The 243,793-nt window shown below is 45.1% G+C and overlaps 1 protein-coding gene across 5 annotated transcripts; it reads left to right on the forward strand.

Moving 5' to 3' along the window:
• The first annotated feature begins 21,301 nt into the window (after positions 1-21,301).
• On the forward strand, positions 21,302-243,091 carry TSPAN11 (tetraspanin 11). Of its 5 annotated transcripts, none has more exons than XM_090043911.1 (9): positions 21,302-21,322; positions 52,616-52,712; positions 111,188-111,379; positions 178,672-178,746; positions 181,277-181,381; positions 181,863-182,021; positions 190,370-190,456; positions 228,681-228,764; positions 239,177-243,091. In XM_090043911.1, exons 2-8 carry the CDS (start codon positions 52,626-52,628, stop codon positions 228,759-228,761), a joined length of 786 nt encoding a protein of 261 aa, XP_089900037.1. In that variant the 5' UTR covers positions 21,302-21,322; positions 52,616-52,625; the 3' UTR covers positions 228,762-228,764; positions 239,177-243,091. The 5 variants fall into 5 exon arrangements, with proteins under 5 accessions (XP_089900037.1, XP_089900039.1, XP_089900038.1 ...); XM_090043914.1 differs by lacking the exon at positions 21,302-21,322 and adding an exon at positions 21,385-21,594; XM_090043910.1 differs by lacking the exon at positions 21,302-21,322 and adding an exon at positions 21,645-22,046.
• The last annotated feature ends 702 nt before the right edge of the window (positions 243,092-243,793 follow it).

Raw genomic sequence — 243,793 nt, forward strand, 5'->3', positions numbered from 1 at the left:
AGCAATGCATCACTGTAAAATACAGTTCAAGTGAGAGACTCGTGAAACTAGGAAACTCAGGTTGTAAAGTAGCAAACCTTTTTCTACTATTTTATTCCCATTACTTAAGTTACTTGCCCTGTTATATTAAATCTTTCAACATTCATCAATACCCAGAAAAATGAAACTGGATATAAAACAACCGTTTCAGATCTCTCTTTGTGTATGTAGAGGCAATATCTTTTTCAAGGACACTTCATACTAAACCTGAACCCTCCATGCCCTAAAATCTTTGCTCTACTTTTGCTTTTCATAACCTTGCCTAATTAACAATACTTTTGGCTTTACTGCATACACGTTCAGTCCTAGCCTGACTTCTAGTTAACCCAACTACTCAGCTTCAATAAAATCTGTAATCTACAATAGGGGTGGGCAGTTATTTGGGCTGGAGGGTCTCTTTTGGAGTTTCGATGAGCTGTTGCAGGCTGAGAGGGTGGAGGGTGGTGCTGACCCACAGGCATGTAGGGGGGTAATTGGTCCAATCTGACCTCATGCTGTTCAACCCCACACCCACCACCAGGGGCGCCAGATAGAGCAGGCAGGCAGGGTGTCCATGGAGACTTTACCCAGGCCCCTTGCGGGCAGGGCATGCTCAGCCAGGCAGATGGGATGGGGGTGGGTATCTTCAAAATGACCCCATCTGAACCCACCTTTGCTCATCATAACCAGCAGTAAAATTTTACTAAGATACCTATGTATAGATGTGCCTTTCTACAGCATACAAGTGAATAAACATTAGCCTAAGCAAAAGTCATATATGACATTAATGGAAGAGCCAGAGTCCTTTTTTTTAATCATGTGATTACACTGCCTCTCATTCCTATTCACTTCTTTAATTCTTTCTGCTCTTCTGTTCTATTAACCAGTGCCCTGTGCCTGTCTTTAATCATCCTAATTCATTTCAGCTCTGGGTTTTTTAATGGATGATGCTTTTCAAGCTGAATTGTGCAAGGTATCGCTGGAAAACAGATTCCCTGTTTGTTGGTCATTCAGACTGTTGGCTTTGAATCAACAATCAACACTTCCTCCTATTTTAGCAGTAAACAAAACTGACTTCTGGGTCAGGCATTTTTTGGTAATAAATAACCAGATAGATGTTAGGGGCTGTACAACTCAGCTACCCAGTCACTAACAGCCGAGGAAGGCTGACATTGTTATAAACTACTAGTGATTTCAACATTATTTCAGGCTGGGAGAGACATGGAGGTTGGTAGTAGAAGACCTGAATATGCAAAGGAAATATTTTGTTACCTGCCATATGCAGAGCCAATAACTAGAGAGTGCTAGTAAGGTACACGGTGGCCTTTGGATATTTGCCCTGCCAAGGAATCTCACCAACTCTCGACTTTTTGTGACCAACTCTCCTGTACAAAAATTCTTGAGTATCATCAGCCAGGCACTGGAAAAAAAATTGTGTGAATGTAAACAGGAGCCTGAACATGTAGAAGCTTGCTAACACCAGATCTGCATCTCCTTATTCCTGGCCCAGACATCGGGTTTGAGCTACAAGCTAAGAGTAAGACTGCAGCAGAGACAAACCCTGTGTAAATTCCACACATCTGGGGCTCTGTAGTTTCAGAAAGTGCAGTGCATGAAGAAGGGCCAGACAGAAGAAAAAGGACACTCTCCACAAAAGTCATTCTGCAATGCTCTTTCTGCTTGCAGCAGTAATGCTACCATAGTGATGAGGAAACAGTGAGGATGTTCTGGGCCTCTGAGTTTCCCAGACCTCCAAGGAAATACCCTTGTCCTCCATAGAGGTTCATAGTTCAGTTGGATTACTATAGGAATCAAGAACATCCCAAAATTGAGTCTGCGCTCAGACCTCACTACTTTACTTCATGATGAATCTATGGTTGAGATGTTACAGCCTGGGAGCCCTGGAGCTCCCAACTAACCTGGATCCTCCCATACATTTTCATACAGGAGTGGTACAAGCAGGTCCTATAACATCTTGCAGCACACAGATCCCTCTTCTGTTTTGGAAGATACATCAAGCAGAGTCTCTTTTGAGTGAACTCTCTTCTTGCCTTTAATTGTCTGTTCCTTTCCTACATGCACCTATTTCTCTACAGCTTTTTTCTCACTTGATGGCATCTCCCTGTCTTCTGGTATTTTCCTAATTTCCAGCTGTCTCCTTGACCTAGCCCTTTCTCCTTGGTGTTAATTATAACAGCTGTCAAGTATTGCTGTTCCTTATGATGAAGTGCTTCTGGAAAGCATGGCCCAGAAGGATGATTTGTTTCATTTTTCACTCTGAACTCTAGGATTTGGCAAAGCTGTTCACTCTGTCATTCCTACTAACATCCTATCTAATGGATTCTCAAATCTCTGAAGTCCTACAGCTTTAGCTACCTCCCTTGGTGTCTGCTCTGTGGTGCAGCACCATTACCTTCATCTTTTCCTGTTCCAGTGACAGACCAGCACTCTACATTCCACCTGCCTCTGAGCCTGTGAATTCAAGAATCACATTAGCTTTGTGATTCTTGATACCATTGCATGACAAGCTCACATTTAACCAGCTTTTTTTCAAAGTGGCTGAGCTCATTTAGCTCCTTCCCAGCTTGTATTCATGCTGTTTAATTGTACAATTGTTCTTTGCTACGTAAGAAGGATGATCTAGAGGGTAGAATATCGCATTGGGGTTTGGTAGCCTGGGTTGCCCTCCTGGCTCAATGATCATTTTCTTATGAGACTGCAGGCAACTCACTGACATTACTGTGTCTCAGGTGTCCCATCTGTGAAATGGGAACTATACCAGAGGCAGATAGGTACATGATTTTATGATTCAGCACCACTGGTACAGACCCTGGAAGATGACCCCTGGTAGCAGAAAGTCCAGGGCAGGGTGTAGTTTCAGAGGATCAAAGTGCCTGGGCATCTGCTGCTGGCCAATGCAGCCCCAAAGTGAATGGCTGTAAATGAGGGAGCTTGCCTGGCCCAGGGATAGAACCTAGAAAGCTACTATAACTTCCCTATAAATACAGATAAAAACTTCCCTCCCTTTGGATCATTTCATGTTGTCTATGCATCAAATTAATTGGCCAACCGCTAAACTTCAGAGCACTGAATCTTTCTACTCTGCAACACAGACCTCCAAGAACTTGATGGCCCATTATGCCACTAGATATCTTGACACCACCTGGAAGACACAGTCCAACCCAAGGTTTTGGTTTGTTATTTAGAACTCTCCTCTGCATTGCCCTAGGTTACCCAGGGAACTATGAGTACCCTTGGGAGGCTGTTCCTACTGATAGTCAATGAAGGTGGGAGTTTTCCTGCAGGTAGCTTTTGCAGCACACCATGGGCAGAAGAGACCATTGCAATCATCTAGTCCAGTGGAGCTTAATCTCTGGTCTGTAGGTTGCACCCAGCCCACAGAACCATGTCATCCAGGCTGTTGGTCTCCCTGTGGGTCTGGAAATTGGGTAGTGGAGGAGTGATGGCAGGATCCCACCTGCAGCAGTGGAGGAGTGGTGGCTGCCTTAACTGCTGTGGCTTCTAGACCTTTGTGAGTCATGGCACTTAACACTGTCACTGCTCCCCTGATGCCAATTTTCTAGACTTGGGGGGGGGCCTCTTGTGCCAGATAACATGACCCTAAGTGCTAGATGATGCCAACATGCAAGGTCTGTCTGCACTCAGATCCAGTGCACAGGGCTGGGCTGGTGCACTGAGCCAACTCGGAGAACAGATCTGGCATGCGGGGTCAGGCTGGTGCATGGGCTTTCTCTGTTGCTGGATTCCACACACCAAGTTGCACCCACAAACCAACCCCATATTGGATCAGACCTGCAGACAGGCCCCAAGCCACATATGCAGCCCATTGGTCTGGATAAGTTGAACACCACTGGTCTAGCCTGACCTCTTCTATAACAGAGGCCATTGGACTCCACATAATTCATTCACATTCAAAGACGACCGTGTCTTCTAGAACAACACCCAATTTTGACTTAAGAATGGTCAGTGTGGAAGAATCCCTTGTGATCTTTGTCAGATTATTCCAGGGATTAATTACCTTCCTTTTAAAATGTTATGCCTTATCTTAAGTCTGAATTTGCCTAGCTCCAACACCCTGAAGCTGGGTCTTGTTATACCTTTGTCTGATAGACTGAAGAACATTTTATTGTCATATTACTTTTCCTGATTAGGCTGTTACAGACTTCAATTGTCACCTTTTAAGTTTTCCTTTGATATATTAGATTGAGCTCCCTAAGTCTTGTACTATAAAGGCATATTTTCCAGTTCTTTAATTGTTTGCATACCTCTTCCCTGCACCCTCCTCAGTTTCTTCAATATACTTGAAGTGAGGGCACCAGGACTGGACACAGTACTTCCATGGCAGTCACAGCAATGCAAAATACAGAGGACATGTAACCTCTTTATATCTAGTTGATATTCCTCTGTTCATGCTTCCAAGGGCTCTCTTGGTCACAGCATAGTATTGGGAGCTTATGTGCATCCAATGGTTCACTGTGAATCTCAAGTCTTTTTTAGAATCACTGGAAAGAATCTCCCATGCTGTAAGGGTGGCCTGTAATCCTTATTCCTGGATGCGATTGATTCTTATGAAATATTATTGTTGTTGTTTCACGTGCCCTCTAACCCACTTTCCCAAGGGTGGATTATTTTATATTCTATACTGATTTAAAGACTCCAGGTATTACAGCTTCTTATTACAAAAATGTTCACTTTGCCCCCTCCTGCCTCCCCATCAGTGACTGACTTATGATGATCAGCAGCATGATTCAGTCTTGGTCCTGGTCCAGGAAAAGGTTTAATCTTTAACTTTTCTTTTCTTGAGCATTATAGCTAGTAATAAGTGCTTGTTCTTCCCTGTGGTGTAAAACATTTCTTTCTAGCCGTGTTGGACTCCAAGGCTATGTCCAGATGAGTGCAACCATGCAGCCATGCAGTATGTGGCACCACCGACACATCTGCGGCGCTACATACCACAAATTCAGTGTTCTCCACGCTGTGACATAGCAGTGCAGGGAGTGGGGGAAGTTCACCTCAGGAGATCCCAGGGTTAAAAAATAAAATGGGGCAGCACACATGGGGACTATGCATGCTGCCCAAAACTGGAGCTGGCCTGCTGGCCAGGCTCCAAGAGGCAGGATCACTGCTGCTGTAGCCCCAGAAGGCCCCCAGAACCCCAGGTAAGGCTCCTGGGGCCAATATAATGCTGACCCCAGCCTCCTCTACCCCACCTGAGGTAACCTGCCACACATCAGCGTGCATGTGGCACAAGGTATGCTGCTGCTAGTTGTCCCTGGGAAATCAAATGTCCATGCGCATGTGGACGCAGCCCAAGGAAGCAGGAATTCCTTTAGAAACAAATGGGAACCTCATGTATTTTACTGGACTAACCTCTGCCAGAGAAAGAAACTCGAAGAACAAGATACAGTAAAAGCTGTGTTAACCAGCATTTTACTAACCGGAATACTCTATTAATTGGAATCTCCAATATCCCCCAATACAAATCCTCACTTTAGCAATCAGAATCTTTGCCAAGTCAATCCGGCATACACATCAAGTATTTTTAATGCACAGCTGGGACAGGGTGGGGCACAGGACAGAGCTGCAGTTTATCTGAGGAGCACAGGGAGGGGTGGCAAATCCCACCACTGCATGCATCCTGGGCATAGGGGGTGTGTGCCTCTGGATCTGCACTGGGTAGAGCGGGCTGCTGTTGCGGGCTGGGGCTAGGGCAGCACTGGGCTCCTATAATCCTTGATAGATATAACTCTCAGATAACCAGAAATGTTACGTAACTGGCACCCTCCTTACCCCACTCATGCCAGAAAATAAAGCTTTTACTGTACTTGCAAAAAGTGTTATAAACTTTTGAGGTGCCCCAATAGCTGGAGTCCTATCACCTATGCCTAATTCTTGGAAGCTGTGGTTTTACTGGCCCAAAGAGCAGTAAGATTCATTCTCTCATACAAGTGGAGGTGAATTGTCCTTATCATTACTGTATTGATTATAATAAGTCTACCTTTTTTTCCCCCTCCAGAAGAACCATAAAAATCACACTGAATTTATACAAAAGGCTAAATTATGATCTGACAGTCTTTACTTTTTTACTTGGACCATTATTGTGTATGGAATTATTTTTTTTAGTGTAGTTTTAATTTCAGTATTTTTAGTGCATTTAACCTTTTAGGTCCATTCCATAGTTGTTTGATTCTCCTGGGGGATTTTGTAAGGACAGCACAATTCAGGATCTTAGTCTGTAGGTATCTGCTTGTATTCAGAGGAAAAGCTGCTTTTTTCCCTCAAATTGAACCTGAAAATGTTGGGGTGACTTATATACAGGGTCAACTTATAATCAGAACATGTGATATTAACACTAATGCTTATCTCATGCCAGGCAGCCTGCTGCTATGTTCTAAGGGCCTGATTCAAATCCTATTGAAGGCAAGGGAAAACATCTTATTAATCAGACCCATAATCCCTCTGAAGAGTATTATCCAATGAAATCCCAAACTTTGCTCTAGTCCCAAAGCAGTATTTATTTTACTGGTATTTTACTTTGTTTTGTACCAATGCTGGTAAGAGCAAGAACATGTTGAATGATATGTACATTATGAAACTTCTACTGTATGATGCTGTCTTATGTCTGGAGGGAAAAATATTCCTATTATAAGAATTTTCACTGATGCTTTTTTATTTTTTTGACATAGACTGAAACCTGTTTAATAGCTCTCTCCTTTCTTTCTGGGCTGTGAAATATGCCCTGTTTACAGCACTGCATACATAAGGTTTTCATTTATTCACTGAGCAACTTCCTTGCACGGAGTAGTGTAATCTTTTTTCAAATTAAGGTGTCCCTACCTTAACCTTGAGAGGTCATGTCTGGGAATAAGGCAGCTATTTGCTTTCCATGACCATGCCACACTTGACTTTTCCAAAGAAACTGAAAAGAAGGATGCCAGTGTGCTGCTGATACCACCAGGTCAACACTGTTCCCAAAATGAACTAGAGTATGAGCAGTAATAGACTGTATATGGTCCAGTGAACAACCACTAAAATTGGGCTGCAAGCAGCCTAAAATGAATTCCAACCAGCAACCCAAAGGGCATCGATTCCCCCCCCACACACACTTTTTTTTTCTTCTCAGCATTTCTCTTTAATCTTGTATGGCTGCATCAAGACATGAAGGGTAAGAGAAATAATGGAAAGCATTTTACAGTTAAGGAGTATGGAGCTAGTAAAAGGAGCGGGGTTTTCAGAATGAATTCCAATAGATCAGGGAAAGATTCAGTGCAGGGGTAGTGGGAGTCAATACTCAGCAGAAACTAATCTGGGATCCAACTCTAGCTGCCACAATCTTTGTTGCTACCTACTATTTATACTTGACTGTCAGTTCAGCTAATCCCTGTCAAGTTATTCCAGAGTGACTGGGATTTGGAGGAAACCTATCCATCCTCTGAGAAAGTTCTAGGCATGATTTATCCAATAAGTTGATGTTTTGGGAGGGTATTTAATAACTTTCAGCTGCTAGTGGCTTGTGTGTATATCCTGGTCATCTTTAAGTTGTCTCTAAATATGAATATTCATTATTGGGGTGATCAAAGCTGATCCTACCCACAGTAAAGGACTAAATGACATACATGAATACCTAAACACCAGGGAAGGAAAAGGGATCAGGGGCTGGATAAGCACCCAGACTTCTGGATCATAGGTGATGCGCCCCCCGCCCCCCCATATTTCTGTGCCAGCAGTGGGGTGCTAGAGCACAGGGCTGTAGCCTGGTCAGAGCTAGGGCCTGGCAGCAGTGGGAATGGTGGCAGCTGCACAATTTCTGTGCCAACAGCAGGGTGTGAGGCTCCAGCCTGGCAGCAGTGGCAGCTGCAGTGTGGAATTCTGCCCTACCATTGCAGTGGCAGCATGGAGTCGTTCACCCCCCACCCCTCAGTCAGCATTTATTCTTTGCCTATGTTCTGGATCCTTACTTGTTTTGTGGGATGTTCTCACAGGCCCCAGCTACTGCTCCTTAGTACCTGTAGCTATCTCTTAATTCCTTGCTCCTTCTTCTAATACAGGGGTAGGCATTAGGCAAACTTTCCTCAAGCTCCTAGCTGCAAAGCAAAGTCTTGATATGGTTGAGAGCTGTGGGACACATGACTTTTGAGAAGCACAAACCCCAGAGTCAGGGATCTGTGCCCAGTACTCCAGCTCAAATGATAATCTGCCATCACCGAATTTGTTAGAATAAATAATAAATGAGAACTGGGGAAAATAAAAATGGAAAATAATAAACAGATAAATCAAACCATTCCTTTTCTCTCTGGCTACTAGCTTCCTTCTTTTTGGGAGCCACATTTAACCTACCTGGAGTTTGGCATCCCTGCTCTAATCCCTGCTGATTTTCTGCCTCTTTCAAAAATAGTCTGTTCCCCACTTGATTCCTCTAGGTTCTGAGAGAAGAAAACGTTTCCTAGGGAGCGCAGATTAGGAGGTTGGAAGGGGGCTGTGTTTAAGGCAACTGATCCACCCACTCTGTGCAGCAAGCTTAGCAACTGAGCTGGGCATAGGGAGCACTCAGCACAGCATCCTCTCATGGCAGGAGGGTTGTCTTACAACATTCACAGAAAAATCTCTACTGCTGCAGAAGGGAAGTGAGAGAGATACAGCCTGGGAATAGACATCTGGCATGGGCTGCCATAAGGAGGGACAGCCTTAACCAGAAATGAGCAACTGGAATCTTTTTTGCTGATATAATCAGTGAAAATTGCAGAGCCAGTGCTGATTATACAGCTGTGTGGAAAATCATTTGTGCAGTCTGTTTCAGTTGTCCCCATGCTAGCCTGCAAAGCTCTATCCTCCAGTGTCTACAAGATGACCAGCGGCAGTGCAATAGGAGCCTACCATGGTGGCCTGACCTTACAAGGTGCTAAGTTGTCTCAGCTCCTGTTTAATACAGTGGAAGCTGAGGATGCACAATGCTTAATCAGAAGTATAATTGCTGGATCTAACCCTACAGGAAGGAAGGAAGGTTAAGGGTGTCACTTACAGGAACCCTTTTTTTTTTAAGTCCTGGACCTCTATTCTACACCTATTGGGTACATCTACACAAGATGTCTGTTGCAGAGTGGACTAATTTGATCCGCAGTAAACATCTCACCATCTGCACATGTGCCTCTACTAGGGCACAGGAAACTAATAAACTCTGCAGTAGGGTAGAACTTATCATTATAAGTCCTAACCTGCTGCAGACCTTTTTTCATGCACAGCAGCACACGTGTAGATGCTGACCCAAATGGCTGGGGCACGAGGGTGCTTCAGTGTGGGGGCTGTAGGCCAGCTAGCCCCACACTGAAGCATCCTCATGCCATAGCCAGGCCCCTCCCCAAGGCCCCTGCCAGCCTGGGCTGCTCCATTCCAACTCAATGTGCTGCAGTTTGGGCGCACATGTAAACAGTGTGCCCAGGAGCTTCCTGGGACCAATACGTTCCAGAGCAATAAGCATTGGAGTATATTGCTGTGCATTAATGGTATGTGTATATGCACCCACTGTGGATTAGAATCCTCCTTCTGAAACTTTGACCCAAAGAGGAAACTATTAAACTTCTGTTATAGCCCAGAAACTTTGTTATACCATCATGAGGTTAGGAGGGTTATCTAGTCCAGCTCCCTGGACAGTTGCAAGAATAGCAGTGTATATTATAATCTATATTGTCCTCATACTTATAACACCCATCTGTTCTCTGGGAGATGGAGGCAGTGTCTTTTCTACACGTGCTCAATGTCATTCAGTGGAGCTCCGCTTGTACAGCAGATGGAATTTTGAGTTACCAAACCTGAATCAGCATTAGCACACGCACTGGTGGTTATGAACCACCACTTTAAGCTTAGGCAACGCATCTAAATAGGTAAGTTATCAATGGGTCCCTGACAAGTCAATCTGAAATGGTATAGAAGGAATGTATGCTTAGAGCCAAACTTTTCAAGTGAGGCAGAACAGCATCATTTGCACTGCTGGGAGGGTTAACCATGTTTAACAGTGGTAGAAAGCCAAGAGCCCTTTGCTGTATTTAACATTCTGTAGTGTTCTAGTGTTATATTTAGCATCCCTGCTCATCTGCTTGGACATAACACTCTTTTTTCTTTTTGTATACAATGACCCAGTGAAATCCTGTATTGATTGCAAGGTTTTAATCACAGGATTTTAAGGCATTTGGCAGCTGTAGAACAACATATCTGACAGATCTTTTGTCATTACATGTACCTGGGTATTCACTGAGATTGTCAGAAGCAGGTAATATGTAATCATTTTGAGATGGAGTCTGAAGTCCTTGGCATCTGGGATTCTTCCCACCATAGCAGAATTCTTCCTTCCTATTTGGACTGTACTCACAATTTCAGCTATCATTTGTTGTGGCTTCAGATGTCTTAAAAGCCAACATGGATGCACTTAAAATATTTTATTGTGAAGTATTCACCAACTCTGGGGTAGGCAGTGCAGATTTTTTTTTGTAATGGACACTGACAGTTAAGATATTCTCCCAGCCCACATTATGTTCTTCCTTTCTAGATGCTATAGCAGCAGTTCATTTGTTTGGGGTGGGGGGGGAAATAAGTGTACTTTGACTGGCAGCTCTGAATATTCCCTGTCTACTGGAGGCATTGTGGTTTAGTGAAGAGGAAACCAGAGGCTTCTCAGTTCTAATCCTGGCTGTTCTGCAGAGTTGTTGTGACTTAAAGCAAATCACTTTACTTCTCTGCACCTGCAAAATGGGCTGACATATTCTACCTTGCAAAATGTGCTGGGGTTTTGTGGATGAAAAGCACCATAAAAGTCCTAGATTAACTAATTCTTATTATAAAACATATTTTTACCTCTGCTTTCACAGCACACTCTCAAGTCAGTAGGAACACAGGACTGGATTGCATCTCCTAAAGCATTATATTCAGGCCCCTATGTTCACAGGAACCAATTGCTCAAAAATTCCCCAACATTGCCACTTCAAATCCTCACAACACACTTACAAGGTATAAAATCAGAAACACAAGGAAGTGGGAAGATGAAGACAGTGTTACTGCAGTGACAGAGAATAAATGGTTCATGTATGCTGCTAGGAGTTAAATGTGTCACTGGGTATATATCTACATATGCAATTAATGTATAAATGAATAAATTCTGGCACAGTTTGCACCAGGTTCTGCAGCATATTGAGCTGCAGCACAGGACCCCCAGCTGGCACGAGGCCCAAAGAGTCAGCTTGCCAGCCCAGGGCTTCTCTGACTCGGGTCAACATGCTACACAGGGGCTGGCTAGGGCATGAAGGGGCTCCAGTGTGGGAGTAGCTGGAAAGCAGCCTCAGCACTGAAGCACCCTCTTGACCCAGCCAGACCCATCAGCATCTACACGTGTTGCTGTGTACTAAATAACTCCACCATAGGATAGTACTTGTGTTTACAGGTACTAACCTATGGCAGCATGTATTAGTTTACTCTGTGGCCTAATAGGGCCACACATGTAGATGCTGAGACTTTACTGCAAAGCTAACTAGGCAACTCCACAGTAAACATCTTGTGCAGACATCCCCACAGAGACTGAAAATTGGTCCACTCGATACAGTACTGTATTGAGTGACTGCTAAGTATTACTATTGCCCTTTACTTGATGGTTGATTTGTGCAGAATTGTTTTCAATACCTCAACCACAACTTAAATGAGACAAAATGTTACTTAGGAAGATTTGTTAAAAATGGGACTTTTTTCCCTCTGTTCCATCTAGCTGTCTTTTCTCTCTCATGATTGGCTATACTTGCCTTTTGCACTTCTTCTCCTGTCCTTTCTCAACACAGCAACAAATCTCTCTCCCTGTCACTTTTGCTAGTTGCTAAATCAGTGGTTCTCAACCTTTTTAGACTCAAGGCACCTCTCATTGGATTCAAGGCACCCTGTATTTTTTGTGATTTGAGCAGCATCCCATTTTAAAAACTCATTTATTACAGTGCTTACCTACTTGCAGAGGGGCCAGGTAGTGAGAGGGGGAGAATGGTCAAGCAGGGACTGAGGCTGAGCATCTGTTTATCTGCTTATCCCCTCACACCTCGAGGTAGCGTTCAGAGGATCTCATGGCACTGTGGTTGAGAATCACTGTGCTGAACCCATAACTTCACAAATATCTATGCTCTGATTTTAGACCTGAAGGGTAGAGGTTACTTGGCCAGTGGGCTCACAGAAGCCTTTGCCTCAAAGGCAGCATTGACATGAACTGAATAATTAAGATACTGACCTTTTCAAGAGGTCTTTGTCTCAACATCATTCTAGCAAATGGAAGCAGTAATTCAGAGATACCACAAAGTCCTCTGCATGAACATCACGTCTTAGCCAAGTAATATGTTAGGGAGGTCCCTCTCTGAGGAACATAACTTAGAGGACTGGAAGCATCCTCCTGGATCATCAGATCCAATCCCCTGCTAATGCAAGCCACTGTTATAATTTTACTCTAGTGCCATATTTCCCCTTCTGGGAATGTCTTCTTTGCAATTGGTGTTTACCAATTACAGGGTCCTGCACAAGATGGCCCTGTTTTTTGAGTAGGGTTGCTAAGCAGTCTTAGCATATGAATAACCATCACCATTGCTGATCTTGCAATATCAACCATTAGCCCCATTTACAACCATTGTGAGGATGTGCCATTCTGCTGCTCACATAATTAACATCCCCTTCTCATAAAAAAGTCCTAAGCAGGCAGTTTAAAGTACCTGTAAACCCCCTTTGCCCTGCTGTAGTGATAAGAAAGGGACTTTACTGAAGCTATAGATCGGACCCCATGCATTGGTGCTATTTCACTCAAGCCAGTAGTCACATTGGGACTGATTCACATCTCCCTGATACTGCTGTAAGCTGAGAAATGTTTGGTGGAAGCCAATGCAGTTATGCTGATATTTGTAACATGAGGATTCTCAGCCAGGGGTCCATGAGATACTTCGAAGGGCGTAATGCAATATCAACACTCTTAGGTGTGCAAACACCCTACACATGAGTCACAAGATAAACTGAGAGATTTCAAATGAGAATTTGAATTTGAAGAAGTGTCAAAAACAGTCTAACCTGTTGTAGCTTTTCTGATTTGTTTGCAGCAGAAGAAATACTCTATCTTTCTGTAGTCAAGAAACAAGTGAAAGGTGAGAGATGTTGTTTACTGAGGGGTGCCTTGAGTCTAACATGGGGTGTCTTGTGTCTAAAATGGTTAAAAACCATTGATGTGAGAGGAGAATTTTGACAATTGACTTCCATGGGGTTAGGGTGGGGGGCGGAGTAGTTGGCTTAATAGCCACGAAAATCAAAGTACACTGGTTTTGGTTCAATTCTTCAGCAATGAGGCAATCATTGAAATCCCTTGTTTCTTTTTTGCATCCACAAAGTAGAATTTCAATCAGATTCTCTACCTCTGGGAATCCCTCTCTTACAAAATTAGCTTATACTAAAGTTAAAACCCTCAGTATCTAGTACAAGAGAAATATCAATAAAGTACCCAATTCCACACACACATGTGCGTACACACACACAAATATGTATATTTGTCTCACTTTAATTTGGAAACCTGGAGCAGACTGGAACAACTTGTGATGTCTCTCAAACAGATGGCTCTGGCAGGAGGATCTGGCAGTGAGGCGGATAGCATCCTTGAATTCCTTTCCCTGGCTGAATACATTGTTCCTTCCCCTCATATAGTTCAGGTGGGCAGTCGAGTCAAGTTGTCATGATGACGTGAATGCCAGGGCAGAGCATGGCTTTGAGAGGGAAAGCAGTATTTATTCCCACACTGGGTTATTTTTAAAATGCACAGTGATCTCGGTGACAGCATCCATATTTGCAAGAAAGGGATTTGTGTATTTAGATCCAGATTCTGACTATACAACTTGACTGCCCATGTTAGAAATAATAAGGAGCTGTAAACCCCAGGGAGAACTCTGGGAGGCACCATGCCTCAGGGAGCAGCACACAGCATGCCTAGTATACCTAGAACACCATTCCTTTGGAAGATCAGGCACTGTATTTCCATCTGTGGCCAGTCCCAGTACAACCCAATGAGGAGATAGGACTGAGACAATGTCTACTTATTCCCCTCTCCCCTTCCTATTTAATTTAATGGCATTTTTACCATCCTTTCCTCTAAGCAAGTACTAAAAATTGTTACCATGGTTCTTCCCCTTCTTCCATTGTGCTTACCTGCAGAATTTTCTTTCATGTCTTCCAATGGTGTTGCCCTTCTCAATTTTGCATCCTCCCCTCTTTTTTCTCTCTTTCCCCTTTATGCTGTTTGCTTCTGGCACTGGATTGTGTGGCTGGGAGAAAGGTGCATTAGCACAAGGGTGTCAAACATACAGCCTGTGAGCCAAATCTGGGCTGCAGAGCCAGGTCTTTGAGCCCAAAGCCTTGATGTGGGGGGAACCTTCCTGCAGCTGTAGCCAAGTGCCTGGGCAACAGCCACTTTAGTGGAGCCCCAGCAGCACTGCAGGAAGGAGTATGGAACCACAGCTTGTTCCCATGGTGGTAGCCAAGCAACTGGGATACCAGGCTTCTTTGCTTTGGGTCCTGGACCCGAAGGCAAGGGGGTGGGTCTGTGGACCTAGTCTGGCCTGCAAGGTGGGCCTTGAACCATTCATCTGGCCTGTAGACTGATCCTGCACCATGCCGCTGGCCCACAGGGTCAGACAAATTTGACATCCCTGTATTGGCACCATCCTGAGCAATGCATGTAGACTGCACTTAGGATGGTGTGAATCTGTGTCCCTTCTGACCTTCTTGTTTATTGGAGTAACTTGGCCCTTTATGATTTTAAGCCATTAGGACTGACTGTGTACTGTGTTAAAAGAAGAGCCTTTCAAATATACCTTAACTTCCCAGACTCCACGAGGACTCTAGCACAAAAGATAACAAGGAAAATTCCAGTGAGGTGGGAGAGATTTTTCTCTAAACTTGACAAAAGCTGAGCCATCTGGATGTGACACACTCATCACACTGGTCCTTTCAACACCAGGTACTTCACTCCTTTCAGATTCACGTATACCTCCATCCCACACAAAGCTGGTGTTGTCTCATTATTGCTTGTCTAAAATATCAACATCCCAAATGTGAAATCTGGCCACTCCTGTTATATCAAGCGTTATGCACAGTAAAGAAACTCCCACCTGGCTGCTAACTGCCTTCTCCACCCCCATAATTTGTGCAGTGTTCCCCTTCTCAGTGTGGGCCTTGGCTGTGGAGGCCCTGATAATCCCTTTTTATTAGTGCACAACTGGAATACCTCTGCTGGGGACAATGCAACTACAGCGGTGAAACTGCTCCACAGACCCACCCACTTTGTGGCTGGTATTCACGGCTATTCCTGCATCAGTGCAGGGGGTTGGACTAGATGACTGTTCTAATCCTACAATTCCATAACAAAGCTTCAAGGTAGTAACAGATGTTTAAAATGTTCCTTTTAAGGTGGAAGGGCCAAAGTTTAAAGCACCCGGTGACAGTAAGGAAGAATCCAATGTCATGCCAAGTCATTTATGCTCCTTGAACTGCTGGAAGCCCTGTACCCAGCTAAGACTGCCAGTGTGTGAACTGGCCTGGAGAATGGTTATAGGTGACCAGCAGGGATCCTGGTTTTCTCTGATTTAAAAAAAAATTCCCAATTTTCAGTTAAAAAAAAGTAACCCCAAATCCACATTTTTCCATTATTAAAATACCACTAATATATATGTGTGTGTGTCTGTATATTAGAGGTGTTTAATTTAAACCACAGAAAAATGCGGATTTGGGGGGGGTTTTTTAACCAAAAATTGGGAATTTTTTTAAATTAGAGAAAACCAAGATCCCTGGTGACCAGGCAGGAGCTGAGCTCTCAGTGCCTCTGTTGAGCACCCTTTGCTGGTGAGACTTCAAAGGAGCCCAACTGGGTTTTAAAGCTGTGCTTCACAAGTAGAATGGCCCTGCTCTGCTTTTAGCCTCAAATTGCATTATCTTCACCTGTGAGCAGGATGAAATCCTTTAAAAGGAATGAGAAGGAAGGTCCCTGCCTTTTTCTACAGGAAGTTAAATGGGGAAATTGGCAACAGGCCAGCAGAGATGCATCTTACAGACTTGCGTCTGCTCTGGGCTAGACCTGGACTATGGGGTAGCTCTGGCTGTCAGTGCATGCTGCAGCAGATCTAGTTCCCACCACTTGTCATGGCTATGACCCTAACTTCTGGGGACCCATTAGTAGCCTGGCAGGCTAGATATAGCAGTTCCATGGGCCAGATCCGTCCTGTGGCCATGTATTTGACTCCCCTGTTATAGACTAACTAAATCAGACTAATACAGATAACCAACTCTGCTCTTAGGGAAATTGGAGCAGGTATGAGGCCAGATCATAGGATAGAGAGGCTGTTTCCTTCTCTGTTAGAAGAAGGAGCTGTGGTGAGGTTTTGATGTTATGGGTGTGTTATAGTGGCACATTGTATAGAATTGAATGAACAATGATCAAAACTTCAGGGAAATGAAACTACACAGACCGCATGGGGGAAAAAGGCAATGGGGAATTCCATTCTTTGGCTCTGTGGGGTCAATAAAAGTAGGAAACAGCATTTCACTGAAATTTTACTGAACCCCAATTACTTGCCCTAAGGCAGTAGTTCTGTCTTTTAGATTCAAGGCATGCTTTGGAAAGTGCCAACTCTTAATCTTTGCTCATTTTTTGATTACAGAGTAATAATAGGGTAAGTCTTCTGTTGTAAAGAAATCAGAAAGACCACAAAAATTGCAAAGACCACAATACATTTTTTAACACTGTGGATTCCCATTTAAAATATATAGAAAGACGCTAAAGAGGGAAGCTCTTTCCAAAGAGTATTAGCTTCTGAATCATTTTCATGCCTAACAATGCTAACATTGCATGGCACCCTTGAAAGGATCTCAAGGCACCCCAGGGTGCCATGGCATTCTGGTTGAGAACCACTGCTCTAAAACCACAGATAAGTTCCTCAAAAAGTGTGCACTAACTTTTGTGTTCTGCTAGATTGGTTCTTCCTAGCCTCTTCCATCTGCTGCCTTTGCTCACATATCCTTTATAGCAGTCAGGGAGTTGCTTGGCTGGAGAATTTTTTCTCTGAGCCTTGCTCCCCCTGTAGTGACCTCTTAGGGTGTGTGCAATGGAGCAGAGAGCTTATAGCTTGTCACTTCCCTGCTGCCCACTCATTTACAGCTAGCAACCAGACCAGCCATTGCACCCGGTAAGTGCAGTAATTTAGCTGGTCCCTTGCAGCATTTGAAAGGACAGACAAAAGCAGGCCAGAAGCTGTTTCTCTTTCCTCCAGGGAGCCTGGGGTGGAGCAAGTGAATTTTATTTCCCTGCAGTCTACTTAGCTGTGGAACAAAATCCTTTACTAAAGTTTCACTGCATGCTCTTACCTGAAGGGGAAGGGGTCAGAGACCTCAGTGGTGGACCCACCTGCAAAGAGGGGACTGTCAGCCTTGGGTCCCTGTTTAGGTAGCTCTTCCAGGAGAGGGAGCAAGCAAGCTGTCTTTTGAAAAGACCTTCCCTCCTTAGCTGCCCCTGAGCAGGATGTAGAGGGTGTGGTGTGAGATTGTGGTGCATGATATACCTATGAAATGATTATGCGAAGTTTTTTGTCTTCCATGTACTATAGTTCATGTGTCTCATGTGCAACTCTCCCTGTGCCTGAGTCTGTTTTTGTATTGTGTCCTATTGACATAGGAGCTGTAAAGTAACCCAAGGTCTATCCCATGCATAAGATCCTATCCTGCCACCCCCCACCCTTCTTGTGTAGGGAGTGAATTAGGAGTGGCGAAGAAAACTGCTGAAGCCCTCTGTTCTGCCTCAGTTTCTGTTTCCCTGGGGAATGGGAAGTAAAAGATAACTTAGAACAGTCATAAAGTTACTCTAGTTTGTGCTGGCAATCTCTGGAAAGCCCTAGTTCTACACTACCTTATGTTGCCTCTAAAACTTTCTTTCATAAACCTGTCACTGTCCAGAGATATTTCTGTGAAGAATGCAGGCCATAGGCAGCATTGCTGGAGTACAAATAAGTGCCGATAATGATGACGCAGAATCTGGTCACTTCCAAGTCCTGAGACCGGCACCTATATAGTCCCCTGAGCTCCAGTGCCAGCAGTGCTTATTGTCCCCTGAGCTCCAGTGCCAGCAGTTCAGCACTGTGCCCTCTCAGGGACACTTTCCTGCCTTGTTGTCTCCGGGCAGGATTCCGCAGTCCTCTACTATCAGTACAGCTACTCTACTCCATCACACTTGTGGTGCCAGTGATCTGGCAAACCTATTAAGCCTCATCAGGACTCTGACACATTTCTCAAGTAGCATTTGTGCCTCAGAGGAACTGTCCCAAGGTCACCCTTGCCCAACCAGTCAATCTGATATTTCTAGTTCAGCTCATAGTAATTATTCACTCTTTGGTCCTCCAGCTTGGCTAAATGAATCTATTAAACTTAACTGACTTCTAGTTTCCACCTTCAAGCTAGCCTCTTGCAAAAAAAGAGATTTTTTTTGTCAGAAATTTAATTGTGAAGACCACCTTTTTAAAAAAAAAATCTTAATTTCTAAGCAACTTGTTTTGATTTGCTTCAACCGTGGGAAAATTCTCCATTGATTGAAAATGGGAATATTCACAGTTATATTTGATAGAGTTAAAAAAAATCAAACTCTTATGCTCTAGGGCAAAAGCCGCTCTCTGTCTGATGAAGGTGAGGTGGAAATTCCCCTTGGAAGCTAGTTCTTTGATCGTTCGCTTTGATTGTTGCTTGAGTACTTGAGAGGAAGTTGTAATGTTAGCCAGTGAACCTGTTTTGCAGTGCTCTGTTCCTATTACCCTGTGAAGCAGAAGGCAGGCCAGAGTGACACCTTAGAGCAGTGATTTTAACCTTGTTGGACTCAAGGCACTCCTTGGAAAATGCCAGCTCTTAGCTTGTACTTGTTTTTTGATTATGGAAAAATAATAGAGCAGTTCTGTTGCAAAGAACTTGGGGCCTTGTTACACAGTAGTTTGGGGTGGCTCCTGTAGCTCTTAACCTCTGGATTGTCTGCACAGTAACACCTTAAAGTGGTTTAAAGCAGCGTTTCTCAACCCATGGGTTGCAAGAACATGTGAAAGGGCTGCGAACAAACTTTAAAAATGGAATCTTCTTAAAGGAGAAAACGTGGGAAACTGGCTTTCTCCTTGCAGGCTGGCAGACTTCCAGCCTTCAAGGGGCTGCTTGGGGTCCCCCATGCCACACACACCCACCACCTGCCCCCACACACCAGGGAGCTAGGGCCTGGGGGCCAGGGGGCAGTGGGTTGAGAGTGAGAGGCAATGGATAGGGAGGGACTTGCCATCCGTGTTTAAAAATGGGTCCTGGTACAAAAAAGGTTGAGAACCACTGGTTTAAAGCACTTGTTATGTGGCTCAAAGTTGTGCCTCTCCAGGGCAGGATTATCTCTTGATTGGCACAACCCAGCTCCTGTTCCATTATGGTGTGGCCACTTCCCACAGCTGTGCCATTCAACTTAAAAGGTGTGACTACTCCACTTTTACTAATGCCGGGAACATTTGTGAGGCTCACAGCACAATGTGCAACAAGGCCCTCCAGAAGACTTCAGTGGGGCAGAGTGGTTATGACAGTACAGATTCCTGTTAGAAATTTCTGGGTTTGTCGTGTGAATCATGTATGCGTGTTTGCACAACTAACTGTTAATTTTGTGCACTACCCCTAAAAAGATCCCACAGCACCCGTCAGTGCCATGGCATCCTAGTTATAAACCACTGCCGTACAGACTGATTGGGTCAGAGAGGAATGAGCTTAGGCAATAGCTTCCTTAGAGTGGCCTACTGCCTCTCTGCACCAGGCAGGCTTAAAGGTGACCCCCAGTCACACCTTCTACCTGGCTTGACATACAGAGCAGGGCTAACGACCCCGTCAGCCTGTGAGGAGCTCTGCATCCGTGAACCTGGGGAACAGCGGGGAGGGGAGGGGTTGAGAAGGGAGGCACATGTGTGTTGGGGCTGGGAGAAGGGAAGGGTGTATGCATGTGTGAGGAGGAAGGGGAAAGGATGAGTGCGTGTGTTGGGGAGGATGTATTTGGTAGCTGTGTTGGTCTGGCACAAAAAGAAATGCAAAACTGTAGAACTCTTGGTTCAGAGATGATACTTTTTATTAGACCAACTAAGAAATTGCAAAAAAAAATAATCTTTTTCTGCAAGGTTTCAGGCACACATGCCCTTCTGTGTTGGGGGGGGGAGAAGAAATGTGTGTGTACGCGTGTGTGTGTGTCTGTGTCTATAGAGGAGAAGAGGGAGGGGTGCGTGCCAGTGTCACCAAGTCCACTTATAAGTGGAATTATTTTGTGTTTTTTTTAAAGTCGCTTTAAGTTTTTTGACAGTCATGGATTGATAAGCACTTTCACTCCCCTATCTTTGAAATGAGGTGGGCTTCTTTTGGGCTTGTTTTTAAAGGCACTGTCGCTTTTTTTCTCATGAGGCTTGGCATTACTGGTGTGCACACACACGTGTGTGTGTGCGCTGTGGTAAGGAGAAGAGGTATGTGTGCATGGGGTGGGGGGAGAAGAAACACGGTTCCAATTACACTTTGACTCTTGAGAGGGGTCTGCAAAAAAAAAAAAATTAACTAACCGGTTCATTGATTAACAAGGCCAGCTGAGTAAAGGAGCAATCAGATCGGAGACCCCTCCCCAGATTATGATTTTCAAATCTTATAGGGGCGCTCAGCCCCCCCTAAGCTCCCTCTTAATTCACACCCTGAGAAAAAAGGTGTGCACCTGTGTTGGGGGAAGAAAAGTGGGGGGGATGTGGGTGTGCGCACGCTGCAGAGAAAGAGGTGTGCTGAGGAAGGGAGAAGAGGGTTATGTGGGGGCAGGAGGAGAAGGGGTGTGCTGGGGAGAAAGAGAAGGGTGTGTGGGTTGGGGAGAAGGGGAAGAGGTGTGTGTGTTGTGTTGGGGGAGGAATGGGGTATGTGTTGGGGAAGAAAAGTGTGTGCATGTGTGTTGGGGGAGGAATGGGGTATGTGTTGGGGAAGAAAAGTGTGTGGGTGTGTGTTGGGGGGAAGCGAGGGCAGGTTGAGGGAAGAAGAAGAGGTGTGTTGAGGGGAAGGAGAGTGGGGTGTGGGAAGAAAAGCTGCGTGTGTGTGTGTTGAGGGAAGGAGAAGAGGTAGGGGTGTAGGGGGGAGGGGGAAGAAAAAAGGGAAGGGTGTGTGTCGGGGGAGGAGTAGAGAGATGTGCCGGCCTGCGGAGGGGAGGGCTGCGCCCGGGGAAGAGGAGTGGGTGCGTGTGGCCGTGGTGGCGAAGGGATGAGGTCCTGGGGGAGGAAGGGGAAAGGCGGGTGTGCCGGGGGAAGGTGACGAGGTGCGGGGAGGCTGCGCGACCGCCCCCAGCGGCCCGGGACACGCGAAGCCGCGGCCCACCCGGCGCTGCTGCTCGGGAGCCCCGGCCGCCTCTGCGGGTGCGCGGGGCGGGGCCGGGCCAGCCCAAGATCGCGCCCGTGCCCACGCCCACGCCAGGCCGGCCGCAGCTGGGGCTTGCCGGAGCCGCTACGGGTAAGTCGGCCCGGCTCGGCCTTGCCTCAGCCCCACGGGCCCTGCAGCCGGGCTCCTCTCCCCCTCCCTCATTCGCCCCGCGCTCCCTCCTGGGCCTGCCGCGAGGAGGCTGAAGTTGGTCCCTTTACCTCACAAGCCCGGCCCAAACTCAGCTCCTTATTCGAGGCACCCCATTGCACCCAGGGCTGGGGCTGGCAGGCCGACACGTGAAAACCCAGCTTGAGCCCGGCACTGTCCTGGCCGCCTTCTCCAGAAGAGCCGTCCCGAAAGCAGTGGCTTGGGGTGATCCAGAAAGGATTTTGTCCCCATGATCGCAGCCTAACCTCAGCTCTTTACTCAGGGCCGAGTGCGCCGTTATTTACATGCGTATTGGCGAAGGCGCAGTTCTGACGAGAGTCCAACGGCTCTCTGGCGTGTCCCAGCCACTGCGAACAGCTGCAAAGCGCGCAAAGGTTAGTGGTGAGGAAGGGACAGGGAATAAGGAACCAAATTCAGCCTCACAGGTCATGTCTACACAAGATGCCCACTGCGCAGTTGTTACTGGGCAGGCATTTAGTGCTTGCATAACAAGTTGCTCTGTATCCAGTGTTATCGCACAGTAGCATCCCAGCATGGTTGCCTGGTGACGCCAAGTGCTCAGTAGCATCGTGTCAGAGTTTGTGCTCAGTGATGCCACTGCACAGTAGTAATGAGCTACTGCGCAATAAGCATCTCATCTAGACACGCTCACAGATAAAGCTAGGAAGCAGGGCCACAAGTCAGGGGTATATACATGAAAGGAATCCATGTACAACCTGCTTTCTATTCCTTCCTCTGAACTGGCTTTGTACTCAAGCTGTGAGCATGCTGACATGAATGGGAAGAAGGACTTTTCAAAGCTTGCCTGGCTTTGAAAAGTCCAAGTGGGGCAGCAGGCTGGCGGTCTGTCTGTTCATGCTTCTTGCTCCCAGCAGACTTTGAAAGGCTGCTGAAACTAATGTTGACTGATGCTTCTAAATAGCCACCTTTTTAAATCCCAGTTCTGGGACTGCTCCTGCACAAGGGTAGAGATAGGTTTGATCAGGTGCATTCCCTGGATCACAGTACTTCAGTCTTCCTGATGATGCTGTGGTAAACATCAACAATAAAGCAGAAATACACACATGGAGGCGTTAGACTAAGCCTGAGAATACCTTAGCATTTTGCAGTTTTGGAGGCACAGAAATGGGCACCTGTGCCACTGGTTAGTAGGTTCTTCCGCCCATCTGCAGGGGCATAGGCACTCAGCATTCCACACGTCAAAACAAAAATATTGGGCAGAAGGCAGTGTAAGATGGCAGCTTTATAGACTACTTAAAGGCCTGAACTTTTGTAGGCTACATCCTACTTTTGTCAGTGTCTGTGTATCTCTCAACCCTGCCCCCCAAAATTGGGTCCAACTTTCTACTCTTTTGCACTGGTGATACCCCAGTTACTTCAGCGGAGTTATTTCTGATCCATACCAGCCTCAGAATTGGGATCATACCCTTTTTAAGGACTGGGTTCTCACATCTCATGTGATGTGAATCTAGAGTAATTTTCTTGGAGCTGTGCCTGTAGAAGCTGTGTGTGCATGTGTATGTACTGGAGGTTTATTTCCCACTTCCATAAACACAAATGCATATCAAATGCCATAGCGGTGATTGTCTACATCTAAGGATTTTACATAGAGGCAAATGGGTACTTCCCTAAAACTTCAGTGGTGAAAATGAGCTTGCTTCATCTGAGAGATATTTTTGAAAGGGGCACTGTCAACATGATTTTTCCTTGAACTAAGTGTTTTCAGAAATCTTTTTGTATTGTGCTTCCTTTAAATAACTAATTTTGATTGAATTTTCAAAGAATCTTTAATGATTCTGCATGTATTTCTGCTTCACTGTTGATGTTTACAGTGCCCTTGTCATTAGGAAGACAAAAGTTCCATAATCCAGTAAAATGCACCTGGTCAAAGCTATCCCCCTTGTGCAGGGGCAGTCCCAGAATTTAGATCTAAATTAGTGGGTATTTAGGAGAATGGCGATGTTGACAATGCACAGAGCTGTGAAATGCACAGAATAAGCCTATTGATTGGGGGGAACTAAAATTATTTTTTTCTGGTTTCTTTCAGTTAAAGCCACTTTTGGTGTTGCTAAGATCTGTAGCAAGCTGAAAATTTCAGGCTTCATAAGTTGCTGGTGTCCCCTTTACCTTAAGAAAACAGGGCAATTTGATGATAAAAAGATGGTGAATCTTGTCTGCCAAGTACTCCCTCACAGGGCTCCAAATTAAGTTTGTTGGTGACCAGTCAAACAAAATGATTCTAGCATTCTCCATTCTACAGCCCTAGAGCACCTGGTGTATTTGCTGTGTAGATAATTCCCATGTACTTCTGGCCAAACCTCTCAGCTGGATGCAGCAATGAAGCACGTTTACATTCAGATGAATTGCTGCTCCACCCTGGGCCAGATGCCCTACTGAGGTGTGTGCATATGTCAGGAGGAATTGCATGAAAATAAAGGGTTGGAGGGAAGCAGTGCATACTCAGTGGACATGGGGGCCATAAAGCGCTCCTTGGCCTGTGGGTCTGCCTGCCTCCTAGTATCTTCTCTTGTATTTCTTTGTCAGCCTGTTCTCAATTAAATTGGTGTGATTTAAAATAAAATAATGGGTTATAATGTAGATGGCATGACTCACTAGAAGCAAAGCTTGTTTTATGAAGGACTGTAAACATATTTTTAAGCAGTTTTGAGGCCCTGTATGTTTTTATTTATTTATTTAAATTCAAGCTCTCTGCCTGGCCTTTCAGCAGAGACATTAGAGATTTACGAGTCCTGTTAAAAATGTTGACTGCCCAAAATGTGATGTGATTGTGCTTCTGTACCAGTGCTAAGCTGAAATTCTCCTTCATGCAGGTGGGTTTTACAAAGCCCTCTGTATCGTGTGAGCACACTCAACCAATCTGCTAAGTTGCATTCAAATTGGGTAGATAACCCCCAGCACAGGTGCCAGAGCATGGTGCGCAAAGGCATTTTGCTTGGCATGTGTGCTTTGGGGTGGACAGCAGAGAAGAGGCTGGGGCTGTGCTGCCACAACAAGGATCAGCTCCCTTGTGGTTCCCCTGCCATCTGCCTCTGGCACACCAATATCTCGCAAGTTGAGGTTGCAGGTGTTTTTGGTGCTTTGCTGACTCATGGTTTAAGTGCCTTCATAGCAGAGTTGGGACCTTATTACAGTGGTTCATATGTCTCCCTCTTCTCTTTTCTTGTACAGAAACCTCAGCATCTATAGGGCAGTTAGCTAAAGTTACAGCATGACATATTTATCCAAAGTTCCTTTTCTTTCTTTCTGTAATTCACGGAGTTCTCATTTTAAGGTTAAATTTTCAACCAGCTGTCCCCATCTGGCCTTTGAGTAAATGGCAAAGGATTATCTCTCTAGGTATGCATTTGGATATGCTGTAAATCTTCTGACAGATGGTGTTCAAGAATAACTAAACTATTTGTTTATATGGTCTAAAATGATGGGACAGGGAGTAAGATCCAGGTTTTGCACAACCAATGAGTTGGGTTTTTGTACATCCTACAATCACTGTATAAGGGACCTCACATTGTGCTGAGAGAGCAGTAGAAGCCCAATTCAGCAAAAGTATTTAAGGGGTGCATCTGCCCATGCAATTAATACAGTGCAATAAACTGGAGTAGTTCAAGTTGGAGTAAACTGCTCCCAGGAACACCATCTACATGTGTACCCAGGACAGCAGCAATGTGTGTAAGGGCAGAGGATGCTCCTTGCTGGCAGGCTCACTGGTTGCAATTTATGCCTTCAGTCAGTATTTACATGTACATTTCAGTGCAGTAAACTACTCCCCTGTAGGATAGTACTGTCCCCAGCCATACTATCTCATGGAGTTAATTAGTTCAGCATATCTCAACCCATGGGTTGCAAGAATATATGAAAGGATCACCAACAGACTTTAAAAATGGACTTAAAAATGTGGGAAATTGTGGCTTTTGGAGTTCCAGCCTCCATGCCCCACACACTGGGGGGCTGGGGTGGGGGGTCAGCAGGTCGGGAGTGAGGGGCACTGGGTCAGAACTGGCCATCAATGTTTACAAATTGGTCCTGGTACAACAAAAGTTGAGGACCACTGAATTAGTTTACTGTGCCCTAATACCAACACATGTAAATGGTGATGCTTTACTGCAGAGCTAACTAGTAGATGCACCCAAGGACATACTTACCTTCAAGCACATGAATCACTCTAAATGTTACCACTTGTGTGAGCTAGACAGCATGGTGTATGTAGCTGTGTAAAAGAAAGTATACTGTTTTCTGCACCTTTTAATGTAGCGTCAGTTGCTACTCTCTGTAAAGAAATCTATAAAACTTCCATTTTGCATTTTCATTCTGATTCATGATGTTCCAGGCTTGGCTTCCTCTTGCCGGTGTAATATTTTTCCTTTCTTTCATAATCGCCTTTTCCCCTTCATCTGAAATAAAGTGGATCTACAATGAGAGATGCCTGTTCTGTTCCTTGTTTGTGGAAAGCTTTAGCAGGCACTCAAACCGAGTTGATCAGATGGGGCAAGGTGTTTGTATCACATCTGTGAAAGCCACATCTGGATTTGAGCTTGGCTGCTTATCCCATAAATTTCATGAAAGCAAGTTGAGTCTCTTCAGTGTTTTGTTTCTTTTCCTGCTCTGTCATGGCCCAAAATGTAGTTGTGCTCCTGGAGTAAAATTGGATAAGGAGGGAAAAAGCATTATAAAACTGTTGCTTCTCCTTTTACTCCATGTCCTCCACTTCCTGTCCATTTCTGTTACTCCCCATAATTCTCTTCCTCAGCAGTTGGTAGTTGAACTTCCCATGGGGATGTGCTACAAGGCTGCCTTATCAATTCCTTTAGTGCTGTAGCTAGGCTGTGTGGGGAAAGAGCCACTGCTGTTTAAAATCCAGCTTGCTGAGCTTTTCATGCAGAAACATTTCAAAAGGGAAAGCAGCTGTTCCTAGACCAGACCACTTTTGTACTGAACAGCATTGGAAGATTGGGCTTGTTTTGAAGTGGATACTTTATGCAAGAAGCTGAATTAGGAGCTGTATTATGGTTCTGGTTTGAGGTTCTTGGGAGAATGTAGGGACAGGAGAAGGAGGTGGCAGCAGTGGCACGGACAGACAGGCTTGGGTGCGGGAAGTATGGCAATTTTGACCTGTTTGATCTCTCCTCTGCCTCAGTCTCAGCTACCCCATGACCTGAACCGTTGGGAGCCTTTCTCTAGTGTTTTGCCACCAACTAGGAAGTTTTGGGATGGTTCTTGTGCTTCTAATCAAGCACATCTCTTCTAGACATGGCTAGATTATCTCTGTCTTAGAGGACTTTACACCAGATTCTTGATTGACAAATGATAGTACAGGCAGCCCCCGCTTATCGCTCTTAATTGGTTCCTGAAACACTGAGCATTAAGCAAAACCGGAAGTATTTGACGACCCAAGATGGCAACCACAATTGTTTTTAATGACACAAGATGGTGACCATAAGTGTTATAATGACATTCACTGAGCACTAAGTGAAATCAGGTATCAATTTAAAATGAGCGTTATAGCAAAATAGCGCAAAGAGAAACAGGATTAAGTGGGGGTTGCCTGTATTGCAATGACTTAAACAACAAAAAAAGATGGGAAAAGGGTTAAAATGATGTTAGGAGAAAAATGTAAGGAATCTTCTTCCTGTTCCCCTGAACTCATTTGATATACTGAGGGACCAAAGATTGATGGTTCAAGTGTGCAAGATTCTGCAGGCCAAAGTGCACAGATTAGCAATGTGGCTGACATCAAGTCTGTCTGGCTCCCTTTGACTTCCCAGCTTGAATGACAAAGCACCCATTTACACCTGGGGTCAGCTGGGGACAGCCTTCTGTGCAAGCTCATGACTCTGGATTCTCTAGCGAGTTACTTTCCCTGCTTTATTACTGCTGCTCTGGGCTGAGGACTGGATATAAACATTTATTTATTTATTTTTGTTGAAGGGGCCCAATTATGCTCTCCCAGGACTTCCTACTAGCTGGAACAGCAACCAAAATAATAATAAAGCCAGAACATTAGGCATGCTTAGCCAGACTCTACTTGGATTTACTGCACACAGTAGGAAGTAGGCAAAGAAACCATATATGTTTCTGCTCTAAAGGAGCATTAATAAGAAACAAAAGCTTGAAAATTAAAAATGTACTGGGGGAGATGGTAAAATCTGTTAGAGCAGATATGTTCTTAAATAGATGGTCAAGAGACTTCTTAATTAAAAAAGGAATTTGATTTTTTTTCTTCCCTTTTTTCTGTTTTCCCCTAAAAGTAAACAAGTATATGAGACTAGTTTGAGCAGAGGTATAGGATTCCTGGCTTCAATTTCTACTTCCTCTGGTTGACTGATCTCTGGAAATAATCCACTTAATTACTCTGCCTCACTCTACCCATCTGTACTATGATGATGTTACTATACCTCCTAGGTGTGATGAGAAGCTTAAGTAGTTAGTTCCCCCCCGCCCCCCGCAAAGCTTAACAATTCTCACATGGAATAGAGTGCAGATTGTGGTGTCCTTTTGTTATTTATTGTTGATGTTATCCCGCTGTAGATTGTCCTTACTAATTTGCCAGCAAACTGTGTTATAAATGCTTCCAAATTCTAATTTATACTATGACTTTACATGTGGTGCCTTAGATTTGTGGTAGTTGTGATTTTTCATGGTTAAGGAACCACTTATTTGTAATTGGAATGCTTTTCTTTTTGGTGTTTGTTGTACATTTTTTTAAGAAGGTAAATAAAAATTATGGTTTCAAAACTAAAAAATATACTTCCCTAACACAGAACATAGGTCTCAATATGGGGTCAGTCATCATAAAGCTAGTTAAATAAATGGTTATTGTTTTCTGTTCCCTCTCTTTCCACTGTGAAATGTATATAGTCATATTAATTGAAACAACACAGTAGTGCATATAGCGTTTGCCTGGACTGTGCATATACCAAAATATGTGTTTTGCTCTAGATATTTTCCTTGCCCAGTCAGTAGTCAAGTTAGCTTTGGGCCAGGTAACGTGTCTTTCAAAACCTAAAATTAAAAAAAAATACAAATCTAATACTGCAGAATGTTTTCTGGTCATCTCCAATGTTACTAATAAAATGGAGTTATTCACACAAACAGTAGACATCTAAAAAAATTTAAGAAGCCTTTTTGATAAGCAAATCTAATCTAGGTTTTTTTTTTATTTAAAAGGGTGTTTTTATTATGTAAGCAAAAGTGCTTTGGAGCTTTTCAGCAGCCAATGTAACTCCTGTTGGCTTTGCTTGTATACTCCTTGTTTAATCTCCCATGTGTTTTTAGCTGTGTGCAGTTTTAGAAACGGACAAAAACCAGTATTCCAGCCTCTGATCATGGCCTCATTCAAGGACCAGTCCTCTGGCTAATTATAACAGCCTCAGCCTCAGCCAGCAGACTTGGTATAACAGAAAGTCCTCTCCTGCTATGGTAAATAAGATCAGAAGGTAATATTTCTAACTGAGCTTCCTTTGGAACAATTGGCCTGATAGATATTTTAATAGATCATCTGTTTTATTTGCACAGTCTTCTTTAATACATTCATTCATATAATCTTTGATGCATTCAATTCTAAATTCATGGATCTGAATGTTTTACACTCCCCATTAGAATGCTTGACTTCAATATTTTTTAAATCAGCCATTTTAAAATATAGAAGAAAGTATTCCAAATTGTGTTTGTGTATTACATCTGAAATGGCAGTGCCTGTCAGTTAATACACACAGTTTTTCTGGCAATCTGTTTGTAACCCATTTATACTTTAAATAGCAGTTATCAGTACCCCTAGTCTTCTCTTGTAATATTTGAGTTTTCCTCAAAGCATGTTTCTGCTCTGATAAATGGGTATGTAAACATGTTATGTTGTTACTACTCAGCCCTGTTGTTCTCTCTGTATTCAGAGATCCATCATTTCCCTTCTGCAATTAAAGTATGTATACCTATGTTTATTTTTTGATTATTTTTCATCCTGTTTGCACTGCAGAGCCAGAACAACTCAAAGGATGCATCTAAACGAGATGCTTTACTGCACAGTAAAGTAGTTGCTTATGTAGTTAGCATGTGTGTTTATATGTGTACATGCTTACTGCACAGTGAACCGTGCTAATCTCAAGTAAATTTGCTACCTGCAAATAAATGCAAGTATCAAATTTACTTGTGATTACTTACTGTGCAGTAGCACTCATGTCGATGCCTGACCAGGACCAGATCTGCTCCCAGTCAGCCAGCCACCAAGGGATGGAAGATTCCTCCTTGCCTCCGGGAGGTGCCTGCTGCCAGTGTGGGCTGTGACACTGGAGCCTGGGTGGGGACTGTGTCCCCCTGTCCCAGCAGCAGGGAGCTCCAGGCCCCTCACTCCGAGGTCACCATCAAGCAGCTGGGAGATCCTTATCTCCTGGCCCTTGCTTCACCTTCAGAGGGTGGGGTGGGCCGGGCTGGGAGATCCTTATCTCCCAGCGCCAGCTCTGCAACAGTAGGGCTAGTACTGGGAGAGCCTTATGTCCCAGGCCAAGCTTTGCAGTTGCAGGGCTGGGAGATCCTTATTTCCCAGCACCATCACTGGGACCACGGTGCCAGTGCTGGGCAATCCTGATCTGGATCTGGATCTGGATCCTTATAAAGATTTCCCAGCAATGGCCCCACTGCCACAGAGCTCAGGTTGGGAGATAAGGATCTCCCAGCACTGGCACCATTGTTGCAGAGCTGGCACTGGGAAATAAGGATCTCCCAGCATTGGCCCCATGACCGCAGAACTGGCATTGGGAGCTCCCTGCTGGTAGGGGCTGGGGAGCCTGTTCTCTATCCAGCTCCGTGATCACGGAGCTAGGTGGGGAACAGGGGCTGGGAACTGTCCTGGTTAGGGGCAGATCCCAGTCTTGTGGCCCAATCAGGTGATTGGGGCGGGGAGCCGGGATCTACCCCACCCCTGAAGCTCTTTCCAAGGCCTGTGCCTTGATCTGCCAGTGGGGCAGCTAGCAGCAGGCAGACTGGGGCAGGGGGCTGGGACCTCCCCTTCTCTGCAGCTCTTTCCAGTCCCCTGCCCCCAATCAGAGAGACAGGGCCAGGAGTTCCTTGCTGCAGGAGGACATTGTCCCTGCCCTGGCAGCAGGCAGTCCCCTTGGGGGCAGGGTGCAATGTCCCAGTCCTGGCCAGAGCTCCCCCTAGTGGTGGCAGGAGCCCATTGCAGGGCCCCAGGAAGTGGAAGCAGTTTGACTCCATTAGCAGCAAATCTACCCCTGCTTCCCTGCACATGTGGATGCCTGCCCGGGAGTGTTTGCTTGCAAGCAGTTTATTCACGAATAAACTGCTCCCAGATCTAAAGCATGTTTAGACACAGCCAAAGAGAATAAGATTTGTTCTGTTCTTGTTCCTTCTGTCAAACTGAATCCTTCATCTTAAGGCCTCGTTACGCATTACTTTTAGGTGGCTTCTGGAGTACTTAATACCTGGATTTTTTGCATTTTAGCACCTCTGAGTGGTTTAAGACACTCGTTATACGGCTCAAAGTTACACCACTTTGAGATGTAAGATTATTTCTTTGTAACAGGGCACCTGATATGGGGCCTGTTATTGGGAGGCGGGGGGGCAGGAGACGTTTCACCCTGACTGCCAAGAAGGGAACTTGCCTGTGGTCAGACCATGGTGGGGAAAGCGGAACAATGTGAAGCACTTGGAACCTAGGTGTTCCCAGTGAAGTCCTATACAGGCTCCAGCGGAGGTGCATGTGGGAAGAGGGCCAGGGCAGATTGGCTCCTGGGGGAGGAGCCAGCGCATAAGAGGGATGCGGGGAGAGAAGGGACATTGCCTCAGGGCAGGGTTCAGGTGAAGAGACTGGAACCGAGACAAGAGGAGAGACCAGAGTGGTGACCCAACAAACCCCGGAGGGGTACCTACCAGGTATTGAGACGGGGAAGCAATGCCCGGGAGGAGCTGTATGGGCTAGTGCTTCATATTTGGGAAATGAAGTCAGGAGAACCTGGAGTGAGGAGCTGCAGGGGAGGGATGACAAGTTTTCCCCTGTTCAGAGGGAACCCAGGAAAGGGGACTCCATACTAGAGAGCCAAAGCTGTGAGATCTACAGAGACTGGGGCCCTGAGGTGACAAAGGCCAGTCATTAAGGATGGTTACCAGCAGATTGCTCCTTAACCATTACAGGTTGTGAAGGTAACAGCTCAAACCAAAGGAGGGCAGGGGAATGTTATCCCACTAGAAATAACCAAACCAAGACAGGGAAGGGACAGCGGAGTGCTCATGACCATGAGAACAATCCGAAAAGAGAGGGAAGGAGTACCCGAAATCACATCAAAGTCTGGGGAACTACAGGTAGGGTCAGGACAGGGTGAAGGGGAGGTAGGATCCCTGAGAAGAGACCCTGGTTATTACCCCAACATGTATTAAGAAGGCCACCTCCCCAACTCAGTGTTGTTTCTCAAGATATTTATTTTCCATTTAGGTGTGGCAGGCGAGTACAAGAAGGACATTGAGACCAGGTACTGGGTAATGACTTCAACACCCGCGGTAACAGCATGACATCCACACCTTTGATTTGTATTACCCAGCTTCTGTTCCGCATAATCCAGCTACTCCCCACAGATGTGCCACTCAAGTTGAAGGTGTAACTGCAAGATAGCCCGAAGCTGATTAACATTTGTGCTGCTCACAGTGTAAGCTGTTACAAAGCCCTTAGTCAGTGGTCAGTTACAGTAGTGGAAACCCACGTAAATCAGTAGGATTGCCAGGGCATCACAAAGGGCATACACTTAAGGTAGATATGCTACTAAGAACTGAAGTTGCCCTGCAAAATCTGTTACTGGTGATAATGGAAAGGAAGTGCTCAGGATAACTCCTGGATTCCAGGTTAAGTGTGAAGAAGTGGCAGTTGAGGGGAAACAACAACATGCTTATAAATACAGCACCTTTTGATATGGTTTCACTGAGTGTGTCTAGTCTACATGAGAAGTTTACTGCATAGTTGACTAATTAACTGTGCAGGAAACATCTTGGCATCTACATGTGCGCTCCTATTAGGGCTCATGAAAATATTAACTCCTCAGCAAGGCAGTATTGTAAAATATAAGTACTATACTTCTGCATGGTTTTCTTATGTGCAGCAGTGCATGTGTAGACACTGCCCCAGCTGGCTGGGGCACAGGGTGCTTCAGTGCAGGGCTAGCTGGCAGGCAGCCCCCACGCTGAGGCACACACTGCACCAGCCAGCCATGGGGTGGCATGTGGAGACAGAGGAGCAGCTGCAAATTCAGGGCTACTCCCCTGTCTCTGCGTTCTGCAGAGCCCGCATCTCCACATGCCACTCTGTGGCTGGCTGGATCTCAGTTTACCTCCGCATAGAGGCTGCCTCATGGCTAGCATCATGCTGAGGCACCCGGTGCCCCAGCCAGCCCCCGTGCAGTACATGGAGCCCAGTTGGAGCAGCCCTAGGCTGACAGGCTAACCCCCTGGGTCCCTTGCCAGCCTGGACACAGGGACCTAGCAGGCTCTCTGTACCTCACAAAGGAAACAGTCATCCTGCAAAAGGGTCAGTGAATTGACAGATTTGTCACCTGTTGTCCACAGCTATTGGCACCAGAAACCTTAGGAATCCCTTTACTTTCTGGAGTGATCTGTGAACTCTGTATGTCTGACATAAAGTTGCAGGGCATAAAATAAGGACACAATGGTAGGTTTCAGGATTCCAACCACAACTGAGTACAAAGGGGTCATGCTAATCCTATGCCACAGTTGCAGGAGAGGGAAAGACCCTTTCCTTCTTCCTCTACCAGACTTGCCACATGTTTGTATCTATTAGCTAGACACAAACATGCATTAATGATGCTAGCCAAGTAAGTTGCCCAGGTGTGGGATGGATCTTACGTTGGCTGCTCCTGGATAACCATATAGTAACACAGACAAGGAACCTTTACCTTTAGTTAGCTTGGATATTTTTCTTCTCAGATTCAGGCCTAGCTGTTGTAAGTGTCTCATCTCTCAGCTAGGATACAGGAACAATCTTGACCTCTTCTCACTGGGAAAAGCTACCTTTGACTCTGTATACTGAAGCTTTTACTGCTGCTCCTGGTTTATATCAGCTCCTTATCTGCTTCCATATCCATTTCAAGGGCTTGATTGTGAAGTTGTTTTCTGAAGGCTTAGTGAAAAGTATCTTGGACATCTCTCCTACTGCAGTCCACTAAAGTAACAATACTGTATTTACTTGTATATAAGATGAGTGCCCCCACTTCCCAATCAACATGGGGAAACAGCCCTTTGTCTTAAATTTGTATACAAAGAAGCCTCATTAAATACATTATCTACTATTAAACTGCTGCCAAAAGTAGTATGTACTCAGTAATGGAAACCAACTATAAAGTTGATTAAATGCAGTCAACTCTGAGTATGACTATAAAACACATGGCCCATATGGGGCAAACATACTGGTGGGAACTTTTTGCTGTGTTGCACTTACAACAAAAACAAACCGACTCCCAAAAAAACAAAACAAGCAGTTGCTTTCCCAGGAGGGAATGTGCACTGGGTCTGGAGGTACTGCAATACCAGACCAGCACTCGGACAAGCTGGAACAAGCTTTTACACCTTTCCCGGTGCCAAAAATGTTTATGGGAACCCACTACAAGCCCAGGTTAGTGCCACTCATGTGAATAAGATGCATGGTAGTACCCCTTGTGCTCAGTGCCACTCTGCACTACTTTTCAAGTCATGGTGAGCCATTGCATTGAATACATTTTTATTTCTTTTTCTTTTTCATTCCCACAGGTGAGCTGCATCTTTTTTCCCACTTCCATTTTTAATGATTCCTGTTTCTTTACCAGCTTTAAATGTCTGGCAGACATCAGTGAATGAGGCTTCAAATAGCTTACCCAGAATCTCTCTCTTGACCTCTCTCTTAGCCTGTCATATATTATTAATGTGGCCCTGCCTCCCATGAGATGGAACTGGAGCAAGTTGCCCTGGTCCTCATCTGCATATGATTCCAGTCATAAGTAGTGGACCAGTTAGCACATGGATCCTTTGTAGGGGCCAAGTGGAATATACACACATACTTAAAATGCTGTTGTCTCTGCTGGGGCCCAGCCCAATGAGAGTAAATCATGAGCCTTTTGGTCTTGAATTAATATTATGCGTTGATTATGCTCTATATAAGTAGGTGCCCAAGTGCTACTTTAAAGTATGTTTGTGGAGTACCTGTGCTAAACTTTGCAGCAGTTTCAAAAGAGGCATGCTGCATTAATTTTCGATGAATTAAGTCTATGGGTACTTGTAGTACAGGCTTCCATCACCAGCCGCGTGGGTTAGGTTCCAGAAAGTTCCTGTGGTTGGCAAAACCACGGTTGGTAAAACTAAAGGCTTAGGGAAGGTGGGGGTAAGGGACTTGAATACTGTACAGTATAGAGTATAAATATAATTTTACTTGCCTTTAATACTGTACACGGTGGGGGTCAACAGGGCGGGAAGGGAAGGGGAAGGGAGGGATGCACCAGCCAGCTCTGCACAGCATACCCTGGTGCTTCCCTGCCCCCACCCATATGAATGGGCAAAACTACCCGTGGTCCCAGGTGGCTGCAGACCCGTTCCCCACCCCCGCACCTGTGGGATGCTCCATCCACCCCACCAGTCTCAGAGTTCACCAGCCATGGGACCCTGGCTGGGCCGGGTTGTGGGACTATCCAAGCCTGGTGGCAGTGGGAGCCACCTTTCTACACCCCTGGATGAGCCACTGGATTCAGATCTCCTCACCCGCCACTGCCCCGGCAACGTACCTCCTGCGCATGGTGCTGCACTGAGGGCAGTGGCCCTCCCCTCCCCCAGATGAGCCATCCATGTCCCTGCCACCCACGTCAATATTTTCAGATTTGTTTCTTTTTTCCTATGCGGTGAGGGAGAAGAGGGTCTGATAGTAAAGAAGGTGGGGGCGGCTTGTAGGGGAAAGAAGTTGGGGAGGACAAGAGAGCTACCTTTCCCTTCCCCCCCAATTTATTTTCACTGCTGTAGCAGGGAAGGTTGATAAATTCAAGGCAAACCTCCAATAATTAGGTTCTATATCTGGAAAATTATAACAATTTAAAATTTTTTCCATATATAGAATCTAAGTATGGTGTGCATGTGTGTGGGCGGGGTCATCTTGTATTTGAGTAAATATGGTAATTTGCAGGAACACTGCAGTTGATAGTCCCCAGCATGGTATTTGATGGAGAGGGAGAGAACACCTGCAGGTGGACAGCATGTGGTTGCGGAATATATCATTATTAGACGAGCTGAACATGAGTTTTTCTCAGGGTTTTTTTTTTTTAAAGGCTCAGTACAAGTCTTTAAGAAGTTTCCCCAGTGGATATCCTGTAAGATGGGGACTTATGTGAGAACAGTGGTTCCCAAGCTTCTTCCAGTCATTATCCTAAATCAGGGATTGTGAACCAGGGGTACATATACCCCTGGGGTACTTTGAAAGGTCCCAGGGAGTACGCAGGGGTGGGTGGGGACAGAGCACCGCCACCCCGTGCCGCTGCCTCACAGCAGCAAGGCCAGGGTGGGGCGAGAGCAGGGCTGTGCAGACACTGCGCTGCTGCCGCTCTGTCCCTTGCCATGCCTACGCTCTGCATCTGGCTGCTTGTCACGTACCATGGGATAGGAGTGGACACATAAGCAGATGTCCTGGAGAAGCTAAGGTGCAGTAAGTACTTATGTCTTGTGTATTGCAGTTATACAGACTGTTTGTATGCTGGCATCAGCCTTTAGTAACTGAAACCCCATGTGGGACACTTTTAGCTCTCTTTCATTCAGGGTTAAACTGCTGTTGTTTAGCTCTTGTGGGGCAAGGTAATTGGGAGCATTGATACACTTACTACAGAACATCTGAGGTGTAGGAAGTTTTTTCCCCCCACCCTTGCACTCTGTTAATTAAAGGACCAGAACAGTAGGAACTGTGCACCAACAGTAAAAAGGAGGCAGGGCTTTCACTTCATATCACTTCATAACACCTACTCTACATTTTGTGTTCCTGTGTCTACTTCTGTGCCATAGTGGATGCATCTACATGTTCAATTACTGTGAAACAATAAACTCCAGTGCAGTTTGCACTGGAATCAGCTGCTCCTGGGTGCAGCTTTTACATGTGTGCCTGGGATCACAGCAATTCAAGCCAGGAAGGAGCAGCCCCAGGCTGGCAGGCAGCCCCCACACTATAGCACCCTCATGCCCCAGCCAACCCCAGTCAGCATCTGCATGTGCATTGTGGTGGAGTAAATAACTCCACTGTAGGATGGTACTTGTGTTGGGCAGTAGTATCCTGTAGTGGAATTCATTACTTTACTCTGGCCTAATTGTTCCACATATGTATACAGTGACACTTTATTGCAGAGCTAACTAGTCCACTCAGCAGTAAAGCACATATGTAGGTTCCCCCAGTGGGTGTGTCTACATGAGACATTTAATGCACAGTTGAATAATTAGCTGTGCAGTAAACGTCTCGGCATCTATGAGTGTGCTCCTATTAGGCTGGAGTAAACTAATTTACTCTGCAGCAGGATAGTACTTATAAATATAAGTAATAGCACATATAGATGCTCAGTGGGCATGTGCACGTGCAAATCCTCTGGGGTGCAAATGCATTCTAGGCTGGTGTCTATACATGCAGGGACACGGGAGAAGATTTGCTGCTTATGACAGTAGTCTGCTCCTGTCCCTGCTGGCCATGCACTGGCCCCCTGCAGCAGCCAAGGGGAGCTCCGCCTAGGTGCTAGTTCAGAGGCTGGCAGGGAGTATGGGGCCAGGAGACAGCTGTCTCCTGATGTAGGCTGGGATATTGCTCCCTGCCCCCAGGAGCTGCTTGCTGCCAGGGCGGGCTCTAGCACTGGAGCCCAGGTGGGGAGAATGTCCCCTGCCCTGGCTTTACGATTGTGGAGCTGGGGATGGGAAATTCTTATCAACCAGTCTAAGCTCCATGGTCATAGGGCCTGAGCTGGGACATAAGAATCTCCCAACCCTCACTTCCCAATCACGGTTGTGAAGTGGGAGCTTGGAGCTCCATGCTGGGGCAGGGAGGACATTGTCCCCACCCAAGCTCTGATGGCAGAGCCCACCCCAGCAGCAGGCAGATCCCAGGTGTAGGGTGCCCCCCTGCTGTCCAACAGACTGGGAGAACATTTGATCCTGGTTGGCTGTCTACACGTGCCATACTGCACAATAAGTAATTGGGAGTAAATTTGCTCCTTGTACTTGCAGGCAGCAAATTTACTCGCGATTAGAACAAATTACTGCACAGTAAGCATCTGAACGTGTAGACAGTGTGCTTATTGTGCAGTAATTGGCTCTAAAATTGAGTAAAGCATCTTGTGAAGATTCATGCAGTGAGAAGTAAACCAGGGCAGCTTAGCCTTGGAAGAGACGAGGCAAAACTGCTAGAGGTAGATTTGACTTACTGTCGGGTAATTCTGGGCACTGGGCAGTTAGTGCAGAACATTTGAGGCACAGTAAAGCTCCTCTCTTCGTTTAAATACCAGAATTGTGGTCTTTGGGCAATTGGTAGCATGGTGTGGCTTATGACCCTACTTGGGGTTGCTACCTCTGCACTGGTTCTTTTATAGTAGACCATAATTAATTTAATAATGTTGTATAGTGGAGCTCAACCATTTCATAGTGGCCACATCTACACAAGATGCTGACTGTGGAGTTGTTACTGTGCAGTCATTTAGTACTTGAAGTAAATGACTGCACAGTAGGTCTGTGCGAAGCGGCAAGTATTCGATTTGATTCAGATTCGGCTGATTCAGAGGGACAGTGATTCAGTTTGGTGATTTGAGTCACTGTCCCGATTTGCTTTTGCTGAATCAGATTCAGAAATTCGGTTGTTGAATTAGCCAATTCAGTGATTCAGCCATAGACTATAATGGGGAATCACTAAAATACCTGTAACTGTCATTTTTTGCAGATTTGGATGAAAACAGCAAGGATGGTAGCCTCTTCTGATGGCATGAAACCTGCCAGGTTTCAAGGAGATAGATGCAGGGGCTTCTGTAAAAGGGCACCTCAAATTGTTGAAAGCAAAACTTGTGTCACTTGTACATGTTATTTCTGGTTGTAGCTGTGTTGTTCTAAGGAACTGGCTGTCAGAGTTCTTTGAGTAGATGTGATATCTTTTATTAGACCAACTGAGTAGTTGGAGAAATATATCTTAGGAAGCTTTTGGGTTTAAAAACCCTTTGTCAGGCTGAGGAAGCATCTGCAGTTGGTGTGTGTGCTCTTCCTGGATGGACTGAATAGTAGAGAAGCCAGAGGCAGGTATGCAGGCAAGAAAGCCAGTCAGTGAAAATGTAAATTCAGGTGTCAGGGGCTGAGAGACAAGCTGGGTAGGGGGAATGTAGCAGGTAAAAGTGGAGAGATACCTGGGGAGTCAGATGTCAGGCAGGTCATAAATCCAATGTCTCTGAATTGAATTGGCTACAGAAGCTTAATACAGCCCTACTGCGCAGTAACAAGAGTTACTGCACAGTAGTGTTTTCAAACAGCTTTTAAATTACACTGACTGTGCAGTAGCTCATTAAAACTCACCATGCGACGCTACTGCACAGTCAGCATCTCATGTAGATGCGGCTAGTCGTTATGCTGCAAATGCATGTAATGGTTTATAGAGAGTTAATATTTATCAACGGTTAACTACACATTGCTAGGAGAGATACTTAATCTATTTCCTATTGGAAATCAAGGGGAAAATTGCTATAACTCAGTGTCATTCTATAACAACCGTTGTCCATTGTGTTCTTGATAACAGGGACTGTTATATTGAGATTGCAAGGCAGTTAAGAGCTGTGCTGTACAGAGCTTGATTTTGATACCAAAAAGGAAGGGAACCTGGAAGAAATGACAGAGATTCTGGAGAATGACTATTTTAGATGTTGTGTTTGTTTGATTGAAAGAGGAACTTACAGTAGTTGAAGCATGACAACAGTTTGGATGTCTGGGCAAGATTTAAAGGTCCCAAGTCTACTGAAGACTATGAAAAGTATCCTATTGTCTTCAGTGGGTGTGAAACAGTTTCTAAGAGCTGGAATGGAATGGAAGGGCAAGAACGGATTTTAGATGTGTTTTGTTTTGGGAAGCTACAGGATTTGGGAGCAAAAAGATTTACAGGTTGTCAAGATAAATGGAGAAGAGCATAGTTCCAGAATGTAGTTTTTGTTTTTAAAAAATGGAGAGGGAGTATGTTCTCAAACCCTGACATAAAGTAATATTTTAATCTAATAGAAAACATTGTTTTAGTTTTAAATCTCTCCCTGCAGTGTTGCAATCCCGAATTCACCAGCATTGGGCTAGTCAGTGATCACTGAACATGAAATCATCTGGCTGATTTCATTGCTCAAGCTGAGTGAAATGCCAAAAGTAATCAAGCAGCATCAACAGTAGAGAAATAAATTAGATATATTTTTTAAATTAAGTCAGTTTTAATATCTAACTAATTTAAGGGTTACCTTTTACCCCTTCCAGTTCAAATTTTGATTAAGTTTCAGAGGGATGGTTTTTGTTTTTCCTCCCTTTTTCCTTCAGTCTTCCTATCCCATGGTAGTTACTGGCCTTAAATATCGCTGGCATAATTTATGGTGCATGATTGTGAGATAATGTAGCTGTGCTGCCTTGTGGACTTTGAGTGTAATTATATATTGAAATATCTTCTGCATTTATAAATGGAAAACAGACCAGATCCTCAGCAGTGCTTTGCTAGTTTTACCAGCTGATGCTTTGGTCCACAGTGTTTGAGAAACATAACAGTTTTAGGCTTATTTTTAGGTTTATTTGAAGGTGACATTCAAATTAGTTAGGTTTTTACATCAGGGCCTCTAAGTACTAGGAACTCATTTCAACGCATCCAGACCCATCTGATCTAATTTCTTAATGGATAAGATCCAGATGTCTAAGATTCTTTTCAAGAGCATTACAAGATGGATATGTTCTGCTTCAGTAATTTGGCTAGATGCACCATTGCTTACCATGTGTCTCTGTAAATTATTTTTATTTCTCAGAGCAGGGAATGGAGATTTTTATTTTTTCCTGGGAATCAAACAACTCTATACTTTTATCCCTTGGATACTTTTAATATAGAAATCTACAGGTAAGCAGACTTATTTTCTTTTTATCTTCTAAATGTTCATTTATACATGTTCAATTTAAAATATATTTCTAGTAAAGCAGTACCAGTTCAGAGCTAGTAAAGGAACTGGTGGAAGCTGGTGGGTGTTCCATGGATGTTAACTGGAACAAAATTTCAAGAGCTGGACAGTATCTTTCTCAAACTGCTGAGTTCAAATGAATGACTCCTAAGTCACCACAGTGACAGTGCTTTGTTAGGGCCCTATATGCCTATTTATCCAAGCTGTTATTGCATGCCACTGGGCCTGTCTATACGTGCATTTGATCTGGGAGAAGTTTACTTGCGAGTAAAGACCCCCAGGCAGGCATCTACAAGTTCAGGGTTTTGGGATCAGATTTGGTGCTCATGGCAGCAGTTTGCTCCTGGCCCTGATAGCCCTGCACCAGTCTCTTGCAGCAGTGAGGGGGAGATCTAGGCTCCCCCTGGGTGCTAACCCAGGGGCTGGCAGGGAGCACAGGGCCAGGAGACAGTACTGGCAAGGGCTGGGACATTGTGTCCTGCTCCCAGGGGGCTAACTGCTGCTGCAGCAGGGCCCCAGCAGCAGGGAGCTCCTCCCCATTTAGGGGCAGAGGACTTGAAAAAACTGAAGGAGAGAGCCAGGTCCCAGCCCTCTGCCTTGATCCACCAGTGGGGCAGCTAACAGCAGTTTCAGGGCCAGCAATGGGGATTCTTTATCTTCCAGTGCCAACTCTGTGGTTGTGGGACCAGCGCTGGGAGATCCTTCTCTCCTAGCCCCACAGTGGCAGAACCCAGGCTGGGAGATCTTTATCTCCCAACGCCAGCTCTACAGACACGGGATTGGTGCTGGGGAATCTCCCAGCACCAGCCCTGCTACCACAGAGCTGGCACTGGGAGATAACGATCTTCTAGCCTGGGCTCAGCATCATGGGGCTTGCATTGAGAGATGCAGATCTCCCAGTGCCGGCCCCACGATTGCAGAGCAGGTGCTGGGAGCTCTTGCTGCTGCCAGGGCACGGGGACAATGTCCCCATGCCCTGGCAGTGGAATGCTCCACCAGAAGCACATTTGCTCCCAGTCAGGGATCTACATATGTGCTACTGTACTATTCTCAAGTAAGTTTGTTGCTTGCATTTGCTGGTAGCAGATTTACTCATGATTGGAGCCAGGTACTGTGCAGTAAGCATCTGGATGTGTAGACACAGATACTTACTGCCTAGTAATTAGCTGTAGTGCACAGTAAAGCATCTCGTGTAGATGCTTGGAATGGGTAATGCATTAAACAAAATTATGTGAAGAAGGGAGTTTAAAAAGAGATAAAGTGTATTCCTTTCACATAAGTGTTTGCTCCTCAGTTGTAAGAGGAAGGAAGAGCTTAATTAGGCCAAAGTTTTCTGTTGTCCAGTTCATTGATGGCACGCTCTTATTACACTTGTGTAGTTCTATTGATTTTATTGGGTCTTATCCTGATTCAGAGTGGTGTAAGAGAAAAAATGGACCCATTGCTACAAGACAGGACTGCTCCTTAATTAAAACATGTAAATGATGACCTCTGAAATCCATTGGGCAATTAGGACTTCCTGGAGTTATGTGCTGAACTCCCCAGAAACAAAGAAAAAAAGAGGCACTTGTCATTACATTGATTTTTAAAGTTAATTGTCATCTCTGGTAATGTCCCTCAAGTCCTTTGATGAGCTTTCTCAGTAGTTTGCCTGTGCTACTGCAATTTGTTCTTTGTGCAAATCCCATTAAGCCTGAACCTTTTTTTAGGCAGTTCCCAGAAGCACTGCTCTGCTCAACTCTTACACTTCCAGTATTTAATTTAAGTACACGTGCTGAAATTCTTTGATGAAACGAGGTCTGTATCTTGGTTGTCTATCTAACTTGTAAAACTGGAGGCACTAGACAAGCAGAGGTTTGGTTTCTCTTATTCAGACCTCGGGTTAGAGGGAGAGACAGACAGCAGTGAAACCAAGGCTAAGTACAGACGATCAAAAAGTCCAAGGCTGAATCAATTCAGTCTTCATAGGTTAGTCTAAGCTGCATAGACTGAACTGATAAGCAAGTGAACAGATGTTCACTTTTGATTCTGCAAATGCAACCACGTGTCTGCAGTGGCCCAGGCCAGAAACCAGGGCTTGCTAGAGCATGCCTTCCTGCTAGTCAAAGCAAGTCTACCCACCCTGCGTAGCGGCTTACAGGGGAGGGGTTTATGGGGGAGGTACAAAGCATCCTCAGATGCTGGGAGACTGTGAGTTAACTTGAATCTGGATGGGATCTGGGACAGGAGTTCAATAAACCAATTTAACCTGAATAATTAAGTCTGATACTACATCCATCTAGATTTATCGTAACCGGTTTGGGCTATTTGGAAGGTGGTTTGTGTGCACTGAACTTCTGTTAGGTTACAGATTTGAACTGGTTTCTGATCACTTAGTTAACGTGTAACTTCTGTCCCCGACCCAGAAGCTGAGAAATGTGGATGAGGGTTTAAGAACCTGATCCAAAGTCCATTGAAGTCAGTGGAAAAATGTATTCTGTTCTACAGACTTGATGCAGGGTATAAAGTGTTGGAAGGAGTGGAAAACTAAGATGAGGTCTTTTGGTGGGTTATGTAGGGAAGCTACACAGTGAGACTCTGGATCTGAGGTGTCAAGAGTGAGACTCCAAACTTGTAGATGTGGTTGGAGGAAAGAAGTTCTGCAGTCTTTAGTTCCCACAATGAAATAACACTAATGCTAATGAAGGTAGTCTGGATATATGCTTTTGTAAGAAAGAGCTGAATTTGGTATGCTGGTAGTTTGTCTTTTTCAGCCCCTTGATTTTTCAATGTTTTCCTTGCCAGATACTGTAGGAATTCTCAGAGTTGCCATCTAGTGGTGCTCCAAGCCTCTTGTCTGTTCCCTATCTGAACCCAGACTAGAATCATTGTGGACATTTTGAATACCTTTTCCTCACTGAGTGAGGAAATACAGCAGTTTAATTTTCTGGGTGGAGCTGCACCTTCATGAAAGCTTTTATTTTATCTCTCAAAAGATATTCCCTCTGGCTAGGAGGGATATATTGAGTTCTATAAGAACAAGCATCTAGTATGAATGGCTATACTGATGAGACAATGTTTTCTTAATGTGGGAGTGACTATGTTAATGGCTTTGTTGAACTTCTTAGTATACCCAAAAGGAACTGATTTTGTCTAGAGAACATTCTAGATGTTTCTACACCATAGTCACAACAATGACTGCAGCTCATGGAGACATAACTGATCTAGTTTTAAGCAGGCTGACTTGTGTGCTAATAGCTGTCTAACTTCAGCAGCACACTGAGGCCACCTGGGAAGCATGTGAGATTAGCACTTACTTAGCAATATGGTTTCAAAGCTCCATGGCACCACAGCTAATTATTTTAAACCTAACGAGTATCTGTATGCTGTACTGTGGTCAGTGTGTATAGGTATGCCGTCACTGAGCTGAGTAGGTACACAGTTAAGTGCTGTGATTTTTATCTAGCCAAGTAGCCCCTTGAGTGCTTATTTCATATGCCAAGATCAGTGTCCATCGGTGCTGGTATAAATCACTTTACAGAGGGTAAGGAGACTTCTAGGGCCAGATCCTCAAGACAGGGTTCCCATTTCCTCTCCCTTTTGAAGTAAGATTTACCTTTTACATGCTGCCTCTCATCCTAATACCTGATTTAGCAACCAGCTTTTATTTGGAGCTCAACAGCACTGCAGATCACCAGCCAACCACCATTTTGCTTTCAGCATCTTACTCTAAAAATAGACCAAGAACTTACACTTGTTTTTGCAGCTCCCATAAGCCTTCAAGAGCTGGTGCTAACTCATCAGTTCCCTGCCCCTTGCATAGCCCAGCAATACTCTTTATCCCCTCAGGATATCATGACTGACTTGTCTTTCAGGTTCTCCAGGGCATTGATTATGTTTTGTGTTTCATCTGGTATTTAGTCCATCTTTGAGTATCACTAGAAAGATGATGATGTTCCTAGCTACCTGTGGGGAGACTCGACTGTCTTCGTGGGGGATTAGGTCAGTGGAAGTGTAAAGCATCACTGGTTCTCCATTTCTGGACAGCATTTACACATGCATAAGTCCATACCTATTCAGGAAAGAATTCAAGCACATGTGTAACTTTTTAGGATGCCCTTGTGTTCCACTGAAGCTAAGGAGACTTGAACATTGTGCACATCCATTGTTGGATGCAGATGGTCTGCTGAGGTGGAACATAGGTGTAGAGCAGGGTTGGGCAAAATGCAGCCCACACAAACCCCACACACACCGCCCCCCACACCCCACCATATACACACACCCACTCCCAACACCACCCTACACTCAATATACAAGAATACGACTTTATTTTTGAGTTATTATGCAATCACCTCTATATACAGTACGCAAACACAAATCGTGACAAGAATATTTTTTGTAATAAAATTAAAATACATTATAGCAGGGGTTTGACTTTTAGTATACAATTTGGGATTTTTTTCTGGTTCCAAAATGGCAACCCTCCCCTCCCAAAAGGCATATTTCTGGGGGGCAAGGGGAGGGACTTCCAGTGGCAAAGGTCAGGGGTTAGGGGCAGAACTTTGACTCCAAGATGGAAACCAAGGGGCCAGGGCATCTGTCAAAGGGTGGGGGTATCTTTGCGGCCCTTGACAGCTTACCCAAACTCATTAAGTGGCCTTCCAGCTGAAAAAATTGCCCACCACTGGTGTAGAATAAGAATTTACTGAGATCCCAAGCTATATCAGTGGGCTTTCACTTCCCCATACCGTTGCAATATTTGTGCTGAGGGATTAAGAAAACTAGAACATAGCAATACATATTCAATCCTAAAATGGATTCCTTGGTTAAACTGGAGATGACCCATTCACAAGCTAAGCTCTACACCACATTAAAATATACTTTGTAAATGTCCTACATGTTTTTGGTTTTTTTCCCCCCTTTTTTTTCCTCCCCCTTTTTCCTTGGAGACATTTCCCTGCCCACCATCATTTTCCCTATCATTCTTTTAGGAAAGGCTCAAGTGCATTTTTTTGCTTTGGAAAAAACAATGTGGCAAAAATTTGAAAAAATTGTCTTCAGAGAGATTTCTCTATTCAGAAGTTTTCCTCCTTGGCACATCACAGTTAGTTTTGCTTTGAAAACTTTGGGCCCCATCTGATACCTACTTTGAAGGCTTCTTCCTGCTCTTCTTAGGGTACAAACACACAGTATGTTCAGAAGGGTTAGTTGCATTAATCTGAAGGCAAGCAGAAGATAGGCAGAGTTGTACCTTAGACCATCTGGCTAAGAGAGATGTGAACTTTAGGCAACAACCTGCTTAGTCAGATGCTGTGGTGAAGTAGATTGTTGCCTACCAAAGCTCATGCTTCTCTGAGCCAATTGGTATCTAAGGTATCATCCTACCCCACTTTCTGTCCAACAGCATGTTCATTACGTAGTGAAAGTGGAGTAGGCGTGGAAAACCAATTTTAAATGACGTTACCTCTTGAAAATAGCGTGTAACTATTACATGGAAACATTACAGTGTGGAGCCTGTTTTGTGTCTGTATATGTCATTATTTTCATTCTTCATTGGCAGTTTGCTTTGTAGTAATCATGATATACATATTTGTGCTTATGAGGCATCTTTGTTACTGCACTTTTGCACCAAAGATGACCATTCTGCATGGCCTTCAAATTAGGTATGGGTTGTCATGGTCTGACCTGAGGGACAACAGTGTACAAGGGCCCTAACAGCAAAGAACAGGATGTTTTTGGGATGGACCCTTCCCTTTAACCAAAGGGCTTAATATACAAGATAGCAGGCACTTACCATAGGTGACAACTAAAATTCACAGAGACCAATATACGGCCTACACAGCACCATATAAACCCTATTCTGAAGTGATTGATGGTTCACATGCCTTATGTGGCACATCTCACCAAGTGAAAAAAGGCAGCTTTTTATTTCTATAGCACTGTACTCTGTTGATGTTATTCTCTTAAAAAAGGATGCCTTTCTTAGTTTAAAAATATTTTCAGTGTTAGGGTGATCTTGGACTTTATTTGGACATAGTTGAAAGGAGCAACCTAGTTTGCATTTTTTAAAATGGAAATCAAACCCAAACTAACTGTTTTTCTCCCGAAGTTTAGAAAACCTCACAGTTTATTAATAAACTTCAAGTGGCAGATGGACAAGGTTTTAAGGGACCATGACCCCAGGGAGAGGGGAGTTCAGGAAGAGTGGTTGCTCCTCAAGGGAGTGATCCTCAGTGCACAAGCTAATTCTATTCCATCTCAAAGAAAAGGCAGCAAGAGGGCACAGCAGCCCCCCACAGCAGACCTCCTGAGGCTAAAAAGAAAGGCCTACAAGGGATGGAGGATGGGATTCACTTCCAAGGAGGAATATTCTGCACTGGTCCAGTCCTTCAGGGAGGAAACCAGGAAAGCCAAGGCTGCAACTGAACTCAAACTAGCTTTGAGTATCAAGGACAATAAAAAGTTCTTTTTCAGATATGTGGGGAGCTGAAGGAAAAGCAAGGGCAACATTGGACCCCTGGTAAACCAGATGGGGCAACTGACAACTGACGCCCAGGAAAAAGCCAAACTATTATATAGGTACTTTGTGTCAGTCTTTCATCAGTCCCATGGGATGCCCATGCCTAGTGCAGGACAGGGAGGTCCGGGTGAGGGAGATCCCTTGCCCTCCATCAGTGCTGACCTCGTGAAGGAACACCTTGAGAGGCTGGATACCTTCAAGTCATCTGGCCCTGACAGTCTATACCCCAGGGTACTCAAGGAGCTGGCGAGCATCATAGCCCAGCCTCTGGCACAGAACTTTGAAAACTCCTGGCACTCTGGTGTAGTGCCCAAAGACTGGAAGAAGGCCAATGTAGTGCCTATCTTCAGGAAAGGGAGGAAAGTGGATCTGGCGAACTATAGGCCCATCAGCCTGACTTCTATCCTGGGGAAGGTCTTAGAAAAGTTTATTAAAGAGGCCATCCTTAATGGACTGGCTGATGCCAACATCCCGAGGGATAGGTAGCATGGGTTTGTTGCGGGTAGGTCTTGCTTGACCAATCTCATTTCCTTTTACGACCAGGTGACCTATCACCTGGACAAGGGAGAAGAGATCGATGTCATATATCTTGACTTCAAAAAAGCCTTCGATCTGGTATCCCATGATCACCTCTTGGCAAAACTGGCTAATTGTGGCCTTGGGTCCACCGCGATCCGCTGGCTGGGAAATTGGCTCCGTAGTCGGACCCAGAGGGTGGTAATTGACGGAAGTCAATCGTCATGGTGCCCTGTGACCAGTGGGGTCCCCCAAGGATCTGTCCTTGGACCCATATTTTTCAACATTTTCATTAATGATGTGGACATGGGAGTCAAAAGCGGACTGGCCAAGTTCATCGATGACACCAAACTCTGGGGCAGAGCATCCACACCTGAAGACAGGAGGGTGATCCAGGCTGACCTGGACAGCAAATGGGCAGATGAGAACCTGATGGTGTTTAACACCGAAAAATGCAAGGTTCTCCACCTTGGGAGGAAAAACCTGCAGCATCCTTATAGGCTCAGCAGTGCTATGCTGGCTAGCACTACAGAAGAAAGAGACTTGGGGGTCATCACTGACCACAAGATGAACATGAGCCTGCAATGTGATGCTGCAGCTCATAAGGTGGCCAAAACGCTGGCTTGCATCCATAGATGCTTCTCAAGCAGATCCCAGGATGTCATTCTCCCCTTGTACTCGGCCTTGGTGAGGCCTCAGCTGGAGTACTGCGTCCAGTTTTGGGGGAACATTTGTTCACCAGAGTGCCCCAGGGGATGACAAAGTCGAACGGTTATAAACTACTGCAAGACCGTTTCAGGTTGGACATAAGGAAGCCCCCAAGGTCTGGAACAGCCTGCCATCGGAGGTGGTTCAAGCACCTACACTGAGCACCTTCAAGAGAAAATTGGATGCTTATCTTGCTGGGATCCTATGACCCCGGCTGACTTCCTGCCCTTTGGGCAGGGGGCTGGACTCGATGATCTTCCGAGGTCCCTTCCAGCCCTAATGTCTATGAAATCTATCAAATAGATAGAAAAAAGTGTTGCATTTATTTGGAATAAATTACTGCAGGGACTGAAGTTTTCTCTTTATAGAAAATGTTTACCTCTATGGAAGAGTAATGAAGCGTATTGAGAACTGCTAGGGGAATATATCATTAGCAACTACAGTGATAACCAAGGGTTTTAATTTTCATTTGCCACAGATCAGTTGGAATATTGAGGTGTCAAATGATGGAAAATTAATGCATTATATTAAATTAGTAGAAGATCAGTTTTTATATCCATTTAAGTAAATGACAACTGTAGAGAGTAACATTTTTAGATATTTTCACCTAATAAGAGAATATACTGGAACTGTGCAGTTCAAAGCATCCAGCAACTTTAACCCCAATTTTTCCGTCTGTAAACTGGTAGAGATTTGAGGGCTTGTAGTAAGATGACGTTATTTCCCAGTTATTGTCAGTAACATTTTTGGGAGGGGAGGGGGGGCAGGGTTAAGGCTAAATTCTGCTTTTGGGAACACCTGTGCAACTCTGTTTTCAGTTTTTTCCCTCTGTGACACACTTGTACATGATTTTTCAAAGAGATCTTATAAAACTTGTAACATGAGTTCTTGGACCCAATGAAGTCATCAACAGAAATCCCATTGACAAGAGCTTATTTATGGCTTTTAAGGCCAGAAGGGACCATATGCTTACCTTTTCTGACCTCCTGTATAAAATAGGCTATAGAACTTTGCTTAGTAATTCTTGCAGCAGGTTGAAGTTCTAATTAGTTGCACAGGTGTAACTGGCTGAAGCTTACTAAACAGTTTTGTTGGTGCACAAAGCTACAGCATCATCCAGGCTCTGTTCTCAATTGTGTGGGCTCTGCAAGGAGAACAAGAATAAAAAGTTGTAAAAACTTATTTTTGTCTTCTGAAGTAAATAGAACTGACTCTGAATATACACAGGGACCAGATCTGTTGAGTAGGAAGGTGCAAGTTTTACATAGTCACTTTCAGAATAGAACTTACCACATTCCATATAGTTATCCTATTTTTGCTTACCTACATTAATACTTGATTCCACTACTTTAGTGAAATGTCCATTCTAGCTGTTCTCTTGTTAAAAGAAGTGGCTCTGTACATTTGTATTGACATACATTTCTCCTTAATATAAATCCTTATATTCTCTGCTCCCTGGTCATTGTCCTCATCAGCAAGTTCAATTAAAAATAACTTTTTGAGAGTTTAACTTCTTTCATCCTGTCAACATGTAATAGTCATTCTCCCTCAAAAGTAACTATTCCCACTTTCCTACAGTTTTATCCAATGTATAAATCCTTCTTTTACATCTCTCAAATTATTTGGCTTGTGATTATTATCTGTCTTTTATTTTGGAGCCCAGAAATGGAGACTGTCTTTCACAATCATTCAAACTGGAGGTGTGTAATATGATGGCCTATCAGTATGAGAACAATACCCTTTGATTTATCTATTACGCTTTTCTTGGTAGCCCTCCTTACTGCTAATATGCACTGGAACAAAGTCTATCGATTTTTTCCCCCCAGGGATCACTGCTTGGCCCGTGCTTTTTAACATCATTATCAATGACTTGGATGACGGGGTGGAAAGCACAGTGATTAAGTTTGCAGATGACACTAAGCTGTGGAGAAATGTGGGCACATCTGACACTAGGGTGAGCATCCAGGATGACCCTGACAGACTGGTCCTATGGACTGAACATAATCGGATAGGGGCAAGTGCCAGGTCCTTCATCTGGGAAGGAAGAGCCTTCATTACAGCTATATGATGGGTGGTGATCTGGCACTGCCAGACCTGGGGGTGACAATCAACCAGAAGATGAATATGAATCAACACTGTGATGAAGTCGCCAGCAGGGCAAATAGAACTTTGGCGTGTATCAACCAGTGTGTTGTGGACAGATCCAGAGAGGTGCTCCTTCTCCTCTATTTGGCATTGATGAGGCCACAGCTGGAGTACTGTGTCCAGTTCAGGACACCACAGTTCAGGAAGGATGTGGATAAGCTCAAAAGGGTACAGAGAAGGGCCACCCATATGATTAGGGGCCTGGAGGATAGGCCCTATAAGGAGAGGCTCCGGGAACTGGGTTTGTTCAATCTGAGCAAGAGAAGACTGAGAAGTGACTTGATAGCTGCCTACAATATGCCAAGGGTGAACACCAAGATCTAGGGAAGCAACCCTTCAGAAAGGCATCCCCAGGGAGGACAAGTACCAATGGGCACAATTTAATTGAGGAAAAATTTAGGTTGGACACTAGGAAAAACTTCTTGTCTGTAAGGGTAACTAGAATCTGGAACACGCTCCAAGCAGAGGTGGTACAGGTCAGTTTGGGCCCACCAGCTGGATTCAGCCTACAGAGGAACCTTGTCTATCTAGCCCATGGGGCAAAAAGTTTGAGCACCACTAACCTGATCAATCCCATGAAATTTTAACTGCTTTTTTCAACTTGGTAGCTCTGGGAAAGTTAAAGATTTTTGCCTCTTTTGTATTTTTGCTTGAATTGTTAACAGCTGTCTTATAGCTCATCAAATTAAACAAAGACCATCCTTTTTTGCTTTCTGCCTATTAGTCAGACCCCACCCTATTTTAATAATTTACTACCTGACCCATGGGTTAATATGCAGCAAAGTTTCATGTGAAACTCTCATGTGCATTTTCAGACAGCTTTCATTATTGGAGGAAAAAAAAAATTTCTTTTACCATTTATAGCCAAAGTCAGCTTCTTTAAATTAAGCCTTTTGACATTGCCAAAACCAGACTAATCTCCCCAGTTTCTCATGTCCTATCTCATTTCAGAGTAGATTTCTTTCTTTCTTTGTTTTTGTTGTTGGTTTTGGGGTGGGGGGGGAGAGTTGGGTTTTTTTGCACATTTGGTTCAAACTGCATCATGAGTTCCAGAGAGATTCAGTTTTAAAATCGCCTTTAAAATCGATCATTTATTTTTAGTAAACCCTCCCAAAAATATGCTTGTTTTTTGACTTGAGAGATTCTTGAGATGAGATGAATCAATGTGAAGATTGGCACAGCCAGATTTAGCTTTCTGTTGGGGAAGGAGGGAAAAGGCATGCTTTCCATGTTCTGGTTGGTTTATAAAGTTTAAACTTCTCTCAATATTTTGAAATGTTAACATTTTTGAGAACTCTGAAATACATTTTCATGGTAAGTTGATGGGTTTGATTGGTTCTTTGATCCCTAACTGCATTATAGCAAAGTTTGTACCTGGAAATTTTGAACAAAAGGAAGCAGTACATTTAAGATGGGATGAAAATTGGGCAGGGTGGCATTTTAGAGATTGGTTCAGTACACTTGTAGAGATGGAGCTGGATTGTTTTTCTTCTTGGCTACTGTCAACAAAAATTAGTGACGTCGAATAGTTGTGGTTCAAATAGGTACCCTTGTTTGCTGTGGGGAGTTTACATAGGTCATAGGAGGCAGGAACTGAGGACAGTGGGGGACACTGAGGACATGTATTTGCTTGCAGAATGATTTTGTGAGTTGGTAATGTTTGAAACATTAAAAGAACCCAGCTTGCTGTTGAGAGTTTGACTCTAATTTGCAGTGCTGGAAGTTCTTATTTGCAAATTAGAACATATTTGTTACAGAAATCACTGAAAAATAAGTAGGGACCTCCACAGTGCCACTTTTAGCTGCTTTTCAATGTTCCAAGACATATCCTCCTCTTCTAAAGAAAATCAAATTGTTTGAAAATACCTGTGAATATTTTACCTTATATATTTTCTCCTAGGGACTCAACAATGTCCCATTACAGCAAAGCTGAACAAGATGACTGGCTGACGATATATCTGAAGTATTTGTTGTTCGTGTTTAATTTCTTCTTCTGGGTAAGTCTTCTTGGTAATTCTATGACATAAAATTGCTATAAAGTTACTACCTTTTCCAATGAGAATATAGCTGTTTTGCTCTTCATAGGGGTGACTGTGGAGTGATAAGAGGGCACGGAGCCTGGCAGAGGTCCCACCAACATGCTCAGTAATGCTGTATAACTAACTTCATTAAGGTTTGACATGAGCTAGGTAGGGGAGGTGTTTATGGTGTGGTAACAGTGTTTCTTTAATTCATAAGCCCATCTCTATTCAGCAAAGCATTTAAACATGTTTAACTTCAGGCTGAAGTGACGCTCCATGTATAAGTTCCTTACACCGTGGTTGTTTCCAGTGGAATGTACACTTGCCAAAAAAAAAAAAAAAGGTCTTGATTACACTGGGAGGTTTGTGCACTGTGAGCTAGGGTGGGAATTTCCAGTGGTTTGGTGCCTTGTCACACATTCACTTGCAACAGTTGCAAAACATTCAAGTGTGGTAACCTATTGAAGTCAGTACATTTTAGGAGATAACCCCCTCCTGAAATGGAACACTTTGCAGTGTTATGACAGCAGGTGCTGAACTGCTTGAACGTGCATCTGCTCACATTTTAACTGTACTGAGGGTGAAGTTGCACATTATACTTAGATCACACTAAAAGCACGTAAGATGCAAGTGACTGCATGTTCATGTTCATTTACTTGTGTTAAGTGCCCCCTGAGCATCTCAAAATTAAGCCACTTCAGGTGAGAATTAACTTTGAGCTGTGCAACCTAGCTCATGTTAAGGTAACTTAAATTTGCTCTGCAGAGTTAAAACATGCAATTTGCAGTCCTCCAGCATCCCAGGATGCACCATTCCTAGACCTTCACACCCGCCCTCCTCCCAAGAGCAGGGATGGAGCCCAAGTGTCCTGGCTCCTGGCCACACCCCTGTTTACTAGCTCTCTAGTGCCAAGTCACATCTGTGCAGGCAAGAAATGGCATTAACCCTTAATGTGAGACTGCTCACAGCATGTTCTCACTTTAACACCACTTTACATTCTGCAGGTTTAGTATGGTCAAAGTGTAACATGTAATTTCATCCTAAGTATTCTTGTGACACTACTTTTAGGGCTTTGTTACATGTTACTCTTAGGCTTTGCTAAATATGTGTAGTGTTATGTAGTATTACAAGTTAGAATGTTCTGTGAAAAGTTACATGTTAAAGATTGACGGTCTCTGACCCGCCCAGCCCCAGTGGCAGGGTGTTGCTGCCCAGCACTGCCTGGCTACCCTTTGCAGTGCTGATGGCAGCCAGCAGGGGCTGTAGCTCGGCCTCCAGTCATAGCAAGTCAGTCATGGTGAAGCTCGACATGCGAACTGGGGCTCCCCAGCCACTGGGGCTCCCCAGCCACGCTGCCTCCGCACTGGGCACCACTGCCTTGTCCTTGGTCTGGCCCTTGGTGCCCTCCTCCCAGTCTGTCATGCTGCCTGGCAGCACCCACCACCACTACTGCCCAGAGGTGGCTTTTTATCTAACTGCCCTCGCCTACCAGCTACAATCAGTTCTGGGTAGGGCTGCAAGGTGGGGAGGTAAGGGAGGGGAAGGGATGGGCCCTGCTGCCCAGCTCCTGGGATTAGTTGCCACTGAAATCCCGCTGATGGCTCCTACCAGGTGTAACCTGAGCAGTACTCCAAGATATACTCCTTCTCCAATTGAAGGGATCAAAGCAGTGCACAAGCACTGTGGGAAGTGAAGGTACCCTCCTTCCCCTATAGAGCAGAACTAGATCACCAATGGGGACTTAACCATATACCTTCTAATGAGAAAACAGTAGTTGGAACATAACATGTATAAACCAGGGGGTATAGGGGACACAACAATGCCCTGAGGGGGCAGGATTCAGTAAAGGTTAGGTATTTACATTTGTAGATATATTCATCTGGTTGACAAAAGACAGGTTTAACCAAATATAAAACACAAACAGCAGAACAAACAATACTGATTGGCAAAATATAAAATGCACAAAATATAAAATGTCAAATAACAAGAAATGTAGGGCCTAGGTACCTGGAGAGGGGAAACACAATGACCCCTTTCCACTGCAACAAGAATTTCTCCCTGTCACATCATTCACTGCAACTCAACCCAGCTGACACTTGAACTATGATCTCCCATGTAGTAGACAGAAACTCTGTGTCACAGCCACCAGTGCTGGCACTGCTCTAAGCTGCTAGGGCTTTTGACCTTCCAGGAGCCTGGCTTCACACTGAGTTTCCTGGCCCCTTGCTGGAGGAGCTGGAAGCAGAGCTGGGAACCTCTCAGGTCACTGCTCTGCTTCTTGCTGGAGCTGGGGAACCTTTCCTGCTGGCTGCAGTGTCTTGTAGGGGGATCCTGGAGCCCAGCAGGGAGCCTCTTCTGCTGGCCACATGCTGTGCTGCTGAGGGTCCGACTGCTGCCTGCAGGTCCCACTCCTTCAGGCTCTTCTGGGCAACTGCTCCCGCTCCACTGGCCCAGCTCTTTGAAACTCCTTCCTTAAGGTCCCTCACTGGTCTCCCCTGAGTCAGCTGTGCTGCCCCTTGTATCCCCGTCTGGGTGACCTGAGGGGCCAATCAGGGGACATGGAAGGTGAGTCTCTGGGGACTGATTGGTGAAGAAAAGGAATCCCAAGCCCTCCAATCATTTCTTACCCTTTCAAAACCCCTGGGCCAAATCACCACCAGCTAGCCCGTCACACAGGTATAAGCGGTGGGGTGGGGTGGGGTGGGGTGAGATGAGATGAGATAGGGCAGTGCAGGGTGTGCGTGTGCATGTGTGTGGGGTGCCCCCGACCATGGCACTCCGGGCAGTTTCCCATGCTGTTCACCTGTAAACCTGGCTCTGCCCCTAATACATTGTTGTAGTTAATCTCAAGAGTTGTTTGAACTTTACAATCTTGTTTTGATCTGTTTGGCTTTAAATTGGAATTGGTAGTTCTAGAAGTAAAATCTTTGGAAAAAAGACGTTAAAAAGCTACATGAAAAAACTAATGAGCTGCAAATTACTTCTTATAGTTTGAAGACTATTGGGTATGCTAATATATAACAATGTACACCACAAGAAAGAAGAGGTTTGTGAAAACCATACTCAGGCTTCTAGTATTAGAATGATTGATTTGTTAGAAAGTTTAAACAATTTGGAGATTCATATTAAGTTCCTGCTTGTTTCTGGGAACAATATCGGAGCAGGCGTTTGAACCCTCATTGCAGATTGCTAATTTATTTCACGACATACTGTATTTTTTTCATGACATTCTGTTCAAACTTTGCAATTCTAAGTCAGTTTTATGTCTTACCTATGTAACAAATCTTGCATAAATAATTCATAGGAAGAGGGAAAGGTGCTTTAACCAACATATAAGACACCCCAGATAAAAGGTCATGTTTGAAAGGGGCTACACACAATTGAAGAAAACAGCTATGCATAAGAATCTGTCCTTGCATTAGCTTGTTTTGTATGCATGCTTGCTACTGCAGAATTTAAACTGCAGATAGAAAGAGACATCCTCTTCTACTGCAATGATGAGTAAACCTTTCTGGGTCTCTCCTGAATATTGAAATCAAAATAGCTAGTGACAAAAGCTTAGATGGGCGAAAAACAATCTTGTAATCTATAATTTTTTATTTCAATAGTAATACTGGTCTTTGAGCTAGTTCAGCATTGAACTCAACCTTGTTTATAAGCTAGTGTGGTCAGTGTTGCTTCTCCTGTAGCATGGTTTGCTTTGTGCTGTTTTAAGATCTTAGTGCTAGGGTTTACACTGGATTTCCCTGAGTATTTTTGGAAATATGCGTAGAGAAACCTTATTTTTTGCTGCGTGTCTTTTCCTTCCTTCCTTTCTTTTCAGCTTCTCTTATCACCAATTTTCTAGTTTAATTGCAGATTGACTGGATGCTCTATGCTACCTCTACTCCCTTTGGCAAGTACTTACTGATCTGGGTAAAACCCTTGAAGACACTGGACAACTTAAGTGACAAATCCTTCCTAGAATAAGTAAAGGAATGCCTCATTGACCCCTGGAGGTCTGATGAGGCCCTCTCAGCCTACCTGGGGGGCCTACCTTGCTTGCATGGATTTCCCTCTCCTTTATAAAGGTATGGGGAGAGGAGTTGGCCCTGTACAAGTGTGGAACTCCATGGAGCAGGAGGAGATGGGCAACTCCCAGGTTGAAGCAAGGCCAAAGTCAATGTTTAGTCCTTTTCTCTGGATAGATACCAGATGTGTTAAGATTCAGTAGCTGGATTCAATCACATGTACTTTTGGGTAGCAGCTGGTCACTATACTTAGCTCTGAGTCTATCAAATATACCCCACCCCCCCATGTCAACATCTGGTATTGAATGTCTTTCTTGGGTAGGTGGACCCTGTGGTCCACCCACCTATTCCCTGAACCAGGACTTCAGCCCTCTTAGGTATTTAGTTGTTTAGAGTAATTTCTTCCTAGGGTCCACCAGCCTGTGGTAACTCTGGGTTCCTACTCACTCCCTCAGGGACAACATGGCTTGATTAAAGGGATTGTGAACTTAGGAAAGGAATTTCTTATATGCCTGCTTTTACAGAGTCCTAATTCTGTGGCACACAGTAGACCTTTGAACATAATCCTCCTCAACCCTTGTCAATGCTTCATTTGAGTCTTGTACCCAGGTACCCTGTTCTGGTTTGTCTTGCTTCAGGCCTTGCAATGTCTTCTTTGTTTGAAGAAGAATCCCCCACCCCCTTTTAAAAAAACCTCTGACCTTTTTTGATCAGGTGATTGAATGGAAAAACAGTCTTCCTCCCAACTATTCATCACACTTTCCTCATACATGTTTTGTCCATTCAAAATTAAAGGCTGCTGGTGGTGGAAACCCTATTCCTACAGCAGGGGAGAGGAGTTAAGTGGTAATGGCCATTAATTACTTTTAAGTCTTAGGTGGAGCTAGTCAGGATGTCAGATCCTGGCTCCAAATTGCCCTCGTTAGCAATCATAAAGGGTCCCATAAAACCAAAATGGAGCTCATAAGTGAACACAAATGTATACCTCATGCTCTCATATCAGCATATGCCATTGGAACATTAGGGAACCTGGCATAGCACAATACCATGCAGCGAGACAATAAGATGCTACAGGTAGGGTGGATAAAAATCAACAATTTTTTAAAATAAAAACCCCAGATTTTTTAATCAGATTTTTTTGATTTATTTGTTTTTAAATTGTTGTTGTTAAGATGCTTTTAAAAAATAAACCTATATAAAGATATTTTAATTTAATATATGTTAAAGCTCAAAGATATTATAATGGAATAGGGATTATAACTTCTAATTATATACTATTTGAGGCAATATATTCATGTAACCTTTCTAGAAAAGTTTTATCAATAGGTCACAACAGGCCATGGACTATATTAGGGGCCTAATGTTATGGGGTTCCCCGAGGCTCCTTTACAGATTAGTAAAGATTAAAGAAATCCACTCTACACAATAGAACTCAGTGCTAAGTCTAGAAGACACCATTAAGCATCTGTGTAATGCTTAGTTTCAGTTTATACAACAAACTCTCCTTTCCATTTTGTTGAGAACACACACTTCATTGACTTGGTTCAGTCATGACCAGGATACAGTCCACCCAGCGGAGCAGATGTACCAGGCAAATTGCTAGATAAAGTGTATGAGAGAGATATTGAACAGTGTTCAAAAAGTCTATGGGGGAAAATTGTTAATCTGAGTCTTGATGGGTGGAGCAATGTCCACAATGATCCAGTAGTGTGTACTTGTATGATAACAGACGAAGGGATTTATCTACCTTACAGAAACAATTGATACATCAGGAAATACACACGCCGCAGAATACTTACAAGAAGTAGCAGTAAAAGCTATAACAAACTGAAAAAAAATCATATGTCTCGTACACTGCTGTAAATGCATCAAAGATGAGAACAGAGGTGTAGGTTGTAGCCGTGTTGGTCTAAGGACACAGGCAGACAAGGTTCTTTGGGTGAATCTGATATCTTTTATTAGATCAACTAAATAGTTGGAGAGCAATTTTTAAGCAAGCTTTCGGGTTCAAAAACCCTTCGTCAGGCTAAGGAAGTTTCAGGAGTTGATGTGTGCTCTTCCTGGATGGAATGAAAAGTAAAAAAGCCAGAGGCTGTGCTGGTATGCGTACAAGACAGGCAGTCCGTGAAAATGTAGATTGAGGAGTCAATGGGTGAGAGACAGGCTGGGTGGGGTGGAGAAAAGGGGGATGAATTGTGGAGAAGTACCTGATATCTTCTCAAAGATGAGAAGAAATCTAGAAGAAAGTGAAGAAAGCCCCAAGCTAATAACATATGGCTGCAGTATTCATTTAATGCATCTCTTAGCCAAAGACCGTGCTGTAGAAATAAAGACTGATGTAAAATTTGAAGAATACTTCTGTAATAACTGCTTTGCAGCAGCAGCTGCTCTGAAGAAAGCAGAAGGAACCAAACTAACTCTGCCATAAGACGTGTGATGGAACTCAGTAGTGGACCTGTTTTGAGTGATATATTGAGAACTGGCCTAATCTGATGACAATTTGTGAACAAAATTGTGACAAAAAAATGGAACTGTCACAGCCAAAGTTCTCAACATTAGGGTAAAGAGTAGTGTAGAGAGTATGCTGACTACCCTGAAGCATTTTTCCATAGCCTTGAACAAAGTGCAAGGATATTGCTGTTTTATTTCTGATGCTGTTGAAATTTGGAAGGAACTGAGTGAGACCTTGAAAAGAGAAATACACAATAACAAAGTTAAATTACAGGCATTAAAAAAACAAATGGAACAAGCACTATCTCCAACTCATTTTCTTGCCAATATTCTCAATACCAAGGTCAATCCTTAACTGCTGAAGAAGAGGAAGTAGCTATAACATGGGCATCCAGTAATCATCCTTCCATAATACCAACTACAGTAAAAGCTTTGTTATCCGGCACCCACAGGGAATGGAGGGCGCTGGATAACAAAATATGCCGGATAACTGAGCGGCCCGAACAGGCATCTTTGCCTGTTCAGGCTGCTATTTGTCCCGTTGCGTCTGGGGTGTTGCCACCCCTCCTGCCATGTTGCTGCCCCTCCTGCTGCATCGTGGGCCCCATGGGCCCTGAGGAACAGGGAGGGGGGATCCGTGCAGCCTGCTATGTCCCCAGGCCATGGGGGCTTGGCAGAGCAGGCTGCTTTCCCTTGGGCCATGGGGGCTCTGCAAAACCGGAAGTGCCACAGTGGCCACTTCCGGTTTCCATTTTCCCTTACAAGCTAGCATGGCAGTTAACAGAGCATGCCGGCTTGTAAGGTGCCGCTTAACACAGCTTTTGCTGTATAATAAATTTCAGGGCTACGGGTGAACCATTCAAGAAATATATGTTTGCTGATGAGGTTTTAAAGAAAGTCACACCAGTGAACTGGTGGAAGTCACTTAAGCACTTGGATCCATCAGAGACTATGGAAGGCTGCAGAAGGGGGGAATCCATGGGCTCCTCTTCTAAAAGGGAAAATCCGTGTTTTCTCTGATAAAAATGAGAAATCCGTGGCTTTCTCTGTTTTTCCATGGGAAATAGAAAACCCGGATCCCTGGTGATAATCCAGCTTTTAACAGCAGTAGCCTCTTCTGCAGGTGTAGAAAGACTATTTTCTTCCTTTGGACTAATTCATTTTAAATTGAGAAATTCATTGGGAACTGAAAAAGCAGGACAGCTTATCCTTTTTTTCCAGTCTATGAATAAACAGGGAGAGGAAGGTAAAGACTGAGTTTGCTGCATAACCCTGTATTTTAAGTTTCTCATGCTGACCTGGCTGAAATAATCTACTTAATTTTTGTTAAAAACATATTTAACATTTATAACTAAAATAGTTAAAAATTTAAAAATGCATATGCTTATTTTGTTAAATTAATTATAAATGTTGTTGAAGAAAAATATCCAAAATACATAAGCTTGTTGTTTTAGTTAAATAAAAGAATTTAAATACCTGTTGTTTTTGGCAATGGTTGTTGTCCTCCTAATACAGTGTGGCAGAAATATCTCCCAAATATCCATGATTAATCTAGTGAGTTGGAGATGGTTCACTTCCTGATGATGACTTCACAAGTATCCGCTTCAGTTAGCTTTGGAAAATAAAATAACCAAATCATAATTCAGTTTTCTGATGTAGCTGCTAAATTAATATGAAAAAATATCAAAATCACTGCTTTAAACTGTATAGTGTGTACCTCCTAAAAATGAATCCGACATCTCTCTTGGAGTTGTGAATAATATGTATTAAGGTTATATCAAACAACAAGAATGCACTTTTTGTAGAAAACAGTGATTAAATCGAGGATTCCTGACCAGTGATTTTAAATCATGATTTAAATCAATTTGATTTCAATCAAATCCTCCCTGGCTACAGGGAAATGTTTTCCTGTGCTAAGACACCTTTGCTGTTTCTAGAGAACATTAGTTAGTTTTCGAAAACCTGTAACTTGTTACACATTGCAGGCCAAGTATATAAATGTGGTGTTTGTCACTTTACCTCTCTTCCATATTGAGAGAAGGATAGAACAACAGAATGTGACACAGTCTTGGAGTTATGCCAGAAATTAATTTGTCCAGTTGGCTCCATTTTTTACTAATCTGCACTAATGTTGTTATGAATTTGTATTGCTGCTTAGTTGAGAGACCCCGACCAAATCTGAATGCCATTGCATTAAGCAGTGTACAAATGCTTAGTCAGGTGCATTTACACATGTGCTTTAATGCACAGTAGCTTATTTTACTGCATGTTAAAGTGTCAAAAAACATGCAGTTATGCTAATATGCAGTAAAATAGGCTACTGCACATTATTAATTGTCACTTTAAAACTGTGAGCATTCGTTACTGTGCGTGAAGGCGGCCTAATGCACATTTCTTTAGTGCCTTACCTTGGAGGTAGTAAATTTAATGTGCATTCAAAAAAGCACCTTGATGCACATGTAGGAGCACCCAGTAATGAATAACCCTAATCTCAAAGAGTTTACAATATAACTAAACAAGAGAAGGTGAGAAGACATGCAGTAGATAAGCCCTAGAGCAGGGAATAAAGCCCCCAACTTCCAGTTCATTACTCTGTGCTTTAGGCTAAACAGCTTTTCAGTAATATTATATTCTTAGCTCTGTATTCCCCAGAAATCAAATCTGGAAGTCTTATAGTTAATTCTAACTTTTAATTGATGGAAGTTTTTCCTCAGCAGAAAGCAAAATAAGGACCTCAAGTTCTGGCCTGTTGCATTCTTAAATAAAGCCAGTTTACTCTAGTGGATTGCTCTTGAATAGATTGTTTGAAATTGTGAACTGTGAAAGAGTTGGCAACGATGGTGACTTAGTGATATTTTAAATGCGTTTTGCTTTTTTAAAAGCACTGCTAAAATAAATTTGATATTGATTTTCCACAGAGTGGTGGACTTGACTCATTACTGAGGCTTTTTACTTGGCACCCAGTGGATTTTAAGAGCAGAAATTTTGAAATCAAAAGATTAAAAAAAAAAAGAGGGGGGGAAGGCAGAGGGAAAGGAGAACTGATTTTTTTATAAATCTAGCAGGAATTTTAACAATTCAGTCTGTTCAGTGTTCAGCATGTGCAACAGCTGACTGAATTAATGAATGAATAAGCTGGTTTTGAAAAGCATTTTTTAATTTCAAATGTTTGCATTTTTTTAGGTACTCAGCTTGGGACCCATAGACCTGATTTTCCAGAAGGACTGAGCACCCAAAGCTACTCTGGCCTTTATTTGGAATTGTGGGTGCTCAGTCCTGAAAATCAGGCTTTGTGTGGAACACCCCAAATGAGCTGAATTCTTTGAAAGATGTTTTGTCTTATCTTCATTTTGCAGGTGAAGAAGCGATGCTCTCTTTGTAAAGTACTTTGAAGCCATATGAGAAAAAATTATTTTTAGGTTGCTTTGTCCTTCTTTCAGGTTTGTTTGGTACATTACACTTGCTCAGATTGTAACCCAAAATTATACTAATGACAAAGTCAGTTTCTTTTCATTGGGGTAGTTTATTGCTAAGGGTATTGGGGAGTTATACACTTATTAGAGACCATTAACTCATTAGAAATTGCATTACCCTACCATACACACACTCACTCATATATACATTCTTGCAGATGACACACTTACATAATCAGTCCCAAGGGCGTTGTAGATAGGGATGGCCAGTCCCTGTCTGTTGATCGAGTGGGGTTTCTGACCTGGTATGCGTAAGCACAGGCTCTGGTGGTGAGGCAGGTTCTTCCCCCCCATCATCCTTTCTCTTGCCCCTTTTTATACAGTTTGTTGCTGGGCAAGGTTTCTCAAACCCTTTCTCCAAGGCAGGCGCTGTTTGGTCGTCACGTAGAAAGATTTCCCTTATCTAGCCAGCCTGAACTGGTCTTCCTGCCAAGGATGTTGCACAGGCATTTGGCCTTCAACACTCTGCTTCTAGTTGCTGACAAAACAACTTCTCGTTTCTTAGCTGTTGCATTTTTTTCATGTCATCTGCTTCTTCTTTGTTAGTCATATACACCACATTTATATACTCTATTGCTTACTTGACCTAATAGTGGTACATTTTCTAACCTACTGGCTACAATATTGCCTGAGGAAGACAAGACGTGAGTTCTCTATGTGCAAATATGAGGTGGGTGATGGCAACTTGCACTAGTCCATTGCCATTAGGCTCTTTGAAATTTCTTTTGTGACTGTGGCTCACAGGTGGTTCCTCGGATTAGGGGTGTGTGAAGCAGGCAGTATTCGATTTGGATTCGGCTCAGTTCAGGGGTCAGTGATTGGATTCACTGATTCAGATCGCTGTCCTGATTCAATTCGGCTGAATCTTGATTCTGATTCAGCGAATCAGCAATTTGGCCATAGACACAGCTTTATATGTTTTTTCTACGCATCTCAAGGTACCAGGCATGGCTCATGAATGGTGAGATGGTGGGGCAGTTGGAGCATCCTACCATCTCAGCATTCATGAGATGTACCTGGTACCTTGAGGTACATAGAAAAAACATAAAAGCCCTGTCTATGGCCGAATCGTTGAATCTGTCCAAATTGAAGTGGAGGCTTCTGACTCAATTCAGAGAGATTAATGGGTCTCCTGATATAATTTGGATTTGGAGATTCAGCTGCCGAATTGGGCTGAATCTCCTCTGAATCGAATCAGCGATCGAAGCATCACACTGCCCTACCTTGGCGAGCTACAGCTGCCTTCTATCAGAGTACCCATGTTTACACTCCATGGGCATGTCCACACATGCAGGCATGTGCACTTGCAGCAGCTCAAATAGAACTGGTGCAAATTTGAGCCGGGGCTGTTTGCCTCAAAGCATGTGCCTGGACGTGCACTTTGGTGTGGTATAAGTTGTGCCACTTGAGGCAAAATAACCCTGCCTGGCTCTTCCCGGATCTGCAGCCAGGGGGGAGATAGAGCCTGGGGCCAGCACCTGTGCTTGCTCCAGCAGTGTGAAAAGCTGCCCTGTCTTGACCCCATCAGTATAAAAACTACCCTGGCAACTAGCTCAGGGCTACTTGCTCTCAGGAACTTCTAGGGGTCCACCGGCTCCTTGGATGCCTTTGAGGACTGGTGGGTATGGCCTGGGGGTTCTGCCTGGTGTCCTCCTCAGGTGCATTTATTTTCACATTTTGACCTTTGACCCGCACAACACTCCTATCCTGTTTTATTCATTAGTTGTTCCAGGAATTTAATTATATCGCTCACTCATCAGCCCCACACAGGGTGACTAGTTAGCCAGGTGGCCCTTAGGGCCCACGGTCTGAGTGTTACAAACAGACAGGCACTTCTGGGGCCTGGCCAGTTGGTACCTGTGGATACTACCCCTTCTGCCAGTCAGACTGCTGAAGCAGCCCTAAGAGTTCCCTGCATCCTGTACCCACTGCAGCAGTCTGGCAGTGGGGGCTGCTGCCTGACTGTGAACTGCTGTGCACCTGCCAGACCTGGATGGGGACTACATGGCCAGTAGAGGCATGTGAACCTCTGGGCCAGCTGCCAGTGGGCTCTGGCTGCAGAGTTGGCTTCAGTGTGGCACTACTGCTATGTGTGCCCTGTATGACCATCTGGGCAGCTGAAAGAAGAAGTTCCCAGCCTGGTGGCCTGCTTTGAACTGTGATAGCATGTCCTCCTGGCCCCAACTGGCTAGGAGGTCAGCCACCTCCAGCTGGGTCCAAGGTGCCAGCTCTGAGCAGGCTTCTCTGCCTGGGTCCTGCCAGTTGCCTCCATAGCAGGAAGTGTGGTGTTCCCTGTTTGAAAACTGAAGAATCTCTGATCAAAAAAAAATCCCAAAGTCACTCTGTAAAATATTCTGAAATCCATGTTCCTCCACAGTTAAAACAAAAGCCTATATAGAGAGCCAGAGAGTGGATGGGGCCTGGTGGGGCCACGATCGGCAGGGGAAGGTGGGGGGTGAGGCAGTGATCAGGATGGTTTGGGGGCAGGTGGGGGCTGGGTCTGGGCGGGGCAGCAATCGAGGGAGTCAGGGGAAAGGCCGGGGATGGGGCCAGGCAGGGCAGTGATCCAGGGGGCTCAGGGAGCAGGTGGGGGATGGGGCCAGCAGGGGTCCCCCCCCATGGTTCCCTCCCCCTCTTCCAGCCCCCCCACCCCTATTTACTGGCACGGAGCCTGGGTCCAGCTCCCTGCAGTGGGCATGCTGCCTGCCCTGCACAGGCAGGCAGTGTGTTTCAGCACAAGAGTGAGGGCCAGCCATAGAGATGCTCTGGCTGACTACCAAAGCGTCTTTATGGAGGACGTGAGCCTCCAGTTGTCTGCCCTGCTTTTTTCACCCCGGATATTTTTTAACCCCTGGATATCCAGGGGTATAATTTTGCCTTTGCACTGAAAATTTGCAGTGCAGGGAACGTTTTTTGTTCGTGCATGTGCCTCTTGCAGTATCTCAAAGGGCTTTGAGATACTGCAAGAGGCATGTGCAAGCTCGTCTGGACGCGCCTCATGTTTTGGGGCACAGGACTAATCTCATGGTTCTTTCAGCTGGATAAGAAATTTATTTTCAGCACAGTTGGGAAGGGTGGGTTGAAGTAAATTAACTTTATCTTGATTTTTATTTCTTTATTTTATTTTGAGAAGCTCTGCCCCAGATAGTAGCAGCATCTGAGAGGAGGATAATAGAATATTCTTACAATTAAACTTTCTGATTGGGTCTGACAGCCCAGAGGCAGAGCTGGTGATGTTGACAGGAAGCAAAGGTCATTTTTTAAGAGCTTGGAATGTTGTCAACAACCCAGAAAAAAAAGCAAAAAAATTAAATTTCATAGACTCAGCATGATAAAAATTAAGAATTTCTCATTAGTATCAGAGAAGGTCACGCTGAGTACAGAACAAAAATGCGTTTGCGCACGCTCAGAGAGTAAAAGAGCAAAATACAAACGTGTATTTAACACCAAAGAACAGTGTTTTAAATATGTAAAATTCAGTCTAAGTAAATTACAATGATGTAAAATAAAACCCAAACTTCAGCAGGTAAGAGGTAAACTGGAAGCAAGAGGAGATTTGAAGCAGAACTATCAAAAGATGTATAAAAATGAATAATTTGACATTTTTAAGTATCAGGAAGAAGAAGCCTATAGGAGATCAGCGAATTTGCTAGCTTGCTAGGAGGAAAAAGCTGCAATCAAAAAGAATAAAGAGATTACAGAAAAGTTAAATGATTTCTTTGCATTGGCCTTCACAACAGAACATTGTGGGGAAATACCTTCCCTAGGGTTATTCTTTGCAAGTTTAAAGAAATGAGAGAGCAACTTGAGAAATTAAATTGCATTAACTCTCCAGGACTGGATTCTATTCATCTGAACATTCTTAAGGAAACAAAGGATGAAGCATGCTGAGATACTAACAAAAACATGTAATAATATTGTTTTTTTTAAAAAAGCTACTAGGCAGGAGGCCAAGAAAGTAGTCCATTTTAGACCTAACTTTTAAGGGCTCCCCTCTGTGAGGTGCTGAACTGTGTCAAGGCCCACTGCAGCAGGTAGGAGTTGTAGGCACTGAGTAGCTTGAAGGAATATGCTTCAGAAGAAGCAAGAATAATAATGTGTAGCTCTTGTGCAAGACGCCCTTCATCTATAGGTCTCTGAAAGATTCAGAAAGGTTCATAAAGTCACCCAGCAGGACAGTGGCAGAGCAGAGATAGAGCCTGAGTCCATCCTTGGGACAGCAGATCCAGGTTAGTGCACTAAACACTGGAACAAGTTACATTCCAAGTGGCGTCCTGGTCACTAGAACAGTGATTCTCAACCATGGTGCCGTTAGTACATTACTAACACTGTTAGGTATGGAAACAACTATACGTTTCACAAGATAAACCCAGAAATTTCAAGCAGGAAGCTGTTATGTTGAAAACATTCTACTGTGATGGGAGTTTTTTGAGTTCTTTGCAACAGAAGAATTGCCTTATTGTTCTGTCCTTTATTTTTTTTTATTTTTTGAAGTGGGATCTTGCTAAATTTGGGGGAATTATGGAAGGATGCTGTGAGTCTAAAATGATTTGGAACCACTGCACTAGAATCTATCAACCAGTACAGGCAAAAATGGTTGAGAAAACGAATGGTTATAAAGCAGTGGTGCCAAGTTGTCTGGACCCATGAGCTGGATTTGGAGCGCAGCCATAGCATGTGGCCCATGGGGCTAGAATTTGGTGTAGTATTAACTGCTGCAGCTCCCAGAGTTGTGGCAGCTGCCACTCCTCTCTCCACCAAATTTCCAGCCCTGTGGATCTGATGACGCAGCTCTGCGCTCTGAATCTGACCTGCAGGGCTCCCCATGTGTCTGGAAATTTGGCAGCAGGACAAGTGGAAATAAAATTAATTGCCACAGCTCCAGGAGTAGCTCCATGGGCTGGATCTTGGACACCCTTGTTATAAAACATTTTGATGAGGAATTCTTGTTAAGGTCAAACCATTCATTGTTTTAATAAATCATTTTTTCCTCTGCCTTATTAGAACAATTAACTGCATGAGAAAGTGTCTTGGGTACCCAAAAAACTTCTAAAAAGACAACTGGAAAAAAAAAGTTAAAGATTTGTTAGGGATTTTAAAACAACTAGTTAAAAATTTTAGGCATTAAAATGTGTGAATAATTGGCCTGTTTCCTCTCTGCAGAGGGGTTCATGAAAGGCTGCCCCAGAAAGGAACGCTGGGAAGTGTATTTTTGCAAGGTACAAATGATTTGTACCTTGCGAATCAGGAGATAGTATTTTTTTTTCCTTTTTTGCAGCATGGGACGAGAGTTAAATTTAGGCAAACAACAGTAGTCCATTGGGCAGTACCATGGCAGTTGAAATTCAACTGAAGCATCTACTTGTATACAAGCTATTTCTTATAATGTTCATTATCCTTTTACCCTGGTGGAATATAAATTAGCATTAACTTCTGAATAAATCTAAATGTAATGGCAAGTATTTAGTGAAAGCATCTCGCTGCACAGGGGTATCACATTGTGCATTAGGTTATTGAGGCTAATACAGAAAACATAATGCATACATCACATCTTGTACAGCGACAAGTAATGAAATATAATGTCCCAAATATGTATGCTTCTCTCATCTCATGAAAAACACCAGAAAAAGAAAATTTCTAGAGATGTGCAGTAGAAATAACTAAGCCCTAAATCCTGTTTCATTTCTAAAACATTTAAGTGGTACTTACGTGTCTTAGTTTTAAGGCTGAAGTGAAGGCACATTATACAAGTTGAGCATGGATGGTTTTTCAGAGACTTGAGTGGGGTGAAATAGGATCACACTAAGTCACAAAAATAACGAGGAGGAGAACCCTTCTAGTTTTTGGGTTAATGGTTTTTCAGGGACATGAACAGTGTGGAATAGGATCACAGTTGGGGGGCATAGAGATAAAAGAGAATTTAGGCCTCAGAGTGTAGAGTGGGTACTTCTGTACAAAGAGATTAAAACATTGGTATCACATGACTTAGAACAAAGAAGAATCAATGGAGATTTGGTAGTTAGAGTGCTTAACTCCTATGTGTGCAAAAAAAATAGACACCCAGAGATTGCTGTTTACTTGAGTTGGGTAATTCAACAAAACAAAATTGTCAATAGTAAAGCCACTTGATTCCATCTGCCAGTATCCATTTTATTCATAAATATTCAGTACAAGAAGAGTTGTAGAAAACAATGTATGAACAATAGTGAAAATAAACATTAATGAGGAAACTTTTTACAATAAATGCTTCTGTAAGCATTTTTTTTAATTCTGCATTCCTTGAAACCAGTTGTACTTAAACTCCATCATAGAGTCATGTCTTCCAGCTTGCATGACTTGCCTCGGCTCTGGAAATTTGGTAGTGGCGGAGTGGTGGCAACTAATACTGGCACTCCCCAGCCACCAAATTTCCAAGTCCTGCAGGGCACATAACCATGGAGGGTTGGGGTCAGGGCTGCAGGCATAATCTGATGCAGTACTGGAGCTGGACCCCTGGGTCAGATCCAGCGCATGGACTAATTTAGCCTGTAGGCCTGAAAGGTTGGGCACCAGTGTAAGCTATTCATGAAATATCTTTATGTAGCAAATGTTAGGGGTACACCAATAGAGATTTTGCAGCTGATACCGTGAGCCAATTTTTAAGGAGGCATATTAGCTGATACCAATCCAATTTCTGATACCAGTCCAGCAGCTTGGAGAGCTGCCTCCAGCTGGAAAGTGTGGTGTGGTGGAAGGGGAAGGCTGAATGGGGAGGGGGGTACAGATCAAGGCCCCGGTGAGGAGAGGGGGCTGGGGCTGGCCAGCCGGGGTAGGGCAGGCGTGGTATGGAATGGTGACTGGGTGGGCAGCTCCTGCCACTGTGTGCTGCTTGCCTGGAAGCTGCTGGTCCTGCAGGTCATCTGGTGCTTGTCTCGTGTCTCACGCCACTCGTCTGGAAGGGCAGAGGGGAGGGGCATGTGCCTCTGGATCTGTGTGGGGTGGGCTGGGGCTGGGGCTGGGAATGTGCCAAGCTCTTCCTGGCAGGGTGGGGCTGAACTGGGAAGGAGGTATGGAGGGGGCTGCAGTCACAAATTAGCCATAACCCCTTCCCAGCACAGCTCTGCCTCGCCAGGAAGAGCTTGGCACAGCTCTGGCCCAGCCCGCCCCACGCAGACCTGGGGGCACACCCCCCCCTCTCCCTACATGCCCTCCCCGATGAGCGGTGGGAACTGCCGGACAAACCACCAGACCAGCGGCTCCTGACCGAGTGGTACACAGCTATGGGAGCTGTCCCCCACCCCCTCCCCATGCTCCCTGGACAAGTTGCCACTCCAACCTGCGCTTGTCCTACCCCGGCTGGGCAGCCTCTGCTCCAGCCCCAGACCATGTCTCTCTCCCCACAGGGGCCTTGATCTGCTCGCTCCCCCGCCCATTCCCTCTATCCTCCCCTTCCACCACACCAGACTTACCAGCTGCTGGGCTGTGCCTCTCGCCACCTGTGCTGTGCTGCAGCTGTGCACATGCACAGGCCATTTAATCAGCCAAATTATTGACCTGATATGGACGATTTTCAATATATTAAATTTTCTGTATATTGGTGCTGATCTGATATCGGACCAATGTATCAGTGCACCTTTAGCAAACATTTATAACTGTCTGTTATATGGCCGTTCTCCAAAGGTGAAATGCACCCACATACAAAGGGCTACTACTAGGACATACGTGGTACCTAGATAGAGTGCAGATATTCTACACATGGAAGAATTTCCTCAAAGCAGAACAGGAGGCTTAATTTACCCTGAACATAATCCAATGCTTGTTGAAGTTAAGGGGGGCTGTTCAGGTGACCTCTGTGTTCTTTGGATCAGAATTCAAATAAATAGTTGCCAATTTATGCTTTTTCAGAATACTGGAATAGGAGAGTATTTATTCAAATGTAAAGGTAAAATTTAATATACCTTCTGTGTAATGAGACTTAATCTGTAAAATACTTTGCCTCAGGATATTAATTGTGGCAGACAGTTTAGGAGACAGGAAAACATTAATGTAGTCATATCAATGTGACTCTTGAGTTACAATAAGTTGTAGAAGTGTAAGCCTCAGGACCTAGCATCCTCTGTGTCAGGAAGGACACAAATGCCTTACTCTGTGGTACAGGCATGCAGGAGTAGGGGGGTATTCTCTGTGTGTTGTTCTCTGTAACATTTTATATCGTTCATTTCCAGAGCCAGGATTCTGAACTAGATAGGCTAGTTGCCTTTTAAAAAATGGTGCTTCCAATGTTCTTTGCTTTTTCTTGTCTGAAAAGCTTGTGGCTGGAAACTCTTCCAAACTGATAATATGCAAACTTCATATTGTGTGATTTCCATATTCTTAATGAGAAACACTTCTCTTCTCCCAGCAGTTGTCAGATCTCTTGCTGCCACTTGCAAATAATCCAAGAATCATTTTGCTTATTGGCGTATCCCGGTGTCAGACCTCCAAAACTAACCCAGAGGTCTCAGGCTATGTCAGGAGTTCTGCTTTCAATCCTGATTTCAGTGTCTGTCTAATTTCTACCTTCCTTTGAAACGGGAACTGGGATTATAACAGCAGCAGGTGGCACAGGAGAACCAGCTAAAAGCTTTATCAGCTTTCTGACAAAACTGCTCAGCATCACCTGCTTTGTCAATATTGGTTCTGACTCCTCTCCTGTAACACTCCTGCAGCATAATGTGAATATGTAGGCATCAGGACAGCTGCATCAGCAAGTGTCTTACATGGGCTAGATTCTGATCTTGTGGACACACATTCCAGAGACCTGTATTCTAAGCAGAATTACAGAAGGCCAGATAAGTGATGAGTTCATCAGTCCTTTAGCTGTACTTAATTGTAAGCCCATGATTCCTCAGTGGGTTGTGCTGGTGCTTAAACTTAAGTATATGCTAAAGTGCCGCGCAGGAGCAGGTCCTTTGATGCATAGCAGCTCCTGAGTCTATGGAATAATGCTTTGGAACATGCAGCTCAATACCACGCTGCGTTCTCAGCTCCCATATCTTGTTTCACGCTCACATCTAATTTGCTGTCCACTTTGCCCCTTAGGTGTCATTTCATGTTATTGCTTTCCTAGTTTCTTCTTCCCATTGAGTATCTATAATCATTATAATTTTATTTACAAAGTGCCCCTAACCCTATCAGAGTGCTTGGGAATTGAACAGTTTAGTAACAGCATAATAAGACCAGTCCTTATTAAAATTCAAGGAAATAACACCAGCTAAATATCTCAGCTTCTGATAATTTTTTCTCAGCTTGAATTTTTCAAGTTCTAATCTTGTTTTGCTCTCTTGACATCCAGCTTTATCCAGTTTTTATGTATTGCTCTTCTGTTGCTCTTCTGTCATTTGTTTCTGTAAAATAACCTCTTTTGTGACTTTCATGTACATGCTGTTTATCCCCTCTTTCAGGTCATGAATAAGCATGGTAAATAAAACAGGACCTCGTTAAATTCTGAATCAGCACACTGGGGACACTTCCTTTATGAGATGTATAATTATTGATCATTTTCTTATGCCTGACTGACTGACTACCATATTTTCTTGCATACCCTACTCTCCAAGTAAAACATGCAACTTGTTTTTGAAAGGCAGAACGTAGAAAAAAAAAGATGTTTCCAGTCATGGCCAACACTTTAACTTTTTGAAATGAGTTAAAAGCAGTCTGTAGGGCTGTGATATAAGAGTTACATTTACCAGGAGCAGCTAACAGCAGAATTGCAAAAGAAGGAATAGCTTGATTAGTGAAACATCAGGATCATTAAAAAAGAGAGGGCATCATCATCACCTGTGGGTAAAGAATTTAGAAGGAATCAAGGTAGACCAGAGGTGGGCAGTTATTTCAGCTTGAGGTCCACTTACTGAGTTTTGGCAAGCTGTTGAGGGCCACATAGGTAGCCCCGCCCCTTGACTGGTGCTCCACCCCCTGGTGACCATCTTGTGACCAGAAGTACTGTCCCCTAATCCCTGACCTTTGCCAACAGAAGTCCCTCCCCTTGTTCCCAGAAGTACTCCTTTCAGCAAAGGATTTTGCCACCTTAGAACCAGAAATATACCAAATTATATTCTAAAAATCAAACTTCTATGACATAAATTAATTTTATTTAAAAAAATATTTATGTCCTGATTTATATATATTTGTGTACTGTACATAGAGGTGATTATAAAATAGCTTAAAATTAAGTCTTACTCTTGTATATTGTAGGGAGATGGGGAAATGGGGGGGTGGGTATAGGTTTGTTCGGGGGGCTGTGGGTATGTGGAGTGTGGAGGAGGGTGTGGATGTGTCTGTGGGAGGTTTGGTGGATGGGTGTGGGGTGAGGGAGCATGTAGGTGTGTGTGTGTGGATATATGGGGTTTGTGGGAGGATGTGTGTGGGGGAGGGTGGCTGAGGTGTGTGAGGGGGTTTGGAGGTCTGCGTGACCCCCCCTCTGGACAACTCCTGCTGGATAGGTAGCTGTCACCCCCACCCTCTCTTCAACCAAGGACTTGGACTCTGCTTCTCTTCCCTACTTGGACTCCAACCCTTCCACTGGGTCTCTTTCTCCTGCTGCTAGTGTGTGTGTGTGTGTGTGTGTGTGTGTGTGTGTGTGTGTGTGTGTGTGTGTGTGTGTGTGTGTGTGTGTGTGTGAACCAATAACTTCATGGGGCTGTGTGGGGCTGTGTAGTGCGTTGTCTGTTTAGTAAACCTGTTATTTTGAAACCTCAAGTTGGGTTTTTGTCTGTTTCCTAACTGTTTCCTCCTTGCCACCATTTATCTGCCCCCCACAATTGCTAAGCTGTCAACCTGTTTCCAGCCCCAAGCTCCCAGGTTTCTGCCTTTCTCTCTCTTTCCTGGCTGTCTCCTCCTTGCCACCACTTATCTGTCCCACCCCCCACCCAATATCTCATCTGTCTGCCTCAGTTTCCAGCCCCAATTTACCTTAAGTAACCCCAAGTCTCAGTTCCTCAGCCAGCTTCTCTCTAGTCAACCGGTGTGCATGATGTACAAATTAGTGATCTGTGTATGTGTACTGTGTACTGAGTGTGCGAGTATGGACAATTGATTTTTGTCTAACTTTTGAGGTGTGTAGTGTACGTGCTTGAATTGGTGATAGGTATGCATGTGCCTAGGCTAGTTTGGATGTGCATGTGTGTGTATGGACCTAATTGATTTGTGTGTTTGTATATGTGCAATTGTGTCACACTCTCCTGCCCAACAGCGTAATGTTGAGATCCTGAGAGTTGGCCTGACCCCACAGAGCAACAGGGTGTGCATGTAGGACTCACTGTATGAACACACACGCACACAAACTCTGTCCCTTGCGTGCGCACACGCACACAGACACACACACCTCCCTCCTGCTCCTGGCTCTGTGATCCCGCCCAGCTGTTGCTGCACTCCTATGCGCCTGCTTGTCTCTCACCTGCTGCTGCTTTCCCCACTTTCCTGCCTGCTGTCACGGTGCTCCAATACCATGTGGTTCCCAGCTGCATGGCCACGACTACAGGACTCAGCAGGAGCCAGTCTGGACTGGCCCGGAGGACTGAGGCGATCACCAGTCCTCCCCTGCCTCCCCCCTCCCTTCTTATCTGAATTTCCCTCTCAGGCAGAGGGAGGCAGGACCAGCCCCAGGGGCCCAGGCCAGAAGCCTCTGCTAGGCACCAGCTTCTGGCTGCAGGCTGAAGCTGGGGGTGGGGGCAGAGCCACGTGGGACTTGCTGCTGTGGCTGCTGGGTCTTGCTGCCGGCTCCATCTGGCTCCTACTGCCCCTGGTGCCTTGTTCTCTTTGGCAGGAAGCCGGGGCAGATAAATATTAATTTTCTAGATTTTTCAGGGGCCCTGTGGGCAGATAGAACAGCGTGGCAGGCTGGATTCAGCTCATGGGCCGTATTTTGCCTGCCCTTGATGAAGATTATGATGAACCATGCAGTCACTTGACTTACACACTGCCTCCTGAATGGAAATGCTGCTACCACTTACACTGTTTTAAATTTTGGGTGGACCAGGGATCAAAGGTGGGGAGTACCCCCTCTGGTTCCACCCCTGGCCATATTGTTTTATTTATGGTGGTAGTGCTACAGCAGCTGGGTCCCTAGTGTGCATGTAGCTCTGCCAGCATTAGGAGTCTTTTGTCTGCCTAGGTCACACCTAGTCCCTTGAATGACAAAGATCTGTTGGCTGAGGAGTGTTGATATACACATGCATGCACTAACTTACATAGCTTTGCTGGCAGAATTTTATAACACAGGCAGGTATTCTTAGCCAGATATTCTTATTGTTTGTTTGTATTGTAGCAGTCTAAGAACCCTAGGTAACATTAGGGTCCCATTGTGCCAGGTGCTGTACAAACACACAGAGAGATGTTTTCTGTCCCACAGAGTTTACAATCACAATTAATAATGTGGAGTCAGAGAGGAAACAGAGGCACAAAGGTCCCACAGCAATTCAGTGCCTGAGAACTCAGGTTCTAGTCCACAGTCCTATTCACTGTATCACGCTGCTATGCATAAGGGCCCATCTTGTATTCTGTTCTCCTACCTGAGTTAACTGGTTTGTCAGGTAGTTGTCCATCCACATACCAAAGGTTATATCAAAACCTATCTAAATATTGGCCATCCACAGTGTATGAGACAGAAAATTTCTCAGTCACTCCAAGCACAGTGCATGTGGACTTCTCTGGGTTTTATAGGATACTGTCATTCCAATTACTTGGTAATACATTTCTCCACATCAGAATGGGTTGCCAAGTAGCAAATTTGGTTTTTTTGTTTTTAAAGTGGACACCAATACTGTATCTGACATTTGTAAATGCTGACCTGTTTATTTAGCTATGAGGCACTGATAAAAGCCTCAGGCAGATTAGGTTTTGTTGCAAAATGCGTTTAGCTGAAATGCAAGTGGTAGCAATTGAGTCCATGGTTGTTGTAAATGTATATTTTTCTGGTATGAGGAAAAGGACTGTCAGTGCTTACGCCTTGACAGTTAAGTAGGCTTATGAAGTAAGGAAATCTAACCAGCAGCAGGGTAAACAGCTATTTTTTTTTAGTTCTCACTAATAAGAAGACAACATCTTCATCAAAGTTAACAGCACTCAGTCATTTGAATTTTCTTCTTCTTCTTGTTATTATTTAAGCTGAATTTCAAGCACTGAAATACACTGCCATGTGACAGGTTTCAGTGTGAGCATGACAGGCTGATCCCTAGACACTCTCCAGAATCCTGACAGCATCTATCGATGTATGATCTTCTTTGGGAACATATGACCATTTCACCATTTCAGCCTGATCCAGACCCCCCAATGTCAATTAAAAAACTTTCTTTAATTTCAGGAGACTTTTTGATCAGGTCCTCAGTTCAGTACTGATTTTTCTTTGTGCAAAATCTAAAGAACATCTCTTTGTATGCTAATGGCTAGAGTCTGTAACATCACCCTGCCCTGAAAAGCTGTTTAATTAGGGGAATGACCTTTAAGTGGAAACTCTAAATGTGATGTCAAGCGTAGATGGAGATGTGATGATATCCTGATGGGCGGAATCTTGTGTCAGTACCATCAGAAGGAAATGCTTAGTGAAACCCAACTCAAACTGTCGGGAATGCTATAAATTCATTACTGAGGCATGTGTAAATTCCTCACTGAACTTTTAAATCCACTAGATAAAATTCGCTTCAGCGTAATCAACTGTAAGGAGAAATTAATTGGATTTTTTTTCTGGCCCTGAGTAATTCATTGTAACCCTGAATTCTGTTTTGCTACCTGTCTGCCAGAGCATTCATGTTTCCATTCATTGTAACTTACTCTAGGACAGTATATTCCACGTACTTTTTCTTCTTCATAAAGCCCAGGCCTCTTGGGTCAAGTCTTTCACTAATACACCATTTATGATCAGACTGCTTTGTACACCCTGTACTACTGCAGTGGTTTATGGAGACATTTGCTTAACTTTTGGCAGCACAAACTTTTGACTATATAACTCATGCGTGCCTTTACTCTGGTGTTTCCCCACATTTATCATGCGGGTTGTCTTTGAATTTTTTCCTACTGAAATGCAATGTGTTATTACTGGGCCCTTTTCACTTCCATAATTGTAGATCAAACTGAAAAAAAAATGCCTTGGAATATTGGGTGACAGCTGGAACTGGACTAGGGTGGTGCTGCAGTTCCTTGTGAGGCTCCACCGCCTTGCTAACGTCAGCTCGTAGGCAGCTGAAAGCAGAGATGGGTGAATAGCCATTGATTTATAACTTTGTCAAATATGTAATGAAACTACAGATAAATTCAGCCTTTTTTCTAGAGCAAGTAAATTCAATTCCTTCATCTTCTCAAAACTTGTGGTTTTTAAAAATTTTATAACATTTGTTGCTCTGGTCAACACAGTTTTCCTACATCCCAAAAATGCACAAATAGGACACAGTTGTCCAAGTGAAGCCTAGCCAGTGTTGACAAGAGAGAATCTTTCCTTTCTTATGTCCTTGTGGTAAGGTATTTAGCAGAATTTGCAGATTTGTTGCAATCTAACAAGGCCATGCTGTGAGCACTTCTGTTGTGGCCTTGAACATGTGAACTCTGAGCTATCAACCATGCACCATAGCGCCTACACCACTCCAGCCCTTGAGATGAGAGAATAATAAACTCTGATGTCATATATGTGCCACTCCTATTAATACATCTAAGAATGAGCCTTTTGTTATTTGCAGCAGCATCTTAGCATTGACTCTATTTGGTTTGTGATCTATAACAATCCGTAGCTCCTGTTCTGCAGTCCAGCTGGCTAGCACTTGTTCTCCATTTTCAGTTGCATAGTTTGTAGGGTCGGAAGGGACCTGAGCAAATCAAGTCCGACCCCCTGCCATGGCAGGAAAGAGTACTGGGGTCAAACAACCCCATCAAGGTGTACATCTAGCCTCCCCTTAAAGACCCCCAGGGTAGGAGCCAGCACCACTTCTCTTGGAAGTTGGTTCTAGATCCTAGCTGCCCGGACAGTGAGGTAGCGCCTCCTGATGTCTAGTCTGAATCTACCCTCTGCCAGCTTGTGACCGTTATTCCTGGTCACTCCTGGTAGTGCTCGGGGGAACAGGGACTCCCCCAATGCCTGCTGGTCCCCTCTGACTAGTTTGTAACAGGCCACTAGATCCCCCCTTCAGCCTTCTCTTGTGGAGGCTGAACAGGTTCAGGTCCTGCAGCCTCTCCTTGTAGTGCCTCCCTGCTGCCCCCTGTTCATGCGAGTGGCCCTCCTCTGGACTCTCTTCATGTTGTCCACATCCCTCTTGAAGTGTGGCGCCCAGAACTGGGCGCAGTACTCCAAAACTGGATGCAGTACTCCACAAATGTTATACTTCACACTTGTCTTCATTGAATTTTATCTTTCTGTTTTTCAAATCGTTTCTCTAGTGTATCAAGATCATTTTGAATTTTAACTTTGATCTTTGTTTGTAGAGGACTTGAAAAGGGCTTTGGAGGATTGGGGGAACAAGGAGGTTCTGGGGGGGTTGGGGAGCAGAGTGGATAGGCAGGATCTGTAGGGTGGACCAGGGTGGTGGGGGCAGGCAAGGTCCATGGGGGCATTGGTGGGGTCTGGGAGGGTTTAGCGGGATATGGAGAGGATCATGGGGTCCATTGGGGAGGCAGGCTTCAGAGAGTGGTGGGGGCTGTCCCCAGGGACCAGGTTCTCTTTTGGCCCCCCAACCTCCACCACCCTGAGACAAATACCCACTCTGGCAAACTAGCCCCCCATCCCACCTGCCTTTTCCCCCACCATGATTTACTTCCTCAGCTTCCAGCATTGGCAAATGCTGGTAAAACTGGCACCAGGAGTGGCTTGTGAGATGGTGTTGAGGTTTGGGGGTTTAGTAGGTGTGGTGGGGGGAGCTGGCTGGTCTGTGGCAGGGAGCTAAAAATAGCCTGGTGCCAGGGAGGGGGTCAGAAAAGTGCAGTCCTGGGACTGGGGCCAGCAGCTGGGCTTTCCCAGCCCTGGGCCTGTGCTGGAAACTCTATAGAAGTTGGAGGCAAGGTTTAACTTATATTTGTTCAGCCATTTTTAGACCAATCTAACTGTCTTGAACTTCTGTACAGTTCGCACTTAGATTGACCTAACTAAAGATCGAAGTGCAAAGTCTGTACCTCAGTGAACTAAGTTGGATCAAGTGGCCATTTGTAAGGTGATCCCTGTGCATCTCTGTGCACTCATAAGGAAGTCAGTTTGTAAACAGCTTGGTATCCCCTGCAGATTTTATGGGTGCACCTTCTATTAAATTATCCAGGTCATTGAAAATGTGCAGGACCTCACTTGTAATGCTCTCTGACACCAGAAAAAATGCTAGGTTTGAATGTTGAAATAGCTCTCTGGGCTGTATGTTTGATACCTCTGATTTGGGCCACATTTCTGTAGTGTCAAGTTTTATTCTCAGTTGGTTTATTTTATTAAAGACAAGATTTTTCAAATCTATCTCAAATCTCAGAAGTGACTTTAAAAAGTGCCTTTGTGCACCCACATTGGGTATTTAAACACAGTATTACTCTGGTTTGCAAATGCCTTGCTGCTTGTAGGAATGAATATTTATGCACATGATGGAATGGGGGAGCGAGCCCAGCAGCATTGCACATATTTAAATACTGCTTTGAACATGTTACCTGAAACTTTACAATGGTAAGACTTGAATACATGAGAAGACTTCTTAAATGTATGAGATTTTTTGCAAATGTTTCTGGTGTAATTGCTGACTGACTAGGGTTAATTTGTCAAATGTAGCACCTACAAGTAAATTAAATCTGCCTATTATGCATTCACATAAAAACAAATAGTCCCATGTGCTAAAAAAGTAACACGTTAGCACACAGGTGATACTTACCCCTCCAAACATATGTGTGTGTGTATGTGTGTGTGTGTGTGTGTGTGTGTTGGTACTGTTGAAGTGATGCAGCTGTGATGGTGCAAAAAATAGATGAGAGGAAAGAGTTTTTGTGGGTGATATCTTTTATTGAATCAACTGCATAGTTGGGATAGATTTAAATGACCTTTCTGGTATCGCATTGTTCTGTGACAAGCTTTCAGGTATTCAGAGTACTATGATACTCCAAAGCTTGCCTAAGTCTCTCCCAACCATGCAGTTGGTCCAATAAAAGATGTCACCCCCAAAACTTCCCATCCCCCCAACCATCTTATTTAATTGTCTGTGCAGGTAACCATGTGTTTTCCAGGTATAATGCAGGTGCTTGTGGTCTTTTCATTACTTAAACAGTGGCAGGCTGTGGGGAACTACTATCCTGTTAGAGTTCTCATGTTCCCTCAGGTCTGCCTTCTGGAGGGAGGATGTTATTGCGAGGCCTCACTGCATCATTTTAAGGTCATCCTGCACATTCAAAGTATTTCATCATTCTGATAATTCCTCCCTTTATCTTCTAATGAGTTTAATCAAAACATACTGTTAAATAGGACTAATATGGCAGCAGCTGCTGCATAAGAGATAAGAATATCATTCTGTAAGTGTGGTATTGTGGTTTTATTGTGTATTGTATTAACTGCTCAGAATCTCATCGAAATGCATAGAATACTTGCATTGGCTTTAATGGGGCATTGTGCAGTAAGAGTAATTGGCAGTAATATTGCAGTATATCCATCACTTAAACAACATTTCATCATAAATATGGGTAACACTGGAAAAAATAAATTATGTAGCAAAACTCAGCACAGTGGCTTTTGTGAATACGCGTTCTTATTTTTGTAAGATGGTAGCTGAGACAGCAGAACTTTTGTTTGTCAAATGTTATGTGTTTTAATAGCCCACACCTTTTGAAGCACATCTTATTAGATTGCAAATTAGAGGGAAGGGCTCCAACAGGCTTTCCATTCATGTTTGTGCAGCCCTCCTGTGGTAACTGCAGCACGTGTTTACCCAGAGGAATAATGGTAGGAAAGTAATGATGAGCCAGATTCTGATCTCTTGCACAAGAGTAAGGCCACTGAGGTCAGAGGGTTGCTCTGAATTTACATGGGTGTATCTTAGACTGCAATATGACCCCATTGTGTGTGGTTTTTCTTTTAATGGTCTTTAGTGTAATACATAATTTGCCCTTTGAAAAAGGTGCAAAGAGCCAATTTTCACAAGCAGAAGGAAGCAGTGCCTTTACCATGTGACCTGACAGCTCTGAAGATGGCCACAGAATGTCCTGTTTTTCCACAGCTACACTTTTAATCCCTTTGGAACATAAACTTCTCCAATAATTGGAGAACTTGCTCAGGCTTCTTGAGGCTGTGTGTTAAACCTTTTTGAATATTTTTTTTATTTAAAAACTACTAAGGGGACATGCTAGCCTCTGCGTAGTTAAGGTGGAAGCTAGCTTGCCATTTTAAACTGAATTTTGATCCCTTCTAAGCCTTGATGGTATTCACGAGAGAGCAATTTCATTCTAAGGGGAGAGGCTGCGTGGATTGTTATAGATAGGAGTGGTGTTTGACTGTTCTTCAGTCATTTTCACCATCTGTAAACATCCTGTGTGGTCTATTCCTTTGGCCCATTCCCTAGCCTATATCCTCTTTGACTAATTGCTGCCATTGCTTCCATCTCCATCCCTCTTCTCCCCCAGGTGAATGCATCCACACATGCATTCACACACACTCCCAGACTGAGTGACTTACTGGAGTTGTTTCCCTCAGATGTTTTCCAGATAAACACATACAGTGAACTCTAAGTAATGGACCAAAGTAGCCCAAGGAACCCATCCTATTCCACCTGTTAAGCATCATAGGGTGCGTCTGCACAAGACATTTACTGCACAGTAGACTAATTAACTCCGAAGTAAACATCACACATCTACACATGTGCCCCTGTTAGGGTGGAGTAAACTGTTTAGCTCTGTAGTGGGTTAGTACTTGTAAATACAAGTATTAACCTGCTGCAAAGTAAAAAACTGCAGCAGCTCACATGTAGATGCTGCCCCAGCTGTCTGAAGCACAAGGGTGCTTCAATGCAGGGGCTGCCTATCAGGTAGCTTTACCTTGAAGCACCCTTCAGCCCCAGCTAGCCCCTTCGCAGCACATTTGAGCTGGGAGGAGCAGCCCCTGGCTGGCAGACTGACTCCCTGGGTCCCCTGCCAGCCAGGGCTGCTCTGACCTGGCTCAACATGCTGTGGTGCTGGACACACATGTAAACGTGGCATCCAGGAGCAATAAACTCTGATGCAGCAAGTACTGGAGTTTATTGCATTGCATTAATATGCATGTTTAGACATACCCACTGTGTCAACAAACAGTGCTTCTCCACTCTGCTCGAGTCCCTGAGAAAATCACGACTTCTGTAATATGCCTTCATCCACAGCTTCTCAAGTGAATCACAGCAAAGAGCAAAAAAGGAGAATTATTCACTTTTGGCATAAAAGGTTTGGTGGAACTGGATCTCACTTAGGGTTTGTCTGTACTGCTCCTGAACATACCTTGGTCACCAGCATGCTTGGGAGTGGCCTCTAGGGACAAACCAGGAGCAGGCTCCTTGGCATATTTCCAGGCTTGGAGCATGCAAATGGGAGTAAGTAGGCAGAGTATGTCTGTGACTGTCTCAGCTGAGGCGTGTTCAGTCTAGACATACCGTTTTTTACATCACTGCCATTCTAGGGACCTCAAAGGTAGAACTGGATCTGACCCATAGTCTTACTAATGTGCAGTTGAATGCACAACCACTGTACACCCAAATACTTACTGTAGAACCTGAATCACAGGGTAAAATGTGGACTGAGTGTTTTAATTCTCTGCTTTTGAACATTTTTAGAATCTAGATTATATTTTGGGGCTTTCTGACACTGTTGGTATTGCGTAAACTATCCCACTAATTTTCATGAATTAATGCATAACTGTTCTTTCTTCCTTCAGTTACATAGCTCACAAAAAATAAATTAGCCGTAGGCATTGCACTTGAAAAGCAGAGTTAATATTCTGGAAAGTCTTTTAATCTATGTTGAATCAACTATAATATTGTTATTGGGAAAAGGGGAGAGAAATTAGGAGGTGGTTTGACTGTCTGGATAGACTGTTGTCAATAGTGTTGTTTTTCCCTTGTCTGCATCCAGATGCTACATCATAATGGATGCACAATCGATAACAATACAAATCCTTGCTGAAGTAAATCCAGCGGCTTGTCTTCCCTTGCCAAGTTGTTGTGTTCCAGGTTTTGTTCAAAACATATATTTACTTGTGTTCATCCCTTCTGGGTTCATGATATTACTTTCCTTATGGGTGCCTAGTTGTGGAGGTACATTGTACGTGTGTGGGAGGGGGGAGGGTAGTTGCATGTAAGCATCTATAAAACATCTTGTGAGGTTTCTGCTTCTTTACAAGTTAACAGTTTTGTTCTGGGTAACTAAAATTTAAATTCCTCAGTGTTCTGCCCGGACTTGCTAAAAAATCATCAGCCTAAGCTGATGGGTGGGGGGGCAGCAGGTGTTGGGGTAGGATGGAAAAATTTTATTTTGTTTGTGTGTGTATTTTGTTTTTTGTTTAAGGGTAGCTACACTGAGTTCAGTAATGGGAGGTCCTGGGATGTTCAGATCTTCTGCCATGACCTTTTGTACGATGGTGGAATTCTTATTGAATTTGTGTTAGTTCGAATTTTTACGTAGGAATTGTCTCATCTGGCACATATGGACAGTAGAGAGGGCACTGTAAGCAGGTGATGGCAGATACGACATTTGTTGGAGAAGCAGGTAAATTAACCTGGATGTTATAATTTGTATTGCTTGGTGCAGTGAAGACACAGGCAGTGTTGAAGGAATACAGCTGGAATTTGAGTCTGTAGCAAGGTCTAGAGGCTTGATGTGAATGGGAGTTAGGTAATCCTTTGCTTCAGAGTCATTGTTTGTGGTTGGGGCTGCTGTTTGTAAGCCAGAATAGGCCTGTCCCAGGCCTGTATAGAACTCTAATGAGGTGGTTCTTCAGTTTCTTAGACAGGGTAAGACGCATCTTTTTCTGAATAGGTTATGTAGTATGTAGAACAAAGTGCATAACCTTAGATGTGATAGTCATTTGTTGCATCTAGTTAGAAAGAAGATACCTGAATATACATGAACAAATGCTTTGTGTAGGTTTGATACAGCCAAATGAAATAGACTGTCCAGTGTCACTCCAAGTATTAAATGTCATATTTCTCTTACTTATGGAGTTGGCAGCCTGTGGCCCATGGGCTTGAATGCCCCATGGAGCCATTGGATCTGGTCTGTGGAGCAAGGGCTTCAGCAGCATTTGGCAATCGGGAATTTTACTTATGCTGTGCTGTGGCTAGGTGGTTGCGTACTTTTCCCACGCCATGCCACAACTAGGTGGAAGGGACCAAGTACCAGCAGAAGCAGCTGGGTACTCACAGGCCTGTCTTGGATCTAAGCTGGGTCATTCCAGCCTACCACCAGAAAACATTGCAGACCTCTGTCTTAATTGATTTTATTAATGCCCCTGATTACCTCTCTTAACAGTCTCCCTTTCCCTTCTGGAAAATGTTTTTGTCTGCCAGTCTATTTCCAGCATTGTAGGTTATTGCCTAGGGAAGTTCATACCTCTCAGGAGCCGGTTAGTCTCTAGTGGATCACATTGCTCTTAGGGCAAGAAGATAATAGAGCAGTAATGGACTTCAGTACTGAGTGGGATGTGGAAGGTAGGCAATAGCCTTTCTGGGAAAGTGAATTCTTGACACATTTATAGAGACACAGATATCTCTGCATAGTTTATGGTAGGGCCATCCAACTGGGGCAGCTGCATAGGTGTTGGGTGTGGCAGTGGGGGGGGTAGCATCCCTGGGATATGCGGTTCTGGGGAAGCTTTTTTGTTTATTTGCCTTTCCCCCATCAGTTCCAGTCTGACATTTTTGAAGTACAGTCCTTTCTTAAAGGCTGTGAGCAAGGCAAAGCTCTTTCGTCCCTATGCGTTGGCAAGCAGCTATCTTACGTGTTCTTGCTAAGACAGGGAGTACTTTGTTACCAGAATGTTCATCTTTTTTTAAACTCCAATCCCAGAGCATCTGTTCCCTCCCCCTAGTTATCCCATTTTGTTTGTAAAAATGCATAAGTAGAAATCAAACATCATTCTTGTGGCCATTGCTCCTATGGAATTTTGCTCTTATTTCCCGATAAAATTCCAGTTCTACTCTGTTTTAGAGGAAAATGATTGTGGCCACTGGTCTTGGATGCAGTTTTACTTATCTTTTCAAAAATAGGGACACAGCATGGAAAAAGTAGATTGACAGAAGCATCCTTCATCTATCACAACTACTCCACAAAAATGGTTTTAACCATCTGATCAACTGCAGAGTTTCTCTAATCTAAGAAAGATGCTTTGGGCAATGGTAGCATTGAAACATTATGGAAAACCTGTTTGTAAACTCTGGAAGGCCCTGAAGATTCAGTCCTACATAAAGGAAACTTAAGGAGTTGGTAATTATGAGAAATTATGAAGTATGAGTAGAAAATGGCTGCTAACACTATATCAAAGAATCTTCTGTCAGAAATAAATATGATTTGGGAGCTGATATAAAGACCATTTCAGTTATTGGAGCGATTTGCATCAATGATTTCTTAGCTTGCCTCAGTGGCTGCACTGAACTGTCTCATACTTAAAGTAAGCATTAAAAGTGGTCATGAGTACTGGAAGTGTGGAGAGACCACTGAGGCCATCATGTGGAATTCTTTCAAGAAATAGGACTTCTGGAGGCATAAGTGCACTAGACTCAACATGGCTTTAAATATAGCCCAGTCTGGTTAATTAGTCAGTGGGCTAACACATCACCAGGGTATAATCAGTTGGTATATTGAATCCCTGCCACCGTTTCTGTTTATACACAAAAAACTCTGGCTAATTCACTGTCTTTTAAAGCGTAATAGGTTATTTCCAAATTATGCATAAACTAAATCACAATAGACTTTGCTCCTGATAATTAGTCAGCTTAAAAACGAGTAACTTATGCATTCTGTAGCACCTGTCAAGCTAGCTGATGCTTGCAAAGGACTGGATACTCTTCAGCATTTCATGGCTCAATAAGACAGAGACTATCATCTTCCATTTTCCAGAATGATCTTATGTTTTAGCGATGAGTATGAAGGAAGTATGTTTGATTATTTTACTCCCATCATAATTATGTAATTCTTATTGAGTGAACACTGAATTTTTGTAGTAAGAAATGGGACATGAAGGATTTATCTGTATAATTGTATAATTCACATGTAGAAAACCACAGTATGTACAGTTTGCACTTAGGTTTTTTCCCCCTTTATAATAAGTGAAAAAATCATTCTTTACTGGGTCTTCCTATCATAAAAAAATACATCTAATGAATAGCTGAAAATAGCTAACTCAGGGATTCTCAACCTTTTTAGACTCAAGGGACCTCCCAGAAAATTCCAGCTCTTAGTTTTTACATAATTTTTTTACTACAGAAAAATAATAGGGCATTTCTTCTGTTGCTGAGAACTCAGAGGCTAAGGACAGACATTACACATAAACCAGTTTAAGTGATCAGAAACTGGTTTAAACCTGTAACAGAACAGAAGCTCAGTGTACATAAACCCGTTTGAAAATGTCTGAAACCATTTTGAGATAAACCTGGTTGAATGTAGTATCAGGCTTAACTGATTTGGGTCAAACCGGTTTATACAATGTCTGTCCCAGACCCCTTGCTCGTTTAAATTAAATCAGATGCCCCCAGCATCCCGGCATGCTCTCTGGGCTGGGCTCTCCTCCACAGCAAGGCTGGCCCCTCTCCTCTGCTCCCTGGCTGCAGCTTCAGCAGAGACTTGCAGGTACAGCAACATCTGCCTGGTTTCCTCCTGTTTTCCCCCTCCCCTCTCCACTCGCTGCTAAGCATCTCAGCATTAGCTAGCAGACCACCTGCTAGCTCTGGCCTATGCTGTGGCAGAGAGCAGTGTCTGCTCAGGGCTTTTTGGAGCTAATCAAAGCTCAGCTTGTAATGCCCCTCTGTTCCTTTTTTGTTTAAGAAGAGTTGGAACTAATGAGAGAGAATGTTTGTTTTCCAATGGAATGATAAATGCTGATAACAGAGCTGATAAATGCTGTGTTATCAAGGGGGGAGGTGGGGAAGAAACCCCTCTGTAATCCTGCCGGGGCCTAGCCACACCTCCCTCAGCTCAGCTCTCTGGAAGGGAAGGGAGGGCTGCTCTGTCACTCCCTGGCTTCTAGCCTGAGCCACTGCAGGCATGTGCCTGTACATCTGGGATGTCTGTGCAGTTATAAAGTGATTCAGCCTGGCCAGGTTAGACTAACCTGCTAAGACTGAATCAATTCAGTCTTAGGCTTTTTGAATGTCTGTCCCTAGCCAGAAAGACTACAACAGATCAGAATGCTTTTAACACTCTGAATTCTTATTTGAAATCTCTGGGTTTATTTTGTGAATCATATCTGCAGACCTAACAGTGCGTTGTGTGACACGCTGTGGCACTCTTGAAAGGATCTCAGATGATCTTAAAGCATTCCAGGGTGCTCTGGCATCTTGGTTCTGGCACCTGCCAGCCAGGCCCAGTGCGGGACTTACCATGTGTCCGGGGGTGGCAAGGCTGGCAGCTCGGTGTGGGACGACCCATTGGTATGGGCAAGCAGCTGGACCTGGTATCTGTGACCCACAGTGGTCAGTGGGACAGTGCCAGCCAGAGGTACCTACTACCCTGGGAGGAGCTGGCATTGCTGGTGGCTGGCGGCTCTTCGTGGCAGGGTAGGGGGGTGCAGAGCTGGTAAGGCAGCTGCTGGCCAGGACTCCTCAAACCGATAGTGGGTGTAGCAGCTGGGGAGGTGGGTGGGGCAGGATGCTGAGTACCTAAGGGCCCCGCCTCTGGGAAGGTGTCATGCCCAGAGGGGTCAAGGTGGGGCCAGGGCTCTGCTAGGCTGCCCCTCCTGGTGAAAACCTCAGGGTTGCAGTGTAGGTGCCAGGGCACCAAAATGTTGGTCAGTTCATGCATAAAGGTCATGGTCTTGTAGACATGACCAGACCAATAGTTATGGTTGGTCATGGCCACCCACTGTGCACACAAGTCCTTGACCTTTATGTGGAACTGCCGTGCAAACTGGTTATGGCCTCTGTCATGCATCCCACCCAACAGGTCCTCATAAATATGGGCGGTTGAGCACCTGCCCCATGCAAACTGCCTCTGTACTTCTCTGTCCCCCCTGAGGGTCACAAGATCACACACCTCATCCTGGGTCCAGTTGGGGCCCCAGGTGCTCAGTTCAGGTATGTGCATATGGGCAGGGCCAGGCAGTGGTGGTGGTGGCAGTGGCAGCTGGATTAGAAGGGCTGGACTGCCTTGGACTGAGCTGGGTTATTTTGGCTCACTGCTCCTGAAATATTGCCAAAACCTGCCAAGTCTCACTGTTTGAACAACAGAGGCCAAGTCATTTGACATATACTGATTGCAGAGCTCACACAGTCCAGAACAAGAATTTGTTCACAAGTTCTATCAAACAATTTTGGATATTGAACACAGTGTGGAAGGGCTGGATCTTTCCATGGCCAAGTCATAAATAGGATAAGAGGCAACATTCACTGAACAAATTGTTTTTAGTGAATGATTCACCACCCAGTTCTCCTAACACAGAAGCTGCTACCATAGGTTGAGTTGAAGGTATTTACCTCTTTTATTTACTGAGGTACTTCAGTCACTTGTATTACAGCTTAAAAACACTTCCAGCACTATGATGTGTTTGAGAGCCTTATATAATAGGTTACAAATTCCACAGTGCTTGTTTGTTGGGAATAGATAAGTACTTTGGCCTTCAGTCTCAGAGTTTGATTAGTTTGAGTTATTTCTTGTTACTTGAGTCACTAGAAGCACTCTCAAGCTATCAGTGTAACAAGCAAAACTATAGCAAGTATCTATCTGTGTACTATTTTACAAGTATCTGAGTAATGGCTTAGTAACAAACATAGTGATTTAAAAAACAGCTGCAGATATTTCTCAGATTTTTGATGTATTCCAGAGGATACTATTTTAAATAGCTTTAATCTACCTGAATGCACTCTGGCAAAGTGGTGAGGTTTGTTGCATTACCATAATCAATAGCACTTTTCTGTTCACGGTAGGTTTTTGTTTCCAAGTATCACAGAAGTGCCATGCATTTTCCTAGTAGATCCTGCCATTTATTACTTTCTGTTTAGATTAATTTTTGGAGGGGGGATCAGGCAGAGGGGAAGGGAGAAAAGCTTCTCAATCAATGAAAGAGACTTCTGTTTTGGTCTGCATTTATAAAGGTTAAAGATCACTGCAATGGAAATTGTTGCATTAAGCCACTTGGGGTATTTTATAAAATATACATCATTTTACTCCATGAATAATGGCTGTGACCTTGTCAGGTACTTAAGCAACTACACCATCTTAACCCTGTAAGAAACCCCATTGATTTTAGTAAGTTTATGGAATAACAGCTGTTCATACCAGTGGACAATTTAGTCGATAATACAATTCCTTCTCTGGGCAAAAGATAATGGAATACGACTCTTTAAAAGTACTGTTAACAGAGTAAATTATGCCTTTTCTTTCAGCTAAACCCCCCCCCGTGGTGTAGTTCCACTATACAAAAGGAAAGGGTAAGATTCAGAGTGCTTCCAAGGGCTGCAGTATAACTTTTTATAACAGAATTGTGTTCCTTCCCAACTTCTTGTGCATTGTTCTACAGGGAGCAGTCAGGTTAGGAAATTTGCAAAGCCAAATGATCTAGTACATTTTTTGGATCATCAGGTCTGTGCTTCTGCATAGGCAGGATATTGGCACAATGAGGCCATTGAAGACTATGTGAACTGTTGTGTTAAAACAGTCCCACAAAGCCACGACATAACATGCAGCAGAGGATCCATTCTCAGCCCCTTCCTCCTACATCCAGCTGCTCATGCCAAGGGCTGTGGATTTGACATCTAGTGCACTTGCATTTTAAGAAACTGTGGATTACAAATGCTTTTATGAGCCATTAATAGGTGATGTTTAAGTTTTGACCTTCAGCTGGCTTGACATTCCAACGCCCTGGGCAGGCACTGAAAGAGATCCGTAATCTGAACGCATAATGGCTCGAGGCCCCAGAGACTTGAGATGAAGAAGGCAGACCCACTGAAAGAACAGACTCAGCAGATCTCAGGGTGCATTAGTCACAGAGACATTAAGGAAGCCAGGATGACGCCAGTCAAGAGACCATGAAAGTTCTTGTACAGGGGAAGCATGACAAACATTATCAAATAGGTGGTTTGCAAGGGAAACAGCATAAAACTCCCAGTACCTGGGGTAAATTGCTCTGAATGCTTGATGTATGAGGTCAGTTCCAGCTCAAGCTACTGAAGCTTGTATAACGCTCTTTTGGGAAACTTGTGATGAGCTATATTTAGAAGAAAGGTTATAATGGTTAATTATTTTTAAGATTAGACATTGCACCAGGTGTGAGTAGAATTCCAAGGCAAGAAGAGGAGAGACAGTGATTAATACAATCAGTGAATTTTCTTTTGCTGGCACAGGATATAAGTCCCATTGAGATTAGTTTGATATTTGAGGCAGAGACAGTCTTTTTGTTACAGAAAATAATTAATAAGAGTAATCTCTGGGTGTCAGGAAAACCAATAGCTTTTTTTCTGGCTAAAGACTGCTCCTGAGACTCAGTTAAACTTGATCCCATGAAAGAACCTAGAGGGAATAACAGTCATGAGAGAGACAGTAGTTTTTTTTTTCTCTGCCCCAAGCTTCCAATCTTGTAAATCTCTGCTTGAAACCACCTTCCTTGTGTTCCACTGCAGACTCCAACTCCTGTGCTTTTATTTTTCCTCTCCTTGAAAGATGAACATTTATAGGAATCACTGACTTAGTACCAAAGTTTGTCATCTTGGTCATGCTGGGGGATGGGGAAATACTAACTGAAGCATGCCAAGGAACCAACATACAAGAAAGCTGTGAAGATGGGGACACTAGGAGAGCCACTCTTGCAGGAGCTGAGGGAATAGTTCTCCTTCAGCGTGACAGTTAGTCAAGGGTCTCAATAGAAGACTCAGGTGCCTGTATACTAATGCCAGGAGCATGGGGACAAATGGGAGGAGCTAGCCCTCCTATTCTCCAGTGGGCATTACAATTTAGTAGGGATTACGGAGACCTGGTGGGACTTCTCACATGATTGGAATGTAGCCACAGAGGGTTACACCACGCACAGAAGGGACCAAGTAGGGAAGAAAGGTGGAGGTATAGCTCTCCATGTGAGGGAGAAGTACATCTCCTTGAAGGCCTACTTCAGCTCAAAAGAAGAATGGCTTGAAACCCTCAGGGTCAAACTGTGGGGTGAGGGGAGGGGGTCTGAGAGAGACCTAACTGTAGGTGTATACTACAGACCACCAAAGCAGGGGGAGGAGCTTGATCTGGATTCTCTTGAGAACTGGCAGAGGCCACAAGTGCAAGGGACATGGTCATCATGGGCAACTTCAATTATCCAGACATCTCTTGGGAGAAACACTTGGCCAAGTTGGATCAGTCACGTTCCTTCCTGACCTGCATCGAAGAGCTCTTCCTGATGCCAGAAGTGCACAGGCCAACCAGAGATAATGCTGTTCTAGACTTAGTCTTTGCCAAAGGAGACAATCTGGTGACAGACTTAAACATAGAGGGCAATCTGGGTAACAGCGACCATGGAACCATTGCATTCACTGTCCATCGCAAGGCAGGCAAATTAGATAGTAAGACTGAAGTTTGGACTTAAAAAATGCAAATTTCAACAAGCTCAGGACAATAGTAGGGGAAGTGCTGCAGGACTAGGGACCAAAGGCAGAAGGAATGCACAAAGAGTTGTTAAAGATACGATCCTTGAAGCACAAAGGCATTCCATTCCCATGCAGAGGAAAGATACCAGAAAGGCTAGGAATCCCTCGTGGCTAAACAAGGAAATCATGGTCATGTTAAAAAAGAAGAAAGAGGCATACAAACAATGGAAGCTTGAGATAGCCCCCAAAGAGGACTGTACAACAACAGCCCACACTTGTAGGGAGCAGATTAGAAAGGCTAAGGCAGCGACTGAATTTCAATCAGAAATGGGAATCAAGGACAACAAGAAGTCCTTATTTAGGTACGTAGGGAACAGGAGGAAAACAAATGGGGGTGTGGGGCCATTGCTCAACAACTCAGGATAGCTGGTTACTGACACTTGAGAGAAGACTGAAGTCCTGAATGATTACGTTGCTTCAGTATTTTACTGGACCAAGGGGAAAATCATGCCAGATAGGGCACAGAATAGACATAGTGGGAATGACCGCCTTCCTACTATTGACATTGAACTGGTGTATGATCTGTTAAAAAAATTAGACATATATAAGTCAGCAGAACCAGATGAACTTCATCTGAGAGTGCTGAAAGAGATGGCTAAAGTCATCGCAGAACCCCTGGCGAAACTCTTCCAAAACTCATGGCAGTCCAGGGAAGTCCCTGAGGACTGGAAAAGGACCAATGTTGTGCCCATCTTGAAGAAGGGGAAGAGAGGTGACCTGGGTAACTATAGGCCAATTTCTATCCTAAACTGCAAGGGAAAGGAAGGGAAAATCCTGGAAAAATTCATTCAGGAATCTATGTGCAATAGGCTTGCAGAAGGTAGGATTCTGAACGATAGCCAGCATGGCTTTGTCGTGGTCAGGTCTTGTCTTAACAATCTCATCTTCTATGACCAGGTAACTCACCACCTGAGTCAGAGAGAGGGATCGACATTGTATACCTTGACTTCCAAAAGGTCTTTGATCTGGTGTCCCACAGTGTCCTCATGGGAAAATTGGAGGATTGTGGGCTTAACTGCATAATAGTTAGGTGGGTAGGAAGCTAGCTGTGGGATAGGACCCAGAGAGTCCTGATGAATGGATCTGTATCAGTGTCCCACAGGGGTTTGTGTTTGGTCCAGTACTCTTCAACATCTTTATCAATGATTTGGATGTTGGGGTGAAGAGCTCACTGGCCAAGTTTGCAGACGACACCAAGTTATGGGGGGCATGGTCATGCTTGAAGATAGGCTACAGATACAGGCTAGCAAGTTGGGCAGATCGGAACCAGATGAAGTTCAACATTGAGAAATGTAAAGTGCTCCACCTGAGCATGAACAATCCCCAACATATCTACAGGCTCAGCATCACCAAACTGACCAGCACCATGACTGAAAGGGAACTAGGGGTAATAATAGGCAACAGTATAAATATGAGCCAGCAGTGCAATGTTGTACCCAGCAGAGCAAATAATACTCTGGCATGCATCAATCGATACATCTCCAACAAAACCAAGGAAGCTATTCTTCTGCTTAACTCAGCATTGGTGAGACTGCAGCTGGAGTACTGCATCCAGTTCTGGGCACCACACTTCAACAAGGACGTGGTAAAGTTTGAGAGAGTCCAAAGAAGAGCCACCCATATAATCAGAGACTTGCACAGCAAGCCATATGAGGAAAGGCTGAAGGACCTGGGACTCTTCAGCATAAAAAAGAGAAGGCTGAGAGGAGACTTGGTAGCAGCTTACTGCTACATCAGCAGAATATATCAGGGGTTCAGTGAACAAGTGTTCACCAGGGCACCCTTGGGGGAAACGGGAAGTAATGGCCACAAGAGCCTGGGAGACCATTTCAGGCTTAACACTAGGAAAAACTTCTTCACAGTTAGGGTGGAATAGGCTGCCTTTGGAGGTGGTACAATCACCTACCCTAGAAATCTTCAAGAGAAGAATAGACAGTCACCTTGCTGGGGTCACTTGACACCAGTTTTCCTTTCTGCCTAGTACAGAGGGTCTGGACCCGATGACCTTGCAAGGTCCCTTCCAGCCATTACAGTCTATGAATTTATTAATCTTATTTTTTTCATTTGTCTTAACCTTTGTTCTGGCTTTCCCTATCTCCCTTGTCACCTATTTTCATGGCCTTAGCTTGTATATTGTAAAGTCATGTGGAAGAGAGCTTCTTTCATTCCCTGGTCAAGTCCATTCTGAAGTACCCTTTTGCTCAGTGGAAGCAGATTCATTTTTCACCCTAGCAGCTAGGCAAGATAATAGAACCTATGACAGGCAGCCAGCTTGGACAAGTGGTCATATGCATCCATGTCTTAGTACAGAGTAAATCAGCTACAGAGTATAATCTAAACTAAAGCACCTCTGCACTGTTGGGAGGGTCAGACAAGTCATCTGGATACAAGATATATCACTTGGCTGCCTAGAGTTTCACAGAGCCAGTAGGGGATATTTTGTATGTTCTCCTAAACAACTTTCAGCTATTAGAAGGAGCGGTGTATTCTCCTCACCCTTCTCCTTGGCCCCACCCCAACTCACTTTTTTCTTGTCTTCCCATTGCCATTCCTCATATAGATTCATAAACCAGTAATCACTAGTGCTATGCAAAGCTTTGAGTGCTGATTTGATTCGGAGGAGATGTGGCCCAATTTGGAGGAGGTTTGGCTCAAATTGGGAGACCAGTAGAAAGGTCTGAATCGATTCGAAGCTCTCTGAATTGATTTGGAAAAGATTTGGAGAGATTCGGCGATTTGGGCAGTCCCCGTTCACTGCTGCAGGGAGCTGGACCCGGACTCCATGCTGGTGAATAGGAGGTGAGGGGGTTGGAGGAGGGGGGAGGGGACCATGGGGAGACCCCACCAGGCCCCATCCCATGTCTACTCCCCCAGCCCCCCTGAGTGCCCTCTGACCCCCACCTGCTCTCTCAGCCCCAGCAATGGCTGTCCCACCCAGCCCCAGCGTCCCAGCTCTTAAAAAAAAAATGCCCCGCACTCACCGGCTGTTGCCAGGCAGGGAGGGCAATCCCCACTGTCCTGTGCTGCATGGGGGGCTCTGACATGAGCCCCCAGAGGCCCCAATGGCTGCTGCAGCAGCGGGTGAGCGCAGGACTTTTTTTTTGAAGAGCTGGGATGCTGGGGTCGGGTGAGGCAGCCATTGACAGCACTGGGAGAGTGGGTAGGGGATGGGGCCTGTTTGATTTGGAGATTTGGCTGATTTGGCAGCAGCTAAATCTCCGAATCAGATTTGGCTGAATTGATTCAGGACATTGATTCAAATCATAAAATCGAATCACTGTCCCGCGAATCATCTGAATCTGAAGCGAATACTATCTTCTTTCCACAGGTCTACTAATCAGCCTGTAAAAGGGATGCGGCTACAGAAATTGCTGAATTCTTTTTGGACCTGGAAGGGGAAAATCTGTGGGTCCTTCCTATGTGTGTATCTTAGAGAACCCATTTAGGCCTAGTACAAATGGTTGCAATAGGCATTACTAGCAGATGCACTATATATCAGCTAATGTGCTGCTTACCTAGCAGACCTGAATCATGGAATTGTAAGGTGGAGGGGAGTTCAGGAAGTCATTTAGTCCAAACCCCTGCTTAAAGCCGGTTTGTTCCTTCCTAAGCTGTTTCATACGAGTGTTTGTCCTACCTGCTCTTACAAACTTCTATGGATGGAGCATCCGCACTTTCTTTAGGCAATCTGTTTTCCGGATGATCTTAACCACCTGGAAAATTTTTCCTAATATCTAACTTAAATTTCCCTTGTTGCAATTTAAGATAATTATTTCTTGTCCTGTTCTGTAGCCACCGAGACCAGTCTAGCACCATCCTCTTTAATACATACAGGCTGGTTATAAAATGAGTTACACATTCAAATAAATTGATAAATACATCATCTGTGCTTGTACCATGCAGAAAATATTGGACAACCAAACCCTAAAAGGTAGAATTAGTTCCATACTCTCAGAAGTGTTTCAGCTCACAAATATCCTCTTATTATTGACCTCTTAAAATATTTACAATCACAAATGCCAAACATAAAGAGCATAACCTCCTACAGCACCCTTTATTGCTTCTCCTTCTGCTTGAAATTCCCTTGTTTGGATGCATTTATTGCTATTTTTGCAGTGTGTTACCAGTATTTTGATACCCAGAGAATCTGATGGAATTTGTACATTAAATTACTGTTTCATAGTTAGGGGCTGGAAGGGACCTTACAGATTATCCGGTCCAGCCCCAAATTTTATTAGAAACTTTCTTGCATTCGATGACTGACCCAAAGTTAGAGGTGGAGTTGGTGATATTTTCAAAGGCATTTGCGACTGGCTGAACTCAGCATCTTTGTAGCTGGTTGAGAGTTCTGCCATTGCTATCTTTCTTACCATTGACTTCAACAGGAGCACAGATGAGTCTGCAGTAAACATGCATAAAAATCCTGTTCCACTGCTATTGGGAGATCTGTTTTTTAGGCATCTGAAGGTTTGGTCCCTGGAGCAAATGCTAAGGCCAAGTTCACTCTACACATTTATCAGTCAAAATACAATTAATCCTGATAAGTTCCCTGCAAAGTTCATCCCCATGCTCCTTGGCCACAGAGGAGCTCCTCTACTCCCTACCCCACATCAAGGGAGGTGGAATATGCGAGAACAAACTATAATCAATTATACATCAGATGCTCAGCTCTTCTCACTGATTTCAGTATGCATTGGTTTCTTCCTAAAGTTTCCCATGTTGACGGGGCTGTTCTGGGAGAAGCAGGAGAGCTCTCTTTTGAAGCAAAGAAATGCTTTGCCCTTGAAAGCCAAGACAGCTCTTGTGGAATCTGCACACTAACCAAAGCTCCAGTCCTTTTAGATCTAAAAGAGCTCCAGACAGTCACGTTTCCTTGACTTCAGGGATGCCAAGAGCTGTAAGATTCTTTTCCACTGTTAACTCTAAGCTTCTTTTGTCTTTCAGCATCACCATGAACACGGTGGTGTAACCATACTAGCAGTTATTGAGGGGTGAAATATAGTTTTGCATTAAGCCAGTAATTGGGAAGTATGAGGGTAGAGAGCAGGAGGGCTTGCGAGAGAGAATCTAGACTGTCTTCAGCACATCTGTGTTGTTTATGCATGCAGTTGGAGCCACCACTATGAGCAGGGGTGGGCAAAATATGGCCTGTGAGCTGGATCTGGCCCACCAGGCCATTCTATCTGGCCGGCAGGGCCCCTCTAAAATTTAAAAAAATTATTACCTGCTGGTGGCTGCCTGTTAAAGCTGATGTGGCACCAGCAGCAGGACTTAGCAGTGGCAGGATCCTGCAGCTGAGCCAGGTTGGCTCCAAGCCCCACCGTGCGATCCTGGCCATGCAGCCAGGAACTGTGTCCTCCCATGCAGACCAGGACCATAAAGTGAGGCAAAGAGCCAGCCTGGCCAGGAGGGAGGAAGGGATGGGGGGAGCAGTGGTATCAGGCAGGCAGGGAGGAATGGCAGCCGTGACTGGGAAGCAGTGGCAGCAGTGGCTGGCTGGCGCACAAGTAGAGAAGCAGCAAGGGAAGGGTGGCAGTAGTGGGCAGAAGCGTGGGGCCCGTGCCAGTGCCCCGGGACCAATGGGGAACAAGGGTGGGGTAGCAGGAGCACTGAGCTCGCGTGCAATCCACCCAAGCCATGTGCCTCTGGAGAGAGCTGTGCACAATGGAGCCAGCAGCCTGGCCCCACTCAGTGCTGCATGCAGGACATAGGAAACAGTGGGGAGCTCCGTGCTATGGAGCTCAGTCAACTCCACCCTTTTCCCAGCTGCCCTGGCCAAACCCCATGATCTGCACTGCTGGCTTCATCATGCAGAGATCAGTGGGGCTGGCCCTGCACGCTACCACCACCTGTGGTTAGAGACTAGGGTGGGAGTGCATGGAGCTGCATACTATGGTGCTTGCCACCACGTGCAGCTCCAGGGACTCTGAGGACCCTGCTTTCCACACACACATATGCACGCACACCCTCCCACACACCCTATCCCCCACCATACCTCTAGACACACCAACACCCTCCCACTGCCCCCACCCCAACCACATACCACACATTCATCCCCACTTTCCCCCCACACCCCACCCACCATACCCCCTCACACCTCACCACACATACACACCCAGTCCCCAACCCCTCCCCACATACAATATACAAGAGTAAGACTGTATTTTGAGCTATTATGCAATTGCCTCTAGATACACTACTCAAACACACATAAATAAGAATAAAAGTATTTATTTAAATAAAATTAAAATAAGTTACAGTGGATGTTTGATTTTTTTATTATATGATTTGGGGTTTTTTTCTGGTTTCAAGATGGCAGCACCCTCCCTTCCAAAAGGAGTACTTACAGGGCAAGGGAAAGGATGTCTAGTGGCAAAGGTCAGGGGTTAGAGGTGGGACTTCTGGTCCCAAGATGGCAACCAGGGGGCATGGAACCCATCAAGGGGCAGGGCTACCCTTGCAACCGTTGGAAGCTCACCAAAACTCATTAAGTGGTCCTCCAGCCAAAATAATTACCCACCCCTGACAAAGAGCATTCACAGGGAGAAGAGCAAAGGCATCTTGATTGGCCTCTGCTGGGTGCTCCCACACCCAACCCCAGTGCAACATTGTCTGTCCACCCAATACCTTTTGAAATTCAGTTAGGCAACTAAGTGTCTTAGGCTCCTTTGAGTGTTTCCGAAGCAACCCATTGGGGATTGGAGAGGGGCCCAGGGTCTGGTGTGCACTAACTGTGATTCTGAACCCTGGGGAAGAACAATAGCATCAGATGATTTTTGCAAGGGTTAAGTAACAACACAGAAGCCATCCAAACTTAGCCCTTCTCCCTTTTCAAGGATGATATTGTTTTTAGAGTGCTGACCACTGAATTTCCATAGGCCTCCACTGTGCAAATCGGCGTGAAACTCCATTGACGTCATTGGAGCTGTGCCAGCTCATACCAGCTGAGGAGCTGACCCCACGTCCCTTTGCAAAGCCATCTGGAGTGCATCAGTTGATGATCTGTGATTACAGCTTTAACTTTTTCCCCTTCATTTTTACTGCTTGAGAAGGAGAAGCAAACCGCTTTTGGCATGCTTTGGCACAAGGCCTTGGAAAGCCCCAGGGAGAAGTTTGTCTTGAAGGAGAGAAATTGACCCACAGTCAGAACTACTTAGAAAGTGCAGCTCTGTGATTTTCTTATCTCCCCTTCTCTCCTTAAAAGGCCATTATTGAAATACGAGTAGTAGCAGTGGAAGTAAGAAACAGAAGCCGAGTGAAAATAGAAGAGGTTGGTGGAGGCATAAATAATCCAGTCATCAGGGGAAGCTAGCATGTGATCATGTTAACAAAAAACAGGAAGAAAGGAAGTCAGATGGATAGGGCAGTTGATCTTAGGTAGCAGTATGTGGGACTTGGGACACCAGGGTTTTTTTTGTAGTGCTTTCACTGGCTTGATCTGTTGCTTGAGGCAAATTACTTCAGTCCAGAACTGCCATACAATTAAGGTGCCTAACTTCCCATTGAAGTCTGGTCTGTTATGGGGTGATTGAGAGGGAAAATTATTGTTGAAGTCAATGGAAAGGTAGAGAGCTGAACAAGAGTTAGGTGCCTCAGTACCTTTGTGTATCTGGACCATTTTTTTCCTTTGTCTGAATATATTATAAATGTATTAGGGCAAGAGCTGCCTTTTTCAATAGATGGTTATACATCTACCAAAAGTGGGCTCTAATCTCAACTGGTGCTTTTAGGGGCTCATGTGATAGTAATAAGAAATAATAAGTTGAAACAAGTCGATTTTACTTCTTTCACCACTGATATGAAACAGCTTCTTCAGTAGTACTACAGATTAGCCAATGTCAGGACAAGAAGTGAAGAAGAACCTAAATCTCCTCTTGCCTACACTGGTGTAAATCAGGGATAACTAATTTAGTTGACAGAGTTAAGCTATTATAAAATTGGTCTGGGAGGAAAATCAAGTCCTGTTATTGCATCCAACTGATACTGCAAAGCAAATTCGAAGCAGCAGCATTTAACTAGCCAGAATTGGAATTTGGTAGCCAAGCAATCACCAGGTCACAAAGTAGCAAAGTAGAAGAGATGAAACATGCAAGGAGGGCCTCTGAGAGAGGGGCCAGAAATCAGGAGTGGTGGAGTGAAGGAAGGACTGATTTCAAAGGTAAAAGTCATATCTAGTTACCATGACCTGGATTGCTCAAGGTTAGAGGGGAGGCCACAGCAACTTGCCTCAGGGAGGGTACAAAACAATGTGAGAGATCCCATCTGCTTCTTGAAGACATTTTATTCCCCCTTTGCTAATGTTGGGTAAATTGGAATAATCTCAGAGCTCCATACCTCTGGGCTAGGAGAGATCCTCTCTGTCACAGATCCCTTTCCAGCTGCTAATGCAGCCACATACTAATCTGCCTTCCTCCTGAGGCCAAGGCCTTTAAGATTTTAGTATCCTTTTTGATCCTAGATTCCAGCTTGGGAAGGATAATCTTGCTTAGCCAGCTGAAGCTGAGATATCCTCAGTTTTTGTTAAAGCCCACTAGTAGTAGTAGTATTCTCCATGGCAGTACCTTATCTTTGGCATTGTTTGCTTTCCACTTTGTTCCCCTCTGTCATCAACAGCCTACTTTGATGTAATTGCTTGCACCCTGCTGTGATATAATCAAGCAGGTAAATTGAGCCATGTGTGATGCAGAGATGTGGGTTTTCCAAAAATTTTGAATTGGAAAATTTTCCGGAACATTTTCCAATGCCCTAAATAGAGCGTGATCTGACTTAGTATGTTTATTTGACTTATATTTAGTAAACAAAACTAAAAAAAGTGCCCCTATGGAAGTTTTACGTCCCAATAGCCACAAGTATTTGGTCTGAAATATTTTATTAGGAAAAAATTAAATACAGCACACTTAATGTGGTTTAAATTTTATATTCAAACAAATTCAGATGTTTATATGGAAAGAAATTATTTTTATTGGAATACTTGTAAAAATGTAAAGCCAGTACACAAAAGCATGTACTTCCCTTATGTTATTTGTTTGAGGAAAAAACCCGAAGGCACTGAAAACTGTTAACACACTAATTTTAGCACACCCAAGGAACTGTGCATGATATGCTGTGCTTTGATTTTGATTTGTCCTGCACAGCCAATTAAGTAAATTAATAACTTGATTCTTGATTTGGATTATTATGTGAGTGTATTTAGCCTCCTGTTTACAAATCAGTAAAACGTATTTGTACTCTCTTGCACACTTCCTAGGGATAATCACCTGAAAAACATTAATTACAACTTTGAAACTGCCAAGCTTGCCTAATATTGCATTGGCATCTATTCATTCAGCAGGTAGGAACAGTGGAGGGGCGAGGACCAAAAATAATCTTTGCTTTCCACCTTCTACTCTGCCTATGACTGACCCATGTAGCATAATAGACAGCAAAAGGTTAGACTGGAGAACTAGAGATACAATTACTTTGCAACAAGGGGAAGAGGATCACTGGCCAGCATTTTTATTATATTGTTTTATTTATGTATTTCTTTGATTTACATGCTGTTCTTCCCCATAAAGTTTCAGGGAAACTTGCAGAAAAAACAGCAAAACAACTTATAAAAGCAGATACAATATTAAATAAGATATATATATATATTTATGTAACAAGAACTCCCCAAACTGTACCCCGACTTATCTTGCTTGCTAAACACTTGCCCAAATAAAAAGTTCTTGCAGCACTTCCAGAAGATGTTGAACTCTGGTGGGCTATAAGGAGGAGGGAGTTCCAGACCTGCGGAGTAACTAAGAACAATTTCCCATGGTTTTTTACCAAATGAACTTGGCACCTTCATGATACTTGCAGGAGGTTGCTCTTGGCCAACCTTAGGGATCATAATGACATAAGTTTCTTGGGTATGTAGCAGTCACCAGGTCACAAAGTAGCAAAGCAGTATGGCCTCTGAGGGGCCAGCAATCAGGAATGGTGGAGTGAAGGAAAGACTGATTTCAAAGGGGAGTCGCATCTAGTTACCATGACCTACATAAGTCGAGGACCTACTTACATTAAACCTACATATATTTAGTGTAAGTGGCTAAAACTTAGGAGTTAGACCAATACTTACCCCTTGCTTAACTAAAGTCCTGAGTGTGGGCAAGCTGGTTAGGAAGTTTGCTTAGAAACGCTCTCTCACCTTTTTTTACTGTAAGCTTGGTGAGAGGATGCAGGGAAAAGGGAACCTTTTGGGACCAAGGAGCAGTAAACAGTCCAGTTACAGACAAATTTGCTAGGGAAGGTCTGCTTTGAAGAGAGGCGGCAAGAGAGAGTTGGCAGATTAAAAGACACAGAGAAATGGGTGGAGGATGTTGCAATGCACAAGCCAGTGCCAGCTCCTTCTCTACTTGTACGTGTGAGGTCTCTGTCCAGGCAGGAATGCTCAATGTTGAGGCTTCCACCCAAGTTCTGGTTTGGTGCTATGGAAACTGTGGCTTGTGGGTTCCTTCCAGTGATGGCCAGGTGGAGAAGTGCCTGCAATGTGAGCAGTGCCTCCTCATGGTGTCCCTCAGAGAGCAGGCAACAGAGCTACAGGAGGAGGTGGCAAGGCTCTGAACCATCCTCCTCCATGAGGACATCATTGATTTAATGCTGATGAAGACCTCTAGGATTGTAGAGGAAGGACTGCCAGAGGCAGTGCTAGAAAAGGGAGAGGACATGAACTCCCAGGAAAGTGAAAACTGAAAGCTTGTGACTTCTGGCAGCAAGCAGAAATCTTCATCTCTACCTGCAGCAGTTTGCCTAGAGAACAGATATGGAGCCCTCACAACAGAGGAGGAGGAGCATGTTTCGTTGGTGGAGGAGGATGGGCCAGGCTTTGCTAAGGCTGGAAGGACAGAGACCACTGCCACCAAGAAGAAGCAACGGGTGGTGGTAGTTGGAGATTCCTTTCTGCAAGGGATGGAAGCATCCATCTGCCAGCCTGACCTGTTGTCTCACAAGGTCACCTGTTTGTCCGGAGCCTGGATCTGAGATGTTGTGGAAGGATTACTGAGACTCACCTGGCCCTCTGACTACTACCCCTTCTGCTTATTCATGTGGGCACCAATAATACTGCCAGGGGAAATCCTGAGCATATCAAAAGTGACTATAGAACTCTGGGTGTAAGGGTGAAGGGGATAGGGGCTCAGGTTCAGGTGGTGTTCTCTTTGATCCTTCTAGTCAAGGAGAAGGGCCCAAGCAGGAGCAGATGCATTCTGCAGATCAATGCATGGCTGCACGGATGGTGTCAGCAGCAGGGTTTTGGCTTCTTTGACCATGAAATGTTGTTCCAAGAAGACGGATTGCTAGGAAGAGATGGGATCCACCTGATGAAGAGAGGGAAGATCATCTTTGGAGACACACTCGCTAACCTAGTAAAGAGGGCTTTAAGCTAGGTTCAGTAGTGTTGGAGACCAAACCTCTGAAGTAAGTGGGGAAGTGGGTGACCTGCAGGTAGCACAAGCAGGAGTGGGCAACAAGGGAGGCATTCTCATTCTTCTTGAGAAAGTAGAGCAATTGGCTAGTTATCTCAGGTGTCTGTACATGAATGTACAGAACCTGGGAAATAAGCAGGAGGAATTGGAAGTCCTTGCACAGTCCCGGAACTATGTTATGATTGGGATAACAGAAACTTGGTTGTGATAACTTGCATGACTGAAGCACTGTAATGGATGGGTATAAACTGTTCAGGAAGGTCAGGCAGGGGAGAAGAGAAGGAGTATGTAGAAGAGTGTATGATTGCTCAGAGCTTCAGTATGAAACTGGAGAAAAGCCTGTTGAAAGTATCTGGGTTAGGGTCAGAGGGGAGAGCAAGAAGGTTGATGTTGTGGTGGATGTCTGCTATAGACCACCAGACCAGGAAGATGTGGTGGATGAGGCTTTCTTCAAACAGCTAGTGCAAGTTTCCCAAATCATAGGCTCTGGTTCTCATGGGGGACTTCAGTCAGCCTGGGTAATACAGCAGGGCACAGGCAATCCAGGAAGTTTTTAGATAGTGTTGGGAACAACTTCATTGTGCAAGTGGTGGAGAGGCCAATCAGGGGGCATGCTCTTCTTGACTTGCTGCTCACAAATAGGGAAGAATTGGTGGGGAATATAGTAGTGGATGGTAGGTTGGGCAGCAGTGACCGTAAGATGATTGAGTTTAGGACCCCGAGGAAAGGAAGGAAGGAAAGCAGCTGAGTAAGGACCCTGGACTTCAGAAAAGCAGACTTTAACTCACCCAGAGAACTCATGGGTAGGATCCACTGGGAGGCCCATCTGAGGAGAAGGAGTCCAGGAAAAACAGTTTAATTTTGAACAAACCTTACTGAGGGTAGAGGAATGAACCATCCTATTGTGCAGGAAGACCAGCAAGTATGGAAGATAATCAAGTTGGTTTAGTAGGGAACTTTTCAGTGAGCTAAACCACAGAAAGAAAGCTTATAAGTGGGCAGTGTAAAGAAATCCCCTCCCCCTCTGCCCCTCACTTGGGCCAACCCAGGTGACCCCCCTGTCTCCTGCTTTTCTTCTTGGTACAAGCTGGTCAATCAGGTGACCTGGGCAGATAAATAGTTAGGGGGAGGTGGGAGGGTCCCCTTCTTCCGGCAGGAATTTTGAAAACAGCAAGCAAAGGCCCCAGGCCTTGGCTTGGAGAATTACTGTAAGTAAAAAAAAACCCTGAAAACTAGCCAGGAGTTAGGAATTATGTGTAGGCTAGTCGCGTCTTAAAAGGATCATTGAATCCAAGACTGGATAAAACTCACGTGCTTATGTTTGCTCAAAGTGTATTCTGACTTCCTCCTATTACTCCCCTTTCCTCCCTCTGATCAATAAAGATGTCAGGTCACAATATGACTTGCTGTGTTACACTGTGGTGGTGGAGAGAGGAGGCTTTCTGCCCCTTTGCTTGGCCAGCAAAGTTTGTCTTTTTTTTATTTCCCTCAGTTCTACCTGATGCTGTCTTCGGATACTTCGGGCTGAAAGAAGCACCCAGAAATATTACTGTGAGCAAAGCACCCCCAAGGTTCACAGGGTCTGTGTATCCTAGGCTGCACAGAGCCCTACCAGAGACCAGTGCCCAGGTGGAGGCAGCGTTACTCCAGGTTTGCGGGTGTTCCCCAGGAAGCAGGGTAGCCAGCCGTAGACTCCCTGAGGAAGACTCCCAAAGCGTGGTTTTTGGCCTTGCAAAGTGAGGCAGGTGGTTTTGTGTGTAGTGCCCCCTACTGTGCATGCCACAGGCATCTGGACAGACACCTAGGGAGGAGCATAAGAATTTTGCTCAAGTATGCAGGGATGAAACCAGGAAGGCAAAAGCGAAGTTGGAGTCACAGCTAGCAAGGGATATGAAGGGAAAAAATAAGGGTTTCTACAAGTATGTTTGCAACAAGAGGAAGATCAGGAAAGTGTGGGTCCCTTACTGAATAGGGGAGGTAACCTAGTGACAGGATGCAGAAAATGCTGAAGTACTCTATTCCTTTTTCATTTGTCTTCACATGCAAGGTGAGCTCCTAGACTACTGCATCTGGCAGCACAGTTTGATGACCTCCTCAGCTCCTTTCTAACCCTAATTTTTTATGATTCTGTGATTCTGTAGGTCTTCGTAGATCAAAATGAGCACTGCACCTTGAATTGGTCCAAAAAAACTATTGAAAGCCAATGCAGACTCTAGAAAACTGAAATCATGCATTCCTGGCAACCAAACCCCACCAGAAGTTGGGCTGCTGTGTTCTGCATCAGCTGCCACTTCCATACTCATCAAGGGCCTCCTCACAAAGAGCACATTGCAGTAGTCTAGTCAGGAGGTAGGGAAAGAATGCACAATGGTGGTTAGATCTGGATCTGAAAATGCCACAGCCTTCTCACAAAATGAAGCTGTGAAAGATGCCTCTAGCAACCTTTGCAGTCTGAAGATCCAGGTGCAGCAGAGGATGCAGGAGCACCCAAAGACTGCAAACATGTGACAAGGGGAGCGTGAATGCCATCAATGATGGGTGCCCCAATCCCTGCCCCCCACACAGATACACACCCCAGTCATGAGGTCTGTTGCACACTATCAGTTCTGTCTAGTCTGGATTCAGCTTAAGTTGGTTCAGCTGCATATAGTCCCCAGTTGCAGCCAGGTACTGGAAAGGCATTGGAACTATGAGGCACAGGTCAGGTGAAAAAGAGAGATAGAGCTGAGTGTCAGCTTCTTTAGTTTGTGGCTGTTATTTCTAGTAAACTGGAGTGGCGCCCTGGTAAACAGAGTATCCCCTATTCCCTGCTGACCCCCGCAATGAGTTTGTAGACAGCCACAAGATCACCTCTCAGCCTTCTCGCGGAGGCTGAAGAGATTCAGGTCCCTCAGTGTGTCTTCATAGGATCTTACCCGCAGGCCCTCAACCATATGAGTAGCCCTTCTCTGAACCCTCTCAAGATTATCCACATCCCTCTTGAAGTGTGGCACCCAAAACTGGACACACTACTCCAACTGCAGCCTGACCAATGCCTCATAGAGGGGAAGTATCGCTTCCCTAGACCTGCTCGTGATGCATCTACTAATGCAAGAAAGAGTGTGGTTAGCCTTGCTTATTACCTTGTCACATTGACGACTTATGTTCATTTTTGCATTCGACTAAGACTCTGAGATCCCTTTCCACTGCTGTGGTACTCAGAATGGTACTTCCCAGCTTATAATTGTACTGGAGATTCTTTCTCCCCAGGTGCAGCACCTTGCACTTATCCTTGTTAAATTGCATCCTGTTCTGATCCACCCACTTCCCCAGTCTATCCAAATTCACCTGGATTCACTCCCTGCCCTCCAGTGTGTTAACTGTACCCCATAGTTTGGTGCCGCCTATGAATTTGGACAGAGTGCTTTCAACCCCCTCATCCAAATCAGTGATGATGATATTGAACAGCACTGGTCCAAGGACAAAGCCCTGGGGGACACCACTGCCCACATCTCTCCAGGGAGAAACTGCTCCATCCACCACCGCTCTTTGGGTGCGTTCCATAAGCCAGTTTTTCACCCACCTTACTGTAAAAAAATCCACATCACAGCTACTCAGTTTGCTTGTAAGAATTGGATGCGACACTGTGTCAAAAGCCTTTTTAAAGTCCAAGTAAATAACATCTATCTTCACCCCTGCATCTGAGCACTTTGTGACCTGGTCATAAAAAGAGACCAGGTTAGTCAGGCAGGATCTGTCTTCTATAAACCCATGCTGGTTTCTCCTTAACATTGTATTACCTGCTGGCCCCCCACAATGTAATCCTTTATGATTTTTTCTAAGGTCTTGCCAAGAATAGAGGTGAGGCTAACCAGCCTATAATTACCTTCCTCCCCTTCTTGAAAATAGGGACCACACTGGACTTTTTCCACTCTTCTGGGACCTGTCCCGAGTGCCAAGAGTGCTCAGACAGTTGCGCCAGTGGTTTTGCTATGACACCGGCCAATCCCTTTAGTAACCTTGGGTGAAGATCACTGGGGCCAGCCAACTTAAATATGTCTAACCCCTCCAAGTGCCCCTTCACTAGGTCAGCACTAACCATAGGTGGATTGGTATTTCTTTCACACCAGACTAAAGTTTTATTGGGAGGTGTGTTTGTATCCATGTCCAGGAACACAGATGCAAAAAAGTCATTTAAAAGCTCCACTTTATCCATCCCGTCTGTTACAAGTTGCCCTAGACCATTATATAGAGGCCCTATGTTACCCTGTGCCACCTTCTTGCTCCCTATTTACTTTTTATTACTCTTAATCTTTGTTGCCAACTTAAGTTCAGTATCTGCCTCACTACTTCCCTGCAAGCGCAAGACAAGGAGGTATACTCCTCCTTGGTGGCTGCCCTCTGCGTATTGTTAAGAGGTGGTGGTATCCTGGTTCTGGAAGTATTCTTTCAGGTGATGTCTGCAAAAGAATTGTTCTAATTCTTCACATATTAGTATCTTGTTAGGCTTTTCTCTGAGCAGAAGTTTAAGCCTTTGGAGAGTACAGATATTTCAGATTGGAGTAGCATGTGTTACGATAGGTTGATGATGTTTGTGTTTTGAGTATTGCTGTTTTGATTCCCTCCTGTGTTGCTTGTGAGCTGGCTCTGTTGGGATACCCGATTCCACTTTTTTGTCTTGTGTTGGATGGCTGTCATCAGGTATTTCTGGTAGTACATTTGAGTATGCTGCAAAATAGTCAGGTACATCTCCAGGTTAATGTCTCTTAGTTTAGTAGCAGAAGTCAGTGTATTGTGTTTCAGTTGATCTCTTTTGGAGTAGGGTAGGTGAAGCAGATGGTTTCTCAGTTTCTCTGAAGTTCTCCTGCATAGTTATGTTATGTATATGGAATTGTGAATGTTAGCTAGAGGATTGCAGATGATGAGTCCCCTTGGGATGTTCTTGCACAGGCTTAAGAAGATGCTGCTGTGTTGTCTGACTTTTTTTTCTTTAGGCTGGGGATTTTCCATTGTAAGTAGCAGATTTTGTTGTCTTCTATGTTATGATATTGTAAGAATTATGTGGAAGCCATGGTAGTTCAGAACCAATAAGAGGACAGAATAACTCATGGGCAGATGTAGCAGTTTGAAAATGCCAGTGCAGATGGTGAGGTGAAACAACACATATAACACAACATGCATTTTTCTCCAGGTAAAAAGAAACTAGAAGCTTGACTGATATACTAGAGGCCTAGGCTTATATTAGTTTAGGATCAAAGCAAAAGTGAATATAACTTTATTGGAATGTGCACTAAATTGCTAGAATATATATTCAGTTCTAAAAACGCAACAAACTAGGGAAAATAGTCAAAAGACATCAGTCCTTAGTTATTATAGTTAAATGTGCATCTCTTGTTCAGATTCTTAAAACAAAATCTAGCCTCCTTAAGCATTCTGACAGTGCATTTAACACTTAACTGTCAGTCATTTCCACACCTGAGTTAATGTTCATCTGGGTTTATGCTATCACACCTGAGTTAATGATTTTAGCTAAAATTAAAAGCAGACTCTAGGGCTTTGAAACAGAAGAGAGATATTACCAGGAATGACTAACAGACACCAGAACTGCAGAAGAAAAGATAACTTAATAATGGAACATCAAGACGATTAAAAAGCAGAGAGTGTCATTAGCACCTGAAATTAGCATGAATCAGGTACATTATAATGAGCCATGAAGTCATTTGACTCCATCAGCACTGCCTGAAGAGAAATGCTGCTGCCCTTCCTCTACAAGAATCAAATGGGGGGGTGCAACTGCACCATTGCACCCTCCTCCTTTTTCCGCCCCCCTGCCCCCGCTGCCCAGGATATGGCCCTGGAATAATTTATAAAACAGGAGCATAGCAGGGGGACAAAACAGCTTTAAAGGAAACTAGAATATCCACATAAAACAGAGACTGCTCCCCTCCAACCAATATCTCAGCCTAACTTTGTTAAACACCTGCCCAAATAGGAAGGCCTTACATTGCTTCTGAAAGGTATCCAGGCTTGGGCTCGGCAAGCTGCTAAAGGGAGAGAGTTCCAGAGCTGAGGAGCACCTGCTGAGAATGACCTCCCACACATTTTCACCAGTTGGACTTGGCATTTAGACAGTACTTACAGAAAGTAGCTCTTGGCCAACCATAAGGATTGTGATGGGATGTAAGGGAGAAGGTGGTCTATTACCTATGTAGGGCTGAGACTTTTTAGCACCTTATAAGTCAAAACCAGAACCTTGAATTGCACCTGGAAAGATACTGGGAGCTAGTGAGGACCCTGGGGTTATGTGCTCATAGTGACCCATCCCCATCAGAAAGTGGGCTGCTGTGTTCTGCACCGGTTGCAGCTTCCTGCTCTTTTTCAAGGGCAGCCCTGAAGAGAGCACATTACAGTAGTCTAATCTTGAGGTATGAAAGCATATCTGGGGTGGCTGGATTCAACTGAAAGAAAGGGTCACAGCCTTTCCAACAGATGGAGTTTGTGAAAGGCTCGCTGAGACATTGATGCCACCTGAAGATCCAAATGTGGCACAGGATCCAAGAGCACCCCCAAGCTGCAAACCCGAGTGACAAAGGAAAGCTGAACTTCAACAGTAATAGATATCCCAGTGCCACCACCATCACCCCTGTCTTATCTGGATTCAGTTTCAATTGGTTAACCTCCATCCAGTCTTCAACTATAGCCAGGCACTTGAGAAAGGACTGAAACTGGAACCAGGGACAGAAGAGAAGGAACGGTAGAGCTGGGTGTCATCAGCTTACTGGTGGTATCTCACTCCAAATCTTTGTACAGTTTTGCCCAGCAGCCTCATATACATATTGAATATACATATTGAACAAGAGAGGGGACAAGGTGGAGCCCTGGGAGACCCCATAGAAAGAGTCCTAAAGAGAGGATGGGCACTTGTCCATCGCCATTCTCTGAGACCTCCCTGCTAGGAAAGACTGGAATCAGTTTAGAGCTGTCTTGCAAATACCTACCAGGTTATATAAGTGCTTTATCAGCACCTCATGATCAACCATTTCATAGGCCCCTGAAAGGTCTGTAAGATCAGCAGGGCACAGTTTCTTCTGTTGATTTCTAGGCAATGACTGCTGACCAAAGCTATGAGCACAGTCTCTGCATTGTGTCCAGGATGAAGGCCAGACCTACATGGCTATGGGAAACCAGTGGCATCCAGATGTGCCTGGAGCTATCAGGCAGCCATCCTTTCAATGAACTGCCCCAAAAGGGAAGGTTGAAGACTGGGTGAGTGGGGTGAATTGGGAGTTAGCGTCAAGTGATGGTTTCTTGAGCAGGTGTCACAAAATTGCAGATTTTAGATCATCTAAGCAACCTGCTTTCCTGAAGGGGGTGTTGACCATCCCTGCCAACAGTGGCCCCAGTCTCCCTCAGGTGGCTTTTAGTAAGCCAGGACACACATGGATCCATTTCAAAACTGGTCACCCTTATCTCCCCAAGCACATCCTCTGCCTCTGTGGGTGATAGCAATTTAAAACAATCGATATCAACAGGACAAGACTAGGTTTCCTTGGCCCCAGGCTCTGACTCTGTAGCAAAAGTGGTGGTCCCCATCTGTCCCAGATATGGGAGATTAGACTAGATGGAACAAATCTATCAAATCTCATAATAAATCTCTTCTTAAGTGATTGAAGCAGCTCTAGGAATAAAAAAGATACTAGGTGCTGGCCTGTTATGTTAATTTCTGTGATGCTGCCAACAACAATGCAGGAGGTAACGTAATAGACTAAATTCTGCTCTGCTTTTTTAATTGTTGTTGCCTGTTCTGACACCAGCAGGAGTTCTCTGGGGCCTTGGTTGCTGGCTTCCACGTTGAGGATAAGTCAGTGGCTGGAAGTCCAGCTATACATAAAATTAACTTGCTTATTTCCCCCCCCCATGTATACACTTTCCATAAAATGAAATGATCAAACAATGGATAGGGCAGTTGCACTTTGCAGGAACCTTAGCCCAACAATGCCCTGATTTGAGAATTGCCTCTCATCAGAAGAACCCAGGTCATAGAACACACTCTCCCATTCCTCATATCACATCTGCTCTTCCCAAGCTGCTGCCATACAATCCTTGCACACTCAAGACAGCCAACCACACAACCTATCATTCTAAGTGTCAAAACTTGCTCACACATTAAGAGCGTGGAAGGCTATGTGTTACAGTGCCACCTGGTGCAAGCTTCCATCCTTAGTGCTGTGTAGATAAGTGAAAAACTGATACTCAAAGGTGTATGCTCTGTCCAATTATCCAGCTACATTATTTCAAAGTGTGTCTTCACCTTGAGCATTTCTTTTCCCTTGTATGCCACAGGTGGGTGGTGTTGCAGTGATGGCAGTTGGCATATGGACCTTAACTGAGAAGAGCAACTACCTGAATATCCTGGCATCTAGTACATTTGCAGTTTCCGCATATATCCTGATCTTCGCAGGAAGTCTTGTGGTGATTACAGGTTTTCTGGGATTCTCTGCAGTCGTCAGGGAACAAAGGAGTTGTCTTTCTACAGTGAGTAACTGGATTCTGTCTTTTTAATGGTAGCATTCTACTAATAAGAGAGATATATGTTAGCAGTTCCAATGGCAAGGAAAGAAATACAAGTACAGCATGCTGCTATCATTCTTTTACTTAGTTTAGAGAAAAGGAATAGGGCACAATTAAGTGAGCCCTTTAACAAAAAAAAGGTGTCTTTAAAGGAAGACTTCCAAAATATACCATTTTCTTTTGTATTTTTGATGCAATTGAGATGCTTTCAAATGCTGTTCCTGCCGGAAAACTCTGGAATAAAAACAGCAATGTGACTTTTAGCAATTTTATCTAATCAAGGCTGGATTCAGAAAGGCCCCAAAGTTTCTGGTAGAATAAAGACGCAAAGGGCCTCAAAAATACTGATTGGCACATCGAAATCCTAATGAAAGTGACATTTTAAAAATAACATCTTCTTACTCCTCTGACTTGCTTTCTATTGCTATTCACAACTTCAATAATGAAAATATTTTTATTGCTCTGTACATCTTTTCTCCCTGCAGAGCCAATATAGCTCAGGGAAAAAAGGAGCTGGATTTTATTCTTTGTGCGTCATCTGCAAAATTGTTTACTAAATGCAAAATGGAAAATCAGTTGCAGCTGAGCAAATCCATTGGTGACCAGGGAACTGTACTAGTTTCACAGAGGGCATGATCTGGAGAAGTGGTAGCCAATCTGTATTGGCAGTAGCATGGGCACCGCTGTATGTGGCACATGGCAGGTTGGGGAGAGGATAGGAAGGTAGAGAAAGGAGCAGAAAACAGAACAGCAAATCAAGCAGGGGGAGATGATTGGAATGGTGCTCAGGGAGCGGGGGGTGTCTAATTCGTGGCATGCCTACTAAAAACAGTCAGTCCCAACAGATCTAGACACAGTGTGGTTGCACAGAGACATTGCAGTTATAATGTTGCAACTGGAGTGCGTCTTATGGGAAAGATGTGAAGAAAGGAAAGTATTTGCTCTCAATCATATTCCAGGCTGTCTGCAGGACAGTGAGTTAGAAAAAAAAGTTTTTATTGTGCTTGTAAACTGAGCACATTTGGCCTGAGCTAACTGAGCAGCAAAGTAGAGGGAGCCCCACAGTACTGTGTTCAAAGAGTCGCTTTTCACCACAGTTTAAGAGCTGATGCACCTGGCAGAGAACTTAAAGAGGAACTAAGTACCTTATGCAGAGGGTTAAAAACCAAGGGTGACTTGAGCACTTCGTAGACCTAGTGCTGGTAGGTAGCAGGGGGTGAATCTAATTCTGTGAGCAAATTCTTTAGTGGGAAGTTGTCCAGCAGCTCCTCCATCCTGGGCACACCCTCCTATTGCAGCCGACAGGGGTGGTTGCTAGTAGAATCCAGCTGGAGGCTCCTTCTGCAGGAAGCTAACTGGAGGGTCACAGGACTCCCAGTAACTCTGTCCCATTTTCTAAACTTTGAGAATTTTGGCAAGCTTTTCTTTTCCCCTTTATTTCACCTTTCGTTTCCATTTCCTTCCCCTCACTCCTACCTCTCAAGACTTCCAGCTCACCTGGATGTAATTTTCATGTGTGCTAAGGCCTCTGTATGCATCTCTGGTGCCATAAAGGAGATGTATATTATCTGTACAGGTTTCCTTTTCTTTATGCTGTACATGCGTTTCTGTAAAACAGCACATAACTCAAATTCACATAAAGGGAACCCACTTTATTATAGGCGACGCATAGATTGACTGAGATTGGCCTTTGATCGGCTGGGGAGCAGGGGCACTGAGAGAAACACCAGCCAGTGCTCCCCTGATATTGGCACTGGCTGGGGAGCGGGGGTGCTAAAAGAAGCACCGGCAGCACATCTGGTTTTGCCGCCAGCGCTTCTGGTTTTAAAGTCATTCATACACTTTATGATGTAACAAATAGGGATACGTTCCAAGACCTCAACTGTACTGACCCCCAGGCCCATTTCTACCCATTTGACAAGACAATTTTGGCACTCACCATCAGACAGTACACACAAGCACAGGGCACTATCATAATGGGGATGGTAACTACAGAAACATGTTGCAGACAATAAGTGAGACTGTATTTTGGTGCACGTCACTCCCACAGTGCACTGCCCAAAACAGCTGACTGCCGGTGTCCGCCACACTGATCGCATAAGAGTGAATTTACCTCGCATATAACAAATTTTTGGTATAAAAAGGGTCATCACATAAGAGTGAATTTGCATATACAGAACCTGTGTAAAGCAAAGGAAACCTGTATATCACTGTAATGCTATTTTTCACTCTGAGCTGTGTAAAGGGGCTTTAATATTAATAAGAATTAGACCTATTATAGCTGAAGAGAAATACTTGGAGTTTAGAGAGAGAAAATGTTTCATTTCTAGAGTGACCATTTGTATTATAATAGTATTGTGATTTTGCAAAAGTGCTAACTGGCAGGAGTAGATGAAGTTTTAAGAATGAAGGATTATTTATTCATTCAGGTGTCATAAATTACTAAGAATGGAAAGGAAATAAAGAAAAATATCATTATATTAAGCCACTTAGTATTTGGGGGAAAGTCTAGAATTGGCATATTATAGAGCAACTAATCTCATTTTTCTTTATTTGAATGTTTTGCCATATGTAACATTTTTTAAGACATTTGAATGTACTTGTCTTGCAAGTTGTATAATGTGATATGCAGATATATGATAAAAGCAGAAGTGTTCCTAAATAGAATGTGTTTCTAAGTTTCCAACAAGAGTTTAGTGGCTCTTACAAATTTTTTCAGTCTTCCAGTAATATGAATGTTATTTCATAGAATTATAGAATCAATGAGTCGGAAGAGACCTAGACAGATCATCTAGTCCGACCCCCTGCCATGGGCAGGAAGGAGCACTGGGGGTGGCAGGGGTTATAAAACCCCAGCCAGGTTCCTATCCAGTCTCCTCTTGAAGATTTCCAGGGAAGGTGAGAGCACCACCTCTCTGGGAAGCCTATTCCAGGCTCTGGCCACCCTTACTGTGAAGTAGTTCTTCCTAATATCTAACCAAAACCTATCCTCCCTCAGCTCATGGCCATTGTTCCTGGTGACTCCAAGGGGGGCCCTGGTGAACAGACTTTCCCCGAATCCCTGCTGGTGGCCCCTGATAAAGTTGTAGGCAGCCACAAGATCCCCCCTCAGTCTCCTCTTGCGGAGACTGAAAAGATTCAGGTCCCTCAGCCTCTCCTCATAGGGCTGGCCATGGAGGCCCTCAACCATATGAGTGGCCCTCCTGTGGACCCTCTCCAGGTTCTCCACCCCTTTCTTGAAGTGCGGCACCCAGAACTGGACACAGTACTCCAGCTGCGGTCTGACCGGTGCCGCATAAAGGGGGAGCAAGACCTCTCGGGACCTGTTAGTGATGCCCCTTTTGATGCAGGACAGGTTGCGGTTGGCTCTGCCTATTGCTTTGTCGCATTGGCGACTCATATTCGTCCTGGAGTCAATCCTGACTCCAAGACCCCTCTCTGCCTCTGTGCTGCCGAGAGGGTCAGCCCCTAACCTATAACCATACTGCTGGTTCCCTCTCCCCAGGTGCAGCACCCTATACTTGTCCTTGTTGAACCGCATCCTGTTCAGATCCACCCACTTCTCTAACCTATCCAGGTCTGCCTGGATGCTGTCCCTGCCGGCCGGGGTATTCACTTTACTCCACAGCTTGGTGTCATCAGCGAACTTGAACAGGGTGCTCTCCACACCCTCGTCCAGGTCGCTAATGAAGATGTTGAACAGCACCGGCCCAAGGGTGGCGTAGGGGATGCACTTTGGACACTGAGTCAGTCTTTGACTCACGCTCTCCTCTTCTGCTCGCTAGCCCCACGCTGAAGCGCCCTCATGCCCCAGCCAGCCCCTCTGTAGCACATTGAACCAGGGGGAGCAGCCCCAGGCTGCCAGGCTGGCCCCCTGGGCATTCTGCCAGCCAGGGCTGCTCTGAGCTGGCTCAACATGTTGTAGTCCCAGGCTCTCGTTAAGACATGGCATCCAGGAGCAATACATTTTGGAGAAGGAAGCTGCAGAGTTTATTCATGTGCCTTAATTCCACGTGTAGATGCGCCCACTGTGACTGTTGTAACTGCAAGGCCTTTAGTCATGCTTAATTATATATGGTTATGCTAATTAATAAGAAGGGTTGTATGGCTTGAGAATTTGTACAGTCGTTGCTTATGAACACCCAACTGAATCTAAATCTGAAAGCTTTTGTTTGCTAAAATGTTAAGTGTGCTTCAGGGAAGATTTAGGTTATGCATATTTTTCTAATTGGTTGCACGCTTCCTTGCATCAGACTCTGCTGTTTGTCGATGTGTGTTTGCTACCACATCCTTTTAACACTTTTCATTCATAGGTCTGTTTTCTCTTAGAGTATGTCTACATTGCAACAGTGTCATGTGCTGGGATGGACCACCCATAAACATGCCCTGCCTACCTGCTCTGACACACGTTGCAAACCTGGAAAGGCATCAGTGCGGCTGCTTCAGGCTTGTCATGAGCAGCTTCTTTCTGATGTAAACTGTAGGGGAAATTGGCCAGCTACTGCGTAGCACCCATACACTGAAGGGTGTGCTCATACACCGAGGAGCACTGGCCATGTCCTGTCTCTGGGCTCATTCCTAGCTGCGATCAATTAGGCAGAGAATGAGGGAGTGTCGGCAAGATGATTTATTTCTCTGCAGAGGGGTTACTCAGTGCCTAGCAGACAAAGAGTTCCTCGGATCTGAGTTTGCCGGCACCTTTTACATTAACAGGTCATACATATGCAAATATAGGTATACATAGGCATAAGGCATATATGCGTGTGCGTCTTTGGGGAATTTCCACTAGCTTTGGGGTTTTGTTTTCTTGCTTGCTGTTACAGAGTTACAAAATACACAGAACAAGTTTGCTTACTGTTAGCAAAAAGCTATCTTAAAGCTTAGGGAAAGGTCATATGCTTCTCAAGGGTCATCTGCTTGTCATGGGTCATCTTGTTTTTCTAACAAAACACATAGTTCAGTACTTTTATTGGCCATTGAATTAAAATCGTATTCAGCCTCAGAAGGAGATTTCAAGTTATTTGAGGGTAGTAGTTTTGAAATCTCCCAAACAATCAAGTAACAATACCAAAATGCATGAGGCAGGTACTATCTCATAGACTGGATCATTCCAGAGTGGCATTGTGAAGCATGCTAACGCTGAAAGCAGGATAGGCTCAGCCTGTGAAGTGCTACAGGCAGACTAATTAGCACTGTTGCTCTACAGTGCGAATGACCTTGCTCTCAGAGCTGTGGGGGGACATGGCTTTGCAGCTTTTGGTTTAAGAAGCAGCCTGCCCAAAACAATTAAGATTACTTGTAGATGATATTCAGAAACACGATACGTTTGCTGTTTATCGTGGGGATGTGACCTTTTGTGTACAGACAAAAGAAGAGGCTTTTCACAGTCTGGCACATTTTTAGTTAAGCAGTTAAACCTCTTGTTTATATTTCCCTGATTCCTAAGAGAGAGAGAAACAGAAGAAAGGAAAGAGAAGAAGAAAAAGGGACTGAAGGGAGAAAGGAACGATACCCAGAGAAGTTTCTGGAACAAAGAAATAGTCTTTAACCTCATTTTCTTGTTCTCATTTCAAACATAAGCAGAACTATGTTGTTGCCAACACAGTGTGTGCATTATCAAGAAAATGAACTGATGGATAAACCTTGGCTGCATAGGAAAGCTAAAAGCCAAGATAAAAATCTATAACTAATGTGTGTAATGCAGTGTACAAAAAGATTGCCATACACAGCCATTCATTATCCCTATGCATTTGTTATATCAGGAGGGGAGAGATGGGTATTTGCCTTAAATGAGCCAAATTACATTTCAGCATATTGCAAGACTATGCTTATCGCAAGACTACAATGAATAACGATTGGAATGAAAGGCATAATGAACATAAAAGCAAATTGCCTCCATTGGATTTTCTCTAGTGAACAAACGTCATACAGTAGATAGAAAAAAAATTCCAAAAATACCGAACCCAAAAACAAAGCAAAACAAAAAACCTCCACAAGCAAACAAAGGAAGCTTTATCCAATACATGTTGCACCTTTAAGCTATGAAAGACTGAGTCAAATTTTTGCCAGCTCAAACAAGAAGATGGATTGGTTACAGCAAAGCCATGGATATAGGGCCTGTGTCAAGTGCTGGCTTATTTGATAGGTCAGGAAGCTTATGTCCTCTAATTACAGAACAGGCAGCAACTCTCTCGAGGTATAACTGTGTAGTTCGCTCTCCACGTCCATTCCAATCCAGGCACCTTTACTGAGAATGCCTGAAGCAGGGGTCACTGTTATAGTGAGTTACTTCAGTAGAAATCTATAGCAAAGTAGGCAGCTGTCTTCATACTGGATCCCAAACAGTCATTGATCTATAAAAGCTTTGGTTGGACATAAAGATGACCTAGAGGTAAAAGGGTCATGTAACTCATTCTTAATCCTGTAAGGTATTCAGTCCCCATAGCAGTCATTAGGATAACTACTAGGGACTTCATTCTACCATTACATGAATATTCTCACTAAAGATAAGGGGATTTGCTCAGCAAATTAAGTAACACATGCTTTCTGAAACAAGATTTTTATCACCTCTTACATTATAAGTACTAAGTGTTTGACAGGGAGACCCTAGTGATAAGCTGGAAAACTACCTTGTGGTTTGCTTTGCCCTGGATTCTAGCACAGATGTGTATATATCTCTACTAAGCTGAAGCCCCTCTCCTCCCAACATATTGAGTGCTAAGGACAGTACACAATTTTAAACAGGTTCAAGGTAAAAATATTTAGCTGTGTAGTGTTAAACCTCTTTAGCCACACACAGAACTCCCTCACACAACACAGTTATAATTTAAACATAAAGCCCAAAGGGTTGTTTCTAGTGGAACACATTGGTGGGCTCTGTAGAGAAGGGATGGTAACAGACTGCACCCCTAATCCCAATGCCTACCACCAATAAAGCACCCTCTTCCCTTGGCAACTATGTACAATGTGTTGTGTGAACTCTCAGGGACATAGGAGGGGTACGATGGGGGGGTATGTGCCCCCTGCCTGAGTTTGGCTGGTGCCACAGCCACTGCTGGCTTCTGTGGGTGTTTGCCATTTCCCCCTGCCCCAGCTGTCGATTCAAGGTCCCTGCTCACTGCCACTGACAGCACAGGCAGCAGCTGCTGGTGGTCCCCACTCGCTGCATGCCACTTGCCCGCCTCCCTGCTGAGACCACTGTGGCCACTTGCAGGCAGTCCCTACTCGGCCTCCCCTCACCACTGATGTCACCGCAGTCGCCTGCAAGTGGTCCCCACGCAGCCCTCCCTTGCTGCCGACATCATGGTGACCACCTGCAGGCAGTCTCCACTCACCGCCGCCACACCCTCACAGCCAACACTGCCACCACCACTGCCTGCAGGTAGTCACCATGCTCCTCCAGCCTCTGGGGGCATGCATTGTTCATGCTCGGGGGGAACAATGGGGTGGAGGTGCCTGGCACCCCTGGCCTCTGGCTACATGGCCGTGGGTCCAGCCTGCTCATCCTGCTCCCCCTCCTCCACTACAGGGCCAGGGCCAGGGCCAGCGGGTCACCATGTGCAGAGCAGTTCCCACTCAGGGGCTGCATGGTGGCCAGGCAAGTGTCAAGTGGGAGCCCAGGCTGCTAGGAGACCCAGCTCAGGAGCAGAGGCAGGTCCTGGCCACTGCAGGTGAACATCATCCCAACCCCACTGCGGGGACTTGACACTGGGCTGTGGATGGCTGCCAGGGGTCAAGCAGGACTAGAGCTGGAGGCTGGACAGCAGGCAGCTGCCAGGGGCCAGGGCCAGGTGCTGGGTACCAGGCAGCATGAAGCTGACTGCCAGGGCCAAGATGGTGTCCAGCACCCAGTGGTTCTCCTTGGTGGCCTCCACTGCTGAGGCCATCATGGCATCCAGCCACTCCTGGGCCTCAAAGAATCTCTCCTGGAGGAAACTGTCCTCCCAGGCCCTCTCCTGCTCCCACTCCAGGTCCTGGGCTTGCCAGGCCCATGATTCTACAAGTCATTCCTTCACCACTGTGACCAGCCCATCCGATAGCAGGGGTGTGCTCCTGTGTACGCTGCTGATAGAGGTGGCACATGCAGAAGGCACCTGCTGATAGTGGTTGCACTTTGCCGGTGCATCTCCTTTGGCAGCTGGTGGTTCTCCCCTACATGCAGCTACTGAACTTGCAGAGTAAGGACAGAGAGGATCTTTATGTATTTGCAATATTTCAGAGATAACATGTACTGTATTGAGGGGCTGTGCACTGTCCAATGTCTGCTCGGGTGTTGTGCATGCACAGTTGTCCAGGTGGGCTCTGCCACAGGCAGCCAGCATCTGAACCCTCCATTCCCACTCCCTCTGTGGGGACAGGCAGCCCACTTCCTGCTTGCAGCACGCAGGGTGCCTTCCCTGTTTCCTCCCCAAGCCAGGCCAGGGCTGGCTACTGCCAGCAGTTGTCACTGCAGCAGCTCTGGACCAGTGCCCCCTCTTCTGCTCCCTACAGGCCAGGCAGTTTGCTTCAATCCCACCAAGCCTGTGGCATCTGGGGTAGGGTGTGAGGGGCTCCCACCTGGCTGACTGCTCATCACTGCTGCATCTATGCCACCAGGCTTGCAGCGCCTGGGGTCAGGAGTTGAGGGGCTCCCCTGGAGCCTGCTCGTCACTGCTGCATTGTGGTGGAGGTTCTGGCAGCCTGCCTGTGCTGGAGTACATGTGCCAGCCCTTGCCAGGGTCCAGTGTAGCCAGGAGACAGTCTAGCTGATGCATGAAGGGCATGGTCCTGTGGGTAGTCCCAGACCAGTGGTTGTGGTCTGTGATGTGAACCCATTGGGTTCACAGGGCCTTGATTATGATGCAGCCCTGGTGCCCAGGCCGCTGGTGGCTGCACTCCCTTATGCAAGCCTCCATCCCTTCATAGATGTGGTCATTTGATCAGCTGCCCCAGGCAAACTGCTTCTGTACCTTGGCATAACCTCAGACTGCTATGAGGTCAGCAGTCTCTTTAGACCAGTTGGAGCCCTAGGATGCTGTATGCAGCAGCAGGGAAGCTGCCATTACAGCTTCTGCCAGGGGCCTTGGGGGCTCAGGCAGGGACTGCGGGTGCTGGCAGGGCTTGGAACATGCCCACAGCAGAGCGGTATAGTGCCCAGGGGGCAGGCAACTGGTGGAACAGGCACTGGGGACCAGAGTTGGAGTCTGCAGGACTGCTGAAGCCAGCATGTGTCTGCAGCTGTGGGACACAATGCCCAGGGGCAGGCAGCAGCTGGCACAGGCCCTGGGGCTCAGGCCAGGGGTCTGAAGGCTAGCCTGGGACAGCCAAAGAGCTATCCCTGCCATGTGTTTGGAGAAATTGCCAGCCACATGGCTCTACCCCAAGCAGGAGGCTAACCTCCTGCTGGCGTAGCTGATTGGGCACAGAATTGCACCTGAGGCAGCGTATACACATGTGCTAGTGCACAGTAACTAGCGAGGTTAATTTAAGTCCTGCGCACATGTAGAGGGTGATGCTTTAATGCGAATTAAATTAGTCTAATCACAATAAAGCGTCCCACATAGATGTGCCCACTGAAGAGTGACATTTTTTAGAGTGGTCATTTGCTTCAAGGTGGAGCTTGACAAGTTTATGGAAGGGTTATTCTGATATGACAGGAGCGTTGAAGCAATGATCAGTGGATGTGATGTGCAGACTCAAGTATTTGATGTCTCTGTGAGGGAGTGAAGAAGAAATCCACTCTCTACAAGGCTTGCAGTTGTCAGTTCTGTTCTGCAGAGTTTCTGCTAGTTGCTACTATGGAGCCAGAAATAAATTGTTTTTCCCCCACTGAATGCTTTATTTGACTTATAGATGTGGTTTGTAGGGCAGTGGAAGAGATTGCATTCTGCTAAAGCATTGTTTTAACTGTGGTATGATAGTGATCTTGCTAGTTCATCACATATAGAAAGTACTTGGGTACCTGGCTGGTGGGTTTTGCTCATGCATTCAAGCTCTAGCTGATATTTAAATCTGGAGTCAGGAAAGATTTTTCCCCGAAGCCAGACTGATAAAGGTCATGGGGCTTTAGCCTTACTTTGTGTTGTGAGGCCCGGTCTTCTTCCCAATATCATCCAAGTATATGTTAACCCAACAAATTCCTGTCATTTTAGTGATGAGGCATTGGCACCACCCTGTTGTCACTTGTGTTTTACCTGTGACACACTGTAGGACTTATAGGGTGCTTTATGGCTGTTGTGTGTGAGGGGGTGGACAATCTTGTGGATCTTTTGGACAAATGAACACAGGTAACAGATATCATGGTTTGTGAGACTGTTCCAAGTGCTGTGTCTCCAAAATAGGAGAAGAATATAGTGCATGTTGTAGTATTCTAAATAGAAGCTGATGAATAGTTATTTGGAGACTCCCTAAGGGGCTGGAGGAATCTTTCCTTAAAGAGGTCTGACAATTTGAAACCTGTTTATAGGAAGAACACTTCATTTCCTATAGTTTTGGGGCCTTCAACATAACACTCTAGTATAATATGGGCGGTATTTTTTGGTTTTGTTTTTATGACAGTTCTAATGTCTGTTTGACTGGTAAACTTTTAGAGCGGCCAAGGAAAAAATTGCAAACAAAAATCTTCCTTTAATGTATGCTACTGTTGGTCAGAAAATGGGCTGCCATTTGTGTGGGAGGGTTCCTGCAGAAAATGTTGACTTTTAATTGGAAATCAAATATCTTTTTATGGCAAAACCAAAAAAACCCCAAACTTATTTAACATTTAACTTTAAATTTTAACTTTGGTGTAAACTATGGGTGTTTTTGACTTCCTCTGTAGCGGAGGGTCCTGGGCCCCTACTTGAATCTCTTGAGCATATATTGATAGTTCATAGAAGCAAGACACTGACTGCTGTGTTTCTCCTGCTTTACCTGTGGCAGGTTACGGTGTCAGGTCTGTGTTGTGTCAGAGCTGATGGTAGTCTTATGTAGAGTTTAGATTATGGATTTGTATAGGATGGTTTGGGTAGGGATGATCCTGCCTCAGGCAGGGGCTTGGACTAGCTGACCTCTGGAAGTCCCTTCCAGCCTGAGTCCTTTCTACCACTCTATGACTTTCTAAGTTTTTGGTTTTCTGATAAAAAAAATCCAAGAGTTTTAAGAAAGGCCCATAACTTTCTAGACCAATAAATTAATAAATGTCAAAAACTCCAATTTGCAATGAACAACTTGTATTTGGAAGAGTTTGGGTTAATCCTAATTTGTACCCACAATTCATGTGCTAGCTGGGGCAGAAGTATCTGTGTCTCTGCTATGGGTAACAATCCTATAGGGAGCAGGTAAAAGTACTTAGATTTGTACCAGCAGTTAAATCTTAGGGTTGGATTCACCTGGGAAAAAATGTGAATACAAATGTCATGTCCATCCTGAGTGAAAACTTGGTTTTTTCCTTCAGATTTTTGCAAATATGTTTTTGCTAAGTCTAGTTCTTTGGCCAAATGCTGTGAATTAAAACATCTTCAAGCTTTGCAAACCTCTCCCTATGGACTATTAAGGACCAGAGGTTTAAGGGTGTTTGGGTGTCTAAGGATTCACATAAGTGACTGATCAGGTTTTTAAAAGTGTCTATTGATTTCAGTGAGATTAGGGCATCTGGACATCTCTGAAAGTCCCATTAGGCATTTATCTGCCCTCAAATACTCTTAAACATTTAACTTAAAGTGTCTGGTGCAGCTTAAGAACATTTTAATTTTCCTCCAGTTAATGCTGTAAATGTAATGTGGGGTACTTAATTTTATTGCTACATGTGTAACATTGTATTACTGTTAAACGAAACAAAAATGAATTCAACACAGTGATTTTTTTCAAAGCTAGTGACTGTATTCATTGTGTTTTTTAGAGACCACTGTAACATTTACTGTTGTGTAGTATCATACAATGTGCAACCCTAACTATTTGGAAGAAATGTAGAGTTAGCTTTTTGGTCACCAAATTAGGGGTAAATGGCGTGTTTCTTTCTCCTAGTGTTTGTGGACAGCAGTTTTGGGGCTTTAAAGATGAATTAATTTTACAGGACTGTGAAAGTATTGCTTGAAAAGCTTAACATTTCAGATTGTCTAATTTGATTAGCCTGTTTGCAGAGGTGAGGAAATGGCAGTACTTTGGGGTAATGTACATCCTACTGTGGAATGATCTGCCCTTGACAAGGGACAAAATGAATGGCATTCTCAAAAGGAAAATGGCATCTAGTGACTAGATGAAGGGAAATGTTCTATCAGCATACATCACTGAGGTGTACAAACAAAACTCATTTTATCTCAGTCTGAGCAGTTGGCAAAAGTGTGCTTCTGTTCTGGAAAATGGGGTGGTGGGGTTCTGTGTTTGTAATTGTCTCAGGGACTCCACTCTGCTCAAATAACAAATAAGCAGATTTCACCCCCCACCCTCCTCCACACACACACACACACACACACACACACACACACACACACACACACACACACAAAAACACAACCAGCACTGTAATTTCAATGTGAATATGAGGGCTCAGTCCACAGCAATGCTGAGTTCACATTGGGAACTAATTTAGAGTAGCTCCAGTGTGTCTTTAGATTATTCTATGTGCTCTAGAGCCTGCAGAAACCATACAGCTAGCCATTTGTTGTATGCTTTATCTTTCCTATGTTGAAATCCAACATCACCTCAAATGTGCAAGTGCTGCCTTTGGACACCTGAGGTAATAAAGATCATGACATCAGATCTGAAACCAGGCTTATGGTTTATCAAGTAGTTGTGATCCTCATCTTATTGTATGGAGCTGAGATGTGGACAACATATAGGAGACACCTCAAGTTATTTGGGAAGTACCATCAATGCTGGCTGCAGAAGATCCTTTGAATCCAGTGGGAAGACAGACACACCAACATTAGCATCCTCATGCAAGCAAACACCATAAGCATCAAAGTGATGATCATCCAACATCAACTTTACCAGGCCAGCCACGTCATCCAGCTGTCCAACTCTAGACTACCAAAGCAAGTCTTATTCTCCCAGCTCAGTCAAGGCTTATGCTCAAGAGGAGGGCAGAGTAAGCACTTCAAGGATGCCCTCCAGGCTAACTTGAAAGAATGTAACATTGACATCGGTTCATGGGAAACTATCACCCACAACCTCCCCAAATGGAGCAAGATTCTGCTGCCAGAATCTCAGTACATTCAAAGCTTATGACAACAACAGGATATGGAAAAGTGGGAGTGGCAGAAACAGCATGTCATAGACCAAATCAAGAGTTCAAAGCCACAAACCCTGCATAGAAACACATGCCTGATTTGCAACAGAATCGGTCAATCCTGGATTATCCTTGTCAGCCATCTTCAGGCCAACAGATCCCCACCCCCACTTATGGCAGCCGTAGAAAACAATCATCCTTGACTGTAAGGGATTGCCAAAGAAGTTGATCTTGCCTATCCTTACCTCTTCCTTTCAACATGCTTGAGCAGTGTATGTTGAGTAACAAAGTACTGTTTATACACAGCCATTTTCAGAACAGAAGTACGTTTTAATTTAGTCTTTAAATGTCGTATTTGCCCACTCACCTGGAGTGAGTAATGTTTTTTGACAGGTAAGTAAAATGACTTTTCATTTATCAAAGTAAGGTTAGACAAATAGATTTGCTTGAACTGTTGTGCTCAGTATGTGCTTACACGGTGAGAGAAGGATTTGTCTTGGGTTTTTTCTACACTGGTACTGAGGATTGAATTTACAGCCACCAAGAATCCAGTACCTGCCAGCCGTCTATGATGTAACCCCCTAAGCTTGGTGTTAGCAACTATGAGAAGATCCAGGATTTACTAAAGGTGGGTGTGACACTCTGCCTTCTCAGACACTGTGGGGATGGGAATGAAGCATAGCTAGAGCCCCTGGGTTGCTGGGGAGCACTGGAGAACTGGACAGGGAGAAGGTGCACAATGGGGGGAACCCATCTGCCAGTGCTGCTGTTCCCAGTTAATCTGGGGTGGAGCAGGGGGAAGGGAAGACGGAGAGAAGACCCAAAGCCTCTCCTAGAAGGTTCCTCCTTCTCGTGCCTGCTCTCTGTCCACCCGTTCCACCAAGGTGTCCCCCATTGGCTGGGAGCAGGTGCTGGAAGGAGGAACCTGCGTGCTGCCACCACTGGCCCTGACTGAGCCAGCCTCCCTTCACAGCTACTCCCTTCAGTTCATGACTGGAGCAGGGCAGAAGTGGCTATGGACTTCCCCCATGTCTGCATCAATCAAAGACAGCAGTGGCCGTGGCAGTAGGGGAGTGCACCCTCACACCTTGCTCACCTTCTTACCTACATTCCCCTGTAGCATGTTCAGAATTCACCCTCATGTGTTCCCCCTCCCCCAGTAGAAGAAATCTTCCAGCTACAATCCCAAATTTCTTGCTCCTGGCTTCTGACCCTTCAAAGCCATACTTCCTGTCTATACTGTCTGTAACCTGAGACAAGCACAGAAAGAGAAACAAGTAGTGCACAGACAGATAGATTCCTAGAAGGGCTTATTTTGAGGAACAAGAAGCACAATATAGAAAGCTTTAGTGCAGGCCACAAGGCTAGGCTGGGGAGAGGATCTAGGCTGGGGAGGGGATAGCCCATGTAGTTTGGGTTGGTTGAGGGTAGACAGTAAATATCAGTACAGACACCCCTTTAGGGACTCTGCACAGAGCCCAAACATACAAGCAAATACCAGAAGTACTGCATTCCATGCATTTATGCCCAGGGGTCCATAGACACAGTGTTTGCAGCTTGTCAGCTTCAGGAGAGATGCCTGGAACAGAACTCCAATCCGTACATGACTTTCATTGATCTGACAAAAGCATTTGATACAGTCAGTTGGGAGGACCTTTGGAAGATCATGGCAAAATTCAGTTGCCCGGAGAAATTCATCGCAGTAGTTCAGCAATTCCATGATGGCATGCTCGCTCATGTTGTGGAAGACAGTGAGTCTTTTGAACCATTCCCAGTCACCCAAGGGAGTCAACAGAGCTGTGTGTTCACCCCAGCCCTCTTAGTATGATGCTCTTTGCCATGCTTACAGATGCCTTTTATGACTCTGATACTGGGATTGACATCAAATACTGGACTAATAGCAAGCTCTTCAATTTGAGGAGACTACAGGTGAAGATGAAGTTACAGGAAGTGACTGTGATCTTCTGTTTGCTGACATGTAGCAGAGTATGGACCATTTTTCTTCAGCTTGTGACAGCTTTGGTCACACAATCAGTGCTAAGAAGACAGAAGTGATACACCATCCTGCACCAGGGAAGCCTTACATAGAGCCTACCTACCATCAGAGTGAATGGCCAAACCCTCCAGGCAGTGGACCAAGTTCACCTGTCTTGGCAGTACACTATCACATGCAGTTCACATTGATGATGAAACCAATGCCAGAATTGTGAAAGCAGGTGTGGGCTTCTGCAGACTACATGCAACTGTGTGGTACTGCAGAGGCATCAGTCAACAAAAAAAACTAAAGGTCTACCAAGCCATTGTGTTGCCAGTCCTGATGTATGCATGTGAAACCTGGACAGTGTACAGATACCATGCTGTGAAGCTGACCCACTTTCACATGGGCTGTCTGATGAAACTGATGAGGATAAGATGGCAAGACAAGGTCCCAGACACTGAGATTCTCATACAGGCAGGCATTCCATGCATCCATACTCTGTTTATGAAATCACAGATGAGATGGGCAGGCCATGTCACCAGGATGTCAGATGAGCATCTGCCAAAGAATATCTTTTATAGTGTGCTAAAGAAGGAAAATTGCTCTCAGGGAGGCCAGAAGAAACATTTCAAGGACTTCCTCAAGTCATCCTTGAAACGTTTCAACATTGACCTGAAGTCTTGGGAAGATCTTACTCATGATCGTTTGACTTGGCAAAGCCTCATACATACTGGAGCTATAGTCTGTGAGCAGAGGAAAACTGCTGAGGCAGAGCAGAAGAGCAAACAGCATAAATCTTGCAACAGCACTGATTGTCAAGCAACCCAAAGTGGCATCAGTGTACCACAAACAGTTCGAAACACAAATTGGCCTGATCAGCAGGGATCCTGGTTTTCCCTAATAAAAAATTGCATGTTCTCTGATAAAAACCCCAAAATCCATGATTAAAATGAAATGCCCCCCCCCCATTCCCCCTGGCCTTGCTGGTACCCCTCACCCCCCACAACCCCCGCAGCCCTGCTCCTGCCCCTCACTCCTTCCACAACCCCCCCAGCCCTGCTGGTGCCCCTTGCTCCCCATGCACAGCTCCTGCTTCCCCAGCCCTGCCAGAGGGGGCTCTCAACTGCCAGAGCTATGGGGCCAGGGACCCAGGTCCACAGCCCCCTGCCCCTGACAGGAAGCATGGCTGCTGCAATAGAGTGGAGCCTGGCTTTCCCCCCGATGCATGCTGCCTGCCCACTGTGAGCTGGGGTGGAGGGGGGCTTCTCCCCACCACAGAGTGCACTCCCAGAATGTAGGGGGACCTGTGCTCCCACATCCGTGCATGGGGTGGGGGGCTCAATGCTGCCCTGTTGAGGCATCCCCTGCCTGCGCAGCTGCAGCAGGGGCAGCGGTGCAGAGTTGCACACAGGGAATGTGGGCAACACAGAGCTTGCAGTGGCAGCCAGCTTCCTGCACAGCTTTGCTGTTCCTTGCAGCTCTGGTTCACACATGCGGGGCTGTGGAGGCCTTGGGGGGAGGCAGCAGGGTGGGGAACCTGAGCCCACAGCAGGCAGGCTGCTCCCACCCCGCTCACAGATTGCGGGGGGGGCGCAGTTCCCCGCTGCCTCCTCCTGAGAGGGTCCAACATGGCAGGGAGCAAGCCCCAACCCCTTCCACCGCCTGCACAAGCCACCCGCAGCCCCATCCCACTCCCCGCTGGGGCCCTGCAGCTGCGCGTTGCGGCCCTGGGCCCCAAGCCCCAGGCACTGCCCAGCTGGGCAGCAGCCCCAGCCCTGTTCACCTCTCTCCCTCCCTATGGGGGCCTCAATCTCCTCCCCACCAACTTACCTGCAGGAGCTGCTCTCCAGGATGCCTGGGGCCATGTGCATGCACGTGGTGCCCCCTGCCTGACCACCCTCCTTCCACTCCCTCATAGCCCCCTGTAGGCTAAAACTCTGCCAGCCTGTGGAGGGCTCATAGCACAACTGCAAAATCTGTGAGTTTCTCCAGTAAAATGAGAAATCCTTGTTTGCCTCCAATAAAAGGTAAAAGTTACGGTTTACTCCATTTTTCCATGGGAAATGGAAAACCCAAATCCCTGCTGATCACCCACTCACGTGCCCACAGAAACCAAGCCAACCAGTGATGGCATGGTCATCTTCAAATTCGAAGGGCAAACAACATATATCCAGGGGACTAGATACTTTCTTGACTTCCTAGCACAGTGATGCTATTCGGATAAATGACCTAAAGCACATCTGTACAACTGGTGTCCCATGGGCTGCGTTCGATACCCTAGGGGTTAAACTGTGGCCAGCCCTAGGCTCCCCCTCCTTCCTCCAGCTAGCACTGCCGATCCCCACCCCTGAGGGCAAGATGGGGTGGCACAGCCTGTGGGGGTGAGGGTGACCATGATCAGAAGGATCTAGGGACCCTGTATGGTGTCTGCACTCTCGCAGTGCAGTGGTAGTGTCAAGGGTGACACATAGTGGCAGGGGATCACACATTGCAGTGCTTCTAGTGCGTGACATGGTAACTTGCATGTTGGGGGGTCATATGGTGCAATAAGGTGGGATTTACACAGCATGTTGGGGCCCATGTAGTGCAGCACGTGGGGGAGACGAGCTGTGTGGTATGTTGGGAGCATGTGAGGGGGCGGGAGGGCATGCAGCCAAGGAGCATGTAACCTACACAATGTGTGGTGACTGGAGGTTCTGTGGCCTTCAGACATTCAGAAGTTAAACAGATCTGACCTAAAAGATCATAAAGAAAGTCATAACTATAAATTTTGAGGTTCATTTGTTGGGGGAGAAACACTACAATTTTATCATCTGACTTGTAAAACCCAAGGCACTGAGGGAAGCTGTATTTATACCTACTTCCCAGCCAAACCCAAGTCGCGGGCTGCAAATATACCCTTTACATTCAAATCCAGATTCAGTAGAAGAAAATCTTTTCTCCAGTTGGTGGCAGACTTTTCCTCAAGTGGTTTTTTTTAGGCCTATTTATTTAACAAGCCACCAGAGTAAAACAGCCAAGAAAGTCATTAGGAGAAATCCCAGTGGCCTGGGAGGGAAATCTAGGAGGTACTAAAACAAAAATTCTACTGTATAGTAGGGCATCAACGGTTGGTCAAGTGTTACAGAGTACAGAGCTCCATGGTTTTCATGCATCAAGGGCACAAAAGGTCAATTCAGTTCACAGGTCAACAGAAATTGTGAGATACTGCAAGCACAATAGGAAGAAGAAAAATAAGATAAAGGCGTTGTGTGTGTGAACTCACAACACATTTACTTCAGAGTACAGGCAGTCCTTGACTTACAATGTTTCGAGTTACAACATTTCACAATTACAACATTTATAAATTGACAGCCTGTTTCAACTTTATGATGTCAGTTTTGACTTTACAATGCCTGATCCAATGCAACGCCATGCCAGTGAACAAGTTTGCTGCATTGCTCATCTCCCTGGAGAATATCTGTCCAAGCTTCCTTGGACATTTTCTTTAAGAAAGCAGACAAGACTCCAGAAAAACATGCAACCAAGACTCCTGAGACAATTCCAGCCAAGAGCCGTTCAAAAAGTCCAGCAAAGTCACCTCAAAGAAATCCTTCCAAATCAATATGATTGCTGTTTACAATATAAATACATTAATGTAGATATATTACTCATCTGTAATTGATCGAGTAAAAAATTCTGGGGTATTTTTTGTGAATAGGGTATTGGGGTTGGTTCAAGAACCTATCCCCCATTTATAACATTGTTTCTTGTGAGAAAATTGGTTCCGAGTTACAACATTTTGACTTAAGACGTGGTTTTCAGGAACCAACTGTGTAGTAAGTCGGAGAACTGCCTGTATTCCCAGTTAACTCCAGATGTAAAATGGAGCAGATACATTACGCATAGCATCTGCTATGGAGGAAATGAAGTTTTCTAGAGTAAAATCCTGATTTTCCTCAGTAGAAGTAAAGATACTTTTGAGATACTCAGAAATAAATATATTCTAGAAGAAGTTACTCTTGTGTATGTGTTGTGTGTCTGCTGCCATTATGGGCATTTGTACATGGCACAGCATTTGATCCTTGTTAAATTATCTTGCCTAAAAAATTTTAGCCTGGGTTATTTTGGTGTGTTGCATTTGTGTTTGCACATCACGGGCTTTCAAACAAATTAACTCCCATGTGTAATTCCCCTGGATTAGGCAGAGCCACTGCACTTCAGCCCAGTCAGGACAGGAACAGCTGGGGCCACTCCAGCAGAGCTGGGGGGGAGGGTCTGTGGGTCAGTAGTGCGAGGCAGGCACCTTCTACTGGGGTCTGCTCCAGAACCTCAAAGTTTTGTTAGAAATTTTCTTCCAATCCCCAGCTTAACTTTATCTGTAGCCAGGTAATACCCATTTCTCATTGTGCCAATATTGGAATGTCAAATACATAGTTGCCCTGTGTACATCTGAAGCAAAGCTTTGTTTGGTAATGTCTTTTACTGGATTATTCTTATAGTTGGTAGAAATGTTAGGCAAACTTTTAGGTCCAAAATGCTTATCCTGAAGCTGGAAAAGAGGCAGATAAAATATCTATAAATGCCAGGTAAAACAATGACTTTAGTTTAGTTGCACTGTGTAAATGAGAATGTGCCCGTGATAAAGACTGTGTGTTAAGATTAACAAATACCTGGCTTACATCACAACCTGTTCATGATAAGAGGAAATATTTTTTAATGAAATCTTCCAAGTATGGGCCTTGCAGATGTGGAAAGAATGCAACTGGAAGGTATTTCCAATTCACTCGTGGCTATAAGAAAACCCATAGCAAACATGCTAACATCAGGAGTTGTCTCTGTTTATTTTAGTTTAGTTACATGCAGTGTTCTTTTGGGGGTGTTTTCAGTGTAGAAAGGAGTTATTTATGAGAAAGATAAGGGGAACAAATATATTATGTCAGTGTTTGACATAAGACACAGGCAATAGATAGGGCTGGGGGAAAAGTTTCCAGATAAAATTAATTTGAACGTAATGCCCAATGACACAGATACATATATATTTAAAAATAAATCAAAACTTTCATATTGGGGCAAAAATCTTTGTATCTCCCCATGGTTTAAAAATTGCACAAGGAACAGCTTCTATTTTACTCTCCCCTCCCCCTGACTGAATACAGCACCTAGCCCTGACTTTGTTTTCCTTTTTGCAGAAAGTTTTTACATGTTGAAGGCGGCAATTAACACCTTCCCAAGCCAAGCTCAGTCTCTTCTACAAGAGAAGCTGAGGGGTTTTCTTCCCCCCGCCCTATTCCACCCAGAGGCAGGCATTATCACTCTTTCCCAACAAAGCAGACAGACAAACAGACATGCAGTTTTATTGCACTGGAGAGGTTTGGGCAGTGACATGCTGGTGCCCTGCCTTTGGCCATTCTGTTGCCCCCACTACCAAGCCACAGCCCCCCCAGCCTTACCCTTGCCCACCCCATACTGCCAACCTACAGCCCCCTGCCCCTCTCCAGACCTGTTGGAGGGGCCCCAGCTGGTCCCTGTGCTGGCCAGCTGGCCATGGAGTTCCCTGCTGCCCTCAGAGGCAACCCCTGCCCCTCCTGCCCTGTAACAGCCCCAGCCTCTGCCCCCTTTTGGAACAGGGGGAGGGATGAGCAGGAGCCAAAAAAAAAATGAATAGCAGCAAATAACAGTGGCACCTAGTGGCCAAAGGCCTGAATTACAGAAATAGCGCAGCGTCACCTGGTGGCAAAAGTAGGTAATTATAAGTCTTTGAGTCGCTTGGTGTTTACATACCACAAATCCATAGATACGACGTAACTGATGGTGATGCAAACTAAATTATGTCCAAGCAGTTTTCGTTTAACATGCTAAAAAGACTTTTAAAGTGGGGGGAAATCCCGCTTGTGTAAACACAAATGCAGTTGCAGTGGGCGTAAATGGGAAATTTTGTGTTGTGTACAAACACCCTATAAGTTTCACTCAAGAGTAGCCATTTGCTCAGTGCAAGGTGGCTTCCTCACTGTCTACTGACCAAACACTGAAAAAGTGCCTACTTCAGACAGATAGCATGGGAGAGCTGATCTTTTGTTCACTCTTTATTTACAGAGTAAACTTCCTGTGGGGCACAGTCTGGGAATTATTGTGGAGTAATGTATGTGTCTGCAACGTGCAAGAAATCAGAAGTGAGGGCTTGAAAATGATTTGAAACGCAGGTACTCAATGAGTGAGAAACTCATCGATGAGTGAAAAACCTATGAGTTGAAAAGTAGAGGTGTACCAATACATCGGTCCCATATCAGATCGGCACCGATATAAATAAAATTGACAGTATCAGCGATTGGCTTTTTTTGCTGATGTGGCCAATAATGTGGCTGATTAAATTCCCCATGAGTAGCCGCAGCCCAACATGCAGGCGGCCAGGAGTGCAGCCTGGCAGTGTGGGGAACAGCCGGATTTGGGTGGTAAGTCTGTTGTGAGGGAAGGGGCGTGGGGCAGAGGGCAGATCAAGGCCCCAGCAGTGAGGGAGGGAGTAGGGCTCGGGTTAGGGTAGGGGCAGGGTCTTCCCAACTGGAGCTGGGCACAGGACAGAGCCTCAAGTGGCTTGTCCAGGGGCACAGGCAGGGGGGCGGCTCCCACTGCTTCATGCATTGTGGGAGGGCATGGGGGCTATGTGCCCCCAGATCTGTGCACAGGGTGAGGGCAGGCTGCCACTGTGGGCTGGGGCCCAGAACAGTGCTGGGCTCTTCACAGTGGAGGGATGGGCCAGGGCTGCGCTCGGGATGTGTGGTGATGGCACTGGGAGGGGGCTATGGCAAATTTGGGGGTGACTGCAGCCCCACCCCTGTAGCTCTGCTCCCAGCACCACTGCTGCCCACCCCGAGTGCAGCCTGGTCCAGCCCCAGCTGGGGAGAGTTTGTCGCCATTCCGGCCCCAGCTCACAGCAGCAGCCTTCCCTTACCCAGCACATGGATCTAGGGGCACACGCCCCCCATGCCCTCCTGAAGTACACACAGCAGCTGGAGCTGCACCCCCCTGCACCCCCCAGACAAGCCATTCATGGCTCCATCCTGCACTATGCCCCAGCTGCACAGCCCTGCCCCAGCCCCACTCCCTCCCTCACTGTGGGGGCCTCAGTCTCCCTCTCCCCTGAGCCCTTCCCCCACAACAGACTTACCAGCCAGATCTGCATATTGGCAATTGAATCTGTATCGGCCAATATGGCTCATTAAAAATCAGACACCGGTATCAGCCCCAAAAATCTCTATTGGTGCACCCCTATTGAAAAGCTGCATCAGCATTCAGTAATACTAAGTGAAGGCAAGGAATGACAAATTGGACAAGTTTCCAATGCAATATGGTAGCAAAAAGGACCAACATAATGTCAAGCTGTGTAAATGAAAACATCACATCAAATTGCAGGGCAGTAATAATTTATCTTTGGGGCTAACATTAATGTATGTGGAATATTGCATTATATTCTGAGCATCTCACTATAAGACAGATATTGTCATGTAGGAAGAGTTCAGTGAAAGACAGTAAAAATCATTGCAGGGCTGGAGGGATTAATTTACGAAGAAAGATTATAAAAGAGTGGCTATAAATATGCCTAACTTGGCTAAGCAACCCCTAAGTGGGAGGAGGGACAGAAGGACAGTCTACTGTTTTTTTTAAGTAAACAAGTCTTATATTTGTAATTAGTTTTCTCACTCCAGCATCTCAATGCACAGTTATGGCATTGGGAAAAACCCACCCAGAATTAAAAACAACATGGCAAAATGGCAAAACCAGAGATCTAATATCTCTGACAGCAGTATCAATCAGCCTGCATTCCTTTGCTCAGATGCTGCCATGGTTGTGTATTTTAGAAACAGATTAGATAGATAGATTCCCTGCAGTTTATAAATAACAGTCCAAAAATCAGAAGCCAAAATACATTAATCATTTTAAGGCAAATAGAAACTCCTTTATCTCTCATGCCAGACTCCTGATTCCAATAACTAATACATCAAGGTGCACAGGGCTGCATTAAAATCTCTGTGACTTAAACATAGTAAAAATTGTCCCCATCTCCTCTTGTACAAGGCCTTTGTATCCCCACTCCTTAGCTCTGACAAAAGATAATCCTCAGTAGAGGAGGGCAGGGCAGGAGAAGTTCACAGAAGCTTTCAATCTGCATGTGTCACTTCAGTGGGCAGGAGAATGTTGACATCTAACAGACAGGGATCTGAGAATCATGGCCTATCTATGCAGTCCAAATAATATGGTATTACAGAAGAAGTGCATGTAAATCTCAGTAAGTGCATGTACAATCGACACTATTCATTCACCTCCTCTCTTCCTCGCAATGTGTGTGAGTTCACTCAAGTAGTATTTTACTACTACTTTTGGGAATTCAGTGTTATCTTACTGTGGTGGAAGATAATCTGTCAGCATTTTCTTGACTTAATCCAGTTGCACTAATTTTAGTATTTTTGCACAAGGAGAACTCATAGCTAGCTGCTTTAGTGGACCACTGAATGTGCATTAGAAGTATAGGATGCTTAATTCAGAAAAGGCAGATACCAAGCTTTAGGGCTGCATCATCTGGAGTATCAGTTGCAATTTGGCAGAGAAAATTTTCCTCCTACATCAAAATGTCAAGACTGCCAGGTACATTATGCTTTTGGTGGAATTCTTTCCCACTTCTGTGTTCTTTACTCAGAAATGTTTGAAACAAGCATCTTCTACATCAGAAGGACAGAATGTTAAAGTATTGACCTTCAAAGACTGAAATGAAGATGAAACATAGTTAAGAGGACACTTAAACATAAACATCTGGGCCCCAAACCAAGTGCAGTGTTCATAATGGTGGAATGTATGAAACAAATACAAAAGCAAATTCTAGGCTATGAGCCACTAATATTATTATTCATATAATACAAGAAACAGCATAAATATGTTCTTGGATTGGAAATACCTTATTATTGCTGCTGATGTTTGGGCTAGAAAGAAAGTCTCTGAGAATATGTTTGCATCACAGTAGCAGTGTATCCCAGGAAAAGTGTTCTCAAGCACAGCCCAACAATCTGCACACATTCCATACCCAGACATGCATTCTAGAGTCCCCAGGGACTGCTATCAAGCATATCAGAGATTGAGGATTTGAAGCGACTGCAGAAGGATGCAACCAGAACATTTGTGCTGGTGTATTTCTGGGTTTGGAGTATGTGTGAGGGAGCACAGGGTTGGGAACATCATTGCCAGACACTGTCACCTTGGCATAGATATACTTTGAAAGCACCACATGGACAACTGGTGCCACCTTAGTCAGCCCCCCCCAGCAACCAGTCAGCAACCAAGGGGGGGGGTCTCCCCATGGCCAATCTTGCCGACCAGGAAGTGGCCGCAATGTTCCCGGAAGTGGCCGTAGTGCTTCATCTGGTGCTCCCACTTCCCAATCAGTGCTTGCAGAGGGGCACCGCGTAAGTGCATGGAAATGTTGGGAAAAAAGGATCTTTTTATTGTTAGTCATGCACATTGTATATGGAAATTGATTAAAAAAATCTGTGAATCCAGGGCAGAGCAGCCTTGATCAGGTGCGACCATGGTGGGGGAAGGGCGGGTGCTGCAGATCTGTGCATGCAGATGCAGAGGGCAACAGCTTGGCCCAATCTGGATGCATGGGGGTGGCCCAACACTGATTCCATTGTGTGAGCAATGACCCAGGTGAGGGTGGAGTCAGCCACATGGAGCTTCCACTGCTTCCCATAACCAAGTTTCCATCCAACCCATGGAAAAAAAAAAACCTCCATTCTTCTGCAGGTTAGATATTATGGCTTCACAGGCTGGGTTTGGCCTGCGGGTTGGAGTTTGAGCAGCCTTGATGTAATTCTTTGTCCACTCTACTTTTGAAAGCCTAAGCACTGTTTGTTTAATCTTCTCTTTTTTTTCCAGGAAACTTTTATGATTCATTTTATATTTTCCTTTCCTGAATTTGTCCCATTACTTCTAGCTAAGTGCACTTGCATTGTGGCTAATAATTCTTCTCTCAGTTTAAGGTTCAGTCTTGAGTTTTCATGGGCACTTGTGTTGGGGAATGAATGGTATAGTGTCCCATTTTACTCATTTGCGGGTTATCTGTGTTGCTGGAGCTTGTCATGATGAGAGCAGCAGCTGGCCCCTGATCTTTGACCTCCTGGGTGGGAATGCTAGGAGAAAGCTGGTTAGTGTGAGGTGTATGGAAATTAGTACAGAGCACCAGCTAGCAAACAGAGCAGTTCTAAAATGGAAAGTGAATGTGCTGTCTCATTACACATAAACCGGTTTAAGTGATCAGAAACTGGTTTAAACCTGTAACAGAACAGATGTTCAGTGCACATTAACTGGTTTTAAAATGGCTGAAACCAGTTTGAGATAAACCTGGTTCAATGTAGTATAAGTCTTAACTGATTTGGGTCAAACTGGTTTATGCAATGTCTGTTCCAGGCCCCTTGTTGGTTTAAGATAAACCAGAAACCCCCAGCATCCCGACATGCTCTCTGGGCTGGGCGGGGCTCTCTACTCCACAACATAGCTGGCCCGTCCCCTCTGCTCCCTTGCCAGGGCTCCATCAGAGACTGCAAGTACAGCAGGGTCTGCTTGGCATCCCCTGCCCTACCCGCCCCCACCCCCCAACTGCCCACAGCTCAAGCAGGAAATCCCCCTTCCCTCCCATCTCCTGTAGCATGGACCCACCCCCACAGACCCTAGGCATGTGGTATGCTAGCCAGTGCAGACATGTGTATGTGTCTTTCCAATTTCAGTGAGACAAGCAGACAGAACAGTGACCGGTTAGGGCTTCTTGGAACTAATCAAAGGGTAAGCTGTTTAAGAAGAGTTTTAAGTAATGGAGAGAGGCTGTTGTTTTGCTGGTGAGGTGATAAATACTGTTATCAGCACCTTGCTGGCTTGCTTACCTGTCAGTTTGCTAGAGACAGACTAAAGAAAAAGGGAGAGAGATTGAAAAGCTCTATATCATGAACAGATGCATGCACTGCACCTCCCCCAACCCTTGCCTCAGAGTGCTAGCAGGGGCTGGCAACAGGAAAGGGCTGGGATGGTGCAGGCAGACCTCTATAATCAGAGGTCTTTCCAGGGCCTGGCCATGCCCCCCTCAGCTCAGCAGTGTTCAAAGAAAGGGAGGGCTGCTCTAGTGCCCCCTGGCTTCTAGCCTGAGTCACTGCAGGCACAAGCCTGCATTTCTGAAATGAAAGGGAATGTCTATCCACCTTCAATTCGGTTCAAGCTGTGCAGGTTAAAGTAACCTGCAAAGATTGAATCAGTTCTGGCTCAGTCTTTTTGAATGTCTGTCCCTAGCGAAGAGGATGTAACTTGTTTCTTATCTGGAGCAAGGGAGTAACAGTGAAATCTTTTCTGGCATTGAAATCAGCAGGAGTTTGTTATGTTTTTCAATGGGGCTGTAATTCCTTCTAGACTACAAGTCTGAGTCAATACTTAGCTGTTTTCTTGCTTCTGGGGAAGTGGAGGTGTATGTAACCCTGGGCTTAGGCTGAGATTGTAGGGTATCAATCCATGCCTTAATGTTCGGCTTCTTATTGCAGTTGTAGATGCTAATTTTCTCCCGTTAGTTATGATTTAGCAAAGCTGTAATGACTATATTCATCTTTTTCAGGCCTTAAATTTGCACTGAAAACCATGGGTGGGGGGAGGGACACTGTTCCCGTACTAGTCACAACTTCAGCCAGTGCCCCAAGGACTTCAACCAATGCCCCAAGGCCTTGTGTGTGTTAGAGCTGCCACCACAGGGAAGCTGCTTTCCCATCCAGGCAAATTCTGACAGCTCTTTGTGGCTCCTTCTGGAACCACATGACTCCACTAGAGCAGCTGGCCTGGCAGGGCGTGAGGTACACCCAAAGAAGCACATCTATACACACTTGCTGGCAGCTTTCCTTTGGTGGCTGGAATTTTTTGTCAGTCACAGTTGCTCTTCCAACAGAATGAAGTTCTGCCACAGGGAAGCTGTGTGTAGACACCTTCATAGTTTTGATGGCAGAACGTGAGTTTTAATGACAAAACTTTATAGGATGGACCAAGCCTGAGTCTGGGCCTATCTAGGTGACACTCAGTGTAGGATCAGGGCATTATAAGGGTGAAGTTACAAGTTCCACTTAGACCTTAATAAATCTATGGAATGTTAAGTGGTGTTCAAGTTAGAACATGGTGGGCACATCTACATGAAATGCTGACAGTCATTTAGTATTTGCATACACGAGTACTAAAGGACTGCACAGTAACTGGTATTACTATGCAGTAGTGTCCCCAAATGGCTTTTTGGTAGTGCTGACTGCTCAGTAGCTCATTACTACTGCACAGTAGCATAGATTTCATAGATTTCATAGACATTAGGGCTGGAAGGGACCTCAGGAGATCATCGAATCCAGCCCCCTGCCCAAAGGGCAGGAAGTCAGCTGGGGTCATAGGATCCCAGCAAGATAAGCATCCAATTTACTCTTGAAGGTGTTCAATGTAGGTGCTTGAACCACCTCCACTGGCAGACTGTTCCAGACCTTGGGGGCTCAGACAGTAAAGAAATTCTTCCTTATGTCCAGCCTGAAACGGTCTTGCAGGAGTTTGTGACCGTTCGACCTCGTCATCCCTTGGGGCGCTCTGGTGAACAAACGTTCCCCCAGATCCTGGTGGTCACTCTTGATAAACTTACAGGTGGCCATCAGATCACCCCTGAGCCTATGCTTTTCCAGGCTAAAGAGTCCCATGGCTCTCAGCCTGTCATCGTAAGATCTGTTTTCCTGACCTCTGATCATGCGCGTGGCTCTCCTCTGGACTCTCTCAAGCTTCTCCACATCCTTTTTGAATTGTGGAGCCCAAAACTGGACGCAGTACTCCAGCTGTGGCCTCACCAAGGCCGAGTACAAGGGGAGAATGACGTCCCGGGATTTGCTCGAGAAGCATCTATGGATGCAAGCCAGCGTTTTGGTCGCTTTACTAGCCGCAGCATCGCATTGCAGACTCATGTTCATCTTGTGGTCAATGATGACCCCCAAGTCTCTTTCTTCTGTAGTGCTAACCAACGTAGCACTGCCGAGCCTATAAGGGTGCTGCAGGTTTTTCCTCCCAAGGTGGAGAACCTTGCATTTCTCGGTGTTAAACACCATGAGGTTCTCGTCTGCCCATTTGCTGAGCTTGTCCAGGTCAGCCTGGATCACCTGCCTGTCCTCTGGCATGGATGCTTTGCCCCAAAGTTTGGTGTCATCGGCGAACTTGGCCAGTCCACTCCTGACTCCAATGTCCACATCGTTAATGAAGATGTTGAACAGGATGGGTCCCAGGACAGAGCCTTGAGGGACCTCACTGGTCACAGGGGACCACGATGAGTGACTGCCATCGATTACAACCCTCTGGGTCCGACCACGGAGCCAATTTCCCAGCCAGCGGATCGTGGTGGAGCCAAGGCCACAACTGGCCAGTTTGGCCAAGAGGTGATCATGGGATACCAGATCAAAAGCTTTTTTGAAGTCAAGATATATGACATCAACCTCTTCTCCCTTGTCCAGGTGATAGGTCACCTGGTCATAGAAGGAAATGAGATTGGTCAAACAAGACCTACCTGCAACAAACCCGTGCTGGCTGTCCCTTAGAATGTTAGCCTGGGCCAGTCCCTCAAGGATGGCCTCCTTAATAAACTTTTCTAAGATCTTCCCCAGGATAGAAGTCAGGCTAATGGGCCTGTAGTTAGCCGGATCCACTCTCCTCCCTTTCTTGAAGATCGGCACCACATTGGCCTTGTTCCAGTCTTCAGGCACTACACCAGAGTGCCAGGAGTTTTCAAAGATCCGTGCCAGGGGCTGGGCTGTGATGCTCGCCAGCTCCTTGAGTACCCTGGGGTGCAGATTGTCAGGGCCGGCTGACTTGAAGGTATCCAGCTTCTCAAGGTGTTCCTTCACGAGGTCAGCATTTATGGAGGGTAGGGGATCCCCATCACCTGGATCTCCCTGTCCCATAGCAGGCATGGGCATCCCGTGTGACTGATGAAAGACTGACGCAAAGTACCTATTTAATAGGTTGGCTTTTTCCTGGGCGTCAGTTGTCAGTTGCCCCATCTGGTTGCCCTTGCTTTTCGTCTGGCTCCCCACATATCTGAAAAAGGACTTTTTGTTGTCCTTGATGCCTGAAGCTTGTTGGAGTTCAGTTGTAGCCTTGGCTTTCCTGGTTTGCTCCCTGCAGGACCGGACCAGCGCGGAGTAATCCTCCTTGGAGGTGAATCCCGTCCTCCATACTTTGTAGGCTTTCCTTTTTAGCCGCAGGAGGTCTGCTAGGTCCGTGGAGATCCAGGAGGGCTGCTGTGCCTTCTTGCTGCCTTTCCTCCGTGTTGGGATAGATTTAGCTTGTGCATTGAGGATCGCTTCCTTGAGAAGCAACCACTCTTCTTGAACTCCCATCTCCCTGGGGTCATGGTCCCTGAGGGCCTGACTGACTAGCCTCTTGAGCTTGTCAAAGTCTGCTTTTCTGAAGTCAAGGACTTCTGTGTTGCTGACTGAGTTGCCAGCTTTACGGTGGATGGTGAAGGTGATCAGCTCGTGGTCGCTGTCACCCAGCTTCCCATCGATCACTAGGTCACCGATTAGGTCGTCCCCCGTAGCCAGTACCAGGTCGAGCAGCGCTTTGCCTCTCGTTGGCCCACAGACTTCTTGAGTCAGGTAGAGGTCATCCACGCACGAGAGAAAGCTTTGCGACCGCTCGGATTTTGCTGAGTGATCTTCCCAGGAGATGTCCGGGTAATGGAAGTCACCCATGACAACCAAGGTCCTGGAGCAAGTGGCCTCAGTCAGTTCCCAGGCGAACTCCTGGTCAAGCTCAGGACTTTGAGTGGGAGGTCTGTAGTAGGACGAGCTCCTCCTGCTCATTCCCCAAGCTCCTGGCATTAGTGTACAGGCAGGCAAGTGTGCCCTTGGGGGCTCTTGCCTTGCCCAAAGATTGTGCCAGGGCTGGGGCAGGGGTGGGCTCCCTTAAGTGCCTTGGTCTGCTGGCTTTACAAGGGTTGCTCAGCGGGCCAGCAGTGGCAGTAGTCCCCCCATCCCCCAGCGGGCTTAGTTCAAAGCCCGGTGGAGCAGGTCAGCCAGCCTGGCTGAGAAGAGCCTCCTCCCCAGGGGAGAGAGGTGGAGGCCATCTCTTCCCAGCAGCTCGCTGCCTCTCTCGCCAAAGAGCGGGCTGTGGTCATGGAAGCCAAAGCCTTCCCGATGACACCAGCGCCGCAGTCTTTGATTGACTGCTTCATGCCACACGACACTACTGTACAGTAGTAAGGTGCTACTGCACAGTCACCGTCCCATGTAGCTATGGCTGCTATGAGCAGTCACATGTTAATAAATAAATACCATTTCTTGACTTCACAGCTGTAACTACTCTGACTTGCCACTAGAGGGCAGTGCAGGGGTATGGCTAGGAGCATGACACCTGTGCTCTATCCCTGGGAGGGGCTGGAAGCAGTGCATTCTGGAAAGCTGAAGGACTGCAGATTGTTCATTTTATCTCTGTAGAGCAAACTAAAGTTACCCTAACATGAGCAAGGTAGCTTGGCCCAGAGTTAACTTTGAGATGTTCAGAAGAAAGACCCTTAGTCTTTCTTAACAAATAAGCCTTCTGCCCCAGATCATTTCTATGGCTCTCCTCTTGATTCTCTATAGCTCTAATACTCAAGTGCCCAGGAAGCAATGCAGTGTTCCAGATGTAGTCTTTCCACAGCAGTATAAAAGGGGTTTTCACCTCTCTAAGTATGCTTCTTGTGGTCACACGTCTCCATTGCCTTAGCTTCTTGTGTAGCCAGGCAGTGTTTTAGGCCCTTTTGTGACCTGACTCCGTATGTTTTCCTAGTCCCTTTTTGACCTTAGTGCTTCCCTCATTTGAGATGTAAAGCAGAGATTATAAATATATTAAATCTGAAAGACGGCCCCTGCCTCACACCCACCAGCAAATACTACTGCTGTTTCAGTGTTGTGTCAGAATTGCTTCAAAGTGAGGAGTCCCCTGTAATAAATAACAAACAGGATGCTGTGAGGCATCCTGAATTTTCACAGGGACATGAGACTAAAAGAATCCTCTTGCTATTGAGTCTACTCCCCAGCATTTACAGGCCTTTTATAGGCATCTTCCAACCATGTGTTAGACCCATGTGACCCTCTCTGCCTGTGGAGTAAGAGTTGCCAGCTTTGAAGGAGTGGCTTCATTTTCCAAGGAAACAATTTCTTATTAAAAGCCTGTTTTCAAAAATTACCAATGATTTGTTTATTTTGGTAAGAATGTGGGAGCTGAGCCAAGCTCCTTTGAAAATCCTGTCTCAATTGCACTCGCAGATGTCTTTTGCAAATCTAGTCCAGAGTAGCAGCAAATCTGCACTGTAAATCCTGTTCAGAATATTTTTACCATCAAACAAGGTTTTTACTTGGATGAACCATTTTAATTATTTTTAATCTTCTCTCTTCCTCTGTATCAAAGCTTCTTGATGGAATATTAAGAGAGTGTATAGAAAATTAATTCCAGAACTACACAATTTATTAAAAGTGAGTCCAGCCAAGACAGGGATCTGACAAAAGAAGTATAAAGAACTTTGATCCCAAGCTCTTTATTTAAAAAATAAAGGTGTATTCAGAGGGAAATAAACAAAATCTGTCCTCAGAGACCACTGTTTAAGAAATATTTTTGTTTGAACATCATCTTTTTATCTACAGAAATGTTGTAAATTCTGTTCCAAAAATAATATGACTTTGGACAATGAGTCTATGATTTTGAAACGGCTGATTAAATGCATTAAAATAATTGGGTAGTATCTATAAGCCAGTGCTGAAATCACTATCATATCAATTTATGAAATATACAAGTGAGAGGAGAGAATGGGAATTTAAATTATTAATGGAAGAAGTTTCCACTGTGAGCATGAAAGGAAGAACTGATAAATCAAACTGACAGAATTGAAGCATGATGTCTCTGCTGCTTAGGACAGTGTGATGGGGTGGTGTTATAATTTTAGTGGAATATCAGTTCCTTGAATTTTAGGTCTATGGATCTCATTCTGTTAAGTGAAATTAAAGTTCTTGTTATTAGCCCTTGATGAATTGCTCTAGTCTCTACATATAAGATTATCAGGGCTGTGATTTTTGCCATAGCAGTTTTTCTAGCAAGTACCATGTTCCTGTTGCCAGTAGTAGCACTCATGGAAAAAGATTGTTTTTTTAAATACAGGAGGATCTCTCAGACATTGATATGTACCTAATATACTCTCTAGTGTATTCTGTTTTCTCCAGTTACTAGGTGATATTCTTCTCATCTTCATTTGGGTAAATTAGGTATACCTTTGCTGAAATTGCATGAGTATAAAACTACTGTGAGAACAAAATTGGGACCTGTGTTCCAAAAGATGCTCTTAACTCCTACATACTGTGTCCTTCTGTGCATTAGCTTTTGTTCTTAGTCCTTGCAATTGCTCATGTACAAGGACAAGATTCTGAGATGGTCAAACTGTAAGGAGCTTGTGGAGTCAGGCGCCATTAAGAAAAACAGTCTCTCATTCAAGAGGATTACTGTTGTATTAGAAGACTGTTAAGCACTAAAATTGCTTCCAAGCGAAATTGGAACACTATCTTTCAACAATCCTGATTTTGGGGACATTTTCCAATAGAAATCTCTCCTTTGAAAGTTCCTAGAAACTTAGAGGAACACTTAGACTAATCAAGCTAGGCAGGTAAGACACAATTGCCAGAATTCTGTTCAGAAAAGTACCCATTAGAAATGTGTAAGTACTAAAGAAAACCAGGAGCATATTCTAACTGCAGACTGTCTCCCTGCAATGTATTTGTAAGGGTTGACTGAGTCACATTTGTGCAAAGTCTGAACTTTTTAACAATTGAGAATTCAGGCCTCAGATATCACAAAGCTGCCTATACACATGCTCGGCAGTGGGGTGTTTTAATTAGAGCAGTTCCCACTCTAATTAAAACGTTTCACTGTCATGGCTAGGGACAGACATTACAGTTTCAAAATGGTTGAAAATGTTTTAAGATAAATATGGTTGAATATATTATCAGACTTAACTGATTTGGGCCAAACTGGTTTATGCAATGCCTGACCTAGACCCTTTCCTAGTTTAAGTTAAACTGGTGGAGACCGCAGGCACATCAGAGTCTGCCTGGCTTCCCCCTGCCCTCCCTTGCCATTAGCTGCTCAACCAGGGATTCCCCCCATCCCCCATCTCCCACACGGGCCCCAGCCACAGGGACTCCAGGGAGTGTGTGTGCATGTGTTTCCAACTTCATCAAGACAGAACAAAGGCAGACAGGACAGTGTCCACTTATGACTTTTTGGAGCTAATCAACAGGTCTGCTGGTAACGTCCCCCCGTTTCTTCCTTGGAAAAAGCTGTTTAAGAAGAGCTTGAAATAATGAGAGAGGCTTTTGTTTTATTCATGGGCTGATAAACTCTGTGTAATCAGCTCCCTGCTGGTTCCCTCACATGTTAAGTTTGAGGCAGACAGTATGAAGAAGCAGGAAGAGGGAGACTGGAAAGCTCAGTATCATCAACAGATGCATGCACTGCACACCCTGTCTTTGCCTCAGAGTTCTACAGGGGGGCTGGGGTCTGCCAATATTCCCACCCCTTGAGCAGTAGGCAGGGAAAAGCCTAGGACTGTGCAGGCAGGGTGGGGGTTTAAATCCCTCCCTAATCAGAGCATCCTGCTGGGGCTTGGTCACACACCCCTCAACTCAACACTGTGAAAGAGAGGGGAGGGCTGCTCTAGTGCCCCCCAGCTTCTAGCCTGAGCCACTGCAGGCATGTGCCTGCATATACTCAGTCCAGAGGGAATGTCTGTGCACTTGCAAACCAGTTCAACCTAGGCAGGTTAGACTAACCTGCAAAGATTGAATCAATTCAGGCTCAGGCTTTTTGAATGTCTGTCCCTAGGTCATACGTATTAAGCCCCCATGTATTTCAAAATGGCTGTGGTGCCCTTTATCTAAAGCCCTTTCAATGATGTTTAGATAAAGTGCCTCCATAGTCATTTTGAAACATATAGGGGATAAATACACATGATGGTAAGGGGACACTGGAGTGTTCTAATTAGAATAGAGAGGTCAAAATATGGCCACTGGGCCAGATCCAGCCCACCAGGCACTTTCATCTAGTTCACAGTGCCCCCCAATGAATTGCACCTCACCCAGCCCTCCCCCCCCAAAGGCTGGGAGGGAGGGGCCCATGTGTATGCCCCCCACCAACAGATGCTATTGCGCCTCTCGTTCCTGCCCTTTTGGGCATTAGGGTCCTGCCCAGCCAGCAGCAACTTCCAGGCAGGGCTCCTGCTGCAGCCGCCCCATGGGAACCTGCTTGGCTTCCTGGAAGTCTAACTTATTTAGCACAGCAGTTAGGGAAGTGGCAGGGCTGGTGGGGGTGGAGTAGCAGCTAGGCGGAAGCATGGAGCTTAGCACAGATCTTGCACCCAGAGGGTGGCAGGAGCGCAGAGCTTGGCTAGGCAGAGTGTGGGTGTGAGGGTGGGGGGAGATATAGGGACCCCCCCCACACACTCCTTCCATGATGTGCAGCCCCCACTGCTGGCAGCAGCAATAGGCAGGGATGTCAGGGCACTCATGCACAGCACAAGTGCTGAATGGGGCGTGGCTTTGGCCAGCACTGTGTGTGGCGGGGGAACGCAGTCTACCCAACTGCCTCTATCCCCGGGGCTTCACCCCACCCCCTGTTTCCCCATGGAGTCCAGCATGGGGCTTCCCCGCTACACATGCAGGAGCTGCAGGTACGTGGTGCTGAACCCCCGTGGTACAGGCCCCTGGGCAGGCTGTGCTCCTCACCTCCAGCACAGCACTGGCCACCTCTATCACAGGGGTTCCATGCTGCGTTCCTGTAGTTCCTGCCCTCATAGAGGGGAAGCCCCACACTGGACTCTGTGGGACAGCAGGGAACAGGGGTCCCTCCACTCCTGTCATAGTGCAGTGACCTGCACAGCAGGGGCGGGGAAGGCAGCTGTCTCTAGCACGGGGCTTCCCCCACTGTAAGTATGGGAGCTGCACGCATCCAGAATGGAGCCCCAGCGATAAAGCCAGCTGGGCAGGTTGCACTCCCTCCTGCACATAGTGGTGGCCTGAGCCCCGCCCCACCGGGCACCTGTGCCGGGCACAAGCACCCTGACCTTTCCGCCTGCTGCTGCTGCTGCTGGCAGCTGGACCTGCACACCATGGGAGGAGTGTGTGGGGGGTCCCTGGACCCCCACCCTCCCTCACATCCCACACATCCACACCCTGGCCCCACAAGCCCCACCAACATATACATATACCCCCACATACCCTATGCCCCCTACACAGCCACACCCTCTCACAACCCCCCCACACTGCACCATACACACACACCCCCATACCACACCATATACACACAATATGAAAGAGTGAGACTTTATTTTTGAGTGATTATGCAATCCCTTCTATATACCTTACACAAACACAAATCATGACAAATATTTTTTGCAATAAAATTAGAATATAGTAGGTGTTTGACTTCTAGTGTATGATTTTTTTTTCTAGTTCTAAGATGGCACCCCCCCACCCAAAAGGAGTATCAGTGGAGGGAGCAAGGGGAGGGACTTCCAGTGGCAAAGGTGTAGGGTTAGGGGACAGGACTTCCAGTTCCAATGTGGCCACCAGGGGCTGGGGCAACTTTCAAGGGCTGGGTCTACCTATGCAGCCCCGACAGTTTGAGAAAACTTGTTAAGCGGCCCTCCACCCAAAATATTTGCCCGCCCCTGAATTAGAACGTGAACAAGCACATCTATAGGCACCTAAAAGATCCATGCTAATTGGAACTGGGTTTGTCCGTAACCTTAGGAACCTACCTAGAAGAAGTGCTGTGATCTGAGACACAAGGCCATTTTTCTCTTCCTTACATTCTTTTGTGGTGAAGGGATAGAAGGGTGAGTCAAAAGTGACTTAGGGATACCAAAGTTTTTCAGTAGCCCCCAGTGCAAGTATTGCTCAAACTCCTGGCCAGGGACCCATGAACATCCCTGTCTAGTGCAACAAGCCCTTTCATCTTTTTTCATGTGTGAGTTAGTCAGCTCCTTCCATTTCATTTGGCTTTCTCACAGCTTAAAGTTCAATTTCTTATGGGCAATTACATGAGCCTGGAGAACTGGAAACATGTATTCACACTATTAATCATGTGTCTACCTATTTTAAAAGTTACCAGAGAATGTAACTCTGCAACACTGTACTCCTAGGCTCTGAAGCCTGCTTTATTTTAAGTTTTGCCAACATACATCTGCTGGGATGAGATTTCCCTTTTTTGGCATAGTGATACTGACAAAAAGCCTCCTGTAGATGTAGTTATGTTGGGAAAATATCCTTCTATAAGGGTAGTTTATTTTGATTGGGCAACTGGTATAAACTGCACAGGCAAAAAAACTGTAAACTGTGTCTACACCAAGTCATTTTGCCAGAATAACTGTATATAACAGAGCTCAGCAACCTTTTAAAGCTGCAGGCCAGATTGACCCAGGACAGGTTAGAAAGGGTGGTGAGCAAGCACTAGGACCCAGCCACTGCTGCCGCTTCTCCCCTTTCTCACCAGCAGCACTGGGAGAGTACCTACAGCTGATGCTTTTCCCCAGGGTAGCAGAGGAAAGCTACTGCTGCCAAAGAATCCCCTCATACCAAATGCTGCCAAAGGTTCATGTGCAGGGGCCAGATAAAATGGCTCTGCTAGCTGTATGTTGCCAATCCCTGGGATAGACAGCTACACCAGAAAGCCTTGTAGGGGTACACAGGTCTGTGTTAAGTAGAGATTCATGAGCTCACAGTTCTCCTTTCACTTACTACTGTTTCATACCATTGTAAGTCAGTAGATTCTTGATTTACACTGGTATACATGTATCAGACCCAAATCATTTTCTTTTACACTGCTATGGCACTTAGGGCTTGTCCATATTACTGGGTTCCTGCTATCACAGCTTTGATTGCCCCTCCCTCAAGCTTGTGATATGGCATATAGTGGCAGAAAGGTTTTTCTCTTGGGTTTGCTACACCTTCCAGAACAACAAAAGCCCTTTTCTGAGGGGAGGACTGTGTCCAGATAGCAGGGGCTTTGCCAATGGAGCTCTGTCAGCTACGGGAATTGTCTTTCCATTATAACTGGCAGAGCTATGCCAGCAAAGCTTCATGGTATAGAGCAAACCAGAGTTACACATCAGGCTCTTAGTATTACATGGCTTGTTCAGTGTCATACTGGGTGAACTGGGAATGGAACCCTGAGAACAGTACAAAAGTTTAGTAGGGCAAAGAAAGCACACAACTATTTTTTTACCACTGTAAGGCTCTGTTAGAGTCAAAATCCAAGTGAAAGCCCAACCCAGAATCTTTATCAGATTTTAACAAAGCCTCAGTAAATAAACAGCAGGGATTCCATCACCTGGAGTAATTTACTTACTTTGCTAAAAGTGTCTTTTCTTAACAGCTTTTCTATGCCCCTCAGAAATATAGATTAAGGCTCATGAAGATTTCTGACCTTGTGGGTTAAATGCTCAATTACAGAATTCTGTGAAGTCAAACATATAGATTCCTATTTTCCAGTGTTTTTGATTAAGTCAGCTAAAAGAATGGTAGAAACCTGGATCAAGAATAAGCTGTCCCTGAAGAAGCCTGCATATAAGCCAGCTGGAGTACAGACCATAGTTTTTTTAAGCACTGTTTGGCCATAGAAGGAAAAAGTAGAAGGACTTTATTGGTAGAAATGACATGTTTGATAGGTTTGGATCCCCCCATCTCCCCCCATTTCCTTCCCCTCTGTCTTCAACATTTATATGCTCCAAAAAAAGAACCTTATAAGCAGAAGTTTTGTGTTGGAAAATGAGTGACATAAAATATTTTAATTCACTGGCAATATTTTTTGGCTGAAGTCCTCTCTGCAGTAATGGAGCAAGTTTCCTGCGTTTGGGTGCAGCTGAGATCTCGAAGTAAGCCAGGAGTGAACTTTCCATGACATACATAGAGTTGAGATTTTCTGATTAATCCCTCCTAATGCGTGCCACCCTCCATGTAGCTGAATCCCTCTCTTGACCAGCCCACATACTATACTGAAGGATATTCCTCGTAAGTCAGCTATTTTTAGCTTAGAGTAGGAATCTATGTAGTGATTGGAGCAAAGGACTGAAACCCAGGACATCTGGATTCTAGTCACATCTTGCCAGTGGGTCCACTATGAGTCCCTAAACTATTGTTTGTAACATTACTCTACCTTAGATACCATGCTGTCCTCATGTTTCAGAGGAGCTTCCTATGAATATTCACAGAGCTACCTCCTTGTTCTACTTCAAAATCCTCTTTAAAAATTCTCCTTTAAATGCTTACAAAACTACTTGATTAGAGATACGCCTCTAGTACCTATCTGTACCAAAATCACAGTCTGATCAGTCCTGTCTCCTTGGACGTGTGTAAACTGTTTCTAAAGCACTGAGAAAAACTGCTGAAAAGCATGGCCTCACTCCCTGGCCACCATTCTGCATGCATCAAGACCAGAAGCAAGGCATGAAGCTGCTCTGGAAAGGACAACGCTTGCATCATTCTGAATTTCTCTTGTTTCCAGCATGCATGAGAGCAGTGGCAGGAGGAGGTTGTCCCCCTGGGTACCTTCATCATAAGCATTTCCAGGTTTATGTGCATGCAGAATGGCAGCATGGGAGTGGGCCTAAATTGCTTAGCAGTGCTCTCAAGAGTATCATGGAAGTATAATAGACATAATTTTGTTTCCTTGGGCTTCCCCATCTTCTTGTATCCCCCACTTTTCTTTTTTATACTTCACTTGGAAGTTCCTTGGAGTAGGGATTATCCTTCTGTTTAGTCATCATATAGCACGAACGCCTGTGATGAGAATGCCTACTTTCTATGGTAAAACAATTAATGATCAGTATTTATATTCAAAGATACTGTGGTGCTTACATGGTTACGCTAAATGGCCAGAGCAGTGATTCTCAACTAGGTTACCATAGTACACTGGGTGCCACCAGATCCTTTGAAGGGTACTGAAAGGTGTGAGGAAATAAATGAGCAGATCAAAACTTACAACAAGACTCTGGATGCAAGAGTGAAGGGGACAGCAGCTGAGGTGGTATTCTCTTGGATCCTTCTCATTAAGGGGAAGGGCCCAGGCAGGAGCAGATGCAACCTGCAAATCAATGCATGGCTGTGCATATGATGTCACCAGCAAGGCTCTGGCTTCTTTGACTGTAGGATGATGTTCCAAGAAGGATTGCTTGCAAGAGACAGGATGAAGGGAGGGAAGAACATCTTCACAGGCAGACTCACTAACCTAGTAAGGAGGGTTTTAAATTAGGATTGTGGGGGGAATAAAGACTAAAGCTCTGAGATAAGTGGGGAAGTAGGTGACCTGCAGGAAGCACAAGCAGGAGTGGGCAACAGGGGAGGTCTTATTCTTCCTGAGAAAATAGGGCAATCAGCTAGTTACCTCAGGTGTATGTACATGAATGCACACATCCTGGCAAACAAGCAGGAAGAATTGGAAATCCTCACACAGTCCCAGAACTATGACATAATTGGAATAACAGAGACTTAGTTGGGATAGCTCGCATGACTGGAGCACTGTCATGGATAGTAAGGCTGTCCAAAATTCTGATGGCTGTTTCGTTTCAACAGTGTTTCAATTCATTTCAAGGACAAAACAGCAAAATCTAAATGAAACAAAGGCCATTGAGATAGCCTAGAAACAAAACGAGGCTAGTCGAAACGTTCTGACCATAGTGCTGGGGGCAGTGCTTCCCCGCCCCCTGCGCTATCTAGCAGGGGATGGCAAGGCAGCCCAGCTGGGGTTGGGAACTCAACCCATCTGGGCTGAACTCCTTTCCCCAGCCCCATGGTCCAGGAAAATGGTTGAAACGGGGTTGAAACAGTGAGGCTGTTTTGACAAAGCGAAACAGTGAGGCTGTTTCGACTCAAAATTATATTCGATACAAAACACTGTTCCATCCAGACCTCAGAACTGAAGTCAGAATGGAACAGTGCCATTTCACACAGCCCTAATGGATAGGTATAAACTGTTCAAGAAGGTTAGGCAGGAGAAAAGAGGAGAAGGAGTTGTGCATTATTTAAAAGAGCTGTATGATTACTCAGAGCTCCAGTATGAAACTGGAGATAGGCATGTTGAAAGTCTCTGTGTTAGGGTCAGAGGGGAGAGCAACAAGGGTGACATTGGGTGGGTGTCTGCTACAAACCACCAGACCAGAAGGATGTGGTAGATGAGGCTTTCTTAAAACAGCTAGTGTAAGTTTCTAGATCACAGGCCCTGGTTCTCATGAGTGACTTCAATTAGCCGGATATATGCTGGGAGAGCAATACAGCAGTGCACAGACAATCCAAGTTCTTGGAGAGTGTTGGGGACAACTTTGTGGTGCAAGTGTTGGAGAGGCCAACTAGGGGCTGTACTCTTTTTGACCTGCTGCTCACAAATGGGAAAGAATTGATGGGGAATATAGTAGTGGATAGCAACTCGGGCAGCAGTGACCGTGAGATGAATTAGTTCAGGATCCTAGGAAAGGAAGGAAGGAGGGAAGCAGAGTAAGAACCCTGAATTCCAGAAAAGCAGACTTCAACTCACTCAGTGAGTTGATGGGCAGATCCCTTGGGAGCCAGTCTGAGGGGGAGAGGAGTACAGGAGAGCTGGCTGTATTTTAAAGAAATATTACAAAGGGCACTGGAATTAGGGCTGTGCGAAACAGTGCCATATTGTTTCGACTTGTGTTTTGCCTTTTCATAGATTTCATTGATTTCATAGACATCAGGGCTGGAAGGGACCTCGGGAGATCATCGAGTCCAGCCCCCTGCCCAAAGGGCAGGAAGTCGGCTGGGGTCATAGGATCCCAGCAAGATAAGCATCCAATTTACTGTTGAAGGTGTTCAATGTAGGTGCTTGAACCACCTCCACTGGCAGACTGTTCCAGACGTTGGGGGCTCAGACAGTAAAGAAATTCTTCCTTATGTCCAGCCTGAAACGGTCTTGCAGGAGTTTGTGACCATTCGACCTCGTCATCCCATGGGGCGCTCTGGTGAACAGATGTTCCCCCAGATCCTGGTGGTCACCCCTGATAAACTTATAGGTGGCCATCAGATCACCCCTGAGCCTGCACTTTTCCAGGCTAAAGAGTCCCATGGCTCTCAGCCTGTCATCGTAAGATCTGTTTTCCTGACCTCTGATCATGCGCGTGGCTCTCCTCTGGACTCTCTCAAGCTTCTCCACATCCATTTTGAATTGTGGAGCCCAAAACTGGACACAGTACTCCAGCTGCGGCCTCACCAAGGCCGAGTACAAGGGGACAATGACGTCCCGGGATTTGCTTGAGAAGCATCTATGGATGCAAGCCAGCGTTTTGGTCGCTTTACTAGCCGCAGCATCGCATTGGAGGCTCATGTTCATCTTGTGGTCAATGATGACCCCCAAGTCTCTTTCTTCTGTAGTGCTATCCAACGTAGCACTGCCGAGCCTATAAGGATGCTGCAGGTTTTTCCTCCCAAGGTGGAGAACCTTGCATTTTTCGGTGTTAAACACCATGAGGTTCTCATCTGCCCGTTTGCTGAGCTTGTCCAGGTCAGCCTGGATCACCCGCCTATCTTCTGGCATGGATGCTTTGCCCCAAAGTTTGGTGTCATCGGCGAACTTGGCCAGTCCACTCCTGACTCCAATGTCCACATCATTAATGAAGATGTTGAACAGGATGGGTCCCAGGACAGAGCCTTGAGGGACCCCACTGGTCACAGGGGACCACGATGAGTGACTGCCATCGATTACAACCCTCTGGGTCCAACCACGAAGCCAATTTCCCAGCCAGCGGATCGTGGTGGAGCCAAGGCCACAACTGGCCAGTTTGGCCAAAAGGTGATCATGGGATACCAGATCAAAGGTTTTTTTGAAGTCAAGATATATGACATCAATCTCTTCTCCCTTGTCCAGGTGATAGGTCACCTGGTCATAGAAGGAAATGAGATTGGTCAAACAAGACCTACCCGCAACAAACCCGTGCTGGCTATCCCTTAGGATGTTAGCCTGGGCCAGTCCCTCAAGGATGGCCTCCTTAATAAACTTTTCTAAGATCTTCCCCAGGATAGAAGTCAGGCTAATGGGCCTGTAGTTAGCCGGATCCACTCTCATCCCTTTCTTGAAGATCGGCACCACATTGGCCTTCTTCCTGTCTTCGGGCACTACACCAGAGCGCCAGGAGTTTTCAAAGATCCGTGCCAGGGGCTGGGCTGTGATGCTCGCCAGCTCCTTGAGTACCCTGGGGTGCAGATTGTCAGGGCCGGCTGACTTGAAGGTATCCAGCTTCTCAAGGTGTTCCTTCACGAGGTCAGCATTTATGGAGGGTAGGGGATCCCCATCACCTGGATCTCCCTGTCCCATAGCAGGCATGGGCATCCCACGTGACTGATGAAAGACTGATGCAAAGTACCTATTTAATAGGTTGGCTTTTTCCTGGGCGTCAGTTGTCAGTTGCCCCATCTGGTTTAGCAGGGGTCCAACGTTACCCTTGCTTTTCCTCTGGCTCCCCACATATCTGAAAAAGGACTTTTTGTTGTCCTTGATGCTTGAAGCTAGTTGGAGTTCAGTTGCAGCCTTGGCTTTCCTGGTTTGCTCCCTGCAGGACCGGACCAGTGCAGAGTAATCCTCCTTGGAGGTGAATCCCGTCCTCCATCCTTTGTAGGCTTTCCTTTTTAGCCGCAGGCAGTCTGCTAGGTCCCTAGAGAGCCAGGAGGGCTGCTGTGCCTTTTTGCTGCCTTTCCTCCGTGTTGGGATTGATATAGCTTGTGCATTGAGGATCGCTTCCTTGAGAAGCAACCACTCTTCTTGAATTCCCATCTCCCTGGGGTCATGGTCCCTGAGGGCCTGACCGACAAGCCTCTTGAGCTTGTCAAAGTCTGCTTTTCTGAAGTCAAGGACTTCTGTGTTGCTGACTGAGTTGCCAGCTTTACGGTGGATGGTGAAGGTGATCAGCTCGTGGTCGCTGTCACCCAGCTTCCCATCGATCATTAGGTCGCCGATTAGGTCGTCCCCCGTAGCCAGTACCAGGTCGAGCAGCGCTTTGCCTCTCGTTGGCCCACAGACTTCTTGAGTCAGGTAGAGGTCATCCACGCACGAGAGAAAGTTTTGCGACCGCTCGGATTTTGCTGAGTGATCTTCCCAGGAGATGTCCGGGTAATGGAAGTCACCCATGACAACCAAGGTCCTGGAGCAAGTGGCCTCAGTCAGTTCCCAGGCGAACTCCTGGTCAAGCTCAGGACTTTGAGTGGGAGGTCTGTAGTAGGACGAGCTCCTCCTGCTCATTCCCCAAGCTCCTGGCATTAGTGTACAGGCAGGCAAGTGTGCCCTTGGGGGCTCTTGCCTTGCCCAAAGATTGTGCCAGGGCTGGGGCAGGGGTGGGCTCCCTTAAGTGCCTTGGTCTGCTGGCTTTACAAGGGTTGCTCAGCGGGCCAGCAGTGGCAGTAGTCCCCCCATCCCCCAGCGGGCTTAGTTCAAAGCCCGGTGGAGCAGGTCAGCCAGCCTGGCTGAGAAGAGCCTCCTCCCCAGGGGAGAGAGGTGGAGGCCATCTCTTCCCAGCAGCTCGCTGCCTCTCTCGCCAAAGAGCGGGCTGTGGTCATGGAAGCCAAAGCCTTCCCGATGACACCAGCTCCGCAGTCTTTGGTTCACTGCGTGGATCCTCCTCTCCCTCCTCAGCCCATAGCCCAAGACTGGGAGGATCGATGAAAACACCACCTGAGCTCCCAGACCCCTAAGCCCCGCTCCCAAATCCGTGTAGCGCCTCATGACCTAGCTGGGGGTGCTCCGAGCCATGTCTTTGGTGCCCACGTGAATAAGGAGCATGGGGTAGTGGTCTGTGGGCCGGAGGAGCTGTGGGATCCTCTCCGCAATGTCTCGGATGCGGGCCCCTGGGAAGCAGCAGACTTCCCGGGCTAAGGGGTCGGGGTCGCAGATTGCCCCCTCAGTCCGCCGCAGGATGGAGTCTCCCACAACAAACACCTTTCGCTTTGTCTTGGGGAGAGCGGGGGCAGTAGCTGTGGTTGAGCCTGGGTTGCCTGCGGGAGCTGGCAACTGAGCAGGCTCTGCTGGGGCTGCAAGAGGTGCGAACCTGTCGCTAAGCTCCGGCGAGGGAGGGGCCTTGGTGCAGCGGGCCTTGGGGCCCTTGACCACCTTGGTCCATGCCCCTGACTGGGCAGAGCGGGAGGTCCCAGAGTCCTTCTTAGTCGTGGAGGGAGATGGTGCTCTACCCTGCGGCTCCCGGGGGAGAAGGGCCTGGCAGTAGGAGTCTATGTCCTCCTCGCAGTCCCTGATGGCATGCAGTCTCTGGACTGTGGCCTGGAGCTCCTCCAGCTGGTGCGCCAGAGACCCCAGTAGGGAGCAGACCCCGCAAGGGGAGGTGGCCATGCTCCCGGGCCCCAGAGCCTGAAAAAGGGACAGGCAGCCCCCGCAGCCAAGAGCCAGGGGCTCCGTCTGCGTGGAGCCCGGAACCAGGGGCTCCGTCTGGGCGGCCGTCTCTGAGGTGCCCAATGGGGGGGCCGCAGAGCCCGAGGGGACCCTCGGGGTGCGGCGCGTGCCCATCCGTGTCATGCCTCTGGCTGGCTACGGCTGGGGCTGACTACTCTGGGGGGGTTGCAGGCAGGGTCTCGTGCCCTCCCACGCCCTCCCCTGCGTGAACTCCATGATAACTCAAGTGCCTGTTTACGCAGCTTGTTCACGCCACTCCGGTCGCATGGCTCCCTGGGGGGCTGGGCCAAGTAGGGGCCTGGGCGGGGGCTTGACCCGGCTGGGCTCCAGGCAGCCGCCTCCTCCCAGGGAGCGAGGAGTTAACCCCTTCCCACCACGAGCCCACTTACCTCCGGCTGTGCTGGGGGTCAGCAGGGGGCTCTGCGGCTGCTGAGGGGGTGTCTGGGGGGCTTCGGGGGAGCGGAGGCGCAGCGGGCTTCACCCGCGCGTCTCTCACCGCTCTGGAGCCAGTCGGAGTGCAGCCCGGTGATGGGAGGCACAGGAGCCAGAGCCACTCGGAGCGCAGCCCTGGCAAGCACAGCCTGGCGGCAGGAGGCTCCACAACCCCAGAGAGCTGAGCCTGGTGGCGAGAGGCAGGGGAGAGCCACTTGCCAGGTCTGTGCTCCAAGCAACTCCGCCACTGGCTCTCCTGCCACTTCCTGCTGCTGGGCTGAGCTCTGTGGGGCTGATAGAGCTGCTCAGAGTGCAGCCCTGGCTCTCCCCTGCCTCCCAACACTGTGCTGCTTTGAAACTCAAAATGTTTTGAAACTTTCAAAATGTTTTGATTGCCCTCATTTAATTTCAAAGCTGTTTCGAAGCCTTTTGTTTCATTTCGATTACGCTGTTTTGAGCTCAAAATGTGTCAAAACAGCTTTGAAATAAAACAGTCATTGAAATTTCATGTATTGCTAACAGGAATGAACCATACTGATACACAGGAAGACTAGCAAGTATGGCAAAAGATGATCTTGACTTAGCAGGGAACTCTTCAATGAGCTATGTAACAAGTGGGCTGTCCTGTGCTGATCTAGACATTCTCACTTTTTCTAGTGCATACCTCACCTGCCACAGCTTTGATGTAGCTTTATGTTGTTCCCAGGTGGGTGGCTGCCCATTTAATTGCCCTGATGCTAAGGGTATATACATAGCTCTGAACTTCCCTCATAGCCCTTATACCATGTCCGTTGCCTCGCAGCTGGCATCCATGTCCACAAACTCCCATAGCCCCTTAACTGGGCTGCATTCGGTTTCACCCAGGCTAGATTTGGCCTCACGTAACCTTAGACCTGCCTGGGCCCCCCATACCCTTACACAGGGACTCTCAGTCCTGTGCCACTGCAGCCTTAACACCTGGCTCATTCTAGGGCTGTCAGTCCCACCCTCCTGGAGCCTCAACACACCAGCTCATTTGTGAAACTCAGGCCCCACTTAGTGGACTTGGGCCCTGTCTCGGGCCCCCATCTCATGGCCTGGATCCCACCTCAGACTCCACACAGTTGGCCTTGGCCCTGTGCTTTTCTGTTGGGGTGTGTTCTCCTAGCTTTTCCCCTGCACAGTGTCGCCCACAAGGCAGTGGGGGCTGAGGTTTTCTGGCACCCCATACTTGCCCTTCACTGGGGAGGCACAGGTGTGGCATTTCCTGGAAGCTGCCCTGCCACAAGCAGCCCCGCCACACCTTCCTTCTCAGCAGGGTGCAGTTTTAGGTCATTCCTCAGGACCAGGAACCTCTTCCAACCCCATAGTTCCTGCCCTGTACCTCCAAGCTGTTCTGGGAGCAACAGCTGGCTGGGTGATGTTGCTCCTTTGGTCCCCTGCAGCAACTGCCACCTCTGCTCTTGGAGCCTCGCCTTATACACAGGCTCTCACCCTCTCCAGCAATCAGGCGGCCTCCTGCCTCACCTTTGACCGCCTGATTGGGCCTGCTCTCACTTGCAGGCTGCTGACTGTTTGCTCAGACCCCCTTGAAAGTGATGGACATAACTTGTACTCTGTCACAAGCTAAAACACAGAAAGGAAGCTTACAGGAAGTGGGAACTTTGACAAACAAATAAGAAGTATAAGAGTATTGCTTGGGCATGCTGGAATGAAATCAGAAAAGCCAAAGTACAATTGGAGTTGCAGATAGCAAGGGACACGAAGGGAAACAAAAAGAGTTTCTGCAAGTATGTCAGCAGCTAGAGGAAGATCAGGGAATGTATGGATCCATTACTAAATGGGAGATCACCCTAGTGACAGATGATGTAGAAAAGACTGAGGTACTCAATGTCTTTTTCACCTGAGTCTTCACAGGCAAGATCAGCTCCCAGACTACTGCACCTGGCAGCACAGTTTGGGGAGGAGGTGAGCGTCCAACAGTGGTGAAAGAACAGATTAGGGACTATTTAAAAAAGCTGGACATGTACAACTCCATGGGGCTGGATGGAATGCACCCAAGGGTGCTGAGAGAATTGGCCAATATGGTTGCATAGCCACTGGCCATCATCTTTGAAAACTTGTGATGATCGGGAGAGGTCCTTGATAATTGGAAAAGGGCAAATGTAGTGGCCATCTTTAAGAAAGGAAAAAAGGAGAATCCAGGGAACTACAGACCAGTCAGCCTCAGCTCAGTCCCTGGAAAAGTCATGGAGTAGGTCCTCAAGGAATCCATTTCTAAGCACTTGGAGGGGAAACAGATGATTAGAAATAGTCAGCATAGATTCACCAAGGGCAAGTCATGCCTGACCAACCAGATTGCCTTCTACGATGAGATGACTGGCACTGTGGATTCAGGGAAACCACTGGCGTGATATACCTTGATTTTAGCAAGATTTTTGATACCATCTCCCACAACATTCTTACAAGTGAGCTAAGGAAGTCCACATTGGATGAATGAACTGTAAGGTGGATAGAAAGCTGGCTGGACCATCAGCCTTAGACGGTAGTAGTCAATGGCTCAATGTCTAGGTGGCAGCCGGTATCAAGTGGAGCATCCCAGGGGTCAGTCCTTGAGCCAGTTTGGTTCAGTATCTTCATCAGCAACCTGGAAGAAGGGATGGAGCGCACCCTCAGCAACTTTGCAGATGACACCAAACTGGGAGATACAGTGGAGGATAGGGATAGGGTTGAGAGAGACCTAGACAAATTGGACCAAAAGAAATCTCCTGAAGTTCAATAAGGACAAGTTCAAAGTCCTGCACTGAGGACAGAACAATCCGATGCACCAGTACAGGCTGGGGACTGACTGGCTAAGCAGCCATTCTGCAGAAAAGGACCTGAGGGTTATAGAGGACAGTAAGCTGAATATGAGCCAACAGTGTGCCCTTGTTGCAAAGAAGACTAGCAGCATACTGGGCTGTAATAGTGGGAGTGTTGCTAGCAGATCAAGGGAAGTGATTATTCAGCACTGGTGAGGCCACATCTGGAGTACTGTGTCTGGTTTTAAGCCCCCCACTACAGAAAGGATGTCAACAAATTGGAGAGAGTCCAGCAGAAAATGACAAAAATTATTAGGGATCTGGGGCACATGACTTCTGAGGAGAGACTGAAGGAACTGGGTTTATTTAGTCTGGAGAAGAGAAGACTGAGGAGGGATTTAATAGCAGTCTTCAACTACCTGAAGGGTGGTTCCAAAGATGCATCCAGTGAAGTGAATTTAGATTTACAGAAGGGAGGGGTTGGCAGATTCTGCAGAAAAAAAAGGATCAGGCCCCTCACTGCTTCTGCCTTCAGCATGCTCCTGTGGCCAGCAGGACACCTCAGGCTGTCTGAGAATGAGCTGACTTGCCTCTGGGGCAGTGGGAAGACAGCAGTAGGGTGGCTGAGTGTGTTGGCAGCTGGAGAATGTGGTGGGGATGGTGCCCAGGGCACTGGAAGCTCAGGTGGGCTGAGGAAAGATAACAGTCTGCCCAGGAGGCCCCATTCCACGTGAACCCTCCCTCCCCTACTTTCTCTGGGTGCCAACACACCCAGCCACGCTTCTGTCACCTCCCTATGCAGCGCCAGGGCAAGCGAGTCCATTTCCAGGTGGCCCCAGGCATCCTGCCAGCCACAGGAGCCTGCTGAAGGCAGAAGTGGTGAGGGGCCCAAATCCTTTTTTTCTGCAGAGCCTGCCCACCTGTCCTGTGGCCAGGGAGCAAGCTGACTAATGGCTGCAATATTCCAAGTTGTAACTTTGCAAACTAAACTACATTGAGATGCAATGATGTACATTCATTTAAAACCACCAAAACTGGTGTATGTGTAATGTAGCCACACAAAGGGAAATTTTCATCACATGTACATTGTGACATCATCACATGTACTAGCACCCTTATAGACTAACTAAATAAGATAGAGAGAGAAAGAGCACCAGCTTCTGTTAACCCTAGTTCACTTAACCTGATGCATCTGATATAGTGAACTTCAGTTCACAAAAGCTTGTGCTCTATATTTATAACATATTTGGTTAGTCTATAAAGGTGTGTATCTACTCTACCTTCTGACTGATTTCAGACTAACACAGCTGACTACTTCTCTATTTTACATGGTGCCATGCTACCTTGGGCAAGTCACTTTGCTGCTTTTCAGGCCTCTGTCTCTTCTGCAATGCTCTGTCTTTTGTATGTTTACACACAGTTTTCAAGGGCAATGTCCTTCTCATCTCTCATTATCATACCTGTAAAACACTGAGAAATTTAGGTACTCAGGCTGATGATAATGTGTAAAGTTCCTTGTGAATTTTTAAATATGAGGTGCTGTGTAACTGCACGGGATTCTGACATAGCAAGTGCAATTTCAGAGATAAAAATTATATACATAGTTTTCAAATTTTCCATTTTTGTTTTGCTGCCAATCCCCTTGAATGTTAATACTGAAATGCTGTGCAAAACCTATGTTATTTCTTCCTGATTAGACTCTCCCTTTGTTTTGCCCACTTCTCTCCCTGTTGTCACTGGAAAACAAAACTGACATTTTATTTGCGGGCTGTTATAAACCTACCCTAAGCAGCATTGATTATGTTCTGAACAGTACAAGGAGATGTTCAGTTCATTTTATTCTTAAATTGGATTTTAATTTGGATTTCTTTTTATTTAATTTTATGCAGAATGTTTACACATATTTCTTTGAGTTTGTTCAAGCCTAATATTTATTTTCATGACATTTAAAATGTGGGATTCATTTTTACCTGATCTTTTGTCTGTAAGACCTTCCCATTATTTCGTCACTGAACTGCTGGCAAAGAAGTAACTTACCTAAATCTAGCTGTTAAGAGCTGGCATTCCATTATTCTTGTGAAGGTCATTTATAATTAATACGTTGTGAGGGGAAGGGAGATCTTTTTATTGTTTAAACAGAGCGGGTACTAGGAGTTTGTTATATAACCAGTGTTTCCAATTTCATATACCTTCTTCCTGGCAACCCCTGCCCCCTGCCTACAAGACCTGTCTCCTCTCTGGTCCTCAGTTCCCAGCTCCTCCAGCTACTTATTAATGGTTAGTAAAACCTGACCCAGAAATTTCTTCATTACTAGCTCCTTTAATTCCCCCCTTCCTCGACATTTCTTGTGCTGAGTAGGGCCTGATCTTACAAACTGCTCTCGTCCAAGAGACTTCTCCTCCCAGAAAGTCTCCAAATGTATCCACTGGGTGCTCTGTTTTACTTCTGTATTTCTACTTGCCACCTCAGGGCCTCAGACTGAGTTCTACCCCAGGTTTTCAGCTCTGTGCCACAATGCTTTTTTCCCCACAGATGCCTGCTCTACTTATGCAAGGAGTCCCCTTAGGGCACATCCACACATGGAAGAACATGCGCTTGCAGCAGCTCAAATAGAAGTGGTGCAAATTTGAGCCGGGGCTTTTTGCCTTAGTACACATGCTCGGACATGCACTTTGTTGTGGAGCAAATTGTGCCACTTGGAGCAAAATAATCCTGCCAGGCTCCCCCCGGATCTGCAGCCAGGGGGAGCTAGAGCCTGGGGCCAGTACCTGTGCTGTCCCCAGCAGTACCTGTCCTGGCCCCATCCATACAAAAAGCTGCCCTGGCCAGCAGCTCAGGGCTACTCGCTCTCCGGAGCTACTGGGGCTCAGCCACTTGGTACCTGGGGACACTACCCTTGTGCCAGCTAAACTGCTGCAGCAGCATCCCAAATCCATTTTTAAAAATATCGAAAAATCCATGTTTTTCCACAATTAACACAAAAGACCACTCTATACACACACACACACACACACACACACACATATATATCTAGACACAGAGAGAGAGAGAGACAGCAATCAGTTGGGCAATGCTTTATTGGTATATTTACAATGTTAAAGCAATGTGGAAGCCTACCAGTGTCTCTATCATCATGATAAAATAAATTCTAAATACCTGTATGTGTTGATGTATACTTTTGGTTTTCTTCACACATGATAAGTGTGTGATGGGGGGATGTGGTGTTTGCAGGAAGGGTGTGGGAAGGGCTGTGGGGGAAGGTGGGTGGGTGGGTGGGTGTGGAGGGATATGGGTTGGTGTGTGTGTAGGTGTGGGACAATTGCTGGGGGGACTGTGAGTGTGGGGGACCTTCTGGTCCCACACCCCCAGTGCCCCCACACACAGCACATGGAATGCCCCCCCACAGGGCCCCAGCTCCCCCCTGGAGGGCCACAGCCCCTATCCCCCACAGGCCCCAGCCCCCACAGCCAGGGTCCCAGCTCCATCTGGAGGGCCCCAGCCCCACCACCCAGGGTCCCAGGCATGCTGAAGGGCCCCAGCCCCCCTGCCCAGGGTTCCCAGCTCCCCCTGGAGGGCCCCAGGCCCTCTGCCCAGGGTCCCAGGCATCCTGGACCCTGGGCAGGGCCACAGCCTACCTGCCCATAGTCCCAGGTACCCTGGAGGGCTGCAGCCCCACCATCCAGGGCCCATAACTTACCTTTAGCAGCAGCAGCAGGAGTGGAGTGCTCTGAGCCATGGCAGCAAGACCCAGCTTGGCACATGGAGACTGTGCACTGGGCCCAGCCAGGTCCTTCTGGCCCTGGGGACCATCTGCCGCCCAGCTGGGCCAGGCCCTTGCTAACAGGATCTGGCATGGCACATGGGGACCGCATGCCAGGCCCAGCCAGTTCCTGGGGCATCTCTGCTGCCAGGCCAAGGCCTTGCTGGCAGGACCTGCCACCCTCGGGGCCTCTGTGCCATCCAGCTGGGCTGGGCCCTTGGTGGCAGGACCCGGCATGGCATACGGTCACTGCACGATGGGCCCAGCCAGGTTCTACCGGCTCTCAGGGCCCCTGTGCTGCCTGGCTGGGCCAGGCCCAGGGCAGCAGGACCCGGCATGGTGCACAGGGACCTCATGCCAGGCCCTGCCACCCTTGGGGCCCCTGTGCCACAGGAGCAGCCCCAGGGCCAGTAGGAGCCGTCTGGGTGTGGCACGCGGTCCCCATGTGCCGCTCCAGGTCCTGCCGCCCTGGGCCCGGCCCAGCCATGCAACACAGGGGCTCTCAGGGCAGCAGGGCCTTGCTGGCCCAAAACATGGGGACTGCGTGCCATGCTGGGTCCTGCTGCCCAGGGCCCAGCCTGGCTGGGCAGCACAGTGGCCCTAAGGGTGGCAGGACCCAGCTGGGCAGGGATCAGGGGAGTCTGGGGGGCTAGCAGGGGAAAGGGTGGGCAGGGCAGGGATCGGGGGGGCTGGGGGAGCGGGCGGAGTTGGCAGGGGTCCCCCCCATGGTCTCTTCCTCCCTCCTCCAGCCCCCTGACCCCTTACTCACCATCACTGGAGCCCTGGTGCTGAACACATGGCCTGGACGGCCACATGTTTCAGCATCAGGGTGAGGGGCCAACCATGGAGATGCTCTGGCAGCCAGAACATCTCCCTGGAGGACCCAGCCTCTGGTTCCCTCAGGGCATGGTCCGGGACCATGGCCTGCCCCACTTTTTTTTGTTTTGGTTTTTTTAGACCCCGGATATCCCCATGGGTCTAATTTTCTCCCTGTGCTGCAAACTTGCAACGCAGGGTATACTGGCTGTGGCTAACCTCCTGGCCAAATAGGGCCAGGAGGACATGCTTTGACAGTTCAAAGCAGGTCACAACACCCGGAACATATTCTGGGTGATAGCTGCCCAGGTAGCTGGGCAGGGGGCACATGTGGCAGTAGTGCCACACTGAAGCCAACCCTGCAACCTCAGTCCACTGGCAGCTGGCCCAGAAGGGCAGATGCCTCTACTGGTTGTGCAGTCCCCATCCGGGTCTGGCAGGTGCACAGCAGGTCACAGCCAGGCAGCAGCTCCCACTGCCAGACTTCTGCAGTGGCTAGAGGCTGCAGGGAACTCCCAGGGCTGCTTCAGCTGTCCAGCTGGCACAAGGGGTAGTGTCTTCGGGTACCAATTGGCTGGGCCCCAGAAGCCCCTGAGAGCTAGGAGCCCTGAGCTACTTGCCAGGGTGGCTTTTTATACTGCTGGGGACAGCACAGGCTGGCCCTGGGCTCTAGCTCCCCCTGGCTGCAGCTCCAGGAAGAGCCAGGCAGAGTTATTTTGCCTCAAGTGGCACAATTTGCTCCACAACAAAGTGCATGTCCAAGCACGTACACTGAGGCACAAAGCCCCAGTTCAAATCTGTACCACTTCTATTTGAGCTGCTGCAAGCGCACATGCTTGCATGTGTAGACGCATCCTTAGTGTCAACTGAACCACTCAGTGGAGTGAAATGAGCAGGATTTAGCCTAGGGTTGTTGGTAAGTTCATCACTTGGTTTCCCTGTGCTTCACTGGGAGAAAAGCAGCACCTTCCTCCATAGCCATGTGATGGGTGCAGATTGTATTGGGGCAGATGTAGTGTGTTCTCCTTGCCCACTCTGTGTGAGCCCTTCAGATAGCAGCAGGCATAGTCAGGATGGTGCAGTAACAATGCCAGAAGGAGGGACTACATTGATCTGTCTCCTTCTCCCCCTCCTTTGTCTTGCAGGAAGTGGCCCCAGAAGGTCCCCAAGGAAGCTGCTGTTGTGTGTGAGGTAGCTTTAGTGAGCAGCACTGTAGGAGCTGCTTTTTCTCCCAAGTTCCTGGAATATCTCCATTCAAAATCCAGGCCAGTTACTCAGCTTGAACACAGGGTTTGGGAGTTGAGCTGTAATTTACATCTTCCTCTAACAGATAAAATAGTTGATGGGAAAAGGATTTACAATAGCTGCTAAAATAACATGGCCTGGTTTTATTTTCTAGAGATACAATAGCACCATCAAACAAACCAACAGCATTTCTCTTGCAGCAGGTGGGTTTATCCTGAGTGCACAGTTAGGCTCCTCATTACATTTATTTACTAGGAAAGAGAGAGGCATTGAAAAGACACTTTTGTGTGATATTTCTTTTTTACTTTTTTAAATTTCTAGAAAGATTTCTGACAACTTGACTCAGTATTTATAGAAGACTTGATTTTTTAAAAATACCTTTGAGGTGATGGCATGTACTAATTTAGGTTGCCATTAAAAGAAGGTATAATTTTTCTCTTCAATAGCAACCATAGCAATTATATTCTTTTAGGAGAACCCTGGGGCTGTATTTGTAATGCTGTTTCAGTGATACATGAATTGGTACTGACAAAATGAAGCCGTCCTTTTATTAACGTTTCCCTTCAAAAACATGTAATCCTCCTTTGTCATCCCAGGCAGTGTCAACTACAAATTTCAGACAAGAGATGGGAGAACTGAGATGGGCTTTGCTAAGCTCTTCATTTCCCAAAAATCCAACCTGGAAGTTGAGAATTAAACAATAGGTTTGACCTAGATCTGACTGGATGTTCATTCTCACAATACTGTTGTAATGTTACTATTTTTCAATTGTAAGACATGCAGGTGTGGAGGAGATAAGCAGGAGGAGTGACAAGATAATGAGGCAAGCATTCTAATCACTGTTCTTAGAATCCCATGTAACAAATGCATCAACTGTAAAATTACTAGCATAATGATCCGCCTCCAGAGCTCAAAAAAGAGAGAAAGAAATGATGGAAAGGAATAATTTTTAACAGTTTCCCTGGTTTTGGCAAACTGCATTGTATTTTTAAAGGGTAAAACAGCACTGCTTGAAGGAAGCATTCCAGTCCTTACATATGTGTCTTCAAAACAGAAACAGCTCTTTAATTTCATTATTATATTTAGTTCTACTATTTTAACTTTTATTACTAATAATCCACCAGAGAGAAAGTACCCTGGGTTTTAACACACGGGGTTTCCTTTTTATGTATTCTGTTAGGGACACCAGCTTGTCGTTCTGTTCTTTATATTTATCCTTCACTGACAGGGTCAGATATAACACCCCAAGACTTACAGGTCCCTTTTTTCCTCCTTACTACTGCCCAGTTCCCAAAGAAAACGTGGGAGGCTCTAAGTTTCCTTGGTATTTCACTAGTCAACTTCTTTTCTTTTCTTTTTTTTTTTTTTGGTACTGTTGTAGCAAGTAGAGACATGGGCTTGATTGTGTTGAATTGTACAGGAAAGTTTCAGAGAGACCCCTCTATATTGTCACATGACTTGGGTGGTTAACTCTTCCTACCCTGGATGTTTCAGCTCTGATCATCACACTTTCACCTTCTAAGATACCTCTGCATTTTTAAATAACATATTTACCTGAAACCAAGACAATTTTGAATTTAAGACAACCCCCTCTACAATAATTAGATTCTCTACATGGAAAAATTATAGATTTGTTATAATTTTCTGTGTGTAGAATCTGATTATTGGAGGGTTGTTTTAAATTTGTCCTATCCTGTCCCATCCCCCTGTCGCCCCTGCAATGTAGTAGGGAAAGCAGTGGCAGGGAGGCAGGCAGTGGGGAGATATATGGCAGAGGGGTCTAGCGGCCTGATCCCTCCCCTTGGCCTTGCCCCCCCCAGTGGTGCCTGTACCCCCTGCTGCCTGCCTCCTACCACATTGCCCCCCCGTCCCTGCTTGTCTTCCCAAGGGGCAGGCAGCAGGTGGTGGGGTAAAGGTAGTGGGGAGCAAGTGGCATCTAAGGCTCTGACCCCAACCCCAAGCCTATGTCAGGACCAGAACCAGAACTAGAGCCACAGCAGCTACCTGCCCCCCTGCCTTATACTCAAATTCAAGATGAGGGGCTATTCCCCCTATGTTGAAAGGGGGGGAAAATCTCACCTTGGCTTTCAGTAAATACAGTAGATATGGTACCGTACAATTCCAGTCCTAAGCAGCTGTAGAGTGTTTCTGTGCAGTGTTCTGTTAAAACGGCTGCCATGTTTCTGTTACAGCTAGCTAAGGACTCTGAGATTCCTCCAGATGGACAGGTGCTAACATTAGAATCAGCATCTGATAACATTCACATTATACAGTAGCAGTGCTTTTGGAAGAGTCCGTGGCTTGAGTCTCCTCCAAGAAACCAATTTTAAAAGAAAGTTGCAAATTTCAGCAGAGTTACTCCTTGTTTATGTCATTGTCTATGTGATCCAGTGCCTAATGTTCTTTTTTATGATGTTTTAAGGGATTTCATGTATGAAGAATAAAAACACAAGGCAGAGTTATAGTAAAAAACTGATATTAACATGAGCTTGAAAGTTATTTCAACAGGGCTGGCAAAGCAGCAGAGGGTTCTGTCTATGCTGTATTTGTTAAATCAAAGGTACTTCCAGTTTGCTCAGTCTCCTGCAAGAAAGTGCACAATTCGTTCCTGCTAAAAACTGTCTATTACAAAGCAAAGTCCAGATTCTCCTCTGACTTACTTGGGGTAAATCAGGATTTGTTCTGTTGATATCAGTGGAGCAAAGTTTCTCTAGTTGCAACTGGAAAGCCAGCTCCTCAGATGGTGGACATTGTGGAGCTGCATTGAAGTCAGTTTACCCCAATTTATACTAATCAAGAATTTGGCCCAACGTGTCTGCATCACCGATGGCAGCCACAGAGTCCAGGCTACCTTAGTCTGCAACTAAGTAGCAGAGGGCAAAGAAAGTACTTCAAAGACACCCTGAAGGCAAGCGCCTAGAGGTGTAACATCAACATCAACACCTGGGAGACTCTTGCTCAGGACCGACAAAAATGGAGGAAGGCTCTTTGAGAGGGACCTCAACACTTTGAAACAGCTCATTGATAGGCAGAAAAGGACAAGAGGAACAGGCAAAAGGAACATCAGAACATCCAGCGCAGCAACACAGTGCCCATCCCTCCTGGAAACACCTGTCCTTACTGTTATAAGACATGTGGATCTAGAATTGGGCTACGGAGCCACCTGCGGGACTCACTATTAAGATCCTTGGAAGACAATCTTACTTGTTTGCGAGTGATCACCCATCATCAGTCTGCAGCTATCAATCACATTTGGAGCTGGGCTCTTTCTTCCTACTCTTTTGCTAAGCAGGGCTGAATTTTTTTCAATACTCAAATGGGAAACATTTTGCAAGGAAAACACCTGAGGACACCTTGCTACGAACAGCATGAAGTGAATACTGAAGAATATGAAATCAGCCTGAAGCTTTTCTAAGGAGGCCATACAAGAGTGTAGGCTGGAGTTTGAGTTTACTGCAGGCATGAAGGTCAAGGCACAGTATACTGAGATGGCAAGGTGCAAACATTCACTTGACTGAAGAACCATCCTGTCAGAACTGGATATCTACCATCAAGGGTGGCAGTAGGAGGGCACATGAACCTGTATACAAAGATGTAAATTTAAAGGACAAATATCTAACAGGACAAAGACAAAGTATTCTTTCATATTCTCATTCTAACTTGAAAAGTGACTACGGAATAAAGGCACCTTCTAAATCTATTGCCTTGTTGCCCTGAGAGGTCAGGCCAACGCTCAGGATCTCAATATTGTGCTGACAGACAGGAGGGCGTGGTGTACAGCTGCACATGTGCACACAAAAATCAATTAAGCGTACACTAACTAGGTGCATACACCCCTATTAGGCATACACACTCACACTGCCAGCTCAGGGACATACACTATACACACCAAAAGTTAGACACAGATCGCTAATTCATATATCATGCATGCAATGCCATATATATGTACATATATACATATATATATACATACACACACACATATATATGTATGTATGTATGTATGTATACACACACACACACACACACTCTCTCTCTCTCACACTAGCAACTCAGATACATACACATTCAAAATAATTAGTCTGGGTTCACACACACCAAATTTAGACAGAATCAGTTACCAGTTACCAACACCTGCACATTCAATACACATATGTGGATTACTAATTCATATACCACACATACACATAATTATATATATATATATACACACACACACACACACACACATGCATATATATATATACACATACGTATATGTATTCACTAATTTACACACATACCACCCACCTACACATACACACAGGTGAGTTCCTAAGTTGGGTGTTGTGATGTGTATGTATGTGCTTGGTATACTTGGGATACTTGGGGAAAGGTTAAGGTAAGAACGTAGAAGTGTAGGGGGTTGAAGATACCAGGACTGGGATTAGAACTGGTAGACTACAGGGGCCTGGGCTGAAGAACTGAGGCTCAGGGGTAACTTTAGGTTAATTGATCTTAATTGATTAAAAGACAATGCCCAAAGCCTGCAGAACAGGGAAGCATGCCAGCACAGAGTCTGGAACTGGAGCCAGAGCTATGGGGGAGCCAAAAAGGTAGATGGGAAGAGGAGGGAAAATGGGACTAAAGGAAAGTGTGGGTGTTAAAGAGGGGCTTTGGGGGCGGGGAGCTAGAGGATGGCTCTGGGGCAGCTAGAGAAGTTGTAGAGAGCAGCAGTAGGTGCTAGAAGCTGGAGAGAACTGCAGGACAGCTAATAGGAGCTGGGAAGCTGAAGTGGGGGGGAGATTATAGAAGGTGCAGTGGGTGGAGCCTGAAAACAGAGAGACAGGCAGCAGAAAATCACAGGAAAAGCAGCAAGGACAGCAGGAAAGCAAGGAAAGGCTGAGAGGTGCCAGACAAGGGGAGATACAATTAGGAGGAGATGGGGAAACTAGCAGAGAGGGTGGAAACTGAAGCTGAGAGAGAGAGAATGAGGCTGGAATTTAAGATAGGGAAGGGACTGGGATTCAGTAAAACATGACCCAACTCGGGGTTGCAAATGACAGTGGTTTTATTGAACAGCGGAGATGGTGACACAATGCCAAATTGGTTCCCTTGCAACCACACACACACACGCGTGCACACATACACACACACAATGGCAGCAGAGGTTAAAGAGGCTTGGTGCAGGGGTTGAAGTCCACTGAAGTCCAGGAGGAGAGACAGAGACAGAGAGAGAGAGTCCAAATTGTAGGAGGAGGTATGCAGGTAATATCTACCTATCCCAGGCTGGAAGCTGATCCTTGTCCAGTAGATGTTGTCCAGAGCGGGTTGTTGGCAGGGCCTCTGGGGTAGATAGGTGACATGAAGTTAGTCTGGTCCAGATGGAAATGGTGTTCCCACTGGGTCTGTCTTCACTGCCCCTCTTTATAGGGGCAGACTGTGTGTGACCCTAGTGACAGGAGGCATGCCCAGGCAAGGTCAGCCCCTGGCATACTGAGCATGTGTGCTCCGTGCAGGGACGTGCGGTTTCGGGTGTCCGTAATGGTGGGAGTTGCTGGTTCTGCAGGGTCTTTTGTTTTTCAAATGCTGGTCTTGGCTCTGTTTCTGGGTGAGGTCCGTGGTTTCTGCATGAATCAATGCAAGGTCATGGCCCAGTCATCACAGGCCGTTCAGTAGAGGCCTGCTACCATTGTATCTCAGTCATGCCCAATCATTCTCATTCATCGGGGAACCAGTTTACATGGGGGGGTACAATGAATCATACTGTTGCAACATGGGATGCCCAGGAAGAGGACAGAAGATGGAGGCTTGACATATAGAATGGAAATTTGACATGACTTTGGTTTACTTACAAACACAGGTCTAAACCATACAATAGCCATATGAAACAATAAAAATCAATACAAAAACGATAATAATACAATATACAACAGTAAAAATCAATACAAAAATCATAATAATACAGTATAAAACAGTGGATATCCAAAACCAAAAACTTGCTACCAAAATAAAAAAATTTAAAGCTTATCCTAAGTTTGCGCTGACTTATACTTATCTATAGAGAATAGAGAGGGAGAGAAAAAGTCAGAAATGGTTGGAGAAGGGGAGCAAATGCAATAAAAAAAGCAAAAAACAAAACTGGGGGGCTTTGCTACAGCCTCTGCATTTTCAGAGCCAGATTTTAATGACAAGGATTTGTTCATACCATTTCTGAAGTGTTATACTAAATTATTTGAGTAGTCAAATCCAAAGCTGATAGAGAGGAGCTGCGGAAAGAGCTCACCAAGCTGAGTAATTGGGAAAAAATGGCAGATGAAGTTCAGTGTCAACAAGTTCAAGATAATGCACATGAGGAAAAATAATGTCAACTGTAAATACATGGTGCTGGGTTCTGAACTGACTGTAAAGACTCAGGAAAGAGACCTTGTAGTCATTGCAGATAGCCAGTGTGTGGCGGTGGCAGCCACAGTGTGTGAGCTTCCTAGCCCAGCAGAGGGGCGCTGCTGTCCTTGCCCTGACCTGGTCCTGGGAGGCAGCAGCACTCCATCCCCACCCATCCGTATGTACCCCCTAGGACCAAGTTCCTCCAAGGGTACCTGGTTGATATCTCTTGAGCTAGAAGGAGGGGCTGGGTTGGGCCCCATCATGGCATGGGCCTGGCTTGGCCTCATTGAGCCATGAGGGTGGAGGGAGGGGGCAATGAGCCAGCCCCTTCCTGTTGTGCAGGACTTGGGGTTTGGGAATTTGGTGGCAGGAGAGCTTTGGCAATAAATACAGCCATCCTGCCCTGCTCAGCATAAATACACCAGGGGACAGTGTCTGTATTTATTGCCAATGCTTCCCTGCCGTCAAAGTTCCTAATCAGTAGGAGCTCCATGGGATACCTGTGGCTCCATGGGCTTGACCCATGGGCCTCAGGTTGAGCACCCCTGCAATATATCATACAGTTTTCACACCCATGCAGCAGGGTAGGAATGACACTCTGGTAGACACTCTGGTAGACAAAAAGTTTGGTTTGGGTTCTGATATCATAATGTTATTATTTCAGAGATGTCCAAAGACAGTGCTGGCAGATTTTATCTAATGTTGACTATCGTTGTCTATGTTTACTTAGCCTATGTTGGTACTCAGGTAGGGGAAATGCTCAACATTCTCCAAGGATTGTGTTTTAATTATAATATGTGGAGGAGCAGCTGGTTGGTTTAGGGTGGGTTGATAAAATATCTTGGCTTTCATTAAGTTGACAGTGAATCAAAGCATTTCATACACTTCATACAGACAATCAAGAGTGACTTGGAGCTCTTCAGTTGAGTGGGTGCACACTACACAGTTATCAGCATATTGTAGATCAGTGATGGAGCTATTCCTTGTCTTGGATTTGTAATATAACTGATGGAGATTAAAGAGAGTCCCATCCATGTTTACTTCAGATGGAAACCTATCAGCAGTGAGATGTGGACTACCTGCAATATAGATAGAAAAAAGTGTTAGTGCAATCACATATTCTTGCTTGACTCCTATTCTAATAATTATGAACGACATGTGTCCCCGGAGGCTGGGGGGCATGGTGACTGCCCGCAGGTGGCGGCAGAGGTGGCAGCAGCAGGGACGTCGTGGGGAGTGAGGAGCTCCCACAGGTGGCCATGGCAGTGTTGGCAGTGGGGTGCAGGGGTGGCGTGTGCTGACCAGCAGTCGGCAACCACCCACAGATGCTGCCAGCAGCGCCACTAGTGAGCAGTGGGATCAGCGACTGCCCACAGATGCCACCAGTGGTGTTGACAACAAGGCAGGGGGCGGGGTGGGAGCAGCAACTACCCGCATGCACCACCAGCAGCGTTGGCAATGCTTCGTTAAGGGGATGCACCGCCAATCTCAGGGAGTGGATGTGCACCCTTGTGCACCCGCTACGTGTCGCCAATGCTAATAATGAAAGGGTTGGTTGCTTAGGACACTTGCTGTTATGTCATTGTGATAAAGATAAAACCCCAGAAAGGAGCTTACCTGGAGTTAGAGAGGCACAGAGCCAGCGCAAGACTGCACCGGGCCAGGAGAGCCATGGCTGCAGAGCCACAGTGGGAGGAGGCACTGTGGCAGAAGAAAAAAAAACCTTAAAGAAACAGCTGAGCTGGGAGGAGCCGGGATCAGCTCCTGTGCCGGTGTGGTCCCACTTTATGGCTGCGTGCCAGTTCCAATTCATCGGCCAGCCCGTGGAACTGGGGATAAAAACCCCAACAAGCACAAAGCCCGGGGATTGGCAGTGAGTTCCCCTGCGGGTACTCAGCGTCCCAAGGCTGAATTGTGCTCCACAGACGGCGGATGGTGACATCCCCAAAAGGGGTTTTTGAAGGAGAGTATAAGCCTAGAACAGCAACATTACTTACCCAAAGCAGACTCATGGATTCTGGACATCTTCTAGGCAGACTGGGCTGTCTCGAAGCCTGTGGAGAGAAGGGGAGACAGCTGTCCACATCATGATGACAACGAACCAAAGGAATTGAGACTGACACTGGGAGATCAGGTCACCTGAAGACAGATCAAAGCTAAGTCTGTGCTACTGAGGCAGGCGCCAGGTGAGGCGAACTGACGTTCATACATGGCTTATCATTTTGAGAGGCCAAGATGTGTACCAAGACCATGACCAGACCCAGAAGAGTGGGATACAACATCATTGGTTGGCACCAGGTCGGGTGTAGGGGAGGTGGGTCCCCAAAACGGGAAGACTGAAAGAAGAATTGAAGGAGGGGATCAGACAGGATGGAGTGTACATCTTCCTCCCTACTAAACATATTAATTTCAGCAAAGTCATGGCAGGCAAGAAACACTGAAGACCCTCTGGAACCTATCTCGATCATTGACTATCTCTCCCACGGACAACGGTAACATCCAACAGAATGGCACACACCAGGCGCATGGTCTCTTACAGTCAAGAAGAAGTCTGATGATATTAAGAAATTTTGTCAGGCATCGGAATCTCATGAGGCTCTTCCACAAGGTTTCTCTGTTGATTGAATCAAAGTCTTCAGTCATCTCAATGAAGCCCATGTAAAGATCTCAGTATTCCTTGTAGCATTTCTCCTGCTGCTTTCTGGCAACAAAATTCGTATCTATTGTACCTCTGAGTGGTCTGAAACCTCTCAGGTAGAATTTCCTTATCGAGGAAGGTAAGTCCATTGAGAATGCGGGAAAGGATCTTCCCAGCTATAGATAGCAGTGCAATACCATGGCACATGTTTCATCCATTTTATTTCCTTTGTTGTCTGTGATAATGATTTCAGCATCCTTTATGTCACTGAGAATATGTTTGTTTCCAGGTTTTCAGAATGACAACGGGTATTTGGTGAGAGAGCTTTTGTCCACTTTGCTTATAAATTTCAGCTGGTATTCCATCAGGACCACATGCTTTGTTGTTCCTCATCTGCTTAATGGCTCTCAAGGCCTCTTGATAAGTTGGTGGATCTGCAAGTTAACCATTCCACAATACCTCATTAAGGACTTTGATAACATTGTCTTTAATGTGAGAATCTTAGTTCAGGAGCCCTTGAAAGTATTCCTTCCACTCCATATTGATGATGGAGGTGTCTTTAACAAGTGTTGTACCATCCTTGGACCTCAGAGGGATGGCTCCCTGTGTGCTTGGCCCATAAATGCTTTAGTTGTGCTGAAGAAACTGTACATGTCATGACTGTCAGCAAACTTCTGAATCTCTTTCACTTTGTCCTCCCACCACTTGTTATTTTGCTCTTGAATCTTGCTGAAGCTGAGCTTTAATGTAGTGATACATGTCTCACTTGTGTTTAGAGTTGTCATCATTCTGTGAAGCTTTGAAGGATCTCCTTTTTCTGTCATTCTTGACCCTGTCCTGATGTTTCTTTGTGACAAGGACTAGAGATTCTTCACATGCCTCATGGACACCTTTCTTGAGGCTCTCAGTGATCAGTGGGAGGTTGAAGACTTTGTCACTGAGTGTAAAGGACTGAGGCATAGTCAGTCTGGTCTAATGTTTAGACCACTGAGGGAAAGCAGGGTCAGAGGACAGGTGCCATATCACCAAAACTGGAGGGAAATCCAGGGACAGGAGTCCACAACACAGTCCAGGATCGGGAGCCAGGGATTAGATGCCAAGTACTAGTCCAAGGGGTAATTCACAGGGTGAAGTCCAAGAGTAGAGCCAAACTGAAGTCCAGAAATAAGCCAAAACCATGAAAATGAGTGCAGGAACCAGGAGGCTTTTTACAGCAGACCTGTTGACTGGCCTGCAAACACAGGCTGCTGCTAAATGGATAGGCAGCACTCCCAGAAGCAAATCAAGATGCTTGCTGTTCCTAAACTGGGGCAGTTCATTAGCTGAAAGAGGTACTTGGCCCAGACTGTCCTGCCTATTCAGAGTCCCTGACAGAGCCACTGATGGAGATTATTGCTTTTAGCAAAGTCTTTCAAACACTCAATACTGAATGGCTTCCTTCATAGCTTCTTTTTGTTTACATTATTTTGGGGCTATACAAGTGGTGATGACAGACCATATCCAGTGATGATCCATCCAGCAGTCATCTGCACTTGTCATAGCTCTGGTGATATGAATATTGCAATTGTCCTGGGCATATACTATCATGTAATCAATCAGGTACTAGTGTTTTGGACAAGGGTGTATCCATGATGTCTTCCATTTGTTGCTTTGGCAGAATAAGGAGTTTGTGATAATGAGATCATGTTCCAAACACATACTGAAAAGAATAATTTGGTTGTACTTCTGTCACTGTCCTGTAAGGAGTTTCTTCTTATCTCCTCTCTATTGGAAGGGAGCTTTTCCTGTAGTTCAAGCAAAACAGATGCATGCGGAAGATCCTAGGTTCCCAGGTTTCTGCTGATCCAGAGAGATGAAAGTCAGCCTTGCTAAGCCAGGACAATTCAACATAGAGAGAATTGGTTTCTGTTCTTCCTTGAGATTGGTTTATTTGGTTCCATTGCAACTGTTTTTAAGCTCAGCAAGGTTTATTCATGGATCATCGTAAAGGCATCCTTTTGTTTACTGAGTCTCTGTTACTATTGATAGTCAAGAAGGAAAGGACTCAGCTTGACACTCTGAGTTAACTCTCAGCTTGACTCTGATGTTGCCCCAATCCTGCAAACACTTATGCACATGCCTAATTTTATGCTCATGAAGAGTCTCTGACCTCTCCAGAATAACCTAGGTGCTGGTGCATGAGTGTTTTCTGTGCTGGTGGCTAGGAAAAATGCCTTTTTATTTAGAACCTGGATATAGTTGACCTAGTACCAGTGAGGGGTTTGTCTATAGTATGGTGAGAGCATATTCAGACTAGGATGTCTTCTATGCATGCTCCCGGCCAATCCAGAGTATTTCCCTATAGCAGCCTGTATCTGAGCTTGGAGGATAGGTGGGTGGACTGTGCTTGAAGACAGCCCAACTGGCACACGTGACAGTGTAGACAAGAAAATAGATATGAAGCTGCGTAATGCCATTCTTGTTGCATCATCTTACAGGGTAGAACAGCAAGTTAAGTGCAGAAGCATGAAGTTTGAAAATGTACATTGAGGCAAGAAGACCTCAGGCAATTTTATAGCAGAAAATAAAGGGAAAAGCAAGACAGCCAGCATGGTATTTGCCAGCATGGTATTTGCGAAGGAAAACCATGTCTCATTAACCTTGTAGGATTCTTTGATTTTGCTGTGAACATAGAAGTGGCTGACACAATTTATTCAGGATCCTGAAAGGCCATGGTCAAGGTCCCACTCTAGAGGCTACTAAAGAAGCTAATAGTCATTAGGGAAGTGTGTAGATCAGAAGAATGCCCTGGACTCAAAAAGCAAAAGAGTAGGGTTATTCTGTTTTCATCACAGGGAAAGGTTACAGCTTGGTGCCTCTGTATATGGGTCCTCTACAATTTAACATATATATAATGATCAGGAAGCGGGAGGAGTGAGGCAGCAAAATTTGCAGACGGCACAAAGCTATTTAGATTAGTCAGGACTAGAAAGAACTGCGAGGAACAGAAACCGAAACAAGATAAGTGAACGGACAACATGATGGCAAATGAAATTCAGCATCAGTAGTTCAAAGTAATGCATATTGGAGGGAAACAGACATAACATTTTGATGCGTCCAAAGATTTCTAAATAATGTTTATCAGTATGGGGATTGTAGGGACCCGTGCAGCACAATGAAAACATTTGGCCAATGAAGAGCTATGATTAAAAAAAAGGTTGTCGGGATGCATAAGGAATGGCATGTTAAATAATATGAAGAACATTAGGATGTAGTTATATAAATCAGGGCTCAGCAGCCTATGGCCTGTAGGCTGGGCTAGGGATGAGTGCTTACAGTGCAGGTAGCTGGCTGCTTTATGAAGGGAGGAGGGCAAAAGGTTGTTGACTCCAGATATATATCAGTAGTGCAGCTTCATCTTGAGATTGGTGAGTAGGACTGGTCACCCAATCTCAAAACAGGACACTACAGAACTAGGAAAGCTTTAGACAAGAACACCAAGAAGGACCTAGGGCCTGGTAAAACTGTCTGATGATGAGAGATTGTGACTTTGTCTCAGGAGGCAGAAGAAGGGCTACAATAGATGTATGTGCAAAAACAAAAGGTCTAGAGCAGGTAGACAGGGGAATTTGGTTCTCCCTGGGTACGTTTACATGTGACATTAATTTGAACCAATAAATTCCAGAGAAGTCTGAGCCAGAGTAAACTACTTCTGGGCACAGTTTCTACACATGCGCTCAGAACAGCAACAATTTCAGCTGGGGTGGAGCAATTTACACTACCTGGGAGGTCAGCTCCAGGTGGTGGCATCAGGCAGTGGAGGGGCTGGCTGGGGCACAAGGGTGGTAAAAGTGCAGAGCTGTGTGGCTGGGCACCAGGCAGGAGTCTGGCCTTCTGCTGGCTGGGCTGATCAGGTGCAATTTACACCTCTGGTCAGCATCTATGCATGCATTTAATTACAGTTAATTACCCTGCCATAAAGAAGTCCCATAGTACTGTCCCTGACAGCTAATTAGTCTACTCCACAGTTAAGTGCACATGTAGATGTGGCCCTTGTTTCTTAATGCAAGGATAAGGTGACCTTGAACAAACGTAAAAGGGGAGGAATTCCAAGCTGATAAAAAAGGAATAGTTTTTCCCATTCTTATGTAGAGCATGAATCTCTCTCAGATCTCTTAAGATCTTAAAGGTGGTCAAATATTTAAGTGAATGTTGAGAACTACCAGTGTTACTATAATTAATTAGAACAAATGTTGTGGGAGAGAGATTTAAGGGGATTAAGCTGGTTTCTAACTAACAAATGTCCATCAGGATGGGACCTAGTGTGGAGGGACTCATTTGCCTCACTTCAGGGTTTTTACACCTTCCTTTGGAACAACTGGCACAGGCCAGTCTGAAAGACAACTCTGGTGTGGGTGGACTTTGGGTGTGTTCCAGTCTGGCAAGTATCTTCTCTGAAGAGGTCCTAAGTTCTGGGCATAATGAGAACATGATATTTTCTTTTTCTTTGGGGAAAATGCATTGTGGAGTTTTATCTAATCAGGTGTATCTTGGGTTTTTCTTCACCTCTCCTTTTCAGTATTTCTGCCTGCTCCTCTTGATCTTCCTCATTGAGCTGGTTGCTGGAGTTCTGGCCTATATTTACTATCAAAGGGTAAGTTGCAAGGTTTGGGTTATTTTTAATTTTTATTATTTACTATTTATAGAAAAGCAACAATTAAACATGAGATGGTGACATGGCATCAGAAAGTCACTAGTTTATGAGACAGATCCCAAATCACTGAGAATGTTAGTACCCTAAATATTTGCTTAAAATAGTTGTACAAAGAACAGACTATAATAGTAATAAAGCTATCTAACTAAATAAATCATATTAAAACTTTAGATCACAAAACATGTTGCAGTGCTCAGGATTGGAAGTCTATGCCCTTTCCAGTTTAGCTGCCTTCATAGCCAGGCTGAGCCTTTCCCACTGGAAAAGAAAGGAGCAGCAGCAATAATTCATCTATGCAGGTTCTACAGCCAATCAGTCTGCACAGGGCACTGCCTGGCTAGCTGTTGTATCCCCCATGCACCCCTCCCCTTCATGTGGCTCTGCATAGACAGGTTTACAGAGCTTAGCATATAGGACTTCAGAGTTCTCTTTCAGGCATATGAAGGTGGTGAAGAGGTTATAACTCAATGGACCTCTACAATTACAATGTAAATAGGCAAATAAATACTTCAGAGCATTGTTCCATCTAATCCTGAATCTTGCCTGTAACAGGCTGCATCTCTCAAATATGCAAAATTGTAATACAGGATATAGGAAACCTCTTGCATTTTTTTCATCAATACAAAGGAAGGTTCTCTCCTGCCTCAAAGCCCTGTACTGATTGAAGAAAGATGCACCTTGCTACATCTATAGCTGTACAGTTAAATCCCCATTTCCACTACCAGTCCCAGAAAACATGTGTAAAAGAATTCACAAATCTCAGCTGTAGTTCAGACTCCTCTCTCCATCCACCCAGTGCTGAGCAGGGTATTTTCTCCAAGCCCTTTTGGGCTGCATGACCCTGAGCATGTGATTGGGACTCCTATAGCTTCAGGAAGTATTTGTGAAGCCTGAGAAAGGGGAGCTCATTTCCATGGTTCCATCCTGCCTGCATTTCCCATGCAGGTTACTCTGGAGTGATGTATGGGGTGAGGCATTCTTACCATCTGCGCCAAGGCTTCTTTCATATGTATAGGTGTAATATCAAGACAGAAGGCTAACATCCATGTTCTGAACCAGAAAATCCTTGTAAGAAAGTTAGAATTCCAGACCACAATCCTGGAGTAGCTCTGAAATCATTGCTGCCATGCTGGTACATTAGAAGAGAAGCCGCATTAGAATGGAGCCCATGTTATATGAGGTTGGTTCCCAAGCTCTGAGGTGCTGCTCTCCCTCCTACCAGCTGGTGTATTTGAGCAATAAAACAACTCTACTGATGAATGAGAATTGGGTTTAATTTTGCAGAATTATACCATGCTACATTTGCTGACTGTAATTGCAAATGCCTTTCCAAAAAACATTGTTTGCATACCAGAAGTACTCCCACGTTAGCCATAAAGAGGATATCATATTCTGGTCAGCATTGAACATGTTTTACAATGGTGAAGGTGTTCTTATTCTGCTTTGTAGTTGGGTGCATTTGCTTTCCATGCTGGAAATCCATCCTTGTACCCTGTGCATTTTGTCTGAAATCTTGGGACCTGTTCTGGCCTCACTTATGCTTGTGTCCTTTCATAGACTTCTAAGCAATTGCCTCTAATTGGCCAGGATTTTTGAGACCAGATGCAGGCCTTTTTTCTTTCTCAAGCACTACTTCCATCTTTATTCACTCTAATCAGAGATAAGGAGGAAGTTTACATTTGATTTTGAATAAACAAATCAAAAGTCCTTTCTAAAGTTCTGATGCAAGCTAACAAGTTAAACAAACACAAAACAAAATAGAGAGGGAGGTAGTTAGCCATGTTAGTCTGAAGTCAGGCAGAAGCCCAGACAGATTGGCACCTTAGGGTGTTTTTACACGTGCTCCAGGTTGGGGAGGCAAGTCCCTTAATTAGAACAGCTCTTGGGAGCCACTCTAACTACAGCTCCCACAGCATCTCGTGTATTCAGTATCATTCAACAAGTTTTAGTTACACGCATCAGAGTGGGCATCAGGCCTGTGTATAGGTGCCCTTAGAGACAAACTCATTCAGAGAGGCATAAACTTTTGTTTGTCAGACATTGTGAAAGGTAAGATATGGAATGATAAGTTGGGGAAAGAAAGGTTACTGAGGAGTTAGTGAGAAAGAGGATGTTATATTAAAAAAACTATGGTTTCTGGCTGCTTCTGTTTAATGACCTTGAGCTATTTACACTTCCTTACAATGTCAGGTAATTTGTACCTTTGAGTTTCCTGTTTGTTTGGCATTTATCTCATTATAAGCATATTTAAAGAAAAAACTGTTTTGGATGGAATATCTCAGGTCTAATTCCAGTTTCACACTGGTTTCACAGCACCATAACTTTGCTGATTCCAGAGGTCCTCTGATTTCTCCTGTTATAAATGAATCCTGAATCATGCCATCCACCAGCTAACATTTGAAGTAATAATATTTGTTTATGTATTTTCCTTGTCCTATATTCATAGCACTTTTTCTGCTTGGGCCTACAGCTAGGTGAGGAGTTGAAACAGCACCTGACCCAGACCCTGACTGCAAATTATGCTTTGCCTGGGAAAGCGCACATCACACATTCCATCGATCGCCTACAGCAAGATGTAAGAGAAACTTCTGTCACTCGCATGGCTGTGTCTGCCTGTGTGACCCAACTCATGTTTCATTTAATATTGCCAGGGGCTGGAAATCTCATGAGAGTGGCTTGATCCTGCCGAATTTCCAAACCAAAGAAGTTCAATCAAGTCTCTGAAAGTATTGATGATTCAAAGAGTACATGAATTTCTGAGCAACTTCAGATAATTTCTGTTGCTATTCTTCAGTTGGGGACCCAAAAACAGTCACTCTGAATCAGGACCTCCTTCTCTAAACATGGCTGCAATGGCTCTTGCCACACACAACCCACTTCTGATCTCATTCATGTGAGGTATATGAGTGGTGACCTAGAGGCAATGGATTTGATCATCATATTACTAATATAAGATCAGAACAGGTATCTGATCGATTATGTGCCCCTGGAAAGTGGTAACCAAGATGGCAATCCTGTCCCATATATGGAACATCAGCCTTTCCTTTCCTTTGCAGTTCCAATGCTGTGGGAGCAATAGCTCTACTGATTGGCAGCAAAGTGCCTATATCCTCTCCTCAGAGTCCGGGATTCGTGTGGTACCAGACAGCTGCTGCAAAACAGTGACCTTTGAGTGCGGGAGGAGGGATCACCCATCTAACATCTACAAGGCAGAGGTAAAATGCCATTTTAGAACGGGGGAAAGGTTTGTCATGGTTGTCAAACAAAGCATACATCATGTTTACTTGCAAGAAAAATTGAAGGATACATCCAGAAAAAAGTGATGGAAGCTTCACTGATAATGTTTCTGAAGATTTTATCTTGAGGTTTGCTAAGTGTGTTGCAAACAACAGTTAAATAATGGAGTCTCAGGCATCCTTAAATAAAAGTTATTATTAAAAAAACAATACATCTGGGTTTTAAATTGGCTAGTGTTTTTAACTGACAACAGTGTGCAGTACTACCTGTCACACCATTTACAGGGTGTACATATGTAATAAAAGCAAGAGTCTTGCAAATCTTGCACTGCCCACATAGTGAAACAAACATGTTTTTCTTATCAGAGATAATGAAATGCATATATTACCATGACAAGCCAGCTCCATCAATCATTTTTTTTCTTCTCCAAGGGTGCGTGTACATTGTAGTCAGGAAGTGTGACTGCAGCTTTACCATAGATAGTGCAGAAAACCATGCAACAAAGAAAACCATGGCCTGAGTTTCACCATAGCTGCGCAAGCCTTCAAGGGCCCCAGATAATTACTCTGGCCTCTGAAGTCATCATATGCACCATGTTACTAACTGAGTTATCCAGGCTAACGTTAGCTAGGGTATGTCTACCCATGGCTGTAATCAGCTGATAGCCATGTAGGTTTATGTTTGCTGTTTTGATTTTGAAATTTTAATATTTCATTTCAAGGATGCTGCTAAAAGGGGAATTTCTGTATAACATAGGTCTACAGCCTTTGGCCGAAGTAATACCCCAACTTGATGTAAAGAGCATAGCCCAACATGGAGACACTTGGAATTAATGGTCACTTTCGGAAATTTTGGACACAGTAGCTGGTGTTGGTCTTACTGAATCAGTGTCTACCTGATCCAGTTGCTATCAATGGAGGCAGAACTTGGTACCTGGATACAGCAAAATTGTGTTACTGATAGTCAGTTTTCTCCTCTTGTTGGGACATAGGATTCCAGGCAATACATACAACACATGGGGAGTTTTGGAAAGGGGAAAATCTTATTTACTCAAATACTAGATGATGTTTTTTTCCCAATCAGCAGGAGGGAAGATCCCCTTGTCTTATATTTCCATAAAAGGAGACCTCATTAAATACATAGTCTAGTATTCAATTTCTGCCAAAAGCAGCATGTGCTTAGTAATGGAAACCAACTATGAAGCTGATTAAATAACACCAACATGTTCCATGTCAGGCAAGAATACTGAGAGGAACCTACCACAAAGATAGGTTAAAGCAACCTGTCTGAATAAGATATATGGTAGTACACATTGTGTTCAGTCCCCCTCAGCACCAACTCTTTTTAAATTCACGGGGGGTCACTACACTGAATACATTTTAATTTCGTCTTCACTTCCAGAACTGAGCTGTACCTTTCTTTCCCTTTTCCAATGATTCTTGTTTTTTTCCATCCTTAAATGTCTGGCAAATGTCACCAAACAGGGACCCAAACAGTTCAGCCAGAATGCCTCTGTCAATCCTCTCTCAGCCTGTTGCATATGATTAGTATAAATGAACTCAAAGACATTGTGGTGAATTTTGCTCCAACGTTGTAGAAGTAAATCTGCAGAATAAATCTGGCCGCTTTCAGGACAATCTAGTCTGCTGAACTATTAAAATAAGGAGGTGCTAAAATTGGGTTTTGTAAATGGCATCTATTACAAACTTAACTGTGGAAAAGCCACTTCTTGCCCATGGTAAGTGTGATTATACCAAGGAACTGTAAAGAATACTGGACACTTGCTAGTCAAAGGACTATGGTATTTTCTGGTGCAGAAGATTTCCCCCCCCTTCCCTCCAGAAGGATAAAACTGGGTTTTCAGATCACCTCCCACCTGTCTCCCTTGCTTTCCTCAGCAGCGACATGGGTCCTGGGCATTCTTCCCTACCTGATCATGTAGATGCTCACTGGCATCCTCTGGACTTGTCTTCCAAGGTACAAGGGCAGAGAGAAAAAGGGAGATTCTTTTTCCCCACAGCATCAGTGTATAAAACCCATCTTACTTTAACAGCTTCTTTCAGGAAGGGGAAGCAGGGAATCATGTTTTATATGTCATGTTTTATATCATGTGTAACTACATTATAGCTGGTTTCTATCCCGCTTTAAATTGAATGTGTGGCAGGGCCCTTGCTGTAGTTGCTGGGAAAGGAGAGAGTGCTAGAATTCCTACCGCCAGACAACAGAACATAGTCCAGGTTTTCTTCAGCTGCTAGCTGATAAATATCTATGGAAGTTGGACCTGTATCTGCAAACTTTCTCCATCGTCCAAATGTCCTCACTGCTGAATTGGGTCTACTGAGTTTGGGTCCCAGTGCCACGATCCCTTTCTTCTGATGTCTTTTCTGCTTCTGCTGCTGCTTGCAGTTTTGACAGGCAGCAGCATGGCAAAATGGCATAATTTTTCATTAGTTCTTCCCAGCAAAATTCTGAATAGCAGCTAGAAAACTGCTTGTTCCTGAATCCTGTTGCTCTCACTCTGTTTTCAGTATACCTAGAGAAACTGCAGTACCTTGGGTCAAAAGTTGCTTGCAAACCAGAAGGGCTTTTAAACATCTTTTCTTAAGGATGAGTCAAATGCAACCATAGCTCAAGGACCCTAAGTCTCTTCCTTACATGCCAAAGACAGCTTCTTATCCACAACACTGAGAGGATTTACAAGCCATGACTATACTTATTTGAGCAATAAGGAATTTGAAATATTGGCAACGTCAGACTTGACCAACGCAGCACTCAGTGCATCAGTCAGAGTCAGGAGTGGAACCCAGGGGCCAGTATCCACAGACATGAGTGCCTGAGGTTGAACTCAAAAAAATCTATAATTAGTCACCCAAATAATTTTTACAGTTTAGTCTCCCATTGAAGTAGCAGGATGTGTTGATGCTCTCCACACACAGAGATAGTCAGTGTTCCTGAAAAATCAGGCCATTAATAGGTAGGGACCTAACTTTCGGCGAGAAGGCTTGAAATGTCTGGAACAGAGTTCTCGCTCCCAGTCCTTTATCCCGCATCCTTCCCAGATAAACAGTCTTGCTTGTCAAATAAACAAATACCAAGCAACCTTATGGATTAGGATTCCAAAACTCTTAAAGTAATATTAAAGAATTCTAGCTGCAATTGCAGCTCCTTAGAAGTTCTTGTTTTCTTTCATTTGTTGAACAGATGCTTCAAAGATATGCATACTTTAATCTTTTCTTGAGATCTAAAAATTCAGCTCATCTTAAAACTAGTGCCAATATTTGCAGTTGTTTAATGATAAACATGAGAGAGGCAATGAAGGGACTTGAAAGTATTAAAGTCTAGGCTGCTTTCATTTTTTTTTAGTCCCTGCTGTATTTTGCATTGATAGAAGCAAACAGAATTACATAATCATCTCCTAGAATGGAGTTTGCTCTTTCGTTTAACACCAAAAGCACTCTCTGTTTCACACTGCTGCTTTCTCTGGCACAATCTGTCTTACATCCAACAGCAGAAACTAATTTTAAAACCTGCTTCTGCACTCAGAAGCCCTCTAAATGTCTGAAGCCATCCTCCTTTCTAAAACATTCCCTACTTCAGATTTTGCCTACTGTATATAAATATTTTTGTTTATTACAAGTGGCAAAAGAAAATACTGTAGTGGCTTTCCACAAAGTACAATGTCAATTCACAAGTATTCCTTTAAATACACATTCATTTTATACTTCCTTCCAGAACTAATGGATAAGAGACTATTTCTAAATACTGGCAAACGGGATAAAATGAATGTCCTTATTCTGTTGGTTGACAATGACAGATCAGCTCTTTAAAAAGTTTCCATAATATATAGAGTTTTCTATAGAGTGGTGGAGGGGGTTGACCAATTCAAATTCAGTTCTTATTGGTTTATAATTCCCTTCACTTCAGGAGCGATTTTAAGGTAGTCTTGTCAACTTTGATGATGAAGTCAGCTTTATATTTGATATCATAGCAACTATGAGTTTGTCCTGTTGCAGATGCCTTTATATAAGCTCATTATAGTACATAAAAAGAATGTAAACATTTTTAATAAAACAAGAAAAGCACAAGGGAGCCCCCATCTCTGTTCTTGTCTTTTATGTTAGAATTATATAGGGTCCTTTAAGAGTGCATTTTCACTTTTTTTTCTGCTGCAAACCTTGATGAAGGACTCAGAGAATTATATCAGCCTTTAATAGATAAGGTAAGAAATCTGTATGAACTCTTTGCCCATCAGACATTTTCTCCCAACTGTTTTGAGGTATATGAGTTAAAAGAGAAACAAGGCAAGGGACTTTAGCCTGAGTAAAAATCACTTACCTTCGCAAGTGCGTAAGGTTCACATCCTTACTATCTTATGTCAGAAACCAACTTGATCTCCAGACATCCAGTTTTCCAGGATGAGCTCTGATAGCCAAGAGCTTCACTCCTAGTGTAAACAACAAACTGTAAGAAAGCTTTTTTAAGTAAAAAAAAGTTCAGTATTTCTTTTTTCTTCAAAGCAGAGATAAAATAGGGATATTTTCCCCCCTTTCCTTACAGGTCACATTTAAAGTGAATGTAATGCTAGAGGTGTCAGGGGACTGTCAATAAAAAACCTTTGTTGCAGTCCCTGGTGTGTGTAAATGAAAGCATCCTTGTCTAACCAGCAGAATTGGTATATTTGTGCTAAGGAATGAATAACAATAAACTGAGAACCACTGAGAGGTAATAAATATAGGACCTCACTCCCCCCAGCAGGCCAGTTTTAGAGTCATTTTTAACTGCTCATATGTACAGATTACTCTGTATTCTTGAATGTGTAGCATGGAGCTTTTTGTAAACTGGAGCCTAAGAATAGGTATAGAAAAATACAATTACTTCTTCTATGATGTGGTAAATAGGCAGGGGATTCACTGAAATGTCTGTCTGAACCAAAAAGATTCTGTGAATAAATTAACAAGCAAGTATATATCTCATGACCTAAAAAAAGGAAACTGTTTAATGCAAGTATTCAAGCCTGGCCGGCCTGGAGAGAGTTCAGAGGAGGGCCACCCATTTGGTGAGAGGGCAGCAGGACAGGCCCTATGAGGAGAGACTGAGGGACCTGAACCTGTTCAGCCTCGGCAAGAGGAGGCTGAGGGGGGACCTGGTGGCTGCTTACAAACTCATCAGGGGAGATCATCAGCAAATAGGAAGAGCCCTTTTCTCCCCAGCATCACCTGGGTTGACGAGGAAAAATAGTAATAAGCTGATGGAGAATTGGTTTAGGTTAGAGATCAGAAGGCAATATTTTACAGTTAGGGTGGCTAAAATCTGGAACCAACTTCCTAGGGAAGTGGTCCTCACCCCTACCTTGGGCAAATTCAAAAATAAGTTAGATGATCACCTGTCTGGGGACTTGTGAACCCAGCATTCATTCCTGCCTGTGGCAGGGGGTCAGGCTAGATGATCTGTTCAGGTCCCTCCTGATCCTAGCTACTATGAAACTATGAAAAGTATTATATAATGTAATAATGAGATTTGGCTTTACTTACCAACTCTACCATTAGCCTACAGGATGAGTTAGGGCAGACCACTTTAATTCACCCTGTCTCAGTCTTCCTATCTGTGAAACGGGGATAATGATACTGACCTTTGTAAAAAGTTCTGAGACCTACTGAAGGAAAGAATAGTACGAGAGAGGTACAGTAGAACATAGATCTTTCATATTCAGGTGGTTCACATCCTAATCAGTTAATAATGGGTAGCCTAATTAAGAGTGACCTGCTCAGCTGCTTGTTGTGGCTTTTGCTCCAAAGAGTGCTGCTTCTCTGATCAGGAGGATCCCATGCAGCCAATCGGAAAAGCAGCACCTTAAAAACTTCAGCAAACAGCTGGGGCACCTCAGCAGTTCCAGAAAGCTGTTTCCACTGCCATATCTATCCCTTGTTAATTTACAAAACCTCATCTTTTAGAGAGTGAGGGACCTAATGCTGCATAGTTTCCATGTTCTATGTTACTGTTGTAAATCATTATTATTTATTTACTATTAGGCTCCTAACAACACTGACGTTATAATGTACCCAAGGCCTTTTCATAGAATAACAAAAATGGAATTAAAAAACATGGGGGACTGGATTGTGCAAAGAACTTGAAAACAGATTATAAACATTTGTAGCTGTATGGGCAGGCCTGGGTCCTGAGCAGATTGACAGTAACTGGCAGAGGCTGCTGAAGTTATTGAGAAACTTAAAACAATTAGGAATTATTGAGAAGAATATGATGGAATATTTGTTTATTTTCACACTTTGTGCCCATTTCTAAAGCTACTTGAGAACTTTTCAACAAAAGGCCAAAACCATTGCCAGGACAGTTTTTTTGCACTCATGGACTAACCGCGTGCACTGACCCTGTGCTGGATCTGGCCTGAGACCAAACCCACCTGCAGCATCCAACCTGTGAACTAACCCACCCCACTTCTGCAGCCTGTGGGGATGGAGGGTTGAGCACCATTGCTCTAGGCCAGTGTTTTTTAATCTTTTTAGACTCAAGGCACCTCATGGAAAATCCCAGCTTTTGGCTTTCACTCATTTTTTTACTACAAAACAATAATAAAGTAATTCTTTTGTTGCAACAAATTCAGGAAGACCACAGCAGGTCAGAATGGTTCCAACTCTGTGGATTTCTGATTGAAAACTCTGGGTTTATCTTGTGAATCATGTGCAGGTGTTTGTATACCTAAGAGTGCTAATATTGTGCAATATCATAGGGCACCCTTAAAAGGATCTCACAGCACTGCATGGTGTCACAGAACCCCAGTGGAGAATCGCTGCTGTGGACACAAAAAATCCAAACGACATTGGGGTCCTTGTATAAGACTAAGACATGTGCTACTATGTTACTACTACTGCTGCCCCTACTACTTCTGCTACAGGTTATGATGGTCAAATTCTGCCCTAAGTGATACTTGCAATTCCATTGTCTTGACTGTTGGTTGCACAAGACTCACCGATTTGGATTTAGTAAATAATTCAGTTAAGAGAGGCACAGGAGGAATTAGAACACATCTCTCTTTCTTTGAACTGTGCTGGCTTTGCAGGGCTAATGCAAACAGAAAAGGAGTAAATAATCTCTCACGAATGTCAGCAGATATTATTCTAAGTACACACAAGCAGGGGACCTATTAAAAAGGAAAGTGCCATTTTTACATAGCTATTTTTTTTCCATTGCCCTTCATGGTAGGTGCTGTAAAATCAGCTCTGCCATTCCTATTCTTTATTATTGCACAACTGATGGTGAAAATTCTGCTCTTAGGCTTTCTTCTGTCATTCTTAGAATGCAGTTTCATAGCTCTGCTTGGAATACCAACTGTCAATAACCATAATGAGATTTTACTAACCAGCAAATGTATTTGAAGTTATGGAATAGCATCATCCCCACAGCAGGGGAAAAGCCAATCAGTTCCTGTCTGTAGCATTTGCTAGGATCTTAGGAAGTAGCTGTCCATCCTGATCATTTAAATAATAACAGCAATATCCAGATGTGGAATGAAAGCATCTTCTCCCCGTTAAACGTTTGGAGTAATTACATGAAATACATGCTTGCCTTTGATACTTCCATGGAACTTGCCTACAAAGAGTTAGGAAGAGGTGAGCAGACTTGTGACTCAGCAGGGACAAGGTAAATGACAGCCTTTTACCCTTCCCCAGTGGCAGGGCAGCAAAAGGCCCATGAACAAGTAGGTATATGGATTCAGTAGGGCTTTGCATCCTTCTCACAAGAACATTGGGCCTACCCAAGGGTTCTTGTTTCCTGTAAGTGCTTAGATCCACAGTAATGCTCAGGGGTGGAGTTTTCCATGTGTTCATCACAGGCAAGTGTCGCACCAATCAGCTGATTCTGCTTCTTTGGGCATTTGCATCAACCATGCACAGTGGCTTTCAGTACAAGGACCCCTTTAAGTGAAAACAATGTTGTCACCAAGCAGATAGCCACCCAGCATTCCTCCTTGCTCAGACTCAGAATGAGGTAGATGTTTGGGAGGTGGACTGGTTAAATTGGGGTGGACAGGTTGGTCTTTTAATGATGTACAACTTTAAAATTCATCACAACAAGCAGAACTGCTGGAAAAAAAAATCCTCCCTGGCTGTATTTTGAATGCAGAAATGCTGTACACTGTTGTCATTCCTCTTCCTCTGAAGGGTATAGGTGGTAACCCTATCCACCATAAAGAGTTTAATTTCCTGTTGGTAGCTGTAAAAGTTCCATATGAAAGCAAGGAAACAAGGCTTACAGCTTGTTAACATTGTTGGAGTATCCTTTGTTGTAAACACAGAGATCTTGTTTGCAGGGAGGATGTATCACTAAACTGGAACAGTTCCTGGCAGATCACCTCTTGATAATGGGAGCTGTCGGCGTAGGAGTATCCTGTCTTCAGGTGAGACCCATGGACCCATCATATGGTGGGCCCTCATTCCAATCCATTTCATGCAATGTAGAGGAAGGATGCAGCTCATCATGCAGCTTTGAAACTAGGTGATCTGAAAAAATAACTAGTATCTATTGCCAGGCTTCAGCAGACAGGAATCAGAGAAAGAAAGTTTTCAAATCTGGATCCATGTTTGCTGCAATATGGGTTTCTCCCAGGTGCTGACCTAGCCCATATGGTCTTCCAGCAGTGTTTTCCTTGTTGCTTTTGTTTTATTAAATGATAAATCAGTCATTGCCATGAGAACAGACATTTTCTAACTGAGTGGCTTTTGAGGCCAACCTAAGCCATGACATTTATTTAATATTATTTATTTATTTATTTTTAGAAAAAGCAAGCAGGTATTGGTCTAGAAAGATAGCATGTAGGGAGAATATTTAGGGCACAGACAGAAATGAAATTTGTTGTGCTGTTGGCCCCATTTGCTGTGTGATTAGCTCTAAAGTCGTACCCAAACAGATTGTGCAACAAATTAACCCTCGTTGTATGAGGCTTCAAATGAAACCACTCCTAAGTGGAGTGACATAATTAATTTTGGTTTGCTCCAGCTGTATCACAGTGAGCAACAGCTGCTGTTTCTGAATGGAGGTCCCCTCTTGAATTTTCTCAGCCCCACTGGGGGGGGGGAGGAAGTATTGGCGCTCCCCACTCCAGCAGAGCTGAGAAAACCCCAGAAGACCTCCTTCCCCTGCCTTTTCCCCCACTGCCATCCAGAGATAGCAAAGGAGCAGAGACAGGGAAAGATGAAGCCTCTCTTCCCCGATTGGCTCCAAATTGGAACTTATGTTTCCACCCTTCCAATTCAACAGCTAGCATCTGTTGGATCGGAGGGATCAGTCTAACTCATGGCGTTTCCTATGAATTGCCATGAGTTATACCTGGGAGCTGCACTTCTGTCTGTGCCCTTACAGAGTGAATTAATATAATACCTTTCCTTCAGCTCCCATGAAAATGAGCCAGGGCTTTGGATGAATGGTGCTCTTCCAATACCAGCTTTGGAGTGCTGTTTTCCCTCAGGACTCTATTTCCTGCCTCTTTGTGGAGAACTTCATTTAGAACACAGGGCTGCATCTACACGAGATGTTTATTGCAGAGTTCACTAATTAACTGCGCAGTAAGCATCTCAGCATCTACATTGTGCCCCAATTAGGATGCCCAAAACTGATAAACTCCATAGCAGGGTTGTCTTGTAAAATACAAGTATTACCCTGCTGCAGGATTTTTTCATGCACAGCAGTGCATGTGCAGACACTGCTCCAGCTGGCGGAGGCACAGTGTGCTTCAGTGTGGGACTAGCCAGCAGGCAGCCCCCATGCTGAAGCACCCTGGCCAGCCGCTCTGTGACATGTGGGGCCCCATGGGAGCAACCAGCCTTGGGTTGGCAGGCTGACCTTCCAGGTCCCCTGCCAGCCCGGACTGCTCTGATGGGGCACCACATGCTGAGCACAAATAAACTCTAGAGCAGTATGTTCCGGAGTTTTTGCTCCTGAGCGCATGCTCAAAAAAGAACATGCCTAGAAGCAAAAAACTGCCGAGCAATAAGCATCAGAGTTTATTCATGCATATTAATCGCACATGTAGACATGCCCAGGTTCTCTTCCAAACCTGCTGTCTAGGTGAAACAGGTAATTGAAAAAGGGAATGGCAGATTTCAGGTCTCTAAAGACAGCACCAATCTATACTACTCTTGTGGCAAATTTCAGGAAGGTAATATAAAATTAGAAAGCTGTCTGCCATTAGCTGCAGTGGAGGTAGGGGAGCAGTATTCTTTCCTCCTATGATGTTTTTGTTCCTCTCAAAATGTTATTCATAAGAAATATTATATTTACTTGCATACTATATGCACCTTTTCCCCAAAATTAGCCTTTGAAAACTGGGATATGTCTTAAACAAGCTGAGTTTTCTTTGCTGGAATAGAATGGAGACACTGCTGCAAGGTGGCTGCTAGGCTTCTCCCTCTGCCAACCTCAGGGAGAGAAGGGGCAGAGTTCACCGTTGAAGGTCACAGTTACACAGCCACAGTCACTTCAGTCAGGCTCCCCTGCAGTCAGTAGTCAGTCATGACTGGAAAATGTTTTTTCTGCCTTCCCAAAGTGTTTGTCTTATTTGATGGCATGCAGTATACAAGAAAATACAGTCAGCATTTTTTACTCCTACTGCCCTTTCCATATGGTCTCAAAACATTATGAAAAGTGATGAATTAAGCCCTGACACTTCTATGAGGCTGTAAAATATTATTATTCCTGTTATGATTGTGCCTGGGCAAATAAGCTGTAGTGCTGGGTTGTATATAACCATAGAACAAAGATGTCCTGGTCCTACAGAGTATATAATCTAAATATTGGCCCCACCTTTTAGACACAGGAGCAGAGGCATGGGAATTGCAAGTACCCTGTTCAAGGTTACACAGTAAGTTGCTGGCTTTGGGAACAAAACCCAAAGTTTTCCTGCCTCCTGCTTCTGTGTTTTAAGCAGCTGACAATGCTGATCCATTTGAAAAGATTTCCTCCCATACAGGACGACATTGTTAGACTCCGTCTCTGTCAAGTTCTTTATCTAATCTCACATGCTGCCTTCATTTCAGAGGTAGATCTATATGTACTTTTCTGCTCAAAGAGCCAGCAAAGCTTCCCTTTTATGTTTCACAAACTGGAAACTCAGTAAAGGGAAAAGGACAGGAAGCATTAGGTCTGCCTTAGATCAGAGATATTTGTAGAGAACAGGAGACGTATCAGAAATTCCGTGCTAACCCTGGAACAGGTAATTTAATATCACTTGCTGTGTAGGGGCTTGCGGCTAGCAATCATGGACATCCTTGGCTGCTTATTTCCCTTCAGTTCTTTGTTATCACCAGGTATTCCTAATTCTGTGGCTTTCAACATGCAGGAGCCATTTCAAAACATACAGAGTCAATCCCAGTACCTCTGATGTAGAAATGTAGTTGGATGTGGATCTCTGTCATGTCTGCTAATTATGAATTTGTCACTGAGGGGAAAGATCATGGATTCATTTCTCTCTTTCTGTGCTTCCCATAGGCATAACTTAGGTCTCTCACAATACACAACAAAACAGGGAATATGGCCCCAGTCCTGGTTCAGGTTATCTTAACAGCTGTGATCCAGGAGAGCATTCCTCATGCTGCCCAAGCAAGTACCAAGCCACCTTCCAATGCATCCAGTATAAATAAGCAGTAACAGGGTGCATCTACGTGTGCAATTAATGCAACACAATAAACTCTGGAGCAGTTCAAGCCAGAATAAACTGCTCCCAGGTGCAGCATCTACACATGCTCCCAGGATGGCAAAAATTTGAGCCAGGGCAAGGCAGGCCCCCCCCAGCTGGCTGGACTGACCAGGCATAATTTGTACCAATGGTCAGTATCTACACATGCATTTCAGCACAGTAAATTACTCCACCGTAGAATAGTACTGTCCCCAGCAGTACTATTTTACAGCAGAGTTCATTAGTTTACCATGCCCTAATACCAGCCCACATGTAGATGGTGATGCTTTACTGCAGAGCTAATTAGTCTACTCCTCAGTAAAGTGCACATGTAGATGCACCCACAGAGAAGCATCTGAGATGTTGTAGTGTGCTTTTGGAAATCTTCCAGTCTATAAATTGCAAGAAAATACATTATTCTATTCCTAGACGTGACTTTTTTCACTTGGGGAAATGCACTATTGCTAAATGTGAGTCTTCTTTCCCCCTGAGAAATGATTGTGGTAAAGTGACAATGAATTTTAGTGTCCACCACTAAAAACAAGATTTCATCTTGAGGTGTGTTAGATGAATGGGAAGGACTTTCAAGTGTGAATGTCAAGGGCTTTTGCTCTTGAATATCAACAGATGCTTAGCCTTCACAATGACTTTTTGTGCACTTCAGTCTGAATATGTAGTATGTTATTGAATTTACTACCTCAGCTTGGAATAGACCATTTAAATAACCTTAATGCAATTTTACCAATGAGCAAACGTGGTTGAAAGTACAAAATAGCGTCATCTACATGGCAGAGGGAAAACCAGATGCTGCTTCTCTCTAGCCACCACAAGGGCCTCAGGTTTAATGAGGGAATGTTCATTGTGGTCATTCAGAAATAGGGCAGATGCGGGGGAAGAACCAGGATGAACAGCTCCTCATTAAACCTGGTAGCTACAAAAAGGAAGCATCTAGCTTTCGCTCTGCTATGGAGAAGATGCTGTTTTGCACTTTTAACCACATTTGCTATGTGTAACCAATGGATGTGAAATAGCTCAGCTTTAGTAAGGCTTTTGATGCTATTTCCCCTGACATTCTCAAAAGCTAAGGAAACATAGTCTAGATGACATTGGTATAAGGTGGTTGCATAACTACTCGGATAATCATATTCAAAGACTAGTAATCAATGGTTCAGTATCAAAGTGGGGGGAGATATCACCTGGTATTCCCCAAGAATCTGTCCTGGGTCCTATATTGGTCAGTACTGTAATTAATAACTTGGATGATTTAGTTGAGCATTCTTTTATTGGATTCATGTATTACAAGCTGATGGAGTAGGATACTTGTAGGTTCTTTAGAGTACAGACTTAGGATTCAAAATGACTATGATAAATAGGAGAAACATGTTTTGAATTAAATGGGATAACATTCAGTTAAGGCAAGCGTAGAGTCTTAGAAGGTATAGTCTTATGCACAAAATGGGGAATCAATGGCTAGGCTGAAGTATCTTGAGTTTCTTTAGTCTGGAGAAAAGAAGGCAAGGCAGGGTGTGATAACTGTTCAAACGCAAAACATTTTGTTACAGAGAGGATGACCATCAATTTTATTCTGTCCCCACTGGGGACAAGACTAGGAGTAAATGTGCTTAAAACTGCAACCAACCAGGGAGATGTAGGCAAGATATTAGAAAGAACTTTCCAGTCATGGGAGAGATTAAGCATTGGAGCAGATTGCTAAAGAGGTTGTGGAATAGCTGCCTTGAGAGTTTTTAAGTGCAAGCTGTACAGATACTTGACTGGGATGGTTTAAAGGGCTTAGATTAGATGACTTTTTGCAGGTCCTTTTAAGTCCTATTTTTCTATGGTTCCCCTAAAAATAATATTTTTTCCATTTTGCTGGATTAAATGGACCAGATCTTGTCTCACTTTTAGAAGCTAAGGAGTCCTAAGCCTGACTACCCTTGGATGGGAGACACCCTTGGAATCCCGGGCTTTTTATACACAAGCTAAGGCATTACAGACAAATGATTAGGGAAGAATACGTAATGATAACTGAATGAGTGGCAAGACTTCATTCAGCCCTATGTGAGCTGAGCAGGTCAAAAACAAGAAGAGAGACTCTGAGGTACAGCAGCCTCCCCAGCACAGACATAATAAGTATATATAAAACAAGAGAAAGCTTTGTGTCTTTATGTGTTTGATTATTTTGAGTCTCTCTCATAACATACCTACTGATATGCTGCTTGAGTATCTAATTTTGTCTTTAGTGTTATTGTTCTCTGCCAAAGCAGCAGAAGAACTGTATTACTTTACTTTTTGTCCTAGTAGTTTGGCCTTAACCAGCCTGGAGATGGATTTTCTTTATACATGGATCACATATACTCAGTAGCATGCCTTTTAGCCCCTTCACCTGTGACTGAGCTGTAGAGCTCTCCCTCTGCCTCTCTAAAGGTAGTGTATTCCTGTTTCAGCAGCTATCACTAAGGCTTTGCTTTTTTTTTTTTTGCTTTTTTTTGGATGAAAATATATATATTGTTTAAAATACAGTCTCCTGGAAGTCATCCCTCAACTATTTTATACTCCACTGTTCTGCCTTCTTTTTCCTGGAGCTCAAGTAGAAATATAGTTTTAAAAAATGAAAACCTAAAGAATAGGGGAAATAAAACCTTGAAGTAAGAAAGTTAACTTTATGAAGGGCATCAGTTGTGTATTAAGACCTTAATTAGTTCTGCTTATCTGTATATTGTGGATTGTGTTTTTAAAAATAAATCTAGTTCTGTTCTAGGTCTAGTTCTGTTTTAACAGAAGTCAGTGGTAAAATTCCCATAGACTTTAATAGGAACTATGTCCAGCCAGGGCTCTAGGGTTTTGAAAATCCAAGCTACAAACAATTTTGTTTCTTTCTTACACCTTTCTTACACACACAGCTATCATTTGCCAGAAACCGTCAGCGTCAAAACCTTGCTTCTTGGCTGTCAGTTTACTGTTGCAGTGACCAGAGCCAGCCACTAGAAGGAGACGTGATGACATTCATAAGACCAGGGTATAACATAACACCATACCATAGTACGGTGAGATGTAGCAACAGTATTACTTATTCATATACAGTAAAAGCTCTGTTATCCTGCATCCCACAGGAATGGGAGATGCCAGATATCAAAATATGCCAGTCAATTGAGTGGCCCTGGCTGCTACTTCTCACGCCTCATCTGGGGCATTACTCTGCCCCATCCCGCACAGCCCTGCACACAGCCTGTTATGCCCCTGGGCCGCGGGGACTTGGCAGCCCAGGCTGCTTTGCCCCAAACCATGGGGGCTTGGAGAAAACGGAAGTGCTATGGTGGTCACTTCTGGTTTCACTTTATCTTACAAGCTGGCATGCCGGTTAGTGGAGCATGCTGGCTTATAAGATGCCAGATAACAGAAATTTTACTGTAAATAGATTGCCTTCTTAGTTGACAGCAGCAATGACTGCCACATTTGTGTGTCCACCTTCCATGGAGAGAGGGGGTAAAGCATTCTTCAGCCAGGGCAGCCCTATGGATGTCACATTGCTCACATCTTCTTTATTTCTTGTGCCTCATGCATCCCAGAAGAGAGGGAAAGAGAACAATAGAAGGGCTGGCAGTGCCATGGGAAACTATACCAAAGGACAGTCCTCCATCCAAAGGTGCAGTGTTGCATCTTTGGGTAAGGGATTGATCTCTGGATCTCTTCCGGCCACCTCTCAGTTTTCAAGTGGGGTGCTGTGGTGCTGCCTTGTAGCATTGTGGCTTACATCTTTTCCTTTCTGTAGACAAAGGGAAAGCTTTTGGCTAGCCCCACATTTCCCTTTTTGCAGTCACTCCTCACCATAAGATGTGATGAATTTTATCTTCTTTGGACCTCCCTCTTACAAGGCCCATGATCAGTGGACCAGATCTTCAGTACCTGGTCTCATCAAGTGGTGAAATCCTATTTTCTTCCTTACCAGGCCACTCAAAATCTCTTGCTGAGGCCCAGCGTTCTTTCCCCATTACTTTCATAGTTAACCCCCTAGCTCAATTTGCCATTTTTGTCCCTTGCGGGAACTTTCTTCTCCTCTGCCAAATACCCTCTCTTCCTTCTCCCAATAGTGAGAGCATTGGTTGCTCTGGTAATATTTACCCCACATTTGTGCTTTTTCCTGCCCTGGGAGTCAATGTGAGTCCTGACTGACACTGTCTCAAGATAGTGGTCTTTTCATCTAGAGTTTCTGCTCCTCTTGGGAACTCAGTTTCAGTATTATCTCCTGGAGCTCCAAGTCAGGCTGAGGCCTCCTGTTCTAATCCTACTAAAGTTGTCAACAGAGGAGGCAGTGCCTGTTATTTTCCCACCCAGAAGAGGTGCTCTTTAATCATTCTGTCTTCAAGAGATATAGATAAGCTGCTTATAAGCAAAAAATAAAATGTTTGTTAGTCCCAGGCAGAGGGACTGACAATGTTGACAGTTTTCTGGATATCAGCTAACATTCAGGTTTTCCCCTGACTAAACTGGTTTGTGTCCAGTCTTTTGGCCATATTTTCTTACTATTGCTCCCACTTGTCCACCTTCACATGCTCTGTCTAACACAGCATTGGGCTGGGCTGATACTGTGGCAAGCTCAGTAGATCAGACTGGCAGAAGTGGATCCAGAATCTTGCAAAGAGTGGTGCAGGAACAGCACCCAGCACTGCAGAGGTGGCTGTACCCTTCCCTTCCTCCACTCCACCCCACACTGGGATGGGCAGACCATGTTGCAGGAGCAACAACTGGGGACTTTTTTAAAGTCCTCAGAGGATGTGTCTACATGTTCATTAATGCACCATAGTTATTGCACATGATGTTTAGTACTTACATAACCAAGTACTAATTTAATGCATAGTAATGGGTGCTGCTGCACAGGAGCATCAGGACATGGGTTTTTATAGATGCAAACTGTGCAGTAGCCTAATACTACTGCACAGTAGCATATTAGTATGGGTTTTGCCTGGCATGCTACTGCACAGTGTTATTAGGCTACTGTGCAGTTAGTATCTTCTATAGCCACACCCAAAGCAAGTAAAAATTCTACCCCCACCTCCCCTTTCTTGCTCAAAGGCATATCCATTCCCTTCCCCTTCGTCACCTCCCCTGCCTGCTGCTGCCACTGTCCCCACTAGCCTGGGGGCAAGGAACGCTCCACAGCCATTTCTACCCAGCTCCGGCCAGGCTCAGCCTGGGGTTGTGGGGGCACCGGGCAGGGATCCCCCTCCCCATGCCTGCTCCCAGGCTGTTGGGAACACGTAGGGAGACCAGGCAGGGAGGAGGAACCCACCTGACATTATCGTTGTCCCAGGCTTTTCCCAGTCCCCACACAGACTTGCTGGAATGGGCAGAACCAGCTCTGGAGCCTCTCCCCACCCCTGGGTCAATGGGGACAGCAGCAGCTGGTGGGGAAGTGGGGAAGGGGAGAGTGGGCAATGTGCCTCTGAGCATGGAGGGGAAGCAAGAGAAGGAATTCTTACCTGCTTGGGGGCTTAAAAGTCTTCAACTGCTCCTTCTGCAGCACAGCCAGACAGGAGGTGAGGCTACAGCACCGCACTACTTCTGGATCCATCCCTGGACCATGATTTAGGCAACACTGATATAATACCACCACCATCCCCCCCATAATACCACCACTCACTCATGATCAGGGATCCTGGTTTTCCCTGATAAAAAAATCACAAATTCTCTGATAAACACTCCAACATCTGCAATTAAAATGAAATGCCTCTCTCTCTCTCTCTCTCTCTCTCTATATATATATATATATAGGTGTGTGTGTGTGTATATATATATAGATATAGATATCAAGTGAACACAATGTTTTATTGATATATTTACAATTTTAAAGCAATTTGGAAAACTACCAGTGCTTCATTTACAATAGTAAAATAAATTCTAAGTACCTATAAACGTTGATATTGGATTTTGGGGTTTTTATTATGGAAAATCAGAGCTTACCCTACCTGCTTTTAGCTCACCAAGACACAGGTGCAGGCCCCTCACTCCCCACCCACAGGCCCCTGCCCCCCTTCAGCCCTGCCAGAGGGGGCCCCCGGCTGCCAGGGCTATGCGTCCAGGAACCTAGGTCCACAGCCCCTGCCCCCTGCAGCAGCGCTCGAGACCCAGATGCTGCCTGTGGAAGGCTGCTGAGGCCTGAGTGGGGAGCCCAGCTCCCCTTCCCCCACAGGCACCACAACCAGAGTAGAGCCTGTGCAGGGGGATGGGTGCGGGCTGCCCCCTGAGGACTCAGGTGGAGGGTGAGACTGGCTCCTCACCACTGTGCGAAGTCATGGGGATGGGAGAACCCGTGCCCCTAGATCTGTGTGCAGGTCAGAGGCAGGTGCGGGCTGCCAACTGCAAGCTTGGGCTCCTCACCCTGCTGCCCTCCCTGGGGCCTCTGCAGCCCAGCAGGTGGGACCCAGCATGGCAGGGCTGGGCAGAGAAGCTCCTTTCCACCTCTGCCAGCCCTGTGCTGCCCTGGTGACATGCATCCTGCCTGCTTGGCAGCAGCGAGGGGCACAACCCTGCACCACCATTTCTGCTGCTCCAGGCCAGGCAGAGGACACCTTGCCAGGGCAGCACAGGGCTCACAGCAGTTGCAACAAGCTTTCCTGCCTGGCCTCACTCTGCCCTGCTGCCCTGGGTCCCATCCACTGGGCTGCAGAGGCCCCGGGGTAGGGCAGTAGGGTGGGGAGCCCAAGCCCACAGCGGGCAGCCTGCACCCGCCCCATCCCGCATGCAGATATGTGGGGCACATACCCACCATGCCTCCCCAGACCATGCACAGAGGCGGGGAACTGGTCCCCAAATGAGCCTCCTGCAGCCCACTGGGCCTCTGTGGCCGCGAATTGTAACCCCAGGCCACAACCCCACACACTGCCCAGTTGGGCAGCAGTCCCAGCTCCAGGCCTGCCCTAGCCAACTCCCTCCCTGTGGGGGCCTCAATTCCTTCCTCCTGCCAGACTTAACTTTGGGAGCTGCTTTCCAGGCTGCCTGGCAGCCATGCACGTGTATGTGCACATGGTGCCCCCTACCTGACCGCCCTCCTTCCGCTCTCCCCATCCCCTTGCAGAGAGCTCTTTGCAAAAGAGCAAAATACACGTTTCTCTGTTAAAATGAAAATCCATATTTTTCTAAAAGAGTAAAAGCGAAAATCTGTGGTTTAAACCCAGATCCATCCTCATGATACACTACATCTGTCTGCTACTGATTTTGGTAGGTAACATGAAAGGGGGGTGATATACTACAAAGGAAAATTACTTCCCTGTATTTCTGTCTACTGTCGTTTTTTTCTAATGCTATCCTCATGCCAAGTCTATTCCTTCTCCTGGGGAGAGAGTGCACTCCTTCAGGATCAGGCTTGTGAAGATAACCATTCCACCGCTCTGGAGCTATATAGGAAGTATTTCCCAATAAATGGCTTTTTTCTTGTTCCTTCCAAGACTTTTATCTGCTTCACAGATTTACTTTTCCTGCTCAGTACCTTTTAACAGCCTCATTTGATCTAACACTAAAATAGTCCATCATAATTTATCATACAGAGGCATGTGTATTAAAAAAAACTAATACAGCTATTTCCCAGTTCATCACACATAGCAGTAATTTTCCTTTAGCCCCAAATAAATATAGACAGACAGAGTTGTGTACTTTGGTGAAGTATTGAAAGGGGAGATTTTAAAAACTATATAAACCATGAAATTCAGAGATCAGCTTTGAGGGCTAAGTGTAACGTTATCCCTGCTGTAGACACAATGACATAGGGCAGTGCACAGTCCTATATGGCAATGCTGGGAATTATTCATAATGTGCACAAGGGTAGATACTGTTTAAAAGCATTTTTTTTTAGATTAACAGCCCTGTTAGTGCTCACCTTTTCTAAGTATGGACAAGACCTGCTCAAAATGGTGTGAACTTACCTAGAGAGATCAGAAAGCTTTTCAGCTATACCAGACCATAGTGATGACCCTAACACTTGTTTATGTTTTACCCTAATCCCTATTGTGACCCTAACCCTATTGTGATGACTCTAACCCCTATTGGGATGACCCATACACAATAGGTATTTGCCAATGTTGGCATTAGCTCATGGAAAGACTCTCACTGACTTTTTTAGGGCTTGAGTGCCAGTCCTTCTTGCAGTATTTAAGCTATTTTCTATAGAACATATAGGAGAGTATAAGGCAGGAGTAAGCAAAATATGGCCCACAGGCTGGATCCGGCCACAAGGAGATTTCTTCTGGCCTGTGGCTGAATTAATTGTATCCAGGCTGGCCTGCAGCTGCCCCTGCTGCAATCCACATGAGGCCAAGCCTCACCCACTCCCACTGGGGCAGCGTACTGCACTCCTGCCCTCGCCCATAGGAGGGCCCCAGCCCCAGTCTTGACCAGCACACATAGCTTCTGGGCAGGGCTCCTTTTGCCACTGTTGCAGCCCCCCAGGGAACTGCTCTGCTCCCCCAGCCTCCAGTGGCATCTCCTCCTGTCCCTGCTGCAATACTCTGAGCAGCAGGTAGGGGAACTGCAGGAGGCAGGGGTGGGGAGATGAGAACCTGCAAGCTGGGCAGGAGCCTAGGGCCAGTGGGAGTGCAGGTGGTGGGAGCACAGAGCCAAGGTGGGGCAACACGAGCATGGAGCCCAAGGCACCATGAGCATGGGACCTGAGCCAGCAAGAGCATGGGGCCAACCCAGCTCCATTGAGCAGGTATCCCTGTGGCTCACCTGCATCTCCCAGGACCCAAGTGGGAGCCCTGCACGATGAAGCTGGTGGGCTGGCCCTGCTCCCTGCCATCACATACAGCTCCCAGGACTCGGCCAAGGCAGGAGGGAGCAAGGTTGAGCCAGCTCAGCTCCATCACGTGAGGCTCCGTGCCACTCCTGGCTGAGTCCTGGGAGCTGCACATGGACAAAAATATTTTTTGAAATAAAATTAAAATATGTTATAGTAGATGTTTGATTTTTAGTATATGAGTTGGATTTTTTCTAGTTCCAAGATGGCAAATCTGCCTCCCGAAAGGAGTACCTTCTGATGGCAAAGGTCAGAGGTTAGGGGTGGGACCTAAGATGGCTACGAGGGGACAGGACACCTGTCAAGGGGTAGAGCTACCCTTGTGGCCCCTGACAGCTCACCAGAACTAATTAAGTGGTCCTCCAGCTGAAATAATTGCTCACCCTTGGTATAAGGAAACAGTGCTGGTACAGAAGTAACTCTATATATTGACTGTTGGGGCACATTGTTAACACATTCTGTTGGCCCGGTTGTGTGTCCCATTATTTGCTATTCAGTCATGGAAGAAAAGATTAACATAGTGCATACACAAACCTCTACCAGGTAGAGTTCAGGTTGTGATAAGAACCTTAAGACTCAGTTCTTCAAATCTGGAAATTGTCAGTCTCTGATGTCAAGTTCCATTGATGTAGTTTATTGCCTTCATTGTTCTGTTTGATTGTTCATCAGGGAGGGAGAGCTAGTAGAATAAGCATTCTAACCATCAGAAAATAGCGTTTCTTGTGTTTTGTAACATAGGTACCTCACAGACACTTCTTTGACACCCATGGGACCTATAGTAGAATGAGCAGATTGCACATTTAAACCTGGAATTCAGTCTTGGAGTTCAGGGGCTGCCAATATATTTGTATAAACACATAAGCCTATGAAAGACAAACAATGCAAACAGATGCTAAAAAAACCCCAACTTTAATTCTTGTTTTGTCTCCTTCCTGATATCTCCCCAGGTGATATTTTTAGATCTCTCTCAACTCATCCCACTCACTACTTACAAAAAATAAAGCAGTAAGTTTTGGTAACAAACTGTGAAATGGCTTTTCTTGCACTGGATTCTGTTGCCATTCGTTAATTTCCCCCCACATCTCCACCAAGACAGGTAAATAGAAATGATTTGTCATCCCTCGTTTGAAGCAGCTCTCTTGCCATTCTGTGCCGTCAACATTTTAGAGCTTTATGAAAAGGAGGAATGTGGTCTAGTGGTGAGAGCAGGGGACACTGGATATGGATGAACAAACAGACAACCACGCACTAGCTAATGGGCGGGGGGGCATTGATTGTGTCATAGAATCATAGACTCATAGAAAATTAAGGTTGGGTGGGATCTCAGGAGGTCATCTAGTCCAACCCCCTGCTCAAAGCAGGATCATCCCCAACTAGATCATCCCAGGCAAAGCTTTGTCTAACCAGGTCTTAAAAACCTCCGAAGATGGAGATTCCACAACCTCTCTAGGGAACCTGTTCCAGTGCTTTACTACTCTCCTAGTGAGAAAATTCCTCCTAATGTCAAACCTAAACTTCCCTTGCTGTGACTTGAGACCGTTGCTCCTTGTTCTGTCTTCACAGCCACCACTAAGAACAATCCAGCTTCATCCTCTTTTGAGTGCCCTCTCAGTCTTCTCTTCTCCTGACTAAATAAGCCCAGTTCCCTCAGCCTGTCCTCGCAAGTCATGTGCCGCAGGCCCCTAACCATTTTTGTTGCCCCCTGCTGGACTGTCTCCAATTTGTCCACATCCTTTCTGTAGTGGGGGGCCCAAAACTGGACACAGTACTCCAGGTGTGGCCTCACCAGTGCTGAATAGAGGGGAATAATCACTTCCCTTGACCTGTTGGCAACACACCTACCAATGAAGCCCAGTATGCCATTACCCTTCTTTGCAACAAGGGCACACTGCTGGCTCATATTCAGTTTATTATCCACTGTAAACCCCAGGTCCTTTCCTGCAGAGTTGCTTCCCTGCGAATCAGCCCCCAGCCTGTACTGGTGCATGGGATTGTTCTGTCCTAAGTGCAGGACTTGGCGCTTGTCCTTGTTGAACCTCATGAGATTTCTTTTGGCCCAATCCTACAGTTTGTCTAGGTCACATCCTAGCCCTACTCTCCAGCGTATCTACTACTCCCTCCAGCTGCTGCATGATCACTGCCTGTATGTCTGCCCTTATCCCAAGGGTGGGTGATTATTTTGGGTGGAGAGCCACTTACTGAGTTTTGGCAAGCCATCTAGGGCCAAATGCAGGCAGCCAAGGGCAGATAACTATTAATTTTCTAAATTTTTTAGGGGCCCCGCAGCCCAGATAGAATGGCCTGGAGGGCCGCATCCGGCTCATGGGTCGCATTTCGCCCACCTGTCTTAGCCTGTGGTTATCAGAAGGCAACCTGTGGTAATTTACTCCTCTTTCCCTGAGGGCTAATTTAGTGTGGTTTAATTTCAAGTTAGTGCAAGCTGAGAGTGTATATACTGGAAGTTACTTTGAAGCAGCTGACGCCTAGTAAAAACCCGCCCCATTTTGCCCCATGGTAAATTGCTTGTATGTTCATACCCTGAGTCAGGATTTCTGGGCAAGTTTTTAAATAAAGCCTACAAGTGGTATCCTGCAGTCATAATTGCATACCCAAATATCTTTGCTCATTTTCCAGTGTCCTGAATACTCAAGGACACTTCAGGGAAATTGGTGGGAACTACTGGGACCTGAGCAACTGAGAATCAGGATACCAATTTGAGCACTTAGAAATGGAGCTAGGAGCAAACTCAAGGCAATGATTTCTGGAAATCTTGGCTTTGCAATCTAGTGCCAGCTCTGCTACTACTTCATTCTGTAACTTTTAGTTGTGGCTTTAGCCTTTTCATTTACTAACCATTTAAAATTTACAAATTCATTTACAGAAGGATGAAAATAATGCTCTGGTGATGTCAGAAGTATTAAATTGCATTTTTTGTTAATTACGGGATGGGAGTGCTCAGTGTTCACAGTGCATAGCTTATTAAGTCATGAATAGAATATATCACTTCTAGAGATTTGCAAAACATCCTGGTAGATGCTTTTTAATAGGTAGCTAATCTGTGCCAGATTGTCTGCAGTGTTTTGTTTGTTGGATTTTGGTTTTGCTGTCCAGCCGGATGGTATTTTGGGCTGGAGCCACGCCCCCTGCCTGGCTGGAGCCATGTTCCCCGTCTGTCTATGTCCACAGCAGCGGCAGGCAGAGTCCATGGCTCCAGCCCAAAATGCCGTGGCACACCAGTTGGGAAATGCTGCTGTAGAGCTTTGAAGGACATGAGCATAACACTGCAAATAGCTGAATATGCAGATAGTGCATTATATTATACTCTGCTCTAGGTTTGTCTACGTGTACATTAATTCGCTGTTGTTACCGCACATTAAGTTTAGTACTTGTAATAACAGGTACTAACTCAAGGCACAGTAACTGGCACTACTGCACAGTAGCACCAGCGCATGGTCTTTTAGTGATGCTAAGGCATAGTAAATTAATTCATTACCATGTTAACCACATTAACACATTACCATGGCTTTTGTCTACTACGCATTTAGCGTCTTATGTAGATGTGCCCTGTGGTATGGAAGTTTGCAACCAGGAGCCATCTTTCCCAGCACTGCACTCTGCTGTTTTAAGATAGGAAATGAAGATTGCATTAGTCATTAAGAGCAACTACTGGGATTTTTCAGTAGGTAGAATGTAATTACCTATGTTGTTATTTAGCCACAATACTCTGATTGGAAAACCATCCATTGAAAATGCACCAAATCTCAATTTTAGTTCTGTGGAAGTTTTATTGGACTGAGGACTACAGGATATTTTTAGTTCATAGTAAAGTTTCCTTCTACCTACTTGATAAGTGGATTATATATGGCAGGCCTTAGTATACGTAGATTGTCAGTGCCATGCTGGAAGGAGATTCATCTCGTCTAACTAATCTATTACACAGTCATCAACCCAGTTGGGGAAGGGAGGTGTAATCACAGCTGTAAAATGTCTATCCAGCTAACTGCACTTTACCCTTAGAGAAGTCAAATCCTCCAGGTTTTGTAAGTGCAGTTCTTAAATAGGTGCTTATAAAAGCCATGCTTATACAATTCTAAGGGATACTGGTGGGACCCCTTGCTTCCCTCCTCTAATTGATACAAGAAGGGTAAAAGGAAGAACCTAGTAACTAATGCCTCTGGACTACAGAACTGGGGAGAAGACAAGATGGCAGAACTTCTCCCCTGGCTTGGGAGAGTGGGAGAGCAACAATTTGAGTGACCTTTAAGCCTTTGTGAACTGGCTTTAAGCGAATAGTTTTGTACATATCACTTGCATTTCTTACTGCTCCCTGACTGGTGGGAATTTACTGAAGTGGAATCCACAGTGGGTAGATTCCCCTGTGACTTGAACTCTTCCTCTTTAGCTACAGACCTTCCAGTCTGAAAGGTAAGAATATTTGTACTACACAGAACCTTTATGGCTCCCTCTCTATTGTTACTTCAAGCCCCAAAGCAGTGGAATCCCATAGTAATAATTACTTGTAGGACAGCAAAGAAGTTGCACATGGGCAGCAGGACTTTCTTGCTCCTTCAGGTCAGATCCCTCTACTTCTGAGAAGATAGATCCTTGTGTGTGCACTAGAACAACAATCTTCTGAACATATTCACACACGTCCACGCGCGCGCTACCTGCAGCATCACCCAGGTACTTCAAGTCACTCCTTTTACCATCGTAATTGTGCATGTGTTTCACCATTCAATTTCACCCAGGTACATAATCTATTCATATGACTCTCCTATTTTTAGTGTCAGTGTTGTCTTGAATGTGTTACCTATTCAGTTTTCAAATATTTCCACTGATGGAGCCTCAATGCCCTCTCATGGTAGCTGTTCTACTGTCAAATTGCTTTTACAAGAAGGTTTTCCTCCTCACTGAGTTATACTTGCTGCTTTCTATATGAAGGTCATTACTTTCTAAAACACAGCTGTCATTACTCTCAGACTGAGGATCAGCACTCAGCTGTGTGATTTCCTATCATTTATGTGCACAAAGCTCTCATTTATTTCAAATGAAAATCCCAGTGTTTTGAGAGGTTACTTCCCTAAATAAATATGTCTTATAAAAAATTATATGAATACAGAATTGATTCAAGCAATCCAAGTCCAGAAATGCTGCACATTTATGGATACATAGCTGCTCAGTTATGCAGTTTCCTGCACTTTTACTTAGTGCATGCACTTGATTATGCTATATCATTTACGATTATTTTCCCTTAACTTCCCTCTGATTGGTTGACAGACCTCCTCCAATTATATTATAGGGATTTCATTCCTGTAATGTCATCGTGAACATCTCTGTACTCCTGATTAGCAACTCTAATCCCTTTGACTGTTTCTGAATTTAGCATCTTCAACCTCTTGACCAGGAACAAAAAAATCTACTAAATTTCTTACACCCTTCATTTTTTTTGCCCAGGTGTGTATTTTTCATTGTTAATAATTTTTCTTTTTTTCTTGTAAAAATTGAGGGGTAGGGGAGAGAGTGGAAATAAACCAATGTGTAGATTGGCAAAATGGGGTATAGTGCGCAGTAGACCAGAATATCTTTCATCTTCTCTAAAAACACCGTACACTCAAGAATGGTAATATTTGGCACTTCACAGATCCTCAGATCTATATAAATGCAGTTAATTGATCCTCAGAAACACTTGGTAAATCAGCTAAGTCTTATTTCTAGTACTGGGGCAATGACATTGGTGCCCAGGGGCAAAGCCTGCAGCGGCAGTCTGCCCTCACCCTGTACACAGATCGGGGGTGCGGGGCTCAGCACCCCTACCCATGCTGGCCCAGGAGTGCACGCAGTGGCAGAAGCTACTCTCTCCCCGTTGCCTCACCCCCCCAGATGAGCCACTCACGGCTCCATCCTGCGCCCCACCCCAGCTGGGCAGCGCTGGTTGGCACTCCTTTGCTTCAGCATCTGGGGTGGTCACCCCACTCCCCCCCACCCCACCCCTTGCTACGGCACTGTTTATTTCTGTTTTAAAGGCAGGAGAAAAGAACAGCTTTTAATGACTAATGCAGTCTTCATGTCCTATCTTAAAACAGCAGTGTGCAGTGCTGGGAAAGATGGCTCTTGGTTGCAAACTTCCGTATCAGAGGGGATTATAGTTTAATGCATTATCTACATATAGGTATTTGCATGCCTAATGGTGCTAAAATTGCAGCACCCTTAAAAGGATCTAACAGCACCCAAAGGTGCCTCAATACCCAGTTAAGAATGACTGCTGTAGGGTGTAGGCACCTAAAGAAGAGTGGACAGCACCTGTTAAGATTCAGCCTGGCATGATATGGAGCCATACTCCACTAAGAAGCACTCAGAGAAGCAGTTTAACCCCTACTCCATGGTGTTCTGGGGGAAGTGAATAGTCCCCGCATACTGTACAGCCTACCTCAGTGGTAAGTGTTCTCTGGGCCACACTTGCAAGAAGCAGTCTGGGGCTTCCTCAAGAGCAGGTGCTGCTTTTATGAGTAGTTTTTGCCAAAGGAGCATGGCTGTTCCTTCTGCACAGCTATGAAGAGTTTCAGCTGCAGTTTGGGCTTGCCTTTTCCAAGACTACAGAATGAAGCAGAGGAGCAGCCATTAAAACACAAAAGCCATTGGAACATAGGGCTATGGACATTAGACCCATTAAACCTTGCTGCCATTCTATATTTGGATAACAGGTGGGTTGCAATTTTCCATAAACCTTAGTCTGTTTGTGCAAGGACCTTGTTACACAGTAATTTTGGGCGGCTCCCGGAGCTTTTAACTCTTGGATTGTCGGCACACTAGCACCTGATACTAGTTTTAGGCACTTGTTAGGCAGCTCAAAGTGATGTCACTCCAGAGCAGGATTATCTCTGATCCGTGTTCCCCAGCTCCTGGTACACTAAGGTATGGCCACTCTAGGCTACACCTGAGTGTAAACAACTCAGCCCCCCTCACTCCTGATTCAATCCCCCACCTCCTGCACTTGTGGCTCCCCCCGCTCTCTGTCCCAGGGCTCAGCCTAGAGAAGAGCAGCAGCCCAGTAGTGGCTCAGGCCAGGCAGACCGGCAGGTTAACTAGGGTTACCGTATTTTCAGTTCTAGAAAAGAGGGTACCTATCATGTCAGGGTAGGGGGGATATGACTATGGGAGAACAGTGCTCTGCCCCTGCCCATTCTGTTTCCCTCACTCCCAAGCCACAGCCCCACCTCTCCCCTCTCCCCCCTGCCGTACTACATCAGGAGTCCTGGCCATGGCCCACCTCCCCCTCCCCACTGCAGCATCTCCTGGCCACTCCCCTGCTGGAAGCATGGGCACCAGCCATGTGGGGGGGAGCCCGGCCATGGCTCTCAGAAGCCCCCCCGCTTCACCTGCGGAAGGGGGCAGGCAACCCCCTGGCCCCCCTGCCCTGCCACCTCCCCAGCTCCCCAACACAGACTTATCTGCCTGCAGCTCCCTGCCTACAATCACCCCTCCCCCTGCTCCTACCAGCAGAGCAAAGCAAATTTCCAGACATTTTGACAAACCTGCCTGGATGGAGATAGGAGGACTCAAAAAGAGGACATGTCCAGGTGCAGTAGTTTGGGGGCTGACTTGGCCTGTAAAGACCGATGTGAAAAAGGCATTGAGTACTTAAGCCTTTTCCCCATCATCAGACTCACACTTCCCCTGACCTCCCTCTTGTTGCTAAAATATCTGTAAAAACCCTTTTTGTTACCCGTCACATTCCTTGTTAGCTGCAACTCCATTTGCACTTTAGCCTTCCTGATTTCATCCCTGCCTGCCCGAGCAATATTTTTATACTCCTCCCTAATAATCTGTCCAAGTTTTCACTTCTTGTAAGCTTCCTTTTTGTATCTAAGCTCACTGAAGAGTCCTCTGCTAAGCCATGCTGGTTGCATGCTGTATTTACTATTCTCCCTGCACATCAGGGTGGTTTGTTCCTGTGACCTCAGTAAGGTTTCTTTAAAATACAACCAGATTTCTTGGAGTCCTTTTCCCCTCAGATTGGCCTCCTGGTGGATCCTGCCTATCAGTTCCCTGAGGGAGTCAAAGTCTGCTTTTCTGAAGTCCAGAGTCCTTACTCTGCTGCTCGCCTTCCTTCCTTTCCTCAGGACCCTGAACTCAGTCATCTTGTGGTCATTGCTGCCCAAACTGCCATCCATTTTTACATCTCTCACCAATTCTTCCCCATTTGTAAGCAGCAGATCAAGAAGATCCCAGCCCCTAATCTGTCTCTACAATACTTGCACCAGGAAGTTGTCCCCAGTACTCTCCAAGAACTTCCTGGATTGCCTGTGCACTGCTGTATTGCCCTCCCAGCAGATGTCAGGGTGATTGATATCCCCCACAAGAACCAGGGCCCGTGATCTGGACGTTTCCATTAGTTGTCTAAAGAAAGCCTCATTTAACTCATCCTCCTGGTCTGGTGGTCTATAGCAGACACCCACCACAACATCAACTTTGTTGCTTTCCCCTCTGATCTTAACCCAGAGACTTTCAGCAGGCCTTTCTCCAGTTTCATCCTGGAGCTCTGAGCAATCACATGGCTCTTTTACATAAAGTGCAACTCCTCCTCCCCTTCTCCCCTCTCTGTTGTTCCTGAACAGTTTATACCCATCCCTGACAGTGCTCCAGTCATGTGAGCTATCCCACCAAGTTATTCCAATTACATCATACTTCCATGACTGCACAAGGACTTCCACTTCTTCCTGCTTGTTTCCCAGGATCCGTGCATTCACAAACAGACACCTGAGATAACTAGCCAATTGCCTTACTTTCTCAGTAGGAATGAGGAGGCCTCCCCTGTTGCCTCCTCCTGCTTATGCTTCCTCCAAGTCACCCACTTCCCCACTTACGTCAGGGCTTTGGTATTTATCCCCTGGCAAACCTAGTTTAAGGCCCTCCTCACTAGGTTAGGAGCATCTATGAAGATGTTCTTCCCTCCCTGACAGGTGCATCCTATCTCCTCCTAGCAATCTGTATTCTTGGAACATCATCCATGGGCAAAGAAGCCAGAGGCTTGCTGGCGACACCTCCTGTGCAGCCATGCATTGATCTACAGGATGCATCTGCTGCTGCCTGGCCCCTTCTCCTTGACTGGAAGGATTGAGAAAAACATCACACCCAGAACCCTGTAGTCACTCTTGCTCTGCTCAGTGTCACCCCTGGCAGTATCATTGGTGCCCGCATGGATGAGCAGCAGAGGGTAGTAGTCAGAGGGTTAGATGAGTCTTGGTAATCCTTCTGTAACATCTTAGATCCAGGCTCCAGGCAAGCAGCAGACTTCCCAGGACAAGAGGTCAAGCCAGCAGATGGATGCCTCCATCCCCCTCAGAAGGGAGTCTCCAACCACCACTACTACCTGTTGCTTCCTCTTTGTGGCAGTGATCTCAATCCTCCCCATTTTGGGGATTCCTGGATGGGCTATGAGGCTCCTGCGGCTCCCAAGCCATGTGGCTAGGCAGCAGGCAGGAGTGCGGCCCCCTGCTGGCTGGACTGACTGGGAACAATTTACTCCCAGATCAGAGTCTACACGTGTGTTGCTGTGCAGTGAATAACTCTGCAGTAGGATACTGGTATTTACTTGTATAGTACTTGAATTTATAAGTACTACCCTGTTGCAGAGTTTATTAGTTTCCTGAGGCCTAATAGTATGCACATGTAGACACAAGACATTTGCTATGGAGGTAATTAGGCAACTCCACAGTAAATGTCTCCTCTAGATGCACCCAGTCACATCAGGGTACAACCAGTGAGGGGGAGGAAAGGGATAAGAGAGGGGGACATGAAAGGTTGAGGTCTTTTTAAGGTAGTGTATTTATACATGGGTGAAAGATTAGAATGGAGAGATGGTTAATGTTGTCCTTTTGAGAACTGAGATATACATCTTGGGAAGCAGCAAATGCTGCAGGTTCCTGTTTGAAGCAGTCCTCCATGATTGTTAGTGAAAGGTTTTTGTTTCTTTTTCAATCAATAGCTTTTATCTCATGAACTCTAAAGATTGTTACAGGTAGCAAAAGGCAGATGCCCCTAGTCTGAACTTGGATGAGAGGCTGTTTACTGCAGATTGGTGAAAGTCACTGGGAAGTGTCTTTTTGCCTTTATGGGTCACCTTTCATACTTTCAAGTTTTGTTGGCTATTGCAACTTGGTTGTTAGAGAGTGCTTTATTAGCATTTTCCTTATTATAAAGATAGTCTTAATTGAAGAGGTCACTGTGATCAGAGGAGCAGTGTTTTGTACAAGAGAGCTCAGAGCCAGGTAAATGTGAATCCGTCGTAAAAAAAAAGGAGCAGGAAGGAGATTAATGTGCTTGACAAAGGATAAACCACAAGGAAGTAATAATCAGAGCTGACATAATCACAGTGTGAAATAGGATACGTAATCCTTCTCCATTACCTCTTGGAACATACATTTTGACTAGAGCTCAAGCATTTTCTTTTTACAAGTTCAAAGAACATTATGAAGAGGCACAAGGAAAAACTGGCATTTGGCAGACTAGCTGGAAACATTGATGAACTGACTCAGGGATTGTAAGTCAAAACCTCTAACATAACCCCAGTACTGATTCTCTCTGTCACCTCAGCCTAATAACATAGAGCCACATCCAGGACAGCTAGGCAGCCGACAGGTGAGTACTGCAGTACCTCACTTCTAGGTAACTGGCCCCCTGTAATGGAATCCAGAACATTTTGTTAGGCACATAAGGTCTCAAAATGAGATCCACAAGGCCTACATGCTGAGCAGAGAGCTACCTAACACTAATATCTGGGGATCTGCTGGGCCCCACGTGGCGTCTTAAGTCCAGATTCCCAGTCTGGAGTTTTGGAGCTTGGGTTTTTCCAGAGTTGGCAATAACTACGAACTTAAGCACCTCCATCTCACTTTAGACACCTCAATCTGAGCCTTAGATTTTGGGCTCTACAGAGAACAGACTGTCTTTATTGTCAATCTTGTACAGCCCCAAATGTGTCATGAGTACACTTCCCGTAATAGAGAGGAGTCCTTAAGTATAATGATTCTTAAACACTTCCAAGTGCTCTGGAACTCCCTCCCCTTTTTGGTCTATCAGAGCCTGAGCCTGGACACCTTCCAGAAGTATTGTTGGACCTTTTTGGGGGGCAGAGCTTCAACAGGGAGGGCTAAGTTTTGGGGCATTTCCTGGGGACTTAATTCTATGTCATATTCAGGGGTGGATCCATGTTTTCCCAAAGGCGGGGTTGGGAGCAGCAACCTTCACTGCAGGGGTAGCTGCACCCCCTGTTCCCAGCTTCTACCCCCACCAGTGCAGACAGACTTCTGAAGTCCCTAAAGCAGGTGAAAATCCCCTCCCTTCCTCTTCCCGGACTCCCCCACAACTCCCCTGCCTGCCTCTGCTGCTTCCTCCACTGCTCAGGAGCAGGGAAGCGCCAAAGCCAGCCAGGCTGAGTTGGGGCTGAACTCAGTTGGGGAAGTGACAGCAGCAACGGGGAAGCTGGAAAGTAGTCCCCCTACCCTTCCTGATCCTGGAGCTGGCATGGAGAAGGGGAACCCCACATCCATCACTGCTGCCTTTGTCTTCATCTTCAGCTGAGTGCAGTCCCCTTGCAATGAGGACAGGCAGGCCAGGATGGGGAAGGGGCAGGGAGGGGGCAAGTTTTTGAGCAGGAAGGAGAAAGGAGGGAGGATTTTCAGCTGCTTTAGGGACTTTAAAAAAGGCCTTAGAAACTCCAGTGGTCCAGTCCAATCCAAAAAGGTGGTGTGGCTGCACTTCTGCACCACCTTGGATGTGGCCCTATTCATATTATAGATGATTCATAGATTCACAGATATTTGGGTTGGAAGGGACCTTAGCAGATCATTGAGTCCAACCCTCTGCCCTGGACAGGAAAGAGCACTGGGGTCAGACAACCCCAGCCAGGTACATGTCTAGCCTCCTCTTAAAAACCTCCGAGGTAGGGGAGAGCACCCCCCAAAGTACAGGAAACCCATTCCAGATTCTGGTAACCCTTGCTGTAAAGAAGTTCTTCCTGTTGTCTAACCTAAATCTGCTCTCAGTCAGTTTGTGGCTGTTGTTCCTAGATACTCCAAGGGGTGCCCTGGTAAACAGAGCATCTCCTATTCCTTGCTGCCCCCACTCCCCAGTGAATTTGTAGGCAGCCACAAGATCCCCCCTCAGCCCTCTCTTGCAGAGGTTGAAGAGATCCAGGGCCCTCAATCTCTCCTCGTAGGGCTTTGCCAGCAGGCCCCTAACCATACAAGTGGCCCTCCTCTGAAGCCTCTTGAGGTTGTCCACATCCCTCTTAAAGTACTGCACCCAAAACTGGATACCGTACTCCAACTGTGACCTGACCAATGCCGCATAAAGGGGAAGTATCACCTCTCTGGACCTGTTCATCATGCACCTGCTAATGCATGATAAAGTGAGGTTAGCTTTACTGATCGCTTTCTCACCTTGATGACTTGCATTCATCTTGGTGTCAACAATGATTCCAAGATCCCTTTCTGCTGCTGCGCTGCTAAGATCCTCCCCCAGCCTGTAAGTGCCGGTGATTCCTTCTCCCTAGGTGCAGCACTTTGTGCTTGTCATTGTTGAACTGTATCCTATTCTGTTCTGCCCACTTTTCCAACCTATCCAGATCCATCTGGATTCATTCCCTACCCTATAGTGTGTTTGCTTTACCTCATAATTTGGTATCATCTGTGAATTTGGACAGAGTGCTTTCCACGACCTCATCCAAGTCACTGAGGAAGACATTGAACAGCACTGATTCAATGAATAGAGAATAGAAGGAGATACCATATTGAAGGCCTTAAAATCCAAGTAGATGACATCTACCTCAATTTCTGCATCTAAGCATTTTGTGACCTGATCATAAAAAGAGACAAGGTTAGTCAGGAAAGATCTACCTGCTGTGCATCTGCTGGTTGCCCTTCAGCATTATTTTCTCTACTGGACTCCCACAAATGTGATCCTAAATAATTTTTTCAAAGGTTTTCCTGAGGATAGAGGTGAGACTAACCAGTCTATAGTTACCCAGATCCTCCTTCTTCCCCTTATTGATAATAGGGACCACATTGGTCCTTTTCCTGTCCTCTGGGACCTGACCTGAGCACCATGGATACTGAAACAGGTGTGCCAGTGGCTCTGCCATGACACTGGCCAGTTCCTTCAGTACCCTTGGATGAAGATCAGCTGGGCTTGCTGACTTAAACACATCCAGCCCCTCCAAGTGTGCCTTCACTACGTTGGTGCTAACAGTAGATGGGCTGGTTTCTCTTTTGTGCCTGTCTATGATCCAATTGGGAGGTTTGTCCTGATCCATGTTCAAGAATACAGAAGCAAAAAACTAATTGAAGAGCTCAGCCTTGTCCCCCCTATATGTCACTAATTGCCCTAGTTTGTCCTATAGGGGTCCTATGTTACCCTGCACCTTCATTTTACTCCCTGTATACCTGAAGAAGTACTACATACCTGAAGAAGGACTTTTTATTATTTTATTATAGTATTGTTATCTGTCTTCATAGTTTTTCCAGGTTTTATTTTGAGCTGCCCTGAGCCTTGTCTGGGGAAGGCAGCCTATACATTGCATAAATAAGTAACTAAGTTCATACTCTTTTTTTACGATAATGACTGGACATCTGACATGTCACTGATGTGATTCAGGAAGGGCATGGGTACTGCAGTGCTCAATATTTAAGCATGCTGACTTGCACCCATGTGTGGCATGGAACCATGTGCTGACACCCAGCTTTTCTCATTAATACAGTCTGGGAAAGAGGTCCTCTCCCTTCCATTTATCCCAATACTGTAATACAGGGGTCCACAACCTTTTGCCACCGCAGGCTGGAGCTTGCGACCTGGCCCCTCCCATAGGCTACAGAGCAATGTCTCCTAAAATGTCTTAACGAGTTGTACATGTATTCTTGTTACTGATCCCCAGTCCCTCTGCAGTGAGGGTAAATGTAAGCACAAGAGAGAAGCAAGGAGGGCTATGCATGGGGTGCTACAGAGGGGATGGGTAGCATAAGGCAGCTACGTGTCATCTGGTAGCCCATGCTACCCTGGAGCAGGTTGGACCTTTGTGGGCTGGACCTTGGTGGGCAGCCCAGAGGCCATAGGCTGCCAATCCTTAGTTTAATGGATAGAGCACTTGCTAATGACACAGGAGCTGTAGATTTGATTCCCTCTGCCTGAGGGGATTTGACCTCAAGTCTGTGGCCCTAAACACCAGGCTGTAGAGCAGGGGTTACTGCTGTCATATAGCTTCTCAGCCTCTCCTGTTGTATTGGAAACTGTTCCTCTTTGTATACAACAGCTGAATATTCAGGGAAGGGAGGAAGAGAGCCAGGCAGAGGAAGTGTATAGTCCTATAGTTGGAGGACTTACCTGGAAGGGGTCAGTCCTGCATTCCAGTCTTTGCTTCCAGGGATTCACATTCACAGTGTCACAGGTAATGAGTGGATGAAGCGAGGACATTCTTTACTCTTTCCTCTGCCCTCTGCTAACTCTCTCAGGTGCCTACCTCAGTGACCCCCACTGTACGGGTTTTTTTCTGTGTGCCTAGAACAGTGGTTCTTAACCTTTTAGCCACCTGGCACCTCTCCATAACTCCTGTGAACTGAGCAGCATTCCAGTTGAATAACTGCATTATTTATTTCAGCACTTAACTCATGGGGGTAGGAGGGAGGAACTAGCTCTTAGCTTCCTGTGGAGCAGAGACAATCATGAACTTACCTCCTTGCACTGAAACCTGGCACAGACAAGTCTGTGCTTAGCTCCTCACACAAAGGGAGGAAGATGGTGGGAGAAGCAAGCATTTAGGTTTTCACACAGGGGCTGACAGGAACAAGCGTAAGAGAGAACCTGAGACAAGCTTGCACTTATCTCTTTGAACAGAGGCTGGTCAGGAAAGAGCGAATGCTTAGCTCCTTATCCCGCAGCCTCCTCAAAAGGAGCTTGTGGCACCCTAGGGTGATGCAGAACCCCTTCCAATCCCAGTGCTCTGGGGGAGGGACAGAAAGACAGCTGTGTCTTAACACACACAGTCACACATGTCATGAGTTTTGCTTGTCAGCAGCTTGAGGTGCAGTTTCCCAGAAACCGCTGTACCAGCTCCTTGAAACTTGGCAGGCTTTGTGGCCTCAGCAGGGGATAGCATCCCTGCAGTTTTCATTCTAATCAGGCAAGAAATGACAAAGTTATAGGCAGTTTCGTGATTCCCCATTATAACCTATGGGCAAAACAGCGATACAGTTTCAACAAAACAAAACGGGACAGTGCTTTTGAAATGAAATGAAACTCAAAACGAAACACTGTCCTTTTGAAACAGCGAAACAGAAGTTGAAATGAAATGGTGCTGTTTCGCACAGCCCTAATACACATTTACTGGTTGGGGGTTTTCAAAGGAATGAGCTGTGCAACTCCTGTTGAAGTACAGTGAGATTTGGGTGCCTAGCATTCATGGAGTTCTCCAAGGAACTTTAATGGTATTCAGGCATCTAATGCTTTAGTTACCATTGAAAATCCTAGCTATCAATTTTAAAGCCAAAGTATTGTTTTCTTTTTAGGTTGAACTTGCTACTTGATTAGTTCTCTTAGTTCCTTCGTGCCTGAATTCAAGCAAAATAATACAGATAAATCCTGCCTCTTCCTTCAGGGCATTTGACATTCTCTGTCATACCTAATACAGTCATGCAGCTGCCAAACATTTTAACTCAGTCAGACAGGGCCTGTGGTACTGTGCCAAGACAGCATTATCAGGTAGAGTCCATCAGGGGGTGATGACTAACAGGGAAGTTAATTATGTGATCTTATTTCAATTCCATTTGCATGAAATGTGTTCACAGCCATCCTTCTGCTCCGGTGCATTAACTGCAGAGGCTTTCTAATAAGAGTAGATCATTCTTATGTAGAGCACTGCTTATCACCCTTAGAGTCTCCATGATTGAACCAGTCCTCCTTGCTCTGTACCTACTTATTATATAACCCCTATCACCTCTCTGATATTCTCAAATTTATTCTCAGAGTGAGGAAAGAAGGCACAACTATTGTTTTTGTACAGGCAGAGAACTAAGACACAGAGAGGTTGTATAGCTCACCCAAGGTCATCCAACAACAAGCATGATTTAAGTTAAACCCTACTCAGCAGAGTCTTATAGCATGGCCTTCACTGTAGGTATGCCTTACTTTCATTAGCTGGAACCTGCCCAGATAAGTTGAATGCCTTGCATTTGCCTGCCCTACACCTAGGATGTGTCTCAAATCAGGTGTGCAACTTATAGGTTTTTTCCAAAACACTGACAACTCCATGTCACTCCTCATTCTCTTCCATTGCCCTTATTTAAACCTTCCAATGGTCAGCTGAGAATTTCCATGGAAGAATTTCTTTTGAATGTGGGTAGGAGGGGCAGGGTGCTGTCTAAGGTACAGTATTACACTAGTATAAAGCTAGAGCAGAAGCAGGACTCCAGGATTCAATTTCTGCTTATGCCACTGATGTGCTGCATGACTGTAGCATGTCACTTAGTCCCTCCATTTTTTTAGTTCTCTCACCTGTAAAATACCAGTAATTTCCCCTGATGGTGTCTTGAGGTCTTATCTAGCGGTTACTGAAATCAACAGCTGCTGTAAGATGAACATGTGAAGTGCATGTAGGCAACAGAAAAATCTTATTGAAAGGATATACAATGGTATTGTTAGATAATTAATATATTTTTATACTGCAATACACTGCTCTTATTATTACCATATAACATGTTATTAATAGAATATTAATAATATCACAATGATATAATGTATAATATGACTATGGTGATATTATCATTATAAATATTATTATCTCCTTTCAGTTGAATCTTATAAACATATATGTTCACTTTGTTGCACATATTGGCCCAGCCAATACATGTAGTTATTAGCCACTGCTGCTGATTTCTCAGGTTTACAAAGAAACTGAAACAGTTGGAGGTGTGCATTCATTTCCAGATAAAAATACAACCTCAGAAGTGGACAACATCATCAGTGTATCTAAGAAGCACTGACAAACAATTCTCTTTAAACTATTGATAGGTACATTAGCTCTACACACATCATTATACTATGTATTAAGCAATGTTTTGAAAAAATCTGTGACATTAGAACAAAGATTTGTGTCACTGAGGGCCATCATTTGGTAACATTTCTGCAATAATGAACATAAACGTCTTTTTTCATCCATGTTACTTTGTGTATTGGTTAAAATGTTCACTATTTTGTTTCAGGCAATTTCTCTGCAGCGTGTCAGAATCCGTTAAAGTTCTTTTACTTGAATTATGGTCAAAATCTTGAAAATTAGCTTCTATGCAGATGATATGGAGGAATTGCATATTACTGAGCTGGAGATTGTATTTGCACAATTTAAAAATTAAATAATTCCCCCTCCCCCAACAATATCTAGTACTGCAAACGTTTTAGGTGGTATTGCTCTGTCTCTGAACCTACCATGTAACAAAGACCCTGCATTTCTAATTCACCTGACAACGCTGACAAACAAGAGTACAATCCTTACTTATCCCTAAGCTCTGCAGAAGTAACTGTACTAAAAGTATCTGTCAGTGTAAGAAGCTAATACAAATAATCAGGTGCAAGTACCATTTTTCAGTCTCATTCATGTAAATACTTACATCCAAGCATAAGCCAAGATGGTTAAAAATGACTCTTGACTGCATGCTTGAAGTTTTTGCCATTCAAAATAAGATACCTCCAAGGAACCAGGTTAAATGATGATTGCCCAGTTGTCAAAATCACAAGTTGCTTAACTGTAGTGCTATCTGTTGGGCTGTGCTATAGAAATGAGTAGCACTAGTACAGTCAGTAAGGCCAAGCCAAGTCATATGAGTTGGCAGGATTAAGCCCTAGCTTTTCTGCTGGTGGGTGACATTTACAAAAGTGCCTGAATATATTAGAACCCCAAATCCCACTTTCAAAAGTAAGTGGCGTCATGATATTCAAAAAATTGCTACTGACTCCATCTACCTTAAGTTCTGGGTGCCCAAAAAGAAGCTTCAGCAATAGGCTCTGATATTTAAAGAAAATGTAGCACTTTCTCTAAACCAGTGGTTTTCAAACTTGTTTCATTAGTGGACCCCTAAACATTTTTGAATGGAAGTGCAGACCTCTTTGAATTGTAAGTATAGGTAGTCACGTATTTTTGATTGATCATAGTCATCTTTCACAACCCCCTTAGACACAGTCTGTGGATCCCCCCCAGGCGTCCGCAGACCACAGGTTGAAAACCACTGCTCTAAAACAAGCCCTGCTAAGTGTCACCGATAAGGCACCCTAAAGTTGAGATGTCCAAAATCCCCAGTCTGTTTTTAAAATCCTAGTCTCAGGTACTTTGGAACTTAATTCTCATTGAAAGTCACTTTGACTTTGATTTTTAGATGCCTTTGAAAATTTTATCCATGGTGGTTATATTCATATGGTCTCTTTCATCTCAGCCGGTGTTATCAGACAGAGTAGGTATTTTTGCTGCACTTTGGTACATTGCTCCCTGGAAAACAGCATCCTAATAATGCTTCTGTGTTTTGAATTTGCTTTTATTTTTAGGACTCAACCCTGTTTACATAGGCGTGCACTTTGGATCTGATCTGGTATGACAGTCTGTCTGCTCATATGTCTTCCTGCCTGTACATAACTCATAATTCATCCACTCATTTCTAAGTTTACCAGGTGCTTCTGCTATGCACTTCAGGCAAAAACTCAGCTCCATTTACCTGTTTGTTCCTTATCCCTGTGGCAAACTTAGCTTATAAGTAGCGCTGTACAAAAATAGTATTGGAGTTGGAAAGGAATTCAGTGTTTTGATTTAATATGTTCACCATTTTGTTCCAGGCAATTTCTTGTCCTTGAAATAGTACTTTTGTTTTGCAAAATATTGCCGTATAGGTCACATTTTGCTACAAATTACATAAAACAAATCACCTAAAGTAAGCATTCACAGGACTTTGTCCACAGAGTTGGAACAACAGATGTCTTCCTCATTGTCTCTTTGATGCATTGGAAGTTAGAAAAGAGGGAAGGAAAACAGGTTGAAATATATTACACTGCTGCTGACACTTTAATCTTCCTCCTTTCTATACTAAGCTTCTTCTTTCACAGTTGGCTCAGTGATGTTCAAACATACATAGAGAGAGGTAGTTAGCTGTCTTAGTCTGGAATCAGACAGAAGGCAGTGTAGATTTACACCTTATAGACTACGTAACTTCATCAGCATCTGATTAGGTGAGCTCAGGCTCACAAAAGCTTATGTTATATATCTCTGATTTAGTCTACAATGTTTATAAAACTCATCTGTCCCCACAAGCTGGATGAGCATTCCTCAGCAGGTCTGCGGACTGGACCAGAACCAACCCCCCATGGAGCAGCCACAGCACCAGGTCCCATGGAGCAGCCACAGCACCAGGTCCAGCCCATGCCAGCCTCTGGAGCCAACACAGGGCACATAGCACATGGGCTGGACCCAGCCCTCCAGGGAGCATAGGGGATCAGTCTGGGACACCACATGCAGCCCGTACCTAGGACCCCCTGTGCCATGTGCATTGCTGGGTCCAGCCCTCATGCTGTGGGCATCATATAGCCTGTGCCAGCCCTCAGGGCTGCATGCACAGTAAGTCCCAGAGATGACATGTGCTGTCCATGGCATGCAGGGCTGGACCAGCCATGCACACTGTATGCAGCACAGGGAATTGGCAAAGGGTGTGTGCTCTATGTGGCACCATGCCAGACCTGGAGCCAGTGTGCAGGACTAATCAGCAGGGTTCTGCATGGAGCACGTGCCCCATGCCAGCTCCCTGTGCTGAATGCAGTGTGTGCAGCCAGTCCAGCCCTGCATACCAGGGGCAGCATGTGCTGGCCCCGAGACTCATGCATGCAACCCCCAGGGCCAACACAGTTTGGACCTGGCACTGCACACGGCAGCACATGTGCCATTGGATTCAGCACTCACACTTCATGTAGCATGCAGGGCTGTGGCTGGTGCATGGAATCAGTCCAACAACCCGCAAGTTGGATCATACAGCTTCACAGGCCATATCCAGCCTGCAGGCCCTATGTTTGACACCCTGGTCTATAAGATACAGGCATATATAGTCAGTAGTCTGGCCCACACCATTGCAAGGCTCACTGATTTTTGGACTGGGTCACCACTTTATGATCAGTAGCATATTGGTCTACTGCCTCAGAAGCAGCCTGGGACAATCTGACTCTCAGTCTCCTCCCTATTTCAGGAGGATGTAAAGTGTATCAAGCCAACAGGGATGGCAGGTGCATTAAGGCTTAAAGCCAAAGTTTGGTCCAGTCCCTCTCACACTCCTGTACAGGAGAACCAGCAGCAGCTCGAAGAGGCCTGCTCCCCCTCCCATACTGTGGTGTAACTAAAGTGTGGCAACCAGGGCAACTGTCCTGGGCACTGACTCTGGGGTGGGAAAATGTGGCTGCTGTTGCAGCCACACTCAGGAGGGGGTGGTCCCAGGGAGCATAGTGGCAATCAGAATTTGTACCAGGGTACCAAGCTGCCTTGTTACACCTCTGGTATAACCTCTGTTTTGAGTAGTCTACACAAAGACACCCACTACCTCTCTGGCATGGCCCCCATAGCAAGCAGGATCCATTTCTGTGATGCTGAAATATCAGGATGTCCCTGAGCTCCACATCTCTCTCCACTGTTCTGCTGCTTATCCATTGAGAACAAGCTAAGATTTACTCCTGGGATAGCTTCTTACCAGAGACCAGACCTTGCAGCTCCAACAGAGGAGGTTTCTCTCCTTTGGTCTGTAAAACATTATGGTCCTCACTGCTGTAAGAGTAAAGTACTGGCAGTAGTCAATTGCTCTGAAAATCTCCTTTACCACATACACTAAGGAAACTAGATAAAACAGAGATGGGGTTTCTTACACAAGGAAGAGAAATCGTACAAATAAACTTAAATGTAGGTTGGAGAAGCAGAATGCAAGAAAATGATCTCACGCTGCTTTTCTTACTAGAAAACAATGCTTCTCTGATCTGTGTATTCTCCCATTCTTCCTATCAAGGTTCTCTGCAAGACCTTCACTGCTTACACTACCAGTTATCCCAGCTTCTGACAGCTGGCAGGTTAAATATTAATTCCAGGGTATAGAGAGTTCCTTAGACAACTTCACTTTTCCAGAGGAATATATTACATACTTTATTTTTCCTGTTGAATTCCTGGGGAGTATATGTATATTATGAGGTTGACTCCCTGTCCCCCTCTTCTCACCCCCCAACAATCAGATATGCATCTGTCTGTCATGCCAGGTGATATCCATGTTTTAAAATTGTATTTAAAAATGTAGAAATATTTACATCCAGACAGATAAGTGCTAATCAGATTTATTTCACTTATTCAAGAGACATCTAGATGCCCTCCATGTAAACTTTCTTTTAAAATATTTTTCTGAGATGCGTGCATAGACTTATTGCCTTGTGTGGGGATTCCTGATGCTTAAGTGCCATTCCTATCATTGCCTAATCCAAGTCATATGATAAAAATACAAAACTGCATTCACATGAAAAACCATGGCTCATACAGCCATAAAAATGATAGAACTGAGTATAGCTGAACACTAACTGGAAACAGAGAGATAGTCTGAAGTCTAGCATCTGACAAAGTAGGCTGGCACCTATGAAAGCTCATTCTTTTCTGAAACAGTCTCCAGGGTGCCACTGTACCCTACCTTCTATCTGTAAATAGAAACCAAACAAAACATTAGTAAATCTAATTCAGAAATATATCTGTGCATGACACATGGTGCACTTTGCTTTTTGATCAGTCCATGACTGCCATGGGAGGCTAACGACAGCTTGATTGAGATAGCTGTGTTCTGCATAGGTTGAGGGTTGCAGTATAATTGACCTCCTTCATTTTTACCAGCCTACATTAAGTAAAAGAGGCATGGGGTATTTCTAATGGAGTTTATGCCAAGCAAGATCTAGCTCAGTATCACTCAGGAGCATGAGAAGTGAAATCACAGTCAGAAGTTAGATGAAGAAATGCATACCCAGGTGCACATGCAGAAGAGCACCTGCAGCAGCAGCAAAGCAGGCCTGTTTATTACTAAGAGCCCACAGTGTTCTTATGATTCAGGCCTTGCATTGGCTCACATTCACGTGCAATGAAAGCAATATCTGCAGTGATCCATAAAAGCATAATAAATAATACATTTAAGTAGCAGTAGAGTTGTAGACCTTGTGGCCTGATTGTCCATTTTCCAGGGATGAAAATAGCCAGCCAAAACATTAGTGAATTTAGTCTGTGCACTCAGGCATGTGCTTATGCCCATCGGCATTAGTGCTGGCCAGAGGCATAAGAACCAGGGTCTGCACCCAGTACAACAGAGCTGTCAGGGTCTAGCTACCTGCAGCAGCTAGAGCTGGCAGTGGTTATGGCTGCTATTCTTGGGCCCCCTCTAAGTGGGCACGTGGGGCTGGTGCCCTGGTTGTCCACTGCTTGTTATGCTCCACTATGAACCCCAAATAGAAACAGCACTGTCCTGTTCTTCTCTAAATAATTCTTATTCTGTTTCTAGCTATTAAAAAAGAAAACTGTAATTTCAAGAGGTTTTCAAGTATTTCCTGCAGCTATAGATGTAAAGGCAAGTCACAGTCACATGCTTGTTTCAGAATGGTCTGTCTTCACACACACTTTTGCCTCCACCATGATTTATCAGCCAGAAATAGCACGGGACAGAAAACATGAAAGTGCCTGGAATTTCCAGTGACTCTGCTGAGCTCTTGTTCCTCATGGATAAGGCCTCTCATAGCTTGACATTTTCCATCATGCTCCTCCTCCTTCCATTGTTTCCCTAACCCAATCAACAGACAAGTGCTTAAAATGATATGAATAAAAGAAAGACAAGAAAATATGCCAAATGCAGTCAAACTCAGTAAGATATTTGGTTCTTGCTTAGACTCACCCTCATCAGTTTAAAAACCAACTCAACGCTTTGTATAACACTATTGTACATTGCTTTTGCCTTGCTCTTGTTGACCTTGGACAGCTCAGGCTCACATCCCAATTCAGGGCTGGAGGAGCCATGTCTTTCTGTGGACATGCACGTGTCTCTTATTTTGCCTGACTCAAAGTGATGGAGGGAGGTGGTGCATTTCATAAAACTTTTATAATTCATTTTATGGAGTTTTGTCCACACAAGCCATTTCTTTTGCAGCAGATGTGGTAACCTAATGTTTTGATTTCCAGTTAACCAAATACAGCAGTGATCTGTTAAACTCAAAAATCCCTTCATGTATAAATGTTTACTCCTGTTTAATTAAAAAATTCAGTCTCAGTCTACTGTGGGTAATTTTTTATAATGAATCAAACCTTTCCCTTTTCCTTGGACTGCCACCCATTTCATAGTTTATATGCTATAGTACCTACCTCATTGATGTCAATGGGTGCCCTTCCAATATCCTGAATGGGCTTTGAATCAATCCCAATTTGCTTACCTCACCCCTGGCAAGCCTAAGAAAGCAGGAGAATCAAAAGATGTGCTTTCAACATTGTGTAAATTCACTTAGAGTATTATTTTCCTGATGTTAAATAAATGCATTTGATATTCAATGTTTACTTTTCAAACGGTGGGTAAGTGAAACATTGAGTCTGATATGGTGTGTTGAAAGGAAACTTCAGGTAGTTTAATTTTCTACTGTGTAGGTAAGAACCACTGTTATCCCAATGGAGAAATCTATACACCAGTAGTCACCAGCCAGTCAATTGTAATCAACTGGACAACCATGGAGCCTCTGACAGTTGATCTCAGTCTGGGGGTGCTGAGTGCACATGCACATGCGTGCATGAGTTCAGGCCCCCCCGCAACTGAGATTGACTGTCAGAGGCTCCATGTCCTGTCGCTGGGTGGGCAGGGGCTAAAGCTCAGCCCAGTGATGGGACAGCTGCAGCAGGACTCGGGGTGCAAAGCCCTCTGCCCCGCACAAAGGTGGAGGGAGGGGGACACGTGTCCCCCAGGCATTCGCCACAGTGCATGCAGTGGCAGGACTGACCTGCTTGGGGGGTGGGTGCATGGCGCACAGTAGAACCTGGGTTGCAGTTTAATTCAAAAAGTGATCTGCCACTTAAAGATTGGAGACCACTGCGGTACACAGAGAAAAGAGCATTATTTAATTATTTAAAGCAATATTTATTATTTTTGAAGTATTATGAAGCTTCAAAACCCCAGTGACAGCAAAGTTGTGCTAATGACAGCGCTGTTGTGAATGACTGACTTGCAAATCCAAGCTGTATTCTGATATTTTCAATCATACATCTACACATGCTTTAGTGCAGAATTGACTAATTAGCTCCCTAGTAAAGCATCACAGTCTAAATGTGTGCCGGTATTAGGGTGCAGTAAATTAATTACCTCTGCCATAGGATAGTACCGTCAGAAGTATTTACTCTGCCAAAATGCACCTGTAACTGGTGACGGGACTGGGGCACAAGGGTGCTAAAGTACAGGGGCTGCCTGCCACCTAGCCCCACACTTTAACACATACATGCCCCAGCCAGCCCCACTGCTGCCCGGAGCCTGGAGCTGACTTCCTGTGTCCCCTGCACCCTGGCTCAAACTGCTACAGTCCCAGGTGCATGTGTAAATGCTGTACCTGGGAGCAGATTTCTCCAGCGCAAACTGCACCAGAATTTATCACATCACCTTAATGGCACAGGTAGATGTGTCCACTGGCCAGATCCAGATGTGCAGTCATGTGTGGTTTGTGGGGCTCCAAACCTCTTTGCACCACCATAAACTGCACACTCAGCACGTTAAAATGTGCCCCGCACTACAGATTTGTAGCGCAGAGCAAAATTTGCTACCAGGAAATCCTGGCAGCAAAACAAAAATGCCACAAAAAATGTGGCATGCCACAGGAGTATGCACCAGCAGACACAGAGGCTCAGCACTCCCAGGAAATGCTTTGCATCCCAGCCAGAGCATCTTCCCTCCTCTAGTTCCACCCCAGCTCCTCCAGCACGGAAGGAGCCAGGAAGAGCAGGTAAACAGCAGATTCCCCAAAGTGGGTCATTTTGCCCTGCACCAATGTGAATATGAAGGGACATGTGCAGAGGCAAAAAGTAGTGGCATAAATTTGTGCTGCTACTCTTTTGCTGCGGCAAGCACACCCCCACGTATGTGGGGATACATCCACTGAGTGTCAACTTACTACCCAAGTATTCAGTCTTATTGCAGTCAGTGCTTGAGGTGTATTGCTGGACTAAGACCTTTGTGTGGTTCTGCTGAAATTTAAGTGGCTTTTGTCCTGACTCTGAAGATTGGAAGATCTGAACTATAGAAATAGTTGCTTACTCTTTTAGGCCTACTCTACGTTTATGTGTTTTACATAACTAGCTGGTTAACTGTGCCATTAATTTAGATGGGCTGCACAGGCAAAATAACTATCACACCACAAAAATGTCCATCCAGCTGTATGGTTAGAGCTGAAAAATGTGCAATAACTTTACAGCTGGTTTCTATCCAGCTTTAATTTGCACATGTAGGAGGGTCTCCCCCTGCAGCTGGGAGCCCTGACAGCTAATCAAGTCTCACCCAGTGGGGTACATCAGGCTCAGCTGGGTCTAGGAGTCCCATGGACTCCCTGCCTCAGCAGCCATCCCACCAGCTACAGGACTCACAGCTGCTGGAGCTTGCTACTTGCCAATGCAGGGGGTGTCCAGGATGATGATTCTGGGTTCCCCCTGCACCAGCAGTAGCGTGTGATAGGATCTGATGCTGGATCCCAGAACCACACCTCCTGATGTCCATGTGTGGCATGGTAGGAGGCACGATTTTGTGGATCTGCTTCAGATCCTATCATGCCTTTATGTGAACATCTACAGGGTCCCTTAGTTTATTTTCTCACAGGAGGTCAAAATTATTGACCATATGCATCTCCAATTGTGAGTGTATGAATATTTAAAGAAATAGTTCAAATTTCTACTTTTCTGTTGCTAGTGTTCAATTGGTTGCAAGGAAACACAATACCAAGTCCTGTACTAATTGGTGATGAATAGGGAAAGCCATATGACAGTTAGATTACCCCACTAACATTTTTATCCTGAAGAAATGTTTTATCCAATTTAACTTGTTTTCTTGATTGTCTTTGTTCCTGGGGCACTAGCTGCTTGGTGCAGTCCTGACTGCCTATTTTAACTATGTTCTCTATAAGGAAGAGGAAGAAGACGCCTCTTCTGTAATATGACTGGTTAGCCTTCTTCACACTTTCATATTTCTGCTGTGTGTGCATTGTCCCTTGAAATGCATGTCTGGAAATGTTCTTGTAGCTTGAGGCTACCTTGCATGATTCTTTTTTTTTGGTGTCATCTGTTGTGTTTGGTAAAAGGCTGTGGGCTATTTCTTCACAGCCCAATCTATAGCAAATGGGAAAGCACTCAGTGGCTTTGCATGTGATTTGACTGGCTTTGTGAATTTGTATAAGAATAAATATGCATTACAGATGATTAAATGTTTGTAAGTTATAATCCTAATCTTGCAAACCTTTCTCCAAAGAGTAAACCTTACATGAGAAATTCCTTTTGAAGAAAATAGATCAACGGGGCACTCTGTTACTTTTTAATGGCCTCTGTAACACTTCAGGAATGGAAATAGTATCATCTAAGTATGCCTTTTGCTATGAAGAATACTTTAACATCATTTAATTGCAAAGGCCAAGAGCTTGGCAGAAATTAAAAAAAAAGAATTGTCCATTTATATGGATAATGAAAATATCCACTATAATATTGCATATGATAAAATCAATTACAAGGGATACAAACTCTCCTGTATCAGGGAATAAATCAGTCTGTGGTTGAGAAAAGAGAAAAAAAGCTTTTCTTATGAACTAGTTATTTCTAAATTGCCCACATCAGGATTTTGGTGTTATTCTTGGCAATATTTGCCACTGAATGCTGTCAGAAATAGGATACTGAACTAGCTAGACCACAACTCCAGTCTAGTTTAACAGCTCCTCTGGGCAATGTTCTGATTTTGTTTTAAGCCCCTGACACTGGCCATAAAGACATATTATCTTTGTTCCTAAAAAATGTTAATTCCACTGTACTCATTAAGTAAGGATTATTCAGTGCATAACTGAGGCCCTAAGAAAACAAATTGAAGTAGAAAGCCTTTCAGCATTAACAAAACTGATTTGATCAAAATAATGTATGTCCTAGAATGTATTTTGGGAATTGTCTAAATTGAATATAGGTTTAATTTTTGTTCTGTATGCAACAGGCATAAGACCTACTTCTCTATAACACTGAAGTCTCTTCAATCATTGTACCTGTGTAAAAGGACCTTAAACTGGGAGTAAGAAAGAAACATGTCCATAGTCATATGCAATGGTATAATACAGTTGGCTGTGCCAATAGTACTATACAATTTCTTGGTCTTTTAATAGATAGTTTGCATGCATGGTATGTTACTGAGTTGGATGAGTTATCCAAAGAAATAAAAAATGTGTTTGGGAATCACCAATAAAGTTCAGAGCAGGAGAAAAATAAATGATGCGTTTAAAGCAAAATTCATGCTGCATCTGCACTATTACAGTTGGACTCTTCTGTTAGTAACAAAAGTAGAATTTTGTCTCTGGACCTGGTACCATGAGTGCATACTTCTGCACACTGAAGATGGATTACCCATGTGACAGGGGCAAGAGTGCAGCCACTGGAAGTTGAGAGAAATCAAATGTCGTTCTGTGATTCTGTCACAAATGAGAGGGACTGTCCTTGGCAGAAAACATTTCCTACAGGGCTTGCTCCAAAACTCACTGGGATTAATGGAAAGATTCCTGTTGACTAAATTGGTCTTTGAAACTGCACGTGGAACTCTGCCCCCATCAGTAAAAAGCAGTGGATCAGGAGCTAACTCACTTGTGGGCATTAGCCAATGGTAAAACTCCACTTCATAGCACAGCCACTGCTGTTACCAGCACCACCAGCACCCTGATGTTTCCAGAGCATCCTGGTGCCCCCTGCCTGCTTGCCTCCAGCAGGAATTTCCCTTCCCTACCTTGTCTTGTGTCAAGGAAATGGTTGAACATATTTTCCACTGTCATCAAGACCTCAGATTGAGGAGACACTTGGTGTAAACATCTGCCTAGCTCTGTTCTTCCCCTTCTCTTTTCTCCTACAAGGTCTTCTGACAGACCAAGAATGCACAACCTACCTATGGATAACACAGGGGGATAAGAGAAATAGATGTGTTGTTACCACTCACTGCTGACTGCTACAGTTACAGATGGACACATCCAGTGAGTGCAAGGATGGTGGCTAGGTACAGGGATCACAAGCCAGGCAGTTTATTTCCTAGTTACCTAGCTAGGAAGAGGAAAATGTCTTTCATCCCACCTTAGTGAGAGCTGGTGCCTACAGTAGCCACCATCATCCACTCAGAGACTCAGTAGGATTTGAAATATCAGCTTCTAACCTGCAATATCCCCAAAGAATCTGCCACGTATGACTGATACCTGCCTCCCCAACTCCCTGGACAACCTAGAAGCCTCAATGGATCCCTTTCAGCCTCAACCTCCCTTGGAGATTTGCTGCCATTAAACTTTAACTTTGGCTAGGCTTGCAGGAGCTTGTGTGGAGACCTCAGCACTTCACTATCTAGGTAGAAACCAGAAAGGGTTGATTGATTCACCTCCCAGTTGCTGTCAAGAGAAGAGCTTGCACATTTCTTGCTATTCTGACATGCCTAGTATCCTGTCAGGATGGGCCATGTGGTCTACATACTCACACACGAGCTAACATTTCCTGCTGAACCCACATGCCATAGCCCCCTAAAAAAGTGGTTTTCAACCTGTGTTTGGTGGAAAGGGTTCCATGACTTTAGGAAGTTTGAAAACCACTTCCCTAAAGTGATGTTGACACAAAATAGGAGAGGAGCAATATGAACTCCAGCATCCAGAAGCAGGAAGAACAACAATGTCACTGGTCCACTGAATCTTCCTTCTTGTCACGTAAATGGATTAGCTTGCACAGCATCAGTGTTGCATGTATTCCTCACTTGCTTGCACCATTATACTTACCTAGAGCCTTAGTATCTTCCCCTGCAGGACGGAAGCAGGAGAGTGCAGCCCTCCTCTGCTGAATGAATGACCCTGAGCTTCATTAGAAAAACAGACGCCCCCTTTCATGAGGCCAATGAGCTTGTTCAGGAATGTACTTTCTTGACAAGACACCAACCTGTAGCTATTGTTTTTACATGATAAGCATTTTTCCTTCCACATCAGTTGAAAGAACTTGGCTTCTCCTTCAGGGCTGCGTAACTTAGTACTCTGGGAAGATCTGTATCACGTAACAGAAATGATGTATTTCAGTGTTATCTCCTGCCTCTGGGCCAGATTTTTAAAAATAGGTAGGTGGTTAGAGATGCAGAAAAGTGACTGGTGGGCACTCAAGTACCTTATTCCCTTTGACTCCAGTGGGTGCCAGGGCCCATGCCCTTAAAGGAGCTTCAATCCCTAATTTCCCTTGAAATATTTTCTCCTGGTCAATTTAGGGGGTAATTTTCTATTGCCAGTATCTCAGTCAAAAGGGGAGAACTCATTGGACTAAAAATACTAGATGTGAATTACAGTACATACGTTTCCGAGAAATACTGGCCCTACTAATGGCTGGGGTCTCGTAGTTCTTCACGCTTCCAGGGCAGACTAATCAGAATTTATCTGAAGGGTTATTTCCCCAGAAATCCTGCAAGCCAGAATCTTGTCTGGCCTTCTGTAGACATCACTTTGCCTGCTGATTTTGGTCTCAGAAGCAGCTGCATTTCAGTGGTGGGTGAAAACGTGCCTTTCTGTGCATGAAAAAACACTTTGGATCCCAGCATTGTCACATGAGGTGCTGGCTAATTGTCCCCTTGAGGAATTTCCTGCATTGTGCTTAGTCATATCAGTCAAATCTGTGTTATCACATAATACTCGGTAGTCTACTACCCCTGCAAGTCCCTATCATCTTTCTATTGTAAATAATATTTTTTACATTTCATGCAAAGGTTGTAGAGCACTTTATAGTTATTACTGAATTGTCCAAATATGCCTAGAACATAGAATTAATGGCCCATTTTTCATTTGGTTCAACTGAGGAACAGGTGGATGAAAACACCCAACATTTCACAGCACATAACCAGCAAACCAGGAAACTTGACACCCTGGCCTTTGCTCTAGCAGTTAGATGGCAGTTTGTCTCCTGAATATTGCAGATGACTCTAGTATCCTGTGTACTTTGTTGGGCACCAATAACTAGTATAAGACAGCATGGCATTATAATTGCTAAACTACATATAGAAATAACTTTTCTCTCTGCTTGCAAGCATAAAAATTGCCATAAGTCAAATGTGCTTTTTACTGCCACTAATAAAACATAAAGTAGCTGTCCTTTGAAGTTTAGGCATTCAAGGTTTTGAAAATGATTACGGGTTTTTCCTTTTTCAGCTGTGAAAAAAAATTGCTCATATCAAAATTTATACTTCCTAGGGAAACCCTTTGAGAAGATCATCAAGGAGCACATCTGCGATGGGCCGGCTTCAGGGATGATGCTCAAGGGCAACCAGCACAGTTTCATTAGGGGCAGGTCATGTCAGACCAACCTGATTGCCTTTTATGATCAGGTCACAAAGGCAATAGATGCAGGTGTCGCCGTGGACGTAGTCTTTCTGGACTTCAGCAGTGCCTTTTACACCATCTCCCACCCCATCCTCATTAAAAAACAAGGCGACTGTGGCATTGATGCCTACAGTCAGATGGATTGCAGATTGGCTGAAGGGTCATACTCAGAGGGTGGTGGTGGACGGGTCATATTCGACTTGGGGGGAAGTGGGCAGTGGAGTTCCCCAGGGCTCGGTCCTTGGGCCTGCGCTGTTCAATCTCTTTATCAGCAATTTGGACAACAGGATGAAAAGCAACCTGTTTAAATTTGCTGATGATACCAAAATTTGGGGTGAGGTGAGCACGCTAGTAGGGAGGGAAAGACTGCAGCAAGACCTGGATAGGTTACAGGGGTGGGCTAACAAAAACAGGATGCGTTTCAATACTGACAAGTGCAGGGTGCTGCACTTGGACAGTAGTAACCAGCAGCACACTTATAGAATGGGAAACTCCCTTCTTGAGAGCATGGAGGCAGAAAGGGATCCTGGAGTCATTACTGACTCCAAGATGAACATGGGCCGACAATGCGAGGTCACGGTTGGCAGAGCTAACCGCACCTTGTCGTGCATCCACAGGTGCATCTCAAGCAGGGCCAAGGAGGTGATCCTCCCCCTCTACGCAACACTGGTCAGGCCACAGATGGCGTACTGGGTCCAGTTCTGTGCACCTCACTTCAGGAGGGATGTGGACAACATGGAGAGGGTCCAGAGGAGGCCCCCCCGCATGATTCGGGGACAACAGGGCAGACCCTATAATGAGAGACTGTGGGACCTGAACCTGTTCAGCCTTCACAAGAGAAGGCTGAGGGGGGACCTGGCGATCGTCTATAAACTCACTAGGGGGGACCAGAAGGTTTTGAGAGAGACCTTGTTTCCTCTAGCACCGCCCCCCCCCTCCCCCCGCATAACGAGGAATAACGGCCACAAGTTGTTGGAGAGTTGGTTTAGGTTAGACATCCGTAAGAACTACTTCACTGTCAGGGCAGCTAGGAGCTGGAACCAACTTCCAAGGGAAGTGGTGCTGGCTCCTACCCTGAGGAGGATGCCTACCTGGCTGGAGTCATCTGAGCCCAGTTTTTCTCCTGCTCAGGCAGGGGGTCAGACTTGAAGATCTACAAGGTCCCTCCTGACCCGACTTCTATGATTCTACGAAAAGCAGCATATCATCCCCTCCCCTCTCCACCCCGTTTCTGTTTGCTCAGCATCCCATACATTTTTCCATTTGTCCAATTTGAACATAAATCAAAGCTGTCACTGCTGAAATGGGTCACATCCATATAAATACAAAGACCCACACTCATGTGGTTATAACATGCTGGTGCTCATGAATGGGTAGGCATTGCCTGGAAGTTCTTGCAAGCTTAGTGCTGTCAAAGGTCCTGGTCTGTGAACTGTTTATGAACAGACAAGCCACAGAGCAGAGCAAATTAATTGTTGGTGAACCCATCAAATCTTCATGCTGTAAGTCAGATCCTGGTTCTGTCCCCACACACTTTCATGGTGGTGGCAATGAGGAACTATAAGCCAAATCTGCCCTGCACTCAGCCAGTTACAGGACTTAAGATGAAACATTCAAAATGAAGTCCAGGTAGCGGAGAAATTGGCCTGACCCATAGGAGGTACCATGGGTGCCTCTGACATAGGTAATGTATAAGTCACAGGACCCAATGTTGCGTAGGTGCAACCTTGTTGTGGAGTCTCCATCCTCAAAAGGTTTTGAGACCAGATTGAACAAATGCTTGTCTGGGGTGGTTTAAACCAGTGGGGGCCAACCTTTTTGGCACATGCCACAAACTGGCCTGGCATCCTCCCTGAGTGACCTTTCAGTCCCCTTCCTCTGCCTGATCTGCTACTTTGCTTTCTGCTCCCAGCTCTGTGCTCCCTGCCTGATTAGCTGCTCTGCTTTCTACTTCCTTCCCTGTGCTCCCTGCCCAGCTTGCTGCCTTGCTTTCTGCTTCATGCCTAGTCTATCACTGTGCTACCTGTCTCCTCCTTGATCTCTCATATGCCACAAATAGAGGCTGCCCATGCCACTTGTGGCAACTGTGTTGCAGGCTGTCCCTCCCTGGTTTAGATGAATGTTCCTGCCTTGAATGAATGGGTTGGAGTACATGACCTAAGGCTCCTTTCAGCTTTATTTTTCTATAATTCTATCAAAGTTTATTTCTACGCAATAGAAGCCTGCTCCAAACCAAAGAAAATGAATAGGAGTTCTTTCCATTAATCTCAGTGGGCTTTGGATCAGATTGGAATGGGTTACTTTGTGTTTCCTGTCTGTTTCCTGTCTCCATCCATTGTTTTTATTGTGTAATATTAGAGATGCAAGCCTCTACATGGAGCCAAGCAGTGTTTTCAGCGAAGGCCTGATTCTCATTTCCACACAGGCCACTTCACACTATTCTGGTAGTACAGAGCAGCCAGACAGTGGGAGTAAGTGACATATATGCTCTTTATAAGCCCCCTTTCCACTGCCAGAGCTTTACGAATCTGGAATGAGGATTGTGCCTGATGTTTTCTGTGCCCTGTCAAACTCATAATAAGCTGTCTCCTCTGTGAATTGGGAATAGATATTTTCTAGCTTCTTTGCCTTGTCAATAGGCTCGCCTGTCCTAGAACCAGAAAACAAACACCATCTTCAGCCTCGTGGAGCTGTTTGGTTTAAATGACCTGCCAAGAGTGTCTAACTGCAATTAAGTCAAGATGTAGCTGAGTGCATCAAAGCCTTATTAGGAGAAACATCAGAGACAGAAAATGGAAGTGGCAGCAAGTCTGCTTGCACTGCAGGCGTGCTCAGAGGCTCAATGCTGCAGCTGTGCAAAAGGAGAGACTCTTTAAGATCCCCTAGTATCCAGAGTGCAAAGGTACCCCTTGTGGGAATGTCTGTGGGGCCAATCTGGCCCTAGTCAATGGGACTAAGGCATCCCTATGGTGAAAAAAAATTGGAAGGGTAGGCTAAATCTAGGGCAAAGTTACACATTACACATAGATCATACTAAATCCATGGATGCTAAGTAGCGTTAAAGGTAAAATGTGCTGTGAGAAGTTGCATGTTAAGAGTTAATATTGTTTCTTGCCTGCACCGCTCTGACTTTCCACTAGAGGGCTGAGGATCAGGGGCATACATAGGAGCCAAGACACCTGGGCTGTATCCCTGCTCTGGGTGGGTTGGGGAGTGGGCAGTGGCACTGAGAGCAGTGTGCCCTGTGATGCTGGAGGACTACAAATTGCTTGTTTTATCTCCATGGAACAGACTAAAGTTACCCTAACATGAGCTAGGTAGTATGGTCCAGGGTTAACCCTTGCCTGAAGTGGCTTAACTTTGAGATGTTCAGAGGGCAATTAGCATGAGTTACTGATCTTAACGTGCTCATGTATTTAAGTGCCCTTAATATGGGCTAAGTGTAACATGTAACTTCACCCCAAGGGTGCTGACCCCAGGCCAAGCAAAGTAATTTATTCTGCATAAGTATTCTCTTGTACAGAAGGCTGGGAAGGGTCAGAGAAGGAGTCTAACCCTGTGCCAATTGTCTGGGCTATAGGGAGCTGCAGGAAGCAGAGTTGTTCAGTGATCAGTCAATGCCAAGGAATTGCACAACTGTCTGCTTAATTCAGTATCTGAGCTCTAAGTGATGAGCTTTTGCACAACACACCAAGCTGTTCCAGCCATACCCAAAAGCTAAACCCCATTTCAGTACACTCAGTGAAACTGTGGCACTTGTTTCATTTGGACTGGCATTGGCCCTGTGCGATGTTTGTGACCTCGTTTGGGCTTTCTGCATTGGACTGACTTCTGGTCAAGGTCAAACTTTCATCCAAGGTGAGCAAAGCTAAGATCCACCAGTTTCCAGAGCCAGTGGCACAGAAGAGAATGATATGGCCAGCATTGCATCCAGCTGCCTTTGACTCCCCAGCCAGAAAGACTAGGTACCCATTCACAACTGGGTTAGCAGAAGAAGGCCTTTGGCATACATCTGGACACAGGCTCAAACTTATACCTCAAGCACCTTCCTTAGACTGACACCCCAACCATGATCCAACAGGGATGGTACTGCTATACAGGTTCTATCTCAGTATAGCAGGGATCTTACTTTCAGGCAACTGGGATATATTTGTCAGCCTCCTCTTCGCAGTTCATCATATCTCTAAAGATGTCAGGAGGTCAATGTTCCAAAAAAATCTGACCCTGAAGCAGAAAGATTTCCAAATAGTAGGCAATCAGGTGATCCCGGAACTTACCTGAGAACAATATTAAGTTGTCTGAAGTTATTTTCAACTGCAAAAAAACCCTTCTTTTTTCATCTGACTTGTGCGTAACAGTATGAGACATTTCAGACATCCATGGTGTAAGCAATGAGGTCAGGGTGGGGGGATGAAAAGGAGAAGCTCACACAAGCCATAAGAATGTATCTTCATTACCAAGTGTCAGCACGGTAACTAAAAATAGAACCGCATTGTTGACATTCGAATACATGGAGGACTGGCTGCCAGGAATGAGCCTGCTGGAACAAACAAGACAGACAAAATTAGAGAGAAAGGAAAACAGTCCATGAGCAGAATACAGGGCATCCTAGACAGGGCGCAAAGTGTATGTCTGTGCAGCATGCTGCAGGAAGAGCTATGGGTACCCAAGCTAGGTTGGTTATTAGCCACATTAGCACAGCACTCTGCTGTTCTTTTTGAAGCAGCTATCCCACTAATGGTATCTACGCTAGCTTGTTCAGAGCTAACTCTTAACCAGGTTACCCAGAGAGGTGGTGGAATCTCTGTCCTTGGAGGTTTTTAAGACCTGGCTAGACAAAGCCTTGGCTGGGATAATCCAGTTGGGGACAGTCCTGCTTTGAGCAGGAGTTTAGACTAGATGACCTCCTGACATCCCTTCCAACCCTAATTTTCTATGATTCTAACTCAGTATCACTGTATGGCATTGCAAGGGGATGTACCCCCCAGAGGTTCACTTTCTTTCTCATTTCTGCCAACATAGCTTCCCTTGAAAGGGTTTGATGATGTGAGCCCTCCCCTCCCCTCATCCCCAATGGGGATGAGGTCCATAGTTGGAGCATTAGGAGTCCCTTCCAGTTGATTTTTTTGTTGTTGTTGTTGCCCTTCAACGGGTTGATTAGACATTGTGATGTCTTGGGACAGGCTTGGGACAAAATGCCTCCAGCTCCCAGCCAGCTAGTATCTACTAAACTCAATAAATCCAAGCTATTCCCAACTTCTGGAAAGTACAAAGGTGCAGGCAATGTGCAAAGTGGGCAGGAAAGTAGGTCTCTAGAACAGCACCTGTACCAGACTGCAGGTGTACAGGGTGTAACAGAGAGGATGAGAGAGAATGGGGGACCCAAGGAATCTTGGAGAACATCCATGAGCCGAGTCTGAGTTGCTGAGCACTGTCAGCTCCTGGTGGCCTGCTGCCAATCTCATGCAAATGCAAGGTGAAACTCACACTGACTTTAGTGGCAGCAGTGCCAGAGTCACAGAACTGAATGTGCATGGAAGTGTGCACAGCTTCCAGTAATGCACTCTGAGTATCTGAGGCCCCAGACTGAAGAGGCTGAGAGGTAAGATACTTGCCAGTGGCAGAGCCACACAGACTCGAACAATTGCACTTTGCTCAGTCAATAAAATTCGGAACTAATTTGGCTGATTTGACTCAAGACAGGAAATTTCAGGGGGGAAAAAACGGGTAGACTCAAACAGATGTGCTAGTAACAGAAGTAGTATGGTGGTGTCAGCAGCATAAAGGGGTCCTGAATATTCATTCAGCCAAGGCCGAAAACCCACCGCTGTTGTGGGGTTTGGAGAGCATGCAAATTACCCATTATTCTGCATAAATCTTTGCTGTTGATATTTTAGAGCTCTGTTTTTTCAGTGTGGTATTGGTTGGAATACTGAATTTATATTTGACTGAATGGAGATTTGATTACTGCTGACGTACAATAAGTTATTCTTGTTTTTTCTTGAACACAGATCTGTGGGATGATTTTGACCTGTTTTCTGCACAGAAGACTTAAAATGGAATCCTACTGAAGAACAAAAGGGGTCCTATCAGTTTGCTTTCCTGTTAATGCACAGCATAAACCTGGAAAGTATTAGCATGGGCCAGCATCAGTATTGCTTACGCATGATTATTAGGTGATATGTCTGTTTGCTCAGTTCCTACTTTCCTAGTGATTTTGATATGCCTTAAATTTGATATGCCTTAAATTGAGATTTAATACAGTTATTGCTTGCAGTTTGTTCAAATCCAAACCAAGTAAAGAAGCAAATTATGATTTTTTTTAAATTTTTGTACAATTTCTAAAACAAGGTTTTACTGCACTGCTGCAGTCTGATTTATAGAGTCATTCTTTTGTAGAGTCATAGCCCTAATGATGCCAGTTACTTTCCTGTAGGAAGAGGCAGTTACAAGGTTAAACACTGCATCCTGTGTGTAGTCATAGTGGATTTTTTTTCAGATTAATAGACTTATCTTCCTAAAGTAGGGTACATTAACTTGAGCAATCGAGTTAATTTTAAATGAAGGGATCCAACAGAATTTTTCACATGTAATAACAGATTGTTAGACTTTCTGCTGTTCAATATTTTTTTTAATTCTCTGTCTGTCTTCCTCTCCCTCCAGCTGAAGCTGCAGTTACAGCATCCTGTGGGTTGAGATGGAGGGAGGGCCAGAGGGCCAGTGTAGCTGCCAGAGCTACACTTGGAAAAGTCCAGCAGAGGGTGCTGTATGAGTAGGTTGGATGCATTTCAGCTAGCTTTCATCCAGAAACATACTTAGTTTCAGTTTAGGGCCTGGAGGCAGAATGTGATTAGGAGACAACAAATGGGAGAAGATGCCTTTTTGCCTTGCCTCTTGCTGCTGCTCCATAGTCACCTGGCATGCCTGAGCTAAGATGTGTCACTTTGCCTCTTTATTGTAGCCTAACAGGTTGTTTCAGAAAATGATAGTTAGATCAGAGAAGGAGTTTTGTGTACAGCACATACAACCTGAATCAGAGGAGAACATTTTATTTAAAGAAAAGACACCCACTTACTTTACATCAGTCAACTGTTTTCTCTGATCAGGATTATATTAAATCCTCTGATCACATTATATTACATTTCTCTGATCAGATTATATTTAATCCATTTAGGTATCCAGGCTAGCTAAAGAGCTATACCAAAGCTAAACAAGAACATTAAAATCTACAACAAAAAGAAAGAAAAGACAATAAACCCAAATCTGAAGCTCTATCCTTTTGCTGCAAGTGCCAAATAACTCAGAAACCACTTTAGTGAAGACAACTTGGGTAGATTAGATAGCTAGAATGGGTGGCTAGATGGGAAGGATGGAAGGGTAGGTGGGAAGAATGAATAGCCAGCTAAATGGATGAATAGGATGGATGCTGAGATATATAATCCATTTTCTTTGTGATGGTCTCTTTTCATGACAGTGAGATTTTTTTCCATGGCAACTTATTATGATACCATACAGCCAGGTCCTTATCATACAGTTGCAGAAGAGAAGGAAAACTTAATTTATGCACACACGCATACCCCTACCTATCTGTCTACATGTACATACATATATATGTGTGCGTATATCTATGGCTATATTTATATCCAAATGCTCAGCACTTCATAGCAGTTTCTTCAGTATGAGTACAAAAAGTCAAATTTCCCTTACCATTTATGCCTCTGAGACTGGCTTCATAATATTGTAAGAAAAGATACTTTATTTCAGAAGAATATTCTTTAAATTGCTTAGCTAGTCATATTAATGCCCTTTCCCATCCTCATATGGCACTAGGACACCATCTGTCCAGCTACCTTTATTCTACAGTCCTGCTATTATACAACTGCTGAGCAAAATCTGGCATCGTTTAAACTGCAGGCTGGCTCTTTAACCCAGCAGTCCAGCTTCTGTTAGCAACTGCTTTCTAGTTACCAACTCCCTGTTTTGCAGTTTGACATTGGATTGCCAGGCATGTCTGGTTGAAGGCAGATCCATGTAGGTGCTCGTGCTAGCAAGGTACTTGATGACTTATTTGGTGGTCCTAGAGGCTTACCTTTCTCCACAATGACCTTAATTGTAACCTGCCTGCAATTCTGTTACAGCAATCTACCACTGTATGTGGATTGATTATATTTTGTATTACAGTATTATCAGGCCTAAAGGAGGACTGCTGCCTGTTTAGTCTATGGCCAAATCTCTGAATCAGGCCGAATCTTTTCCGAATCGATTTGGAGGGTTCCAATTCGATTTGGACCTCTTAATTGGTCTCCCGATTCGGATTCGGAGATTCAGCTGCTGAATTGGGTGATATCTCCTCTGAATAGAATCAGTTATCAAAGCTTCACACAGCCCTATTACATGATAGAGCCTGGCATTAATGACTGTCTGAAGCAGGGGGGACATCAACATCTCAGCAGCGAATGAGAAATAGTGGGTCGTATGGGACAGGCTTGGAAGGGGAGACTGGCAGTCTGTCTGATGCAACGGAAAAGAGATCTTTCATAGCAGTGCATTTCCATATCTTTTCCATATCTCCAGACCGGTGTCTGCATTATCTGTAATGATTAATCAGTCACAACTGCAAAGGAAAGGAAGTGTAACAGAGTGCTTCATTCTAGGGCCTGTTGTACTGAGTCCTTCTGTTTTAGGTGTTAGAGTCCTAGGGCATCTTTACGCGTACTCCAGAGGCAGGGAGAGGAGAGCACTTTAATTAGAGTGGCTCCAAGATCTGCTCACATTCAAGTGCCCACAGAGTCTCATGTATTCCATGCTGCAAAATGGCAGTGGGAATGCTTTGACTAAAGTTTGTTCAATGAGCTTTAGTTAAAGTGCCCCCACTGCCATTTTGAAGTGTGGGGACACTGAATACTGTAGACACATAGGCTGCTGCAGTGCCGTAATTAGCACGCTCCAGCAGACTCGATTAATTGAGTCTGCTTTGCAACACTGTAATTGCGGTGAGTTGGAGCAGCATCCCTGTATGTCTACAGCCACCCCTATGTCAGGAGGCACAGAGGGTGGCTGCTGAGTCACGCTGAGGTTACACAAGTTGCAGTCAGCTCTATTCTAAATATATGAGATGGTTTCTCATCACTTTCATCAAGGACCCAGCAGTTGGACCAGAAAGGGTTCTAAAAAGGAAGAACCAAAGAACTAGGGACATAGGCTGAAGTTTGTGCCTTTCACTGTTTTTTAAAATATCCATAAAGCCAAATCCCAGGGAAGGGATAAAAGTCAGAGTGCTAGTGGCAGGACTGAAGCCTAACTCTGAACTCAGCACAGTGTGGTGGGTACACTGAGCTCGGGCCCAATGTATAATAGAATAATTGTGAACATCACCTATTTGCTTTTATTAAAGTAGATTCTGGGTAAAAAAAATGTTTTGAGATTCGTTTGAAAGTCACTTTTGTATCAAATGTGGACATTGTTTTGTACAGGATAAATCTGTTAAAAACTGGACTGCTCAGCAGGAAGTGAAGCTGGAAATAATGTGTACTATTATGCTTGTCTGCTGTCACCACATCAAAAACAAATGCTCTTTCTGTGACCATAGAATATAAAACTTAACAAGGGTCAAAGCTCTTTTGCTATATTGCCCTTTCATAATTTCGACATGATTGTCTTGTTTGGGACTGTAATTAAAATAGTCAAATAAGTGCATAGAGGTAGTACAAAAATGCTGTCTTATCTTAAGTTCAGAGTGCTGAATTCCAACCATTACACCAGCCTGTATTCTGCTTTATCCCACCACACCATAACTTACCTTGCCTATTTCTTGCCACCAAGCAGAGTTTGTTATGACCAAGTGATTGTTATGCTATTGTACATGGTTGATTGCAACCTCTCAGTGAAAATGGTATCAGAATAAAGCCTTATGATTTAAAACAGGACCAAGTCCCATAACCACATTTCATTGAAATAGAAATTGTATTTTTATGCTTGGGATGGTATCTATTTCCCCCCGCCCCAAAATAAATAAGAATTAATTATTAACTGTTTTGCATTCCTACAAACCAGAGCCTACCATTATACAATATTTGAAACCTATCATTGACAAACAGCTGTGTATTAGCACAGAACAGAGATTGTTCTACATTGATTTCTACCATAAGTAAATCAAGAGTCTTCCTTCTGCCAATTGCCAGCAGGAAGTCTGAGGCTCATAACATATGCTGCTCCTTGTTTCTCTGCCTAAACACCTCATTTTGTTGGGACACTACTGTCCCTGAGTAAATTTATGGCACATCTGTTCCTGTGCAGGCTCATTTTGTTTCCTTGACTAGAAGCAATCTGCTGTTTGACTAGGGGACAGAGATGCTGAGGCAGGTTTATGAAGATGTGTCATTTTGACATATATTTAGGCAAGGGGAATTGCTACCCACTTTGTTGTTTAGTGCTGTCAATTTGTAGGGTTTTCTTATACTATTTGTGCATTTCCTGGTTTTCATTCAGATTTTCGGACCACACTTTCCAAACATGGGGAACTAAAGTCTAAATATAGTGCTTATTAAAGTACTTGGCTTTCACAGGCACTGAAAATCTTTAAAGCCCCTTATGTGGGTATCTACATTTTAAATTACGTTTCTAAGGTT

Source organism: Crocodylus siamensis, chromosome 4 (assembly GCF_052110815.1).
Source record: "Crocodylus siamensis isolate JL-2025a chromosome 4, ASM5211081v1, whole genome shotgun sequence".
NCBI lineage: Eukaryota > Metazoa > Chordata > Crocodylia > Crocodylidae > Crocodylus > Crocodylus siamensis.

Excerpts from the sequence above, each read along its gene's own strand:
- TSPAN11 (XM_090043911.1), top strand. The coding sequence starts at position 52,626 with ATGTCCCATTACAGCAAAGCTGAACAAGATGACTGGCTGACGATATAT. Across the intron at positions 52,713-111,187 it reads TGTTTAATTTCTTCTTCTGG|GTGGGTGGTGTTGCAGTGAT; the intron begins GTAAGTCTTCTT and ends TGTATGCCACAG. Across the intron at positions 178,747-181,276 it reads CCTATATTTACTATCAAAGG|CTAGGTGAGGAGTTGAAACA; the intron begins GTAAGTTGCAAG and ends TTGGGCCTACAG.